A 288,358-nucleotide genomic window follows, 5' to 3' on the forward strand; every position below is an offset into this window, starting at 1 on the left:
CACTCATACTGCTTCCCAGTTTTCCCCTAGCAACTCATCCTGCTGCCGCTGTGGACTGCTCTCTCCAAATCACCATGAAAACAAAACCACAAACGCCTATTTTAGCCCCTTGATTCTAACTTTCCACAGCTCCCCAGTGTCCCTAGATGATGAAATTCAAACTCAAAGCCCTGGACAATGCTGCCCATCCCTTTGTAACCTCGTCTAGCTTTCCCTCCACAGAACCATCCTCCCCAGTCAATTACCTTTCTTCCCAGTGCCTAGTCCCACCTTTGGTCCCACCTAGAATGGATTCTAGTCTCCTCATCTGAATTTGGCTTTGTTAATGTCACCAACCAGGGCAGCAGACCACGACGCCTCCTCAAAATTCCGGAGGGATCTACTGATGGTTCCACTGAGGCAGCCTTCAGCCCTATCTCCGCAGAAATATCTTTACACTCCATCCCCTTCCCAACTAGATAATTCACTCCCATAGGGCTCGAAGCAGCCTCCCATCATTTTGTACCCACAGCGCCTAATTCAGAGTGTTTGTTGATAAGGATGAGTTGATGCAATAGGTGGTGGTAACCTGTTAAGAAGCTGTGAAGGTACAAAGGCGCAGAGCCGTACCGCCCTCTCCCCTGCCCCCGCGGGAGAGCAGGTGCCGTTTGAGGACAGGCGCGCCCCGCACAGCGCCCCCGGGCGGCGGCCTGGGTGGGTTCCGGGGCGCGGGGGCGCACGGGGCCCCTCGGCGGCGCCGGCCCGCTGGCCGGCTCGTGTGCGCCGCGGCGGGGCCGGCGGGCGTGCGGGCGCGGGCAGGCAGGCCCCGCCGTTCCGCGCTCGGAGGTAGGTGGTGCTGTTGCCGCGACTGTCTTCCTCATTGGCGCGGGGCGCAGAGGCGGAATGTTCAACTCCTGACTCGGCGGAAGCGTGGGAGCGCGCGGGCCGCCGTCCTCCTGACCCCCGCTCGCCGTCCCTGCCCTCGCCGCGCGCGGGGCCCCGGCGCCCCCGGCTGCTGCTCGCGCCCGGCCCGGAGCCAGGTAAGGGGCCAGGCCCGACGCCGCGGGGGGACGGGGGGACGGAGGGCCGCGCGCTCGCGAGGCGCCCGGCGTCTCGGGACCGAGGCCCCGCGGGGGCCGGAGCCCGGGAGCCCCGCCGGCCTGCGGAGGGGGCCCCGCTGGGCGCCCTCCCCGACCCGGGCCCTCCGGGCGGCGGAGGCCGGAGCGAGCGTCCGGGCTCCCGCGGAGCTCCGCGCCGGCCCTTGGCCGCGGCCCGGCCCGGCGCGGCTCGGCTTTTTGGGGCCGGTCCCGCGCAGCAGTTGGCGCCCGGAAGAGCGGGGCGCAGCCCGGACCGGCTCCGGCTTTCTGGGCCCCGGGCGGGCGGCGCGGGTGTGAGCGCCTCCCGGGCTGGGCCGCGCCGCTTCCCCTCCCCGGACGCGGGGCCCCCGCCGGCCGAGCCCGCGGCCCCGAGCACCGCTGGGGAGGCGAGCGCGAGTCTTCCAAATCAGGGCAGGGTGCCGGGCGCTTCCCAGCAGCGGGCTGCGCGTGCGAGTGGAAACCACGAACTTCTGCTTTCTGCCGCCCCGCGGCCGCGCCCTGCCCGGCTGGGGCGAGCGCCCCCCTGCCCCTTCCCCGGGAGCCTAGGGGTCCCCTTGGCCCTCCGGGTGGCGCTGCCCGGTGCGTGGGCTCTGAACCCTGGGCCAGGCCCCGAGGTGAGCGCTGGGGCCGCCGGCGCGCCTCGCTTTGCTCCTGACAGCTTGCGGAAAAACTTCGGTACAGAACTGGCGAGACGCTATGGAATTGGCAAAAAAAAAAAAAAGGGGGGAGGGGGCAGTCATTGTCAGATTGTTGAAAATGCCTGTTTCTGATGCGCCTCGAGATCTTTCATAAGCACCGTTGATGGGGGAACTTAATTACTACTTTTGTTAGTTTCTTTGATAGTGAAAGCAGTACCGTGTAGTGCCCTTTCCACTGATATTACAATAAGCGGTTCTCTCCTTCGTAATGGTGCGTTCGAATCGGCTTACAGAATTATTTCGAGGATATTTGAGGCAAGATAGTTGTTAAAGGATAGTCTAAAGCCGTTTTAGGAGAGGCTTCTTGCTTTCCTGACCTCAGTGGAAGTGAACAGCCAGGATCCAGTGGATCCAAACCTACAAACACGTAGAAAGACAAAAAGAGTTGATGTCTTCTTGGTAGGAGGCCCATCTCCACAGCGAAATTTCTTGTCGGTTTTTGATTTTCAAAACAGTATGTGATGGCTGCATTTTAATTATGCTTTTGGTCATTTGAAGAGCCTTTGTTTTAAATTCCTGCTACAATAGTGAGAGATTTGAGAGATTGTAAATGAGTATGGATTTAGTTTGTTTGCAAAGAGAGAATTAAGAAAGAGAAAAATGGTCTTTTAGAGCAATGTGTACTGTTTATTTTAATCTTTCACAGCTTAATTCCTACTATAACTTTTTTGAGATTATTTTTGGAAGTTTTTTTTTTAAGTGGAAAATATTATTGTTTAAATAAAAAATTCAGTGGTAATGATTCCAGAGTAAATGACCAAAATGCAATGGCAAGGACATTTTTTCTTGTCTAGGAAAGCAAGTAGATGATTGATGGCTTTTTGTTATTCTTTTAGGGAACACATAAGGACACATTAAAAAGAGAGAGAGAGAAATATCCAAATATTAAGCACAAGGACTTGGATCTAAAAATGGATGGTCAAAGATCTTGGGAACTAAGGGACCTTCTTGCCAAATAAGGAAACTTGGCAAGTTGCACTGTGTATTTTAAGCTAGCACAAGAGTGAGTGTTATTGGCAATATATTGGCTGAGAGCCTATCTGGAACGAGCAGCAAAACTGACTTTGACAGGGGTGCAAAATTATAAACAGGAGTTATGAGGGGCGTGGAGTGAATAATCTAGTCATCAAAGAAAACGTGGAGAAATTACAGTGATGTTTTGTGAAAGGAGATCAACATAGAGTGAAGCTGATGGTGTGGAGTGAAAGAGAAAAATAGACAGTTGATTTTAGAAATTGATAGATTCAGAGAAAAGAGAGGAGAGAATCAATGATCTTTTTTTTAAAACCAGAAAAAGAGGTGTTTGTGGTGAAATAGTGCTTCTTGGAATAACATAGCCTTATGTTTGTATCCAGAGATGTTGGAACTAAAAATCCATTTGGATCATTTGTTTTCCATTTTATTCTACCCAGGACGTATTGACAAGGGCGGGGGGGGGGGGGGGGTGGGGGGGGGTGTCTCGTCTGTCTAAATGTAATGGGAACAGCTAAGGCACCGTTTGGTCTTACTGCCAGAAGGATTTAGGTTGCTTCTTTTGTGGCTATTAACCTTGCCCCACTACACACAAATAAGCAGAGTTCCAGCTGTGACCAGAAAACTGTACCTGTTAAGGAAAGAGAGCTCTAAATGCTAGAGCTTAGATTGGCTTCCCTGATACATGGGTGCTTTTGTGTCAGACGCTCCTGCGGACAGCTGAAGCATCGATTATGCCCTAAGAGCAGTTAAATAATCCCAACAGAGAAGAGGATTCTGTGGGAACAAAGCAGCCACACATTTGACACAATAACCCCTGTGTCACAACTGAGGAAATTAAAGCCTCCAATGGAACTGTAGGTGGATGGTAAGCCATCTAGTAATTACTATAATAAGAAAAGGATCTGTTTAAAGAAAAAAAAGGCAAATTAGAAGAAGGAGGCAGGATGATATAGTGGGAAAAAGACATACGATGTGGTGGAAAAAATGATATGACTGTGAGGTCAGACCTGGGTTTGAATCCCAGTTGTGTCACTTGTAAGTTAGGTAGTTGCCTTGGGCAACGTTCACACCCTTGATCCTGTTTCCTCACATGTAAATTGGGGACAGTAATACCTGCTTCATAAGCATATGAGACAGCACTTGGAAGTGCTGGAACCAGTGCCTGAAACTTTGGCCATCGCAACTGAATGATAGAGAAGGGCGTTTTTTTCATATTCTCACGTTAGACTAGGGGAAAGCTACTTGTCTCACCAGTATGTGGCCAGTGCTTGCCCTGGTCCTCTGCCCTGTTCCCAAGTCATCCTTAGGGGAGAATCTGAAAAGGAATGCATTTAAATATCTATATGAGGAACGTGAAGAATTTGGAAGTTGTATGATAGGGGAAGGTTGTGACCTAGAAGACCAAAACTGAAATTACTCGGAACCATTCTTACCCCTGATTTTGAGCCCAGGTTATTTTCAGGGACCAAGATCCTTCTTTCTGGACTCGTCTCTGGACTTCTTTATAGGAAAACTAAAAAGAGAAGACAAGAATCGCTGTCTGAAGGTCCTGGAGTGAATCTTCGCTTATTAAACTTTTCTACCAAAGTACCCCGTTGTGGGGAAGAGTGTATTCCTTCAGGGATCTGTACACATAGCCATAAATACCCCCAATGCGAGCACTTTCTGTAAAATCCTGTATTTTTTTTTTTTTTGAAGCTTGGCACCTGGGCTCACAACTGTTGCCAATCTTTTTTTTTTTCCTTCTTCTCCCCAAAGCCCCCCAGCACATAGCTATATATTCTAGTTGTGAGTGCCTCCGGTTGTGCTATGTGGGATGCCGCCTCAGCGTGGCTTGATGAGTGGTGCCGTGTGCACAGCCAGGATCCGAACTGGCGAAACCCTGGGCCGCCCAGAGCGGAGCATGGGAACTTAACCACTCGGTCATGGGGCCAGCCCCCTAAAACCTTATATTTAATCTTAAAAATTCATGTGAATGTTGCACTCTTCTCTGTTTGACTTCATTGAACAAATCAATACAAACACACAGTAACAATGTTTATTCCCCCGAATCTTCAAGTCAAGTCGATGCTGTAGGAAGTGTGTTTATTCACACACCTTCTGCATAGTGCGGGGTACTCTGTCTACGGGAGTACCCACGTTTGTGGAGCATGGCCCTGGTTCTGATAGATGGTGTTTGCACCATTCAGCTTCGCAGCCCAGCCCACTGTATGGGGTACTGCGATTCCATTTTGCTGAGAAAAGGGTAGGGGTAGATAATCTTCCAAAGAGTTTTCATTTTCTGGAGTTATACTGTGGCTTTCAGGGTGAGCAGAGCTCTTTGCTTTGGAAGTAGAAGAGCAGGGAGGGGGGAGAGGTTAGTTGTAGGATAGAAATCTGGAATATGACTCTCACCTTCCCAGCCAGTTTAGGGGGAGAAATTTAGGAGGGTGGCCCAGTCATCTCCGTTATTCCTATCACTGACATTGATCACTGTGCTCCTCCGTAATGTCAGGAGCTCTTAGTGTCAGGTTCAAGACTGGATCCTCAAGAAGAGAAGAGAGACCATCCATTCTTTATAGTGGATTATTTAGTCATGCAGTACTCATAGCGTTAGAGGTGCTCTTCAAAAGCATTCATTCTGCTCTCCCTGCTATTGGGGGAGCCTCCTACTCCACGTGTCCGCCTCCCATTGAACACTCTCGGTGATGGGGAACTCACTGCTAAACAGGGTGGCGTAATAAGCAGGAATTCTTTCTGTGACTTTTGTCTGCAGATGGCTTTGCCTCTGGACCAGTGATGTGTAATAGAGGGTCTTCCTTTGGTCTTCTCTAGTTTGAACATCTCCCTTTCCTTTCATCTTACATTGAGGTGACCAGGTTTTAACCCTCTTATTTCCCCTTCTCAGGAACATTCATTCTGAGTAATTAGTCCAAAAGTGTAGCTGTTTCTTAGCAGCCAGGATGATCAGATACTTTCTGTTTGACAGCAATTCAAGGGTGGAAACAAGAGCTGAGAGCGGCAGGATCTAGGGGTGGGTGGGCCTGCTGCTTTCTCCCCCACCCGCACCCTCGCCCCACCCCCACACACCTGTGAATCCCTCTTCTGGCCAACCCATACAAGTGTGCCCTCTCAGTGCTCCTTTATTCAAATTCTGGCCCGCTTGCTGTCCTCCTGCCTCCAGTCGTGCAACACAGAAAGCCCCTGCAGTGACCCCTGTCATGGATTGTACCTACTTCTCTTTTCCTACTGTAAGCAGAGACACATTTCCACACAGCAGTTCTGCAGCATAAGTGCCTGTCTCCCCCCGATGTTCCTGTTCCTCCTGTGTTTTAGCCTCTGGTAACATTTCTGGCAAGGAAGTTTGTTGTGGAATTCTATTTCATTAATAGAAATATTAAAGTGCAAAGAAGAATGTTTCATTTAACTAGCTCGTTTTTATTTTAACCTTTGCTTTGACTAGAGAGTTATGTTACTTACATGGTAAAGCATAGAGAAAAAAGAAAAAGGAAACAATAGCTGTTCTATTTTTTAGAATCTTATTCCTGGCTTCTCTCAGCTATCCATGACTGAAGATCTTGTTCACTGAGCCCGACCTGTCCTATACAAGCTATGCTGCGTGCTAGGGGCAGCCTTGGAGGAAGGAAAGAATATCTATGGTAGACACAGGACTAGTTAGTTCTATTTGCCTACCTACTCTACTCTAGCTAGTCTTACAGATCTTATCTTTTTTGAGTGATTTAAAAACAAAAACATAGTAGAACAGCAGTGCTGTTCAGGAATAGAATCTTTGACCTTGGTGTGGGAACAAATACACCCAACCAGAGCTTTCCCCATTTTGTGAAGATAAGACTCATAGGAAAAAAAATAATTACAGACCCATAATCTAAGTGGTATTGTTTTAATACACATGATGATAAGGCACATTTTTGTTAGTTTATTCACTGATCTATGCTAAGGAGGCTGAAATAATACTAGCGTAAATAAATAGTAGGGCAGCAGGGTTGGCAAAAGAATTTTTGAGGGCTGTTTTCTAAAAGTTGTTTTTTGTCATATTCAGGTCATGATAAACAAATTAGTTTTTCTTCCCATATTGCATCAAAAATAAACTTGTAACTCTTGTGAAGAAGAGAAAAAGGAAAGTGTAAATCAAGGATAGACAAAGAGGGAAGATCTGAATTCAGAAATTATAGGCCCATGTAAACCTAAAAGATAGAAAAATCAGAAAAAGTCCAAAGACCTATTTCTAGTAAAGTTAATTCTTGTATAAAAAATTATGATTTGCAGTTATTTAATGAAGCTGGTTGCAGTATTTCCTGAGGCCATTTGATATGTAGTAGATATAATCTAGAAGAAGACAGTGGCTGCCATGGAGAGTAGGTACACTCCAGGACCCTACCAAAGGGAGGACCATAATTGGATAAATAGGTCCCAGAAACTCTAGTATCTAAAACGTGAAGGCAAAAAAAGTATTTTAATAACTTAAATATTCTCCTTATGAAAAAACATGTTTACAAGGAAATGATAATTATTATTAATAGGATAGATCTTTCAAAAATGGCCAAAACCAAAATCAGCAGAGTGAGAAAAAATTAAAACATATGCAAAGAAACACAGATAAAAAGGATTTAGAGGTCAGTAGTACATTTATCTATTAATAATTGCTCTGCAAAACTAATGAAGATGTAAAACAATTCTGAAAATGAGGAGAGGAAAGCTATCGAGGAAAGCATACCCAACCCTGAAGGCTGAGGAAGTAGATGGCTAAATGTAATACCAAGATTGTTAAATAATTAGACAACCATCATTTCCGTTCATTGAGTATTGGATACTAGGTGCTGGGCACTGTGCAGGGGACGTTCACAGCATCTCCCACTTCCCAACAACCACGCAGAATGGGTGCTATTGCCAGTGAGAAAACAGATCAGAGGCACGGTGCCTTGGCCAGGGTCTAACAGCTAGTAAGTTAGATTCGCTACTGGCTCTGTAACTGGAGTCCTTCCTCTGGCCCATGCTGCTGCTGTGTTGAAGTATCTGTTATTTGGAAGTAAAGACTTGTCAAAGAAGCTAAACTATACTGTGCAACTTCGGGCTGTCAACTTGTAGACTTTTGGTAACAGAATGGAAGAGATTTTAAATTTTTTATTTATTGGGTCTGGAAATGGCATAGTCTGAGAAAATGTGTTTGGTTCAAGGTTACCGAGCAGTAGAGGCAGAGTTCAAACTCCTATCCATCTAATTCTAAACTTTTTTTTTATGTTAGAACGTTAACAGGGTCTTTTTTGTTTTGTTGTTGTTTTTAATTCAGGACAAAAGTCCATTTTTTTGGACTAGAAGGCTGAAAACTTTAAGAAGTAAAGTAATACTCCCTTTATAGTTTTCTACCTCCATATGGTTTCATTTTTGATAATTAGCTGATGGTGCTAAATATATATATGTATATTTAAGGAAATTAAACTTTAAAAGGAATTGTTAACTATTAACTAAATTAAAAAAAATTAGCTTACTACTCAAGTACTCAAATGATTGGATTCAACCACCAATTTAGTGATTTTCAACATTTTCAGAGTTGTGGCTCCTTGTTCTGCTTTGATTTTTGTGATAGCACTGCTCTAGCCTGCCCTTCAGTGCTGTGTGGCAGATAGTTACCATTAATATTTAAGACAGCTTTGAAGAGTTTATGAAACAAAAGTTAGAATGTTACAAAATTAAGACTGGGAATTGTTGCATGGAGAAAAATTGCCTTTCTTGTGTAAAAGTAATTATTTTAACATGGTGGGATGAAAACATCGTTTGATTGGGTTTGCTATGTAAATATATTTATATAGAGGACTCATGTTAAGTTCTGGTGTATTCACTGGAGAACACGTCTGAAAAATTAGAACATAATTTGATCAGGTACCAGTCTCCTCCGGAATGCTCTAGTATGATTAATCAGCAACTGATATTTTCCATTCTTCTGATCGTAAGTTGATCCTCTTAGAATAATGATTTTTAAATTAAAGGAGAGAAAGCTGAAGGAGAAAAGGAAATCTGTATGGTCTGACACTCGTGTAGATGGCAGGGGGAATCTCAATCTGGTTTGTCAGCTAAGTCCATGATGCTTTGCCAAGCTTGCTGGAGTTAGAACCTGTACTTGTACACCCTAGAATTGTTAGTCTGTGTGGTAATCAGACGGGACTTAATTTTTTATGGTCTCAATAAAACATTCAAGTAATTACATAGTTCCATTCATACATAGCCAGTTTCCAAATGGCAGGATGTATCACAAAGTGAGTAACAGTGATTCTGGGAAGAATGTGACTAGTTGCCTCATCTCAAGGGACGAAGATCCTGGAGAATTCTGCTTCTCAGAGGTCAGCCTTCCTCTGGCGCCCTTAGGGCAGTTTCAGATGTGACTGATCTTGCCTCAGCTGTCCGTATTCCCTGGACTTGCTCTGCATCGGAGGGTTTAGATTTATTCATATATATATGTGTGTGTATATATATATATACACACATATTTTTTTTCCTCCTCCCCAAAGCCCCAGTACATAGTTGTATATCCTAGTTGTAAGTCATTCTAGTTCTTCTATGTGGGAAGCTGCCACAGCATGGCTTGATGAGCAGTGTGTGGGTCCACACCCAGGATCCGAACTGGTGAACCCTGAGCCAATGAAGTGGAGTGCACAAACTCAACCACTCGGCCCTGAGGCCAGCCCCCAGATTTATTCATACTATCTCATCCTGGTTCCCATTTCTACGTTTTTTTGGGAAAAGATTTCCCTCCTTTTCCTCCTATTCCTCTTCCTCTTCTTCTTCCTTTTCCTCCCCTTCCTTGTCTTCTTTTTCCTCTTCCTTTGGACTCAGAGACGCCCACTCCTGGAAGTCCCAGACTTGTTCTCCTCAGTCTCCGAAGAAGCCTAGGCAACAGTTTCCAAATCAGGATTTGCTTCAGAATCCTCTGGGGGCACTTGTAAAAACTACAAGTCTCGGATTTTACTTAATCTGATTGGACTCTTTCCAGCTGCAAAATGTATAATGGAAGAATAGCCAGATACTATTTATTCATTTATTTCTTCATTCATCCAACAAATATTTTTGAATGGAAAAGGTGCAATGTGCCTGGCTATGTACTAGGTGCTGAAGATCCGGATGTAAATAGAAATGAGTTTTGCCTTTTTGGAGTTTATAGTCTGATAGGAAGTAAGTGGGAAAGATGAGTGGGTAAAGAAAGGTGCTGTGGCACAGAAGAAAGAGAATTTAACTCTGCTCTTGAGGCTCAAAGGAGGTGGTCGGGGACAGGAGTGTGCTGAGCAGAGAGAGGCATTTGAAGCAGAGACAGTACCCCGTGCAAAGGTATGGAGATGTGAGAGAGGTCAGCAGGTACTGGGAGCTGTGAGTAGTTCCTTGCCTATGTGGGGGAGTCAGAAGATGAGAAGCTGTAAGTGGTAAAGGAATTTCCCAGAATTAAAGGAAATGAGTTATGACTGAGAGAGTTCACTGAGTGTCCTAGCAATGAATGAAAAGACTCATCCCTAAGCATAGTCTATTAATTTCAGGATTCCAGAGATGAATACAGGATCCTAAAAGCTTTCAGAGAGGAAAAAATAATGTGAAAAGGATTAGTAACCAGAGTAGCATCAGACTGCTTTACAGCCACATTAGAAACTAGGAGACTATTGGAGTAATTGTTTTGAAATTGTAAGGAAAATTATTTCCTACCTAGAATTGCATACCCAGGCAGGCTACCAATCAAGACATTTTAAGACACACAGATTTTCAGAAGAATTACATTCTAGGCACTCTGTTGAGGCGGCTAATGGGAGATGTGCACTGTCAGAACAAGGGAATGAATCAAGAAAGAGAGCCAGGAGATCCAAGGACAGGGGTTCCCTCAGAGGAAAGGTGAAGGAGAGTCTTAGGATGATGGTGAAGGGAAGTCCCAGTCCCAGTCAGGCCTGGAGGGCAGCCGCTGCAGCTGCACTGAGTCAGACGAAGGGTGCAGGAGGAGTGTCTCCAAGGAGAAGAAATAGACACCCCCCCCCCCATTATCTGATGTTTTTTACTTTGTTGAGAAGAGTTTTGCAGTTCTTGGAAGAGTTTGATGAGGTGAATAAGTGTTAGGTGTATAAAAAGCTAAGCAAACAAGAAAACAACAGCAGAGCAACTACTAACTGTAGGAGAAACAAAAAGTTATCCAAGAAAGGAAAAAGCCATTGAACACAGCACCCCTGGGAATAAAATTTATTTTGTCAGACTACTGTAAGCCCTGAATATTGACTTAACCAAATGTTACGATATAGTTGGAAGTTGGGAGGATTGAGCAAGTGTGACATGTTTGTGGGCAAGGAGGTAAAGGGTGGTATATGAGAATTAAATCTTTATCTTCCACAGGGAGAAGTTAACAGATAATATCTAAAATGGAGCCATCAAGAAATAGCAATATAAACACATTTTTTAGAAATATGGAAATAAATACCGGAAGAAATGCTAGAGGAGTTGAAATTAGTTCCCTCTGGAAAGAGAATTGGGTGTGAGGAGGGGGGCGGGAGCAGGGAAGTTCTATCTTTTATTATAAGCTTTGTAGTCCTATTTTATTTTTTGTGCCTTGATAAAAATAAAAAGGATTAATAAAAATATAGACCTAGCACCTGTATCCCTGAGGGAATCTTGCAAGTGGTGTTTTGCATTTTGTTGAGCAAACTTTTTAGCTTGCATATTCTATGTACCAACCTTTGGCACTTTTGTAAGTTTTAGCCAACCTGTCTTCTTTTCCATGATTAACTGAATATAAATTGAAGCAAAAGTTAGTAAGGTAGATTGTTGACTCAAATATGTGTGTAGCCTGTGCCTGGATACTAGAGTTTCCCCCCTGTATTTTTATGTAGACTCTAAACTTTAGAGGATAAACAAACAATCGTCTCTCTTGCCTTCTCCCCAAGTAGAGCAGAGTTTGACTTCGGGTAAGAAATCAGCATTCTTCAGTGACCTCCTGTTCCTGAAATGGGATTCCTTGTAGCTGCACATTAAGATCTCTGAGCTGACTGTGTACGTCACTCAGCAAAGCTTCAAGTTGTTGATGAGGAAATTTTGTCAATTTAGGTAGATACAAACTGCCTCTCCACCTTTTTATTTTGAAAATAATCCAGCCCCACAGAAAAATGGAAAGAGTAGTGAAACACCCATGTAACTTTCACCTACATTGGCCAGTTCCTAACATTTTGCCACATTTGCTTTCTCTCTCTCTATACCTACTCCTGTTTTTGGGAGGGGGGTGGGGAATTGAACCATTTTAAATTAAGTTGTGGATAATCATACCTTAATACATCTCCCAATATATCTCCCAAGAACAAGGACATCCTCCTACAAAACCAAAATACCATTATTTGCCATGGATAAAATAATATTATCTAATATATAGTTAATATTCAGATTTCCCTGAAATCCCAGCAATACCTTCTATAGATTTGTTTTTGATCCAGAATCCAGTCAATGATCGTGCATTACATTTAGTCATCCTATTTCTTTAAAGCCTCCTTATGCTAGAATTTTCCCTGTTTTTTTTTTTTTTTTTTCAGTTTTTTGTGACATTGACAATTATGAGGAGCCTGGGCCAGTTGTTTTGTAGAATGTCCTATGCATATGGATTTGCCTTTTTGTTCCCTCCTTATAAGATTCTGGCTTACAATTTTGGCAAGAAAACGTATACAAACCTTTTTATCCACCTGCTTTTTATGCAGTTCAAAATTTTAGTCCTTTGTCTTCTTGTTTGTTTTTGTTTTGTTTTTCCTGCTATTCCATGGTTTGGCATGGGGTTTGAAGAATGACCACTTACCTGGAGAATATTAAAACTCCTTAGACTGCAAAAAATATCACTATAATAATCTCTGGGAGGGGTAATCTGTTCCTCTGGAAACAAGCATAATATTTTTTCTAACATTCTTGGCAGAGTTCTTTGAATGACTTAATATATTGTAATCAAGGGCAAATTTTCTACTCTTTAATTAAGTTCTGCCACAGTATGCAGTCCAGGGAGCCACTTCTGGTCGGCCTGTTTCTGTCATCCTCGGGCTGAACGTTTGCTTTTGGAATCTAAACACTGAACGCGTGTTCAGTTTGCAGCATTTTGGCTCTCCTCGTGCCAGGATGCTCAGTTGCTTAGGTTATGTATATTTTGTGTGAAGTGAGCACAACATGGAGAGATGGCGTGCCTCAGATGCCAGAAGAGCTATGCAAGCTTGCTGTTGAAAGCACGCTTCCCGTTTGTCAGGGCTTTGTGATAGCAGACCTGGTGACACAGTAGCCTTTAGGCAGAGCTCCGCTGGATGTGCAGGAAGTGCTGCTACAGGTTTGTCCGGGGGAAACCCGAGCCATTTCTCTGTGGACAGCTGCCTTTCAAAGTCTGGACAAGTTGCTGCTCAATTTTGCACGGGCTGCCAGAGTAAGTGTTTTCATTTTGATTTGTTTATAGTCCTGCTTTTCTTGCTCCTAAGTCATCAAGGTTCTTTCTGGAAGTTTCACAGGACTTGTTACACATTCTCTAAAGTCAGATTCAGAGGATTCATTCTAATATGTTTATAATCAAACTTTCCTTTTTCTTTCTCTCTGCAGATTTTGTGGGAGTATAATACTTTGTCATTATGAGATGTCGTCTCTCGGTACCTCCTTTGTGCAAATTAAATTTGATGACTTGCAGTTTTTTGAAAACTGCGGTGGAGGAAGTTTTGGGAGTGTGTATCGAGCCAAATGGATATCACAGGACAAGGAGGTGGCTGTAAAGAAGCTACTCAAAATAGAGAAAGAGGTAAGGTCTTTTCCTGCTGTAAGAAATCACGATAGCACTTCTGTGAGCTTTTCAACCTAGAGTCGGAGGTCACAGGCTGCCAGAAACCTAGCAAGGCCTCTGGGGCCGTTTCCCAATTTCCATTCTGGGAACCCCATAAATAGAAATCATTGTCACGTGTGGTTTAGGGTTGAGTTTTACTAGGGGTCATCTGAACTGAGAGGATTTCTTTCCATGGTGTGAACGACCTAATGTTCTCTGAGCTCTCCTGGAAGGGAGGTGAGCTTTCAGACCTTCGCAGGCTCCAGACTTTTCTCTCCCCCAGGTCAGCCAAGAGGGGTCAGTAAAGAGTAAAGTGTGACATTTTCACCCCCTTTGCATTTTCTGCCTGTGAATTTGTGGTCATCAAGAGTTGTCTTTTAAAAAATAGAAAAACATTACTTTTCTACCGAAATATAAGCAATACCACCTTCTTGGATTTCACCTCTACTTGAAGCCAGAAGTGCAGGACTTTGTTGAATGAAGGATTCACAGACACTGGACAGAGAGCTGCCCTGCTTGGTTTTCAGAGTCTGGGATTGGTGCTGGTCCTTGCTGAGCTCAAAACGCACACACTGGCCCTTCATCTCCCTTAGGAAGGTGACACAGCGTGTCCCCACATTCACTTTGGCCCCTGGAGAGTGAAGCTGATTGTGGGGCTGACCTGCAGGGCTCAGTGGCGTTGGCCACTTTTAATAGCTGCCCGCTGGAGCTTGTTTTGGTCATTTGTATTTATGGCCTGTTTTGCCTAATTACTGTTCTTTTCAATATGTCTTTAAAGTGAACTTTTCCATAAATATCTTTTAATCTCCCTGAATGATTTGATTTTTTTCATTAACTGCTGCCAGTGAACTGTAGCAATTGGTTGGAGAAGGAAACCCGAGTGGCAGCACGTTGTGGCGTTGCCTCCCAGCAGTGCTTCTGATTGTGTGATCACCAGCTGTGTTTGCAGTTGTTGAAGCCAGGTTGAAGGACTAAGATAGCTCTGCCGAGCCGGCCCAGTGGTTAAGTTCCCACACTCCACTTCAGCAGCCCAGGGTTCATGGGTTCAGATCCCTGGTGCAGACTCACATACCACTTGTCAAGCCATGCTGTGGCAGGCATCCCACATATAAAGTAGAGGAAGATGGGCACGGATGTTAGCTCAGGGCTAATCTTCCTTGGAACGGAAAAAACAAGATAGCTTTTTTTTTTACTGCCTTGGGGTATCTGTAACTTGTGGAAAGCATTAAGAAGTGATAACTTTTAAAGCCAATGTGTGTGCAAAACAGAAGGTACTATGTAGAGAAAGTTTCCTCCTCCTCATTTCTTTGTCAACAAAATTTTTAATAGTAGCCAAATAATAAAACCATTTCTTACTCTGGACTGAACCCAGCTCCTTTCATGTAGCGAACTCCTAAGTCCTTTATAGGCAAGAATTATTGGACCCATTTTATAGATTGGGAAATAGAGCTTTGAGAAATGTATTAAGCTACCCGAGAGGGGCAAGTGAAATCCACATCAGACCCTCTGTTCTTTAGTTTTTAACTCTGAAACTTCTAATTGACCAGGTAAGAATAGGAAATAAACCAGTTCCATCAAATTTATATTCAAAATATGCTAATATTTCTGAGCTAAATTAGGTCATGCAACTTCAGTACAACCAATATATTCTTATATTATTGTTGGATGTGAGTAAGACTTTATGAGACATAAAACAGATTTTGATAGGAAAACAATAATTGCAACCCATTCACCCCACCCCCCACCCATACGTAATACATCTTTTACTGTCTAAGAGAGCAGGAAAGTGACACAGGACAGCGCAGGAGTGAAAGCAGGAATTGGAAACTGCCAAGTCCTCCTCTTGTAGATGTTTACCTGAGGGGTTATCATTCAGAAATTAAGTTGATTACAGTAAAATGCAGGAGCATAACTCATACACATGTAAGTCGGAAAAACAGAAGCTCAGTTTCTGCTTTGGGGCTTGATTTAGTCCGTGATTGTCAGTGATAAAGAGACGTGGTAAATTACTGCGAAGCAGCCCCGTACTTACTGAATCAACAGGAGTTTAAGATGTAAACAATTTTGGCTAGGAGTTGGCAATTGTTGGAAAGGAAATCTGTGTTTCTTCTGTACGTTTTTGTTAGACTTTATGAACTACATATTGGCTTGCTGGCTAGGTGTTTTCTAAGTGATAAGATAAAGGTAATAAGCTCTGGATTTTTTCCACTTTATAGATTCAGTCCTATGTCACTTGGTCATTTTTGTCAATGAGTGTTAGAAGCAATGGAACATTTAATAATATGTTTGTAGCTCACTCATGTAGCTCTTTAAGAATGACCTGATATCTGATTAAATATGTGCTTTTTGAACTTAGTGAAAGGTGGAGAAAATATACACCAAACTCTTTAACTTTGCTTATGTGAGAAGATAGAGGAAACCTTTATTTTCACTTTATTTGTAGACCTCTAGCTTAGTGAGTATGTATTACTTTCCTCTGCTTTCATGAGTATGTATTACTTTTTTGATTTAGGAAAATAGAAAAATGGCATTTAAAATCTCATTAGTTCTTTAAAACTTTATATTTTAAAAACTTCCACGGCTAGGGAAAAACTATAAGCGTAATACCATGGCCTCTGGCATATCCTTCCGCTAGAATCACCACTATTAACATTTTGCAAGTTTGCTTTCTCTATATTATTGATTTATATGTGTTCACACATATTGTATTATTTTTTACCAGCCATGAAAGTAAATTACTGATGCTGTGTACTTTATCCGTAAATACTTTAGCATCTTCCAAGAGTGCAACCGTAATGCAGCTATCAAATTCAGAAAATTTATCGTTGATACAATACTATTACCTGTTATATAGTCTATATTTGAATTTTGCCAGTTGTCTCAGTGATGGCTTTTTATGGCAATTTTTTCCTAGCCCAGGATCCAGTCGAGAATGACATATTGCATTTAGTTGATATATCTGTTTAGTCTGCTTTAATCTGTAATAGTTTCTCTGCCTTTGTCTTTTTTTTTTAATGAGTTCAATTTCTTTTTAGATTCTAGTGTGCCTTTGTCTTTTAAATTTTGACGTGAGTGCAGGACAGTTTTGTAGAATGTCACTCATTTTGGGTTATCTGATTTTTCCTCCCTCTTGCCTTGTTTGAAGTTCTGTAGTTTGGCAGGAATGCTGCATAGGTCATGTGTTCTTGGCGTATCTTAATGGGAGACCTATGATGTCAGTTTGTCCCATTATTGGTGATACTAATTTTGAACCCTTGATTAAGAGGGGCTCACCCAGTTTCTCCTCAGTAAAAACACCTATTTTCACTTTGTAATTAATAATTAAGTTCTTGGTAGATACTTGGAGGCGATGTAAGTATCTTCCCTCAACAAACATTGCCCAATGTTTTTAGCATCAATTGATGATTCTTGTTTGAATCAAACATCATTATGACAGTTACTGTATATGAAGCAAAAAGTTCTAGTATAAATGAGAGTTTTTCTTCCTCCACTTATTTATTCATCCATTCCTTTATTCATAAATTATTTAATTATATCTAATATACAATATATTCATAGTATGAGTTTATACCAAGGAACACTTAGACCACTAATTTGACATACGATTAAAACTGCCTTGTGACTCTAGTAATACTGTAAGCTGTTGCCGCTTCACTTTTACTGTGCATATGCCATGCCTTCTCCTCTGGAAAGCGGGGCTAATCATAGTGCCTGCGTCACAGGGTTGTTGTGAGAGGACTCGATGAGATAATGCGTGTAAAATATCTGGAAGGGTGCTTGACACATAGGGGGTCTTGGAGAACTGGAACTCTCAGTTGTATCTTCACAACCGTAGTCCAAACTCAGGATAGCAGATAGGTGTCATCTTTTGTGAAAATTTTACTTTGTTGGTTCCTGGAAGCTTTGCTGAGAAGGGCTCAGAGGCCACGTTTACAGGCTGCAGGAAAGAGCCCTGGCAAGCTCAGCGTGACTGTGGAATGGCAAACACATATGCGGTCTATTTGACATCCCTGTTGTCAGCTCTCTGAGGGCAAAGACTTCCATTGCCTTTGTCGCTGATGCTGCCACCATCCTTGTCATCATCACTGTACCAAGTACAGCTCCTACTGTGAGCTGATCACTTGTTTAAGAGCTTTACATGATTGCCCTCTTCTTCTTCACAGTCGCTTTACAAGATTATAATCTTTTTTTGACAGATCAGAAATTAAGGCTCAGAGAGGTTAAGCAACCTGGTTAGTATAAACAGCACCATTCATGTGGATCTTCCTTGCCTGCCTCACAGCATCCAGCACTGGGCCTGGCTCACAGTAGGCATTAAAGTAGTTCTTCCTTCTTACTTGGTATCGTGTCACAATAGACTTCCCTCTCATTCACATCCAGGAAACACAACCCGTCTTGACGTACCTACATTTTCTTCATTTACGTTCTCTGAGCTGTGACAAGGAGAGAACACATCTGTCTTTCCTGTGTGGCTAGTTGTGACTCACATCCAGCTACATAGGAATGGAACCTTTAGTTGTTACCTTTGCTTTAAGGTGCCTGTGTTTGATTTTTGTAAATGCCCTTGCTTTTGTACCTTTTGGACTGGCATGCCATTTTTACTTGCATGTGGAGGTTATTTTTGATTTGCCATGTGAGAAACATTATGGCAACTGTTCTTTCAGTTTTTCATTAAGTATTATTGATCTTGGTGATATTAAGCAATAAACATTTCAGTTAGTTAATATTTGTTTTCCAGCCATGCTCTAAATATTGTGCTGAAATCAAACCAGTGAATGTATTCCAATAAAAATGTTATATCCTGATTAACTGGTGTTATACAAAGCTAGGCTCTTGCTACCAGAAGAAAATTAGTAAAAAGCATGAACTGAATTTCTGAGAAGCGCAAAGCCTAACAGAGAAGAACTGAAAAACTGGAGGAGAGGAAGAGCCATCCATGAGTATTTCAGATAGTTTCAAAATACATATGGTAGGCTCTCAGTCTTCAGAATGGAATTATCTCATTTGGTATTAAAAAGAGGCCTAGAATTTTCTTCTCAGCTTTCTAGTGAAGACAGGAAGTCACTGACATGAAATTACCCGAGATAGAGACCTTCTTATCAGTTTTTTTTTCCCATACTGCCATTGATAGCATGTGAGATGCAAGTTGTTCAGTTTTGGAGGAGTTTAATTCTTAGAAAGGTCTTTAAAATGTAACTTCCAGCCATTGATTCTTAGTCTCTGTCTCTGGGGCCACACAGAACGAATCTTAACTTCTTCCATATGTCAGCTTCTTGGGCACAGGTCTGTATCTTACTGATCTTTGTATTTTCTGAGCTCTGCTTAGTACTTGTCCCACTATAGGCAATCAGTAAATGCATAGGGCATAAATCAACAAAATACTAGACATAGTGATCACATCTCAGGTTTCTCTTCTTTTGTAAGATTTATAGAAAGATTTTGCTATTCCTGAATCTACACAAAATAACACAACTTGCCATTTGTAGTCTACTTCTTAGCCTTTTCTTCTCCGTGTTTGGCTGATTTTTTGAGTTCTTAATAAATTAGTTTGTCTTTGAATGAAAGGTTCTGTTCTATAGCAGCTAGAAAGGATTTTACTGGTGATGGTTCTTATCTGTTTGTTTTTTTAACGTTTTCAAAGAGGAATCCAAGATGCTTTTTCTTGGCTCTGTTCATATCAGATGTTCACTGATTCATGACCTGAGAAAAATGAAGGTGTCCTAAATGAAATGAGACTGCTGGAATCTTAGTGACTTGAAGCTATGATTCCTGTCCCTGATACTGTTCTTCAGGAAAATAGCGTGCAGTAGAATTAGCGACAGGAGAGCAGCCACACTGCTAAGGATGAAAATGGTAAGTGTTGGTGCAGGCTCTGTCACCGGAGGGGATTATATGGCTGCTCTGCTTTTGAAGAGAGATATTAAGCAGTTAATGAACAAAATCAGTTTAACTCACTAAATTTTAAAAACATGCCAGACAGTGCTTCCTTTAGTGGGAAAATGAATTGCTTCTGTTATCGGAACTACAGTCATAGAGTCTACCTTAAGAAATATGTATTCAGGGGCTGGCCCCGTGACCAAGTGGTTAAGTTGGCGCACTCCACTTGGGCAGCCCAGGGTTTTGCCAGTTCGGGTCCTGGGTGCGGACGTGGCACCGCTCATCAGGCCATGCTGAGGCGGCGTCCCACATGGCACAGCCAGAGGGACCTAGAACTAGAATATATAACTATGTACTGGGGGGCTTTGGGGAGAAGGTAAAAAAAAAGATTAGCAATAAATGTTAGCTTAGGGCCAATCCTTAAAAAAACAAAAAAGAAATATGTCTTCATTTTTATTTAATCATTGGATGGGTATTTTAAAATATAATACATAGTTTAGTTAGCATCTAAACTAACTTCCCTTAAACCAATTAGCTGCTGACCAAATCTTTAAAGTTGTGAGGGAGAACTTTTTCCTTTAGAATCTCAGGATAGTTTGGTAACCACAAAATAAGGCCCATAAGTGTAACCTACATTATTCTCTGGGAAAAACTTTATACTCAAAGAACCTGGGAAGTTGTGGCTAAGGCCAGGGTACCTCTCAGAACAGTGGGGATATGTGGAGAATTCTGATTCTGGATAGATTACTTCAAGAGCTGATCACACCAAGAACAGATTTTAGTAAGAGATCAAGAAATTAATGTTAACTGAATTTGGGGGTGTGGAGTGCTAAAAATTTATACTCTGCCTTATTTTGAAAATGATTTAAGGTTGTTAGCAGGTGAATAAGTATATTTTTGAGGTTCCAGGGAAGACCCTCTGTACCCCAGAATCTCTCTCATCTGAATGTAGGGTAAAGAAATAAAAGGAAATTAACATTTCTTGAGTTCCTGTTATTTGCAGCCACTGTTCTAAGCAGTTTACAGATATTCTCTATTTAATCCTCTTGCTAATGTCTCAAATTTTAGCATTGTAATTTCATTCTTTAGGATAGTTTCCCCTGATAAAACTGCAAATACCACTGAGAAAGGTAACTGCACATGTGAGTAACACCTCAGAGAGAAGGACAGATGTGATTTTTTTTTTTCCTACACACACATTTCTAGGTGGAGAGATGGGTAATTGATGCTGTAGGAGACTATGACCTGGACAGATTACTCAGAATCCTCCTCCTCTGTGTTCTCTCATCTAACAAATATTGAGTACTTGAGTACTTATTACATGCTGGCACTATTCTCGATACAGGAGCCAATCGGTAAATAAAACAGGCAAAAACTCGTGTCTTTTCAGAGCTCACTTTCAAATGTGGGAAATAAAAAAAATTAATTAAATAATACATTAAAACCTTGTAAAGACTCTTACCCCTCTTAAATTTGGGCTGAACTTAGTGACTCACTTCTAAAGATTATAGAAAAGGAAAAATCAGTAACTTTCCAGTAGATGAACCTGGCAGACGCTGCCTTAACCAGGTGATCAGGGCTAACATCACGAGTGATGTCATGTTGATAGCCTGTATCTCCAATATGAGGTGCTGAGAAACGCGCTTCATCTCTGTGGTCCTCTTCCCCACAACCCATAGCCCCAGTCTAGTCATGAGGAAAACATCGGATAAACCCAAATTGTTGGACATTCTACAAAACCCCTGGCTAGCACTCCTCAAGGGTATTAAGGTCTTGAGAAACAAAAAAGGACTGAGCACTGTCACAGTCCAGAGGACACTGAGGAGGCATGCTGACCAAACACAGTGTGGTATACTCAGTCGAATTTCAGAACAGAAAACAGGGACATTGGTGGAAAAAATGTGAAATCCAGATAGAGTCTGGAGTTTAGTTACTAGTAATGTACCAATGATGCTTTCTTAATTTTGACAGATTTACCTTGGTGATGCCACATATTGAAATTAGGGAAAACAGGGTGAGAGGAACTGTCTCTGTTATCTTTTCAACTTTTCTGTAAATCAAAAATTATTCCAAAATAAAAATGTTATATAAAAAACATAAGGAAAAACATAGAGCAGAGTAAGGGAGATCAGGAGCGCCAGCGTGGGGCTCGAGTTGCAAATTTAAATGGGTTGGTCAGGGTGGGCCTCACTGAGAAGGTGACATTTGGGTAAAAACTTGAAGGCACTAAGGGAGGGTGCCGTGTGTTTATCTGAGGGTAAAACATTCCAGGCAGAGGGGACCGGCAGCTGCCAGGCGGGAGCGTGCCTGGTGTGCTGGAGGAATAGCAGGGAGGCCATTGTGGTGGGAAGGGGAGTAGTGAGAGGAGGAGAAACGGGAAATGGGGCCAGAGAGGTACCAGGGCCAAGTGGTACAGGGCTGTAGACAATTGTAAGACCTTCTGATTTAAATTGAGAGGAAATGGTGAACAACTGAATGCTTTGGAGTAGAGAAGTGAAATTATTTGACTTAGGTTTGAATATGACTGCTCTGGATCCTCTGTTGAGAAAAGACTCTTTTCTGCAGGGGCAGAAAGACCAGTTAGGACTGTAATCCTGGTGAGCAGTGTTTGTAGCCAGGGCCGGGAAGGTTGCAATGGAGACAGTGAGAAGTGGTTGAATTCGGGGTGTACTTTAAAGGGATATCTAACCAGATTTGCTCCCTCATTGGACTTGCTGTGCTCAAAGGTTTTGCACCGAGGAGATGGAAAGATGTATTTGCCATCATGTGAGATGGGGAATATCATGGGTGGAGCAGGTTTGTGAGAGCAGATCAAGAGTTTATTTTTGGTACGAGCAATTAACAGTTGGAATTAGCCATCTAAGAAAATATTATGTGCAGTGCAACAAAAATATAAGATAGTTAGAAACAACCCAAATGTCCGTTAAAAGATGAGTGGATAGTGGCCAGTGCGGTGGCGTAGTGGTTAAGTTCATGTGCTCTGCTTTGGTGGCCCAGAGTTTGTGGATTTGGATCCTAGGCGTGGACCTACACACTGCTCATCAAGCCATGCTGACAAGGCATCCCACATATAAAATAGAGGAAGATGGGCACAGACATTAGCTCAGTGACAGTCTTCCTCAAGCAAAAGAAGGAAGATTGGTGACAGATATTAGCTCAGGGCCAATCTTCCTCACTAAAAAAAAAAAAAAAAAAAGATGATTGGATAAAATATCATATACACATACAGTGGAATAGTGTTCATTCTTTAAAAAGGAATGAAATTCTGATACACGTCCCAACATGGATCAGTCTTGAAAACAGTATGCTAAGTGAAAGAAACCAAACACAAGAGGACAAATATTGTATGATTTTACTTATATGAGGTACATAGAATAGGCAAATTCAGATACAGAAGTCAGAATAGTAGTTCCTAGGGGTTGAGGGGAAGGGGAGTTATTCAGTTGGTGCAGAGTTTCTGTTTGGGATGGTGAACAAATTGTGAAAATGGATAGTGGAGATGGTTGCGCAACAATGTGAATGTACTTAATGCTTTGTGCACTTAAAATGGTTAAAAGGGTAAGTTTTTTATTACGTACCACAACTAAAATAGAAAGTTCTATTTTTTAAAAAATATGAAATACTAAGGGATAAATTTAACAAAAGAACTGTGAGATCTTTACACTGAAAACTGTAACACGTTCCTGAGAGAAACGAAAAAAGCCATTAATAAATGGAGCGATATACTATGCTCCTAGGTCAGAATATATGCTATTAAGATGTCAGTTCTGAAATTGATTTGTAGATTCAATACAGCCTCAATGATAACACCAGCCAATTTTTGGTAGAAATTGTTAAGCAGATTGTAAAACATATATGGAAATGCAAAGGACCTGGGATAGCCAAAACAATTTTGAAAAAGAACAACGTTAGAGGACTTATTACTACCTTATTCATTACTTACTATAAAGCTACAGTTGTCAAGACTGTGTGGTCTTCATGTCCAGATAGACCAGTGGAACAGAGCAGAGTCGAGAAATAGACCCACATGTATTTGGTTCATAGATTTTTGACAGAGGTACCCAGGCAGTTCAGTGAGGAAAGGATAATCTTTTCAACAAATGGTGCTGGAACAATTAGTGTCTACGTGCAAAAAACTGAGGACCCCTGCACTAGGGGAATGTGGTATGGCTGCTGAGCAGCGATCGTGGTGTGCGTTTTCTCCAGCCACACTCGGTTCAACACACGCTAGAGCAGACAGACAGATGGATTTATTCTGAGTCGTGGTTTTCCTGCGTGCAGTGAAGTAAAAGCAGAACGAAGGAGTTAAGGTGGGATGCAAGGGGAGGATTCTGTGATGTGCCGTGGAACGTGAGCCAGGTGAGGAGGGAAGGGAAGACCTCAGGGAAGGGAGTGGCACTAAAAAAGTATAGGGACTGGTGGTTGTGGGTCAAGGGCTTGTTGGAGTTCAGGTAGTGGGAGGAGGGAGCTGGAAATATGGGAAGTGGTGGGGGATGGATGGGGTTTAGGATTATGGAGGGGCACAGGGTCTGGCGTGTGACCAAAGGAATGCACAACTGAGGTGTGGGGAAGGATTAAATTGTTGCAGGGGAGTTCAGGGACTCGAGAGGACGAGTGTCAGAGGCTCATTTATGTGCATGTAAACACTCCCACACTGTGAGACAGGAATAGTATTTGCAGAAAATGACAGTGAGCTAGGAGCTAAAATCATCAAGAAATAAAGGGGAGCTATCTAGAATTGGTATCTATTGGTAACTATGAAGGATAATGGGGGATGCAATCTAATGACATAGGATTTCGCTTTTAGGGAGGCGGGAGGGACAGCTGTCTGGAAATGGCAGTGAGGAGCAAGGAGGACACCTTATTCACCTCCAGGCCCAGTGGAGCAAGTGCTGAGACAGAGTAGCTGTCAGGGAGAGGCCTGCGTCTGTCACAGAAGAGGAGGGAAAGTTTAGGGGAGTTTAGACTTGCAGTGGAAGGGCAGTTTAGGAGGCTGAGAAAAAGCTTAAAAGGAAATGCCATTTGACCCATCACCCTCACTTTTAAGAATTTGTTCTAAGGAAATAATTGGAAAAGTTCTCATGCTTATGCATTAAGAGTTGTGTATGGCCGTGAAAAATTGGAAACAGTGAGCATATGGTACTTTTATAGTCAGAAAAAAACAACAAAGCTAACCAAATGCATGGAATCTTACTTAGAGGATGGAGACGGAAAAACATCTTTATAATGTGTTTGTTTTGTACACATTGGCAATTCACCCCCATGTAGTTTTGGATCATGCAAAGTACCTTGGAAGTATACTCATGCGCTTTTGATATTTTCTGCTTCAACTCTCCTAGAATATTGTTGATGGCCCAGAATTTTAATCTCGTTATTTATCTTATTCTTTTCCCCAATTTCTTTGCTGTCACGAAGCTCTACATACATGTGGTATAAAGAAAACATGAATTCTCCTTAAGAGTGTCTCCAAGTCTTAGTTGAAAGCTGAAGAAACACTGCAGACATTTTCAGTTAAATGTAATTTGTGTTTATCTGGGCACTAGGCACCTTCTTGTAGTGTTCTTTAGGAATACAGATAAAATATTTGGTTAGTAACCAATAAGGCTTTAGAATTTTGCCTTTATTTCTAGCTTGCTGCAGAACTGGTAATTGTAAGGCGAGAAATCTGTATTTGCTCTGTAGGTGAAAACAGATCAAGCACACATAACCCAGTACTTGGGTGGTATTTGAAATACGTCTTTTCCTTTACTATGGTGAATTTTTTTTCCTTTTCGTTTCAGCAAACACATAAAGGTTCTGGAATGTTTACCCACAGCCATTTGTCAGGATGAGTTAGGAAGAAAATTTCCTTTTTAAGAACTGTATATAAACAGAGAAAAACACTTCACACCTGTTTATCTTAGCAGGGCCCACTGCCGGGGAGGGAGTAGGTTTTCCATTAACTCTTCCATTCAGAGAGGAGTTTAGAAAAGACACAGGGTATCCCGTGGTCTTGTCATCTTTGGATAAGAAGACTGAGAGCCAGATGGAGGGGCCCACCATTTGTGTCTACAAACAAAGACCTTTCCTGAATTTGTCATTTCTTTCTTTGAGCCCATCTGTACAGTTCTTTTAGTTCACCTTGCTGAATTGTCTATGTTCATAAGATAGTTGTTCAATATATTTTCAAAAACACACTTTAGGGTTTAGAATTTTTTTCTTAATGAAAACTACCTTTCAGTTTTGATCCCCATTTGAGTCAATAAAAGTCTCTCGTCCTAGTATATCAGGAAATCTAGTTGAGGGGTGGGGAGTGACATATTTGTCTCCCTCAAAGGAATGTTCGATGATCCTCTTCCTTTGAAAATGTTATTAATTCAATTCAGTAATAAGTAAGACATAAAATTAATATCTTTTTAACTTTAAAAAGAAACAAAGTCCTTTTTTGTATAACTTCTAAATCAAAACGAGTAGTGTCCTCTTTGACTGAATCAGTTCATAAGTCATATAAGAAAAGTAGACTTCTTTCATTTGCTCCCGCCCCTCATCACTGACTTCCTTTCCACTCAACTCCTTAAACCACTTTGGCTGCAGCCTCATTTCTTCATCTTACAAACACTCCCAAATTCCCTGATTTCAGTAGCCGCCTCAGTCAGCGTCTCCATCCTGTCTTTGGCCATCATCCTGAGTGAATTTGCTATCCACTTTAAGGCCCTCTGAGCTGACTGCAGACTTCGATTACTGCGACTTCTATGACTTTCAGCTCCACTTCCTTTCACTCACTAACAGGTAAAACCTTCAACATCTCATAGCTTAGAACTGCTCTACCTTCAAAATAGCCAGCCTGAGCGTCCCTTCTCTGCCCGCAATTTATCCTACCCACTCTTCCAACAGCTCTGCTTTTCTTCACCCTTATCGTGGCATCTAGCTTCTGTTCTCCAAACTCAGCTCTCCCTTTGGATTCACTTGCCTCCAAGCCTGCAGATTTCCTGCCATGCACTTATTTCAGTGCTCATCTCTTAACCCTGTTAAATCCCTTTCTGTCTCCTTGAGCTTCTACTCCTTGAAGACAAAGACAATGGCTTCGTGTGTCTGTGCACCACCTCACTCAGTGTTCCTTATTTCCTTAATGGGCAAATGGATGTTAACGTATCTATTCGCAGGTTTAGTTTTAGTAACTTTTGGCTGTCTCAAAAATTAAACCTACCATCAAAGGACAAATGTTTGTAACACTGAGGAACCCAACTAATGGAATTGCAGGGTCTGTAGTTTTAAATCAGAGCTGCAGTCTTCCAGTGTCTACATACTATAATCGAAAGGAGTAAAGTCTGCCAGCTTCGCCCAATGGGAAGAGGCGAGCGCTGCGGGGAAGTGGAGAGGGCAGCCTCCGCTGTGTGTAGCTGTGTGCTGGTCCACTAGGATTGTCATTGTTTAAAACATGATGCAGACTGGTGGCTCATGGGTGTATCTGTCCTGCAGATACGTTCTGTTTGCTCCACACAGTATTTTAATAAAAAAAAATTGTTGTCAACATTTAAAACCTAGATGGTTTTACATAAAAGTCCAGATTTCTAGCTAGCTTGAAAAAGAAGCAAACTGAATCCCTGTGTTTGAGTGATGACACTGGTGACTTCAGTGATGAAGGCGAGGCTTATTTGGAAGTAGCAGTTCTAAAAGATTTAGTAAAGATCAGTACTATAATTTTATAATTCTCTCATATAACGATGCAGTTTTTCTTAGTATTTAACAATGCAGTCAATAAAATAAATAAAAGAATTTATCTTTAAAAAAACTTTATGTGTTAAGTATATCTGAAACACTAAGGAATGTCAAGCTGAAACTCTTAAGATGCCAAAGGTGTTCCTTTTATAAAGTAGGGATATGTTCTTGTAAACTTCTTCCTTAATTTTTTCCCTAATAAAACATGCTGAAATTTATTCTTGAAATGGGCTTTTAGCATAAAAATTTGAAGAACTAATACAAAAACACAAAACATATAAAACATGAGCTGAAATGTATGTTTAAGCAAGAAGCAGCTTTCTAAGCTACAATATCATGTCCATATTTCCTGCATTATTTCTGATTCTATAGCAGTACATTCCTCACCTCCATTCATTTTCCCAAACTATAGACACGGATGATTATTTTTATGTGGCAAAGTGTTAATGCAATGATTCTTTTGTTCCAGTCCTACAGTGGCAAAAAAGGAATGAGACAAAACCCAAGAACAGTGATAATGAAAAGATCACTGTCTCTTTCCCACATTAAGCTCTTTTCTTCTGTCCTCACTTTTCTCTGTGAGGAAGGCTACTCTAAAAAGAAAATCTTCCTTTGAATATTCTGGAATGATCAGACTGTGCATATTCCTCTTGTTTTTACTTCTTTTGCTTCTATAATAACGAAAGAAAGAAGACACATAACATTTTATACATAGTAGAATATTATATCAGCAGACATTTCCATTCCATTTAAAGGCTTCTCCCATCCCCATCTCTTTTGGAGGTTTTTCCAAAAATATAAGGAGTGTTAAGTGCATTGGTATATTTAATTTTTGTTTTATTGAAGAGAGAGTTTTTGAAAAATGATGATGATTGTAACAAAAACCAGAATTTTACGTGAATTGGCTCTTTGATGATTTACCCATGAATGAAAATAGTACCAAGTGTCTTAGACACCTCATCATTTTGCTATTTATTTTCTTAATAAAATTTCACTTTTCAGGTTGTAACCTAAATATCCTTAATTGCACAAGAAGAATTGGCTAATAATACCCAAGGTTACGCAATACTTAGTAGAACAGATATTAGGATAGTCTAGAGGAGTGTTCACCTAGAAAATGCATCTGAATGAGGCAAACTGACATAAATCATTTTATTACAGAAATTTTTGTTACTCTCTTCTGGCACCTGACACCAGAAACACTGTCCTCTTTCCTGCTGAGGTATATTAGAAAAATACCTAAGTTACATAAAGGCCTTCTCTGTTCAGTTAGAGTGATATACCTGCTGTTTGTCAAGGGTAAGGAGGGTGTGAAGGGGGTAGCGGATGCTTGGGAGTGTGGTCAATGGAGAGATATGACAAGAACACAGTATCTAAATCTCTGGTCTGGCAGGAGACTTGCCCCAAGGGAGTTTCTGTTCTTCATACACTTATGGTAAGAAAACTGGACCTGAAAGCATATTATGTGAGGCCAGCTATTTTTGCTTCCATTGTTTTACAAATGGAGAAATCTAGCCATTTAGTAGACCTTAAGATTAATTATGTTTCATCTCTTTTCTCTTTATAATTCCATTTTCCTCCAATAAAGTCAGATTATTTCTTAGTTTATTGTATTGTTTACATTTAAGGAGATAAGAATCTTTCTTTAAATAAATGTGCCCAAAAGAATGAGGTCTGAAGTTAGTCAGTCACGTTAACGAGTCTAGTTTGGGGAGTAAGAACTAACCACAGAGTTTTATGGACCCATTAATTTTTTGAAATTATTTCTGGATTCTTGTCTCTGTGTTATAGGTTTGTGGTGGGGAAGAAATTTGGAAAAGCAGCAGGTAAAAAATGTAACATATAAATATTTCATGTACTGGTTTCTTGGATTGATTGTCTAATTTTGATCTCTGTGGACGTGAACACTCAGAAGCCACAAGCGTATGCATATACATACAAACACACCCACACATTTTCCCCCTTAGGTTTTCACGAGACTCTGTTGTGGATAAAGTGATTTTACACTGTACAGCATGGAATGGAGAGTGTATTTGACAAAGAACCTGACTGGACTCCTTGAAGGTGAGAGAGTCCTTAATGGCAAGGCTTGACTCAGGAGTTGGTAGTAATTCTATCAGTTCACCATCATTTTTTGCATCTATAGCGTCATGGTATATTGGACTTGATTTCAAACTATCTTCTTTCATTCAAGAAATTACACCTTTTCCCTGTTATTTACTTAAAATATTATCAAAATAATGGTTCTAGAAGTAGCCGTAATTAAGCTTTGAAAGTGTACGGTTTGTACAGTTAGTGTATCCCATCCATGGGTAATACCACGCTATGGGAGAGGCTTCATTGTGAAACAGTGGGTTATATCAGTCACGGTCCAATCAGGGGACAGAAACCACATCAATAATGTGAACAGTGAAGCCTCAAGATTACCAACTAGCAAAAGATCAGCTATTATTAACTAGTAAAAGCCTCCCAAGAATATAGGAACAACAAATGTAGGGGCAGCTACCACTCTAGAGCTTAGGGAGAACACCAAAGGAAGGAACAGACTTGGAAGAGGGCCCCCGCTGGCTGAAATTTAGACCCCCATTGGGGAGCGTGTGGCTGCAGCCTACTGGATGGTGAGGGGTTTGCTGTGGTGTCACAGACTGGAACAGGTTCCCAAGAAGCTGTCTGCTGGGTTTCCTGAGAAGTTCCTGTGGGTGCCATGGGCTGGTGCTGCCCTACAGGGAGCCACCTTCTGGGATGCTGGCAGGCTGAAGCTGGTCCACAAGAATCTTCCCACTGAGGTGCCAATAAAACGCTTGAGGGTGAGTAACATCGGGTCTCATACATGCTTCTGGCAACCACAGATTCTGGAAGAAAAATCACCAAGGCAACAGGAAGAGAAGTCTCCTCCTCTGCTATGCTTTTTTTTTTTATTTTATTTTTTTTATTTTTTTTATTTTTTATTTTTTATTTTTTAATTTTTTTTATTATTTTTTTTTTATTTTAAAGATTTTATTTTTTTCCTTTTTCTTCCCAAAGCCCCCCGGTACATAGTTGTATATTCTTAGTTGTGGGTCCTTCTAGTTGTGGCATGTGGGACACTGCCTCAGCGTGGTTTGATGAGCTGTGCCATGTCTGCGCCCAGGATTCGAACTAATGAAACGGAGCTCCAGCGGAGCGCAGGAACTTAACCACTCAGCCACGGGGCCAGCCCCTCCTCTGCTATGCTTTGAATGTCCCTCCAGTGTCCTTTGTTGACTTAGCCTGACATTGTGCCAGCTGGCAAAGGAAGGTGTTTATAGAGTCTAGCTCCAGTATCACAGGCAGGGCAAAAAACAGTAGACACGGTGCTGAGAGGCAATAAAATTGTTAACTAGTACAGTTCACCCCTTTGGCTACTCAGCTTCTATATACACCCTCTAAACACTTTGAACTTCCATATAATAAAGAAACAACTCTATATTTTTACTAATCAAGATCAGCTGTCCTTCATATAAGTGAAGAAGTTTTCATCTTTTCCCCAAAATAGAGAGACACACAGTCCCAACAGTCATTGGATCCATTGCTGGCTTTCTTAATTTCTCCTCAAATTCCGTCCCAGTCCCACTGAATATTCTGTTACCTGAAGACTAAATCATAAAGTTAACCTCAACTTGTGTATAAGATATGGGGAAATAGACATCTTTCCAAAGAAGACATGCAAATAGCCAACAGGTATATGAAAAGATGCTCAACATCACTAATCGTCAGGGAAATGCAAATCACAACCACAATGAGATATCATCTCATACCTGTTAGGATGGCTGTTATCATAAAGACTGGATAACAAGTCTTGGCAAAGTTGTGGAGAAAAGGGAACTCTTATACACTAATGTTGGAGATGTAGATTGGTGTGGCCACTATGCAAAACAGTATGGGGGCTCCTCAAAAAATTAAAAATAGAATTACTATATGACCCAGCAATCCCACCTCTGGGAGTATATCCAAAGGAAATAAAATCACTATCTCAAAGAGATATCTGCACTCCCATGCTCATTGCAGCATTATTCACAGTAGCTAAGGAGACAACCTGGGTGTCGATTGGCAGATGAATGGGTAAAGAAAATGTGTTGTGTAAGGTACAAACTTTTGGTTATCAGATGAATAAGTCCTGGAGACCTAATGTACAGCATGGTGACCATAGTTGATGATAATGTGAAATTTGGCTGAGAGAGTAGGTCTCGAGTGTGCTCATCACACACACAAAAGGGTAAGTAACTACGTGAGGTGATGTGATAAATGTTAATTAGCATGATTTTGGTAATCATTTCACAATATGTACGTATATCAAAACATGTTGTGTACCTTAAATATATACAATTCTTATTTGTCAATCATACCTAAATAAAGCTAGGAAAAAAATAAGAGGAGAGATACGAAATAAATAGTTGATGTACACAAATGAGTGTATATATATTATATAGATATAAATATATAGATATCAAGCAAAGGGAAAAATGCACAAAGCTACTACAGTTCTCATTTACAGTCCTCATTTCTATAATTAGTCATGACTTCTGGCTTCCTTCTTCCACTAATTATTCCATATTTCCTTTTTCCCTCAGCCAAAACCTCAGCTGGTCCGCACTCTTTACCTGGTAGGGTGACCTGAACTTTCATTCCTGAAGGTCTGAGTCCTCAGTAGTCTTCCTGTGATTAGTTGTCGTAGTGTTTCATTAACGTTTATTACTGGGCATGGAACTACTAGGATTCGTCCCACAGAATCCCCTGGGTTTCACACAGACTTCCTCGCCATCCTATTCTGCAACAACCCAGTTTTCCTTCGGTAATTGGGATCAACTGCTCCAGTCAGTAGAGGAACCTTTTTTTCTGCTTGTTGGTTCAGTAGCATAAAAAAACTAAAATAGCCAAGCGGCAGTCTCATATTCCAATTGAATTGAATCATTATTGTCTCCTCTGGTGGAAAAATTTCATCCTTGAGGACTAAGACCTCTAAACCAGCAGAGCTCAAACTTGCTGGGATGGGGAACCATAATTCTATGAGAAGATTATTAGATGTAATAGTGATGGGAGCCACTCCCACTTCTGTCTTTTGTTTCCCAGACCTGTGTATTCTGTTATAGGGGAGACAGTGGTCTCTGATTCAAAGCATATACTTCATCCTCTAAGTCAGAAATGCTTTTAGGATGTTGTCTCTCAACTGATGACATACCTAAGACTTCTGTAAGCCATTCTACGTATCCATTAGGGTAGCTGCTTCTGAGTGAAGGGATATGTGGTGAGACCAGTTAATTCCATGGGGCTGAGCCTGTTGTGCACTTCCTTTGCTGTGAAATCTTCCTTCATCAGAAGCAATGCAGTATGGAATACTATAATGGTGAATAAAGCATGCCATAAGACAACTGATGAAGATGCTGTCAGAAACATTACAGGCGTTACTGCTACTCAGCAGGAGCAGCAGACAGTTCAGCCGTGATAAGGGGAAGTCCATGTTGCCAAGCTCACATAGTTTCTGTCTCTGCCACCATAGCCACTTTGTTCGTGGCTCATTGAGCTAGCATTGAGGTGGCTGGGAAAGAGGCTGAATGACATCTACAGCACATATAATTTTGTTCATCTGATTATTGAGCACCTTCTCTGCAGCGGATGCCCTTTGGTGAACATTAACCTGGGACACAATCTGTGTCCTCTCTGAGAGGTCCGTATACATACCTCTTTCCCCAAATTCTTTGTCGTCAGTCTTCTAATCCTGTTCCTTTCAAGTCCATGAGCATCAGACAAACTGAAAGCAATTACCCATGAATTCGTGTAAATTCATACTTCTGGCCATCTCTCATTCCAGACAACGTCGATCACTAAATGTACTTACTGCCCAAGTCCTGCCCACTGGGAGGATTTTCCTTAAAAGTTGTTCTTTGGGGATCACCTCCGACTGGAACGGCAGGCATCTGCTTTTAGTTGGTACCAACGTATCACACAGAACTGTTTATGAATTGAGCTCATGTTTTTTCTCTCTCAGTCGTCTTGTTGTAGGGAACTTAGCATCGATTCAGAGCTGGTGTCTAGTAATCCCTGAAACTACTGGGACTGTGTCCTTTTCCCCAGTGCACTGTCTGTTTAGTAAGTGGCAGCAGGTCCCTTTGGTGAATGCTTGGAGGAGGATTTTCTATCCCTGTGGCAGTACTGCAGTTTTCCTCGAGGAAACCTGGCCTGCTGTTCAATCAGAGGATTCTGGGTCTGTAAACTGGCGTAGGCCTAGAAACTGGGTGTGATGCTGGGACGCTCCCTGGTGGTGACTTAATGGCCACCAGACCTAGAATTTTTTCTGTTTTGTAGATTGTGTAATATTCTAGTAGGCTACTTGCTGATTTCATTCCTAGGGACACCAAGATAAATTACCTACCACCAGAGATTCCTGTGGGCCAAAGCACTGCCTTTTATGGTAAATGCGCCAATCTCATCTTTGGCATTAGGTGCTGCTATTCGGCCTCTGTTGCTCTTGTATCCCTTCATCCTCAAGGAAATCAGAAAGCCTGTCTCACTGGTGGCATCGCCTGTGGTCAAACCCGGTCTACAAATGAGAATAACCACAGTTTTTCAGAGATGCAGTGTTCCGCTCACGAGTGTATTTTTCAATGTCCTAGTGAAGCGAGTGTCTCTGGTCCTTCTCAGGAGATGTAGTTGGGGTGGGTGGGTATGCAGTTTGCACTTGATAAATTCACTCCAACATTCCTTTCTCTATAAGCCTTTGGATTCCTTCCTCCATGTCATGCCAGGGAAGTTCTGGCGTCTCACCCTCATTAGATGTAGGCTACCTTTGGGTTCAAGTTTCAGTCAACCAACAAGTAAGCTATTAGAGATACTTCCGGCTTCATGGACTAACACCTTAAATCTGGAATCTCTAGTAAATGCACCCATACCTGTGAAATCAGCCTGATCTGTATATTCCCACCCTCCTCTATCTAACACCTTTGATATCTACACCCACGCACGTTCTCTGGGTTTTTCCAATACAAACAAAAATTTTGCAGTTTTTTGGCCTGTAAGCTGTTTCTTTCTGGGTGATACTGTGCACCCGACCCCCTGGAGCATGTTGAAATTTGGGGACAATGCATGCTTATGGTAGACCTTGAGGATGAGCATCCCCTTGCAAGGTATCTACTCCGGGTGAGGCTGTCCAGCAAGTTTCCAGCAAAAGAAGACGTCTCCTGAGACGCAGGAGTGCAGGCTACTTCCAGAGACAAGGGAGCCTCAGAGTGACTTTGAGGTTTGAAATCGTCAGTTTCATCTTGAATCCAACCAGATGTACCCCTTTCCAGGCTTCAGGTCCCGTTCTTTCCTAATCAGTACCCTAACTTTCACGGGAGGAACTTTGCAAAAGTTGTGAATTCAACTGATGTTGTAATTCAGCAACACACACAATAAATTTGGTTTTTGATTTTGGAAATATTAGCCCTGTGGCTACTGGAAATAAAAGGTCCTTTTAGAGCTGCTACGAAAGCTCTCTAGTTCTTAGACTGTGACTTGGGCTAGGGGTTAAAGGACTTGAACTTGTCGTTTTCTTTCTGTAAGCACCTCATTGCTCTCGAAAGAATCCGGCCCACCCTACAATCCTTATATTCATCATTACTGCCAGAATGGTCAAGGACAGCGGCCACTTTGACTTCGAGGCCTTATTTCAGATGTCACGTCACCACAATTAATCACAGATGATAACGTGATTAATTTTGATGCCACTTAATCACTTAATGCCATGGATCACTAACATCCCATTTGCCATTAACTGGGAACTTAGCACTGCACCCAGCCCAAGCTCATGACCAAACTAGCGATAAAATCCTATTTTTGAGGGTCTGTAACCTGGGACCACACCTGGTACTAATTCTGTATCAGTCAGGAAAATTAATGTAGAGACTTATGAACTAATAAAAGGTGGTTAACTACTAAATGGGATAAAAGAGACTTAGGAGTTCAGGAATAACAAATACAGAGAGCAGCTACCAACCCTGGAGCTGAGGGGAGAGTATTCAGGGAAGGAACAGTCTTGGAAGAGGGTCTGTCCCCCAGGCTGAGACTCAGACCCACTGGAGAGGCTGTAGCTGTGAACAGTGATAGACGAGTTTGTTGCGGTTCCGGGGGCTGGAGCTGGTTCACGAGAAGCTCCCTGCTGGGGTGCTGGTAAAGTTTTAGTGCCATAGGTTAGAGTTCTTCCATAGGCAGCCACTCTCTGGGCTACCTGTGGGCCGGAGCTGGTGGACATAAAGCCACCTACTTGGGTGCCAGTGGGCCAGAGCTGGCAGGCAGGAAGCTGCCCATGATGGTGTGGCAAGCCAGAGCTGGTTCACAAGAATCCAGCTGCTGGGGCACCAGAGACACTTGCTGCCGGATGAGCACCCCTGGATCTCCTCCTGCACACGACTGGCAGCCGTGTTGTAAGAGGAAGAAAAAGCACCAAGGAGCAAGAAAGAGAAGCCCCTTCCTCTGCTGTGCTTGGCAGTGACCCCCCAGTGCCTCTGTTAACAAAGCCTAAAATTCACCCGCTGACTAAGGAGAAACGTTCACAGGGTCCAGCTCAAGTATTACAAAGGAGGGAACAGTGTGGGTTGGGAACCGAGAGGCAATTCATTCATAACTGGCACATATTTATAAAGTATTATTCTGAGAAGAAATGGATAGACCATTTTTCCTTCCTCCGTTGAAAATCAACTCCTTAGTCATTAGTTTATATATTTTGTGGAAGATGTGTATGGTTAATTCGCCTTTAAATATATCCTTTGTAGAATCTCATGTATATTACCTCCTAAGAGAAAGCACTTTCTCAGTGCAATAAATTCTTGCTAATGTATTTCATTCTTAAGATCACTAATATTTCCATGAGTCCTGGAACTACAACTAAAACTGTGTATTGTTTTATGGCTTTTTAGCTTGGTGAGAGCTCTCCTCACAGCAAAACAAGGACCGTCGATTGCCTTTATAGCAACCTCACTTACATATGTTTTTCTGCTTAGAAGCCTCTACCTCATAGTTTGAAAATCGAAAATGAAGTTAAATTTCAGATATGTTCTTTGAAAATAGAACCTTACATTATTGAATATACTGGGTGTTTTGTCTAACACTAAAAATGTCAGTACCCTGGGAAACGGGAGAGAAGATGCATTTCATTCCAGGAGAAGTTTTCTCAGAAGGCTTTCTTTTCTTTATTTCCTTTTAATTTTCTAAATTGAGGGATGTATACTTTCCAATTTTGTTTTGCAGTAATCTGTACATTATAAATGAGCAGAAGATTATACCACTAGAATGATTAAAAACAAATGCTTTGAAGCAATGCAATTAAATTTCTTTATGGAACTTTAATATGTTTAATCCAAAGAATGAGACATTGTCTCTCTGTCTATATATATTAAAAGCACTTTGTGTGATGTTCTTGCCTGTGGCACTTTCATAGGTTTTATATAAATTAGAGGGGGTATAGAATTTGGGCTTTCACACTGTATAGTTGGGCAGGGAAAAGAATGACTGGCATGGGGCAAGAGGGAGATACTGCCCTAGTATTCCAGTGAGGGGATGGAGAGGAGGGTGGTGTCCAAAGTAACAAAACATGCTTCTTTACAGAAAGACCATTCATTTCCTATTTTTATTGTCAGTCCAGAAGGAAGGAGAGTGAGAACTGCCCGAATTACAGAAGCTCTCAGACATTCTGGCAGTAAGGTTTGCTTAGAAAGCAGGATAAATGTTCACATAGGCAGCATCCACACGTTTAACTCTGATGTTGGCCACTGCAACAAGTAGGAGGTTTCAGTTTTCTGGATTTTAGAAAATGAAATGGAGCCTGCAAGTATTGTTCACTTATGTGACAGCCGTGTGGTTTTGAAATGGTCATTTTATTTTCTCGCCAAACCACAATCCTGTCTGGGTTGGTTTTGTGGTTTTCTTCAAACATACAACAGGAAGTAGGGACTAGCATTATGACCACTCAGTAAACATCAGGATTTTGATCACAAAATGAATAAAACAAGGAGTAAGAAAGCAAACTTCCATCGGAGAGGACCACCCAATGGTCGTTTCTTTCCAATTACGTCAGTGATTTTACGAAAGAATGAAAAGATGGATGGATGGACATACACTAAGTATAAAATCTCCTGAGCTTAGGCTCCCATTCCTCCATTCCATGTCCTTCCTCAATGAAACGTTCTATTAATATTTGATTTAAATAACTATTTACTACTCTTTCACCCCTTCTCTTAAGACTTGCTCTGCTATTCATAATGGAGGGAAGAGAAGAAAAATACTTCTATAAATAATTTGTTTAGAAACATAAATTTTTCTTTTCTGAGGATTCTGTTAAAAAGGTGATTTTTAGAATCAGCAGCATCTTTCAAATTTAGGATCCCAGCTCAAAACAAGAATGTTTACATTTTGAAGAGTTGTTGATGGAGAAGAAAGAAGTGGGGAACGGTATAAGATATTAGAAAAAGTTAAAATATACTACATTTTCAGTAAACAAACCAGACTTTCTTTCTTGGGGAAGCTTCTAAAACAATTGCCTGATTCCTAAATGAGATGAACATGGGGATGGGGAGGAAGCTGCTAATCTCAGAAATGTGTGTGTTGGTTTGGAATATAATATTAGTAAAATTTATCCTAAATTAGGGCAAAAGGAGTAAGAGACATATCAACTAATAATTATACCTGCAATCCTTTATTGCAGTCTTCTGGCATGCCAGTGCTCTGGGTGCATAGGTAGCACCCCAGGGAGTTAGGTATTAGCACCAATATACAGGTGAGAAACGGAGACACGTGAACTTACATGCTCAGAGACACATAGTTAGTAAGAGCTGTATCTAAAATTTGAATCCACACCTTCCTGGCTCCCATCTACACATTCTTTCACCTGTTCCTCTGTTAACTGAAGCTTACCTAGTTGAAGACTTCCCACACTTACAGATTTCTTTTTAACTCTGACAAGATAAATATAGTGAATTAATTTTGAGGCAAAACATTTATGAAACTTATTGAAATAACGAGAAAGAAAGGTATTTTTTCTCTAATCCTAGGTTTGTCTCACACTCCTCCTTGATGCCTTCTCCAGCATTTCTCATGGTGGTTTTCTAGTTGCAACTCCCAAGAAGCAGCATTGGTTTGGGTTTATGCATCTGCGACAGATCCTGTGACGGATCGGCAGATGGAAAACATTATGGTTGGGTTGACTTTAATGAAAAGTTTCCATTCTGTTCTTTGCATTATTTCTCTGTAGCTATTTGGAGACTTTGCTTAAGATCATGATTTTCGGATGTTATTGACCTGATTCTCTCCTGAAAGTGCAAAATAAGAGATCCCTTCCTGCTCGAATAGAACTTCATTGAAATTCCATTAAATGAGAACCTATTTTATCTGTGATAATTTTCAAAAGAAAAAATTTCAACTGTTAATAATAAAATATGCTTCAAGGAACTAAAACATTCTTCAGCTCCATTTTAGAAATCTTAAATGTTGAAAGCAAACTCACGTGTAACAGTCTATCAATAGTGAGTGCCATTCCTGGAGTGTGTACTGTGGTAAGCTCAAATGTGCGTGATTTCATTTCCTTCTCACCACAGCTGTGGTTTAAATGAGCCATTATTGTATGCATCACTAAGAAAGAAAAAATCCTGCCAGTGAAAATTACAAGATGCCACCAGTTGTAGTACAGCCCCAAATTCAGTCATACCTGATGAAATGTGCACCTTAGAATCCATGAAAAACAACACCATTATCAGTTTTACATGTGAGAAAACTGAGACAAAAAATTAAACAACTTGCGTAGGATCATCTAGCTTTTAGGTAGCAGAGCTGGGATGAGAGCCCGCGTCTCTGACCATGGGTTTTATGTTCCTAACTATTATGTTTGTGCTTCCACAGACGCTTTCATTAAGGGATTTGGCAGTGTTTAGAAGTGAGACTTCACTGGATCATCTATCTATATTTGAACTATTAAAACTAAGTTGAAATTACCTTTTCAAAATTTACGCATAATCAGAAATCATAATTGAAACCCATTCAACTAAAGCAGAGTCAAGAACTTAGAGCCAAACACTAGTAGAAAAAGGACACGAAGAGACATTTCACAAAAAAATAGACCATTTACTGTTGATAAAGATAAAAACTAATGCAAATATTCACTCTTGGTGAGGGCTGTGGGAATGGATATTCTTTTAAATTGTTGATAGTAAGTTGAAATACTTCTAACGTGCATCTTTGAATTGTATATCAAAATGTGCATACTTTTTGAGCCAAGCATTTCACAATGAAGAATATATCCTAAGGTTATGGGCAAATAAGTGCATCTGATAAATGTAAAGAGATGTTTTTATAGTCACGAATATTTAGAAACAACCTAAATGTTTAACAATAGAGGACTGGGTAAATAAATTCTGGTATCCCATTCAATGAAAATTAAGCTGTTATGGAAAACCATGATCTAAATCCATATTTATTGATGAGGAAAAATGTTCATAATGTGTCATTTTTAAAAAAAATAAAGCAGCTTATAGACAATATATACTTACTGAAGAACTGTTTTGAGATGATATCCACTTAATTTCTGTCACTATCAGAAACAAAAAGGGCTATGAGACTACCTCAGTATTTTTATGCTGTCAAGGAGAAAGTGGCATTCACATTTTTACTCTGGAATGAGGCCCTTCACCTCTCTGGTTCCCTCCTCTGTACAATGAGAAGATTAAAAATAGAATGATTAGAATCTTTCCAGTTCTAAAATTTAAATGCAAGTTCACTAAAGAGCAGAATTAAATATGACACGAAAATGTGTTGGATCCCATCCAAAGCATGCTAGCCAACTGAGGCGCCAACTCAGGGCGCAACGGGGCTGGGGCAGGGCTGACGCCTCGCTAGGAAGGTGCTCCCGTGCGACGTGCGATGGGCTTTGCGTTTCTGTTCCCGGGGAAGGACAGATCGTCTGTAGATAAAATGAGATCAGCAGTGAGAGAGAGGGAAAGGCTGGCTGATGCTTGGTATTGCTACGGGAGTATCATCACGTCAGTGTAAAACACAAACTTCAACTGCACCAGGGTTCAGAGTTTGACGAGATTTTAGAACCCACCAAAATTCTGCTGAAACGTGGCAATGACTAAAACAAGTAAAGTGCTTTCTAAAACAGATCTTGACTTGTCTATCAGCACCTTTGAAAACAATGTGCACGCAGTTTCTCAGGGATTATAATTACTTCACATAGTAACGGCGTTTGTGCGGAGTTTTGTCTGCGTGGATAAAACCCGTAGCTATGTCTTCTACTTGGTGAAAATAGCAGTACCAGCGGCAGCCCAAAGATCTTAATCATCCTTGTGCATACACTCATTTTGTTTTTCTGCTTTGGCTTTTACCCACTAGAGGGGATAATGCATTGTCTCCAGGGAATTCAGAGACGATCCTGTGTGCCTTATAGAATATAAAGGAGATTAAGTAATACGCACACATATAAAGTTACATGTATAGTACTTGACATTAGGTGCTCCATTAAACAATGAAATGCTACAGTGTACCAGTTCTTCAGGACATGTTGCCATGGATACCCAGTGTGATGGAGATGCGGAAAGAGTTGCTTAGGAATTCAACGATTTCATGTTGAGGCGGAGTGGAAAATAAACTGTCCAGAGATAGGATCCATTAAACCAGTTGTGTATACAAATAGTTGTTTTCAAAATTGTCAATTAAAAGGAAAACATTTCAAAGTGAATGTCAATTAATGACAGTTATTTTATATTGTTTGTTGTTTTGTAGGTCAAAAGACTGAGCAGAATTCTTCATTTCAGCTAGGAAATTATGTGGCATATAGGTATTCTTAAGAGAAAATATTTTAATCAGAGATTAATAAAATTCAAAAACTCAAGTGTAGACATACAGAAAGATGGCAGTAGGATAGCAGGAGGCAAGTTCTCCGGGGCTCTGCTCAGATGCGCTCAGTATTGTGAGCCCTCAGGCAGCCTTTGGATTGATTACAAAACAAAGATTTGGGAAAGGAGCAAGTTTTAAGAACTGATAAGATGCAATAGAAGTAGTAGTAAGGATGGCAGCTAATTAGTCTGGTGTGATTTCGTGTCCTCCCCTGTGTCTAAGAGTAGTTTGCAACCAGGACTAACTCTGATTCTTTGATTTCCTGAAGACATTCCTGATCTCACCCCCAACGCTTTCCAGTGGAATTCTTATGTCTAATCGAATGGATTCCAAAACAAGGTCTCTGGAATGAAGGGACAGGGCTCCTAAGGAAATAGGTCTTCATCTAGCTGTATTCTCAATCGTATAAATGTTGTTGAAAATAGAAAAATGTTTTGGAATTGGTGCTCCCTTATCTCCAGCTCTGCTTCCCTTGATTCAAGTCATTATTATCTCTCTTTCCAGCGTCTGGCTATTTTCCCTTTCTGATCCATCTGCCATATGGACACCAAATTAAACAAACAAACAAAAAAAAGGAACAGATCAGATCATGTCATTTCTGCACCAGAAACTTTTGATGGTTCTCCATTACCAGTAGAGTAAATTCTAACTCCTTGATATGACGTTAGGCCCTTTAAAGAAATTCACCCCCAACAAAGGCTTTCAGTCTCTTCTGCTACCTTTCCCTCGTGTGCAGGCTGTATATCAGCTTCCTGAGAGGACTGAACGTTCTCCAAATGGGCAGTGCCACCATCCTGCCTGCAGCTGAAATGCATTTCTAGAGGCTCCCAGCCTGTCAGAAGCCTGTTGTCCTTAAAATACCCCTCCTTAAAAGCTCTCCCGCCCTCCTCCGCTCCCCGAGGTGGAGTTAAGTTTTCCCTGCGGGTTTGCCTAGAACTCTGTGCAGCTCTTGAGTTAGATTGCTTTTGTAGGACTTTCCCCTGCCCTCAGCAGGATGTGTAATGTGGTTAGAAGTACAGGCCCGGAAGTGGTCGTCCTGAGTTTGATTCTAACTCAGCTGTTCCACTTATTAGCTTTGTGACCCAGGGCAAGTTACTTAACCACCGGGTCTCACTTTCTTCGTTTGCAAGCTGGAGCTGACATTGGTAGCTCTCTCATAGGTTTCTTAAAGGAATTAAAAGAGTTAACGTGCAAGAAGCATTTAGCGCAGTGCTTAGCACATAGTAAGCATTAAACAAATGTTAGAAATGTACACTGTATGTATCTTTCTCTCTTTCCCACTTCCCGGCTCCCAGTGGTACTTTATGTATAGTAAGTATTCAAAAATATTTATTAATTACGAACTGGCTTATTTTTATGTAGTCCTTAAGTGTTTCTCTACTAAGCAGATGATGGAGACATAAAATTTAGGTATTAGTATTTTTAAATGCTTTACCTAAATATTTGTGTATTGAGGAGCGGCGGTATGGTGAAGAATACATGTTTCACCTGTAACTCCTAAATTTTAGAAGCCAGTGTAGTAGCAAAGCAGTATAAACTTTTCAGAGTGCTTTACCCGTAGAGCTGATGTCATTGTTTTTATCCAGGGTAATAAAAGCGGATGTGATCTGAAAACAGATTGGGTAACACATAAGAGATGACGCACAGTTTGGAAACTCCAAATTGCCGTTACCTTCCTGGAAGAAGCTCTCTCACGATAACTGAGAGAGAGGGCATAGTGACGGGGGTGGGGGGGTGCCAGGGTTGGATGCAGAGAGAGGGCGTCGTTCAGGGACGACAGCATCCATAGTACTTTAGAATTTTAAATACCCTCATAATATGAGGAGACAGTTGAGAGCATACCTTCGTAAAACTGTAGAAACTTAAAGTTGAAAAACACCCCACAAGTCCAGTTTTTCTAGTTTTGGCTGCATGTCAGAATGACCTGGTGGGCTTGTTAAAATACGCATAGTTGGGCCCTACTCCAAGGATTCTGAGTCAGTAGTTCCAGAATAGAGCCTAGGCACCTGTGTACGTGTGTATTTTTTTTTAAGCTTTTATCCCTGATGTAGCAGGTCAATGGACTGGCATTTAGGAACCACTGATCTACCACAAACAGGCATTCTCAATGTGGGATTATTTCCTACATCATCTAGTTATCTGGACACTTTAAATAGCTCTGGTAATAGGAACCTTATATTAAGACACCCTTTCATCTTTTGCATTGCTCTCTTTTAAAGGCCTCAGTTGGTTTTAGTTGGAATTCGCTACCCTTTAACTCTGCCCATTGGTTCTAGGACTGTCCGCTGGAGCCGAGTAAACTGGGTCTGACGTCTCCTCCATCTGGCAACCGGCAGATATTTGGAGGCACCTATGATGCCCTTTTTACACTTTCTTTTATTTAGGCTGTAGAGCCTTCTCCATCCTTATCATGCTGTGGTTTCAACTTAATTCAGAAGCCATTTATTAGGTACCTGCTATATGCTAGAACTGTGCTGGAAGTTGGAAGACCCATAGGGATCTTACAGTTGAACTGAGAGAGAGAAACTTGTAAATAAATATCTCCGATGCAGAGGCAGTGGTGTGAGGCATGGGTTCTGGGTCAGGCCTGTGTTGGACTCCCCAGCTCAGCCACCTGGTTAGCTTAGTCTTTAGGCAAGCTCTTTATGCCCCGGTTTCCTCATTTCTAAAGTGAGGACATGAATAGGACCTGCCTCAGAGTACCTTTGAGGGAATTAAATGTTTTTAGTACAATGCTTGGCATATAGGAAGTGCTCAATACATTTTGGTTGAACAATATGCTAAAGGTTATAATAGTGATTGGAGCAAAGAGGGTGGATTACTATTTGGAAGGCAAAGTTTATATGACACTGAAATTAAAATATTAAAATAAAGTTTCCGTGTACAAATTAGATGAATTTGCACACACTTTTACAAGTACATAAAGAGCACTTAATCCTTGTGGAATTAAATGATTTTACTCATATCTATTCAACACTTACACTAATAATTTAGGTAGCATCTTACTCAGTTAATAAGATAGTAAGAAAAGTAGTTGACATGTTAAAAGGCACAACAGGAACCAGAACCTGAAAATATTTCAACAGATTTAGAGCAATGAGCTAACAGATGGAAATGAAAAATCTTATACATAGATTCTGGAAAGCTAAGTCCAGGTAGAAGATGAGGAAGACATGGCTTAACAGAAGGACATTTGGCTTATTATGAGTTAAAATGTGATACTTTTGCCAGAAAAGCTGGTGTCATTTTCAAACTGTGATAAGAGAAAGTTAGGATCCTGAATGATGGCAACCCTGCCCTGTTCTTTGTTTAAGGTTCTAGATCTGCTCCTGCTTTGCTCTTATTAACAGGGATGTTGGGCAAGTCAGCTAACCTCCCTGGAACTTAGCTTCTTCACCTATAAAATGGGGATAATTCCTGCCTAGTTATATTTCTGTTCAATTGTAAAGATCACCTATAATCAATACAAGTGGTGTTATTGTCACTTTAGAGAATTTTGTCACATTTTTATTCATATGCTTCATAACCCTTTTTCCTTGATGTGACTGACAACATCACTGGTTTTTATTACCCATCCAGAATTTTAACTGAAATTTAAACTAACTAAAATCTTAGCGATTGTAGCATATGTACATTATTGTTTGTCTTGCTTTACATTCAGTAGAAATATGGGCATCAAAGTAGTTGGGAAATGGCAAATTATTTTTTACCTCTTTTAGTTTGTGTGTTCACTGGCAAACCCGTGTGCTAAACTGACCAAAGGATTTTAGAATAAGTAGTGCTGAACACCTTAACAGCGTCAGCGCTAAGATCAGCTGTGGCAGATGCGGCATGCACCACCTCATTAAATAAGCCTGTGTTCCACTCTTAGGGGAAAAGGATACTCCAGGAATACAGCAAAAGAGTGGAGCGGTCGTTTCTTTTACACTATTTGCTGCTGGTGGCTTGCACTCTTTTGGGAGGGAGGAAGAAGGCTCCCTTTTCCAATTCTCTCTGTCTGTCTCTCCTTCTCTTATTCACCTGTTATAACAACAAAAATGCATGGTATGGAGATCAAGATCCTGCAGATTACAGTTCTTTCTAATCGTGTTTTAAACCCAAACATGAAAATTAGAATCCTTTTACACACAATGTGACAGTTTTCCGTTAGCCTTAAATTGGCATTTTGGATTGTGTTCTCCATAGCTGCTGAAGAGCCTCGGTGGAGAAGGAAAGAGACAGAGGGTGAGAAAGAAAGGAAGATTCTAAATGACAGTCTTTTGAATAGCGTAAGTTCAATCCCTAAAACAAAAAGCAAGATCTTTTTTTCGCCTAAATAATGTGCTCGCCAGCTTCACCTCTCATTCTGAGACACATGAAAGAGAAAGTAAAAGAGGTGACCCAAATCACAGAGTGCCTTTGATAGGAGAAATTCAGCTGTTTTGAACACTTACAATCAAAGGAAGTGGTTTCCCTAATTACATGAACTATGTGAAATCTCTCAGAATAGCTCTTCCACCCCAGGATTCCTTGCACTTTAGAAGTTTGCATAAAAGCTCACATGGAGAATCAGATGCAAAGTGTTTGATTCAGATTTTATTAGGCAGAAGAGGGCCACATCCATCCTGCAGTTTGCCAGCTGCCTGGGTTAGGACCACTCTACCTGGTTTTGATGTGGATTATCTTTCAGACCTGCCACTTTAAGATCTTTGTTCTATCCTTTTCTTGCAAGAGGCACCACTTTTCAGGAGCAGTAGCTATGAAAATATTCAGAAGACTGGTGTTCCAAATTTCTCTCACCCTACAAAGGATCCATGGCTGTGTGTGTAAACTTTGCATGGGAAAACATATTTCCTGTGTTTGTTGCTGGGGAACGTTCAAAGTGTTAGATTTTATTAAGCTCTTCATTATATTTTTTATATTTTAAATGTAATAATGATTTACCATAAAATTTGTATGCAAAATTCCCCATTTACTATCAGAATCTAGACTAGGAATCTGCCAAAACACTTGGCCTAAAGAATAATAGTGATTATGTCTTTATTAAATCTTTTGTATTTTGATAGTCACCTTGTTATTGAGGCTTACAGTGTGGATTGTGCAGGTGTGTAAGGAAGAGAATTATAAATATCCTCAGTTCTCTGTTTGGGGAGGCAGGCATCAGTACGAAGGCATAAGGCAGACGCATCCATTTTAATTAAAATGTCAGCTCGAGAAGATTTTTTTTCTGAACAAGTAATTTTATGTGTAAGGGAGATTATCTAGTAATCATATATAACAATAAAAAAGAAGTCTGTATGGTTTTCTTTTGTCTCTTTCTTTCATTTCTTTCAGTGAATAAGTATGTTGCTATTACTTTATTTTATAGTCTGTTGAAAATTTGTAGGCCCTAAGGAAGAAATAGGAGTCCATGAACAGAAATAGAAGAAATTTTATTTTGTCCAGTGTTTAACGTACAGGCTTTAATTGTAAGCCACATGAAATTTCCTAATGCTAGGACTGTTGGCTCTTGGGCAGCAAGATTTTAGTAAAAGAAAATAAAAATGTTCTTCAACCAACCAACCCACAAAATTTAAACAATTACCTAGCAGTTTCTCTCTGCTTCAACAATCCTTATTTATTCCAGATAAATACCTTATTTGAAAAGATACCTAGCTGAATAAATATTTGTAATTTTAGAATATTTAAAATGTGGAAGTATTCATGGCCATGAACTGTGAGACTTCTTTTGTGTGTTGTGAACTCCTAATTATGTGTGGGTCAGGACTGGGCTATTTTGTGCATAGTCACATCAATATAAGAAGAGAAAGGGGATTTGAAATATGATGAAAGATTGATACTGTGGTAGGTGTTTTGCTTAATGGGTAGGTTTGCACATAATTGTGAAAAGGTCTATTATCTTAGAAATCTAATACAATGCTCCAACTGAAATATTAATAGCTATTTTAGTCCGACAATCCCAAACCCTCATTTTAAAAATCAGCGATTTGAAGTTGAGAACGGTTACGCTGGGTGGCTGTGATTTCAGTTGTAGGACCCAGGTCTTTGGTCTGCCAGTTCGGAGCTCTTGTCGGGAGCACACTGTCAAGTTCCTACTGCGTCTGTTATTTTTAAAATGACATTCAGCTGCCTACCTTATGCTTGTTACAAGAGAGAAGGTTGCATATGCTTGAATGATAGGCGTTTGATAACACTCTAACATTAGCAGGAAAAGGTCCTGCTTTTCTTCTTCATAGTATTTCTAGCAGCTAGGGAAAGAGTGCCACATAAATTACAATTCAGCTTCTTGTTCTAGATCAAGATTATATCTAAATCATCCCAGATGCTGAGAAATATATATCTTTTCTTAAAATTCTACATCCTTTCTGGAAAAACGGGTTCTATAATCCTTACCATTCAGAAGTCTGCTTAATGACTGGTTTAAATAACTTCTCTTAAGGTTTTAACCCAGTATCCCTTGCATTATCCTCAACTGATAATAAATAATACTGTTCAGCTAGTGCTTTTACCGTTGACAAAACACTGTTACTTATGCTGTTTCCTTTACAAATGATGAAACAGGTTCAGTATGATTCCCAAAATTATACTAGAGAAACCAGAGCTTAATCTTAGGTTTTCTGGCTCTGGATCCAGTTCTCTTTACCCTTGACAGAATCTCAGCTTTGGAAAAGACCTTAATTGACCATATTTCTGATCCCTGAATCTCCTCTGCAGCATTCCTGCCAAAAATGGGCATTTAGCTTCTGTTTGAATTCTGATTACTAATGATGGAGAACTCACTAACCTCCTGGGACAAATATGTTTCACCTCTGGAAAACTATGACCATCAGAAAATTCTTCTCTGAGTTATTCTGAGTCTATACCACATGCTAACAGTACATCTTTGGCCAAGCATAAAAGGAATAATGTAATACTGTAATGTGATTTTAAAAAACAACATTAAAATTATACTCCTCAGGAAACTCTTACCAAATGACATTTATTAAGTGCCTAATTGTCCCCTACTCTTATCTTATTTATAAGTAATGTAACTCCATTTATAGTAGCTTTTTAGTTTTCTGTGAACTTTTAAAAAGTTTTTTCTTGCTTTTTGGAATCTTTTCCTAGTATTAAAAAGTGACCAGTTCTTACTTAAGTAAAGGAACCCAATTTGGATATATATACTAATAATAGAAAAGTAGATTCCTAAATATTATACTTTGTACACTTCTTTTTTAAGTTTCTGCTTTTGTCTGCTTGTTCACTGTGACCCTGCAATGCTTACAACCAGATGTTTTCATGTTGTATTTATTTTCCAGATTTTGTTTTTTATATTAAAAAGAGATATATGTTCATTGTAAAAAAAATCAAAAATTACAGCAGTGTGTAAATTAAAAAAGCAAAAATTTTCTCCTCCCTGCAATCCTATACTCTAAAACTTACCAGTTTGTGAATAACTTTCCAGATTGATTTTTTCTCTGCATTTATAACTATACTAATACTTTTTCCCCTGTGAAAAATGGATCATATGAAAATGGGTAAGCTCAGGGAAATTTGTGGTGGAAGTATCTGTATCTTGCCCGTGGTGATTATCACTTGAATACACGTATGATAAAACTGTGTAGAACTAGGCACACACAACGGCATGTAAAGCTGGTGAAATCTAAATAAAGTCTGTGGGTTATATCAATGTCAATTTCCTGGTTATGATATTGTATTATAGTTATTAAGATGTTACCATTAGGGTGAACTGGCTGAAGAATATATGGGATCTGTCTGTATTATTTCTTTTTTTTTTGAGGACCATTATCCCTGAGCTAACATCTGCCGCCAATCTTCCTCTTTTTGCTGAGGGAGACTGGCCCTGAGCTAACATCCATGCCCATCTTCCTCTACTTTATATGGGGGACACCTGCCACAGCATGATTTGACAAGCAGTGCCATGTCCACACCCAGGATCCGAACCAGCAAACCCGGGGCTGCTTCAGCCCAGAGTTGCAGGCTGAAGAACATGCAAGCTTAACCGCTGCAACACTGGGCCAGCCCCTGTATTATTTCTTATAGTTGCATGTAAATCTATAATTATCTCAAAATAAGTTAAAAAATTGGATCCTGCTGTTTTTTATATATATACTGTCTTGTGACTTGAGTTTTTAGCTTAGTATATTAAAGTACCATGTGATTACAGGTAGAACTGCCTCATTCCTTTTAATACTTTTATATTTTGTGTTTAAGTAGTATTTATTTGTTCACTTTATTCTTACTTTATTATGCTAAATTATATTCTTGGCCAGGTACAATAAAAAATTCCTGGACAAGTGAAAAACATGAAAATAAATAACTCTGAGATGACCCAGAAATAAACTCTGAGATGACCCAGATGTTGTAATTAGCAGGCAAAGACTTTAAAGCAACTTTTATAAACATGTTCAAGAACTTAAGGGAAAACATGGCCATAATGAGAGAACAGAATGGGAAATTCAGCAGAGAGATGGACACTAAAAATTCTAGACCTGTGAAAGTGCCGTGAAATGTGAACTTTGCTAGATGGGGCTGAACAGCAGATTGGGGAAGGCAAAAGGAAGAGTCAGTATATGTGAAGACAGACTAATAGAATTTATCAAATCTGAGGAACACAAGGAAAAAAGGCTGTAAAAAATTGAACACTTAGTAATATGAGACAATATCAATCTGTCTAATACATATAATGGGAGTTCCACAAGGAAAGGAAAGGATAGAGAGAAAAAAATGTGAAGAAATGTTGATTTAAAATTCCCCAACTTTGGTGAAAAGTGTATAATTATAGCTCCCCAAAGCTCAGCAAACCCCAAGCAGAGTAAATTAAGAACAAAAATCAAAAACAAAAACACTGCCCCCAGTCACATCATAGCTAAACTGATGAACGTCAAAGGTGAAGAGAAAAATATCAAGGACAGCCATAGAAAAATGATGCATTCCATAAAGGGGAACAGCAGTAAAAATTTCTGATAACTTTTCATCAGAAACAATGGAGGCCAAAGGCATCTTTAAAGTGCTAAAGGGACAAAAAAGGAACTGTGAACTTAGAATGCTGTATCCAGTTAAAATATTCTTTAAAACTGAACGTGAAATAGAGACATTCTTAGATAAACAAAAATTGAGACAAGTAATTGCCAGCAGATCTATACTACAAGAAGTGATAAAATAATGGTTAACATGATGGTAAATATAAAAGTCCATCGTTTTATTCTGTTACTTTATTCAAAAGACAACTGTTTAAAGTAGAAGTTGTATTGTTATATTATGGATTTTATAATGTATGTACATTAAAATAGATAACACAGTGGCACACAGGACGGTGACATGAGCATACTTCTTGCATTTTATGTGTAGCACAAAATTAAATCTAAGTAGACTGTGATAAAGGTACATATTGGAGTCCTAGAGCAACACTTAAAAAAAAACGGTATAGCTAAAAAGCCAATGGAGAAATGAAAATGAAATACTGAAAAAACAGAAAATAAAAAACATTAATCAAAATAAAGACAAGGAAGGAGAAAAAGAGGACCAAAAAAACAAATGGAACAAATGTAAAAAAATAACAAGATAGTAAACTTAAACCGAACAACATGCATAATAATATTAAGCATAAAAGAATTAAGCACCCCAATTAAATGACAGAGATTGTCACACTGGACAAAAAAACAAGACCCAACTATATGCTGTCTACTAGAGATGTATTTTAAATATAAGACACAGATCTATTGAAAGTAAAAAGATGAAAAAAGATATTTTATGCAACTGGAAAGCTTAATAAGGGTGATGTCGTTATATTAATATCAGATGAAGTATAGACTTCAGGAACAAAGAGTATTACCAGAGAAGAAGATATTGATTTAATAAGGATTAAAAGTCGATTTCTTAAAAGAGATAACAATCATAAATGAGTATATAACTAATACTCGAGCTTCAAAATACATGAAACAAAACTAACAGAAGTAAAGACAGAAGTAGACAAATCCATCATTATATTTGTAAATTTTAACATCCCCCTCTGAGTAACTGAGAACACTATACTTAACTATAAAATATATATATTCTCTTCAGGAGCACATGGAACATTTTCCAAGATAAACCATATGCTTGACCATAACATAAGTTTCAATAGTTTTCAGTCCTATAAAGGACTTCTACCAAAAACCCAGAGCTAGCATCATAACTCAACAGTGAATAGTAAATGTTTTTCTCTCCAAGATCAGGAATAAGGCGAGCATGTCTGCTTTTACCATTTCTGTTCAGTGTTGTACTGGAGGTCCTAGTCAGAGCAGTAGGACAAGAAAAAGAAACAAGAGGCATTAAGATTGGAAAGGAAGAAGTAAAACTGCTTTTATTTGCAGATGAAATGATTATTTACATAGAAAATCTTAAGAAAGCTTCAAAACAATTAATAGAATTGATTAATTTAGCAATGTTTGAGGAAACAAGTTGATTATATTTCTATATACTAGCAGCAAACAATTGAAACAAAATTTAGAAAATAATTTTATTTACAAAGCATGAAACACAAAAATACTAAAATAAATTTAACAAAAGCTATGAAAAAACCTCTATGCTGAAAGCTACAAAACATTGCTGAGAAAAATTAAAGAAGATCTAAATAACGGAGAGATCTGTCATGTCCGTGGATTGTAAGACACTGTTGGTAAGATGTCACTTTCCCCTAGAAATTGATTTGTGGAAGAATATAGTTGGAGGATTCACACTGCTTGATTTCAAAACTCATTACAAAGGGGCTGCAATTGAGACAGTATGGTATCGGCATCAACACAGAAATATAGATTCATGCAACAGCATTTCAGATGTAGACCACACATATTACAATCAATTGAATTTTAACAAACGTGCTAATGGAATTAAGTGCAGAAAGGAAAATATTTTTAATAAATAGTTCTGGAACAGTAGAATATACATATAAAACAATTAAGCTTGAATCCTACTTTACACCATGCACAAAGATTACTTCAAGATCAATTATAAACCTAAATGTAAAAGTTAGAACTATAAAGCTTCTATAAAAAAAATGAAATATTTTACAACCTTATGGTAGCCAGATATTTCCTAGACAGACCACAAAAAGTGCTAATAATTAAAGTAAAAATTGATAACTAAAGCTTCATCAAATTTAAAACTTCTGCTTGTAAAAGGAAATAATTTAAAAAATAAAGACCCAGGCCACAGACTGGGAAAAAATGTTTATAATAAATACATCTGTTGAAGAACTTGTATCCAGAATATTTAAAGAACTCCTACAAATCAATATTAGAAAGATAAATAACAAAATTTAAAAATAGAAGATTTGAACAGTCATCTCACAAAAGAATATATATATGGATAATCAGTAAGTATGTGTGAAGGGCTCAACAGCATTAGTTGTTAGGGAAATGCAAATTAAAACCACAGAGAGATCCATTTCACACCCACTTAGAATGGCTAAAATTTTAAAAACCAGCACCACCAATTGTTGGTGAGAGTGTGAATCAGCAGTTCTCGTACATGATTTAGGGGAGTGGAAATGGTATGAACCACTTTGGGATGTTTTTTGGCTCTTTCTTCAAAAACTAAACACCTACCCTAGGATCTAGCAATTCAACATATAAGTATTTACCCAAATGGAATAAAAACGTATGTTCAAAAAGACTAGTATAAAAATATTTATAGCAGCTTTATCCATAATAGCCAAAAATTGAGAACAACCTAAATGTTCATTAACAGGGAAGTGGACAAACGAACAACATTATATTGATAAAATTCAATTCTAATTAGCAATAAAAAGAATGAACTACTGATAAATGCAACAACATAGATGAATCTCAAGAACACAATGTTGAGTAAAAAATCATACATACAGAATGATTCCATTTGTGTGAAGTTCAAGAAAAGGCAAAACTAATCTATGCTGATAGAAAAAGAGCAGGGCCTCTGAAGGGTGGTAATGACAAGAAAGGCACATGGATGGAAATACTCTGTGTCTTGATTGGGATGATACACAAGTGTGCACATTTATCAAAACTCTTTACATTATTCACTTGAGATCTGTTTATTTTATGACGTATAAATTTTACCTCAATTAAAAAACAAAGTTCAGTTTTTTAAAAAAGGCAAAGGAACAAACCAGCCAAGTCTATTGCCTTTTAAAGAGCTTCTCCCAAAGCACCAATCAGTAATTTCATATATATATATATATATATATATATATATGAATATATACGTATATATTCATGTATGTAAAATTGAATGTGGGGGCCAGCCCCGTGGCTGAGTGGTTAAGTTCACACTCTCTGCTTCGGCGGCCCAGGGTTTTGCCGGTTTGGATCCTGGGCACGGACTTAGCACCGCTCATCAGGCCGTGCTGAGGCAGCATCCCACATGTCACAACTAGAAGGACCCACAGCTAAAATATACAACTATATACTGGGGGGCTTTGGGGAGAAGAAGGGAAAGTAAAAAATAAAAATAATTAAAAATAAAATAAAATAAAATTGAATGTGAAATCAAATATAATTCTCATACATATAATTTGTCCATTTAAAGTGTACAATTAAATGGTTTTTAGTACATTCACAGTTATGCAACTATCACCACAATCACTTTTAGAATATTTTCATTACCTCAAAAAGAAATCAGTACCCATTTGCAATCATTTTCCATTTTCCCTCAACTCCTGCTCACTCCAGCCCTAAACAACCACTAATTTACTTTCTTTCTCTACAGATTTTGCCTTTTCATATAAATAGAATCATACAATATGATGTTTTGTGACTGGCTTCTTTCACTTAGCATGTTTTCAAAGTTCATCCATGTTATAGCGTGTATATGCTTGAATGGGTTCCTGGACCCGGTTGCAGTGTGGGGAGTGGGTTCCCTACACATACAACAAGCAATTCTTGGATGCCAGCAGGGTATCCTACTATGCAACTCACTTCAATTCAATTCTAACACTATCCACCTGGAGATAGCATCAGATTCCACAGGTTAAGAGTTCAGTCTACAAGACTGTCCCTCATCCCCCAGATGCCAGTTGCAAGCCAAAGCTGTTGCCTGTGCTGCTGACCCACCAGCTACACACTGGAGATTCCAACGACCTCCTCCAACTCAGAATGCCAATTGCAAGTCCAGGCTAACTGTATTTCTGATGGACTGGCTATAAATCAGAGGTTCCCATGACCCTCTCTTTGGGTTCAATTAATTTGCTAGAGCAGCTCACAGAACTTAGAGAAATACTTTTCCTTACTAGATCACTGGTTTATTATAAAAGGGTATAACTAGGAACAGCCAGATTAGAAGCGATGCATAGGGCAAGGGATGTGAGAAGGGACGTGCAGCTTCCATGCCCTTTCTTGGTACACCATTCTAGTACTCCATGTGTTCACCAACCCAGAAGCTCTCTGAACCCTATCCTTTTGGGTTTTTATGGAGGCTTCATTACATAGACATGACGTTAAATCATTGGCCTTTGGCAGTTGATTCAACCTCCAGTCCCCTCTCCCCTCCCAGCAGGTCAGGGGGTGGGGACAGAAAGTTCTAGCCCTCCAATCACATGGTTGGTTCTCCTGGCAACCAGCCCCCATCCTTAGATGCTTTTCTTTTCTTTTCTTTTTGAGGAAGATTAGCCCTGAGCTAACATCTGCCACCAATCCTCCTATTTTTGCTGAGGAAGACTGGCCCTGAGCTAACATCCATGCCCATCTTCTTCTACTTTATATGTGGGATGCCTACCACAGCATGGCTTGACAAGCGGTGCCATGTTTGCACCCGGGATCCGAACTGGCAAACCACAGGCCATTGAAGTGGAATGTGCAAACTTAACTGCTGCACCATCAGGGTGGCCCGCCTTAGATGCTCTTCAAAAGTTACCTCATTAACATAGCAAAATACACCTTTATCCCTCTATCACTTAGGAAATTCCAAGGATTTTAGGAGCTTTGTGCTAGCAATAGGACGAAGACCAAATATATATTTCTTATTATAAATCACAATTTCACATACTTTATTCCTTTTTATTGCCAAATAATATTCCATTATATGGATATACCGCATTTTATTTACCCATTCATCAGTTGATAGATATTTGGATTGTTTCTACTTTTTGGCTATTATAAATAATGCTGTTATGAACATTTATGTACAGTCATACAGGGTATATACCTAAGAGTAGAATTGCTGAGTCACATTATTGTTTGAGTAACTATCAGATTATTTTCCAAAGTGGCTGTACCACTTAACATTCCCATCAGAAGCATTCTCATTTCTCCACATCCTCACCAATACTTGTTATTCTCTGTTTGTTTGTTTATCCTGGTGGGTGTGAAATGGCATCTCATTGTGCTTTTGACTTGCATTTTCCTAATGATTGATGATGTTGAGCCTTTTTTCATGTGCTTATTGGCCATTTATATATCTTCTTTGTGGAACTGTTATTCAGATTCTTTGCCTATTTTTAACTGAGTTACTGTCTTTTTATTATTGAGTTATAAGAGTTTTTATATATTCTAGATGCAATACCTTTATCAGATATATGATTTACAAGTATGTTCTCCCATTCTGTTAGTTGTCTTTTCTATTTTCTTTATGGTGTTTCTTGAAGCACAAATGTTTTTAATTTTGAAAAGGTCTAATTTACCTATTTTTTCTTTTATTGCTTGTACTTTTGGTGTCATATCTAAGAAGGCTTTGCTTAACCCAGCGTCATGAAGATTTGTTCCTCTCTTTTCTTCTAACAGTTTTACAATTTGTTTGTCTATGATTACTTATATCTGTGATCCATTTTGAGTTAGTTTTTGTGTATGGTATGAGGAAGGGGTCCAACTTCCCCTTTTTTTTTAAATGTGAATAATAACTTCTTATACTTACTAGGCAGAGTTGTGTCATGTGGCCACATTTAGCTACAACAAAATATAATGCAACCAGCAGCAACTGCCACAGCATACACTGTTTTCACTTTTGACTCAAAATAGTATACCACCAAACTTCATGAAGAATTAGCCTAACATCTCTGAAATATGAATTTGATCAAGAAGCATTCTATAACTGGCTTCAAAAAGAGTAAAAAAAAAAGTTTTCTGTATTTTATTTGTTAATACGGTTTTCCTGAAAATAATGCTGAAAGCTGACAAGGATTGCTAGTTATTACAATTAAAGAATTTATTTCACTTTTTCTTATGCCTTCACTCAGCTGTTTGCCCACCATCATACACATACACATACATGTTGTAGTTCTTGTCTGCTAAAATTACATTATATTTAATGGATTTGTCCCTTAAGTGGACGTGTTGTGGACCTTTCTACTAAGAAACAACTCTCGGTATTCTCCCTGGCACTCAGGTCATGAAAACTTCTGAACACTTCTTAGTAAATTGTTATGTGTGAGAGGCAGAATGTTTAGTGGCTTTTAATACAGGTTCAGCTCCAGAGCGTTTCCTTCATTTTATTCTTCTAAAGCAACTTGGAATTTATTCACTATTTCCTGATATTGTTCAGATGAGTTGCATGAGTAACGTGGATCCTGGTTGAGCTTTCTCTCAGGCTGGTCAGCAAGCTCAGTGCACTGAGGGATGAAGAAGAGCATCACTTCCCTGTCCCCACCCCCCCCCCCCCACAGGTCATCTTTTCTAATCTCCTAAGGTGTTGGAAGCTGTGTGCAGATGGTTTAACGGGAAATCTGTAGGTATTGGTTACTTTGCAGATTTCTATGCAATGTTCCCTCTTGAATTCCATGGCTTCTTTGGCTTTGTAGCTCTGGGACACAAGATTGATATTTGATGATGAAGTGAAACCTCAGTGGCTTCTGAGGTTCCATTAATGCCTCTGCATCCACTGTGTCTCTTCTTATCTTTCCTGCTCTCCTAGATCGGGCTGCTTTTGCTAACTCAGTTGGTTAGAGCAAGGTATTTTTGAAGACTTGGTCAAGGGCTAACTACGTAAAGCTGACTTCTTGTAGAGAAAATAAAAGCTGTGGTCCTAGAGGAATTCTGAATCCCAAGTAATTGTTGAAGATGTAGAATTGATCACAATGTAGGATAGGTATAAATACTTATAATAATAATGCTAATATGCAATATTTGGAGCTTAATATGTTCCAGGCAGTTTTCTTGGTGCTTTACGTGCATGAACTCATTTAATGCATAACAATAGTAAGTTGTATTCTAATGCTCATTTTCATTTTACGAAGTGTTTTCACATTTACTTGATCGTTAAAGAAACCCTGTGTGTGAGGCCAGAGGAGACTAGGGAGCCATCACAACTAAATGTCATGTGACCCTGGAGGTGATCCTAGAACACAAAGAGGACGTTAATGGAGAAACGGGTGAAATCCAAACAGTCTGGAGCTTAGTTAATAGTACTGTACCATGGTAACACAAGATGGTACCTGGGCCACAGCTATACAGGGACTCTACTGTCGTTTTCTCTAAATCTAAACGTATAAAACACAGCTTTGCTCTGAATCTAAAAATTATTCCAAAATAAAGAGGTTATTTTGAAAAAGTTTATTTAAAAATTTTTTTTATCCCCCATTGCACAGATTTCTACTATTTGAAAGGCTAACTCGCTGTATAGCATACAGGGAAGTTGGTGAAAAACCAGGACCTGAACCACTAGTCCTTGTGCTCCCGGTTCAGTGTCTGTATTCAGCACCGCCTCAGAAAGAATGCCGTGTCCTCCGTGTCATCCTCCCAGCGGCCTTTGCAGAGCTGGAAGACAATATCCTCATTTTACAGATAATGGATCCTTGTGACCCATGTTCACTACTGGAAAAATAACTCAGAAATAGTTTTCCCATTGACTTCAAGTTAGTAGTCCTTCCATATGTGAAGGGAGAACACAGTACATATTTTTGGGCTCATTTGATTACACCAATACAACAGAAACCTCATTATGATGAATGATAGCCAGAGCCAAAGACAGTTGCATTGAAAAAGAATGATGGTATAAGGTGGTCTTCCTTGACCTCTGACACAGAAATCTGAGAAGGGGCAGGAAATGGAAACATAAGAATTGCCCCCGTCAAATTCAGATTCGTTCTGCAAATACAGTAATTGTGAAGCTAATGATGGTAAGCCAGATTCCTTACCCTGTAAGTGAAAAAGAGAAGTAACGTTCAGTTTCTTTCAGCTTGGCACTTTATTTTAAAAATAGTAGGGGACTTCAAGAGATTTATTTAGAAGTCTGAAGAACCAGGCTTAACAGCTTGCGGTCATTTTGGTATATTTTATTTTTGAATTTAGACATCTTCCGCCAGATGTGGAATTACCTGAGCATGCAGGGTGACATATGCCTTCACTCTTTTCTGATGCTGTATTCACTAGACATTCTCTAGTCTGTGGTCAGTGTCCTGCCCAGACCCCTGTTTTGACTTCTCTCCTTTATGAGTTTCATTGTGTTGTTGCTGTCAGTCTTTGGGTCTGTTTTTCCAGCAATTCATATTTCTAGCTGATGTTCTGTATATCTGAGTTCAGTTCTGGAGATCTTTTTCAAAAATTTTTCTTTGCTCACTCTAGGTACAATTTCTGGCAGCTAACCTTTTGTGAGGAAAACCATGTGCCTAGCATGTACTTTCCATGTGAATTTGGTCCTCACAGCTGTTTTAAATAGATACTGGTTTTCTTATTTTACAAATGAAGAGCCAGCTCAGTGACATTAAGACACTTGCAGGGCCACACAGCTCATAGATGCTAGAGCTGAAATTCAGCCCCAGGGTTTTCTGACTCTAAAGCAGCTAGGCTGTGGTTGAGCTTGCGACAGAACCACTCTGTAGGCCAGTGGGTCTAAATCCTGGCTGCACATTAGACTCACTTGGGGAGCTTTGAAGAAACACCCATGCCTGGGCTCCACCCCATACCAGTTAAATCAGATTTAAGTCAGAATGTTAGAGTTGAAGAGACTTAGATCATTCATTGTGTCCTTTTTACCTCCACATTTTAATTTTATTAGTAGGTAAGCTGAGGCCCTAAATCACACAGCCATGAAGTGTCAAAACCAAGACTAGAACATAGGTCTCTCAATACTAATTCTAGAGTTCTTTCCATACTGAGATCAAATAAATATGTTAGAGTATGTACGAAGTCCTAAGCATATGTCTAGTCACAGGTGAGTTGGTTTATCCATATGTCATATATAGAAATGTGTATGCGTGTCAAAATCTGTGTGATTTTGAAAAGTGATATTCATTTGTGAGAGAGGCAGTATTCTGTCAAGGTCAAAATCATAGGCTTTACAGCCTCACTGCCTGGTTTGAATCTTGGCTTCACTGCTGCTTAGCTAGCTAACCAAGGGCAAGTTGCTTAACCTCTCTGTTCTTTAGTTTCTTAGAGATAAACCGGGGATAACAGTAATACTTACTTCATGGATTAAATGAGCTAATGTGCGTAAAGTGAGGAGACAGTGGTGATACATAGGAAGCAGCCCCTAAGTATTAGCTGTAGGAATGTGTGAGTGAGGTGTAATTGGCTTACAACTTCTGAAACTCAAGTTATTGCATTCATTGATTGCAAAAGAATTATAATAATGATACTGTTTATGTGATCTGGTTCATCTGTATCAAATCCCTTTCTCCCAGACTTAAAGAAATTTGTACGCCTTTCTGTAGGCCCTTGACAAGGTCTATACTTTCATGCTTCATAGCCCACACACGGTCTTCTGTCCATCTCTTGGAAAACATACTGATGTTCTCGTTTATTTTGTTCTTTATTTCTGGGCTCACTCTTGGACCTCACTGTTTAGTGAGACCCTTTATCTCTGGGCTCACTATTACATCTCAGCTGTATTCAGCAATGACTTTCTGTGTGTTTTGTTAATAAATGTCTTGGGCTGCCAGAAGTGTTCCTGTGATGCAGGTTGGTATATGATGTTGGTCAGGTTTGTATTTGTTTATGTTCAGAATGGTTCTTATCTCTTGAGAGTCATATGCAGTTGATAAGCAGTATTACACAAAATAACTTGAGTTATTTTCTCTGGAATTTTTAGCGATGGTAATAGTCTGTTGCATGGGAAGAGTTCCACCTAGAGAACTCAAAATGTAAACTGAGGCCTGTGTCTGATCTCTTCAGGGTTCTAAGCATTATTGCATGAAATGAAAGGAATCTGTTACACAAAAAGGACTTCAATCAACAGGCATGGAAGAATGGATCCAGTTACAGTTAACTACCATTTATCAAATGCCTTTAAAGGAGCTCTTTTTCTTTCTTTCTGCTTAGAGATAGTAAGGTGTTAAATAGAGTCACAATCAGATTAAGGATACCAGTTGACTCTTTAAGCAAAGACAAAAATCAGAATTTGGGGTGAGGTGGTGTTTGGAAATGAGATAAAAATCTGGGCTGAAATGGATATAGCATAGCAAGCAAGATCAATTCAGGAACACAGCAGGTTACATAGGTCAACTCTAGTCATCTGAGTCTTGAAAAGTAGTTTCCTACTGTGGGAGATCTGAGGCTCCCAAGGATATCGTGAAGCCACCTCCTAGGGAAAGCTGGCAGTCACCCAACAGTCCCTGGTGGGGTAGCTTCTGCTTTATGTGTTCAGAAATTTAATCTCGAGTGCAGAGTTGAGTTGACTCAGGATGCTTTCGCGCTAACGTATTTGACTGAGACTGAAGAATAAAATCAACTTGCTAATTTTTAAGTTTTCTATTTGCAGGTGAGTTATATGGGAAACAAACTTACAAAGTTATATGACTGTGGATTCAGAATAAAAGGAGTTAGTAATGAGATCTGAATATATTCTGATCCTACATTCTGCTGATAATCCAATTTATCCACCCTTCAACAGGAGGACCTACCTCACTGGGGAAGTTACACCGTCCAACCTCCTCCTCCAATCTCTTCCTCCTGCCAGTGCTGATTATCTCTTTAACTTTTTCCTAGGCCATTATGGCTGACCATGTCTAACTACCATTAAATACACACATATGCATGCACTTGCACACACACACAAATTTATTAAATACGTTAATATTTGCAATCAAGTTATCTCCCCTCATCCTGGCCTGGAAAGAGCTTTCACTTTAGGGTGACTTGACCTATCTCTGCTCTCATCTATTTAGGTCAGTCATTTCCAAATTCCCAGCAGTGCAGCACTGTTTCCCTGGTGTTAACCTGTCATTGGGAGTGTTCAACCAGAAGAGGGATAACTATTCCTTAGAATATTACTAATGAGATTACTGCATTAGGAGGACAACTGGAACAGATGACCCTAAAGTTCCAACTGGTGGTAAAATAATAATGCTTCTACCTCTGTAGGCCTTGTTGATCCTGGAAGTTCTCTTTGAAACCTAATGTTTTCTCACTTTTTAGGAGTCTCTGCTACTGAAATTCAATATGAAAATCAGCTTGGCATATGTTGTCAGTTGCTGTGTGTTAGCAGTTCCATTGCCTACCTCTGTTTCCTTGTGTATATTCCACATTCCAACCAAACAAAAGTGCTACTGTTTCTCAGATATGCCGCCCCATGCTGCCTCTCCACGAAGGCTCTCCCGGCTAATAATCAAAATCTAATCCATTCTTCATTGGCCAGTTGAAGCTTTCCGTTATCCTCCAACTTCACCTAATCTCCACAGCACTTTGGATCCTCCACAGCACTTTGCACTTCTGATGGCCGTTGTGTTGCATCTTGTTATTATGCACTTTTATTTTCCTGCTGACATTGTATAAGTCCTTGATGGTAAGGGTTTATTTATTTTTATATGGCTTACAATGCCTGTCTCATCCTTGTTTTCATTCATATCAGGATATAGCACAAGTATAGGTGCTAAGGACAGTATCAGAATGTTAAGGGGAGGCATGGTTATATTTAATGTAAAAACTCAGAACCTATATAGGATATTAAAGGAAAGATCAGAATTTGGAGTTAGGGAAACTTTAACAGTAGAATAAAAATCTGGCCAAATATGATGGGATTAAGGACTAAATAGAAAGCAAGGAAATAGAATTCAGTGTAAAGTAGCATTTCATGTTTTGAGGTTTTGATGTTCATGAAAGTAGTTTGAGAAGGAAATGAGGGTCAAGAAAAGTTGTTTGTTTCTTGGAGAGGTGAAACTCACGCATTTTTTAGGCCTAGAGGATAGAACTGGAAAGAGATTAAAGATTCCAGAAAGGATATAATTGATGGAGCATAATATCCTGAGGGAAGAAGGGGAAGTAAGAAGAGCACAGGTGTCAGGGTGAGGTCTGGGGGAAGGAAGAGTACCGTTTCCTCTGAGACAGAGAGAAAGGCAGTCAGTGTCAGGTAGGAATGCCGAGGGCGGGCATACCTGTTTCTCCAACATGAGAGGGCTCATCATCTGAGAACAAAAAAGGCACCAGTAGCTAAAGGGCGTGAGAAGAGTTGAGGTTTATTGCAGCTGACTCATGAGAATTGTTTATTTCTTGATGTCATCATTGTCTGTCCTCCCCCACCAGATTGTAAACTGCATGAAGGCAAAGATTTTGCTCTCTTGTTCATCACTATCCTCAGCACCAAAAAATAGTGCCTGGCACATTGTTAGACACTCAGTAAATATTTATTGGGTGAATGGAGAGTGGAAAGGGGAGCTAATTGCAGATACTTAAAATAATTGCTCCTGTCTTTTAGCTTTTAATAAATTTACAGACCGTATATAGACTATGTTAATTGTCTCAGGACAGCTGTGTCATAAAAACTTGTCTAGAGGTGGTGACAAGCATAGAACGGTAATTATTGGATTTTTCCATACTTAGCAGTTGGTAGAATGGGGACTAGGGCTTTAGAGTTTTGGCAATATTTGACCAAGGAGTGTAAAGTGGTATGTAGTACCCTAAAGATCCTTTCATTAAACGGAATCTTGATCACGGATAGCTTGGTAGATATGGCATTAAGTATTAGTTGCCTACCCTATATATATTCTCCTTGTCTTCCTTAAGATTTATGTATTGTTAGATGTGCCACTGTAACCAGCTTAAAAATACTTTGCCCAGCCCTCCCTGAAAATAGGACTCACTAGTGAAATATAATCAGAACCCGTTGGATGAGATTGCTGAGAAAGCTTTAAAGGAGGCTGACCTAAGAGAACAGGCACCCTTATGCATTTTCCTCCTTCCTGCTCCCTGGGATGTGAATATAATGGCTTGGAAACTCAGGGGTTATATGTGACCATCAGGTAACCATCAGGATGCAAGCCAGTGCTAAGGATGCTGGTACAGAATATAATTGTGGAGCTGCCATATTAGGCTTCCTGCAGCCTTCATATTTTGAGGCAATATAAACTATTTTGTTTAAACTACTGTTATTTGGGGTCTCTGTTTCTTTCAGTAAAACCCGGTTGATTAGAAAGGAAAAGCTGGAAGGAGTTAAGAGACTAGAGACCTCAATGTGGTCAACTGAAAAGTAGGTTTATTGGGAATAAGGATAAGAGGTTGAGGTCAGAGAGGGGTTCCTAAGTTTGAGATGGGTGAGTAATGAAAGAGTCTAAGGGATGGTCATAGGTTGCTAAAGTAGAATGCTGGTGACACTCCCGGAGGAGAGAAAGTTGAGGAAATTGTGTACCCAGATAGGTGAGCAAGAGGTAACCCTTCAGTTAGACCATTGTTTGAGTTTTGACTTCATGGGCCACCAAGGATCTATCTATGGATCTATCTTAAGGACTCCAATTTGAGATACACTAGTACATTTTAACGTATGGCCTTGTTATCAAAATGATTTAAGGCAGCTAATAAAGATACAAACAAATTGTGAGATTAAAAAAATTAAAAATAGGAAAATAGGGCAAAGGGAAAATTTGGTAGAAAAACAAAATGAAAGCAAGAATGAAGTTAGTATGATAAAAACACACCCAGGAGATTCTCTATACTTTCTAGACATAGGCAACAAATTTGGGTCAAAGCTTGCTAGCAATCAGCTTGAAAAATGTAACATGATAGGTTGTTACCATAATCAGGAGCAACGGGATAAAAACAAACCAGTTGTTCAGGAAAATCACAAATAGTCCTTTTACTAAGACTATTTTACTTAAATTATAACTTTATATGACTGAATTAAAGAACATACGAAATCTTTCGTATGAGAGGAGTATAAAGACAATTCTGAGGAAAACCACAATAACCAAGTTTACATCTTACCCCAATATCGGGGTGAAAGATGAATATGTCAGTCAGGTAGCTCTACCTAATACCAGTTATTTGAATATGTTTTCAGAATGATTGATGTCTTTGCATAGACGTAGGTAAAATAACCAAAAGACTGAAAAGTAAGATGTGAAAAAAATTGATAAGAATTAGAATTTTTAGGCTTAGGAAAAACTATAATGTAATGTAAAAATTAGCCTTTAGATATTATCTTCCAGTATCTCCACCAAACACAAATAAAGACTTAGATCTCAGCATGAAGGCTAGTGAAAAGAAAGATTATCATGGTTGGTGGTGATGGTTGTAGGTATCGGAGGGTTCATGTAAGTGGAGGCTGTGTTTTCATCAAAACTTTAGGGAAGAACTGTCTTTGTCTTTAAGAGTGGAATTGCTTTAAGGTGGAGCTGTAGATGGGGGCTAGGAAGGAAAAGATTGGAAGACTTCAGATCCCTTCCATTCTTACGACAGTCATTCCGGATTATTTTTACTGTATATTTGTGAGGGTTTGGTACTTTTTTTAATCAGTAGTCTGGCAGATGTCACACACTTGCCTTTGCCGTTAGTTATTGTTTGTATATGCTGACAGAACCCAGAAATAGTAAAATCGTTAATTTAGCTGAAGAATCCAGGTATTCAAGATACTGTCTAATTGGAGTCTACAGGACTCCAGACTTTTCTGACTATTTTAAAATTAAATTTGCCTGAATTCTTCTAAATGATTTTGCAGATTTCCATAATAAATGTGGCAAACATTTCTCTTATGGGATGTAAATAATCAAACTCTGTTGCACTGTAGAGTAATATTATAAAGCACTTAGCTAATCAGATTGTGAGAGTCGCTCAAAATTCCTAACCATGTAATTTTTGCATAGAGAGAGGGTGCTTCATGCTGTGCAATTAACTGGTTTTATTAGCCATAAATTTGGTTGTTGCTAGCTAGCCTGATGGCCTAGTGCCTGTGGGGAATTAGATCTTGGTTCTTGACGTGATCCCGCACAATGGAGTGTCGGGAAGGCCTGGAGATCTGAAAGTGGGGGCAGCAGCTGAGGCCCTGCCTGAGGGAGGGAACTGAGGAGGAATTGTTTCTCACTGTTTTGTAACCAACTGCAGAGAGCTTTGGAATTTTCTAGGCCTTTGTAATTTTTGGAGGTTCTGTAAACTAATGTTCTGCTCTGTATTCAAATTAGGTTTGTAAAGTAAAGTGGGATGGTCAGTGATTAGAAGCAGGGCTTTGACATCAGACTACCTGTGTTGACAACCTGGCTGTGCTGTTCTCGGGTCTCTCGGTGCCCAGGTTTCTTCCCCTGTGACAGGGCGGTAATAGCAGGCCCTCATCTCCTGTGTGCTGTGAGGCTGTAAAGTTCAGTCTGCAGCAACTGCTTGGCCGAGCTCACAGTAGGCACTCAATAAGTTAGCTCTTATTATAGAGGAGTCTGCAAATTGGAATCTCTTTGAGCAAGGGCAGCTTTTAATAAAAAAATGTGTAGATGAAAGGACTGATTTTTTATTGGACTTTTTTTTTTTAAAGGGGGGGAATATATAAAAAAGGCAGATGGAGGAGGCCTAGATTCAGATTTTATCACTGACGTTCACTAGGCTCCTGGAGAGGGAGCGTGGACAAATCGTATCCAAGACCCAGTTCTCTTAACTCTTAAATACGGTAAAATAGCTAACTTATTTGTGAGGGTCACATAAGCTAAGTGCTTTGGAAATGTGAAAATGCTATATCTAGGTAAAAATGTGGATAAATATGGAAAGTCGAATATGGTAAATGTATGAAGCTAATTAAAACAAGCAAAATATAAAAGTAGAATGCACTGCTGGAAGAGATCTGAATTTGCCCATAAGCTTGACTTGGCTGGACGATGAATTGATTATAAAGGAAGGGAAAAGTTGTCAGAGGAAGGAATTAGCGTTGGTTGAGCACCAGGCCTTTGCTGGGCTCTGGGGTCGGATCACTGTCCCCATTTTACAGATGAGGAGACTGTGGCCCAGAGAGGTTAAATAACTTCCTCAAAGTCACCGAGCTTGTGAGTAACAGAGCAAGATTCATGCTCAATCCTGTTTGACTCCAGAGGATGTCCTAGAACACCTTGGTTAATTACCTCAGGTCAAATACAGAAATAGATAGAAGTTTAAAGCATGAAGGAATCTGGAAGATAATCTTGTCCAACCATGTCATTTTCTAGGAAGAAAACAAGGTCCGGAGTGACCAGGTGGCTTTAGGGCCATCCATTTTGGAACTAGAATTTAAATTCCCACTCACCTAGTCCAGTGTTTGATTAAATTATATTGCTTTTCAGTTTTTAGGAAGCCTAATCCTTCATTAGTTCATATTTCAAGGCTTATTCAAGGGCTTTCTTTGGGGAGGTTTCTGTATAATTTTAGCACCAAATGATCTCTTTGACCAAGTTACATACGTCGTTTGGTGGAAAGCTGGGTGCTTGTGCTTGCTTTTGTCACCCAGACTGAATACAGGTTGTTTACAACATGATTTGACTTTTTCATGTCATCCAGTGACATTCTGTTGTGAGCACGAAGAATGTAAAATCTCTTAGTTTTTAAAGAGGTATCTCTTAAATCCCTGTTCTTAAAGCTTCACTATTTGCTGCATTCAGTTTCAGCCACCCTGCCCTCCTGCCGGGTTAGTCTGCCCTCAGTTGGGTGTGTGCTTAACAGGGAGCAGCCTGATCCTTGGAGGGGAGCTCAGCCTGCTGTCCAAGTGGCTGCATGTGGTGAGTCTGCTGCAGCCCACCAGGAAAACCATTGAGCAACAGAGATTGCCCGGCACTCACATGTTTGTAATAAACACCTCCGCTCTCCATCTTGGTTGTTCATGAACAGTGAGCAGAATGGTGGTTTATTTTTCACTCTTAGTATTTCTAGCTTTTTTCCTTCCAAAGAAAATTCTTCATGACTTCAAATATCATTAGGAATATAGGCTATATTCTATTATGGAAGCTGAATTCAGTTCATTTATCTTTCTTTAGTTCCCTGAATTCCTAAAGGGCAGCATTTGAAAGAGAACCTACAGAACTGTGAGGTTTGCTGCTTGTCATGTGACTTTGTTATTGACTGGGCCTCATTAAGCCTAAAGTGGCTCAAAGAGTGTGACCTGTGTATAGCACTCCAGCAATGACATACAGGATTGAAAATCATCTAAGCCTACTTTTTAAGTTGTTCTTGTAGTGCTACAATTTTAGGAGGAATGGGGCTGGTTTTCCATCTTGCCACACATGTAAGAATCGAGTCTTTATTTTAGGAAAATGCCCCTAGCCATGATACTCTTGGGGTAAAAATGCAGTGAATTAAACAGGATTTTCTTGGTTTTGACCCCAGTTTTTGTGATCTGATGCATATAAATCTTTTGATTACTGAGATTGAGCGTTCTGCCTCAGTTATCTTTATAATCAGAGCCTGAAACAGAAGGAAAGGGAAGTTCTACCTGTGTCTTGCCTGAAAGAGCTAGATGATTTGACCTTACAGTTTTGTAAATACTGTTTTGGGAGTCTTTAAATCAAGAATTTCCCCTTGTCTCTTACCTGTCTGCTGCTAAGTACAATAGTTCTGGGCTCTGTGTGATAAAGATAAGAGGCCTGCTGTACTGAGAGACGAGTGGCTGTGTGTTTTTGAACCCATCCTGTTCATTAGAGACCTGGTTCAATTGCTGTGGACTTTTATAACGCGGCCCAAGCCTAAGAAGAGGAGTGTTGTGGTTCTTTCAGGCTGCTGAAACAGGATACCAAAGATGGGGTAGGGTATAAACAATGAACATTGGTTTCTCACAGGTCTGGAGGCTGGGAAGTCTGAGAGGTCAGGGCATTAGCAGATTCAGTTTCTGCTGAGAACCTGCTTCCTGGTTCATAGATGGCCATCTTCTGGCTGTATCCTCAGAGAAAGGGGCAAGAGAGCTCTCTGGGGTCTCTTCTGTAAGGGCACGAATCCCATTCATGAGGGATCCACCCTTTTAACTTAGTCATCTCCCGAAGGCCTCACCTCCAAATACCGTCACACTGGGGATTAGATTTCAACTTGGGGGGATTTGGGGAGATTTTGGGGAATACAAACATTCGGTCTACAGCAGGGAGCCTGCTTACAGGAAAGCCTCATCCTGAGAATCAGGACCCATCTGTCACTGCACAATAGAGAAGCGTCTGCCGCAGCATTCCGGTAGAACAGTGGATGTGGAAGGTGCTGCCTTGACAAAAGGCTGGCTTACCTGCAGAGGTGATTTTGGAAATATATGGTAAATGTATTGGGTAGAAAATTGGAAATGGAAGGTTTAAGACTAAGCAAGCCTCTGCATTCTGAATCTGAAGAAGTACAATGCCAAGGCAAGGGCATGCTTGGAGAACAGCCAAGCAGGAAAGGGCTCTCAAGACATTGCTCATTTGACTGCCTTGGATTGCAGAGCCTGCGGGAGGCAAAGTGTAGTCATCCAAGGCTTCACTCTGCAGTTTAAATCAACAACGAGCTGGTGAACATAAATTTCAGATGTGGCTTCTACTGTGGTTATATAATTGATTGACTGTCATTCTTAGGAAATAATCTCCTTAGTAACCCTTATGCGTGTGAAAGAACAGAGTGAATACTGAAGCAAGTCCACACCCTCTGGCCATTTTTCTCTTCTCACTGTGCTATTCAGCGTAAGCATTTACTAATGTGGACTCTGTATAGCAGTTAAACACACTAGCTATCACTATCATCAAGTACTGTTTGTTGGCTCATCCCTCAAGTATTATAGAGCGTTTCCTGTATGTAAAGTGTCTGACCTCTGTCCTCGTGTGGTGTTCTACTGGATGGTTTACAAGATGAGCACAGTCGGGAAGCCTTCCCTGAAGGGCAGCAGGCCACAGGCGCGCATGTAGGAGAGGAGGATTGTCTCCTAAAATGCTGAGCCAGATCCTGGGTAGGCTGCGATCGCTCTAGAGTGCGCTCAGTGTCCAGTCCCCACGTGTTTGGTCTCAGGGCCTCTCAGAACCTACGACCTTCTTCAGGAGTGACCCAGGCAAACGCTAGTTAGTTCCGGAGGCATGTCAGGAGAAACAGCTCAGAGGTTAACTAAACTAGTTTTTATGTGCCTAGGGTAATCGTGGGAAGGTGAAGAAAGTTTTACTTCTTCCTGATGCAATCCTAGGGAAAATCAGAATTTCTCTGCAAATAAATATTTTTTATTTTATATGTTCTATATATTACATGCATGTGTTGCTTTTTCTGATTAAAAATATATAGGCATGCACAACCAGAAGGGTCTACAAGTAGGATATACAACTGTTTATTAGCGGGCTTTGGGGAGAAGAAGAAGAAGAAAAAAAAGAAAAAAAGAAAAAAGAAGAAGATTGGCAACAGAAGATTGGCTCTGGTGCCAGTCTTTTAAAAAAAGAAGACACCAGAGTAACTGACATTTGCTTTTAAAATATATATATATATATATATAGCTGATGGTAAGGAATTTGGCAAATAGGTAAAAACTTAAAATTATTTATGATTCTTTCTACTATCTAGAGATAATCATAATTAATATTTTGGTTTATTTCTTCTCAGTCTCTCTTCTGTATATATAATTTTTATTTTTTTAAAATGTGGGATCGTACATCTTCTTGAACTTTGGGGGAATATCCTAACCCTGGATCATAGTGGAACCTGGAGACAGAGCTGTCTTTGGATAAAGCCTTTGACCTTGAATGCTCAGTGTAGTAAGGAGACTGCTTCCTCTGAATGATTGAACGAGCCGTTTTTCTTTCTTTTACCACATGTACCAGAGGGAAAGGATGAGCAGTTGACGCTCTGGACAGTAGGAGTGTACCATGGATTTTTTAATACCTACTGTCCTTGTTGTCAGTACCACATCACAGGCGGAAGGATGGACCCTGTGCATAATCCTGCTGCTATGTGGAGGGAATAGCTGTTGACAACCAGGGAGGAAGACCTGTTCCTAATGTAAGGTGTAAATAGGGCCTGCCAGCCTAATGATGTGGGTCTTCATAACTATTGCTTTCATTAGAATGCTGTCTGTAGACCATAGACAATAGATTAATAGAATGCTGTCAGTACCTTTACTTTCACAAAAGGAAGTGAACTAATTTTTATTTATAATTTATTTATTACATAAATACATATAGGCTACATCAATGGAATGTAAAATAAGCTTTAAAAACACAGAATCCTTAAGGGTTCTATGGCAGCACTCCACAAGTAAAGAAACAAATTTAAATTTGGGATTGGCTTGAAAAAACTGCCGGTTATAAAATAAATAAGTCATGGGGATATAATGTGCAGCATGGTGATTACAGTTAATAATACTGTAGTGTATAGTTGAAAGTTGCTAAGAGAGTAGATCTTAAAAGTTCTCATCACAAGAAAAGACAGTTTGTAACTATGTAGGTGACAGATGTTAACTAGGCTTATTGTGGTGATCATTTTGCAATATATACAAATATTGAATCATTATGTCATACACCTGAAACTAATATAATATGTCAGTTATATCTCAGTTTCTGTCAAAACAGAAAAAAAAAGTTTTGAATTGCAGGAAAGGGATTGCTCTGAAATGAAGATATAAATTATTTTAAAATGTTATTTTAAAGCTGTTGAAAGTACTTTAAAAGAAGGAGATTAAAACTTAAATTCCCTTAACTTAAATTTAGTTAAATTATGACATTTAACTTCTGCTCCCTGATTGAATCAGCTCTTTGGAACCTGTGTGGTGGTCGACTTCTGGAAACATGGCAAACTGAGCTAATGGCTCATCTCCTCATAGAAATGCATAGAAATGCCAGACAAAATAAAACTAACAAAATACCCACCTCCTCCCCAGCCCTATTAACAAACTAAAACCTCTGTCATTTTTCCTATAAAGAAAGAAGAAAAGAAATGGGAAGGGAGGAAAAGAGAGAGGGAGGGAGGAAGGAACCGGTCCCCGCTGGAAGCAGTCGGAGCTGTCACGTATCTTACTGAAACTCTGATAAGGACGTGACTGTTAGACGTTTTTATGGACAGACCTGTGTTTACTCCACTTCTCACATTGGGACTCCTTGTTTTATGGAGAGTCTCCGAGCCTGAGGTGAAACTGCTGTAGTCTGTCAGTCTTTCCCTAGATCCTCTAGTCCTACTCTGGAAAACTACTTATTTATCCCAAGGATATTTAGACCTTGGGTTGTGTAACTTTGGGATGATTATTGTATATGTGTGTATGTGTGTGTATATATATATGTCATCATTCATTTCTGCCAAAGTCTAGAAGAGCATTTAAAGAATTTTTTTCATTGTGGTCAAATAAAATGTAGAATCAATATGACTGAAGTGATCAATTTTCATCAAATTTTGTTGAAAATAAATGACTTTTTTTGTTTTCAATAGTGTTAAAAGATATATTTACTTTTTTTTTTTTGCGCAGTGGACCATTATTTTAGCCTTCCTCATTATTATGTTTCCTTTCTTAACAGGCAGGACTTTTTTAAACCACTAATCCATTATTTGAATGGGCAGTCTATGTGCTAGAGTATCCCAGAGTTTAAATCAGGACAACAACAATTTAAGGAGAAGTTATTTACTGCATGTTTATTACAACCGTTTCATTCATGAACTGTTGGCAAGCAGGTGCCGATAAAGGCAAATCTACAGAATACATCTGCTTGCCATCAGATGCTGACTGCTCAGCTCAGGTTTTAGTAATGTGACTAATCCCACAGTTATTTCTATGGGAGCTTGTTTGAATTGCTAACATCGTGATATCTCTTGGCCTTCATTTATTGCAAATACCACTTATTTATTTAGTCTGTTTCTGTTTATTATTAGCCCATTTCCACAAAACTAGAACAGCACCCTAAAATAGTATGTTGTTTTCATGATGTTAAATCAAATTCTTAGTTTATTAAATTAGAACCTAAAGTCTAATTCCATAGAAATGTCTTTCACTTGCAAATTATACTGCAAGAGTATAGTTTCCGTAACCGTAAAAAATTTTAAAAATGAGCACAACAATAAGACACAAAGATAATGGTTGTTATTTTGATATTAGTATATGCCTACCCATGAGCTGTTAGACATGCTTACCAACGCTTGGAAAGATAAATCGTCTCTCCAAGGTACCACTTGATAGTATCTTAAAGGTAAATATGAAAATTAGCTGGAACACTGAAAATCCATGTCATGCTGAATTATAAAATGGTCATCCAGGATTCAGAATGTTCTTGTATTTATTCTTTATTAATACAAACTTTCTTTTTGCTGAGGAAGGTTCTCTCTGTGCTAACATCTGATGCCAGTCTTCCTCTAATTTGTATGTGGGTCGCCACCACAGCCTGGCCACCGACAAGTGGTGTAGGTCTGCACCCAGAAACCGAACCTGGGCTGCCAAAGCAGAGCACACTGGACTTAACCATTAGGCCATGGGGCTGGCCCCCAGTACAAACATTTTAATGGTCACAGAATTTAGATACCCCAAGGAATATACCAAAACGTACCAAAGAATAAAAAATAACACTCCTTTCTTTTGCAAATACTGGTCCAAACATTAATGCTCTAATCACATTGAACTCCATGCTTTACTCACAAAGGGTTCATCTGCCACTTAAAAATAGGGGAGGCGTATGCTTTCCAAACTTCACATGAACTCTGTTTTTACAACAAAGTTCATTTATTTCTCAATGAGTAGAATTGCCATATGGTTGAATAATTGTATCACCCAATTAGTGCATTTTCTTCCTACTTGGAAATCTATGCTATTAGAAGAAGGTTGCTTGATGAACACAGAACTCCTGCATGCAGTAGGCACTCAGTGAATGTGAGGGAGTTGTTCTAATAGCCCCTTCAATACCTATATTACCAAAAGAAAAACATTGTCAAAACAATCTTGATAAATGCCTCATCCCATCAATGATAATTTTATTTTTCAAACCATAGATTGTTTCTTTTTTTTAAGATTGGCCCTTAGGTAACATCTGTTGCCAATCTTTTTTCTTCTTCTTCTCCCCAAAGCCCCCCAGCACATAGTTGTATATTCTAATTGTAGGTCTTTCTAGTTGTGCTATGTGGGATGCCACCTCAGCATGGCCTGATGAGTGGTGCCATGTCCATGCCCAGGATCCAAACCAGCGAAACCCTGGGCTGCCAAAGCGGAGAGCACGAACTTAACCACTTGGCCACTGGGCTGGCTCCCATCAATGATAATTTTCCTTTCTCTTGGTTCTGTATTGACCCAATGCGAACCCTCAAAATTCTGTTTTCTACCTAGCTAGTTATTTGAACTTCAAAGCAAATTTCACAGTGTTTTTAATGAAATCTCAAATCTTTCTGTGAAAAAAATTATAACAACATATTCATAGTGTGCAGATTCCCAAAGGGGAGTCCCCTTTCTGACCAAGGCATCTCCATTTATCCTCAATTGCTGACATTCTTCTTCATGATCCCCTTTCTAGGATGAGGACTTATAAATCTTTATTTACTTACTGCCAATAACATGCCTTTCATTTAAAAATATTAAACATTTTTTGTATTTAACTTACACGATTGTGTACCTAATTGTATTTATAATTCTTGGTTAGCTGTATTTTATCTCCACAAAAGTAATAAAATTTTAGTGCCTACATGTGATTTAGTTAATCTAGAGAACATCCTTCTATAGACATTAGCAGAGATACTCTGTAGTATCTCTGTTTTTTCACTTTAAAAATTGTCTAGTAAATATAATCTATTTTTTACCACTTGACTCTGTAGTACAGTTTTCTAGTATTTAATACATTTCAAAGTGTAAAGTATGGTTTCCCTATGAAATCACCACTGGAGGTCAAGAATCCACCTTTATATCCTTTCCAGTACCTTGCATACAATATGAGAGCAGTAATATATTTTGAATGAATGATTGGATAAATAATATAAATGGGTGTCACCTGAATCTATTCAAGTACTAGTTAGGAAACCCCAGCTTAATTTTGTCATGACTATTCATCCAACTGATAGAAGTTCAGTCTTGCTGCAGTCTCCTAGAAGAGACATTGTGCAGAAAAAGTCTATGTGACTATTAGGAAGAGGGCTTTTAGAGTAAATAAATATGTCGTCTCCCCTATTGCGTCATCTTCCTTCATTGTCTCATGCTGGCTCACCAGTAAGCACCTCTTGTGGCCGCTTCAACCCCATTTCCTTTTTAAATTTTCAGCAAGCTTCAGTAGAAATTCTTCAACTTTCAAGAATGCTGCCAAAGGCAGTTTTCTCAGCATCACCTACTTGTTGAGCACATATATATCTTTGTAAATGTATGCAAAAGAAAATTGAATGGAAATCTATTTGTAAAACTTTTATAAATGTGAACTTTTATGCAGTTTTGTATTTGATTTTTGTACAGGCAGAAATACTCAGTGTCCTCAGTCACAGAAACATCATCCAGTTTTATGGAGTAATTCTTGAACCTCCCAACTATGGTATCGTCACAGGTAGGAACTCATTATTTGACTTCTTTCTTTCCCCAATTACCTGGCTTTAGAGTCCTTAATATGCTAAAATGCTTAATATTAGGTTCAGTCATGAATTGTGTGCTACTGTCAGATGTCACTTTTGTTGCTATAAAGCATTAATAAAACTGATTATATCAATATAATTAAGAATAGTGTTTCTACTTCTACCCATGTTTAATTGTGCTAATTATATCTGCATAAATGCTATTTAAATGCACTTGCAGCTGCAATACCAATATTTAAGGTGCCATTTAACTAAAATTTCATTTAATTAGTTGAAATGAGCGATGTTTTTTGTAACTCTGTGACCTTTCACAAATTAAGATTTCTTGAGCTATTCGTGTTGTAATTCTTTGCCAGCCATCTTAATCCCATTAGAGCGTTCTTTCTTCAAGGTCTCTGACATGAGAACAGTATTTTTCAGGTTGGTCATCTGGGTTGGTAATGACCTTGATCTAAATTATCACGTAATTTGGAGCAGCAGTTTATAACTGATGAGAATACCCTTTCCAAAAAGGAGCACACAGAAAATTTTGCCATATAAAAAGAGAAAGACATATTTTTAATACTTTATACTCATATTTCTATAATCCAGTGAGTAGCATTGGGTCTATAAGTATAATGTTCAATTTTACAATAAATAACTTTGATCAGTTCTTTATCATGGTAGTTCTTTGATTAAAACAAGACAAACAAGAAAACCTGAAAAGATTAGTCCTGTGTTCTTCTACTGTAGTGCTAAGAACCTGGATTGTCTTTGTAGAAAATAACAACAAAACACCCTCAATAAAAAGGATTGGATTGGATACTTGCTAATAAATTATCTCATCTAATACTTACAATAACCCTGTGAGATAGGTAAAATAATTTCTATTTTACAAATAAGAAACTAAAACTCTAACTTAAGTAACTTTCCCAAGGTCACCCAGCTGGTGCTAGAACCAAGAGTGGTATAAATTCCTCAGATTGATTTTATACAGAAACTCCTCTGGTATGCAAGCCAGGTTCTGCAAGCTGTGCGCACACTGCTTCTTAAGCTCAGAAGGACATGGTTGCTGTTATTTATATCTTCCAATGCAGGCAGTTTAAAGTGCTTTTATTCTGATAGATAGCATTTTTACCTAAGTTCTTAAGTGGAGGGAGTTTTATTCCCAATTAGCTGTCTTTAGATCTATGCTTAAAATAAGGTTTGTGGCAGTTTTTATCTTGAGCTTATACATTTCCTATTAACTTAAATACCCAAGAATGGGTTATATTGTTAGGGTGTAAACCATGCTTAACGTTTTAAATCATATTTCTGGTTAAAGTTAAACTCTGCCTCTGACCCAGTTACTAGCTTGCTCCTTCTTTCCTAGTCCATTGTATTTACTTTTTACTAGTTATGTTTATCTTATAAATCTGAATCCAGTTTTCTGATCCTTGTTTGTGACTTGTTATTTTTATCAGGCAGATGAAAGTGTGATGCTCCAAAGAGACTGGAAACTCTGCTTCTTGTCTTGTACCCTTGATGTTTAATGCTTTTGCAGGGAAGATTTTAGGTTTAACTAACTCAGTGGTGAGGTGAGGATGAGGAGTAGAAAAAGGGACTTGAGTCATGGTGTGAATCCCTCTTTCCAAGAGTTTACTCTCAGTCCCATGGAGGATGTGAAACCCATTCATTCTTAGCCAGCATATTCAACCCAGTCTTCTCACCCGAAAGAGGGAAAAAGAATCCAAGTAGCTGGATGAGTAAGTTTGATTTTATTTAGTTTTTTTATAGGCTAGGCAGTTTTTTATGTCATGCCACCCCTCTAGCATTCCCTGCTCATACCTATACCTACCCAAAATCTTTGGTTGTAATTGATTGGTTCTTGTTAGATCTATATCTACTAAGTAAGCAACTGTTAACATTAAACATTTCTTTAAAACTTCACAAGTTTCAGAATTGTGAGGTAGCAGTAACTTGTGTATTTATAGCTCTTTTATTGACCTATGAGATTGATTATTAAAAACACCTCTTAGCCAAGTTTTGGTGTTTTAAGATGTATTAATTTGATAAGATTCTCTTTGTTCCTAGAGATACTAGTTTTAATTAAGTGTTTGTTTATAGGTATCTACCAAAGAAATATGTGAACTTTTCAGACAGCCTTCTGCAGCATTGGGATCAAGGCACGCTCTGTGCAGGGGTGGCAGTACATATGCCAACTCAGCCAATTGTGGGAGATCACATGGGTGGGGAATGAGAGCACTCATCCTGCCTCTTGAAATGAACACAAATAAGTCTTAGTATGGGGAGGTTAACAGAGCAAGAGAGCCAGGCAGGCACACTGACCTTGATCACCCAGCCTAGCTAGCCCCCTCTCTTTAGCACCCTGTCATCTTTCTCGGATGTTGGGGTTTTGGGGGGGGGGGGAGACTTGAGTGACTTGAATCCATTCCAAGTTGAGTTTCTTTGTTATAGAAAAGGTTATTGCAGCAGGCAGCTGTTGTCACTCATAGTGAGGACTTGAAAGAATGATTTATCAGAGTGATGAAATGGAATGAACAGTGGAATGGGAATTGGAAGATGTGAGATCATGTCTGGATTCTACCAAAGCTGCATAGATGGGTCCCTGATTATCCATGTCTTAGTTTTCTTATATGTGAACGAAAGGACTAGAAATAGATGATTTCTGGGTGAGAGAGTGTATGAGTATGTGTGCACTTGTGCATGTGTGTTTGCTGAAACTTTTCATCAGACTTATAAAACCTGCTTATAAGGGGACCTGGGGTAGAGGCCAAGAGGCAGCTGCCACTTTATTTCTCTTGGAAGGGAAGTGAACATCTTTCTCACAGATCCACGAGGAAATGGAGTGACTAGAACCTCAAACTCCAAAGTCAAAAGAAAAGATACAAGAATGGATCATATTTTCTTTGATCTTTGAAAACTTCCTACTTCTGTACTGCTCCCATTCTTCCCTGGGAGGAGAAGGAAGGGTCGTTAGACACTAAATCATGTAGCTCCCTTGTAACAAGCCAGATTGGAGAGGAAGCCTGCATCTGTCCCTGGGGCACACTGGGTCCCAGGCTTCCAGAGAAGGTGGTGTAGGAGCTCCGAGGCCTGGACATCACATCTTTGTGCCCTGGGGCTGCTATCACTTCAAGTTTATAACCCATTCTACATTACTTCTTATCATAGTCTAAGAGAAAATACTAGTTCTTCACGATTCTTTAACAGGCCCAAATTCTCATTAAGTTCAACCTTGGAAGACATATTTATGTTTAAGTGCCCAATCTCATTTCCTTTAACTTGATTGTGATGTATTTTAAGCACAGATACATCTAGTTTGCATGCTTTGATATTGTGTTGGTCTTTTCTTATTAGTCAGTTAGAAACAAGTGTCTTGTTGTAACAAATTCCAGACATTTGCCCAAATTCATTTGTCGTCTTAGTTATAATCCAAACTAAGTTTGGCCTTGGTGCTATTTTATTACAAACAGATTTCATGGGCGGCTGGCCCTGTGGCATAGTGATTAAGTTTGGCATGTTCTGCTTTGGTGGCCTGGGTTCACAGGTTCAGATCCCAGGCGGGACCTGCACCACTCATCAGCCACACTGTAGCAGCAACCCACAAATAAAAAGTAGAGGAAGATTGGCACAGATGTCAGCTCAGGGCTAATCTTCCTCAAGAAAAAAACAAGATTGGCAACAGATGTTAGCTCAGGGCTAATCTTCCTCAGCAAAAAAAAAGAGAGAGAGAGAGATTTCATGGTAATGGTATTTGTTTCAACAATACTGACTATATGTTTACGTTTTTCAAAGCCAGTTATTGTTGCTGTAAGACTCAAAGGGAAAAATTATCTTAGAAATCAAAAGGGAATGTTTAATTAATGTGGTTCTTTTTTTTTTAAGATTTTATTTTTCCTTTTTTCTCCCCAAAGCCCCCCAGTACATAGTTGTGCATTTTTAGTTGTGGGTCCTTCTAGTTGTGGCATGTGGGACGCCGCCTCAGCATGGCTTGATGAGCGGTACCATGTCCGTGCCCAGGATCTGAACTGGTGAAACCCTGGGCCACCAAAGTGGAGCTCGCGAACTCAACCACTCAGCCATGGGGCCGGCCCCCTAATGTGGTTCTCAATGACTCTTTTTTTAAAGAATTAAAACAAATACTTTATACTGAAGTCCAATAAACTACTTTCTAGGGACAAATTAAGTGATTCGAAAAGTATAGCCATGTGTGTATATGGTGAGTCCTTAATTTCTAATGAGAAGACCAAAAGGATGAAAGAATTAAATGCCTTTCTAAAATACTTTATCTACCCACATATTTAAAGATCACATTTTATATGAAATAATGTAATAATATTGTCTTTCTTGCACCCTCACATTCATGAAACAATTTCATTTAATAATGTATCTTCTACATCCATGTTTTTTTCATCATCAGAATCAGTTTCTAAGTTATCTTAACATGGTTTTCAGAGTACATCTCTTACGGAAAAACACAATGCTGTGTGTCTCCTCTACTCTCAACCCTCTGCTTCACTTCAGGCCCTTGAGATCACCAAGCATGTGGTACTTTTTCCCACATTGATTCGGCAACACCAGCCCGGTGTCCTACAGTTTAACGCATTTCTAACATGATCTGCCTGGAGATGGCATCACATGCCGCAGGTGAAAGTTCAGTCCCACAAGACTGCCCTCTCCCTGAGGACAGATGCCAATCACACGTCCATGTGGTCACCTGTGCTTTTGACCCGCTGGCTAAAAATGGGAGGTCCCAGGATGCCCTCTTTGGATTTGATTAAATGTTGGAGCAGCTCACAGAACCCAGGAAAACAGTTTACTTACTAGATTGCTGGTTTTATTACAAAGGATATTAAAGGATAAAACTGAACAGCCAGATGAAGAGATACACAGGGGGAGTCCGAGCACAGGAGCGTCTGTCCCCTTGGAGTTTGGGGTTAGCCATCCCCCCAGCATATGGATGCATTCTTGTCCACCAATCTGGAAGCTCTCTGAACCCCACCCTTTTTGGATTTTTATAGAGGCTTCATTATGTAGGCATGACTGATTAAATCTTTGGCCTTTGGTGATTTTTAACCTCCATCCCTCTTTCTTCCCCAAAGGGTGGGGAAAGGGGGTGCTGAAAGTTCCAACCCTCTAATCAAGTGTTGGTTCCCCTGGCAACCAGCTACATCGTTAGGGGCTTTCCAAAAGTCACTTTATTAACATAAACTCAGATGTGGTCGAAAGGGGTTTGTTATGAATAACGAGACACTCCTTTCACCTTTATGGCTCTGGAGCTATTTCAGGAACTGAGGACAAAGAACAAATATTCTAACAAAGATGCTCCCGTCACTCTTATTGCTTAGGAAATTCCAAGGATATTAGGAGCTCTGTACCAGAAACAAGATGAAGACAAATATATATTTCTTAATATAAATCACAATGTTACAAATCATCTTCACTGTAGTCTAAGATGTTCAAGATATAATAGTTTTTGGATCTCTGTATGATCTGTCTCTGGATATTTATCCCAGGCTACAAGTACTCAATGGCATAATGTTAGGATTTTTGGATATTTGAGTCCCATAAGGTATAATTGTAACCATAGCCATATTTCTTTTTAAAGTGATCTTTAGAAGATTTGTTTTCAATGACATCCCGCTCTTGCAATTGAGAGCTTATAGGTCCAGAAATACTTACTCTATGTGTGTTACATTTAGTTGCCTCTTTTTTTTGTTTGTTTCTTATTCATACAGGTGACCTCTGTTAGACTTTAAAAACTAGCTTTGATTAATGTAATCTCAGGCTCATGTATTTCTCTCCAAATATGTTTTGTTGTTTAAAATAAAGTAGTTGAGACAGCATCCTATAATAGGAGAGATTTTAGAAGTATCTCAATATAAAGTGACTCACTCTCTTCTGAGGGATAATTTTTTTGGTGATAGAGGTAAACTTCACTTCATGTTGGGCATCTGCACTAACTCTTAAAGGTCATGAGACAGTCTTCTACCAAATGCTGTTTTAGTAACCAAAAGCTATTCCAAATGGTATATCACCAGAGATGCTTTTATTTATAGAAGGCAGCTTAATTGTCTGGAGTATATGATAGTACAGGCCACTAATGCCTTTTTTCTTACATTGGACCAACTATTTCATAGTAAAACTTAAAGTTCTTCTCTTCTTTGCCATTTCTTTATTCATCTAAGGTTATCATTGCAATTTTATGCTATTTGACTGATAGCCATTATATAACTTTGATGTCAAAGTAAAAGTTACACAAAAAACAAAAAATATGAGTCTTATCCACCGAGATAATTAATGTTTTACTAGGAATATTAGTATTCCCAAGGAATAATTTCTCATGATAACATACATTTAATTGCATGAATCGAATTTGCTTTCAGAATATTGTTCCTACTTTATGTCTTTACAGAGAAGAAATTTTAAAAAGCTACTTTTTGAAATTATTAGACGTTGTCATTACAATGTTGATAATTATTATAAATCATTGAAGTTGGAATGGAGTAATTATCAGCCTCCCAAAATGAGGATCAGCCTTTCTCCAAATTGGCGTTTAATATAAAAAGTAATTTTCTAGGAAGGATTTCCAGCTATGGATGAATTAGGAGATCGGCAAATGCTCTCCCCCAAAGCATCTATAAATCTGGACAGAACTTTTGGCACTCTGGAAATTGACCAAACGCATACACAATCTGAGAAGATTTTGTGCTTGAAAAACTGCTGAATTTGGATTCACTTGCCTGATGCACATAAACAGCCAGTTAATTACAGCATCAGCCTTTGGGAAAAGAGATCAGCTTTATTCTGTGAGGTCTGCAGGGAGACAGGGGTGTGCCCTCAGATCTTTCTCCCCAATGCAGGATTTGGGATGAAACTTAAGAGGTTAGGGAGAACAGCCTGGCCCAGGGACAGGTTTTGATGGGTAGACTTCAAGCATTTATGGTTTTAAACATTTATGACATGGTTCTAAACATTTATGATGAGATTCTAAACTTTTATGATAGAGTTCTAAACATTTTTGATGAGGTGGGGAAGGAATTTTAACACTGGATCTTCCTGGATGAGAGACCCCTTGCTTCTGATAAGAGTCTGACTTCCAAGTTCTGGCCCTGTCCCCCATTCTTGGGTTCCATGGGAAGAAGGATCTTTGGTTCCACAGTCATTTCAGGTCAAGATTTCTTCTTTTGTGCATGCTCTGGCTACGTGGCTTTGCAGATTTTCTGAAAGGCACTTCTTAGTCACTCTGTTGATAAGAGGTGGGGTCAGTTGAACTGGTCCTGGAGGGCCCGTGGTTACAGTAACAGTGGGACTGAGCAGTGCTTTTGCCTGGGGTTGTTCTCATTCTTCTTACCCCACCCCTGCCCCAGCTCAATCAGCACAAAGGGCAGGCCATGAGGATTGGCAGCTTTGTTGCCATAGCCAAAGTGTGACCTGAACAAAGGGTTGTGACTGGGGTAAATGTATTCCTGGCTGAGGCCATACATGTGCAGAAAAGAATGGACAGGGCTCAAGCTATCCACATACCCTTGTCAGTCTTGAGGCTACATGAATATGAAAAGGAGACTAAAAAGGCCTGGTGGAAAGTAAAAGCTAGGGTGAATTTTGAATGTGCTCCCACTACTTATACACAGATCCATCAGCCCAGGGTTTTTAAGCACAACTTCTGTCTAATCATTGACTGATCATTAACCTCTGCAGATATAGGACAGCTCCTATAAAAGAACAGGCTTAGAAATAAAAGAAAGATTTAAAAAACCCAGAAAACTGAGCACAGACATCACTGGGGGGCACACTGTAAATTTCATCAATTTAGCCCAAGCAAGTTAGTAAAGAAGCAAACAGAAACCATCAAGAACAACTTTCAGGGCTGGCCCAGTGGTGCAGCGGTTAAGTTCGCACCTTCTGCTTCGGCAGCTCAGGGTTCACTGGTTTGGATCCCAGGTGCGGACATGGCACCACTTGGCAAGGCATCCTTGGCAGGCATCCCACATATAAGGTAGAGAAAGATGGGCACAGATGTTAGCTCAGGGCCAGTCTTCCTCAGCAAAAAAGAGGAGGATTGGCAGCAGATGTTAGTTCAGGGCTAATCTTCCCTTAAAAAAAGAAAAAGAAAAAAATGACAACTTTCAAGGAGAAAGTCAGAATTCAGACTTGCTACAGTACATTATCTAAACTGTCCAAATTTTTTTAAAAAATTACAAGAAATGTAAAGAAACAGAGATGTTTAACCTATATTCAGGAAGAAAAACCATCAATGGAAGTAGTTTCTAAGTGTCCCCACATATCAGATTTAACATAGAAAGATTTCAAAGCATCAATATGTTCAGAGACCTCAAGGAAACTGTGTTTAAAGAATTAAAGGAAAGTATGAAAACAATGAATCAAACAATACAGAATCTCATCAAGTAAATAGAAATATATGTATTTTTTTTTTTTTTTTGAGGAAGATTAGCCCTGAGCTAACATCCATGCCCATCTTCCTCTATTTTATATGTGGGACTCCTGCCACAGCATGGCTTTATAAGCACTGTGTAGGTCCATGCCTGGGATCCAAACCAGCAAACCCTGGGCCGCTGAAGCAGACCATGCAAACTTAACCACTATGCCACTGGGCCAACCCCAATATATATATATATATATTTTAAAAGAACACCATAGAAATTCTGAAGCTGAAAAGACAATAATTCAAATGAAAGATTTTCTAGAGTGACTTAACAGAGATTTGAGATAGCAGAAGAAAAAAATCAGTGAACTTAAAACAGGATCAACAGAAATTATCCAGTCTGAAAAAGAGAAAAAATTTGAAAAAAAGATGAAAAGAACCTCAGAGACATATGGGACAACACCAAGTATACCAATTAACGTATGATAGCAAGAAGAGGAGAAAAGAGGTGTAGAAACACATAAAAATAGAGAATAGAAACATATTTGAAGAAATAATGGCCAAAGATAACTTCCTGAATTTGATAAAATACATTAATCTATATACTTGAGAACTCAGCGAACTCCGAGTAGGATAAATGCAAAAGAAACCCACACCTAGGGGCCAGCCCAGTGGCATAATGGTTAAGTTCATGTGCTCTGCTTTGGTGGGCTGGGGTTCACAGGTCTCGATCCTGGGCACAGACCTAAACACCACGCATCAAGCCATGCTGTGGTGGTGTCCCACATACAAAATGGAGGAAGATTTGCACAGATGTTAGCTCAGGGCCAATCTTCCTCACACACACACACACACACAAAAGATGCACACCTAGATACATCATGGTCAAACTGTTGATCATGACAAAGTGAAAATCTTGAAAGCAGTAAGAGAAAGATAACTTCTCATGTACAAGAGAACAGCAATATGATTAATGGCTAATTTCAACAATGACCAGCTAACAACAGTAGAGGCCAAAAGGCAGTAGATAATTAAAGTGCTGAAGGAAAAAACTGTATTCAGCAAAATTATCTTTTAGAAATGTAAGCAAAGTAAAGATGTTCTTGGATAAAAGGATGAGAGAATCTGTTGCTAGCAGTCCTGCTTCCAAGAAATACTAAAGGAAGTCCTTCAGGCTAAAACAAAATGACAACAGATAGTAATTCAAATCCACGGGAAGAAATAAAGGATACTGGAAATGATAAATATATGAGTGAAAAAAAGATTTCATAAATGTACTTCTTCTCATTTCTTCTCTTAACATCTTTAAAAATGTAAGATTGTATAAAGCAATAATTATAGCACTGTTTTGCTGACTTAAAACATATGTCACATATAGATTACAGTAATAGCATAAAGGATGAGGGAAGGAATGGAGCTATGTTGGAGAAAAGTTTCTGTGTTTTACTATAAATTAATCTGAAGTAGATTGTGTAAAAAGATGCATTTTATAATCCCTTGAGCCACTACTAAGAAAGTCCACTCAAGAAATGTAGAAAGAAGTCAACAGAAGAATTAAAATGATAATAAAATCATTAACACAGAAGAGGGCAGCATAGGAGAAACAGAGGACTGAGAAGGACAGGAGACATGTAGAAAACAAGATGCCAAAAATAACTCTAACCACATCAATAATTAAATTAAGTGTCAGTGGTCTAGGGGACCAGCCCGTGCATAGCAGTTAAGTTTGTGCACTCTGCTTCAGCGGCCCAGGGTTTGCCGGTTCGGATCCCAGGTGCGCACCAGACACCACTGATCAAGCCATGCTGTGGCAGGCATCCCACGTATAAAGTGGAGGAAGATGGGCACGGATGTTAGCTCAGGGCCAGGCTTACACACACACACACACACACACACACACACACAAAGAAAGTGTCAATGATTTAAACACCCCAGTCAAAAGACAGAAATTGTCAGACTGGATAAAAAAAGCAAGATCCAACTGTATACTGTGTACAAGAGACACATCTTAGATTCAAAGACACAAATAGATTGAAAGTAAAAGGATGGAGAAAGACATACCATGCAAACAAACCATGAGAGAACTGAAGTAACTATGTTAATTTTAGACAAAATAGACAAGAATATTACTAGAGATAAATAGAGTCATTTCATAATTATAAAAGGATCGATACATCAGAAAGATCTAGCAATTGTAAATGTATACACACCTAACAACAGGTCCTCACAGTACGTGAAGCAAAGACTGACAGAATTTAAAGGAGAACTAGGCAATTCAACAATAACCGATTTAGTATCTCACTCCCGATAATTGATAGAACAGCTAGACGGAAAATCAGCAAGGATATAGAAACTTGATAAACACTCTCAACCAACTCTACCTAACTCACATCTGTAGAACACTCCACCTAGCAAAGAATACATATTCAAGTGCACATGGAACATTCTCCAGAATACATGAGTTAGGTCACAAAAAGCCTCAGTATGTCTAAAAGAATTGAAATAATGCAATGTATGTTCTCCAGCTACAGTAGAATTAAGTTAGAAATCAATGCCAGAAATAAATCTTGGAAAGCCCCAAATATTTGGAAATTAAACAGCACACATTTAAATACCGAATGAGCCACAGAGGGAATCACAGTGGATTTTAAAGTATTTTTAGACAGAGAGAAAATTAAAATGCAACATATCAAAATTATAGAAGACAGATAAAGTAATACTTAGAAGGAAATTTATGATTTTAAACATCCATAGCCAAAAAAAAAAAAAAGTCTGAAATTGGTAATCTAAGCTTCAACCTTAATACTCTACAACGAGAACAAAATAAACCCAAAGCAATCCAATGAAAGGTAATAATAAAGATTAGAGCAGAATGCAGTAAAATAGAAAACAGAAAAATAATTGAGAAAATCAATGAAACTAAAAATCTGATCTTTGAAAAGATCCGTAAAACGGATAAACCTTTAGGTAGATTGACCAAGAAAAAAGAGAGAAGATACAAATTAGCAAACTGAGGGATGAAGGAGAAGACAGCACTAACGGCCCCTACAGAAGTTTAGAAGAATTGAAGGGAATGTTGTGACTAACTTTATGCCAACAAATCAGACAACTTAGATGCAATGAGCAAATTCCTAAAAAGATACAAGTGATCCAAACTGACTTAAGAAACAGAAATTCTGAACAGCCCTATAACAAGTAAGAAATTTGAGTTAGCAATTTAAAATATTTCCATAATGAGAAGCCCAGACCTAGATGATGATGGTGAATTCTATCAAATGTTTGTAGAAAAATAGCACCAATCCTTCCCATACTCTTTCAGAAAATATAGGAGCGGGGCTGACCTCATGGCTGAGTGGTTAGGTTCATGCGCTCTGCTTCAGTGGCCTGGGGTTTCGCAGGTTCGAATCCTGAGCGTGGACGTGGCACCGCTCATCAAGCCACGCTGAGGTGGCATGCCACATGCCGCAACTAGAAGGACCCACAACTGAAAATGTATACAACTATGTACTGGGGGGCTTTGGGGAGAAAAAGGAAAAATAAAATCTTTAAAAAAAAAAAAAGAAAGAAAATATAGGAGGAAGGAACACTTATCAACTTACTCCATAAGGCTAGTATTATCTTAATACCAAAGCCAAACAAAAGTATAATAAGAAAACTATAGACCAATATCCCTCATGAGCATGGATGCAAAAATCCTTAATTGCATATTGGTAGACTAAATTCAGCCACCCCTAGAAAGGATAATATGCTTTGACCAAATGGAATTTATCCCAGAATTGCAAGGTTGGTTTAACATCTGGAATCAATTAATGTAAAATACCGTAATAGATAATTGGATAAAAGACAAAAACTTTTGGACATACTACAGCACTCATTTATAATGATAATTCTCAACAGACTGGAATCGAAGGGAATTTTCTCAACTTGATAAATAGCATCTCCAAAAATCCACAGCTATTATCATACTTAGTGGTGAAAAATGGAATGTTTTTCCCTTAAGATTGGGAATAAGGCAATGAGGTTCGCTCTTGCCAAATCTATTCAACATTGTACTGGAGGTTCTAGCCAGTGCAATACAAGAAAAAGAAAATAGGGGCCGGCTCCATGGCCAAGTGGTTAAGTTCACGTGCTCCGCTGCGGCGGCTCAGGGTTCGGATCCTGGGCGCAGACATGGCACCGCTCGTCAGGCCGTGTTGAGGCGGCGTCCCACATCCCACAACTAGAAGGACGTGCAACTAAGATATACAACTGTGTACGGTGGGGGGAGGGTTTTGGGAAGATAAAGCAGAAGAAAAAAAAAAAGATTGGCGACAGTTGTTAGCCCAGCTGCCAATCTTTAAGAAAAAAAAAAGAAAAAGAAAATAAAAGGCATCCAGATTGAAAAGGTAGAAGTAAAACTGTCTCATATAACATAATCCTGTATGTAGAAAATCCCAAGAAATCCACAAAAAACTACTAAAACTAATAAACATGTTTAGCAAGGTCACAAGGATCCAAGATCAATATACAGAAATCAACTGTATTTCTATATACTGGGCATGAAAAATCTAAAAATGAAATTAAGAAACAATTCTATTCACAGTAGTTATAAAAAAGAAAATGGGAATAAATTTAACAAAAGAAGTGTAATACTTTTTACAATGAAAAGTACAAAATTTTGCTGAGAGAAAATAAAGATGTAGATAAATGCAGAGACATTATGTGTTTGTAAGACTCAGTATTGTCAAGATAGACAGTTTGACTAAGAATATATACAAGGAACTAATAGGCATGTGAAAAGATGCCCAACTTCATTAGTCCCCAGGAAAATGCAAATTAAAAATACGAGATACCACTAGAATTATACCCACTACAACGGCTGTAATCAAAAACACAGACAATGCCAAGTGTTGGTGAGGATGTGGAGAAACTGAAACCCTCCCAGCCTGCTGGTGGGAACATAAAACGGTACAGCCTCTTTGGAAAGCAGTTTAACAGTTTTTTAAAAAGTTAAATGTAAACTTACCATATGACCCAGCAGTTCCACGCCTAGAAACCTACCCAAGAGAAATGAAGACATATTTCCACACAAAGACAGGTCCACAGATGTTTATAAGAACATTATCGTAGTAGCCAAAAACTGGGAACAAACCAAATGTCTATCAACTGATAAATGAGTAACCAAATGTGGCAGATCCATCCAATGGAATATTATCTGCAATGAAAAGGAATGAAGTACCTATACGTGCTACAGCATGAAAGAGCCTGGGAAACATTATGCAAAGAGAAAGAAGTCAGACACTCAGGCCTCATGTTGTGTGATTCTATTTCTGTGCAATATCCAGAAAAGGCACAATTGTAGATTGAGAAAGCTGGGTTAAGAGGGGTGATTAACTGTAAATAGGCACAAGGGAACTGTTTGGGATGATGGAAAGCTTCTGAAATTGGATTGCGGTGGTGGTCGCCCAACTCTATAAACTTACTAAAAATCATCAAATATAGCCACTTATAGTGGCTAACTTTTATGGTACTTAATTTATATCTCAAAGTCGTTTTTATTTTCTCATCTAATCTTTATCTGTCCATCTACTTATCTATTTATTTTTTGGTGAGGAAGATTGGCCCTGAGCTAACATCTGTTGCCAATTTTCCCCTTTTTTACTTGAGGAAGAGTGGCCCTGAGCTAACATCTGTGCAAATCTTCCTCCATTTTGTATGTGGGAGGCTGCCACAGCGTGGCTTGATGAGTGGTGTGTAAGTCCACACCTGGGATCTGAACCTGCAAACCCTGGGCTGCCAAAGCAGAGGGTGCAGACTGAACTGCTACACCACCAGCTGGCCCCTCAAAGTCATTTTTAAAGGCATTTTCTCATATCTTGGCCTTTTGTGCTTGAATTTTGAGGGCTTTTCAAAATCTTGGTGCAACAAGGATTGATTTGTTTACATTGTCACATAAACCTTCTGACTTGTGTGTTTAATCTTAGCTATTTACATGCCTGCCTCTGTTTCAAATACCTTCTTCCACCACCTCCTTGTGTTTTGCAGTTCCATCTGAATGGCTTTTGATTTCATCCTCAGCTAAAGTTCTACTCTTCATTCTGTTAGCAGTCTTGTCTTGGACAGATTTCTTTCCAAGATCATATTAACTTTTAGAAACCACAGTATGGAACAAATTTTATATGCTTTTAATATCTTTTGTTAAATTCTTTAACACATTTTCCAATGAAAATATAAAGTCTTATTTCCGAAATGCACCTTGGTTTTAATTATATGCTTATCTTTCCTTTAAAAATAGAATATGCTTCTCTGGGATCACTCTATGATTACATTAACAGTAATAGAAGTGAAGAGATGGACATGGATCACATTATGACCTGGGCCACTGATGTAGCCAAAGGTAATAAAGCTTTGTGTATTCTTAGAGAATTGGTGGGAAGCACGTTCCTGTCCTGACATGGTGACTTAAATCGGATTTGTTGTTCTGTGTCTTTAGATGTTCTTCTTTTTTCAGACCAAAAGTAGCAAGAATTCTGCAACTTATTGTACAGATAATATTTTAGGTCATTGCCTTTCCACTCCTGCTTGCCTTTTCTCTCTCTTTTCTTTCTTTCCATAAAACCAGGTCCCAAGAAAATCAATGGCTCCATTTTTGCCACATTTTGTGACATTGTAATTGACCAACTTGCTTGATGTATTAAATGGAAACGTCGTAATTCTGTTCTTGTTCTGCAAGTCTCTCCTGAGACTCAGCATTCAGAAAATGTGATTTATTGCAGGATTAGTTCTACTCATTTTGTATACATAATAATATACTAAAAATAGTAACTACTTGTAAAAAAAAATATTTTGTTTGTTTTTCCATGTAAAAGCAATTCGGATTTTATTTTATATTTAATGTAAACTTGGAAATCACCCTTGGAAATAAAATATTTTTAATACACAAAATCCCTAAACAAAGTGCCCAGTTCTTTTTCTCTCATAAATTCCTGCATAGCCTAATGCTTTCTAAAGCAATTTAAATTCCATTTATTTTTATCTTTTTTTTCCATTTTCCTAACTGAATGTTTCTGAGTTTTATTTATAACTGTCAAAGTTGCTTTGGAAACAACTTAATCTAAATAATGAACACTGATAGTTACATTTGTATTCTAGCAACCCCTAGAAAGCAAGTGTGTCCACATTTTACTGGGGTAATTAACTCCTTTACATTTTGCTGCTCCAGTCTCTAGAGCATCTCTTTACAAAGCAAATAAGAGGATATTTAGCACTCAATAAGGAGAGCAAGTCACAGTTTGCTTTCACTGGGAAGTCACACAATGACTTCCAAAAGTAATGGTCTTTCCTTTGCAGAATTATCTTTCCTGTTTTAAATTTCGTCAACACCTGCCAAATTCCTCAAGTAGGGAAAATGAAAATTAAAAAAAAAGTTTGATGCTAAATGATACTGCTGAATGATATTTCATTACCTTATAAGAATAATAAGCTCTGTGTTTAGGATGGTGTACTTAAGGCTTTGGCTATGTTAATTAACTTAATTGTGTATTCATGCGTCAGGCGCTTCAAATCAGCCTTAAAAGTTCACATTCTTCAAGACATTTTCATTTAATATCATAGTCACTTCTCTGCCTGTCAGTAGTACACAGGGACCACCTGTTTGTAGCAGGGTGATATGCTATTATCAGGAGCTGCCTGAAGCATTGTGGAAATACACTTACATTAATGTAAATACTTTTACAAGCAGTCTTTGACTTAAAGCACTTCACCTTACAGACATTTGCATTTGAGGTGCTCAGCCAATTACACCCATGTTATTACTTAATGGCACTTAGGATGGATAGACAGCAAACAAATCAACTGACATCAGTCACTGTGCTTCCTGCTGTGCACACTCCACTTAAGCTTCCCTGGCCCCCAGCCTGTAAAGCTTGGCCCTCCCTGCCTCTTCCCCTGCATAGTCCCTGTCTGAGGGGCAGGTCCCTTGGCTCCCCCGGGGTTTCTCAAGGCTGCTGGCACTCTGTATTAGAAGGACAAAGAAGAGAAGGAACAGAACTAAGTAGCAAACTGGAACCAGAGGTAAAGGATAGGGATGGAGAGAATGGGAGTGGACCACGCGACAGTGTCCAAAACTGCAAAGTGCTAAAATAACTTTTTTGTGGCTGGTGAATTGATCTGAAAGGCAAGTTCTAGTGTGTTTGGCCTCAGGTGAGAAGAGTGAGGCAGAGAAGAGACTTGTTTCTTTAAAGTATCAAGAAATACTTAATATTTAAAATGGCCTATAAAAGGAAGAAGAAATCGACGCTTTTGGAATAACTTCAACCTCTCTGGTAAAGCTATGTGGAGAACTTGGAGATTATATAGGAAGGCTTGATTTTGTTGATTTCACTTCAGATTCAGCTATGTACCTTTCAGTTTGACCATGATTGAAGCCACTAAAGCAACAAGATGTTGAGAAATTATAGCATGAATAATTCATTTCAAGTAAGAGTTGATTCATGCATTTTGAAATAGGCATTGCTTAACATCACTGCTGAGAGAATATCTCCACAAAGCCAAAAAAAGATTCTCTTCTTTTTGGGTGGAAAGAGGAGTGGAGGGCAGACCAGCAAGTATATCTGAAATTGCGGCAAGTCAGTCAACAGTGCGTAAAAGGAACAATTAAAGCAGATAAACCTGGATCCAGTCTCAAAACCATCATCATTGATTCCAAATCTCCTCCCAAATGTCACCTGTCAAATCTTTTTTAGGAAATCTGGAGTCTTAACTGATGAAGGTATTTTTCAGCCTTCTTAATTGTTTACATGAAAATAAGACAGAATATAAATGGCTCTATAAAAACAAATTAAATAGAATTTTATGATTGTGATTATTACTGTGTTTATGTACACTAAATGTTCTATAAATGTATACTATACATTAAACACAAGTAATTTACGGTACTTTTTCTCATAATATCCGCCATGAGGAAGAAAAGTGCCTATTTTAAAGCTTTTGTACGTGAGTGTTGTTTTTGGAGATCCCTACATGTCAGCAAGTGTGTAAACTATCTGGTTCCACCTCTAATAGTAATTAAACAAATTCTACCTAAAAATTATTCAGGAACTTGATAATTAAAACAAGAGAGACGTAACTATGAAATTCAATTATAAAAATTATTAAAAGTTACCCAAGTTGTAGCTATTGAATTTTCACAGTTTGTAGTATATAGAACTTAATATTGGAAGAAAGATTTCCTTTATTCCAATTACATCTTGTTTAAAATCATTTTAATTACTAATACTTTTATTAACCTGATTCTCTTTAGTAATATTTTTATATACAGGAGTTTAAATTTTTTTATTCTATGTTCTTTCATGATTCTTCAATATATATTAATCAAAATAGAAGAAAAGTAATAGTTTATTTTAAAAATTAAACTTTATCAAATCAAAATTTTCTGAAAGTTTAAAAAAAAAGAACCAAAGCTTAATTATTAAATTATGTTTAATGGATAGTTAATTAACAAAAGGACCCTGTTTGATTTGGGGGGCCTATTTCTTCCATTATTTAGAAAAGACAACTTGAGAAATACAGGGAGAGGAAATATGTCAGTAGGAAATGTCCTTCTTTATTCTAAGGGGGTAGACAATACATAAATACAGAAAAAGAGTCAGACACTACTAAGAGGGTGATTGTGAAATGTGTCCTTTAAAGTATCATTTTTAGTTCAAAATAATAAAACTCTACTTAGTTTATAGACACCCAATTTACTGAAGTAACTTGATTTACATTCTAAATGTGTTGGAGAGAATTTTGGCGTGCATTTAAATGTACATATCTCAAAGATTTGTCCGTGTAAAAAACAATAAAATATTTTGTAACTACTATATATTTTTCTATCTGAGGAGCCTAAAATCCTTTACCAACTATGACTAATGCATCCAACCAGTGCTCCCCTCCCTACCCCACCTCCACTCCCAGGTCTTACTGGAAGGAGTACTGAGGAAACAGACCGAGCTGCGATTGGGCAACTGCAGACATCCAAATGAAAACTGAAGTTTTCTTGGTCAGAACTTTGGCTGGTTTAGAAGGCAGTTGGTAGTGGAATACCTTAGTCATTGGAGCACTTCTTCCAGTTGTGACTGTGCTATTTTTGTGCAGACTCCAGAAAATTAAGGTGTCCTTATTAGGTATTGTAAGAAGCTAGCTTTACCCACAATCAAATTCCAACTTCTAAGAGATTAAAGCACATAAATTTCCCTTAGCATATAAATTTTCCTAATGTAGACATAGCCTGTCTCTATTTGATCAATCATGTAAGAACAGAACACACGACTTTACTTTCTTCTATTGAATCTTTTGCAAAAATATGAAAGGTAATACTGATGTTTGAAATAGAAAGGTAATACTGAGACATTGTTGAAAAATGATATTAATAGTCCTTTCTTCTCGTATGAAAAGGAATGCACTATTTACATATGGAAGCTCCTGTCAAGGTGATTCACAGAGATCTCAAGTCAAGAAATGGTAATGTAGTCATATGTTTTTATTTTACTATAAAATAAATGTGCCTGTGTCTAGAAATGAGCATCATGCTTTCCATGTCTTTTGTAACTTGCTGTTTTGACCCATTGCTGATAACTATGAAAATCTTTCCATTGTTAATAAATGTTAGAATTCTCCATATGATTTCAAGAGGCTGCACAGTATTCCACTGTGTGAATAGCACAGAATGTGGACATTTGAGTTGTTTACATTTTTTTCTATGGTAAGAAATGATGACCTTAATACTTTTCAGCACAGTTTTTCAACACATCCTTAATTATTTCTCTAGAATCATATTCTAAAAGAAGTGGTGTTGGATCAAAGCCTGTGGTCATGTAATTCTAGTCTCCTATTTTTGGATGTTTCTCTGGACCAGCAGTTTTGAGTTTTGTTCTTGTTACTTCTGAATTGTATGGTGTAAATTTTTTATATCAGTCCTATTACCTGGAATAGTACCCAAAATGATTAGCACGTTTAGGAGTTTGGACAGTAAAGGCTTTGTTTTCCTTCTTTCACTTCTTCTGTACTTCGTGAAGTTTATTTATGATCCTGTATTTTACCATTTGGAGAGCGAGCATTTTAAAATGACTTGCAGGATTAGATGTTACCTTCAAGTAGGAGTGGCAGCAGAATGCTTCTTCCATTATGTCACTGGAAAGTTAACAAGAAAGACAGTGGGACTATTTAGCTAGCCAGCACTAGCTAAAGTAAACATCGGAGTTTCCTATTTTTAAAAAAATCTTACTATCAATTCATTTTCATGCTTTAACTTAATTATTTACATGCTGTCTAAGTGATTCTTCTGAGTAAAGGAGGAGGACTATTTATTTCTAGAAAATCTTTAAATCACTGCAGTTAAAACGAGTATATACTAATAGTGCGATCCTTAGAATGAGTAGTCCCGGTAGGTGGAGTAGGAGGAGTAGGGAATAGGCCAGCTGCCCCTCGTCGTGCTCCAGGACTGTGAGGTTTGTGGACCTGGAGAGAGGGAAGTTGTTGATAGCTGCCACTCATCAGTAGTCCAGGGTGGACCACCAGCTTGGCCCTGCCAGTCAACTCTGGCTGATTGTTCTTTCCTTTTCTAGGTCATCACTTTTCCTTTGGCTCTTCCTAGGCATAAGCTTCCTGAGCTAAACACTACTGATATATAGTTGGCTAACAGGAAGTCACTAGGAAATAATCTAGAATCTAATAAGAAGTAACAGAGTTTTATAACTTTGTAAACTTTCAGTTCTTGCTCATAATTTCAGTCTAAACAAGTTATTTGACTTCTCTCCTTTTAATCTACTTTGTCAGTATATTCCTATATCTCATGAGAGGAGAATGATTAAATTATGGGTATATTCTTGCTGTCATTATGAAAACGAAATAACAGTGGAGACTGCCCCCATTTTTCAAAACTACAAATTGTATAGTTACTTGATGGGAAAACACATACATCAGTGAAACAATATAAACATAACTTTTAGCAATTTTTTTTCTGGGAGAGGGAATGACAAGAATCTTTTATTTTCTATATTATATATTTTTATAATGTTAGATCTTTTTAACAAGCATTTGTTAATCTTATGAGAAATAACTGAATATAGTATTAACAACATTTTTATTTGAAAATTTATAGCATATTATATACAGAATCACATTTAGCCTTAGGCTATTTCATGCAAAGATTATTCTTTCCACTTATCAAGGTCATTAATAACAGCTAATAAATATTGATCATCTGCCATGTTCAAGGCACTGTATGGCTTTCAAAAGAAATGCCAGAAACAGTCCTTCAGGATTCTGTCCTTGGCCTCCTCTCCCCTTATGCTCGTACTCACCCACTCCCATGAAAGCCCCGTCTTCAAACGCTCTCCACCAGGTCTCAACTTTAAAACTGTGTCTGTCCGCTTGTTGGACATGGCCAGATAGGTATTTTGTATGACCCTAAAATGTATTGTGTCCACCTCGATCTTTCATCTTCTCTCCACCTCCTAAAAAATTACTCCGGCATTCACTTTCTCAGTGAGTGGCAATACCGGAACTCTTGTTCTAACCATTACGTTATTGCCTCTGTATTTGACGTGTCCTTGAGTCTTCCTCCTTCTCACCCTCCATATTCCAATTATTCAAGCCCAGTTGATTCTGCCTCCTAAATACCTCTTTCTTGGTCCACTCCTCTCCTGTCCTTTACCGCAGCCTCAGTATAGGCATCCTCATCTCTCTCTCGGACTGTGGCTTGTGTGCACAGTGATCTCCTTGCCTCCAGTTCTGTTCTTCTCTGATATCCTCTCCCCTCTGCACATTTGACCATTTCATTCCTCCACTTAAAATTGTTCATTGGCTTTCTGTTTCTCACAAAGGCTCCTCTGGACCTGGCCCCTGCCTTCCAAAATCACATGCCTTTTCCTCTGCTCCTTTGCAAGGCTCACCTCTGCCTAGAAAACTGCTTTCCTCCCCCACCTCTCTTCTTTCTGGTTAATCCCAATTTGTCCTTCAGGGCTTAGCATAAGCACCCTTTCCTCCAGGAAACTTCCTCTGGCCTCCTTAGACTTAGATATCCCTGCTCTTTGATTCTGTGGCAATCTCTGTGTCTCTCGTCGTGGAATTTATTTCACTTTACTACAGATGTTTGTCCATTATCTCTCCCATGAGGCTGTAAGCTCCATGAGAGTCGAAACAGTGCCAGTCTTGCTCACCTTCCTCTTCCAGAGCATAGTACATGGCCTTGCACATAGTAGGTGCTCAGCAAATATTTAAGTAAGTGAATGGATGAATATTGTCCCTGCCTTCAAAAAAAATTACTCTTCAATTGGGAAGAAAAACCATATATACTATGAAGTACTAATGCTAATGACTTCCTGTATATCATGTTGGCAGTCTAGTGGCAGAACCCAAGTAAAAATTTGCTTCTCTTGACTATACTAATCTATGCCTTTCTTATTGGACAGTAGTACTACGTTTGATTTAAACAAATGTCTTGAAAGCCTTTTTAATCAACACCTCATGGAATTAGTTTTTTGTTTTAATGTTAGCTCCTTTGTGCAAAATCTTCAATGTAGTAAATACTTTGATTTTACCTTTCGTAATTCTATATGGAAGATTGAAATAGAAGTTTATGATTTCTTTCACTATAACTCGGACAAACTAGATAATTGTCATAATTTATCTTTTTTTCTTTTTAGTTGTTATAGCTGCTGATGGGGTATTGAAGGTAGGACTATTAAAATTTTTTTAAAAAATATTTGTTAATTTCAGATGTAGGTTTTTATGACTGATAATTCTTTTATTCGTCAATTAGTAGAAAGTTGGTAACTGGTCCTCTTTTCTCAGATCTGTGATTTCGGCGCCTCTCGGTTCCATAACCATACAACGCACATGTCCTTGGTTGGAACTTTCCCTTGGATGGCTCCAGAAGTTATCCAGAGTCTCCCTGTGTCTGAAACTTGTGACACATATTCCTATGGTGTGGTGAGTTCATTTCTCACTTTTTGTTGCTAAAGGAAATACACAAAGCAAGCAACCTACAGAATCGGGATACAACAATATAAGTTTTAAGACAGTGATGCTGTTTTTGGTGGAATGCCCAGAGCAGTGGCAAGAGAGACAACTCTTTCTACTTGCTAGAATGTTTACTTTAATCACTTTTGCACACCTGAGTTACTTTCTCCTGTGTTGAGAAGAAACCAATGCCACTTCCAAGAAGCAAATTAGATGGAACCTAAAATAGTGTTGGGCCTGATGCAGTCCTCTGCAGAGTGCTTGCCTCGGTGGGCCTGTGACTGCAGAATATCTCTGCAAGTCAGTGGAAACGTGAAGCATCTGGAACAGGACTTCATGGTAATGAGTTGTTCAAAAACCACCAATAAATCTGCCACGTGAGTTAATTAACCTCAAATTTTTGAGTGTCAACTATTAAATTGATTAGTGAGTTTCTGGAGAGTACAGAAGAAAATGTACTTAGCCTTTAGCACATGGCCTTGCCCATGTCTCCTGCCAGTCTTATAAAGTAGTAGTGGCGCTCTGGAACGTGAATCTAAAGTACCATATAGGAATAACAACAGAACAACACAGCTACGAGACTAGGATAATGTGGGGGGAGGGGATACTCAAGGAATAGAGACCTCGGGGATGAATCAGGTAAGGAGCAGAAGCTTCTGCAGCAGTTGTTTTGCGACGGATCGTTCCTGAGGAATAAGTTCTATCTGAATTAGGAGAGAGAAAGGAGTGGGGGGAGTGGGAGGAGGAGTGGGGTGGGAGGGGAAGATGGGCAGGGCAGTTCTTCAATGGTGGAAGGAATTCATTTCTTGCTCTTTCTTTTTTAAGATTTTATTTTTCCTTTTTCTCCCCAAAGCCCCCGGTACATAGTTGTATATTTTTAGTTGTGGGTCCCTTTAGTTGTGGCATGTGGGATGCCGCCTCAGCATGGCTTGATGAGCAGTGCCATGACCGCGCCCAGGATTCGAACCAAGGAACCCTGGGCCACCAAAGCAGAGCGCATGAACTTAACTGCTCAGCCACGGGGCCAGCTCCTGTTGCTCTTTTTTGAGGATAAGTTTTTTTATCCCTAAAAATGCTGTATATCCTTTAAAAAGTCCAAAATAGTATTTGGAACTCGCTGTCTTCATGTCTTATCTCCCAATCATACTGCCTCTCTATTTATATTATTACTCCTTAAAAGGACATTTTCATAATAATGGGAAGAGAAGCAGACTAATTTGGATCCAAATCAACATGCCTCTTCTTCCTAAACTTCTCATGTTTTCAACTGAAGGTGATAGCTGCTGGCACAAGAGGACACCAATGTTATAAACCCATTCCTTTTTCTTTAGAGTTCATCAGTCTCTAGGTATTTACTGCTGGCTTCATTACTTAAGTTTTGGTCTTGTTTCAATTGGCTAACTTTTTCTGAATCATAACACATCTTATGTCTACCAAATCAATTTAATATAATAGCGATGAATTTTGTTGACTATTGAAAAAAATCATTTTAAGAATGAAATATACACTTTTGGTGAGAGGCTCGAATTTTAAAGGTTGGAAGACAACCGTAGCATAAGGCTAAATATCTAATCTCCCTTAATTCTGTGTGTTTCTAAGAGTAAAGGTTATAAACTGTTATAGACAGTGATCAAATAATTCTCATTGAAAAAAGGGAAAAAAATCCGTAAGTTCCTGAAGGACTAGATTCTAAAGTTGGTCCTGTCTGTCAAAAGTTACTACATTCTAACCATCCCACAAATCATCTGCTGGGGATCCTGAAAATGGGGGGATTTGTTGTAATTTCAGACGTTTTGTGAGATTATTTTCTCTTATAAAGTTATGTTCCTTCATTTTTAAGCAAAAATCTATTTATTGTGTCAGGCACTGTTCTGGACACCAAATTAGGGTAGTTTAAATTTTACTTTGCCTGCTTGTTGGGACCAGGGTCTCTTTTTATCCTGTGGGACAGGAGCCAGCAAACTTTTTCTGTAAAGGACCAGATGGTAAATATTTTAGACTTTGAGGGCCACTTATAGTCTCTATTGCATGTTCTTTTGTTTTTTGGTTTTTTTTACAACCCTTTAAAAATGTTGAAACCACTCTGCATTCTGCATTCATTCGGCCGTAGTCTGCAGACCCCTCTGTGGACAAGAGAGATGAGAAGACGAGCACATGCAGAACAGCTCACAGCGATCCAGCCAGGGACCACGGTTCCTGCTCCTTTTGCTTGCATGTGTGCATAAATATATAAACATACTTGGATGGTTATAGTTTGTAAATTATTTTGGCCATTTATATGAATTAGAAGACTTTTGAGGCTCATTTTAGCACTCTACCAGTTCTCATACAGCGCTTTTACTTTTTTTTTTTTTTAAAGATTTTATTTTTCCTTTTTCTCCCCAAAGCCCCCTCCCCGGTATATAGTTGTATATTCTTCGTTGTGGGTCCGCGCCCAGGATTCGAACCAACGAAACACTGGGCCTCCTGCAGTGGAGCGCACAAACTTAACCACTCGGCCTTGGGGCCAGCCCCAGCACTTTTACTTTAAAATTTCTCCCTGTCTTGGAATTTCCCTATCTCAGAAATCTTTGACCTGAAAGATACAATTATGAGTTATGTGTGGAGTGAACTTTTGGTTTCAATATTATCATTTATGAAAACAAACTTCACACTGCCTTCTTCCAAAACCTTACAGTGACCAGGGACTTTTGAGCGACATGCACCCATCTGTGTTTCTGTAGCTGAAGTAGAATCTGCGTTCTAGTAACCAAGAACGAATCCTTTCCCACCTGTAGACTACAAAAGATGTTAGGAGGTGACCTCTGCTTGTGGAGCTTAGGACTTTTTCTGTATCTTTTTAAAATCCCTTTTATTCATTCCACATCGACCCTTCATGTTAAACAGTTTCCATCAACCTTTCTGAAGCTGCAGATGTTCGGTTTATTTTATTGAAAAGCTTTTCCTTCGAGTGACCGTGCGCTACTTTTCAGTAGATGGGCCCAAACATTTCTTTTAGCGCATTAGGTGTTCTCTCTGCTTGTTTACTGGCCCTACCTTTGTTTTGCTTTGAGGGATTTAACAAACGCTTAACAAATCATCCCATCAAGTAATTTCACTGACTGCAGCAAACTTCACAGCCAGTCGCTGAACGTTTCCAGTGCCGCTCTGTATTTATGCACCAGATGTTGCTCTTCAGAACCTGTTTGCCCCCGTCACACGCTTTTGAATATCAACTCTACATTGGTGTTAGAGGCTTTTTTTACCTGGTGAGAACAAAAATGACTTTTCAGTGAGTCTGTTTAGTTTAAAATAAGAGTTTATTTTAAAATCGAGTCTGCTATTGTATTATCTTAAAGAGAAAGGTTGACTCGGATGCTGGTTCTCCTAACCCCATGGCTGTTTCAGCAGAATTCCATGCAGAAAAGTGCCCATATGCTAATTTAATTATAAGTGAAAATTCAGGATTTTATTTAATTCTGACCCCTTCCTTTCTGTTTTAGAAAATCACCATTAGTGAAAGAAAAAGTACCAGACATGCTTTCCAGAGCCTTTTTGTTTAAACAATCATAAATTTTTAAAAATTAAGAAAGCATTACATGTTCAAAGTAGGAGCAGGGGGAGACAGTTGTTAAGGTAGGGCCATCTTAGTTTTAGGAGTTTGTAGTCCATACTTTAAAAATGACACCTATCTGGGAAAGAAAGGTGGTTATGTAGACTTTCTGATGTCCTTTCAAAAACAGGTGAATAGGCAGGACTCCTTTGTCAGTAGGAGCATCTCTTTGCATAACACATCTCACAGTTCAGGGCCAGGCCAGTGGCAGAGCAGTTGGGTTCGCGCACTCTGCGTCAGCAGCCTGGGGTTTGCCGGTTCGGATCCTGGGTGTGGACCTATGCACTGCATGTCAAGCCATGCTGTGGCAGTCGTCCCACATATAGAGTAGAGGAAGATGGGCATAGGTGTTAGCTCAGGGCCAATCTTCTTCAGCAAAAAGAGGAGGATTGGCAGATGTTAGCTCACGGCTAATCTTCCTCAAGAAAAAGGCTCCCATAGTTCACTAAAAGTCTATTCTGTTAATTGAGCCCCCACACATAGCAGTCACATACAGATGAATAAGACCATGAAAAAGAGTTACTCTTTTTTAAACCCACCCCCTCAAAAAGAACCAGTTTATTTTTTCCTTTTATTTTTCTGTTTTTTCAGACTTGCTCTGAGAATTTAGGCCCTAATATTATCAAAGTCCCTAGCCCTCCCCAGCTTGATAAACCTGTGTTGCTTCTTAACACATAGCAAGACTAACCAGCCTTATAAAACCTTGAAATAAATGTGCTGCAAATGCCAGAGGTGGATCCTGTGATCCTTGCTTCTAGGCTGGTGAACTTTGCTAGGCAGACAACTGTTTCTCTCTCCATTTTATAAGAAAGGAGATTTTTCTACCCTCTTATGATAACTTCTCTTGAAGGGCCAAACCAGAGGAGTGATTAGTATGTTATCCACAAAAAAGAAAACACTTAGGGAAAGCAAAAAGCATTGCAAGAATAAGCCTTCTGAGAACACAAGGCCTAGCCACTCTTTAAAAACAAAGCTATCCTAATGACAATGCAGAAAGGGTTACCTTCTTAGAAGTTCCTCAGCCAAAACCAGCTTTGGAAATAGAGTGGCTTAAGAGAGCGCATCACTGCCTCATGTGTCTGCGAGCCCTGTTCCAGAACGAGCCTGGCTCAGGTACTGGCTTTCCATTGTTTGTAAAAGAAAAGGCAGGAGAAGTACCCAGGCTTGTCCAAGTTTCTCTTCTGTAAACTGAAAATAGAAATTTTCCTTGTGAGCACAGTTTAAACGTGAGGACATCTCAATATAAAATGAGTTGGAAAGTACTTTTAAGGTGAGAGATCACAATAATGTTTGGCCTGCATCCCCACAACGGATATTTTCAGGCATAGCTTAATATATTTTTAGACCTCCAAATGACTTCCTCAACGAAGTTATTTTTTTGTGCCAAATGTCATTGTGTTTAGTGTAGAAAAAGCTGTTGTCCAATCTCATACCACCTACTTTTTGATACATTCCTGAATCTGGCAAATTAATAATAGGAAATCATGAGCTGTGCTGATGCTGGAATTAAACTGAAGACCTCATTCGGGCCTCGGAGCCCAGCGTTGGTGACGCCATCCCAGACCGTTTTACAGCCATCAGACGGCTCGGGGCCCTCGGCGCTAGCAGCTCTTCAGAGACACAGAGAGGGAGCAAAATGAAACTGTCTCATTTCTCCAGGGTTGGAACTCTTAGAGAAATAAAGCTCGGGTCTTATTAGATTTGGGACATTTTCCAACGGAATATTTTGGAGTAAAGAATGACATAAATCTTTTTCTGGTGTTATTCCCCAAGCTCTTGGTTTTGCATTTCACCTCACAAAACCCAGTCAGTCTTCGTGTGCACGTGTGTGCACTGTATTGTGCCTGCAGGCCAAGCCCTGAAAGGAAGGGACGCGAGGCTGCTGTCTGAACCGTCTGAGGGCTGGAGCACCTGATTTGTTTGAGGCTGAGTCACTGTGCCCATGCTCCTTAGGAACGCTGGATCATTCATCTGCTTGCTCTTCGTTTCCTAGCCCCTCCCCGGCCCCAACACCAGAGGAGTGGTCACTGCAGCAAATAGAGGGGCTTCATTCCGTGCCCAGCCCGCACGCCGCCCCTCCCCTTCCCTGGGCTGCGGAGTCGGGTGATCACATACCTGTTTTGGGGCCCACCCACCCTTTACGTCCGGTGTTCACTAGAGTCGGCCCCTTCTGGAGGCCCCTTCCCTCCCTAATCACTTCTGTGACTCCAACAGAATTATTCAGTAGCTCTTCTAAAGAAGTACCTTACACACTTGATTAAAAGCCCAAAGAGGCTTCAGTGAATTTTTTTGCTCCTGCTTGAGCAGCATCTGCCAATTTCCCTGATTTTCCTGCTAATTATCTTTGTATTCGCCAGAATTCATTTAACGTGTTATGGCTCAAATAAAACTGAGCACTGGCTGAGGAAATAGTGGCTACAGAACTAACGGTTTATAGGATCTGCCTGAAGAGTATATGTCCTCAATCTACATTCTTATTTAGAAATTGTTTGTGTTTTTGTTTTTAGAGCAAGAGAAATCTAAATCTGAGTTTAGATTGCCAAGTTTGCTTCTCACTTCTGCCATGGCTCCATACCCAAAATATGGCATGTCGCATTCTCTTTCTACTGCCCTCGTCCTTCTCTAGAGTTACATGGGGTTAAGAGCTTGACCTTCAGGGTGAGACAGCAAGTTCATCTTCTGGCTCTGCCACTCGATAACTGAGCATCCTTGGGCAAGTTGATTAATTATCTTAAGTCTTAGTTTCCTCATCTATAAAATGAGGATACTCTCTATCCGATGGGATTGATATTAATCATGATAGCATGCGTAAAGAGTGTAACACAGTACCTGAAACATAATAAGCACTCAATAAATGACAGTGGTTGTTATGATTATTATTGATGATATTAGAATTGGTTTTGCACTTCACAAAGTATGGGTAGACTCAAATTTTTGATGCCATTTGTATAAATAAAGTAACTGGGTGCACAAATCTTCATTACTAAGTATTTAAAGAAAAAACAAAATCATTGACTGTTTTCAGCATTCCCAGCATCACTTTGCTTTCTTTGGGCATTCGGTGCAGATTTATTAATCATGCTGACCTCAGGGTTTGCAGAGAGGTGAACACACACATATCCTCACACACACACCTTCAGCGCATATGTACATAAAGTGTTTACTACATTTTAGAATATAGTATAATAAATTATGCTATAGGTGGATGAAAATGAATCCTGTAGACTGACTCATTTTGAGAGAGATTTCTCCAAAACACAAACACTAAATGTTACAGTTTGGCAAGGACCTACCATTTTGGTGTAAGTGGTTTGGATTTGGGGCTCAATTTTTTTTTTTGATGAGACTATTATTAAACCTTTAAAAATATTGTTGAATTCCCTGCTACTATCTTGCAGAGAAATTTATCAGAGATCGAAGGTGGAAAGAGTTTGACTAACAAAATATAAAATTGAATTTGTGGGAATATGTGAGAATTTTAATAGCTTATGAGCTAAAGTTAAATCATTTAGGCCCTTTTGGTTTCATAAAATGTGAAGTCTGGCTCTGGATGTTCTAATTTCTAAACCAGGTTTTTTCTTTATTAAAAAAAAACAAAAAGTGTATACGATATATGGGAGAAGTCCTGCTCATGAATATATATGTTTTGCCCATGTTTCTACAGATGGAGTTGGTTGTGTCTGATAATTGGATACAGTTAAATATTAGGTAAAGTTTCAGTAATATACCAAAAAAATAAAGTACAAGAATAAAAATTCCATTTTCTTTTTGTTCCAGGTTCTCTGGGAGATGCTAACAAGGGAGGTCCCCTTTAAAGGTTTGGAAGGATTACAAGTAGCTTGGCTTGTAGTGGAAAAAAACGAGGTAAGACTACGATTCTCCATTCAGGTACATAGATCAGAAAACAGTATTGGGGTTTTGCAAAAGACTTTTTCATCTTCTTCAAATTGAAAGTAAGTTCACGCTTATGGAAAGATTAGCAGTAGGAGCTAACACAAAGGGTCAAAGTGATGTTATTCCTCATGAATGGACCCTTTACATCTAATTGTTGCAGCTTCACGTCGTGATGCTGTAGATCAAAAATTGTACAAGTACTGTACTAGTTTCTCAGTCTCAATTGTAAAACCTAGGGGTTTGTTCTTAGTGATGAAAGAAGCCATTGCGTCCAAGGTAGGGGAACAGTTGAACTCCATCTCCTGCGTTTAGGACATCTTTTTTACTGGCCGGGAGTTGATATATCTGTAAGAGACCTTCAGCTACTTCAACTTACCTCTCCCAGCAGGAGTCACTATAGTACAAGAAACTGTCGCTTAGATGAGAATTTCAAAAATAAAAGAAGAAAAAATAGTTTCAAAAAAGGGAAAAATTACAGTTTTGCCACCTACGTTGAACACTACATTGAAGATGAGCTCCTCACTGGAATTGGCGAGGCAGTGGCATAACTGTTCGCTTCTTCATGCAGAGCCTTTCCATTTCAAAAGAACTTCAGTGGCGTAAACACCGTTTGTGCTGTGTCCCCAGCCTCGCTTTTCTTCTTCCCACAAATTGAGGCTTTCAGTTAGTTGGACCTATGAGCCTACATCAGAGAACATGGTCCATTCATATCAAAGAGAGCAACTACATTTTGAAAGGTTTAAAATTGTGACTGAAACGCACAGCCATGGAAATTCTCAGCATAAGGATGAAGCATCCAATATCAAGGTATTATGAGAACTTAGATCAAGTAATGGAAGCACGCAGTTGTCTTTGCAATGCAAAACAACTTTATTTCACAAAACTTCTTCATTTCCAAATCTTATCTGTGCCCTCCACAAAAGGTAAGAGTGCAACCTGAGGATAAATAATTTGTAAAAAAGGGGAATATATAGAGATATTCCCTTTTTAATGCTTTAAAAGAATTACATTGATCTGCTCCCCATGTGAGTGCAAGAACAAACTAGATTAATCAAAAAGCTGCTATTGACTAAGGGAAACCAAGTCTCCATATTTTAGATCATATAATCCAGAGTTACCTTATTAATATTTCCTCCTGAGCCACTGAGAATAGATGAAATGTTCATGATAGCTGAACTTGATGGGAGAGAGCTGGCAATTTAAGAAAAATGAAAAGGAGTTACATTCAAGAATGTGTCTTACTCATTGTTTCACAGGAGCTGTTCTGTTTTAATTAAATGTGATAGTTATTCCTGGTGTGCTATTAAATCAGACCTCACACACAGGATAACTGATATTTTCGTGCTATGAGAACCCACTTGTTTCTGTTCTGTTTCTTTTGCCAGTGAGATGATTAGATGTTTGGTTCTGAGTTTACAAATGAGAGTGGAGAAAATTATTGACCTTCTGTTGACTTTGGAGCAGAGCACTCAATGTAATTTTTTCCCTCCACCTCTCTTCAAGATGAACTAGAAGAAAGGTTTTTTAAAAGCTAACTGAACCCTCCCAATATGTATAAGAGACTAATTAATGATTTAAAATAATATTTCATCTAAACGATGGAAGAATAGGTGTGAATCTAAAGCACTTTCAGAACGTTGGCATATCCATCAAGGATTTTTAAAGCAGAAGAGAAAAATGAATTTAGAAACTGCCTTTGGATAGTTGACTTGAGGTTTGGGGATCCCCCATAAATAACCTTCAGAACCTCCTCAACATGTATGTGAGTAGGCTATCTCCCCATTTCTCCCCAGGGATCCCCTAAAGTAAAGTGCACTGTTTTATCCATGGTGTGATCTGATGATCAGCTAATAACTGATGGAGACTACTCAAATACCTCCCATACTGTATCTGTTAAATATAATAGTAATTTGAAAGAAACCCATAGGGTAAAATAAATTTTCTCAACTTTTTAATGAATTTAAGGAAAATTGGATATTACAAGGATATTTGTGTATTCTCATTCTTCACAATATTTATCTGTCAATAATATGGAAATTAGGTTTAAACGTATTGTCCATTGTCATCATTCAAGAAGGTGTCATTTCACCTCGTAAATGGAGGTACTTATTACCAAAACAAATTCTTTTGACCAAACATTAAAATAAATTCCCAAGGATTTATTTCATTTCATAATAAAATTGATACTTTGACTTAAATATAGTTACAAGATCCCTTCAATTTCTAATTATTTTATGTTATTTATTTTTACTTTGAAATACTTGGGTTATTGAGTTGAAAAGAGAAAGCTGTATTTTTTTTTAATAGGCTTCATTTAAATAAAGAATGATGTGTTTAAACTTTCAGGGAGACCTTTTAAATGTGAGCTTGTCACCCTAGAATGTACCTATATCCAAATATTAGGCTTACCTTTTCTCTTTAACATTTTATTCTGAAATAATTGTAGACTCACAGGAAGTTGCAAAAATTACAAAGAATTCTGTGCGCCCTTCACCCAGCTTCCCCCACTGGTGAGATACGGGTATAGTGTAATAACAGAAAGTTGACATTGACACATTACTCTTAACTAGACTCTAGACCTTGTTCAGTTTCACCATTTAGGATTGCTTTTTGCATCTATAGGAAGATCAATACTTTAAAAAAATTAAATCTGAGGGTCTTTGCTTCTAAACCTATAATAATGAAATAAGGCCTTCAAAGAATGCTTTTCCTAATATTAAATCCTATTAAAACTAGATCCATAAAGCCTTGTTAAACTTGACAAAGGAAACAATGAACCGTATAGAAGTCGTGAAACTAAGAGGGTATTACTAATAAATTTTTTAAATCTTACAGATAAGTATATCTGCCTTTGGAATTTCCTCAGAACTCAATTAGTGGTCTTTCAGACCATTCTGGCTGCATAATTTCTATCTTTATAAATACTTAGATTCTCATATAAAATGTGTTTTGTTCTAAGTAGCAAAACTACTATTCTTGATTAACATAGAAATCCTCAAAAAACTTAATCCATTTTTCTTGATGATGATTTAGAAAAAGATAATAAACTTGACTTAAAAATAATTTTTGCATCTTATGTAGAAAATGATGCAAAAAAGAATATGGTCTTTAAAAAATGTCATCACTAATTCAGTGGTTGTGAAATATTTTAATTTTAAATTTGAAACTGTTTTATTTTAAAATATTTAAGTTTTAAGTAGTGTTGCAAACATGATGCTAACATCTGTTATTTCAGAATGTTTTAATGCATTAGGAATGCCCATAGTTGTGTAATTGGGACTTAAATATTTTGGATTCTCTTTTAAAGTACTTTTTAATGCACCAAAATAATCCCTTACAAAAAGTGTCTGAGTCTGGATTTAACTGATATATGACCATGTCAGATAATTTAAAATAATTATGCCTCCTTTTATAATGTCTCAGACGTGATATCTAAAAAAAATCAACATCCATATTCATCTAGTTCACATGTTAGTTCTTGGAAAAATGTTGAGACAAAGTTATATTGAAAATGTTACCCTTTATGAAAAATTATTTTTCATTACACATGGAGTACATTCAGTTGCATAATTGCAATTATTTTCTGTTTTTATTAGTTGCCACCCCCAACGATCTTATATTTTTTTTAGAAAGTAAACACCTAATTTTCCTTTTGATCATCAAAAGGTTTCCAGCTTACATTACAGGAAAATAATGGTACGGTTTACTACATCTTGTTCTGTTGTATGAAATCACGAGACTAGAAGTTAAAAAATGCTTAGCATAGCTTCCAACTTGGAGAGGGTTGTTTTGTTTTGTTTTTGTACTTTGTTTTAAGGTTTTATTTATTTTGGTTTACTTTGATTTTAAAGTTATTTGTAATTCCAAGTATAGATTGTCTGTTTTCTTGCCAAGGAGACTATTTTTCTAGTTTTACACGTAGCCTCCCCCACAGTCCAACTAAGTTCATCTTTAAGTTTTTTATTTGAAAAATTTCTTTGGCAAACAATACTGTAGAAGAAATCTCCCTCGTCCTTCTGAGTGCGGTGGTTGTCAGCTCTGTCTCACCCAGCGCTCTTTTCATAACAGCTGTGTTGACGCTCTCTCTTCCTCCCTGAAGTGAAATTTAGAGGGAGTACAACCTACCTACACACATTGTGTTTTAAGTCAACATAATGCTCCGACTGTAATAGAAAGAAGAAATAAATGAAATATGTATCGCAAGGTATAAACGCTCAGCATGACCACAGAGGAGATAACGGGACAGTTTTAGATGGATAAAAGGAAGTCACCAGCTACACATGCAGAGTAGAATGGGGTTGTAATAATGATTCCGGTACCATAGGCAACACTGTTGTAGGTGACATTTTCCAAAAATCTTGGTAAGGTTATGAATAATGTAAAAACCAATCTGCCCTTGATTTATTTTATTTGGTAGTTGCATTCTTAGAAAGTTCAGTGCATTTTAAAACTGTTCAAAAAATACTTTGTGTTTATTTATAAACCAGAGTTAAGTTCTAGGCTCAGAATATTATAAGCCTCATTGTTCCCTTGTTTTACTTACATGAATGCACATGGAGCATTTGAAGTTTGGTGGAATGCAAGAGAGTTCTTAATCAGGGCTTTCTGATACACTGAAGGATGTCTCACATTCTTGACCTGCTCCAGGTGCAACCCTCCAGTCTTTGAAACAAACACAAATGCCTCCGTAGATTTCTAAGCAGCCTCGAGGGGTACTGCGTGGTCTGCGAGAAACACTACTGTAGAGTGTTAGAACAGGACTGAGCCTCACGTTATAGTCTTTGTTGTACCAAGTCCTTACAGTTTATGAGTTTGACCAAAACTAAGCCATAGTGAGTCATACATTCAGAATGTCTTACTTGCCGATGAGAAAATGCACAGTTCTTTGAAATTATCTTTCTGATCGCCTGTACTGAAGATGTTCTCAGACTTGTACACCTACTGCCAACGCTGAACTCCTTTCCTAGTTGCCAGGCCTGTTTGCATATTTCAGAGTTGCCTATAAAAGCACAGTGGTAGATTTGTGGTTTTAGATTTAGTATTTAAGTTCCAACTTGCCCCTTTCCTACTGTAGTTTCTTTTAGAATTGCTTCTAGATTTTGTTCCATTTGCTGTGCTGAACCTGATTTCTCCACCACGGTGATTCCTCTTGGGAGGAAAAGTATATGTGTCTTTAGAGATCAGATATTACGAATCTAAGCAAAATTCTCACCTGTCATGTATTAATCAATGGAAGCTTTAAATTTAATGTCTCGTTTGTGCTCTTAACTCTTTTATGACTTTTCAATTCGTATTTACTTACGGTCATGAGTAAATCCTTGTTTTATTTCGTTTTGGTGTGTCTTCTTTCTCTATTGTAGAGATTAACCATTCCAAGCAGTTGCCCGAGAAGCTTTGCTGAACTGTTGCGCCAGTGTTGGGAAGCTGATGCCAAGGTTTGTGCACATATGTTCTTCTTGTTGTTAGAATTCTTAATTTCACTTGTTTGTTTGGCTTTGAGTTTTTAAAATTTGGGGTAATAAAATTCATCCCAAAGCAAAGCCAGCCTGCTCCTCCTGTGAGCCCCAGACTGGCTGTTGAGGCTTTCTCTTGACATCTGCTTATCTTGATCCTGAGAAACTCACCATGGGCTTTTGTACAGCACTCTGGCGTTCTTGATTCAATAAAAGGAATTCTGTTCCTTTGTTTTTAATCTTTAATAATAACTGTTGCACTTTCATGTTATAAAAATGGCTAGCACACAGTGCTTATTATATGCCAGGCACTGCTCCAAGCACTTTATGTACATTACCTCATTTATTCCTCAGACTTTCTCTGTGAAATAGGTACTGGTATTATCCTCATTTTACAGATGAAGAACCAGGCACACGGAGGTTAAATAATGAGCTCAAGGCCACACAGCTAGTAAGTGGTGGGGCTGGAGAATGAACCCAAGCAGTGTGATATGTGTCCCTGCTGCTAACCACTACACTATATTGCCTTTCTGACCAAAGGTCAGGCAAAAGCGGCACTTCTGGAGAATCTTGCTATGTTCTCCCTGTCCACTTTCAGTGATGTTTTTTAAACTATGACAATAGAGTTGGAGAAATTCCAAAATTTAGGCTTTCATGTGGTTATCACATTCGAGCATGAACGGCCCATTTCCTTTCCCTGCAAAGATCATTTTAAAAGATCCTCACGTACATACAGAAATATTTATAGATAAAATGATAGGCGAGTCTTGGATTTGCTTTAAAATAAAGTGAAAGGAAACAGATGATAGTATAAACAAGATTGGCCATGACAGTTTTTGAAGCTGAGTGGTATTAGTATGTGGAGGTTCATTGTATTGTTCTCTCTACTTCTGTGAATCTTTGGAAATTTCCAAAATAAAAAGGTAAAAGATAAAGACGATCCTCAGATTCAGCATTAGAATAAGAGAGAGACACTCAAGAAAGGAACTAAAATTTTACACTTAGATTTGTCCAGCTTTTCGTGGAAATTGATGGATTACAAACTGACCTTTTAAATAGAGATCTGAAAAGAAAGACTTAAGAATGGAATTTCATCCTTAATTTAAGCCCAGCTCCAACCTGACCCCCAAGAAGAAGGAATGATGATAACATATAGTCTGTTCTTCTACACGTTTCTCTAGTGGGAATAACTCAAAAACAATTGGTGAGTATGGGAATTGTGTTAATATAATACCGAATTCACACTGAACGATGCAGAATGTTTCCCAGCACGTCCTTCCGCACCACTAAGTGAGGGCAGCTGTGCACCCAGGACAGTAGTGTGCCCAGGACTGCAGCAGGAGACCCCTCCATCCGCGGGCTCCCTGTCGGCCCCGCTGACCCGTGCTTTGTCTCGGAAGAGTTTATTCTTGCTTCTCCGCAGCCTTGTGCGGTTCACCTTTGCCCTGATAACCAGCAGCCTCAATCTTTGCTTTCACTCCTGTTCATCTAACTACCTTCACCCTTTTTTAGAGAGTCCTATATTTACTTAGTATTGGTTTTTTATTAAAGAATTTTATATTGTTTTAAACTGCGTTAGTATTTTTATTTAGGTTTATTATTGTTTTTATTAGTATTCTATAACAGAGTTGCATAGGTTTTGAATGTTCTGCCCTGTCCCTGTTTATGCCCTATTATTTTAGTGTGTGATTTTGCAGAATATGGAGATTTTTAAGCATTAAGAGAAAAGCCTGCACTTTGTGACTAATCCAGTAGAAACTATAAGTGGCTATTTGTAAGCTTGCTCTAGAACATTTACTTTATACTGTTAAAATGATATCAGACTACCCTTTCCATACTCCTTCTACCAGTTATATGTCCATTTGGCATATATAGTAATTTGGCAATGTTTTTCCTCTCTGATACTTAAATAGAAATTTCACCTGAAATTATTTGCATTGAATTAGATTAATGCAACTAGATCTCTCTAATTGTAATTATATTTTAGTATGTAAAGCAGGTTTTGAATTTCTTAATTGGAAACTGTACATTAATTAAAATTCTAAGAATATATATTTATGGTGCATTAATTAAATGATAGTGTAAACGCCTAACACAACATTAGGCCCAGCCGTGAAGGCGGTGTGTCTGTAACATGTAGTAAGGGGACCCTTCTTTAGGACCATAGGAAACTTGGGTTCTAGCCTGGTGAAGTATAAAGAAAGTGTGATTTTTATTTCCTAGATTCATGGCATTTTATTCTGATACAAGTAACACATGCCCCTGTGTTTGATTTGACTATCCACCCAGCCGCAGCCCCCATTCCAGCTCTCACGGTTGATCTCTAGACACACCTTACACACCTTCGTTCCCGGAATGCGCTCTCTTCCTGCTTTCCTCTCTCCCTGCATTACTTCGTCATCAAGCCTCTGCTGGTTATTCTGTTTATCCCAGCCCACACTTAGTACTCCTTTCCCTAAACTACAATCCGGGCTACTTCCTTACCTCGTACTGTTGTATTTTTTTAAATTATCTTTTCTTCATAGATGGGTTGCAGGCTTTCTGAGGGAAGAGAGCTAGTTTTTATATGTTTCTCTAGAGCACCTTACATAAATTTACTAAGTAGATGCCCAATTCGCTGTTGACTCAAGTAGCCAGTCCTGTGCACATATATAGAGCAACAGGTGGTGAAAACATTGTATTTCTTTTTTTTTCAGCCCTTAGACTTTAGAGTATTAACACATAGATTAAAATATTCAGCTCACCTGTAGAAATATGTTCTTTTGCAAGGAGGAGGGGAAATGTATTCAAGAGAAAGCTGACATTAAGTAAATGTCGGGTCATTCCACTGGCACCCTCAGGTGCTCAAAATATTTTATTAAAGAAAAGGAAGTACAGATGGATATTGTTTCAAGTTCTAAAGTCACATTTTTAAATAAGGAAAAAAATAATAGTTAAAACCCTGAGTTTGATCAGAAGTAATATCTTACCCTCACGTGATAAAATATTTTGAAGGATTTAAGAACGTGGTCCCTGGTTCTGTGACTTGTTTCCTGTGTGATACTGGGCAATTTATACTTTTCTGAGACTGATTTTCCTTATCCATAAAATGAAGATAAGAAATAAAGAAATACTCTATGTAGAGGCTTAATAAATGGTCCTAGTTGTGACTTTTTACATAAGCGAAGCCTACATAACACCAAAGGGAGCCTAAGTCCCTCAGAGGAACTTACAGAAGATCCTAGACTAAATGTTGTATCCTGTGACCATAATACTCATAAAATATTATTACCACAAAATTCTGCCTTGTCATTGCTTTTTAATGTCCACTTTGATAATTTCCATCTGAGAGCATAATCTAACTATAAAATTAAGACTTTTCTAGGGATACTTGTCATCCAGTTGCAAAAGAATTTCATCTTTATTTCAAGAATGATTAAATGTTGGGAAAAAATGATTCTTTAAAAATTAATTAGCTCCTCCTGCTGCTTTTCCATGCAAAATGAAAATCCTATATTTGTTACATAATTAGTCCCTGTGAAAACAATTACATTTTTCCTTTTGCAGCCTGACAAATGGTGGGACAAATTAAAATGTGAACAAAGTCAAAAGAAGACAGCATCTTTTTCAAATATCCTACTTAAGGCATTTTCTTTGCTGATCAGAAGGCTTGCTGTACGTCAGTGACATTCAGCTACTCGTGCGCTCTTCTTAAAACACACACACATGGGCACACACACTCCCATGTCCTTAAAATAGCACGGTAATGACAGAACTCAGAATTAATATCCCAGTTTTATATTCCTGAGAAATGAAAAATTTGCCCTTCTTAATGTAGGAAACACTCAAGTCCAGAGAGCAAACTACCTCGACATTCTTCCTTCTTGGTTTTCTTGCTCCTAAATTAAAATGCATGTTTTAATAGCTGCAACTGTAATTTATTCAGGAATGGTATAATTATGAGGCGTGATGAGGAGAGCCTGTGCATCATCCTTTTGTTATCTTTCTCCATTTTTAACCTTTTGTCTCGGCCTTGGCTAGAGCCTAAAGAGACAGACGAGTGTAGTTACTGCTAGCTAAAGAAATACACCTTAACCACTGCCTTGTCCATTTCTAGTAAACAGAACCTTAGGCTTTCCCAGCAACGCAGCTAGTTATGACGTGGAATAAACATTGAGAACATGAGGTTATGATAGCTTTGTAATTGGGAATTTGTCTCTGAGCAACTGGTTCAGGAAATGGTATTAGTTCTGATAGATTGATAAGTAGATTTTCCCCCAACATTTTGTTGTAAAAATTTTCAAACATACAGAAGAGTTGACAGAATTTTACGGTGAAAACTGGCATACCTACCACCCAGCTCTACCATTAACTTTCACTAGACTTGTTTTATCACACAGATTTTTAAAGGACTTCACTTTTGCCTTTTAGGAGTTCTTAATCATACCCAAAAGAGAATTAGTACTTCCCTTACCTAGAGAAAAACTAATTATTCCAACCTTAGGCCACACGATAGAAAAATGACATCTGAGTCTATTCTTATGAATAGCTGGTTGAAAATACGGAATACAGTTCCCCAAACCTGAGCGGTCTGCCCATTGTAAAATAACTAAATCAGGACGTTGCATCATATTGTATTTTGTTATGGTGAGTTGAACTTATTACTATGTGGATTTTCTCTTAAAGTTCTACTTTCTTAAGTCCTAACAAGTGATTATTTATTTTCTCTTCTTCAGAAACGGCCATCTTTCAAGCAGATCATTTCGATTCTGGAGTCTATGTCAAATGACACTAAGCTTTCTGACCAGTGTAACTCCTTCTTGCACAACAAGGCAGAGTGGAGGTAGGTAGGCCTCATCCCCGTGTCCCATCCTCTGGCTTTTAAGGAGCGTGACTGGCTTCAGCAAAGAGGAGAAGCAGAGAACCTGACGGCAGTCCTGATTCACAGCTTAGAAATTGGGGCTTTTGTTTTTGTTTTTGTGTGTGAAAAATTTCTGGAGATCTAATAAGTACCTCCATTTCATATGCAAGAAAAAAGAGTGTTCCTTTAAGCTTGTTGTTTTATCATATGTCTAAGTATTTGGAAAGAATATTGAAATCCTATCTTCTGAGACAAAAGACAGTTACCAGACGTTTCTCTGCGTGCACTCTGTGTTAGGAAGCTTTGGCCTCTGTCCAGTGAGAAATAAAGATACTGTTTGCCTAGAAATTTGCAGAGCACTGTATCTGTTGATGGAGGTGGTAGAGAGACTATAAAAACACTTTTTAAAGAAAACTTTTGATGTTATAAAGCCTATTAAATTTTGTCAAGTGTAAAGCAAATTTAGTAATGAGAAAATTGCATTGTGTGAGTGGAAGAAGTAAGCCGGGGTGAGACATTTCAGCCAGGTCACATGATGCACGAATATAAATAGCATGTTTGGGAGCTCACATTATTCCTCCCTGACTCAGCAGAGAGCTAAGTAACTTCATCTCTCCTCCTGATAGCCAGGGCCGTTAACGTGACGCCTTACGCCACCTGCTGATGCCGGAGGAACACTGCATGCACTCTGAAAATGACGGAGTTGTTTACGCCTATAGACATTTCTTTGGGCTTTCTGGTTGACTGGTGTTTTACCATAACCTTATTTATTTTTATTCTTTTGAAAGCTCTATCTAGGGCCAGAGAGTTAAGTGAATTTTTATTTAGGGATACAAAAGTAATACTGTCTGCTCGGGTCTAGGTGTGAGGGACTTTGTTCTGGGCTGAAATGATAGAAAACCAAACATGTAAGTGATATTTGTTTCCTACAGTAAGAGATCAGCACCCATCTAATCAGATCACTCCCCTTTAAAATCCATTTAAGGGGTTCTTATTACTCAAAGACAAAGACCCATGAGACCCTCTGGACATCTTAAGATGCACCCTTTACATCTTAAGAACATCACTCTGCCCCATAATTTCTGGCTCTCAGTCCCTCAACAAATGCTTATTTCCTCCTCATTCAGAGTCCTTGCAAATGTAGTTTCTTCTGTTTAAATCTCATCCCATTTCAGCAGTGTACCACCCCTGACACCCACACCCGACTACTGGTTATTCAGCTAGCAGCTGAAGCATGTCTCTAAGTGTTTCCTGGCCCCAGTCTAGGTGAGGTCCCATTTTATGTGCTTGGAGAGCTTCTCTCTCGTAGCTGGTACTGCTATGGGAATTAATAAGTAATTCTGCAATTTGTTGTTTACTGTGTGTCTCACTGGCTAAAATGTAAGAGGGTCAGATAATCTCTTTTTTTCGTCACTGTACCTATGGCATCTAGAATGTGCCTTGACCACAGCAATTGCTCAATAAATATTTGGGGAAGGAAATACCATGGGGGTGATACTGTAAAAAGACAATATGATATTACACAAGAGAATATAAATATGTAAGTTAATTTGTTTGCATGACAAGTGTCCTTCTTACATTCATTCACTCAGATATTCATTGAACCTCTGCCTGGGCGAGGTGCCCTTCTAGGCATAGGGGTGTGGTGATGAGCAGAGCAGTCCCGCTTCACATGGATTGTCCAGTATTAACCTATTAAATATAAACATGCAAATAACTATTTCATTACTATTTTGATAAGTATTATGACAGAGAAGTACTGGACATCTGAGAGTATGTAACCATGAAATCTAATCTTGTCTGAGGATATAATAAAAGGATTCCCTGAGGAAATGCTGTTTGATCTGTTATCCGAAGAATTAGTAGGATTTTAACACTCCTAATAACACCCTCGAGATAGGGAGTCCTTAAAAGTATGTCAGCAAAATCAGGAAACGGGGAAAGTTGATAAATTTTCTATATAAAAATGTAAAACCTCCATATGGCCAAAAGCAATACCTATCATAAATAAATTTCCAAAACAAATGCCATACCGTTAGAACTTTTTCTTTTCCCTGTATGACAGATCAGCAGTTTGAAAAGTTTTTGCTCTCAGGACGCCATTACACTCTGAAAATTATTGAGGACTCCAAAGAGCTTCTGTTTAATGAGTTATATCTGTCAGTATTTGTCACATTCAAAATTAGAACTGAGAAAAAATTTAAATATGTATTTATTGTTCATTTAAAAATAATAAATCCTGCTTCTGCATTCAGCCTATGGCACTATCACATGTCATGAAGCCTCTAGAAAAGTCTGTACACTTGTGAGGGAATGAGAGAAGAGAAGGCAAATCATGTCTTAATGTTATTCTGAAAACCAGCTTAACCTCCTCAGTCGTTTGAAAGCTCTCGTGGGTGCCCAGACCACACTTTGAAAACCGTCGTGGTAGACAGAGTTACTGTCTTTAAAATACCATTTTAATTAAAATACCATACTAAAGGACATGAAAAGGCATTTCACAAAAGGAGAAATCAAATGGCCAGTAAACATATGAAACATACTCAGCCTCACTTAGCAATCAAATAAATATGAGGGAATGTAATTCTTTTATCAGATTGGCAAAAATTTGTATTATGAAAATATCCAGTGTTATAAACTCCCTCCCATGTTGCTAGTGGGAAAATACTAGCTTTCCAGAGGACAGTCTGGCAATAAACATCAGACACCTCTACCACAACCACCTCATTCCTAAGAAAATAAATGAGAAGGTTGTCTGGCAATAAACATCAGACACCTCTACCACAACCACCTCATTCCTAAGAAAATAAATGAGAAGGTTGTGCAAGAATGTGTGGACACGTATTTATCACAGCAGTGTTTAGAATTTTAAAGCTGGAAATGGCATAAAGTGTAATAAAAGATTTATTTTTGTTTTTATTTGTTTTTATGGTTTTAAAAAATTATATCCTCATTTACAGAATGATATAGAGCCATTTAGGATAATGCAGATCTGATGAATGATTTAAAAAGAGGCTACAGTCCAGTATGTTTAGAATGATTCCATTTTTTGTAAAATAAACATTTATTTGTGTGTACATCTATGTGTACATAGAGAAAAGTATCAAAAGGTCACTGTTATCATTGGGTAATGAGATTACGGGAGAGTGCTTTATATTTGTATATCTTTATTTTCTACAATAAATCTGGATTGCTGAATAATTAATTTATTAAATGCTTCAAGATGAAAAGATATAGGGAATAAAATTGGTACTACATTAATGTATTTTAGTAAAAGGCGCACGGTTGCCCTGGGGGCTCCCTCATTGTCTCTCTTTCAGGAACTAATGAATCCTGAGGGCTGGAGAGAGAATATAGATCTTTGCCTGAACCACTAAACCACAGTTGGAGAAGCCTCAGAACTGTTTTAACTGAACTTGGCAATTGGTTAAAAACATGGAGAATAATATTAATTAGAATAACAATAATACACAGCTGTCATGTATTACATTCTTACCAGATGCTTGTGCTTTATTTGGATTATCTTTTTTAATCCACATAGCAACCCTAATTTATATCACAGATGAAAAAACCGAGGCCTGGACAGGTTGGGGAACCTGCCCAAGATGATACTGTGCGAGACAGAGCCAGCAGTGGAACCCAGGTGGTCCGATTCCATAGGCCTGCTGTGACACGCATGCTGTGCCGTGCTGTTCCTGGACTTGTGGCCAGTGTGACAATGTCATGCCTTCCACTCGTTAGCATCCCATGCTCACTTGACTAGATTTCTTTTTAGCAAAGAGAAGTATTGCAGGGCATCATCATTTTAGGTTATGATTAAGGCAAAACAACTGTCTCACTCCATATACCAAGTGCCAAAAAGAATTAAATGTTCTGTCAGATCACCTGAGTATGTCAAAGGACAACACATTGAGACCACCCTTCCCTTCCCCCAACTTCTTTCTGGGGCCTGAGACCATGTGACTAGAGTCCAAAGCGCGTGTAGTAAATTCGAGTCACAGTGAAGTCTGATTCCAGTCCTACTCTGGTGTTTCTGGCAAATGCCTGTTTTCTGGTAGAACTCCCTCTACACACAGAGCGGATGGAACTCTAGTTTCAGAATATGAAGTGATTATTCTGAAAATTCTTTTTAAAACTAGGTTAATAAAAACCACATAAAGTATCTTCTTTCCTTTGACCTAATAAGAAAGAAATCTAGTGTCAGACGTTGCCTCTTCATCACATCTTCAGCTTGTTTCTCCTCCCATTGACTTATTAGCAATAATGGCAGTGAGCCTTAAGAACAGAAAATGTGGCATCCAGTTGGTCATGTTTTCAGCTTTCCTTACCCCATAGGAGTGTCCACAGACCCATGGGAACCTGCACTGAGCAAACTTTGTGGTGCTGTGATGGAGCATTCGGATCTGTGTCTCTTGGCAAAACCCTTAGGCGGTTGTCTTCTTCCTTGGTGATCAGAATACTCTCACTGTGGCACACTGTCTTAAAAAGAAAAAACAGAGAGCAAAAAAATTTAATCTTTGCCATTTGGATATTAGCACAAATCATTTAACACATAACACTAAATTTAATATACATCTTGTATATTTATCATGTAATAAATATAATACTGCTGTTTTGACAAATTGACCTTTTATTTCAAAATAAGTTTCTGTCTAATAAAAGAAGTTGATTACAGTTCACTGCCTGTTTTTGGCATATGGAGAATTGATACTAGCTGAAGTCAACCTTAGTTGGATTTGGTTTAGGAGAAAAACCATAATTTTCGTCAACTGAAACACTTAAACTATATTTTTAGAACAGGAAGGTTACATAAGGGCATCAGCAGATGCATTTAGCACAAAACAACGCAGCAGCAAAAACAAAGCGGACAGCCAGGGCAGCAGCTGTCTTTACGCAGCCCTCTGGGTTTGGGGACTCTCATGGCATAACCTCCACCACTGCTGTCAGATCCCTGGGTCTGGGGGAGCAGCGCTGGGAAGCCGGGCCTGAAGAGAGAGATTGAGCAAGCCTATTTACCCCGGCAGTGTTTGTTTTCCTGTGTCGGCCTTCAGCTTACTTAGCTGTTGACCTGTTGTCCAGAAGGGCTCAGACTCACAGTGGGCTCCCAGAACTGGAACTTGAGATGAATCGTTGGCCTAAATTACAAGTGCTATTGAACGTGTTGGCCGTTTACCCTGATCAGAAAGAACATCGGTGAGATTGGCCTCCCTGGCAGGAGAGCCGGGACTGGCTTGGCAGAAGCACTGCCGAGACAACAGCCCAGGCCGCTGCCATCTGGCCGCTGAGCGTGACCAGCCCTGCTGCCTCCTTGTCACCCTCTGACTCTCTCATTTACTGAAGAAGGCTCAGTCTTTCTTTTTTGTTACAAAAGTTTAACCTGAGGTTTTTCCATATTAATTTTTTTCTTCATCCTCCATTTGAAAAATAAAAACTAACTTATTTACAAATGGGCATAATATTTTTGCCAGAAATAGCAGGAATAAAATTTGGATTTTATGATACAGTCATAATTCTGAAAGATTGCTGATTGGGTGCCTTTCTTTAGGGACTTTAGAGTGACTTTGTTTATATTGTTTTATAATTTTCAAATGGTACCAGTGAAAGGGACAGTTGACAGCAGATGCTTTTCCATTTGATTGCTCCCCTCCTTGCTCTGAGGTAATTTTCAGATAACCAGAAAAGGAAAGTGTTGGGCCCAAATCCAGACCCACCTCAGTGGCTGTTCCCTGGGCTGGCTTTTGCCAATTAATACCCAGAACCTTTTTGTTTCCCTTCACTTAGTTCTCATCTCAAAGGACCTTAGAATAAGCTGTCCGCTTAACTGATTTTCCCTGGAAATAAAAAAGACAGATTTTGGTTGCATATATTCACTCACTGAGATCTGGGGGCTCCTACCTTCCATGGTCAAGGTCTCAACCAGGATTACAGTCTGTAATGCAGGTTTGTCCCGGTGGCATCTGGAAGCAGCTGTTGGCAGCACTCAACAGCGAATTGACGGTAGTCACCGATTTCCAGTCTCTTCCTTCTGCATCCTCCGCTCTGTGTACCTTTTCCAGCCCTTCCTTCACTTGCGCTCTCCTTCCCTCCCTCCTTCTTTCTCCCATTACTGTTGCTTTGCTCACAGGCTCTTTCGAAACTCAAGGGAAAGAGCTTCCAGCTCTCAGAGCGTAAACGTGGACTTGAACATTCTGATAGCCCTGAAGGAGAAAACAGTTTGCACTGAGCCATCTTCCCAGTCTCGGTTTCTGTAAAGGACAGGTTTCTGTAACTGGACATATTGTTCCAAGTGGTGGGGCTGGTCAGCCGTTAGAGCCTAAGGAGGGAACTTTCTTTTAAAATTATAAAGATTAAAAAGAACCTCAGAGTTCATCTGGTCCAGGATTTCCCATACTTGCCTGATTGTAAAAATTACCTGGCTTTTTTATTAAATAATGGAAATTCCTAGGCCCCACCCAGCCCTATTAAATCATGAGCTCTTAAGGAATCTGTGTTTTGTTGGTTTTTTTTTTTTTTAACAAGCTGCCCAGGTAAATTATTAGGATGAGGCAAGTTGGGAAGCCCTGATGTAATATAACCACCACCACTCACAACAGGGAAACTGAGTCAGGTGAATCAGTCGATTGTTCAAGTTCCTCAGCCCAGTGAATAGGCTAACCTGAGTATCATTTTCCCATCTCTCTATGAGATTAGTACCTGTTTCTTGGAGCTGTTATGAGAATAAGATGAAATAATATATAACAGTGCTTTGTAAAGAGCTAGATGAACATAAGCATTTATTAAATGGCTAAACCAGGACACCAGTTCCATAGCTTGGTCCCGGTCCCAGTGGTTCTTCAATGCTTTGTTGAAGTATTTTGAGCTTATTGTTCCAAACTAGAAACTACCTGTTGATTTTGAAAGATATGAAAGATTTCTTATTCTCTAATAGTTTACTGTTTGGTTCAAAAGCACAAGTTTTACCAAACTTACAGAAAAATGGATCAGATCTGTGGTTACTGAAGACGGGTTGGGGAGGGGTGGGATAGGAGAAAGGTGGTTAAAAGGTACAAACTTCCAGTTAAAAAAGTACTAAAGATGTAATGTATAGCATGATGACGATAGTTAACACTGCTGGATGGTACATAAGAAAATTGTTGAGAGTAAATCCTAAGAGTTTTCATCTCAAGGAAAAAAACTTTTTCCTTTTCTTTCTTTGCTTTCTCTTCTTATTGTAACTATTTGAGATGATGGATGATAACTAAACCTAATGTGGGTTCACAATATATATGTCAAACCATCATACTGTACACCATAAACTTATATAGTGATGTATATCAATTATATCTCAATAAAACTGGAGCATAAATAAGCACAAGTTTTAGCCTTTTACTTTGATGAGCATTCTGATGGACCCACTAAGCATTTAATACCTTTGGGCAAAGTTGAGACTTAAACCAGTTCTCCCTGTGCAGGTGCGAAATTGAAGCAACTCTGGAGAGGCTGAAGAAACTAGAGCGGGATCTCAGCTTTAAAGAGCAGGAGCTCAAAGAGCGAGAGAGACGCCTGAAGATGTGGGAGCAAAAGCTGACGGAGCAGTCCAACACCCCGGTGAGTGTTCCCCACAGGGCCAGCGATCCCCCCACGGAGAAGGCTGGGCTGAGCATGGCAGCATGGCGACTCTCCTCCCCCCTCGCTCCTCCCTCCCTGCCTGCCTTGCGCCTGGATGTTAAAGGACCCGCATGTGCACCAAGTAGTGCTCAGATCTCATTTCAATTAACAAAACACCAGACATTTAGAAGAAAAGCTTGTTCCATTTCTGGTTCTTTCCCTAAGAACTGTTATCCTGTCAGTGTGTTTGTATATAAGAATTACAAAAGTAAAATCCATTATATTTTCACATCATCTGTTAGAACCCCAGAACATGAGCCTAAATGCTGATTAACTCTTTAGAGTCCAGCAGTAATTAATAAATGTAACCCCAGGGCAGCTAGCAGTCTACGAAAGGCTTTGATGTCTCAGAACTTAACTGAGTTTTCCTTCTAAAAGAGAGCTAACTTAATGACATACAAGTAACAAGCCCCTTACTCAATTCAGTATTATGAAAGGACGTCTCCCAGGACAAGCTTCCAATATTTACTGCCCCTAGGAAATATCTTGGGTTTTTTCCCCAAGTCTTATATTTAAAGTAAGATAAAAATTATTCTTAAGGGTTTCGCTATTTATACGCTTACCTTGAGCTTATGCTGATATGATATATTGAGATCTAATTAAATTTCAGCATTCTTCCCTATTTTGAATGATTTATCATTTCGGGAATTAAGTATAAATTTATCCTTGCTTTTTCCAGGGTTTTTAACGGGCAATATTTGTCCACTTTAAAATCACAGGTAATAATAAGATTAAAAGTAAACTTGTAATATATTTTAAATTCATTTTTGACAGTTGCTATGGCAATTCTATAAAAAAGAAAATACTTAAATGCCCTTCATTTTGTCTTCAAAAAGCTTTCCAACTTTTAAAAGTCTTCATCTCCCCTGAGCAACCAATGCCCAATTGCAAAGTATTTTCCAGTATCTGAAGAATGAATTACTTTGCCTCTTTTCCAGTTTATGTGGAGAAGCAACCTGATATCCAAAAAAAGGGAAATATAGTGAAGTTAGATATTTATGATCGGATTTACCTTTTCCAAAAGTGACTTAGGTCATCCAGGGAATCTCAAAGAAGAACTGAATTGCTATATATAAGGCTATCATGGGACATTAAAAAGGTACCACATTTTCTAAGTTCAGTGAATTTAGCTTGACTCTCCAGAAAGACGTTGAGGGGAAGTTTCCTGTTCTGATTCCAACAGGCAGACTCAGAATGCATTACCTTACGGGTCTGCAAGGGAACACTGATTCTCCCAGAGCTGATGAGAGGCAAAAATATAACCAGCTTCTGAAGTCAGAGAGTTTTTTGTTTTTTTTTTTTTAAGCACACTGAAATCTTAAGCTCTAAAGCACTGCATGACTTGACTCTTTGTAAATGTAGCATTGTAGGAAAAACTTTAAACGACCTAGTGGAGTATGTATGCTTTAGAACCTTTCTTTGGTTTAGTGGCATTAGTTTTGCTCAGAAATTATGGGCTGCCTTGCACACATTATTGCTGTTACTAACACAGTTGTGTAATAAATAATGAAACCCTCTGAGTGCTCAGTAGGTTGTATGCTTGCGTTTTAACTCCAGAAAACTTTCTGTAAAGGAACTGCTCTGAGGGCTCCCATCTAACAATGGACAGCATGAAGCATGATCTCAGTGAGATTTTCTTGCTTTTTCTGCTTATGAGGCCTAAGTTTTCTTTCTTTACAGTACTAGCTTTTCATGTCTCCTCTGCTTAGAGCTCGTTTTTCTGAAGGAAAGAAAGTTTGTGCTCAGGTATTTTCTAAGTCGGTGTTTGCTTTTATCCTCACATCAGTTTCTAGTTGACTTTAAATGAGTTTTCTGAGAGAAAGATAAAATAAACCTTTTTAAAAGGAAGTGGCTGAAGGTTTAGGTTTTCTGTATGTAGCCTCATCTTAATTATAAAAGTCTAACATTTATGTAACTTCATAGAAAATGGTATTATTGGATTTGTTTCAAGGAAGGACACTATTTTCTTTCCTGAAATTAAAACGTTAGTTAAAGATATTTGGCAAGATGAATTCTCCATACATGTAAATGGACAGTGTTTATTTTTTAATTAATGTTGTAGCTTCATGTAAAATTGTATTTCTTTTAAAAATAAAAGCTTATTTGAGAGACATTTGTTGAGATCTGAACATAATGTGAGGAAGGACCCATGACATAATAAAATCAATAAGCAGCAGAGTTCCCCCACAGTACCTACCAATTGAAAACAAATTTGAGAAGCTGGGAAATTTGACTGCAAGGAAAATGATACCTGTTTCCAGTGGTAAAGGATCTAAAGTAATTTTTTTCTTCCATATGACTGGTACTTTTTAGCTGAATTATGTGAAGTTCTTACTGAACTAACAACTCCAGAAGTCTTTTACTAATAGATTAAAACTACGTAATTTTTTAAACTTGGCTCCAGTTTCAATTTAAAAATTAGGAAATTGGCCCTAAAAGGTACCTTTACACCCAGATTGTAAAGGTCATCCCAGTTATATTATTTGCACATCGTTCATCATAAATTTACCCATATTTAAACAACACCAAAAATATAAGCCTTAATTTGCTTATTTCTCAAAAGAAGAGCCACAAACACTTTGCAGATCCTAATGGTTTTACCCCGAAACGAATATGACCAACATTTATGGGACTAGGTTGGCTGTTCAAAATAATTACATAAGGCAGAAAATAAATGTCTGTATCCACTGTGAGAAGAATTTGTAGGAAAAAATTCTGCTAAAAGACGGAAAGTTTTATAGTAGAGAATAGAGAAAGGTAACGATCTAAATTAATAATTTTCTTTCCTCAATTTTCATATTTCACAATTTCATATGTCCTTGTTTATAACTTAAATGATGGAATCTAGAATTTGTTGATAAGTGAATTACTTCATAAATTGAATAACTAGTATTATATCTGGCTGTAATAAATCATAAACGGAAACAAGTGAATTCTAGACTCAGTTTATAGTCAGATACTAACCTAGCTAAAAGGTAGTTAATGACCCCAATTTCTCCAGAGCTATACTGACTGCTGAACTGTTTTTGCTCTTCCTCTAAGCTTTTCTTCTTTTGTACAAGCTTTCTTGATTTTTACTTGAGATTTAATCTCTACTTAATTTCTTTTTAAATATAATAGTTAACGAAATGTTTCTATGTGAAAGTGAAATTGGGAAAAATTAAGAGAAATCCTAAAAATATTTTGTTTTAAGCAAAATGAGGGCTTAAAACTTGTGACTTCCCTCCCATTTGAAATTTGGCTTGCTCTGCTGCTTTGCAAATTTTGGTTGTGATTTACTCTGTTATTTATCAATTATGGCATATACGCTGGAGCTATAACAACCATTAAGTAAATTCTCACATAATGCCCTGCCTTCATTTATTTCACTAATCATTTACCTTCTGTGCAGCACCCACTAATTTTGTGGTATCTGTTTCCTTTATTTAAATTGGTCCTAATTTCTCTTTTTACTTCTGTCCTCTCTTCCCTTGTGATAGCTTCTCTTGCCTCTTGCTGCAAGAATGTCTGAGGAGTCTTACTTTGAATCTAAGACAGAGGAGTCAAAAAGTGCAGAGATGTCATGTCAGATCACAGCAGCAAGTAACGGGGAGGGCCATGGCATGAACCAGAGTCTGCGGGCCATGATGCTGATGGGCTTTGGGGATATCTTCTCAATGAACAAAGCAGGAGCTGTGCTGCATTCGGGGATGCAGATAAGCATGCAAGCCAAGCAGAATTCTTCCAAAACCACATCTAAGAGAAAGGGGAAGAGGGTCAACATGGCCTTGGGGTTCAGTGATTTGTCAGAAGGTGACGATGATGACGGTGATGACGGTGATGACGGTGATGAGGAGGAAAATGACATGGATAATAATAGTGAATGAAAGCAGAAAGCAAAGTAATAAAATTGAAAATGTTTGGAAAAACAAACTTGTTATCTCAGTCTGTACGAAAACCAGTAAGGAAGTAGGAAACCAAGCACTGCATTTTTAGGCCGATCACATTCGTATGGCAGTCATTTCTTGATCGATTTTACTTTTGACTTGTTTTTGCTTACAGAAAAATGGGGGAAAAATTAAGCCAGAAAGGTGTATTTAATGAACCAGCAAATATGGTGCCTGATTATAGAAATTTGTGATTCTCTATACAATGTGGTATTTTTTTAACCAATGACATTCTGGCTTTTTTTTAAGTGAATACTTTATATTTGATTTGATTTCGTTTATTCAATTTCTTAAGAAAACTTACATTTTGAACAAGCACTCTTAACTCCTAAATCTTCTCTAACACTTGATTTTCTCGTAACATACTACATTTTTTTTCTTATGGCAGTACACTGTACTGTCAGAAATAATTGATAGTGACTACAAAATCCAACAGTAAAAAAATTGAGATGACAGAAGGTTATAACAAATACTTCTTCAGAAATACCTAAATGCCAAGAATTGTCAATACTTAAATAGCACAACTACTCAAAATAAAGCCTGAGAGAGGTTGTCAGTGGTGCGTTTGAAGGAGAAAGACTCTAATTTGAAACCAAAAGCAGACGTGGCAGGCTTTCCGACCAGTGCTAGCCGTGGAAGTTTCTCAGCAACACACTGTCATCCAAGGCTCAGCTTACACTTCATACAAAGAGAAAGAGATGGTCTTCAAGGGACCCTTCCAGGCAGTGGGAGTGGAACCCGGGCCTGCTTCCACTGAGAGGATACGCGTGTTCGTTTGTTTTCTAGAGGGGCGTGATAATCCTGGGTTCCAAACATATGTATAGAGATTTTAAAGAGAGAACTAAATATTATAAAAGGAATAGCAAAGATAAGTTATCTTTATTTAAGCAGAAGTGCAGGATGAAGGGTCCTTTCTGTATCAAATCTGGCCTTCCAGAGCTGTCCTTTTTCTAACCCTAACTCAGCCACGTTGGTGTTAAAGAGAAGTAAATGTAGGTGCTGATGGGGAAACCTACTAGCCAGAGAGAGATTCCCAGAATGTTACCACATATTCGTCAAAACTTGTTTAAACATAGAACACTGTTAAAAAAAAAAAAACTACAGGACATTTGTTGTTACATATATACAGAAAGGCAAAAGAATAAAGACTCTTTTTCAGCCTAAATTAGAAAGCAGGACCGTTCATTTGACTATTAAACTAAAGTACTTTTGGTGGTGGTTTTTATGGAGGATTAAGAAAGGATGTCATCATAGATATTATCCAATACTACTTCCAAGTATATTTAACATGGGAATGAGAATGGCACCTCCTTCACAGGACTGTCGTGAGGATTAAAGGAAACAATACGTGTAAAGGACTTGGCTCAGCACCAGGCGGGCCAGTGAACGTTAACTCTAGTCATTATGCCCTTGAAAAGACACTGAAAAAGAAGTGCTTCCAGTAACCTTCTGGAAGACTAAATTATCACTTTCAAGTGATATCTGTTGAGTAGTATGAGATGAAAGTTAAAGTGAATAGCCTTCAGGAACGCTAAAGAGAACATTCTTAGAGTGTAAGCTCTCTTCAGACATTTAATCTGTTGCTCTTTGAAGCCTGCAGAGGGGCTGGGTTTGCCTGGTCTGAGGTGTTTGCAGGCCCTGCTACCACCCACAGACTCAGTAAACACAGAAAGAACAGGTAAACCTTTCCCCAAGAGGACGAGTTCCCCACCCATCCACTCTGATGCACTTTCTAGTGCTGTGCAAACACGGATACAGATAGATACACGCCCACCATCACAGAGTGCTGGTGACAGACGGGCACAAACAGCGGCACATCCTGTCTGCGCCCAGACACACAGAAGTGCTCCTTGAGCTCAGTCTCTCAAGCACAAACAAGATCTTGCCCTGGGGCACAAGGGACGGTTTTCAACTCTGGGCTTCCCAGCACGCCCTGGGGCCCTGCGGCCTATGCGCCTGAAGGAGAGAGCCCGAGAGGGCAGTAGAAAAGCCTCTTGCCATCTTCCCAGGCAAAGGTCAAGTCATCCATCCCACATCTGTTCACTGAGCCCCTCCTCTGTGCCAGGGTGTGTTCTAGGGAACAGCTAGACACAAAGCCCTTGCGCTCGCGGGGCTTACGTGCCAGCAGTGGAGATGGACAGGGAACACACACCCATCCCTGGCATGTAAACGTTTGGTGAGAATGAAGCTGGGGAGGGATATGGCACGTGGGAGCGCTGCGGTTTTTAACGTGTCCTCAGGAAAGGCCTCCCTGATACAGGATCTCTGTGGGCTAATTTTGGGATCTGTGCGGTTTATGTAAGAATAGAAACCTTGCCTCTCATTGAAGAATAATCAACAATACATTTAGAACATATGAACTGAATGAAACTGATATTTTTTTCTAAATTTACATATCAGTCTGTTAGGATTATACATAAAGTTTGGTGCATTAATAAACGCAGCTAAGTAGGGTCAAAAGAGAAAGGTAATCAGACTGTATACCCAGACGTAGGATTGTTATTAATTAGGTAATATTGCTCTCACTCTCAACTGCTGCCTTTCCTTCCCTGTTTCCAGAGCTGGTCATAGCTCACAGTGCTTGATCATCAAACAACTGCAGAGATTCAGGACACAGCAGAATTGATGAGCTCAGGGATAACTTGATGTTGTTCTCCACCTAGAATTGGACTGCGGATAATTATCATATGGCATCAGCTGTTGTACTTTCTGTTCCAAATCAGTGTCTTTCTGGGGTTTTGAACATCCCTGAAATCTGAATCATATAAACAAAATTTTTAAATGGTCTCCCTCTATCTGTGAAGATTATTTAGAAGACTTTAGATTCTATTCGTTTTATTAATTTTAAAAAGAAACATTTATTAGCTATATGCAGAATTCCTAACGATGATGTTAATTGTGCAGTTTCTAATTCACTTTTCAGATCAGTTTTTGAAAAGGCCAGTTATTGGTGTTGGGTTGGTTTCCACTTCCTTGACTTACAAAAAACTTCGTTATAAAGAGTTGAAGAAACACTGAGAAATTTAAAGATTCAGAATGAGAATTGAAAGTGAATTGTGGTAATAATTCTCACAGCTATACAACTGAAAATATAACTCCTCTTTCATCCTTTTTCCTTTGTTCATGAAGTTGATCATGTGGAATTTGATGGCAGCCTACTAGTGGTTCTCAACTGAGTAGTGCTGTCACCCAATGGTGTCTCAGAGTGCTGGGCATATTTTTGGTTGTCATGGTGACTGGGGATGTATTTAATGGCCAGTGCCAAAAATGGTACATCCCACATGTCAGGGACAGTCCCACCCGATAAAGAATCCCACCCAAAGTACCCACAGCATTGTCTCTTCCCTCCTTGAGAAACTTGCTAAACCTGGCAGTTTTAGAGTTCTAATGTTTTTTCCCTAAACAAAATCACATAAGTCAAAAGATGTATTTTCAGAATTATAACTACTACACAATCTGAATTTTGTAGGTCTGTGACATTTATCTCAAATCCCCAGTTGTGGAAATGGTTTCTTTCTCACTCAAGAATGCTGATAGAAACTTCATGAAACAGCTAAATTTACCCGGGGGTAGCTCTCCTATTACACTGATTCCACAATAGATATAAAAGAAAAACGTCATTGAGGCAGCTGCAATTCTGCAAAGTGGCCAGGTTAATTTAAAAGGACTCTTTTCCTTACAGTCTTTTTTTTTTTTTTTTTTTTTGCAAAACCACATTTTAATCATTTACGTAAATAGCCAATGGGAAGAGGTTGAAGGCACATAGCATGCTTCTTTTGGATGCTCTGGAAATGTTGAGGGTCAGGTTTTTTCACATGCAGTAGATTTGTTACTTTAACACCAGCGGATGTATTCAAACTTGATCTCCATTAAAACCAAGGAATTAGGGGTGGGGGAAGATTCGAGAGAGATCCAGAATGACTTCTGTGAGCACTATGATGCAAATAACTTTATTTTTTGGGGTTTTCATTGGAGTGGTAAGAATTTCATGAAAGATAATTTTAAAACTTATTCTGAGTTAAATATTGATAGTTTTTTAAAATTTTTGATACACTAGACTTGCAGCCTTTTGAAACTAGCAGAGTCCCACCATACCATATATATAATGGAGCATAATTTTTCTATAATCAGGCACCTTTCGCTGCTTTTGAGTAAGACTGTTTTCCTGTTGCGATTTTAAGTGTTGCCAGAGAGAAGAACCTGTTCTCTTCTTTTGGTTGTAGCACAGCCTGATAGCTCTAGATGTAGCATTTCTGTGATGAAATGAGTGTCTACAGGAAATCTGGAGGACTAGCCATGATTCCTCGGATCCCAACTTAGTTCGCACTCTATTGCCTGTGACAAGCTTTCTGGCATGTGATTATTTACTTCAAAACTAGAGTTTCAAGCACCTACATTAATAATTTTATATCGTGTGCAGAACAGCATATCTTTTAATGTCAGATACATACACTGCACAAATTGCTTCTGCACTTTTAAAAAATTTTTGTACTAAATAATAGAAAATATTTATATTCTTTGAGTGTGAGCTTTGAATAGATGGCATTATCACTTTGTTTTTTTTTAACAAAAACTTTTTCTCAACAATTCTATTGCAATGTTATTCTGAGCAAGTCCTATGCCAAATATCTTGTATAATGTTTGTATGGAAGATTAAATTTTACTCTTGTGTGGTAAGACTACTAGTTATTGACTTCATCGTTGGAATTTGATATTCCAGCACAAAGTGCACAATGTATTCAGAAATCCAAGTTGGTGTCATACATTTCATTTTGATGTGAACTTTTCTTTGCTTTCCTTTGTTCTAAGACTCCATTTTGCAATAAACGTTTTGACAGTAAATCCCTTTGTTATGTGTTGCTGTGTATATCAGATCCTTGTTAGATTGGATTCCCAACATCCTTTGAAGGAATCATTGTCACACGCATGCACATGAGTGTGAGCTTTTCTCTCCTGAAGTCAGTTGGAGTGTAAATAATGAATTTCTGAAGTGATGGGGCAGCCACAAGGTAGATTTTTTTTTTAATCCCCAAAGACAGAAAGACTTAGAACTTACCCTACAGCAGATACACTGATATGTTAACAAGGGACAGAAAACATAAGGAAGTGGTAAGCTGCTCTGTGGCTGGAGATCATTAACTCTTATCCCCTGTCTTGCCAAATTCAAACCGTCTTGAAGCAGTGCCTGGCTCCAGCCTTCCTCTCACTGATCTTTGCAAGCATCCTGCAAGAATCCTGCGCGAACGGCTATCAAACTGAGTCCAGTGCTTCCCTTGGCGTCATCTTGATGAGCCATCCTCAGAGCATGAGAGAACTCTTCTCTCCTTTTGACATTAAAACCAAAGATGCTGGTTTTGATTAGTTATTTCACTTACGACCTTTATTCTATGCAAGAATTACTTATTTATCAATTTTGGTAGGCACAACATTTTGGAAGTGTCTAAAAATCAAAACGCTACACATCCCCCTACTCGCCATAAAAACCAGCCTTGATGCAGGGAGATATTTCTGTAGCTCAGTCTATTATTTCTTGAACTAGTCAAAAAAGTTCCCTATTTCACATTTGTTTTTGTGATGGGAAAAGGGAATGACATGTTTCTCAGCTGTAGCCAGCTGTCCTGTGAAGAAATAAAGCTTGTCATGTATTTTCTCTGATCAAGTTCAGTTTTAGATTCTATTCCTCAAGTCATTCTCCTCTCTGCATTATTAAAGCAGGTGAGTGCGTGTGACGATTCCTACATACCTCAGGCATTTCACAGGAGGGAAGGGACAATCCTCAGGGACTGGAGCACATGGGGTAGCAGAGTTTATATAGAATAGTGGTGATTTATGCCCTTGCAACTTGTCTATAATACTCAAACACAATCAAATTTATTGTAACAATGGGTTTTTAAAAAATTCTGCTTGGCCCCCTAGAGTAGGCCTCATTTCCCTTTATCCATGGACATGCACACGCTGCATATAGTACTCCAGTTAGGCAACCGTGCCATTCCCATCCCTCTGTCGTCTCCCCGCCCCTGTCCAATGCCGGTGTTTTGCCTTGTTGCTTCTCCTCACCCAGAATCACTTCTCTTCTCCTTGCCCTGCAGTACCCAGCTCTTCCCCCATCTTAATCTTTCATAGACTAAGAAGAGTTTCATAGAAACCCTTCCTTCTCCCTGCTATACCCATAGACATTGAACTCTATACCAGAGAATTTAGCATTTTAGTAAATGTACCCTTCAATTGTATTCATTCAATAAATTGTTGAACAAAAATTTATTGCAAGGTGTCGTGTACCAGGACTCTGCTGGTCACTGAGTAAACCAAGATAAAGGTGGCCTCGAACTCCTCCATTTATAATCCATATCTGTTTCACCCCCAATTAAATTAAAAGCTCCTTCAAGTCAGGGACATGCCTTTCCTAGCAGGGTTTTGAGCATGTGAGTTCAAAATACCCGCAGATTGGAAGGATTAATTCACCCACCCTCTGATTTTACACTCAACAGAAAAAGCAACCAAATTCAGCTTCAGTTTTTCAACTCATACACGAAAAAATATTGTTTGTAACAGAGGTTGATTGACATTTTGCCACGTTACCTCATGAGCAATCTAACCATTTTGTCAAGTTAAGTTATTTAAAGCTAATGGATTTAACCAACCAATGGCTTTGGTATAAGGGTTATACCAAATTCCGATTCAACTCACAGGACACACAGATTTTTTCCAAGTACGTAGGCATTTGTCATTTGGTCTGTGGCTGTGGGGCATATTCTGAAGTGAGGAGCCCTTTGGCTGTGACAGTGCTGCAGGCTGAAGTCCTCTTGCAAAGTCGTCTTTCATGCCATGTACCTGACAGGGAGGGAGCTTAGTTTAGTTTAGTTTTAGTTAGAGCAACTCAGCAACCTGGACAGTTCCTTAGGACAGTTCCCATTTCCCTTGTCTTTCATCCATGGGTCCTAATATTTGGTTTTAAAAACATAATGCAAGTGAGTCATTTAGTTAAACACTTAGACATACTCCTGTAAGAATAAGCATGTAAGTCATCCGGTTACCGAGTGGTTGCTGTGGAATTTTCATTAATAACCAAACGATCCTCATGTTGACTGAGAATTCTGAGGAAGGTTCCGGGATCTGACAAATGTCAGAAATTCCTTGACTGCCAAGCCCTGTTGTGGAATGGAAAACTACTCTTGGTGCCAAAGATCAAGAGAGGACAATCCCAAGATGTGCAGAGTCCCGCTCACAAAGAGCAGTGAATGGTTACTGAGAGGCTGATGCATGTCACTGGCTTCTGGGGGCCGAATCCTTGGAACACTGAGAAATTCCTCTTAAGGTCAGGAGAATTGTTTTCCATTCAACCTAACCTGCAGGGGGAACCAAGCCAGAGCAGCAGCCAAGAGCTAAAATGGTGAGACAAGGGGATAAACCAAAAAGACAATGATAATATTCCTTTTTTTTTTTTCATTTTATTCATATTTCCCATGCAGCTGCTGCCTTCTTTTGAGATTGGCTCGTGGACGGAAGATGACGTGGTAAGCTGCTTCTGTTAATGCCTGATTTGACCTGGGCAGGTATTTCCTAAATTTGTTTACAAGTTAAAAATGATGCTAGAGGGGTTTGGGCCTTAGGAAAGTCTAACTAGGAGAAGTTGACAAATTCCATGTTTTTCTATTTTTAATGCAGTAATGATTTAAAATAAGGCCTCAAGAACAAAGCAAGTAGCTCTTCAAATCTTAGAATAGGATTCCACCCCCTCTTTGCTCTGAAAGGTATTCTAGAATACGATAATGAATACCAGTGAGAAAATTAAAGAGGTGATCCAGGGTACAAAATGAATATACTTCAAAAAAAAATGATCTTAAGTTTTCCTTAAATACCAGAGATGGACTTGAACCACAGTAGAGAAAGATCTGGTACAGGCAGTGCTAGGCTGGGACTCCGCTAAACTGGGCTCCCTTCCCACCTTAGGCCTGTTCAAAAGTGACAGTGCATATTTGCCATCTCTACTCTGGCCTCCCAAGGAGGAATGGATATGACCTCCCAGACGGTCTCTGCCGCTGGAGCCTGAGAAGCCCCAGGTTTTTAAGAGGATGGAGACAGACTTTAAGTCCTACACCCTTCTCTCTGGGTAGAGACCCTGAGGAACAATCCTGCTCAGGCTGTTGCATCTCTATCTGTTTCCTTAGTGAGAAGCAGGTCTGAGAATTCTTGATTAGAGACCTGTCCAGGTCCATTTTATAAGCTCAAATATCATTTAAATGAAAAAGAATAAAAAGCTGTAATGCCAGCCTTAGCAGGTCCCCACCCCAGGGAACAGACCAGGTGCCACAAGGTCCAAACTCAGTACTAGAAACTCTTGGGAAGGTGTGTTTACCTACCTCACCCTGGTTTCTGGGCCAGGGCATCTCTGTCCCTGCTCTTTGTATTCTGGTGAAGTCAAACCGCCTGCAACATTAGCTGACCTCTTCGGCTTCTCCAGGGTAAGGAAACCTGGCACCGGTTGCCTCTGCTGCTTCTCATTCACTGAGCCCCAGTGATTCTAAATTTCCTGCCAGCCCTGCTTAACAGGGAAAAAGGACTTAGGATCTCCTTTATTCACAGGCCTGGATATAAATCCTTTTATCCCTGGCTCCAAAGTTGGCTCATCTCATTGAAGAAGAAATTTTTTAAAAGACACTCAGCTCTAACAGCTATTTTTAGTCTTTCCTCAGAGATTGAGTGGTTTTCAAGCTATTTAAATAAAATTCCAGGGTCAAGGGCTCCCCAGAGAATTGGTGGGACTGGATCTGGCCTCCCTTCCCCCGGGGAATGTGAGAGGCTAGCAGTAAACATGGGCCAAGGGAAATTCAAGGACTGAGGGTCACTGGGTGCGACCTCATTCTATAGAGGAGGCTCCATGCTGTAACTTATCTTTGGCCACATAGCTACTTCACAACCAAGCCTAGAACAGAGGACGCGGTGCGCCCATTTCTCTGTCCACCACTGTGTGCTCCCTGTTCCTCATACAGCTCCTGGGTAAGCCAGTGGCCCTCAAGAACCCAGGGAACCACCGGCTCATAACTGGAAAAATCATTATAAGAAACTTCTTGAAAGGATTTTTAAGTATCTCCCAAATAAGGAGGAAAACCGATGGTTCCTCAAGTGTCCCAGACCCCCAAAGGGAGGGATAGCTCCAATTTGAAAGCTTGAAGTTTTAAAACTATAAAGAGGAAATCTTCCACTTGTGGTTGAGCCAAGAATTAAAGATATTTTAATCTATTAAAATGTTTATTGTTAAGTCTGGCCACTGACCATGTATGAATCTTCAAAACCATATATGTCCTCTCTTTCACAGTATTTTTGGGTTCAGCAGCTCGTCAGAAAAGGCAAGTGGAATAACTTAGCTTCTTAATTCATGGAGTTAACTTTGCTTTGGATATGATTTAGCCTAATTTTATTCTGCCTTCTAATCCCTTCCTTCAGGTGACTCTTCAGCAGAGATGAGCGTATATGCAAGCTTGTTTAAGGAAAACAACATTACAGGAAAGCGACTGCTTCTCCTGGAGGAGGAAGACTTGAAAGACATGGGCATTGTCTCCAAGGGGCACATCATTCATTTAAAGGTACCTCCGAAAGGGAGAACATTCAGTCAACAAATCTGTATTGAGCACTTACTACGTAGCAGATATCACTGCTGTATCTGCTGCCCCCATGGGCACACCCCCTACTCCCTCCTCCTAACCCAACATCCAAAGTGTTAATACCTGGTACAGCAGGTGGCACCTGGATACACCTGAGAATCACCCCCATGCCCTCAGGAAGTCTCTTGTCTAGTGGAGAAGACAGATATTAATCAGACCATAATGGTAAAATGACAGTTGTAAGAAACGCCACAAAGGAGAGGTGAGGTTGGGGTGAGAAAAGGCTTCTGTGAAGAAGTTATGAAGGAACTGGGAGCTGAAGGACAAGTAGGTGTTGACCAGGTGAAGGGTCGGGGGATGAGGTATTCCAAGGGGGGACTGCCCCTGGAAAGGCCTTGGGGTGGGCCAAAGCTTAGTTTGCCAGAGACCTAGATATAAGGCCGTGCGTGTGGCACCTGGAGAACTGCCATCCAAGCCAGGAATAGCAGGAGGGGACCGGAGAGGCTAGATGTTCGTTAGGAATCTCGAAGGATGCCAGAACTGGTCCATGGCTTGAGTGCACCCTGAGCCCCTGCAGTCCCACAATCGTGGGAATGTGTTGAATTTGGAGTCTTCGTAATTGTGACCTGGGACAGACACCACCATGTGTGTATTCTAATCCCCCATATTCTCGGGAAATCCTAACATTTCCCCCAAAATTTCAGTCTTGAACAGCTTCAAAGCTAAACCTCTGTTTTTGTTGTTGTCGCTTTTTCTGCATTTTAGCAACCAGATCGGTTTTTTGTTTGTTTGTTTAAAGATTAAAGATTTTAAAGATTGGCACCTGAGCTAACAACTGTTGCCAATCTTTTTTTTTTCTTTCTGCTTTTTCTCCCCAAATCCCCCCAGTATATAGTTGTATATTTTAGTTGTGGGTCCTTCTAGTTGTGGCATATAGGACACCACTTCAGCATGGCTTGATGAGCAGTGCCATGTCCGCGCCCAGGATCCGAACCGGCGAAACCCTGGGCTGCCAAGCAGAGCGCGTGAACTTAACCACTCAGCCACTGGGCCGGCCCCTGTTTTGTTTTTTAGTTACTCAAACCAAGTAAGAATTGCTGGCATCTGTGTGATCATTGTTATTAATCAGAGGTCTGTTTCAAGAGAGATCTTAGGATAAAATCAAGTTTGCTCCCCAAACCTCCTCAACCCCAGTCTGGGTGGATGGAGGAGTGGGCACAGGTTAGAAAGAAGAGAAACAGAATAATGAAGGAAATGTAGGAAAAGCAGCTTCCTATCAAAATCCACAGCTTCACAAAGACTCTGCCAGTATGCCAGCTGCTTTTCCCTTCATTTCAGTTAGAGCCACTGGCACTTTCCTTTCTAGGGAAATTCCCCGAGATCCAGAGAACCAGTCCACTTCTGTGGGCCCTGGATCCATGTAAGGAGCATCCTTACAGCCCCTCAGCACTCCTTGGATGATGACTTAGCCTTAACCCACTAGACACCATCTCCAAGACAGACATTATCTTTGCCTCACCATCTTTTCCCTCTCAAAAGATGGATGGGAAACCTCATGCATAAACATTCATCTCAAAGGCAGACAAAGAATTTAATCTTGACCTCTGGGTGTGGGCAAGTCCATGAGAAGCTATGCTGCTTTACATGGGCGACAGTAGGAAACATTATTTTCCCTAGTATAGAGAAATTTCAGAGTCCCAAGAGAGAAATTTGCTAAATCTTGTCCTATTTGGCAGACGCCAAATAAGATACTCCCACCTCCCCTTCCTCTGCTGTCTTTGATAAAGGACCCACATTCCTTACAGAGCAGTCGAGAAAAGGGTGATCCCTCCCCAAAAGCCATAGCGACTTAAATATTCCCAGACTTTGGCTGGGACAAGGTGCCCCCTGTATGCTGGCTGGTATCAGTAAGGCAAGAGCGTCCAAACTGATTGATCATTGTCCAGCAAATTCAGTGAATGCGTACAAATTGCAAGACTGGGCCTGCGACAATACCAAAAAGAATCCTGCCCTTAAGGAATTTATGTCCCAGAGAAGACATAAAACATGCACACACAACTTCACATAATAGAGAGTCTTGGCAGTTCAGAGGAAAGGAGCTATTCATCACCTCTGCTTGAGGGGCTGGAGGAGGAGACGGGGAGGGAACCCTTCATGGAGCGGGTGGCTCTTGAGCTGGATGTTGGAGGAAGCACAGAATTTGGAATGTAGCCAGGAGCTGGAAAGGAAAGAACATTAATCTAGACAGAGAATAAGGAGTTAAGAGAGAAAGAGAAGAGAATGTAAAGGAACAGAAAAAAATGGTCCTGATACAAGGAACAGTAAGTAGCTCCGTATGATGGGAGCACAGGCGGGAGCGCACTTCGGGATGCACAAAGCAGAAGGGAGGTGGGGCCAGATCCTGATGGCTTACGCCTTCCGGTGAACCTTCAGCTGGAACCTGACCAGCTGTAGGGAGTTCTGGAAGTTCTGAGAATTAGCATGTTTAAAACTTTGCTGCTGGAAGTTCTCAAGTAGATTGGAAAGGAGAGGCTGGATTTTGAAAGAACAGTTCAGAGGTTATAATAAGGGAGTAATAAGGCCGAGCTGGTGTGAAATGTGAACCGAGAGAAGGGGAGGGTACCACGGGTGAGAGAGCTGTCTGCAGGTTCAAGAAGGAAAGCACAGTGAAGACACGCTACAACACAGACGAACCTTGAGAACATCCTGCTAAGTGAAAGAAACCAGACACGAAAGGTCACAGATCATATGATTCTATTTATATGAAATGTCCAGAATCGGTAAATCTAGAGAGACAGAAAACAGATTAGCGGTTGCCAGGAGCTGAGGGAGGAGGGAATGGGGAGTGACCATGAATTCACAGGGTCCCCTCTGAGGGTGATGAAAATATTTTGGAAGTAGATAGAGGCAGCGATTGCACGACACTGTGAGGGTGCTAAATGCCCCTGAATTGCATGCTTTAAAATGGTTAATTTTATGGGATGTGAATTTCGTCTCAATAAATAAATAAAAAGAAAGAAAGCACAGCTACGTGCACGTGCCTGACCACGAGCAGTCTTCTTCCAGCTGGGAAGCTTTCTCTCTTTGATGGATGAGGTACCTTCAGAAAAGATGCATGAGGCCAGGAGAGGTCAGAGAGCCCAGGCAGGAGACAGAGGAGGAAGAGAGGAGTGCCCACCCAGGAAGGAGGAAAAGGGGGAGAGAATGGTCTCACAGAAGCCAGAGGTTGAAAAAGCTGTATAAAAACTGGGTCTAATGCTGCAGAGAAGCCAAGAAACACATGCACCAAGAAAAAGCCTTTGCTGGAAGTAGCCAGTTGGGAGCGGCCAGTGCAGTGTCCTCTGCTCCTGACGCAGAGCATCTGCCCTGAGCTCCAAGAGAGGCTAGTAGCCAGGGTCTGGTGGGGCGGGGGGCGATGGGGGGTACCCAAGACTTCCCTGACGCTCCTGGATGAGTCTGCGTGTGCTCACAAAGACGGTTCCCAGAAGGGCAAGTCTCAAAAGTCAGGGCTGTGAACCCTCCACCTGACTGTCAGAGCCAGGGCTGAATCAGTGACACCTGGGGGGTTCGGCCGGCAGGTGACACTCTCTTAAACTCAACTGGGTCATGGGTATTTCTAACAAATAAGCTAATGTGAGAGGGAAAGATGAAGGGGAAAGGGTCATGGAAACTGGCTCTGGGAGGGTCCTGCATGCACTCTTGGGGCAGTGAGGATAAATAATGCTTCAAGCTGGGCGTTTCAGGGCGGAACCTCCAGACCAGAGGAGCCCTCCTGGAACTTGTCAGAAGTGTTTCACTCACACACACACACCCTGATGGTGAGAATGTGCCCTCCATTCTCTGCTCTTCGCTGAGGAAGGCACCATCATTGTTGTATACCTTCTCAAAGCGTCTCCCAGCCCTTAAATGATAGGTCATAAATCTGGAAACTGGAGCCGTCTTTCCAGCTACCCTTTTGCTCCTCAGTTGTCCCTTTAAGCCTGTCTTGGTTCCTTTTCCTGCGTGCCTGGAAGCCCTCATGTGGAGGGGCCGTGTAGAAGGAATAGGGCCGAACATCCATAAGTGTTCATTATATTGTCAAGTGTCAACAGCTTTTATTTCACTTTAAAAAAATGCATCTAATTTTTCTCGCATTGGCACTTTTTTACTCTCTACGTGATACGTTCAGTTCACAGAAAAGCTGGATTATACCTGATGAGTATTAAAAAAATCATAATTTAAATTGTCCTCCTTTCCTTTCAGCGTTTCTTTGTGCTTCCTTGGGGGGGAGTGTGGGACACATACCCACAGAAAAGCCGTTACAATGCAATAAACCCTTTAGTGAGATTTCAGCCTTAATGAAAGTCTCTGGTGATATATTCATGTTCTTTGATGTTTTTCCCACGGTTACTCAGGGTGACAACTGCATTCTGTACACTAGAACATTAACTTGTCACTACTCTGCTCTACCGGTGTTTGAAAAATGGTTTTATTTATTGTTTGCTCTGAGATTTAATGTCTTTAAAATATCTTCCTGTTCCATTAAATAATTAAAAACTACCTATAATACTTTGAACAATCAGGTTTATTCTCAATAGATGTTGGATGTTAACATCCCCAAGATATTTTATGAACTCACTAAAGAATGCCTTGATATGTGCACAATAATTTTAATCCTCTCTTGGCATTATGGGATCATTAATAAACGTGTGATTTTTTTTTTACAGTTAGCCATTGAGAAATTAACCTATGATTACCTAAACCTGTTTCACTTCCCACCACTAATTAAGGTAAGTAAGCGTTTTTCTTACTGAGAATACACTACTTTTATTGACGTATGCACCTGCCACATCCACACCTAAATTTGCCCATGTCGGGAACTGCTGTTTGAAGTAAAGAATAACCATATCTGTCCAACAAAAGGCTCTTTGAGTGAAGCTTAGGATGTGCATAAATTGAACACCCTTGTTCCCTGCAAGTTGAAATATTAACAATATATTCATGATAAGAACACATGTCACTGTGGTCGCTAGGGGATGTAAGTGCTAACGTTGCAGGTGAGGGCCTCTGGCCTCCACCTGGCCCTGGAGACCTTTGTCCGACACATAAGCCACTGAAGGAATTCACACACAAGAGCTCTGGATTAGCCCCTGCATTGGGGGATGGGAGATCAACTGTTTGATTAATATATTAGTATATTTAACATGTTATTTTGAAAATAGTCTAATGGTATATGGCATACTTTGTTATAAAATTAGTAGATGCTTGCAGTTAATACACAGGACTCTTATTCACTAACAACCGTGGTTTTCCATCTTTAAGCCCTTGAAGGTTCGTTTTGTTTCTCTGCTTGGTCCTCCTTCCACATCCACTCTAGGAACTGCATAATTCCTCTTTGGGAACAGCTTGTAAATATCTTGAGCGCTGTGAAATTCTCAAGGGGAAGTCTCACAGTGCATCTCCGGGGCTCAGTGCATTTCTGGGGTAAAACGGCACAATGCAGGATGCATTGTGAAAAATGTGAGACGGTGAGATTTAATTTGTGGTGCATAAGATAAACCATTGGGAAAAGTTCTGAAAGGCTTAAGATGTCATTTCTCTTGCTTTAAATAATTGCAATTTGTAGTTTAATCCAAAATAACCAGAAGTTAAACAATAGATTAGAATAGAAAAACTAGTGCTGAGAAATCATCTCCCCTAGATGAGAAGTAAGAGTACAAACTCTATCTAGAATAAATGGCGTTTGGTTTTCTGTTTTAGGACTCAGGAGGTGAACCTGAAGAAAATGAGGAAAAAATAGTGAACCTTGAACTTGTTTTTGGTTTTCACTTGAAACCAGGAACTGGCCCACAGGTAAATCACATTTTAAAGTCTTTGGAGAAATTTCAATCTAATTTGCTCTTTTTCTCTCCTGGAACTCCATGGTTTTATACACCCCCCTACCAGCTGGTAACTCGATTCTGAGTAAATTTATAGACTTTATAAAATAGAATTTAGTTGAAAGGCTGCCAGCTGCCTCCATAATCCAATCTAGGAATCTTACTCTTGAAGAGTCCTGGGCGAGGCCACCCAAACGCTCAAGGAAGCTCACCGTAAACCACGGACAGGGTTGGGGGTGGCGGGCGCTGGATACCCAAGTGATCGTTCGTGCTGCTGGCGTCACAGCTTCCTGGTTCCTGTTTCTTGAGGGGGATCAGGGTTATAATACGGGGTGTAAAACAGCACCAAGAATGGAACTGCAGGCAACGTGGAAACCCAAATTAACAGCTCTGAACAGGACGGCAGGGCATTGACCAGCACTCCTTCCATCAGGCTTTCACTTTATGTTATTTTTAGAGGACGGAGAAGTGATTTGACCTAGGTGGCATATGAATTGGAATCCTAATAAGTTGTGTTACTTTGGATTACCGTAAATAGCTAGTGATAATGATAACTTCTATTAATTGCCCACTTATTGTGTTCCAGACGTACAGGATTGAGGTGTAGATGCTATTTTCCCCCATTTTACAAGTGAGGAAGCTGAGGCTCGGAAAGGTTAAGTAACTTGCCCAAGGGTTACATGGCTGGCAGGTAGCAGAGTAAGGATTTGAGCGCAGGCCTCTCTGACCCCAGAACCAAGCTCCTAACTGCTGCACTATTTGGACCTTTCCTTTCAGGCAGCCAGGAGACCTGGTAAACACAGCTCCTCACAACCTGCAGCCAGTAGCTCTGAAGGGCTGGTGTAGACTCAGCTGGCCCACCGGCCCTTCACTAATTAAACCCTGCTTACCCCAGGGTGTTCCTGGAACCAGAGCTTTGGAATGACTAGAAATTGTTGCAAGGGGTTGAGTTTCACCTGGGGCTAGAAAGATGCTCTTTCTAGGCACCGGACAGAGGGTCCTGCCTGTGCCGCTGCAGGAATGTCGGTGCTTTTGCTGAAAGGAAATCTTTACCTCCCTTGTTTTGGCCGCATAACTTGGTTGAGTGAAAGCTGTTCTGACTCGAGGTTTCTAGTGTATGCATACTCTTCTTTTCCCTCTGCAAATGGTCACTGTCTAGTCGTTCCTGTTGTTAGAAGCAGCTACAGAAAGGGAGCGAGAGTATAAGTTCCTCTCTCTCCAACAACAACCAAGGGCCCTTCTAACCCTGAGATTCTGCGGCTGTGGGCACCCCCAAGTCTATCTGATGGTAAACAAATTGAATATTTTCACTTGCCTTGTTTAGTATCCTGGACTCTATGACACTTAATTTATGAGTACCCTGTGTTTAAACTTTTTCATGGCTTGTGGGTGGTAAAAGAGGGAAGAATTTCCTGGAAAGAGTAGTTTCCACCAAGAAAATAATTTTCAGTTAAAAAATACATGATTTAATGTGGAAAACTGAAAAATATATTTTTTAATAAAAATCAGAAACTATAAATGATATTTGATAACAAATACTGGTCGTTTTTCTTTTTACCATAATTGTGTAGACTTCTTGAATCATTGGCTATCCGCAAGGCCTAAAGTCACCATTTTTGATATTCTGCTCATCCTTAGTCACCCATGCAAAGTAATAATTTCATCCATTCATTCAGCAAACATTTACGAAGGACCTACTGTGTGCCCAGCTCTATGCCAGATACTCAGAATACAGAGTCAAAAAGCAGTCCCTGCTTGCAAGGGACCCATAGCTTATCAGGAGAAATAGATAAGATCAGTGAACAGTTATAATACGGAATGATGCATTTTTACAGCATCATGCACATCGTTCAGTGGAAGCATACTGGATGAGCATTGCAAGCAGATGCAGAAAGGGGTCAGAGGAGGATCTTGAAGTGTTCTTGGTAGAAGTGATACTTGAACTAAAATTTGAAAACCTTTAGCAATTATTAGGTAGGGAGAGGACATTGAAGGCAACAGGAACAGCATGTGCAAAAGCTCAGAAGCATGAAGCCAGGAAAACACAGGGAGCTCCTCCTTGGGCATGTTTCTATGAGACCTCACAACTCAACTCAAGCATTACTCTCTGTGGGATGACTTAGCATGGAGCAGGTGGAACAGTGTCGTGAGACTTAAGGCCAGGGAGGTGACTGGCGACTAGAAAAAGAACTGTCTTATGTGCTAAGCTAAGGAGTTTGAAGAGTTTTAAGGAGGGAGTGGATAGGACCCGATTTATGTTTTTCAAAGATCTCTCAAAGCACAGAGGAGGATGAATTAGAAAGGGGCTGAGCTAGAGTAAGAAAGACCTGTGAGCAGGTAGTACAGATAACCAGGTGAAAAGGGACTCGGAGCTGAGGCTGTGGCAGTGCCATGGGAGTGCCAGTAGGTCCAAAGACACTCTGAGATGGAACTGATCACCTGTGTCACAAGCTGGAGATGGGGTGAGTGAGAGGGAGGAGCCAGGATGGTGCTGAGTCTCTAGTGTAGGCAGTTGGATAGACGATGTTATAATGTAATAGATCAAGAGTGAAACATGCAATGGGGATGTAAGGCCAAGGAGCTAAAAGTATAAAGTGACTGGAATGGGTGAAGTTAATCAGAAAAAGCTTTTTTAGAAGGAATGAGTTTTGAAATGGGGCTTGAAGAGGTTCGTGGTCATTTGCAAATAATTTTCCAAATGTAAAATTTAAAGCTTATGCTTAGAGGGTACTTCTTTCTAAAGAGCTCAAGTTATTTCATAAATGTCATCTGATTTATCTCCTTGGCATTTCTGGGAGATGCATGAGGCACAGTATTATCATCCCTGATTAGGAAACAGATACCAAGAGAAAGTGTGTCATCAGTCTAGGGTGAGGCGAGGACAGAACTGAGACCAGAAATTACATCTTTATTATTGCCTTTGTATTAACATGTGCCAGTGCGCATACCTGACCCAAGATTTTTGAGCCATCTGTAAACGTTCATAAAATAATCCTAGAATAAATTACTATCCAGTTCTAAAGAAGTTATGCCAGCCTATACACCTTTGCCTTATGAAATGTTTTCTCACAAATGTCCTTCAAATTGCTGTTCCAGTTCCCCTCATGAACACCTTGTTACCTTGACCCTTAAAGGTACAACCCAAGAGAAAAAGACTTCCTCAAAATTCCAATGAACTGAGTTCTCATAAACCCATCTTCACGGAAAAGGTGACGCCTTTACCCTGTCTCCATGACCAGAATGACTTACGAAAACACACTGGAGCTTTGGAAGTTCCCTCCAGACCTGAGTTTGCATGGCGGGGAGATTTGCCTGACCACTTCACCTCTTCTATTACAAATAAAATGAAGCATGTGTTCTAATGGTAGCCGTTGGGAATAATGTGTGACAGTGACTTTATGATGAAAATAGTAGCTACATTTTCCCATTGCTACTGAGAAGGACCACCAGCTCACTGCCACTTACGATTGGTATGCCATTTCACTCACTGGCCTACTAAGAGGAAACAATGAAATTATGACCTTATATACAAATATATGTGGAGGAAAAAGCCTCTCATCACAAGACCTGTCAACCTTTTGGGCTTAAGAACTCAGATTAAATTCTTTTTTTTTAGCCTCATTTACAGCCAGATGGATTATGGCACAAAAGTGAGGTTGATTCACCCAACTGAGGAAAGCCATTCACGTTTGAGAGCCGGTGCCTGCTACCGTGGTCAAGAGCCGTTGCCTGACGCCTTGCCCAGGAACTTAGTCTTACTGCCACACGCCTCTGGATAACCAGGCCCCACCAGGCTCTAGTATGATATACACTTTGAGAATTCTTCCACTAATTAAGTGTCCTTTTTCCTTCCGTTTTTTGAGACACACTGGCAGGGAAAATGATTGGACCAAAGGCTTCACTGACATTTCAATTAATAATAAGTGAGAATGGGTTTTACCTGTTTATTTGACCTAGTTCTAAAGAGTAAAATTAAGTATTAATTTAAATAACATTGTATGTTGAGGCAGCTTTGAAATTATGACACTGGAATTGCAGAAAGTGGGTCTTTCTCAGCTCAAAATTTTCCCATGCTAGGGCTTGAAATGATTATGATAATTATTATTATTTCATACCTCTGCCAGACACTGTAGTAAGTACGTTGCAAGCATTTTTCTTATGTTATTGTTAGAATCCACCATCGTAGGGGGCATTCTCCCTGTGTCATCAACAAGAAGAAAGGGAGGAGGGGAGAGGTATAGTTCCGTACCCCGAGTCCCCACCTAGTAAGGCACAGATCGGGTCCAAGGCCCCAGTGATGGTGTGACACTGCCTCTTTTTGAAAGTATCATCATCCCCCAAGATAGGTATATTGGTAATAAAAAAGGCAAATTTTTTTGGTCAGTTAGTACTAAATTACCACTATTTTTGTTTTGTGTAGAAAGTGCCTAGTGTTTTGTAATCTAAGGCCTTTGACTTGGCACAAAAGAAAGGGGCTTCCAGCATCTCAGGCAGCTTCATGCACTCCCCAGGGTGGCAACCACCCTTTTTAATTGAAATATTCAGTCACATAGGGTTTATTATTATATCTCTTATAAACTCACCAGTTAGGAATATTGATTCTCAAATTGCCAAGGAATAAACTATCAAATCACCCAGCAGTTTTCTCATAAAAACCTTTGAGACTTTGTGACCTAAAAATTCAAAAGCAGAGTGATGAAGGAACTATTTGGGAGGCCATCCTTTCCTCGTGAGTGCTGGACAGCCACATACTTTGTCCCTCGCGTCCTTATTCCTGCCTCTCCCCAATGAGGCAAGGAACCCTGATTGCAGCTGGGCTCCTGTGGGACTAAGTTGATTTCCTGTGGCCAAGAAGAGACTGGGGTTAGAGAGAAGCCTCGGAAACTGCTCCCTGGCTCCCCCAGCGCCCTGGCTACAGTGGACCCTTAATAGAGACTGGCTTCTGGACTCTAGTACCTCCCTCCAGATCACCATCACTTCCGATTGCCTTTTGAGAGGGATTTTGAAGGGGCAAGCGAACCAGGAAGAGAAAATAAGAGGAATGTTTTGAAGAGGTGGGAGCAGAACTAACTGCTTCCATCAGAGCGGAAAGCTTTTCCTGTCCACCTTCTCTCTCCTCCTTCCACCCGTCATTGTTGGCACCTGGCCCCCTTCTGCCACTCCCCACCGCAAGAAATTCAGTCAAGAGGTCTGCTTCTCCAGTTGTTTCATCTATAGGTTAAAAACGCTGCTTTTTACAATTACTTCCCACTTATTATTGTGCTTTTAGGCCTTTATTAGACTGCTTATAAAATGTTGCATTTAATAAATTTAATTGAATCTCCAGGCCCTTTCTCAGAGCACTATAAATATCAAAAACTGTCAAATAGGGCTTTTTTTCCTTTTGTGTAATTTTATGAATGGATAGATAAACATGAATAAAATAACAGGGCACAAACAAAGGGATTTTGTAAGGAAGTAAAAAGCCAATACCTTTTGTAAATTTCAGAACAGCTAAAAGCAGCACTTTTCTTTACTTTGATAAAGTGTCTTTATGTCTTGTGTTTATTAAAAACAGTGTAGGGAAGTTTATTTCCCATGATCAACTATTTTTCGTGGGAACAATGCATGTACATACACATGTGTTTTTGTGTGCCTAAGTATATGAGCTTGCAGGGATAGTGTTCTATAAGAAATACAAGTTTTAGCTGACAGCAAAGGAGCAGATGCAGTGCAGAATTTGACTTCAAGACTTGCCGCTCATTTCTAATTGGAAGGTGACAATAGACTTTGCCTAGCAGGTTGGGCAACCTCCTATAGAATGAGAGCAAAACTGGGAGAGGTGTTCAGTACGTACTTGCTGATGGATTGATAGTCACGTGTAGAAATGGCTTGCTAGAAAATGGCTAACAACTGCTGAAAACCCCCCTAACTTGCCGTGTTTGCAGATTTCCATGGTATAAATACTCCCACCATGGCTGGTTTCAAGTTACCCATTGACATCACTGAACTTAAAGTTGGAAAGAGATGCGAGCAATCACCCCATGGGAGCTGGCTCCAGCACACTATTGGGTCACTCTTAATCTCCTTAATCAAGATTATTCCTTTTAAAACAATGGAGAGTGACGAAGTATACATGATAAAACATAGGTTTGAATAAGTTCTAAACACATTACTGCTAGTTTCTAGCTATTATGATACGTGTAGTCAGCTCAAAGAGAGCTCCAGTCTCCCAATGAATCCATTGTTGGCTTAGATCTCCTTGGGTCACCATTGGCTCGTATAGACACACTGACCATGTTGTATGAATCAAAAATTAGGATTTGAGTTTGTAAAAAGTAAGAATATACTTACGAAATAGAGAAACAAAATTTAAATTTGTGACTGTCTTTTAAAAATGTTGGAACAGTCATAGTTGTTGACTCCATGATGACAGACACAGTTGTTGATAATAATAGAAAAGATGGTTGCTTTTAGAAACAGATTTTTGCAAGCCTCTGGGGATCACTGTGAATTTTGCAGAGAGAAGACCTTGATAACCCACAGTGACTTGTGTTTTCTGAAGCAAAAATTAGGTCTTGAGAATAATTAATTATAAAAGGGACAGATTATTTGAAATGAAATTAAAATCACTATGTTAGAAAAGCAATGTTTGATGCCATATCAATCCTGGACATTAGGATTTGGACTGAAACAGCTTACCTGGTAAACAGTGCCTACTAACTAGGCAGTCTTTTTTCAAAAATCATATTTCTTGGAGACATGGGAGGTGGGAGGAGAACTTAGTAGGTACAAGAGCTGTTTTCATATTTTGAGGGTCCTGGGTAAAAGTTTATTTGCAGCCCATTTCTCAGTATTAGAAAAATTGTAAGCAGTAATTCGGCAAGCCAGACCACCTTCTCTATTGGTTAAGAAGCCCAGTCTGTGATAGAATAGGTTCGTGGTTATTTGGAAATCAATAGCAAGACTTACTATTCTTTTTTACCAGGATGAATACCTAGTACCTTCCAATTTCAAATGCAGTTTTAAAGAAATGAAGAAGCACTTTCCAGACATGTCAGCTAACACCTGAACCATCTCAGGTAGTCAAGGGTGTAATGCATCACATGAAAGTGTGTCTCACTTGATTTGTTGCACTTTATTTTAACATCATCCTAAAGTCCCTTTTTCATACATAACTCAAATAACAACCCCAAAAAAGGCAACATAACAACCTTATCTCCACTGGTGTCTCGTTGGCACCGATCTGCCCTGACCTTAGACACAAGCCATTGTTAAGGGTATAACGCATTTACATATTTTGCAATAAAACATCAGTTATTTGCATTACTGTGTCAAGTTTTATTTGATTCTTTCACCTAAAAATGACTCATTTTCCTTTCTTGTATTTTAAAAACCAACTACTCTAAGCTTGTTTGAGAATAATCAAAAATTGCCCATTTAGCTAGAAGTCATTTTCTTTTCAAAAGGCAAATGTTATTTAATCTTTCAGCTGTTCATTGTGCCATCATAAATACTTTCTTTTCAGCACAGTTGTGGGGACTGAAATGAGCCCACTAATTGCCTCCCATTTCGACTGACATGTGGTGGTTTAGTGGAAAGAGAACACAGCAGGAGAAGGAAATAGGAGGCTGAGAAAATGAGAGCTAATTATTTTCACTGCCTCATGTCAGGCTCTGTGTCAGCCTTGTTTTTACAAACTGGAAGGTTTAGCACTAAATAAAACAAACTGGCGTCATGTTTTTATATACTGGCAGTGTCACGGAAGCAGCTGCACATCTCAAAGACAATATAATGCCTGCGTTCGCATGGACACCATCTGACAGACACTGTGAGCCACGGCTAATGAGGACATCACAGTGGTGCCAAGTGAAAGGTGCTGAATTATGTATGATTCTTCATCAGTACAGCAATAGTCCTGTACATCATTATGAGACATTGTTTTGCTGAAGAGATTAAAACATTCTTAGTTCCAGACCCTGCAACCTATATGCGCTGAAAGAGGTTATTAATGGAATTTTTAGGGAGAGTTTCTTGTGGATTTCTTTTTGGTTGAAAAACAAATCTCACGGGACAAAGCCGCGATGGGTCACGACACTGTGTAGATAAAGAAGAGAAGCAAATTAACCATACTTGCATTATCTTCCTTTTAAAGGCAGCATAATAAAATAGAGTGTAGCGGGGTTAGACATAATGATAAATAACCCAGGTGCTGTCACGGGATGTTCCACTCTCCTGCCTTTAAAACAGCAGGTTCCAGCAGCTGAGCTAGATAATAGCAACGCACGCAAAGGAGCCTTCGGAGGCCTAAATCAACATCTTACTAGTTTGAATACCAGCATGACCAGCGTTTCTATCGTACTTTTATTTCATCTTGCGTTACTTCTTACATTTCACAACAGTCGCCTGGTATGAGACTGTGTCCCTCTTTTCCCCCTCTTCAATCTTAAAAAGTTTATTCCGACCTCTATTTCGTATTTTAAAATGTTTCCTCAGTACAGGCCATTTTGAGGTGGAGGGGCCTCTATGCTAGAATCCTGAGGTTCTCTGGTGATTTTCCCTTTTCTCTATTCATGGGGTAGGGTGGTGCTGGGCGTTTTGAAAACTAGTGTCTCTCTCAGTAGACTGGGCACGCCCAGGGCTTAAATTCCAGTCCCAGCGCAGCTAAGTGAACTGGCTGCAAATCTCAACATATGCCGAGCCTCAGTCTGCTCATCTGTAAGATGGGGCCAGTGCTATCCATAACAGGGTAAGGCTGTGAGCATTAAGTAACGTGGATTAATCTCAAAAACATTATGCTGAGTGAAAGGAGCTGAACATACACAAACACCTGCTGTAAAATTCCAATTCTGTGAAGTTCTAGAGCAGGCAGAATTAATCTATGGTCATGGACATTGGAACCATGGGTGCCTCTGGTTGTGCAGGGAGATCAACTGGGAAAGAGGAGGAAGGAACTTTCTAAAGTAGTGGAAATATCTTGCTTGTTTGGGTGGTTACGCTGGTATATACATTTGTCAAAATTCATTGAACTGTGCGCTTAAAAATCTGTGCATTTTATTATATCCAAATTATACCTCAAAAAAAAATACACCAAAAAAAGTTTTGTCTGCAGCCTTCAGGTAAAGGTGTTGTGTAGGAGCCTGAAAGCCTAATCTGGGGGTTTTTCCCTCTGAAATGTCCTGAATGAGCTTAGCCCTAGATTTTTAAAGATTTATCTGTAGTGTTCATATTTGCAATGAACTTTGGTAGGAAAAAAAGTAGACAGGCAGAGATTGTTGTCTCTGAATTGCCCAGAACTTAAAATGATATTTAAAGTTTAATTTCTGTGCTACCTTCAATCTGTTTTTCTATTTGGAAAATTTACCTCTGTCTTGATTATTTCTTTTTATTCCCTCTCTCTCTCCTTCCCTTCCTTCCCTCTTTCCTCTCTTCCATCCTTTTTGCAGAAGGGAGACAGGATATCTATGTTTGGTGTCACTTGTACCAGCTCAGAACTCCAAAGAATTTTAAACAGCTTGCAAAGAATGTAATAGTGATTTCTCACAAAGAGATACTTAATTTAGCATTAACTGAGTGTTGTTTAGGATTTTATCTTCACAGTGTTAACAGTTTCTGTTTTAGTTGGCCGGTAATCTTAATTCAGAAAATTTTTTCACATAATTGGCGATGCTGGAGCAGATCACAGGAATGCCTTCTCATCCTCCATTAACCACATACTTGCTCCTAAAATCATCCAGATATTTCTGTGGCTGCCCAGATAGATAGTACATATCCTGGGCACCCAACAGAATTGTTGTTTTCCTCACTTTCAAATGCAAAAATTCCCCTCTCCCCAGTACAATTCCATCCATTTCTTTTCTTTTTTTTTTTTTTTGAGGAAGATTAGCCCTGAGCTAACTGCTGCCAATCCTCCTCTTTTTGCTGAGGAAGACTGGCCCTGAGCTAACATCCATGCCCATCTTCCTCTACTGTATAAGTGGAATGCCTACCACAGCATGGCTTCTGCCAATCTGTGCCATGTCCACACCTGGGATCCGAACCGGTGAACCCGGGGCCACCAAAGCGGAATGTGCGAACTTAACTGCTGTGCCACCGGGCCGGCCCCTCCATCCGTTTCTTATAGATTTGCACTGAGAGGCAGAATTGCTAGTAGTAAGGTTTGGATAACTGTTTTTTTGCTTTTCAAAGCTCTAACAAAGAACTTCCCAGTGACCCACTCTGCTCCTGTGTCAGTGGCTTTTGTTTATTGATTAGTAATTGCACACCCTAGAAATGTGCATCAAGATACAAATTTGAACAGTGGGAATGTCCTCCTGGGTGAGAATCTAGTTATGAAATAAAAACCCATGGTAGTCAGGACCTGTCCTATGATTTGCTTGCACAACAAGGTGGGAGCGGGCTGTTTCTCGTTTGGAGAGTGGAAGTTGTGCCTAGCCACAAAGCCTAAGCCAGGGCCAGAGGAAAGTGTTTGTGATTCCAGATCCTGGCCAGATCAGTCAAGAAAAGGAGCATACAGAAAGTGTGAGCCATATGATTTAACAATGATCTTTTTCAACAAAGGAGGGAAAGATTGGCTATGTTGGACTTGTTAGAGACTCAGTATTTCAATCTCTGCCATGGAGACATATAAAGGAATTCACCAAGATAATTTGGACCATTTGCTGACTTTGGAAGATGGGACTTCTCTGTAGTGTAATTCTTTTGTTAACCCATAACAAGGAATAGTTCAGGATTCAGAAAAGACTGTGGGGACCCTGCTCTTCATAGCACGAATAGACCACCTTGATTCAGTTCTGAACTCCACCACATGCTGTGTGATCTTGATCAGATTACCTCATCTCTCTGTGCTTCAGTTTCCTCATCCAAGACAAGGCTTTCTGGCTGTCAGTCACATTTCATAGCCACTGTATCTCCAGACTTCTGATGGTACCTATTGGTAGGGCCACATCAGGATCTGTGGAAGCAGGAAAGGGCAGAATTGGTGTTAGGTAATCCATCTATGTAAGAAGATGCAAGTTTATTCCTTCTATTTATTTCATAAAACCAGTTGTTGTTATGTTGCCACTTGGCTGCACCTTCTTTTTATCAACCCTGGTCATTCCCTGGCACCAGAGTTATTCAGTGCCCTCTGGATCCCCAGACTCCTGCCACGTGAGATGCTCTGACGCAGACTGCCTGCTCTGGCCAGATCCTACTCTAGATACTCTTTGTACCTTCCTGCCTGTCAAAGCTCCCTCACCTTCTGACCCATTCCTTGGATCGCTGCTAGATCATGGGCCCTTAGTCTAATGGGAGCTGTGTTGGTGACCAGTATTGGTAACAATAATAATTTCTCCTTTTTGAGCTCCTAATTTGACTCTGGCACAGAGCTGGGTACTTTATTTACGTTATCTCATTTAATCCTCACACAACACAACAACCCATTCGTGAAGAAGGAACAATGAGGTTCAGGCAGGTTACATAACTTGGCTGAGGTTGAGGGGAAAGAGAAGACTGAGATTCAAGCTCGGGCAGTTGGACCTTAAACTTGTGATCTTCCCCTCGCCCCCTGCTGCTCCCCCAGTAATGGCTTAATGTGTGCTCCTTGTCTATATTGTTTTCATTTTACAGGACTCATCAGTGCCTTAAGCCAAATGAGGGAATGACAGGGCCCTTTCAGACTGCCAGGGGTGAAGTGGTTTTGGAAAAAGAACCCTTTGAGGCCGCCATGGGCTCTCAGAATACAGAGTTGTCTGCTTTTGAATTCTGCCCATCAGGATTGAGAATTGGTCACAGACATCCAAAGTGACTCTTGAATGTTTCCGATTCAAAAATCAATACCCACATTTCTGTCACTCATATCAAGCCAAGATCAATAGTTCACCCTGGGAAAAGTAAATGGTTTTTAAATCAGAGCCCACATTCCCACTACCTGGTCCTCATCATACCAAGAAACTGAAAAGGTACAATTGTGGATGTAAAATTCTATGTGAGGCTCATAAACATGTGCAGTTGTTACTTTTAGTGATATTATTGATGATTTAATTCAACTTCTTTGTTATGAAAATCTTTCCAATGATCAGTTGGTTAGGAACTCGTTACCCATCTGCAGTTGGGTCCTGAGGATTTCAATAACTTGTTTAAATCCTGGTAGTTGTGAACGATGCCCACTGACAACTTATGACTCCTTGTGTAGCAAAAACGCCAGGGTGTCACCTCAGGGTAATTTGAAGTTGAGCAGAATTTAAAGAATTCCATGACTTTATTTGTGGATTACTTTTGTTAACTAGGCAACAATGAAATCATAGATGCCCTGAAAATTCCTAGGAGGTATGTCAGGGCATTGACAGATTAAGTTAACAATTTAGGTGAACGCTGCATATTCTCTTTCTCACTCAGCTTTGTAACAACCAGTACCTACGTTTTAATGAATGGATAATGCCCCCTTTGTCTTATAACTTCTTTGATTATAGTTTTATTGCTTCTGTAGCTATCTTCTTTTATGGTTCAGGTAAAAGGATTTCTTTCAGATAAGAGAAAAAGAGAATTTAAAAAGTAAAAGGTCTGGGGGCCAGCCCAGTGGCACAGCAATTAAGTTCACACGTTCTGCTTTGGTGACCCAGGGTTCACCCGTTTGGATCCCAGGTGTGGACCTACGTACCGCTTGGCAAGCCATGCTGTGGCAGGCATCCCACATATAAGGCAGAGGAATATGGCCACGGATGTTAGCTCAGGGCCAGTCTTCCTCAGCAAAAAGAGGAGGATTGGTGGCAGATGTTAGCTCAGGGCTAATCTTCCTCAAAAAAAAACCCCAAAAAACTAAAAGGTCTGTAACCCTATCATGTATATACTTGTTTCTCCAAGTTGAACTTTGGGGAACAAAGAAGCAGTTGCTGCAGGAGACGACCTTTGGCCACTTGATTTTTGGTTATAGGAGCAAAATCTTCTCTGGCCCTTCTCCCTCCTGCCTGTTGTCAATAGCTGGTCCCATTATGGAGCTCTAAAAACCATCCAGTGAGTCCATCCTGCCACCCCTCCCAATCTCCCTTCCTGATTGGTATCTCCTCCAACTTTGGAGCCAGGCAGCCTTCTGCTGTACAATCCCACCTCCACCACTTATTGGCCAGAAACCCTAGGAAAATTCCTTAATCCATCTGAGCTTCATTTTTCTCACTCTCCTAATGAGAAAAATAAACATAACTTGCAAGTTTATTATGAATATCAAATAAAATAGCATAGTGGAAGTACCCAGCAACATGCCCAGAGCCCAGTAAGCACTCCACAGGCGTGAATTCTCTCCTGCAGCAGCCCCTTCTCAACATAGAGCTCCTCTGAGCATGCGCAGCGTAGCTGCTCCGAGCACGTGCCCCAGATCGCATCTGAGCATGCGCATAGGAGGGTCTGCTTCCAGGACGTGAGGTCATGGAGGAGAGCTCAGCGTTGTGAGATGGGAGAGCAAAGCAGAGGGAATCAGGCATATGCCCAATGCTCAAGGTCTTTTAACTGTCCTTCTGACTAACTTAATTCCAAAACTTGACAGGCCAAAGAAACAGAACTAAGTAAACTCGTGTTTTCTAAGGTTTTTTATTCCAGCTGCTGCCTTGAGGAGGCTCTTGCAGTTTCGGAGAAGAGCAATCATGACTCCAAACGGTCTTTATCCTGCCCAGTTATCTCAGGCCCATGTTGCCAGGGTAGCAGTGGCTGCCAAACAAAGAAATACTGAGAGATTTGTCAGTTCTGAGCCACTAATTTGACTTCCGTTAGCCAAGAGCTAGGTTTTCACCTTATTGAATAGACCTTTTCCTCACTCATTGGCCCTCTGTCTTGGGAATGCGGCTGGGCGAAGAGGGTCAATCCCCTCAGGCATGGGCCCTGCCTGGTTCTACAGTTCGTCGTGACGCCCTCCTAAGACATCAGGCTCCCCCAGCTTCCTGTTGAAGCCAACAGGTTTTCAACAGCCTCTTTGTTAGTGCTCTTCCATAATAATTTTGTCTGAGCTTGCTCAGGAAGCGTTCCAGGTCCCCTCCTATGACAGCATTTTCTAGTTTCTGCATGTAGGTGCTCAGTACATTATTTAATCTCTCAACATCCTTCATTCTTCAAATAACGTAAGAGAGAAGGTGAATTTATGGTCCAAGGGTCAAATTTGGTACAAAGACCTGCCTTTCTTTTTCCTTTTAATTGTAAACACAGTGTTTATCCCTCAACATTTTTATTATTAAATTTTTCATACAGCAAAGTTAGAAAATTTTAGAGTGAACCCTCGTATACTCACCTCCTGGGTTTGACCATTAATATTTGCTCTACTTGCCTTATCACATATCTGTCCATCTATGTAGCCCATTAGCCATCTATCAATCCCTGTTTTTTTATGCATTTCAAAGTCATTTGCAGACATCAGTACACTTCCTCCTAAATACTTCAGTGTGTTAGAGTTCAGTAAGAAATGCACACATCTTGGCATACATTCGCTGAGTCTTGACAAATGCATACACCTGTGTAACCCAAACCCCTACCTACCAATAGAGGATTAGCACTCCCAGAAAGTCCCCTCACGCCCCTTCCCAGTCAATCCCCATCGGCAGAAGCAACCACTCTTCTGAATTTTTTCCACCATCGATTAGTTTTGTCTGTTCTAGAATATCATATGAATGGAATCCTTAGATTGTTCTTTTTTGTGAGAGTTTATCCATGTTGCTGCATGCATCACTAATTTTTTCCTTTTTATTGCTGACTGACATTCCATTCTATGAATACACCACAGTTCTTCCATTCTGTTGATGAACTCTTGGCCTGTTTCCAGTTTTTTGGCTAATATGATAAATCTGCTACAAACATTTCTGTATAAGTCTTTTTTTCATTTCTCTTGGGTAAATACCTAGGAATAGGTGTATGTTTCGTTTTATAATCAACTGTCAAAAGTTTTCCCAAAGCGATTGTACTATTTACACTCCCACCAACAATCTAGTGGCTCCAAATTCTGGCCAACATTTGATGTTATCAGCCTTAGCCATCTGATGGGCATAGAGTGGTATCTCATTTTGGTTTTAATTGACATCCCCCTGATGACTAATGGTGTAGAGCACTTTTTCATTACATGGTGGTTTCACTGAAAATTTAATTAGTATGCCATTGTTTAAAAAATCAAGAAGTTTCACATAAGAATCCAGATATCCAGCTTTTCGTGAAACATTAAAGGACCTAGCAAGACTGGGCTCATATTCCCACATGGGTACAATCAACAGAAGCTGAATGGTGGCTGTCCCTTTAGGTCAGTTACCCTTTAGATCTCCAGAGTCCCCAGTACTCTCCCCATAACTCCCCAATACTTAAGCCAATTATCAATTGCCATACATCACATTTGCAGTGTCGTTTTCCTTCCTGTTAAGAGGAAAGTGAGCTATTTCTTGAACCCATGTCATTATCAATACTGGAAAAGTGAAAGGTAGGTCAAGAGGGCCTTATATTTCAAAAAAAGTGAGAAGACCGTATTTCTTTGTGTCATTGAAAAAATCTTTCTACAATGTTTAATGTGTAAATTAAACATGTCTATTTTGAAAGATTACAATTTACGGCTCTGTAATGAAACTGCCTGGCTTTTCTCCTTTTTAGTATCTGCCTGGCCCCTTTCGGAGTTTGAGTTTGCAAGGCCTATAATAGAACACTTAAACTGATCACTTATGTCTGAAGACTGCGCTAACTGGGAGTTATTTAGATACATAAAGAGATCTAATTTTGTGTCCTTTTATTGAAAAAAGGAAAAAAAAAAAAAACCCACTGCAATAATACTTCATTTAGAATACTTCATGTGTTATAAAACATTGAGACTAAAAAAATTTGTTTCGCTGTCTCAAATTCTACAATTTTGCTTTTAATTCCAGGATTGTAAGTGGAAAATGTATATGGAGATGGATGGGGATGAAATTGCAATAACCTACATCAAAGATGTGACATTCAACACTAACCTACCTGATGCGGAGATGTTAAAGATGACAAAGGTAGGGTTCTATTTATGGCTTAAAAGCTTTTTTGAATTCACGGATATCAAACAAAGACATTAAAATACCCCAGCAGTGTGCTTTTGTGCTTGTCGGTGTTCACATCAGCTCAGCCTCAAACTGGCTATTGGAAGGCACATTTTATTTAGCAGATTGAGATCATAATAGTTTTTTGTTAAAATTCCTCTCATGTTGGGGCTGGCCCCGTGGCCGAGTGGTTAAGTTCGCGCGCTCCGCTGCAGGCGGCCCAGTGTTTCGTTGGTTCGAATCCTGGGCGCGGACATGGCACTGCTCATCAAGCCACGCTGGGGCAGCATCCCACATGCTACAACTAGAAGGACCCACAACGAAGAATATACAACTATGTACCGGGGGGCTTTGGGGAGAAAAACGAAAAAATAAAATCTTTAAAAAAAAAAAAAAAAAAAAAAAATTCCTCTCATGTTGTGTGAACTAAAAAGTACTACAGAAAAAGTGTCGTTTAATTTTTTTTATTTTCTTCCATATTTCTTTTATGCTTAGTCTGTCATTTATTAAAGGAAAGAAAATGCTAAGGATGAGAATATTTACCTCGAATTTTGGGTCATTTTAAACTTTGAAAAATTTGTAAGGAGGAAGGCTTCCTTGGTTGTGTTCAGTTTCTTGAAGGACTGAGATGAGGTTATCCATGAGGCACATGTTGAAGTCTTGATGGCTTCCTTGAGGTCACGCCTCTGAATTCCTGGAGTGGCCAGAGGACATGTTGCTACTTCCGCGTCAATGGTAGAAGCATGCCCATTAAAACACTGAAGAAAGAGTTAGAGAAATGCTTAGCTTCTCCTCAAAAGGGAAAAAAAGTCAATTCTGTTCCAATCATACTGAAAAAATACATATGAGACTTCAGTTGTGGAAGGTCAACAACTCGAGTAAATTACCACGACTTCAATAGGACAGTCACCCTAAACTTCACATAAGCCATTAACTCTAGTACACTATTAATGGTGTATTTGGTTTCATTGAAGAAGATGGGGCTGGTAGCAAAGAAGAAGCAGGGGACATTCACAAGTGGGGAAGTAAAGAGTCTTCAAAGCCACAGTATTAGACTTGCAAATATGTTCCCTTCCCAGGCATAACATTGCTCAGCACCCAAGTCCTTTTCATTTACAGGTATATTCATCAGGTAGATAGAGTTGATATTCATTGTTGGAGTCCCCTGAGTAACTGGGAGTTATTTCAGTGGGGTTACTTATCTGTAAAGGTTATGATCTAGTTTCAACTTTCCTTTATTTTGTGGGGACATACTATGTTTTGATGTCTTGAAGACTGGACAGATACTTTGTCTTTCCTCCCTACCTGTGCTGTCATGGGTTGCAGGTGTTCATTGCTTCAGTGTCATTTAGAAGCAAGATCCGAGTCATTGCTTGCTGACAGAAGGAAGTTCCTCACAGCACAGATAACAGGGTGGAGCTGTGAAACCGAGTACAGGTGTTTCTGCTATGACGCCGCGTACGCGTTTCTGAGGAGCTGCGTCTGCTGCAAAATCGTGCAGCTCCATTAACGGGGCCTTTCGGAAAGCCGGATTGGGGCGACCACTCAGAATCTGCAGAACTTTACAGCACCAACAGAAACAATGACAGTCCTAATTAAAAAAACAAAAAGCCCAGTTAAATCTCTACTGCATTTGCTTTGTACCCATCTCACGGTCAGTCAGTCATTTGCAGCCTTAAACCTGGAAGGAAGGGTGAGGGGTGGGAAGAGAGTGGAGAATCACTTCTAATAAACACCACTTTCATCCGAGTTAAAGTAGGATCCAAGGCATAGTCTTTTTAATTAATCCTTTGTTTTAATATAGTGGGGAAATGTCCCCACAGTTTCATTTGCACGCACAGCTTTGCCGGATAGCCCTTTGTAGTGGAAAGCAAAATGGTGTTGAAGCCACTAAACCAACCACTGCTTGCACTCAAGGAAGGCACTTCTGGGTCTTCTTATATTGTTAAAACTTCCTCTTAATTATGAGAAAGGTTTCTGCTGATACTTAAAAATATTAGCATGAATTAATGACTTGATAGGATTGAGTGATATATGAGAAAAGAGAAGATTGTGGGAGAGCGGGGCTAGCTGTTTACAAATATATGAAAGGATGTATTATGAAAACGAAAACCCCAAACATTAGCATGTTGTGAGTCGTCACATGTGAACCAACATGCCTTTCACGATAATCTGACATCGTGCCCTGTTTGCCAATTGTGTATGGGGCACTGGCCTCCAAGAATCGTGTGGTGTAGCAGGGCAGGCTGTGTAATGGCTCTCCGCCATCCTGACTTTTGTTTTTCAGCCCCCATTTGTAATGGAGAGGTGGATTGTAGGAATAATGGAAGATCAGACTGTAGAATGCACTGTCACATACGAGGTAAGCTGGGACGGGGGCTGCTGGTGGCTTCACCATCAGTTACTCAGTAGCGATTTATTTGTTTAAAAATTGTTGGAAGAGAAACTATTTAACCAACATGAATATGGGAAGATCAATAATAATAATTGTTCTAACAAAGTGTTGGGAAGGAAAGAGACTAGGATACACTTACCTGGATAAAGATTGAGGTAGTGATTCATTCATTCATCAGTTAATGGTTGAGCACCTTCTGCATGCCACGTACGTAACGTGTTCGGTACTGGGGATACCAAACAGTGATGAAAGCAGAGCTTTCCTTCTTGGTGCTAAGGGTTTAGGGGTAAAGGTAGATCAGTGATTCTCCACCAGGACAGAGCCCACCTTCTACTACGTGGCGGGGGGACAGTGGTTTCTATCATCAAAAACATATTCCATGTATTTTATATATGGAAAAATAGAAAAACTTACACTTTAAAAAATATGCTATTCAAATTCATTCATTTAGCAAATACCTATTGACAGGTACTGTGCTGTGATTGGGATAGACTAAATCTGTGCTCTCTTGAGGCTGATATTCTAATGGGGGGAGATAGATAACTAATAGGTGACAAATAAGTAATGTCAGAGAATGAGAAGTGGTAACTAGAAAATAGGCTACTGGGACATTAGATTGGGTGGTCAGCCAAGGCCTGTCTCTGAGGAGGAGGCAGCAAGAAATGGCAGAGGAAAGTCAGATGCTAGTTCCTGAGGCACAGAGAACAATGACAAGGCTAGGGAGGTGGGCGGGGCCAGATCAGAGAGCCTCATGGCCACCGTGAGGAGTTTGGATTTACGGTAAGCACAATGGGAAGGAAGCCAATGGGGTGTTTCACACCGTCTTGTAAAAAGCGCTCTTTTTAGTAACTGGACAGTTGTAACAGCCAGTTTTCATCTCTGCCTGCCTTAGTTCTGGACACACACCACCCCAAATTCTTTTCTTCTTCTCCTTCTCTTTCCCCTTCCTCTTCCTCCATTTCCTGCCCCTCCTTCTTCTTGGACTCCATGATGATATGCTACTTGTGTCTGTAATGGTCACTTCAGGGTTTTTAAAACATATTTTCATAACCTTATTGAATCCTGAAAGGCTCTTTAATCTGATTTGTGACACCTGGTGATGAAGGGGTTTCGGGACAAGAAGGTGGGGTGTCTCAATCTGGTGCCTTCTCCTCTCTCTAATCCTTATTCTTAACTCTCTAGCCCATCTCGCTGTGGCATCTGTGCCCCTGCACCCTCCGTGGGGTAATTAGTCCCACCAAGCTACGCACACTCACCCTGATGGGCAGAGGTAGTCCTGGACGGAACAGCGGTCAGATTTTTATTTATTCAACAAAGTATCTGTTTTTAAGTACTATAAACAGAAGAAATTGGTTTTCATTTCTTATTAAACAAAGAGTTAAGCTGATATTTGCCAAGTATAATAACTTCTGAGAGAAGACAACCACATTTTTTACTACTGTAATTCACTAAGGAATAAAGTGATTAAAATTTTCCTTTTAGTCAAATTACCATATTTAAATCTCTGTGCAAACTGTACACATATTTCACCTAATGTGCATGATAGTGTTCTAAGGAGTCAAATTGAAGTGAAATGAGAACCTGGTTTTCTTTCCTTCCTATTTTATAAACGTGTATGTTTGGTCCTGGGTTTGTCTTTTTTTTTTTTACAGAGTGATGTTAGAGCTCCAAAAAGCACTAAACATGTCCATTCAATTCAGTGGAGTAGAACGAAACCTCAGGATGAAGTGAAAGCCGTCCAACTTGCCATTCAGACGTTGTTCCTCAACTCAGAGGGCAACCCTCGGAGCAGGTCTGACTCAAGTAAGTGAGATGTGTGCAGACTAGGTTCCAAGAATTCTCATACCAGGGGTGTGTGCCAGTCTGGGAGTAGACGTGGATTTCTAGTAGAATGCGTCCTTCTATTTTTAGAATATTGGTTTTATAAACAGATTATATGGAGAGGAGTATTTATGGACTTATAAATATGAGCATATTATAATAAATTTCAATATTTGGAGAACTGATTAAAGATGAAAATTAATCATTATGTTATATTGGTAAATAAAAATATATATGTATATTTATACACATATATATTTAATTTCCAAAATTGTAGATTAAAATATGAATCTTCTTCTGTGTCCAGCAAACATTCCTGTGAAGCCACTGCTACACTGGGGCAACTTCTTGGGTCCTGAACACCACGGATACATCAGAGCATAGGAGTGATAGGGGAGGGGAGAGGGAAGGAGAGGGGAAAGAAAGAGAAAATGTGAAATACATATGATGGCTGGCGGTGATAGTGATTACAGATGACATACAGAAACAACTTAGAAGTAACACAGAGGAAGGCCAGCTGACTGACTGTTAAATCGCCATTATGTAGAAGCTTCAGGGAAGAGGTCCTGACGTTCACCTTTGCAGGTCCGCTCTAACAGCACCCACAGTTGGGCTCTGCGGGACTGCGACAAGCTGGGAAACACATGGGTGATGGATGCGTAAATCCCCATGCAACTCACTTTTTACCATGAGAAATATACCTGCCAAATAAACCAAAACGCGTGTTTTCTGATCAGTGCATTTTCTTTCTCAATAAAAAAATACACCTGAGAAGCCATATCAGGAGGTTCTTTGGTGGCATGGAAACAAAGTACCCGGATGGCTAGTGTCACGGAGTTATGAGAGCCTAGCTTAGATGTCCTCCATTGTGAGGACTGGCTTGCCAAGCAGACCAGATGTTTTTAAATGTCCACCACCCCAGGGGCCCAGAATCCTGAGTGGTACTGAAAGCCCACCAGCAAATTCTTTGACAGCATGCTGGACCTGCCTTCCTGTGTCAACACAGTTGATTTGGTTATTTTCTTTCACAGTCATGAGAAGACATTCTGACCATCAGGATTGGGCTTGAGTTTTTACCATGTCTTCTCAGCCACAAACACATTTTCAAACATCTCTTAGAACGTGCTGTTTCTGCACAGGACTAACCGTATAATAGATGTTGATTCTCACTAGCTTCCCTCTCAGAAGGCACTCTCTTCAGTTCTTTTATTTGCTAATTCAACAGTCTTGTCTTGCGTGCATACTGGCATGCCTTTAAGAACTTCCTACTATAGTAATTTTTCCCCTCCTAAATAATTAATATTTATAGGGCACATTTTACTTCTGTGGGGCTTTCGTAGCCATGATCCCATTTGATCCCTGTAACACCCTCGTGATATCTGTGGGAGTCTTCTCTTTCCACTTCTGCTGTATTTTTCTCTTTTACTAAAAATTAGTTTTCTTTCTTTTTTTTCTGCTTTTGTTAATTCTATTTTATTTTGGTTTTTATTGAGGTAACGTTGATTTATAACATCATATACATTTCAGTTGTACATCATTATATTTCAACTTGTGTATAGACTACATCGTGTTCACCACTAAAAGTCTAGTTGCCATCTCTCACCATATACATGTGCCCGTTTGCCCCTTTTGCCTTCCTCGACCCCTTTCCCCTCTGGTAACCACCAATCTGTTCTCTGTATCTATCTGTTTGTTTGTTGTTGTTATTTTATCTTCCACGTATGAGTGAAATCATACAGTATTTGGCTTTTCCCCTCTTACTTATTTCACTTAGCATAATACCCTCAAGGTCCATCTGTGTTGTCACAAAAAAGTTTGTTTTCTGTTTCCCAACTCATATGACATAAAACAGCTGCCACCCACTTCCAAGTTTTATATAGTTCAAATTCCAGCACTCTGAGAATCATCAAATACATAGGCACATTATCAGTCCTAATTCCGGATTCCCTGGGGTAAGACTTTTCGGTGCTATTTTTTTCATGCGTTCTCCTCTAGACCAGTTAACTGTATCAAGAGGGGGAGGTGGTGGTGGGTGGCAGTGCCCATGAGGTGAGGTTGGTGGTGAGGACATACTGTGTGGCATACTGTAACCACACGTGTGGAGACAGGCTAAAGACGTCCCCAAAAGAGGGCAACAGGCGGACATCTAATAGTTGTCCTCTGCTTCTCTTAAATCTAAATATTTGGGGAGAAAACAAATTATTTTCTCTTTCTCTAAGAGTGTACACAGGTATAGTCAGCACCCTTCGATCTCCCACTTGAATGGCTCTGGATAAACCTTTCCTTCTGGAAGGTTGACTTTAACTGGAGAGGTTGCAGGCTAGGAGGAATTGACCTCCCTTTGGCTTACTCCAGTTTTAGCTACTTTGCCTCCATTCTTTCCTCCTTGTCTTTCTCTTTCCCTTTCCACGTGAAAGCTCAGAGGATACCGCCTGAATCAGGATATATTTTTCTGATGCAAGTAACAGCAAATCCAACTTCAGCTGGCTTCCTCCCAATGGACCAAAGTGTGGTCTCAGGACCAGCAGCCTCAGGACCACCTGGCAACCTGATAGAAATGCAAATTCAGTCCTGCTGAATCAGAAACTGGCAGTGGGACCCAGCAGTCTGCATTTTAATAAGCACTCCAGGTGATTCAGAGGCATTCTAAAGTTCTCAAACCATGGGTTTTAACTATAATAAAATTTATTATTTTCCAAAACGAGCAGTCCAGAGGCAGGCCAGGCTCCAGGTGCAGTAAGATGAGCCAGCTCAACCACTCTAAAGACAGGGAATGAAGGTTTCCTTCTCTCCTTTGCCCCCACTGTGTTTCCGTCATCACATAAAGACCAGGCAATGTGCAGGGGAAACGGGAGGTCAATCTCCTCCCTGTTCTCATGCTTAGGAGTGAGAAAGACCTGCCCAGAAACCCCCAGCAGACTAACCCTCAGGTTTCTTTGGCCAGACCTTAGCAACTTGCCCATTTCTAAACCTGCCATCCCTCCGTCTGGCTTGGACTAATGAAAGTCTGTCCCTGGTGCCAGAATGTGGTCATCTTCCCCCGACGCACATGGCTCCACGGAGGGGGTTGGACACCAAACAAAATCAGGGCTCTGTTGAAAGCTAAAATTTCAGAGAAGTCAGGGTGAAGGAAAGGTGGCATTGTGGTTGAATGAAGCCTGTGAGGAGTGTCTGGATGCAAGAGGTCACCTGTACCAGGAAGAGTCACTCGCCTCAGAGGTGTGGCTCACCTGTGCAGAGCAGTGATGAGGGCTGCTCGCTGGCAGAGAGAAAGGAGCACGCTCTGTCCCTCTCCAGAAGTGCCGTCTGACAAGCAGGGCCGGATAGCTCAGAGAGGACCACCAGGGAACCGGACTGTGGGCAACATGGGTCAGGCCTGGGGGAAGACAGGAAAGTTCCAAGGCCTGGGGAACTGCTTATTCACGGAATTATAGTTTACTAAATGGTTCTTGTTGTTGTTTACTTTTACCTTAACTTCTTCCTGTTTGACATGAAGCTTCATTTTTCATGCAGAAAATGCTTCTTATTCCTGAACCTCAGGAATCTCTCCTCTGGAAATATGAACTGTCTTTCTTCCAAACAGTCTCGGGCTGTCCCAGCCTTTGGAAGCCGATTTCTTTTATCTGCATTTAGGGATCTTGAGGATTTAAAAGTGCTGGTTGACAGAAAGACTTTTGTTTACTAAACATGCCCCTGCCATCCAAACACACCTAAACAGCAATTTCTAGAAGTAACAACACCGCTAAGTGGGAAGAAGATGGGATTTAGGTGCAGAGGGACCTGGGATTATTAGCCGAGTAACCTAGGCAAGTTACTTGACCTCCCAAGCTGCAGCCTCCTCATTTATAGAGTCAGGTTATTAGTATGTACCTGAGAGGGTTATTGGGAGGATTAAATGAGATGATGTAAGTAAACCCTATGGAACAATGCCAAGCACAGGGCATGTACTCAGTAAGTGCAAATGCCCTTATTTTTTTTAAAAAAAGTGTTTATAATAATAAAGGAAACGTCCTTATACCTAGACTAGAATTTCTATGAATGGGAAAGCTTACAGCATCCCAAACAGGCTTGAATTATCTGGGGATAGGCTTATTAATTAGACATGCAGCTTTGCTGTGGCTTAAAAGATGCTCACTTCCATTTCTTCTGCAGGTGCTGATTGCCAGTGGTTGGATACTCTCAGGATGCGACAGATTGCATCCAACACCTCTTTACAGCGCTCGCAGAGCAATCCTATCCTGGGGTCACAATTCTTCCCATACTTCAACGACCAGGATTCCTACGCTGCTGCTGTGAGGCGGACCCCGGTGCCCATTAAGTATCAACAGATTACACCTATAAACCAATCCAGAAGCTCCTCTCCTACTCAGTACGGACTGACCAAAAACTTCTCTTCCCTACATCTCAACTCCAGGGACAGTGGCTTTTCCAGTCTCACTACTGACAACTCTTCAGAGAGGGGTCGATACTCAGGTCGAAACCGGGACAAATACGGTCGTGGTAGTGTATCACTCAATTCTTCTCCTAGAGGAAGATACAGTGGAAAAAGTCAGCATTCCGCTCCTTCAAGAGAAAGATATTCTGGAAAATTCTACAGGGTTTCTCAGTCAGCACTCAATAGTTACCAGTCACCTGACTTCAAGAGAAGCCCGAATGACCGCCATCAACCCAGGACCATACCAGGAATGCCTTTGCACACTGACACTAACTCAAGAGCCAGTGAAGAGGAGAGCAAAGGCAGCGAAGGAGGATGGACCAAAGTGGAATACCGTAAGAAGCCCCACAGGCCCTCTCCTGCCAAGACCAACCGAGAAAGAGCCAGAGGGAACTACCGTGGAAGGAGGACCGTTTGAGAAATTGAACTAGATGACTTTTTCTAAGCAGGCTTTTGTGTTTTTTTTAATGCAATGAATTTTGACAGTATGATGCCTTCAGAAAGAATTAACAGGACAACTTTTCTATTTTTGGATTTTGGGAATACCTTTTAATTGAGACTTCAGCCAAACCAGGGCCAAAATTATGGATGTTGGTTGCCCAATGATGGCAACTGGACTTCAACATAAGTATCCATATTTCCCCCCCTGAATTAACATTTTTAGAGGAGGGGATATGCCATCTTTTTACCCTAACCGCTGACGTTCTGGTTAGCAGGGCCTGGACGAGGGTGAGGTGATGTGGAGCATGTGTTTTGGGTACAAAATGTAAGGGGGCACCAAAACCCTCAGTAATCAAGATAAATAATATTCTAATGCAATATTTAAATAAATGAAAATTAATGCAAAAGATTTTGTGATAAACAAAAAATCAAAATTCTAGATAAAGACAGGATCAATGTTACTGATTTTTCTTTTTGCCTAAGGCTCCACTATGGCTTGGCAAGGCACTGTTACTGATCCTGTCTTTATTTAAAATTTTAATATTTTGTTCATCATGAATTTTTGCATTGATTTTCTCTTTTAAAATATTGCATTAAGGGGCTGGCCTCATAGCTGAGTGGTTAAAGTTCTGCACGCCCCACTTCGGCGGCCCAGGTTCTCGGGTTTAGATCCTGGCGCAGACCTACTCCACTCATGCTGAGGAGGCATCCCACATACAAAAGTTGGAGGAGGATTGGCACAGATGTTAGTTCAGGGCCGATCTTCCTCAAGCAAAAAATGAGGAGGATTGGCAACAGGTGTTAGTTCAGGGAAAATCTTCCTCAAAAAAAATTGCATTAAAATATCATTTATCTTGATTAACTGCGGTGGTGTTTTTGTTTGTTTGTTTGTTTTTTGATGCTTCCTTAAATTGTGTGCTCATGGCCAGTGCCTCACCTGCCTTTTTCTAGTCTCAACGCTGCTGGTTAGTATTTATCTTAGTAAGATATTTGGGTTTTTATCATAGTCCAAGCTGAACTGATTTGACTTGTCGTTTTTAGGCAATAAAAAAGATTATTGAACTTAATGTGGATTATGATGCATATCTCATTTATTAACACTCATCAGAAACCAAAGATCTAAATTACCTAGGAGATTTGTGGTTATTTCTTTCCCAAAGCTCCCAGGGACTGCCTTTGAATATTATTTTCCACATTTTACCAAAGGAGGAGCAAAGAGGGGAAATCAACAGTGCATAAGGACTTCATGGGATGGCAGAAATCTAAAATCTAAAAGAAAACAGACACAGAGCAGGATATAAACATCACAAGCTAAAAGCCAGAGAAACTTAAAATTACCAGCATCCTTGTTAGAACCAGACAGTAAATACCATCTTTGCAGCAAGAAAGCTCTAAGCAGCTGGGGGTAAAGAGGTAAATGGTGCGGGTGGGAGGACAGGCGTTGTGGGATCCAGCTTGTGAAATCCTTCCTATTTTACAAATCAAAAAGTCTATGTCCAATAAACAAATGTTACTTTCAATAGAGTCTGAGATTCTGTTCAAGTTTCACTGACCCTGAATGTCCTGTGTCCTTTGCCCTGCATAGGATTCTCAGGGTTCTGGGGAAACCCAAGTGGCACCTGAATTCTGTGAGGTTGAGTTGTCTTTTAATAGAAACCGGTCATCGAGTATATGTGTGTGTCCCCAGAGTAGCTGCCCTGCTGTCATCAAATGCTCGGGGTCTGTTGGGGAAAACTGCATTTGGGGAGCATTAAAGTCAAGTTTATAGGGAATAACCTTCTTATATGAGAGAAGACGTAACCTAACATCGTGGATTCAACGAGCCTTATTGTCTGCCATCTGCATTTACAAGCAAAAGCAATGGGAAATGGTGAAATCAGGGCGGGAGGGGGAATCTTTTCCATCACAGATAACTGACTCCTCTAAGGTGTTAAGCCCCACTGTGACCCTTTTCCACAAAGCTCATCACTCACAGTCTGTTTCCAAGTGTTTTTTCCCCCTGTCCTTTGTTCATGTTTAAACTGAGAGAAAAGTGGACTAAGTCTGCTGTCTTGATACCATGCTGCTTGCAAATGAGCATTGACGTATTCTCTTTGGTTAGAATTTTTGGACAAGTAGCTGAACAGGGAGTCTTAACTGAGTCACTCTGAAAGGAACACTAAGGATGGCTTTAATTATTAAAAAAAAGTGTACATTCTGGGGAATTATTTAAGACACTCGTTTAAAAAGTGTTTTGCAAATGATTGTTCATTTCATGCTATCTTCCCCTTCTGGTTTTCTTGGGCCGTGGGTTAGAGAATCCAAGCTGGTAGTAAATTGACTTAATGACTTCAGCCCTATTTAGTAGAGTAGCTGATCACAAAGAGGTTATTCCAACAGTCTACAAAACTGACCACTTGGTAATATCTCATGGGAAAATACTTGTCAGCATCAATGCTACCAGTCAAAACCAAAATGAGAACATCTGGAGTCTGCTTCTTGGTTGTAAAGAAATAGTAAGAGTTGGATGTTCTTTTTTTTTTTTCCCCCTAATTATGCTTATTCACCAAAAGTTGCTTGCCAGATTGAAAGATGAATGTAAGTCAAGAACAGAGCAAGGATTAACAGGATGGTTTTTTCCATCAAGCTAAATCAGTTGCCAACAAGAGGAACTATTTAACCTGGAGGAGACTGGGGTTAATACCAAAAAAACAAAAAAGGATATTTTAGGAGAAAAAAATTATGCAGTCATGCATCACTTAGCAGGGATACATTCTGAGAAATGCATTGTTAGGCGATTTTGTCATTGTGCAAACATCATAAAGCATACCAAAGGGGAACAAAATTTGACACCCCAAAATGTGTCTCTTTAACATGAGAATTACTTTAGCATGATTATTTTTAAAAAACAACAGACTCAAAAAGTTTTTCTGGTTACCTCTCCCTTAACTGCCTAAAAGAATTCAAATTAAAAAAAAACTGTCTCAGGAAGCAAGCTATCACCTTAGCATGACATGAACTAGGTACTGGGACACTGGGGGAGCGCCTAGAAAAGCCTGTTTGTTGGGCTCCCTTCTGTGTTCTTCTGTTTCTTTTTTTTAAGATTGGCACCTGGCCTAATATCTATTGACAGTCTTTTTTTCCCTTTCTCCCCAAAGCCCCCCAGTACATAGTTGTATATTCTAGTTGTGAGTGCCTCTGGTTGTGCTATGTGGGACGCTGCCTCAGTGTGGCCTGATGAGCAGTGCCATCTCTGGGCCCAGGATCCGAACTGGCAAAACCCCGGGCCGCCAAAGCAGAGCGTGCAAACTTAACCACTCGGCCACAGGGCTAGCCCCCTGTTCTTCTGTTTCTGTGTGGCCAAACACTTGTTTTCCAAACATTTGCTCCTTTTCACCTACCTGTGAGAACTGCCTTCCCCTTCCCTCTGAAGTCCCTGACTATCCCTACCCCCCACATCTTCTTCTGTCTTTAGCTGAGGATGGCATTTAAGGTGAGGGCTTTGGCCATTTTGGCAAATTACTCAGTTTTCCTAGGTCTCTCCCATGTATACATATTATTAAACTTCTGTTTGTTTTTCTCCTGTTAATCTGTCTCATGTCAATTTAATTCTTAGACCAGCCAGAAGAACCTAGAAGGGTAGAGGAAAATTTCTTCCTCCCCTACAATACTTACACAAACCCAGATGGTATAGCCTGCTACACACCTAGGCATGTGGTACTGATCTTATGGGACCACCATCACATATGTGGTCCATTGTTGACCGAAACATCATTATGCAGTGCATGACTGTAGTAGGAACAAATTAAGAAAGAATACCTTGGGTTGGGCACCTCCAAATGTGGGGATTTGGTGGACCCTAAGTAGGCTTCTGATCCAGTCTGGAACTGCTAAATCTACATAGGATGCTACCATGGAGGCAGTCATTATTCCAGGCATAGCCCAGACAAAGCAAGATGTTCTGCTCCTTGCACGAAGTCCCTGGATTAGCAATTCTATAGAACTAACCTGAATAATCTAATAACCCCAAATATGTAAAGGAGAACTGAAGATAATTTATCAAGGACTACTTTAGAAATAAATATAAACTGCCAATTGTTTTCAACCAATTTATGAACATAGTTCATAAAAATAATAAAAATTAAACTGCAATGTTTAAAACTACTTAAAGTAGGGGGCTGGCCCCATGGCTAAGTGGTTAGGTTTGTGCGCTCCACTTCAGCAGCCCAGGGTTTTGCTGGTTTGAATCCTGGGCGTGGACATGGCACCACTCATCAAGCCATGCTGAGGTGGTGTCCCACATGCCCCAACTGGAAGGACCCACAACTAAAGATACACAACTATGTACTGGGGGGGCTTTGGGGAGAAAAAGGAAAAAATAAAATCTTTAAAAAAAAAATCTATTTATAGTAAAATTTGAACTGGGAAAATTAAGAAACAATGGCCACAAAAGAAAATTCGAAGTGGCGAAAGCAATGATGGGTAAAATTTGATATGAACAAAACAAAAATTTGATATATAAAATCTTCAGTGTAAAATTTAGATTGAAAAGAACTCATCCTATGGAAAGAAAATCAGTACAATAAATTTAATACAAAAATGGGAAACAATTTTATGATGTTGGATTTTTGATTAAGAAATTAAATCGACATAATGACGTTCACTCTGTAAATTCTCTCTTGACAAAAACACTTCTCAATAGTTATATGGTTTTGACCAAAATATTTTATCCATAAATATAGAGTCAAAATGTTTTAGGGTCTGGGGCCGGCCTGGTGGTGTGGTGGTTGGGTTCGTGTGCTCCACTTCGGCAGCCTGGGGTCCGTGGGTTTGGATCCTAGGTGTGGACCTATATACCGCTCATCAAGCCATGCTGCGGTGGCATCCCACATACAAAATAGAGGAAGATTGGCACAGATGTTAGCTCAGGGCCAATCTTCCTCACCAAAAAAAAAAAAAAAAAAAAAGTTTTAGGGTCAAAGCAGCAAGATCAGAATGTCTCGTAGTTCAAAATAGCAGGGTCAAAACATTCTGGATGCAGCTCAGAGCATTCTGACTTGACTGCAGTTCAGAAGTACCTAATATTTTATAAACCTTGTAAGTACCTTCTCTGTGATTTATCATCTCCCCTCGACAAGTCGGTACAGATATGGCATGCTCCTAAAACTGGCTTTCAGAAGCTGCTCAGTTACAAGATGCCATGATTTGGTTGTGCCAAACTGTTCAGGGTGCAGCATCATTGAAATTTTAAATTATGGACAGTGTATTTAGGAGGCTTATAAAATCTCTTGTCATCACTGGATTTAAGAAGCTCCTGTTAAGCCAGGATGCCCTGCAGAAGTCAGAGCTTAAGACTTAGGCCCAGCTCTGTCTGTTTGCTATTACTGGAACTGGTTTAGGAGACTCTCCAAGGTGGAGAAAGTGCCAGATCCACGGTTGAAATGGTCCAGGCTTTAGTGTGGCAGGCACCAGTGACTTCTTCCTCAACTGCCCTTTCCTTTTGACTAGCCAGCTGGCCAAATAATGCATGAGCAAATCAAGAAAGCCAAAAAGTGAAGATGACTTGTGACTCATAGTTCATTCAAAACTAAAATCAAGATTTACTCTCCATAACCATGTTCCATTTACTCTGCTCTCCCACAGAAATTCCTTGCCTAGGCCTGGAGAAAACTCAGCCCTCAGGTCCTGCTTCCCCAAGGCCTCCCTGCATAGTCCCTTCCACTTGCCCATTCTGTGCTCCCCTTGGGGGCCTTTCCTCACACCCTCCCTTGCACCACATGCAGCGTGCACGCAGTGCCGCTCCCCTGAAGGTGCTCTGGGAGGACGGCACAGCGCTATCCCAGGACTTGACGATGGGGACATGAGACTGACCTAGGACAATTAATCCCTGGGATGGCCACAAATGCAACACCTCCCAGGCCTGGAAAATGTGTTCCTAAACCAGATGGTGGCATGAAGAATCCAAAGACAGCGTGAGTCTTTCAGAGGCGGTGGGAGGGTTAGGAGGCGGGTGTGGGGACAGCCAGAGGCGGTCAGCCTTGGGAACACGGAACAAGGTGATCCACAAAGGGAAAGCTGAGCTGTGCTGTCCACGCCAGGCCTTCGTGCGGGGCACAATCGGCCCGGTCACTCGTGCAGGCCCATGAGAAGGGCAGTATTGTCCAGCAGAGTCCCTCCCAAACTGACTTGTGGAGATGGTCATTCAGTTAGGCTCCTGCCGACCTTTTCTGCATCACCATTTGCCTCTCCACACAGCAATCAAATACCACACTACTGCTACACTGAATTGCCGCCATGCTCTCTCTTGTCTTCAAAACTTGTCCTGCCTCCGTCCAGCCTCCCCTGCACTGTCCAGCTGAATCCTTCAGCTCTCTGCTGATACATCACCACCTCCAGGAAGCCCTCCCTGGTGCGCAGGTCTGGGTCAGGCCCTTCCTTATATGTTCACAAAGGACCATTTGGGTATTCAGTCATTTTTATCCCCCTTTGTTATAATTGCCCCCAAATTTGCTTGTCTGTCTTCCTCACTAGACTATCTGCTCTTTGAAGGCAGGGCTGTGCCTGTCTTGATCACTGGTGTATCTCTAACACGTAGTTGGTACTCAACCTATTTGCTGAATGAATGCATTGATTGATTAATTTATTAATCAGGCTAAGAAACCATCAAATCATCTAAATTCTTGTTCTGATCTCATGCTCATTAAGTGACCTTAACAGAAGTCTCCAATCCACTTTACTGTTTTATTTCTACTGTCAGAATAATTGTTGTTCTGATTTTATACAACAGTCTCTTGTGAGCTTTGCCACTGTGAATTGGCCCCCGAGCACAACTCTGAGACACAGATTAAGTTTTTGGTCTTATCACTGACAGCAGATTCTGGATGTGCCAAGGCCCCTCAAGGGAAAGGCCAGTCTGTTTTTCCCAAGAAGCAACCCGTTGCATCACAGTGAATTGTGCTCATTTTCCGTTTTGAGTTTCTACACCTAGTAAGGCACTACAAATGGAGGCTCTCAATAAACACTTGTGACAGGAATAAAAAAGAATAGAAATACTATGTATATTCAAGAAATTCACACAGAGACGTTGTCCTTTTAGATGTTTATAGAATCTCACTATATGGCTTTCCTTTCCAGAGGCCCAAAGTACTGTGTTTTTTATGAATATGTGGGAGGAGGAAAAATAATTTTCCCTCTACCCATCTAGGTTCTTGGCTGAACCCTGGCCGTAATAAAGGACAGAGTAACAGGAAAAAAACAGAAGTTTAATAACATGCATACCTCCTGTATACAGGGGATTTACCCAGGAAAACTGAGTAACTCCTGAAACGGCCTAAGCCATCACCTTAAATACTATCTCCTGCTAAAGACAGAAGAAGATGTTGGGGGTGAGGAGAGTCAGTTATGGGAGGTTTATCAGGAAAAGCACAGTGAACAAGGGTAAGGTTGTTATATGGATTTTAGTCGGTGTCCTCTCCATTGACAAGAGTTTGTAGAGATTTGGTCATCCTCCTCTTCCTGGCACAGAGAAGGAGACACTCTCACAAATGGAGAGTTTGCTTATAAATGTAAATATCTCTTACAAAAGGGTAGCTTTTACTCATTTTCAGAGCTTAACCTGTATCTGAAGTTTCTTAAAAATAATCAGCCTACAAAAACATAATCCACCAACTGGGAAAAAATATGTACAAATCATATATCTGACAAAGGCTTAATCTCCATCATATATAAAGAACTCACACAATTCAACAACAAAAAATCAAACAATCCAATCAAAAAAATGGGCAGGGGATATGAACAGACATTTCTCCAAAGAAGATATACAGATGGCCAACAGTCACATGAAAAGATGCTCATCATCACTGATCACCAGGGAAATGCAAACCAAAACTACACTAAGATATCACCTTATTCCCATTAGAATGGCTAAAATAACCAAAACAAAAAATAACAAATGTTGGAGAGGTTGTGGAGAAAAGAGAACCCTCATACACTGCTAGTAGGAATGCAAACTGGTGCAGCCACTATGGAAAACAGTACGGAGATTTCTGAAAAAATTAAAAATAGAGATACCATATGACCCAGCCATCTCACTACTGGGTATTTATCCAAAGAACTTGAAATCAACAATGTGAAGTGCCTTATGCACCCCAATGTTCATTGCAGCATTATTTACAATAGCCAAGACATGGAAGCAACCCAAGTGCCCATCAACTGATGATTAGATAAAGAAGATATGGTGTATATACACAATGGAATACTACTCAGCCATAAAAAAGGATAAAATCATCCCATTCACAACAACATGGATGGTCCTTGAGGGTATTACGTTAAGCGAAATAAGCCAGATAGAGAAAGACAAACTCTGTATGACTCCACTCATAGGTGGAAGATAAACAAACACTTGGACAAAGAGAACAGATTAGTGGTTACCAGGGGAAAGGTGGGTGGGAGGTGGGCACAAAGGGTGAAGTGGTGCACCTACAATATGACTGACAAATAATGATGTACAACTGAAATTTCACAAGGTTGTAAACTATCATAACCTCAATAAAAAAAAATAATCAGCCTAAAATAATCCTTATGCCAAAGGTTCATATTTCGGGGTGATGAATTTTCCCCTTTGAGTATCAACTGTTCCCAATCCTTGGCCTCTGCAGTCCTGCTGTGACTGCTCCACGAGCGCACAGAGCTTTACTGGAAGCCTGACCTGGTAGTCTTCCTTCCTAGTGCCCAAGGCACCAGGCACGCTCCCAATGCCAGATGATGCCATGCTGGCTGAGACTGGGGGAGGCTCAGTGTTGGCACAGGAACAATTCAAGATTTGTCAGCTGGTTCTGGCTGATTATCAAGATGTCCAAACTGGCTCCTCTGCTATGTGTAAGCAATTTAATTTTGTGCCTAATTTTAATCTGCAGTGTACTGTATGTCTGCATCTGCTGTGTTAAAGCGTTCATTAGCATTTAAAGGGGGAGCTGATGGTATTGATCAGTCTTATAAAACCAAAAACAATCATGCGGCAGTAACTGATGAGCATTCTCTTCCACCGCTGAAGTCACAGCCAAAGTTTACGTACTCAAAACACTGGCAGAAAAGAAAATGCGATATTAAAGCAGGGATATCAAATTGGCATCTGTTATAAGCATTTACCCACGCTGCCCCCAGCTTCCCAGACTATGAGCTCCTTGAAGATATGAACTTTATGTTCTTCCTGAATTTCTACCACATGTTTAGCACAGAATAGGTGTCCTCAAAACATTTTCTGATGAGTCAATAAATTAAGAAATGAAGGTGAAACAACCAGTGCATAGGTTATACAAACACTCTACAAGAATTATATTTTTCTTATAGACATTGTAACAGCTACGTATTGCCATGTAACAAATCACCCGAAATTTACTGGCTTAAAATAAGAATAAATATTTGTTACCTCACACAGTTTCTGTGGTTCAGGAGGACGGGAATGGCTTAGCAGGCTGGCTCTGGCTTGGGTTTCTGATGACGTGTCAGTCAAGGTGTTCACTGGAGCTGCATTCATCTGAAGGCTTGACTGGTGCCAGAGGGTCTGCTCCCCAGACAGTTCTTTCACATGGTGCTGGTTGTTGGCAGGAGGCCTCAGTTCCTCCTCATATGGATCTTTCCACATGCTTAAGTATCCTCACGACATGGGGGCTGGATTCCCCCAGAGAGAGTGATCCAAGAAGATAAGGTGAAAGCCACAATGTCTTTTATGATCCAGCCTCAGAAGTCACTCACAATCACTTCTATATTATCCTATAGTCTACACAGTCAGCCCTATTCAGAACAGGAGGGGATTACCCAAGGGGGTGAATACCAGGGGGTGAGAATCACTGGGGGGTCATCTTGTAGGCTGGCTACCACAGACACCATTAAAATCTCTGTACCCCCGAACTGTCATTTGGAGTCTTCTATCTTGAGCTTTGCATTTCCCGCTTGTTTGACATTTTCCCACAATCTGGATTTTGAACCTGAGTGTACTTCAGTTGAGTGTTAGAGCCAGAAGCGATCTTGAAGACCATGTCCAGAAGTTCATTGTCCTCATTTTACAGATGAAGAAGCCAAAGCCTGTGTGGGTGCAGTACCTGCCCAGTCACTCAGCCAGCTACCAGCAAAGGCGGAGCTGAAGGCCACCCAGCCCAGTCTCTTCCCTACGCCGTTCTCACGGAGCCCGCGCTTTGTGAAATGTTCAATCACATGTGAAATTGGTGTTCATGAGGTCCAGCAGCTCTAAATTAACGCTTATTTTATTTTGGTACAGTTGAGCCTTCTTGGGTCTCCATAGAGATTGGGAGAGTCTTTGTGGCTTAGTGGGTGTGACTAAATGCTTCTAAAAAGAAAACATTAAGGCAATTACATTTCCTCTTTCTTTCATCAGGCCTGTGTTGGTTTCCTCTGGATTTTGTGGTGCTTTAGAGAGAACATTTGTTTTACTGGAATAAGTACTTCTAATAAAGTTGCCTGTAAAGTACATTTTAATGCTCAGTGCAGTCAAGCAAACATTTGCTGAGCTCCTACCATGTGCGAGGCACTGGCCCTGTGTTCTCTCTGATTTCCATTGTTCATTCAGAAACAAGTCTCAGAGGCAGAGGGTACAATTTCCCTAGAGACTAAATTAGAATCTTGGAAAGAAAGAGATTGAAACATAAAATGGAAAAAGAAAATTCATTCATTTTGTGGGACAGGAATGATTCTTCCTCCACTCATTTGCCAGTTCTTTGGTTCTTTCTGTGTACTCCCCCTGCCCCCCCCCCCCACACACACACTGCTCCCCTTCCTCTGACTGTATGCATTTCATCCTTGCCTGGGGGACCCGTGGCTCTGAACCTGAAGTTCTCAGAACTTAGTTTACCCAATTATTCTTTGTCTTTGTCTAAAAGATGTCTAAAAATCACTAGTTCCTGCATTTAATGTAATACATTCAATAATGACCTTTCTTTAAATTTGAACCATTATAACAAATCACTGTCTTATTTCATCAAAAAGTCAAAATGAGTTTATTGAAAATGAGGAATCCAATGCTACAATGGAAAATTTTCTCGAATTCTTACCAACACAGATGACATTCTAAGGAGACTCAAGAGGAAAGCTACAACCCCTGCTTGTTCCACTGAGGCTTTGCTACAAGAAACAAGATTCCCTTTCTAGCTAGATCAAACACAATTACATTTATTGTAATGTCATATAAAATATGTCATGGGAGAAATCATGATGATTGGAGTTAACATTTATTGAGTGATCGCTATATGCCAAGCCTGGTTCTAAGCCCTTCCCTGTTTAATCTTCACAACCAGCACAATGAGGCAGATTCTATTATTATATCCATTTTACAGTTGAGGAAACTGAGGCATAGAGTTAGCTTTTTGACCAAGGTAATTTAAGAAGCGGCACTGTAACGGAGTAGGACCCCACAATGACTGGTGTTGGAGGGCTGCTCAGAATTCAAGGTGGCTCCAAGGGCCTTGGTGGGGTTGCTGGATCCTTGCCCCCATGCTCCACCATTAATGGGACAGCTACCCCCAGGTGCTTTCCATGCCACCGGCATCTGATTTGCTGCCCTCCCATATTTCAGCACCAACAGGCTCCCATCCCTGATGCTCCCTCATGAACTTTCAGCTGCAGCTCCCACCTTTAGCTGGTAGACTCCTTCTGTAGCCCTTGTTTCAAAGTCCCAAAAGAGAGAGAACTGACTTGGCCCAGCTCACACTTGGAGACAGACCAGCGAAGACTCAGACCCTGGGTTGGGTAGGTGTCTTCTCTGGCCTTGTGGCCTATGAAGAGAAGAGTGTGAGGGTGGCGTATGACAGGAAGCATGGCCATCCAGGCTGCAAGAGCTTGCAGCTGCAATAATTTTTCTTAGAACACGGTATAGGAAAATCTTTCCAGCACGTGGTTATTCTCTAATGTCTAATCTACACTGTTTGCTAGAAGTGCATATTCAAACAAATTTGGTGACTTTATATGTATTTTTATGTGACATTTATAAGAACTGTACCAAGAAAATTATGCAGATCAAAATTTCCGTTTTTAAAAATGATTGGCTTGTGGGTAGAACCCTCCACTACTCCTGTGTTTCCCTGTACTCTCACGTTACTATCACACTCCTAACACTTCTACTAGCACACTCATAACACTTCTGCTATCACACTTACAACATTCTGACACTAGATGTGTGGGGGTTTTTCCCCACACTGAGCGATTTGGCGACATCAGCTGGTAGTCTTATAATTTAGCTCAATTCTGACACTATCTACCTTGAGTAGTGTCAGATCCCACGGGTTAATGGCTCAGTCCCACCCCCTACACTTCAGATGCCAATTGAAAGTCCAGGTTGTCACCTGTGCTTCTGATCAATTGACTATAAATCAGAGGTTCCCGTGACTCCCTCCTTGGGTTCGACTAATTTGCTAGAGCGGCTCACAGAACTCAGGAAAGAGTTTAGCTATTGTTTACCGGTTTATTACAAAAGAATATGATAAAGGGTACAGATGAACATCCAGGTGGAAGAGATGCATAAGGCAAGGTATGTGGGAAGGGGCGTGGAGCTTCCATGCCCTCTCCGGGCTCACCATTCTCCCAGCACCTCCATGTGTTCACCAACCTGGAAGTTCTCCAAACCCCATACAATTGGGATTTTTATCAAAGCTTCATCACATAGGCATGATCAGTCATTAACTCTATTTCCAGCCCCTTTCCCCTCTTGGAGAATCTGGGTGAGGCTGAAATTTCCAAGCTTCTAATCACAGCTTGGTCTTTCTTGTAACTGGCCCCCACAGAGGAGCCCACCAAGAGTCTCCTGGTTAGAACAAAAGACATTCCCATCACCTAGGAAATTCCAAGGGATTTAGGATCTTGGTGTCAGGAACCAGAGTCAAAGATCAATATTAGAACAAAAGATGCTCCCAGTGCTCTTATCACTTAGGAAAATACAAGAGTTTTAGGAGCTCTGTGCCAGGAACTGGGGCAGAGGCCAATATATATATATTTTCTATTATTTCACAGACTGGATAATGTTATATACCAAAGTGTAATCAACTTACACTAATATTTAAGAGAGCACCTACTCTGAGTAACACCAAGAACAAACTTCATAAGAGTAGGAATGTAACCATGGGCCCTCTGAGACCGGTTCAGCTGACCCCATCTTATCAAGAGAGTCACAAAGAGTGGCTTTTCTGGAACTGAGAAATGACCCCTTGTCCAGTTCAGGCTGGTTGAGACCACCAACCCATACTGGGCCTGCGCAAATGCCTGACAAGTGACCCTTTTGACATCAAGGGACTGAAAATTCCACTCTCAGATCATAGTACCACCACCATTTTTTGAACTTGCGTTCTGTGAAGAGCCAGGAAACTCGACTACACTTGCAAAGATCATTGATTACCTCACCTCCAATCATCTATCTCTACACTTCAGACCACCCTGCCCTTCATCCCACTATTTTACTCTCTGTTTCTACGAGTTTGGCCTTTTTAGATTCTACAGATAAGTGATATCATACAGTGTTTGTGCCCCAAGCCCTGGATCGGGGAGACAGATTTGAGAGCATTGCCTCCTGTCTCCTTGCAGACCAATCTTGAAATAAAGCTTATTTCTTTTCTCAAAAGCTGATGCCATAATAATTGGCTCTTCATGCACATTTGGCAGGAGAACCCCAATTTTGTGCACTAACAGGATCAGAGTTTGTAGAATCTGAGAACTAGGAAAGACTTAAGGATCACTTAGTCTTCCTCAAACTGGAGTCAGATGTACTCTAGAGGTCACGCATTCTTTAAGAAATTTTTTTAAGTTTTGTGTTTGTATTCCTATAATAATCTAAAAAAAATATAGGACTGTATTTTGGATCATCTGTATGGCCACCTCAGACACATGTACCGCCATGTTATTTCAGTGTTTGAGCATGTGTTTTTGTCGATGATAAATAGCATCAGCGTTAATTTTGGTTGGCTACTGATAAAAGAGGAAAACTTAGTAATACACATGAAGTGCATTTGTGACAAAACTCATTACATGCTGTGGTTTGGTTTCCCAGTAGTTTGAACAGAGAAGACGGTAACAGAATTGGGTAGGCAAAGACGCTATATTCATCATGGGAAGAGCAACTTTACTTTAAAAAACATCATTCTTCATATCTGATTAGTGTTCTCAAGTTCGATTTTGTTTCTATTTAGTTTGTAACTTTGTTTGGGTTGTAAAGTAGAGTGATACCTATAGGGTAAGGAGTTTATGCTTCTTTGGAGGGTAGTGTTTATTTTTCAGGTCGCATTATAACCAAAATAATTTAGTAATACTGGCAGAATTTAATAATTCCTTTCCTTTAAAAGGATGCCATACATCACTCAAGTTTGAGGGACACTGATTTAGGTCAACCCGACTAAATTTCAGACGGTAGGCACAAGGCCCTGAAATACAAAAAAACCTGTGAGCTACTTAAAACAGGATCTGTGACTTACCATCCTGAGTGCCCCAAACACAGATCCTCAGTTAACTGTTAGGAATTCAAGTGCCCAAGACCGCAGCAAGATGGTGACAGAGCCAGAACTAGCTTATACCTGTCTTCTTTCCTAGACCCCATCTTCGGAGTTTGTCAGTCCTGGCTCACCTAGATCACCTTACTGTGCCTTTCCAACCCCTTTTTTTTACTTGAAATATATTTGACATATAACACTGTAAATTTAAAGTGTACGACATGTTGATTTGATACATTTATATATTAAAATATGATTGTCATTGTAATGATAATTAGCACCGTTGTCATATCACATAATTATCATTTCTTTTTAGTGGTTGGAGTAATTAAGATCTAGTCTCTTAGCAAATTTGAGGATTATAACACAATATTGTTGTCTATATTCACTATACTGCGAATTAGATCTGTAGGACTTATTTTCTACTTGTTGCAAGTCTGTACCCCTAGACAACGTCTCTCCTACGCAGCGCCCCTCCCCCTCCGCCAGCCCCTGGTAACCACTGTTTTACTCTGTTTTTATGAGTTTGTTTTTTTAGATTCTACATATAAGTGAGATCATACAGTGTTTGTCTTTCTCTGTCTGACTTATCTCACTTAGCATTACGTCCTCAAGGTCCGTCCATGTTGTTGCAAATGGCAGGATTTCCTTCTTTCTGATAGCTGAATAACATCCCTCTGTATATATCTATACACCACATTTTTACCCATTTATCAGTTGGTAGGCACTTAGGCCGTTTCCATATCTTGGCCGTTGTGAATAACGTTGCAATAAACATGGAAGTGCCTACATCTCTTGATATCCTGTTTTCATTTCCTTTGGGTGTATACCCAGAAGTGGAATTGCTGGATCATATGGTAGTTCTATTTTTAACTTTTTGAGGAACCTCATATTGTTTTCCAACTTCTTTTTCCTGCCTTTTTTCTCTCTCCCATTCTCAGTAGTAGCAGTAATTACAACTACAATTTAACTATGGTTTACCACGTGCCCAGTGCTTTATAAACATTACCTTGTTTAATGTTTGACTCCTCAAATCTTGAATTGTCTTCAGCTTTGTTTTGTTTGCCATTTTGTTTTCCCCATGTCTTTCGTCTTGTGGAACAAGTTTCTTGGTAGCAAGGCAGCTTTTCGAGAAGAATGGCTGCTGAGTGTTCCTGACGGGTGGCACTTGCAACCTGAACCAGGCTATTGTGTCTATTACTGGAATCGTGAATTAATGAGACTTGTCCAGTCATTATCTTGAGAGCTTTTTGTTGTCCTTAAAGAGAGACAGTTCATTTTGCTTGAGATATGACTGTGGTGATTTGGTTCTCAATAAAAGAGTTTCCACGCGAGCGGAAACCTTTGTATTGTAGAGTGTTCGGCTGTGAGCTGCTTTCCTAAGCCAGCTTCTCTGAAAGAAAACACCCGCCCTCTTTTCCTGTCAATCCATCAATTTTACGTGGACAGGTTTCTCAAACACAGACAGGAAAAGTATCAAACGTAACAATGCTCTTCCTCTATGCAGCGCTCACAGCCAAACCACACGCGCTGAGTCTCATGGCCGGCAACACCACAGCGTCGAACACCCTCATCTCTGCTCTATAGAGGGGAAAAGATATTCCTAGTGGTGTCAAAAAAATCGAGACTGCTGTCCAAATTTGAAAGCAGAAGAACTTAAGTTTAGTCTTTAATTCAGACCGCTGTAGTCCCGTTCACAACACTGTCATCGCAAGACTGATTCCAATCACAGCTACAGGAAAAAAGACCGGACATTGCAGGGCAGGAAAAAGCTTCCTCGACACTCTTAGGGTCCCTGGTTGGGTCTGAAAATTAAACTGGCAAAGACAGATTAACAGGAGAAAAGCAAACACTTTATAATAACAGAAAAATGTCCCTCTTTAATTTTATGGGTATCTTAAAAGAGGATTTCTCAGAAGCTAGCTAGTCCCCACCCCCACGGCCAATCGCTCTGTTATATGGGATGAGTAGCTCAAATTTTGTTAACAAGTTATTTTACTAAACAGGTGTCTAGGCATATCTAAAAGATATATTTGTTCTGCAGCTCCCTAGCATTGATGTTATATCAAGATTGAAAAGAGTGACTTAATATTGATTCTAGCTGAAAAACAAATGATTAAGAACACAAAAACATACAAAATAAAGCACTGGTTATCAGCACACACACTCTGTCTTTTTCAAATCATTGTTCCTGTGTTTGCTGATTGCAGCATTTGAAAACCAACAGATTACATTAAGAGGAAAGGGAAGGGAAATAAACCCCACCTCTTTCTGCCCTGCCTGGGTTTGACCTGTAACATTGGGCAAATTTGTGCATTTGCCAAAGTCCAGCTGGCTTGAGGGTCAGGAGAAACCCACCTTGGCTCGGCTAGTTGTTGGACCCACCACAGAAAGTCCTGGCTCATTTACCAAAGTAAATGAACTGAAAAGACTAAAACCAAGCAAAATAAAGATCTCCGACATTTTAAGGTCATTCTGGGGATATTTTTTCTTCTCTTTACTGACAGGTAGCCGAATGTGCCACGCCTCTTTGCAATAAGGATTATTTTGAGCTGATTATTTCTAAGTAACTGCAGATGCAGGAGAAGCTCTGAAAACAGAGAAGTTACCCTTTGGTAAGGGAAATCTACGTCTATACAGGAAATTTATGTAGAAAGGAGGCCTGTACCAGGAAGAGAGAACTTTTCACCTGAGGGACCTACCTTGTGGAGGGGTAACCTCTGTTCACCAAACGTTCCTCTTCTCACCTTTGCCCTGAACTGCATCCCCCTTTGAAGACCACACCCCTGTCCCTGTCTTAGCTCAGGATGGTATTTAAGTCTCAATCATCTGGCTGCCTTTTGAGTCTCATATCTTTGTGGCGCTCCGGTAGGAATGTCCATAATTAAAATTGTTTTATTTTTCTCCTGTTAGCTCTGTCTTTTGTTACAGGGTGGGGGTGGGGAGGGTGTATTAAGCCAAGAACTCAGAAGGACAGAGGGAAGATTGCGCTGCCTCCCCTCTGTCACCTTGGAAAGCAGAGTGCTTATGTTACCAAACCAAAGTGGGTTTGCTTCTTGGCAAGTTGCAATCGGTCTCCACCAGAAGTAGTCATCATACAAAGTATAGTTTATTTGCAGCAAATAAAGGAGACCACCGGGAACCACTTCCAAAGCTGTGGCTCCCTGAGCAAGGGAAAACAGATGCCTTCTATTTCAGATGGGGAATGAATATTCAAAAGGGAAGTTTCATCATCACACGTAGAGGTGGGTACTTGCTTGTGCAGGTGCAGTTTGAAAACATGCTTCCACATACATTGCATGTTATGGTAATAAGGCCTAACCTCCTCCTGGGGTGGAACAAAGGTAACTTTTGGACAAATCTTGGCCCATCTGCATAGGTGTCACTCTTGCAATGGGGTTTGGACCAGTTCAGGGCAGTTGGTGATTGCACCTCTTAACACAACTGAAAAAACAACTTTGAGAAACAGCTAAGTACCATCAAAACCTGCTTTGAGTTACTCGGGGTAGTTAGTCGGTAACACTTAGCCCTGATTTCACTATCGTAACTCCAAAACAGAGTGAAGTAAGCATTTTTAAAAGATAAACGGATATATATGTAAAGCAATCAGAGCACACCTGGCTCCTGCTTGATAAATTATAGCTATTCTCATTGCTGTTAGTAGTATTTTACTATATCTGAAAACTCAAATTAAAATGGCCAGGCCTGAGCTGGAAACAGCAAAGCTCTACCCAGCTATCACCCAGGTAAGCACTTAGGTACTTGTTTTAGTCTTTTTGTTAATCTTCTCTGTTTAAACTATTCACCCCAGCCCTTTTCTTCATTTTTATATTGCTTTAAAGACACTGTGTTAGTACGGGATCAATTTTTTAATTGCTTAAAATTTTATAACCTAATCCATTCCACCCCCATTGCCACCATCCCTTGGCTATTTTAAAGGATTGTATGGGGCTGGCCCTAGGGCTGAGTGGTTAAGTTCACACGCTCTGCATCCGCGGCCCAGGGTTTCGCCGGTTCGGATCCTGGGTGCGGACATGGCACCGCTCATCAGGCCATGCTGAGGTGGCATCCCATGTACCACAACTAGAAGGACCCGCAACTAAAATAGACAACTATATACTGGGGGGCTTTGTGGAGAAAAAGCAGAATAAATAAATAAATACAGGACTGTAGGTCAGCGGCTTGGTTGTACAAATTTGCATGTTCCTAAACACTAAATCCTATGGTGGCTTGGCAAATTGAATAAAACTCTATAAATTCTTAATAGATCCCCAAGATTCCAATCTGATATTATTACATGAAAAAATCAAGGTTAAAAAATAAACCCACTTTTGTGTGTGTGCCTATAAAAGCAAAGTCTAGAAAGATATACAATAAAATATTACCTTATCTCTGTGTGGTGGGATAGCAGGTGGTTTGTATTTTCTCCTTGTTTTACTTATTTGTTTAATATCTCAAAAATGAGGGTAAATTACTTGTATCATTTTTTAGTAAAAATGTACTTATATAAATATTATAATCTAATATCTTTAGATAAACCTTATGAGAGAGCTTTCAATCTCCTCGGCCCAGTGGGTTCTTTTTGCACCTCACTAGGCTCTGAAGGAATCTCACCAGTAATCCATGATGTGCATGCTTAATTCCAGCCGGGCATTGTCAAGGGGCAACCAACAAACTTTAGCGCAAATCAATACCACTGCTCCCGGAAAAGATCCGTGAGTTCTTGTTCCATCAGATGTGAGCTGACAATTTCATTTTTGGGACTGAGACAGCCCTAAATTTTAATCCATCCCTTAGGAGCTGTATCATGTTGGACACATGTTCCCAATCTATAAAATGGGTACAAGGATTCTGACTTCACAGGAGAGCTGTAAGTGACAGGGATGAGTGTACAACTCCGAACGAAATGCCTGGCAAGAGCCAGCATTCAACACAGGTAGCCATTCTCATCATTCTTCTGGTAGGTTTCTACCACCTCCCAAGCGTGGATATCCCCAAAAGTCAGCCCCTCCTACAAAACCTTCCCAGTGAAAGGGAACCAGCCTGTGCTCCTTTGGGGTTGAAATGATGAACATGCATGTATCTCTTGAGACAATACTATTTCACATATCTATGTATCCACATATCTGTATCTATATAGATATCTATATATCTACATAGATATCTAAAATCTGTATTTAGTTAAGCTGTGTACAGTGATTTAGCAGCTAATTAAATGACTACCAAATCATAAATGTTAAGGCTAATCCCTGAAGGATATAGCTTTTGTTCTGCCCACTCTTCTAATTTATTAACCACCTGGATTCTTTTTTTAATAGTTTTAAAGATTGGCACCTGAGCTAACAACTGTTGCCAATCTTTTTTTTTTTTTCTGCTTTTTCTCCCCAAATCTCCCCAGTACATAGTTGTATATTTTAGTTGTGTGTCCTTCTAGTTGTGGCATGTGGGATGCCACTTCAGCATGACCTGACCAGCGGTGCCATGTCCTCTCCCAGGATTTGAACCAGTGAAACCCTGGACTGGCAAAGCAGAGCGCGCAAACTTAACCACTCAGCCACGGGGCCGGCTCCCCACCTGGATTCTTTTTTTTTTTTTTTTTTTTTTTTTTAAAAATCCAATTTGACAATCTCTGCCTTTTAAAGATTTTTATTTTTTCCTTTTTCTCCCCAAAGCCCCCCGGTACATAGTTGTGTATTCTTCGTTGTGGGTTCTTCTAGTTGTGGCATGTGGGACGCTGCCTCAGCGTGGTCTGATGAGCAGTGCCATGTCCGCGCCCAGGATTCGAACTAACGAAACACTGGGCCGCCTGCAGCGGAGCGCGCGAACTTAACCACTCGGCCACGGGGCCAGCCCCCCCACCTGGATTCTTAAAGAGCTTCTCCCTCTCTAAATAACTAAGTTGATAAAATGCTTCTTGGGCAGCATTCATTTTCAGATTCCTTAAGATCTCCGAATCTTTTTCCCCCCCACAGTTATCGTCTAAGTCTGTATCTCTAAAACTCTCAAGACTAAAACGAGAGGTCTCTCAAATCAGACTGCCTCAGCTCAGATTCCACGTTACCATTTTCAAACTGTGTAACAAGCTACTTAACCCCACTGTGTTTCAGTTTCCTCAACAGTGTGATAAGATAATAATAGCACTATCCTATCTCATAAGGCAAAGTGCTTAGAATGGTGAGAGCCCAGCATATAGTGAGTAGCTATTGCTATATGTGATCAACAGTATACAAATGAAATATATTCCACCACCATTTGAACTCCATCAGTCCACCAGAACGGCAAGCTGCCTGGATGCGTGATTCTGTTTCAAATGACAACCGTTGTCAGAAAATCATTAAATGCGCATACAATTGTCATAGCGAAGAGAACAGGACGTACACAGTCACTAAATAATTTCTGCATGACTGATGTTACTGGAAGTTGAGTGGCAGAACATTATTCTCTCTCATGGAGAAACTTGGTTTGGAGATTTCCAATACACTACAGTAATAACTAGTTGGCTTTGCCTCCAGTCAAGTTCCTTCATCTCAGATGTGTTTGGATGCCGAGTCCCTTATTACTTGCTTAATCCCCTGTTTCCTCTCCTTTATCCCCGTTTCCCTTGGTAGATGTCTCTGTTAGTGCCACCTAAATAGCTAAGATAAATACAGCCAGTGGTCAACATAGGTTAGCCTAAGGGAAGCCATCTTAGGGAGGGGAACCATGTTAGGACTAGAAATGACCCTGATCCACGAAACACTCCCTTTTCCTTGTCAGCAATGCTTTAACTTGCACGTAGCTTAGGTAAGTACACATGTGCTTGTGAGAAATATGCATACTCTCTCTTTTCGTAGACTTGGCTTATACATAGCCCTCCCTATTCCAATAAGGCAATAACTTTGTTCTCTAAGTTTTTCCAGGGATGTAATGAACTTTGGGGAAAAAAAGCCCTCTGCTGTTATCTGTCACCGGCAACGAGAGAAATGGAGTCTCAAGGACTACAACACCAGATGGTTAACATTCTAAGACTGCCCCCACCCTTCAGCCCATTTGCCCTGTATACCTGCTTCAAAATTTTGTAGTTTTAAGATGGTTCTTCAGGACACTAGTCCGCCATCTTCCCCCTTGCTGGCAAGCTGTAATAAAAAGACCCTTTCTCTCCTCCCACCTTGCCTCTTGACTGTTGGCTTCTCTTACAGTGAGTAGAAGACTCCCTTTCGTGGTTACATCTCCACACACGTCAAAGTACTTGAAGAAGACCAGCAGAAGCACACCCCACAAGGGGACATGTCCAAACTATTCCCTGACCATTATCAAGAAGCTTGCTGAGCTCACTGAGGGGCATAAAGTTTCTCAGACATTCTTTGTTTCTCCATCCTGGGCGGAGTCACTCAAAACAAGGGTCTCTGTGTGAGCCAGCACCCACGTGACTCTGTTACCAGGTTTAAGTGTTAGTGTTGAGGATCAAACCTTTGTCTTTTGAGCCTATGTTTTCCACAAATCTGACTCTCAAGGATACCGAGGATGGGCTTCAAAGATGCTCATTTGAATTTTTACTTCCATAACGAAATGCCCTCTGACATAATTACCATTATTACTCTGAGCCAGAAAAGACAAGTGGGTTTATTTGGTAACTGAGAGGGAAAAACCTGAGCCAGAAAACCTCCTGACATTTCATATAATTGCAAGAAAAAAACCAAACTCCCCTGAAGAAGATGGAGATCAACAGAAATACTTTGTGAGGGGCTGTGTGCACTGTGGAAGCACTCTTGTCTAATTGTTTATCCTAATAAACTTCCAGAGTTCGAGAATCCCATCGTTCGTTGTGACAGCTTCGAGATTATGTAGGAGCTTCACGTGTCTAAAGTTAATAACAGTCCATGAAGATGATATTTACCCATGTATAAACATTTGGTGTGGAAAAACAGAAAGGACCCAATGTTAGACCCAGCTGGGAAGTACAAGAATGGTTCAGCTAAAGACAGCAGGGGCAGCCCAATGTCCGTCTGCCCCTTCTGTGGTGGATTGCCAGGGTAGGTGAGATCTCCACGTGACGTTCTGGCCTTCCCTGAGGATCCAGGCTCACAGAGTTTGATTTTCCTGTCTCAAAATTCTAATACTACTTATAGTCTGACATTTACATTCTATCACTTGATTTTAACACGGAATATGTAATAAAGGGTTAAAATGGTCTAATAGTTTCTGTAGATTGGTCTTTTCTCACACACAGTAACTCTCTCTTCATCAGGGTCATTGATAATATCCTTTGAATATCCAATAACTCCACAAAAATAATAGGTACAGAGCAGCTGACACTATCAACTTGACTGAAGTGATGATGATTCGAGATAAAAATATCAGAGTTCAAATGTCACACCAGCTCAACCTACCACAAGTCAAAAGGCAAACACAACATGTGCTTCACAACACAAAGTACATTTAAGTATTTAGAGATTTATTGCATTATTCTGGCATAGTAGAAAGATTTATTAGCCAGGTGACCTGGTTTACAAAACTGGCTTTGCAAAAAATCTGTGTGACCTTGGGTGAATCACTTCACTTCTCTATGTTATAGTCATGAGTTCAGTGAGTCAGACATTTAACAAGTCTTTCATTATCATTTGATTTGTGCAGAACATGGTGTTAGAAAAAGGCACAAAGGTGAATCAGGTTTCCTCAAGTCTATCTTCCAACACTTATATTGTTTTCTATTTCTGCAATTTTTTTTATTTTGAAAAGCTTTCCTTTTGTTGTTCTCTGAATATTCCCTCTTTATAGCACTCTGTTCTTGTTTAATATCTTCTCATGTCTCTGAGGATATGTAGTTTTTTTGCATTTGTGTGAGGAATATTGGCCTTGAGCTAACATCTGTGCCAGTCTTCCTCTATTTTGTATGTGGGACACCACCGCAGCATGGCTCCATGAGCAGTATGTAGGTCCGTGCCTGGGATCCGAACCTGCGAACCCTGGGCTGCTGAAGTAGAGAGCACAAGCTTAACCACTATGTTACTGGGCCGGCCCCTAGTCTTTTATTTTTTGATGTCTGTTTTCCCCTGCAGAATCTCTGCTTTCTCCGGGTTGCTTTTTCTCTACTTTTTGTTGTTTGTTTCCTGTCTCTCTCTCTCTCATATTGCATGCTCTTCTCTGATGTCATCTTCAAGAGTCGGGAAGAAAAGCTGGTAGGAAGCTCTCAACACTCGAGTGTAGCTTGTCAACTGATGCCATCATGGAACAGGGGCTTTCAAAATATTTTGATCAAGTAAACAGTAAGAAATGCATTTTACGTAATAACCTTGTGTATGTCTTAAATAAAAGTTTCACAATACTTCAGCAACACTTTCCTTTGTTGTGTGAGACATTTTCATATTTTCTTCTTTATTTTATGGACACAACCTACTAAATCGATTTCATGACACTGTAATATGTTGTCACCATAAATTGAAAAGCACTGGTAGAGGTGATCTGGCTGGCTGTTTCCTTGGGGAAGCCCCGTCAGATCTTCTCTCCTGGACTTGTCAGACAAGACCCAGAAGGTACTTTTCCGTTTTCCTACATGGAGAGTTCAGGCCTCGTGGCCAGAGGTCTGGGAGCCAAATAGGGGTAGAAGCTGGGGGCCTTGATCTTCGACATGTGAACTGTCATTAATCACCTGCTCTCAGGTGTGGAGTCCCTCACTGCAGAGGCCCTTTACGTCGCCCTCTGCAGATGCTAAACCTCCAGTCTCGGGGGAGGGGCAGCCATTTAGCGCTCCAGTGGGGGAGGGGCCTGGGGCTCTAACAGTTCCCCACACTGGAATTTCAACCATCCCTCCCGTTTGCAGCTCACCTGTACCTCTGTTCACAAGGGTATGCAATGTTGCCAGTTCCTGAGTCTTTGGGGAATTCTGCCCTGTGAAATGGGTTTGTTTCTTGGCATTCCTCGCTGCTGGCTAGGGAATCCATTTCCTAAATTGGTTACCATTCCACTCTCTCTTTTCCAGCTTCCAAAATGTTATTGCTTTTGTCTACTCTCCGAACCTTTTTAATCTTGTGGTTTTCTGTTTTAAAAACAAACAAACAACACAGGAGACCCCTGTTACTGTGGGTTTAGTGGGGCTTGGGAAGGGAGCATAGCTAATTGCTGGTATTAAAACCAACATTTTAAACTAGACTTTATACACAATTTCGTATTTCCTTTAAAATTTTTAAAATTTGATAATATGACATAATAATTTCCCTGTGATTAAAAACTGAATAAATGTCACTTTAATTCCTGCTTATATGCCACTCTCTTTTCTTAACAATTTCTCCCATCATGGACATTGGGCTTGTTTCTAATTTGTCCCAGTTATAAATAATACTGCAAGAACCATGTCTTCATTTTAGATTATTTCCTTAGAATAAATTCCCAGAAGGGGGAATATTACGTGAAAAAAGAGAGAACGCAGGTGGATGAAGGAACAAGCAAATCCTCAGGAAAGAGGTCTAAACCAGCGATTCCCAAATTTGATTCCCAAATTTTCGTTGCCTCGGAATAGCCTGGAGGGCTTGTGGAAACAGCCTGCTGACCCATCCCCGGAGTGAATGATTCAGCAGATCTGGGGTGGGGCCAGTGATAATTTGCATTTTTAACGAGTTTCAAGGCCTTTGCTAAAGCTACTGTCGTCTGTTGGTGGGGAACCACACTTGGAGAACGCTGATCTAAGCCATAGACAGCGGAAAACCAGTCTCGAACAGAAGATAAAGAAGGGAGTTAAAACTAGATGAAATTGCAGAGGCACTCGTTCGGTGAAACCTAGGTGAGAAACTACATCTTTATTTCTGACTGAAGGAGGAGGTGGAGTCTTCAGCCAGGAGCGAAGGTAAGAGTCACGTGAGTGGTGTGGTGAAAGGAGTCAAAGGTTTGGGTGAGCCTTGGTGAGGTCTCACGAAGGAGCTGACCTGGGACCCTAGAAACCATTGACTAGCAGAATTGAGAGTCCAGCTTAAATTAGACATCATAAATTTAGAATGATTCTAGTTTTCATTGTTATATGATCTTTCCCCACAGTGCTCAGCTGCCGGAGAAGCCCTAAAGGGTGGGTAGGGCAGCTGCCCAAGGGGACTAAGGAGCTGAGCGGCCAGTGGTGAGAGAGAGATTGAAGCAATGGACCCCGGGGTCTAGGCTAGAGATAAAACTGTAAGCATGCTGACTGAGCTGCCACAGGGCAAGAAAAGACACGGCAGGTTTTGATAAAATACAAAGCAGGCCTGTGGAAGTAAGCAAGTAAGACAGCTGGAGACGGGCTAGAGTATTCTTGAGCCGGGCTGTTAGAGCTGACCATTCTGCAAACAGAGCTGTCCTGAGGCGTGAGAAGAATTTGGAGGCCCTTAGAATCAGACTGAGGGAGTCTGAAGGTAAGCCGTTAGGTGGGTCATTTGCAGGGACGCTAAAATTCCTGTGGACAATGACAAGTCCAGGGTCACCTGGAGGTTGGTAAATGAGAGCAGCTCAAGGGGATCCTTGAATTGAAGGCAGAGGTGGTGGGAACGTCAAAAGGTTTTCCATCAAATTTGGTGACGAATGAACTGCGATGAGCCACGGAGAGCTGGGAGAATCCGTGCTCTGTCTTCTCGTTGGTGGGAGGTGCGGTGTGGGACGCTGATGGGTATGTCTCAAGACTCTGGACTTGGCCAGGTGGTTGTAATGAGGGACCGGGCCTGACAGCATTTACAGGTGCTAAAAGCTGCGCTAAGAGTCATTCCCTAGGGCCTGGAGGGTACCAAGAGTTCCCGCAGAAAAGCCTGAGGTCTACGGGGTTATTTTGGTACACAGGACACTCAGATGTGTCTCAGCCAGGATGAAGGCTCGCAGGGAGAACTTGATGCACTATTGTGACCATTCGTTCGTTCGTTCTTATCAAGCTAGAGGAGGGTGCTGCTGCCCTCGATGCCCCAGGACCACAATCGCTGTCAGTGCTCCAGGCAACTACCACCAACGGGTCAGAGTTTGTACTCAGAAATGAAACTCCCTTGCCATTCTTATGCCAGGCTTCGGGAACACTAAGTCCCCATTCTCAAGGCTCTTAATGACGGGGCTGAGGACAGTCTAAGAGACAAGACATTCTTGATGGGGGCTCACAGAGGGACCATCTAAGTCTGGAAAGTTTGATAGAAAATGCCCTGTCAAAGGACATTTCCTTTGTGAGGCAAAAGCTCTTTGAGGCAGGTATTTCCTAGGAAGGAAGTCCTCAAAAATGCAGATAAACCACTTAAGACAAAGAGTACCCATTGTTTCTCACTGGCTGCCGTTTCTGGCCCACTTTCTGAGAAGAGGAGTTAGCTTGGCCTTGTGAAAGGAGTAGTGGGGCAGAGGGAGACATTGTCGCTGGGCTCTAATTTATGGGCCTCACCACAAAGATGGGAGCAAATTCTAGGGCGCCCCAGCTTGTAGAGAGAGAGGGTATAAACAAATCTGCTCCTCTTGGGTATCATTTACCCTCACTCTGCCTTTGGAATTATCAGCCTTTCTTTTAAAGAGAAAGACACACCCTAAACTCTAAAGACTTGGCCCAAAGAAGGGGTAAGGGAGGAACGGGAAAGGAGAGAAAGCAGGCAGGAATGTTGGATGTGGCCACCCAGTGTGCAGCTAAAGGAGAGCGCCTAGAACAAAATCCCCAAGAACATCCACATCTTAGGGTGGGCAGAAGAAGTGAAACGTGCAGAGGAAACTGAAAGGTTTGCCTGTAAAGGTGGGCCTATGTGGGTTCCTGGGGAAATAGGACCCATTCCATAGCCAGTCTAGGGAAAGAAAAAAAGGACAAATGATACAGTGGACAGTGGATGGTGGTGTTTTAAGAAGAAATAAAAACCAGGCTGAGTCATTGGAGAGGACAAAGAAATAAAGACCCATAAGTAACCGGGCTGGGCTGAAATTCTTGAATTTTTATGCAGTAGCAGATGGAAAGCCACTGAGGAGTTTGCAAATAGGGAAATTCTAGAGGGGTGTGTGTTTAAAACGCTTGCTGGCTGGGAAGAAACTGGGAGAGTGGGTTGGTGGTGGTGAGACCAGAGGCAGGGAGATGATTCCGCCTCTCTGCACCGCGCCTTCAGTCTTTGTCCACCATTTTCTCTCTTCCTCTCCCTATCCATAGGGGCCTAGGAAGGCCGAGCCCAGAGACATTTTCCCTCCCAGGCTCTGTGGGTCGATTCTTCCTTCTTATGGATGCCAGAAATGAAAGTGATAAGCCTAGCCTCTTTCTCACTCAAAGAAAAGAATACTGTTAGAACAGGAATGTTTTAAGTACTGTAACCAAGAAATTCTGGCTGTCCTGGCGTCCCCAGGAATTCTTCATCTTAATTCATTCAACGTTTACTATATGTCAGTGTGGGGGAGGAAAAACAATTTTCCCCCTCCTCTTCTAGGTTCTTGGTTGAGTGCCGCCTGCTCCCCTCCCCTGATAATAAAAAGACAGATTAACAGGATGAAAACAAATTCAACATACATACATTCCTACACACGGGAGTCCCACAAACATGGCACTGAAAGAAGTGACCAAAGCAGGAAACTTTTACAGCTTTTAGACAAAGAAACAAGAAATTTGTGAAGAATTGACAAGACAAAGGGGTTTGGGCTTGGGGTAGTAAAATGCTAAAGTAACAAGGTTTGTTTATACAGCATTCTTGGCCCTAAATTCCTGTCTCTAGTGATAAGGATGCCTTCTAACCTCTTGGTCCAGGGAGGGTACCTCTCACAGCGGAGATTTATCTCCTGCTTTCAGGGGGACAAAGGAGGGTCAGAGGGTACTTCTTGCACTGAATGTTTCTCAAGTATCTTTAGTTCAAAATAATTAATATGCTGAAGTGGCATATTTTGGGGTGACATTCTGAACCCCTACACCAGCCACAGTACTAAGATGAGAACCCTGAACAAGACAGGCCAGGTCTTTGCTCTCCTAGAGTTTACATTCTAGGTAGGGTGCGTGTGCATTGGGAGTAGTGGGTGAGACACATTGTAAACAAATAACATGAAATTTTAGATGAAATTTTCATGGAAAATTCCATGAATTTCAGATTCTGAGAAGAGCTGTGAAGAAAACAAATAGGCTCCTGAGACAGAACGTCACACTGTTTAGGAGAGGCTTCTCTGAAAGTAACATAGGGCCTAGGGGAGGTGACGTTTAAATTCAGAGAGATTTGAAGGCTGAGAAGGAACCAGAGTACAAAGATCTCTTCACACAGACAGAATAGCACAGGCAACAGCCTCGAGGTGGTTACGAGTCTGAGGTTCCTGTGGCGAGATCACATTGAGCCAGGGCGCCTTTGGTGTAGGATGAGATGGAGGCGGTAGGCAGGGGCTGGAGCATGCAGGACCTGGAGCAGTGGAAAGCTAATGAAGGACTTTTTAAAGAGGAGAATAATCCAAGTTACTTTTTCAAAAAACTGCTCTGGCTCCTATGTAGACATAATTTAGGAAGTCACTGGATCACCCAGAGAGCTGATGGTAATTTAGATAGAATGATGCGGTGGAGATGGAGAGAAGTGGATGGGTTGGTGATACACTTGTGGAAGCAGAGTCAACAGTATTTGGTGTGAGAAATAAGGGACAGAGGAATCAAGAATAACACTTGGGTTTTGGGCTTGGGTAGATGATGATGCCGTTTACTGAGGTGGGAAGATTTGGAGATGAATGGATTTTGGGGAGAGAATCAGGAGATCCATTACTGATATATTATATTAAAAATAACATCAAGTAGCTGGTTTAATACATGAGTTTGCAGTTCAGAGGAAAAGTCTTGGCTGGAGATATGATATTGGGAGTTAAAGGATATAACGGCACCACTGCCCATGGGTTCTGATTATCCGTTTCTCAAAAACAGTCTGATAAAGTCACACCTTTGCTAATTTCAGAACATGTCATCCCTCGTGCCATCTTTCAATTAATCCGCACATTCCACAGACAATCGCTGTTTTGATTTCTATTGCCATAGTTTCGTTTTGCCTGTTCTAATATTGTACTTTCATCGTCATCCAGTTCACAATATTTTTTTCCCTTGTGATTTCTTCTTCGACTCATGGATTATTTAGACGTGTGCTGTTTAATTTCCAAATATTTGAGGCTTTTCTAGATGTCCTAATGTTGATTTCTAATTTAATTTTCTTGTGGTCAGGGAACATGCTACGTACAATTGCAATCTTTTTTGAAATTTATTGTGACTATTTCATGACCTATAATAAAGTGTATCTTGATGAATGCTCCATTTGTACTTCAAAAGAATGTGTATTTTGCCACTCTACAGTTGCTGGATGAAATGTTTTATAAATATCAGTCAAATAATTGGGTAAACTTGCTTAATGATGTTTTTCAAGGTTTTCATATCCTGGTTTTTGTTTTGTCTTTTTTTTTTTTTTTTGGTCTAATTCTATCAGTTTTTGAGATGGGGTGTTAAAATCTCCAACTATCATTGTGAATTTCTCTATTTCTCCCTTTAGGTTTGTCAGATGTTTCTGAATGTTTTTTGACGTTCTGCTATTAGGTTCATATATATTTAGAATTGCTATGTCTTCCTGGTGAAATAATCTCTTTATTATTATAGAGCATTCCTCTTTATCTCTGATAATACATTCTGTTTTGAAGTCTAATTTGTTTCATATTAAAATAGCCACTCCTAAAGTGGGTCTCTTGTAGACAGCACATAGTTAGGTCTTCGTTTTTTGATTCTGTCTGACAATCCCAGCCTTTTAATTGGTGTGTTAGGTTTATTTACATTTGATGTAATTATTGGTATGTTGAATTCAATTCTACTATTTTGCTGTTTGTTTTCTATCTGTTTCAACTATTTCTTGTTCTTCTGTTTCTCCTTTCCATCCTACTTCTTCAATTAAATATTTTTAGTGTTCAATCTTAGTGCCTCTGTTAGCTTTTTAGCTCTGACACCTCAAGCCAATAAGACTGCAGATTTCTGCTTGAGCTCTAGCTGCCCCGTGCTGCGTGGGCATACGAACATCTGTGTAAATAAACATGGATCTCATCCAGTGAGTGTAGCTCCCTTCTTTCAAGGCTTAAAGTCTCCTCCAGTTTCTGGCTGCTTTTGGCCTCTTTCCTGTGTCTTCGAATGCTTACTCGTCACATTTTGTCCAGAGTTTATAATTATCTATGGGAGAATTATTCTAGTACTGGCTACTCTGCCATTATCAAGAATTATCAATAGTTCTCTTTTAATTCTTTAAAAATCTTTCTTCTTATATCAAGGAGAGACCTTGATATGAAAATGTTAAATAACATTAACGTCAGACACTTTTTGTTTTATCCAAGAGGGAACAGGTCTCAGACTTTGGAAGACAACATCATGTAAATAGAATTTAATAATCATGTTTTAGATTTTATCCATCATCTATCATTTTATTGATGGTTAATTATATTGCTTTTCCAATGGTAGCTATGATTTCAAGTTTTATACAAGTAAAAAATGTGAGTAAATGTAAAGAAAACGAATAAGAACTATAGTACAAGGGTTATACAGTTACGGTAAAACCTGAGACAACAGGGCTGGGATAACTGAAGTTAGGAATATACTGTTCAGTTACATACTTGCTCTGGCCAGGAGACAGTGGTGAATGACTGTCTAGAGATAGGAAGAGAAGTCAGGACCGGAAACAGAGATTAGAGAATTCAAAGGCTTGAGACCTTCAGTCCAGTGCCATTGTTAGACTCAGGTGTTATAACTTTAATGTAAAAGCTTGTTGAGAATACAGCCATTCTAAGAGGTTCTATCTTTGGTTCCCTGAGATGTTTTTATCCTTACAGGTTGTTAAATTTTGTGAGAATCAGTTCAATTCCACTTCTGATTTATGTTTTTTATTTGATTTTTGCTTTCTACTTCCAACCATTGTGAAAGTAGCTTTAAAATACCTCTGTAAGTTCATTTGTTTGAATGTCTGTGATGAAACTTCAATTTCAGAAATATCCGTTGTTACCTTTCTCTTTTTCTACATTGATCTTGATCCTGAGGAGAGGTGTAAAATTTTCTTTTAAGTCATCTGACTCTAGTCCTGGATCAGGTCAATATCACCTGAAAAGTAACACTTCTGTTATCCAAAGAATATAAAGAAAATAAACCCCTAGGGAGACAGTATTGACTAGAGATTAGAAGAAGGGGCTGTCAGGATGATAATCCAGTTTAATCAGCTATCCTTTTTCTGAACTCTCTGCTACCAGTCCTTTCTACCCTGGCTTTTTAAGGGTTGGTATGACAACTTCGTGCTAATATTTATTTATATAATGAAGGCACAATTTTATTTTCTTAAGTAACTAGGTTTTAGTCAGTCAACTGTGGAGTAACTGGTTCTTTGATCTATTTTGAAGGATAGGACTGAAGAAAAAATTCCCAATAATTCTGTTAAGGGCCTGGTATCATGGTCATGTGTCCTACTTTCTTTTCTGGCTGGTAGTATGCTAAAATTGAATTACACTAAAATGTAGACTTTAGAATCCTTAAATAACAAATACTTTTGATGAGAAGTAAGTGGTCATTTGTATTGTATTCTCTTATATGTAATGTATTATTTTTTTAATTGCTTTTAAGATTTTTCTCTTCATCTTTGGTTTTCAGAAACCTTACTAAGGATATCACAGATGTGGTTTTCTTTGTATTTATCCTACTTGGGATTTGCTGAGCTTCTTGAATCTATAAATTCAGGAAATTTTAACCTGTTCGTTCAAATATTTTTTCTGCTCCATTCTCTTTCTGCTTTCCTTCTAGGACTCCAATTACTTGCACTAGAATTTTTTATATTTTCCCATAGGTCACTAAGTCCCTACTCTATTCGTTTCCTTTTTTCTCCTCAGACTTGTTTCCTTTGTTCTTCAGATTGGATAATTTCTAATCACCTATCTTCATGTTTGTTTATTCTTTTATATCATCTCCAATCTTCTGTTAAGCCCATCCATTAGATGTTTCATTTAGGTTATTTCATTTTTCAGCTCTAGAATTTCCATTTGGTTCTTTTTTTATACTTTTGATTTTTCTGCTGGTGTGTCTTGTTTTTTAATTACAACGTATTTTCCCTTATGTCCTCGAGCATCATTCTAATAGCTGTTTTACAATCTTTGTTTGCTAACTTCAACATCTGGGGAATCTTGAGGTCAGTCTGCATTGGTTGCCTATGAGTCATGTTTTCTTTTTTTTCCCCTATGTCTAATGATTTTGGATTTTATTCAAGACATTATAATCATTTTAGAGACTCTGGATTCTGTTTTATTTCTTCCAAAAGGTCTTGATTGTTTGTTTTAGTAAGAAGTTAACTAGGCCTGCTTCAAACTCCAAACTCATACTCCGCTGCAGTTGGCAGCAGCTGAAATCTCTGTTTAGTACTTTTAGCCACGGATGAACTTCTTGGACCTGTCCCTCCACGTATGTAGCTTAGGAATCAGGCAAAGATTTGGGCAGAACTTATGTGCAGAATTTGAGGCTGCCCCTCTATGACTCTCTTCTTTCTGAGATTTCCCCTTGGTTTCCAGTTCCTGTGGCTACTTCCAACTCTGTTCTTCAAGGCAGTACAACTGTAGGTTTCTATTGGAGTTTTAGCCAACTTGTGTGGTGCCAACTAAGGACCGCTCTGAGGTGAAAAGTCATAAAAATAGGAAACTCACACAGAGCTATTCCCTTCTCCCAACTCTGCAGTTCCTCCTTGCTTTTGGCCACTCTCTAGTGTCTTCAGGCAACCAATTTTTATATTTTGTCCAAGAGTGTTGGTCCTATAGGACCTTCTACACCATTATTGGAGCAGAACCTCACAATCGCTTTTCTTTCTTATGATATTTGATTTAAGTTGTCTTTATGTCTTTGCAAAAAAAAACATTAATTGGCTTGCTTTAGGAACAATATCTTTACTTTAGACCTTTACTTTATAGATAACTGTTCAATATTATTTATGCTTAACACAGCTTTACTTTTTTAGTTAAACTTTTGACTTTTGAGATAATTGTAGATTCACATGCAGTTATAAAAAATAATAGAGACCCCATGTACCCTTTACCCAATTTCCCCCAATGGTAACTTCTTGCAAAATTATAGTACAATATGACAACCAGGATACAGTGATACAGTCAAGATACAGAACATTTCCGTCTTCACAAGGATTCCTCATGTTGCCTTTTTATAGCCACACCAACTTCCCTTCTACCCTCATCTCCTCTTAACCCCTGGCATCCACTAATCTGTTCTCCATTCCTATAATTTTGTCATTTCAAGAATGTTATATAAATGGAATCACACAGCATGTAACCTTTTGGGACTGGCTTTTTTCACACAGCATAATTCTCATAATTTATCCAGGTTGTTGCATGTATCAGTAGTTTGTTCCTTTTTATTGCTGAGTAGTATTCCAAAGTACAGATATACCATAATTTGTTTAACCATTCAGCCATTGAAGGACATCTGGATTTTTTCCAGTTTTTCACTATTATGAATAAAGTTCCTATGAAAATTCATGTACAGGTTTTTGTATGAACCTACGTCTTCAGTTCTCTAGAATAAATGCCCAGGAGTGCTAGTGCTGGGCCATATGATATTTGCACGTTTTGTTTCTTAAGAAACTGTCAAATTGTTTCCCAGAGTGGCTGTGTCATTTTATATTCCCACTAGCAATATATGAGTGATCCAGTTTCTTTCCATCCTCACCATCATTGAATTGTATTACTATTTTTATTTTAACCACTTTGATAGATTAGAGGAATAATGTCATTGTGGTTTTGATTGGAATTTCCCTAATAGCTAAGGATATCAAACACCTTCTCATGTGCTTATTTACTATCTGTTTGAATGTGCATATATATGTGTGTATATATATCTGTGAAATGTCTGCATTGTTTACTTTTTTACTGTTTTGAAAGTTCTTTATATATTTTAGACACCAGTCCTTTCTCAGATATGTGGTTTGCAAATATTTTCTCCCAAACTGTCTTAATTAAACTTAATGAATTAAGCTTGTCTTAATTCTTTAAATGTTTGCTGGAATCTCCAGTGAAACCACATGGGCTTGGATATGTCTTTTGTGGGGAGTTTAAAATTACACATTCAATTTCATTAATAGTTACAGGGCAATTCAAATGATCTATCTCATATTGAGTGAGTTGTAGTTTATTCAGTGTTAAAAGGAATGAAATTCTGGTTCATGCTACAACATGGATGAACCTTGAAAGCATTATGTTAAGTTAAATAAGCCAGACAGAAAAGGACAAATATTGTATGATTCTACTTATGTGAAGTACCTAGAAAAGGCAAATTCACACGGACAAAAAACAGAATAGAAGTTACCAGGGCCTGTGTAAGAGATGGGAGTGGGTAATTATTTTTAATGGGTACAGAGTTTCTGTTGGGATGATGAAAAAGTTCTGGAAATGGACAGTGGTCATAGTTGAACAACACTGTGAATGTAGTTAATGCCACTGTATTGTACAGTTAAAAATGGTTAAAATGATACTGTTCATGTATATTTTAATGCAATAAAACAACCACCACACACACACACAAACCTAGCCCACCAGAAATCTTTATTCCATGAGGACTCATGAGGTGAGGTTAAAGGTGGTGGGAGTGAGAGGGGGAACCACGTTCCCACCCCATCCTCTCCCAGATTTCCAGAGAGGAGAAGAAATTACTGTTAGAAACGTGATTGAATTATTAATAGCCCATAAAATCATCATAATTCACAGCTCCTCTTTGCTATCACAGTGTTTAAAGATTGCAATTTTAAAAAATCAAAAATTTAAAAAATAATTTTCACTATGATGGCACATAATCTCTATACCCACAAACATGTACCCACTTCATGGGCCATTAGGTAGAAATGAGAAGAAAAGGTCCAGAATTGTCACTCTGGCCCAGGTGTACAGAGATCCAGCCTAGGAAGAACTGGTGTCTCTGTCCCTTCGTGAGTGTCACCCAGTGTGAAAGGAAATGACTGTACTAGGATACTCAGGCTAAGTTAGGTATCTCCTGGAACACTTACAGATGTTTGGCCCAAAGAGATGTTTTAGAGTGGGATGATTCCACTCAAATGGTCACCAAGCAGGCCTGGTGAAACTTGTCTCTCCTGGGTTGTAACTCAGAAAGGGGTACTCTCATTCAGATTTAATGAAAGAATTGTAAAAATGGGGGGAAGACTTTTTGTGTCTCAACAAGACCAGCATCTGCAACTACCAGTGTCACCAAGCCTCCACATTAGTGACTGAGATGACGATGAGGTGGCGTGAGTAATAGCAGGTGCTTTGCTGAACAGGACCACCAGGCAGTGTGGCAGAAAAGAGGTACTGAGAGGTGCTACAGGGACGATTTCATGGCCACCTGGAGACCACAGGAGCGTCTTGGGCTAGAATTGGACAGGCCTACTGAGTTTGGGTTGTATCCTGAAGGCAATAGGGTTTTGAGCAAAGGATTGATATAATAAAATTTGCATTTTAGAAAAATCACTCTGGCAGCAGGATGAAGTGTGTACAGGAATGGGGCAAGGAAGCTGGATGCTGGGGAAACAGGAAGCTGTTCCATCTATCTGGAATAAAATGATGAGGGCCTAAATTACTATTGTTTGGGTGGGATTAGAGGGAGGGGTGAGCATAAAACTGGATAGAAGAGAGATTTAGGAGGTCAGAGAGAGCAAGAACACAACCAGTGGGAGAGGAGTATAATATGGCAGGATTAAGAAAGAGATTTAGAGTGCTTCGGTTAAAAGAAAGAAAATCTCATTGGTGTCCTCAAAAACAAGCCAATGAACTACATTCATAATGCTACATAAATTTGGAGATATATTTTGAAAACTGAAAAACTAAAACTAAAACCCATGACTCCAATAATCAAATAGAAGTTAGAATTAAAAGTACAACATTGGTCTCCAGTTGGAATTATATAATTACTAGGGTGCTAACAATGAGAGAGACCTCACATTAGTGTACTTGCTCTGTCTGTGGATATCCACCATGTGCCCAGCGCCACACTAACATATAGTAACATAAGGCCGGAAAACAGGGGATCTGGTTTTCTTGGGGGCAAGGCTCATAGCAAGCTGAGCTCATCCCCACAATTACTTCAATTCTTAGAAATTTTGTTTGTTAAATTTCCTCGCTTATTTAATAGGTACTTATATAGTAATATACTTAAATAGTTTAATTAAAAATTTTTTTAATTCTCTCATTTATTTCATAGATACTTACACACAATAATATCCTTAAATACTTTCATATACTTTAATATGTATGTAAATATTATAGTCAATATTTGAATGCTGTATCAACAATGTTGATGGTGGTTAAAGGTACCATTTATTCCATAGGTTGTAAAAAGGCGAGGCGGGATTGTAGCAGAACTAGAGATGGGATGGATATTGCCAGGAGGTTGTGAACTCTAAGGCTGAGAAGCACCTTTAATATTGCCTCATGATAGCATCTCTAGGTACAGTAACTGGATATGGTTTTAAGAGCCTTTTTTTTCTTTCAGGAACAGGAATATGAATTTACAGTTAGAAAAGTTGTATTTGAATCAGCTTAGCTTAGGACATCTTTGGAACTGTAGAATAGGAAAAGTTCTGTGCTTATTAAGCTCAATAATAATAGCTTGAACTTGTGAAATGAAAACACCAGTAGATTGTGATTTAAGTTAAGTATGGTAATGTGATACCTAAAGCAAACACTAGTAAAGATGGACAAAGAGGGGGCCAGCCCCGTGGTGTAGTAGTTAAGTTCAGCATGCTCCGCTTTGATGGTCCAGGTTCACAGGTTCAGATCCCAGGTGTGGACCTACACCACTCGTCAACCGTGCTGTGGTGCCGAGCCACATACAAAGTGGAGGAAGATTAGCACAGATGTTAGCTTAGGGCTAATCTTCCTCACGCCAAAAAAAAAAAAAAAAAGATACACAAAGAGATACACTAAAAAGTATTATAAATAAATCAAAATGGAATCAAAAAAATGTTCAATTAACCTACAGGAAGGCAGAAAAAAATAAAAGACAGAAATAAAAAGCCAAGAGAAAAAAACAAAACAAAAAATTAAATGGCAGATTAAGCCCTAATCAATAATAGTGGAAATGTATTGAGCACTTGCCGTATGCCAGACATGTACTCATTGAACCCTCACGCCAACCCTACGAGGCAGGCTTGGATTTTTATCTCCATTTTATAGATAAGATAATAAAACTGAGCAAAGAGAGATTAATCTGCCCAAGGTCATAAAACATGTGGTGGGTGTGGCAGAGGTACTATGTGAACTCAGGCAGAGCCCACTCTCTGCCATTACACTGTCCTGACAGCATCTGAATACCCAACCCCAGCTGCTTAAGCAGCAGGTTTGATACCAGGTGAAAAGGCTTCTCTGCTCCCAGCCACCGCAGAGTGGACGCCTGACATGGGGGCCGCCTGACACGGAGGCCACTGATCCATAATATCTTAGAGGCCCTGTATACACATACGTACGATGAACTTAAGCCAATCACTTTCTTTCTCTTGGTTTAGTTACTCTCTCATTAGTACCAAGAGATAATGCTGGTCAAGGATAAGATTGAAGGCAAAACGACGGTCTGAGTCCACAGCAGACCAAAGCTTGCTGTGAGCCAATGTTATGAGAAAGCAGAAGAGACCAAATGGGAGTAAGAAAGTTGAGTGGCTTAGGAAAGTATTAAGAATTATCCAAAACTTGGAAAAATTAGAAACTGTAAAAACTGGCCAGTTAGGCTACTATTACAATATACCATAGACTGAGTGGCTTAAACAACAAACATTTATTTCACACAGTTGTGGAGGCTGCGAAGTCCACGACGAAGGTGCCAGCAGATCTGGTATCTGCTGAGGGTCTGCTCCCTGGTTCGCAGGTGCCTGTCTTTACCTTGTACCCTCACATAACGGACAGCAGAGAGGAAGCAAGCCTCTTCTTATAAGGCTCCACCCTCATGACCTAATTACCTGCAAAAGCCCCACCTCCAGATACCATCACATTGGGGATTAGACATCAACGTATGAATCTGGGGGGGACACAGACATCCAGCCCATAGCACTGGCTCCGTAAGTCATGAATGCCAGCCGGAAATTGATACAGTCTAGCTATTCTAGTTACTGTCTTTCATGGTAAGAGTCTGAAAGATCTAGTCTAGCTTCTCACCAGAGTTTGATGGCAATCCCATCTCTAGGATGGTCCAGCTGCTTCTGTTTGGACTCCTTTTTCAGATTAGAGACTGGAAGCCAACGGTGTTGCATTAGTTTTCTGTGGCTGCCATAAAAAATCGCCACAAACTGGGTGGCATTTCTACTACGAAATTCATTTTCTCGCATTCCTGGAGATCAGAAGTCTGAAATCAAGGTATCGGCAGGACTGTTCTCCTTCCAGAAGCTCAAGGAGACATTCTCTTCCTTGCTTCTTCCAGCCTTTCTGATAGCTGTCTTCATTCCTTGGCTTGTGGCTGCTCACTCCAATCTCTGCCTCCATCTTCACATGACCTTTTCCTCCGTGTCTGACTTCTCCTCCTGTGTGTCTTATAAGGACGCTTATCATTGGGTTTAGGGCCTGCTTGGGTAATCCAGGATGGTCTCATCTCAAGATCCTTAACTTAATTAAATCTGCAAAGACCTTTTTTCCAAATAAGGTAAATTTACAGAGTTTGGGTATTAGGACAAGGACATGTATTTTGATGGGGCCACCAGTCAACCCACTGCAGGTGTCCTTGGTGTGGTACCAAGTGCTTTTCTGAAAGCCTAAGGAAAGGGAAAGTAGAGGAATAAGCTTTCTTCTGGTTTCTGTCAGTGCTCCTTTTGTTTAATGAATTCTGCGGGTTAGGATACAGGAAATTCCAAAGTGACTGGTAGAGAAACTATCAGCCCACAGCCGTCTCTATGCTTTATATTTGAAGACTGGAGAAAGTTGCTTTTAAAAATAATTAGATTAGGATGAGCCATTAGTATTCACAGGCTTACTTTTGGGGACTCCCAGAAAGACAAGACAAAGAGAAAAAGCTGAAATTCTGCCATTTGAGCAATGGAATTGATGGATTCTATGGTAATTCTGTGTGTACTTTTTTTCTTTTGAGGAAGATTAGCCCTGAGCTAACATCTACCACTAATCCTCCTCTTTTTGCTGAGGAAGACTGGCCCTGAGCTAACATCCGTGCCCATCTTCCTCTACTTTGTATGTGGGATGCCTGCCACAGCATGGCTTGACAAGTGATGCTAGGTCTGCACCCAGGATCTGAACTGGCAAACCCTGGGCCACCAAAATGGAGAGTGTGAACTTAATCGCTGCACCACGGAGCTGGCCCCTATGTGTGACTTTTTGAGGACCGCTGGTGGGCTGGTTCTCAATTCTATCAGTCAGTGTGCAGAGCCGACTCTTCCCTGGAGCCCCCACCAACATCTTGAATTTTGTCTGCTCGAGAAATTAACCAATCTACAGACAATCTCTAAGTTTCCTTCTCGCTAACAGGGAAACTTTCTGTCTCCGCAACAATTCTCTTTCCAAAGAGCTGTTTAAAGGAACAGATCTAAAGAAGAAATGAGTGACCTGGAAAATTCACAACTAGGACAGTTCAGAATAACTTGCCTATGCAATGAACAGAGATTTTTCATACCTCTTCTGGTACACCCTAGTTATTTCTAGAAGGGAAGATGATCAAACTAAAGACAAACAAAAAGCTCTCGAGTGAAAACAAACAAAAATCTTGCCAGATGCCTTTGAGCCAGACGCTGCTCAGCAAGACTTCTCTGCTGCCTGCCTGAGAGCATTGGAGCATTGGAGCATCGGAGCATCGGAGCATCAGAGCATCAGAGCATCTGGGAGAGCTGCTGCTCAGGTGAGCCCCCAGGATGACTGGGAAGCACTTCAGAGCTGGCTGCCCCCAACAACAGGCCTCGCTTCCCTTGACCCCTCTTTCCCCTTTGCACCCTCACCCGCTGCCCTCCCACCCACTGCTCCCCCTACTCTCTCTTCCTCTCCAAGTCACCCTAACTGCTCAGCCTCTCTTCCTTTGCGTTGTTTTTGTTATTTCGAGGACAGGAAGCCACTCTTGAATTTTCTTCCTGTGATTCTCAAAATCATTTGTGCTCATTCTAGATAATTTGGAAAGAACAGAAAAGTGAAAAGAAACAAAAAGAAAAGTCACCCATAGCTCCCCCATCCCAGAAGAAATCTTTCTAACATTTTGCCATATATCTTTCTAGTCATTTTTCCTACTTTCATTGTGTTTTTTAAAGTTATCATGACATGGCTGTCATCAAAAAGACAAGAGATGAGCCAACCCTGCAGGCCTAGTGGTTAAAGTTTGGTGCGCTCCACTTCAGCAGCCTGGGTTTGGTTCCTCAGCCTGGAACCACACCACTTGCCTGTCAGTAGCCATGCTGTGGCAGCGGCTCACATAGAAGAACCAGATGGACTTACAACGAGAAAATACAACTATGTGCTGGGTCTTTGGGAAGGAAAGAAAAAAAAAGAGGAAGACTAGCAACAGATGTTAGTGTAGGGCAAATCTTTCCCAGCAAAAAAAAAAAAAAAAGACAAGTGATAACAAGTGTTGGTGAGGATGTGGAGAAAAGGGAACCCTTGTGCACTGTTGGTGGGAATATAAATTGGTGCACCAGTTATGGAAAACAGTATGAAGCTTCCTTAAAAAAATTGAAAATAGAATTACCATATGATCCAGCAATCCCACTTCTGGGTATATATCCAAAGGAAACAAAATCACTATCTCGAAGAGATATCTGCATCCTCATACAAAAAATTTTGCCAGGTGCAAATTAAAAAAAAAAGTTATGGAAGGGAGAACAGGTTAGAGGGGAGATGTGGATGGTAAAATGTAGGCAGAGTTAGGTTATAGTTATAATTCAGTTTCCATAATGTTCAGTAATTAAAACTTGACTTTATCTCATCCTGTGTTTAATAATGCTTCAACACTAGAGGTTAAATATTTCACAATGAACAAAGCTTAGCCAGGAAAAAACATATATTTCCTCTCTCTAAAAATGGCCACGTTTGCATTCATGTTTCCATATTCCTTTCTCTAACCAGGTATCAGATGTCAGCAAACTGACCTACTTAAAACAGTGTGGACATAGGATCAAAAGCAAACATACCAGTACAGTCTGGAGCGGTAGGATTTGTGGACTAAACTAAACCACAGTGGGAATGGGCTGGGCCGTCCCACGGAGTGGCTTCTGGCAGTGGAAGGGTAACTTTAGGCCTTTTAGGTTTCTTGCCTTTGTGCATCCTGAAAGCAGGCACTGGGGAGGTAAATCTATAATTAGGGGGTGACTGAAAATAGATATTTGTGACCTGACAGACTGCACCTGTCTGTATCCACAAACACTGAAAACTCTTTCCAGTCCTTTGTCTCGGGCTGTGGATGGTGTATCGAAGGTCTCGACTCTGCAGAGCCGCTGTGGTTCAGGTTCCGCCGCCAGAGAGGAGGAAAGGTGTGTGGCACTCAGAGCAGCACCTCCCTTGGGACATTAGCTTTATTTTGAAATTGCATCTAAAAATGATACATCTTAATAGCTGTAGCCTTCTTTGTCCTAAAAGCAATCATCTTGGATTCAATTTGACTTCGGCTCACCTTCTTACACAAGTGCTGAGTGTTCAGAACCTCAGGGTCAAGTTTCCAACTTAACAATAGGAAGTGGAATTCTTTGTGCAAAGTGAATAAAAGCTACAGGACAACACTCAACAGTCCTTAAAGTTCATAATAGCCCAGAAAAGTCAAAGCTCTTTAACAGGAGACTGGTATTTGGGAGTGTGTTACAGATTTAAAATTCCATCTACTGGGGCCGGCCCCGTGGCTAAATGGTTAAGTTCGCGCACTCTGCATCAGAGGTCCAGGGTTTCGCCAGTTCGGATCCTGGGCGTGGACATGGCTCTGCTCATCAGGCCATGCTGAGGTGGCATCCCACATAACACAACCAGAGGCACTCACAACTCGAATATACAACTATGTGCTGGGGGGCTTTGGTGAGAAGAAGAAAAAATAAAATAAAATTCCACCTACAGTCATTCTAGGTGGTAGTCAGTATTGACTGTATTTACAGCCCTCACAGCAGACAGTGTCTGCAAATGTCAAGTGTGTGCTTAGGAAATGTCATTCTCTTACCTGCTGCTGTGGGGTGGGCCCTCATCATGCTCTGCACACCGAATTTCCACTCTTAGCCATTTTGAGTCTTTCATTCAAAATGAACATAGGTACCAGTATATGACTAACTTAGTGACTTAAAACCTTTATGAGGCACCTAAAATTGCAAGAGGAACTTGCATTCCCATTTATGGGACCCTGAAAAGGGACTGCATATTTAACACTACAAATATATCTCTTGATTGACAGGATAAATGTTTCAAAATTAAATTTTTTTTATTATAAAATGTTTCAGATACCAAAAAAAGCCCCCAAAGAAAGTAAAAGTATAAAAGACACTCATGTACTCACCCCTCACATTTAACACACTGAACACTTTGCCATAGTGTTTGCTGCATACCATTTCTTTTTAAAGAAAGCATTCATGATAGAGTCGAAGGCTTCACTCTCCCCTTTCCTCCTTCTTTCCTTCCTCAGAGTGTTACTCTATCCCATTATGCTCGTCCATTATATTTTCACAACTTAGGTATGTTTTGTTTTTAAAATGTGCATAAAGGATATACCTTACGGAACATTTGCAGTTAGCTTTTTCATTCAACATTAAGATCTCTCTACATCAACAAATGCCGTTCATTTGTTCCACTGTATGAATATACCACTGTTCATGTACCCATTTCCCTTCGGAGGGGCATTTAGGTTGTTTGCAATACTTTACTGTGATACACAATGCTAATAGGAATGAACCATCCATCCCTCAGGTCTGATAGCGCTTCCTTCAAAATCATATATCTTAAATCTGACCACTTCTCCTCATCTCACGACTACCCCTGTCCAAGCCATCATTTTCTCCTCCAGAGGTTTCCAAGTGTCTCCACCTTCCACCTTGCTCCCCTTCACTTTACAGTTCACACAGCCCATGGGGTCACATTGGGTCTTTCCTTCATCAAATTCCTTCCCATCATACCTGGGATAAAATCTAAAGCTCTTCCTGTGGCCAGGAAGGTCCCACGTGATCTGGCCCCTCTCCCTCTCTTTCCCTAGCACTCCACAGTCCAGCGGATTGGGCTGCTTCTGCTCTCTGCCTTAGAGCCTCTGAACCAGCTGTTCGTTCTGTCTTGCAGCCAGCACTCTCTTCATCTTCCTTTGGCTTCCTCCCTTACTTTATTCAGGTTCCTGACCAGATGACACCTCCTGGGAGAAGCCTTTCCTGTTTCTCTTATCTAAATTAGTCCCTCATTCATTTCCTATCCTTTTATCTTCCTTTTATTTTTCTTCTCAGAAGTTATCACACCTGAAATGATCTTATTTGTTTACTTCTGTTCCTCCACTAGAATGTAAACTCCCTGGGCTTTGTGTCTCCAGTACTCAGGATAGTGCCTGGTGTAACAGGCATTGGCAATCCTTCACTGAACGAATAAATGAGAGCGCATCAGTACAAGATCCATCACGCACATTCTCCAGGACAGGATCTTGAAAACTTTGTTGATGGTGAAGCACAATATGAAATACACATTTTATACAGCACACGTGAAAGTGACACAAAAGTTTCAGGAAACAATACTCACATTTACTACACTTATTTTTAAAATTCTGTTCCAAAAAGAAAGATAGAAGAAAAAAATATGCTAGTTGCAACCACTAAATTGATTTCACAATTCACCAATGGGTTCTAACCTGCAGTGTGAAAAACTTTGTTTTAGAGTATATATCTGGAAGTGGTTTTGCTGGGTTTTACTAACTATTCTTGAATTGCCCTCTGGAGTAAAAATTTACACTACTGACGTCACTGCAGGGATTTCCTCATATCCTTACCAGCACCTGATATTATCACGCTTTTTAATTTTTGCCAGTCTAAGTGAAACTGTACTCTTTGTTTTAATTTGCATTTTCCTGATGATTAAAAAGACTGACAGACCAGAGATCTTAACCTTAAAAAATATGTAAACTAAATTATTTTCTAATGCCCCAGGAGAACTAAGAATTTTCCTAACAGAAGCTCTCATAAGCAAAGTGACTTAATCTTCCCCTACTTTATGTTTCACAATTCCAAATTGTCATATATTTAATTTTAGTGGCACAAGATTGTATTCCCCAGGACACAGCACTAAGGACAATTTCAGTTCATTCACCATTCATATCGTTGTTTATTTACTCAACAAATATTTATGGAGGGTCCCCGCTCCTGCCAGGAATTTCGCCAGACAGACCAACAGGCTCTTCTCCCGGCGCCTACCTTCCAGACCGTGAGTTCTTTGTCCCTTGCACTATGGCAGTGACCGTGGGCAGGCGTGTTTTAGAAAGGCTCAAAGGCTCAGACCAAGCCCCTTCCAATTCCTGCAATCCATTGTTCTCGTGCATCATTACTTGCTCACAAGTTTTTGTATTCAGCACATCTGAAGAGGAACGCAGTGTGTCCACGCATGCTGTCTTACTGCTAAGGAATCATTCCGGAGAGAAAAGTTTTGAAGGAGGAAAATTCGAATGTTGTCGTTTCAAGCGCTTGTCTTAAATGTAAGATTATAATTAAGGTCTTTTAAAACAACGCCGTTTATTTGACTTTTTCTTCTAAAAGCAACTTTCCCCCCTGCTCTTCATAAGAAATAAAAAAGCCTCACTTTATTTCGTCGTAATGTCAGGTTTGATTAAGAGGGCGACGAAAAATATCTCACGTTCGTTGTGGTTTAGGTAATTATAAATTCCGACGGGAGAAAGGATCGCCAAAACGTTTTAACACAGATAATCTCTAAAGACTTCATTATCCCATAGATAAGTCTTAACCAAGCAGTGCCGTTTTCTCTAATTTAAAAACCACAAGTCTTATGTAAAATAACAGCTCAGCTTCATGAGCTTTCTGGAAAGAAAGATCAGGATTTAACTCACGTTATTGCTTCAGATAATGGTCTGGTTACCAGATAAGAGGTGCTACACCCAGGGACAGTGACAGGGCTAATCAAGGGGAGAGTTCGTGCTCGATTCTTTGATTTTTAAATTAACTTTTAATACTGTAAACCGCACGCCACAGTGAGAGTGCTGGGTGCCAAGCCGGGCGGGACTCGCGCCGCTCTCCATCCCCCATCTCCACTTTTCCTCTCCCAGCCCCGGAATTCATGCAAATCAGCCTGCTAACCCCGGAGCAATACGAACCACTTTCGCGCCATTCGCTCAGGACCGTGCAGCCACGTAAAGAGAGGGTCTCTGGAGCCCTAAAACCGCCAGTCTTGCAAGGCGGATTTTAGGAGACTCCAAGGCGATCGCTCAGTTCAGAATATCTGGGGGGCCGGTTTCTGCCCCGGGGCCACGCGGGCCTCGCGCCCGGGCGGGCTGTTAGCACAGCTTGCAGGACCTGCGCCCCGACGCGGGAAAGCCGGCCGGGCCCCGCCCCTCGGGCCCGGGTCTGCGCGCCCCGCCCGCCGGCCGCGCGGCGCCGGCTCCTCCTGCTCGGTGGGACGCGGCGCGCGCGGCTGCTCCGCTCTCCGCGCTCCGAGCGCCGACCTGGGCGCTCGCCGCCAGCATGGACGCTCGCCGCCGGCCGGTGAGGGCTGGGCGGCCGAACCCGAGGGGCGGGCGCGGGGGTGCCGGGCGCGGGCCGACTCCCTGCAGCTCCGCCGGCGGAGTGCTGCTTATCAACTGGTGGCCGTCCTGGGCGGCGCCCGTTTAGGCGAGCCCCAGATTTTGTGCACTTGGTGTAATGCGGGGCCGGGGGCCGTGCCCGCTAGGCGTGCGCACCCGGCGCGCGGGCGGTTCGGAGATTTGAGCCGTTTGCAGGATGGCTGGCAGCGCAGGGGAGCTCGAGGCCACGTGTGCCCGAGGGGCACGTGCGCCGGGGCCGGACAGCGGCGAGGGCTGGCCGGTCCCCCATTGTGTCCACTGGCCCGAGCCCGGCGGGTGGGGCGCGGAGGGGAGCATCGCCCTCCCTGCTCTTTGGAGTTTGTTCTGCAGCCGCCCAGCCCTTTCCTGCGCGCAGCTCCGGGCGGATGGGTGGCTCGCCGCGGCTCCTCCCGCGCGCTCTGGGGGGCCCTTGGGTGCGCTCCCCACCCGCTTTGGCCCCAACCACGCCGGCCGCCGCTTCTAACCGCTGAGGGTCGGTGGGTTTGAAGTTTAAAGGTCTCGCAAACCAGTCTCTTTAGAACTTGGGTTGTGCACATCGCGGGAGGCGTCTTTAGTCCCAGTTGGTGATTAAGCGCCACTGAAGGACCTGGGGGTCCAAAATGTTCGCCGACAATTTGCTCCTTTGCCACTCCCTGCCCCACCCCCAGCCTTACTCGCAGCTGCAGGACGTTGCCCTGAAGGGAACGTTACTTTTTGCTTTAACGGAAACCGGAACGTAGAGTCTGCCCCAGGAGAGGTTAGAAGGTGGGGGCTGGGTGAAAAGGAAGAAAGTGACACGCTTAAAACAAACATCAGGGGTAAGGGACACACGTGGGGAGGCTGGGGTTCTGGGGTGCGCGAGGGCGTGGTTTCAGAGACACATCTCGTCCCGGGTGGAACTGGGCGTTGGCCTTCAGGATGAGGAAAGCCGTGTGTGGCTGTGCTTGAAATCTGCCTTGGCTGGGTTCAAAGTTGGGCCATCGTGTGACTTGAGTAATGCATTTCACGTCTCTGAGCCTCAGTTTCCCCATTTGTTAAGTGGGAATAGTTATAGCACCTTTGTGGCGAGGAATTAAACATGGTAATGTGAAAGCACAGCTAGCGCCTGGCACAAAAAAACACACCTACTAAATGACGGAATTAGTTATTACCTGCCTTCCAGAAAAGTTCGTCTCAACCGTGACCGTTTTCCTTGCTTCTTTCTATGTATCCGGCAGGCATAGGTTTGCCCGATGACTAACTCTTGGCATGTGCTGACTTGTATTTCTCTGACAGCTTCCAGGAGAATGCCTGGCTTGAGGCTATCTTGGGTCCCTGCTTGGAGGTAGATTCGTGAGTAGATGGCAATAATTCCTGCAGTAATGCAAGGCAGTGCTGTTTTAGGAGATTGCAGTCTTGGGTTCTCCTTCTGGCCCTGGGATCTTATGCAGTCTGTTTCACCTTCCTGGGTCCTTGAATTTATCTGAAAAAATGGAGAGTTTCTGAGATCCCTTTTAGTAGATAGTATCTCCACCTATTGTATCACACTTTCCTGCCTTTCTAAAAGGAGAAAAGACAAAGATGATTGAATGGAGTCTACTTAGGAGCATAGGATGGTTGGGTACCATCATCCTGAAAATAATTTTATTTGCAAGAGACGAAAGTGCATAATGTTAGGTGTAGAAAGAAGGTCAAGAGTGTTCTGTTCACCTGGCACCTCACATCCTGGAATTATTTTGTGGGACTCAAAGCAGAGCTTGCCCTTTCAAAGTTTTCAGTGTAAGGAGCCGCTTCTGCTATTCCATGGCCATATTTAAGGAGGTAAAAATACGGGAACTAATACAACATTTAAGAAACTTCATTAAATATTAAGAAATGGCAGAAACTGCTGTCTTTTTTACATGAGGTAGATGCCAATTGCGTTTTCTGATGAGCAGTGCCAGGTTGTTCAGTGTTGATGAATGAAGAAACCATTTTCATATTTACAAGTAATTTGTGCCTTATGAAAGGACTTTTAAAAACTGAAGACTTGTCCAGCGAAGGAGCCTGCAGAGAGAGCTGAATGTCAGGCCAGGCTGAGAGCACAGAGGGAGAATCGGGCATTCTCCCTGGCTTTGGAGTGCTGTTTGACCTTTAACTTGGCTCCTTGTACAAAATTTGTTCACTGGGTTGATATATTCGATTTGTAAGGACTTGTGCCGAAATCACTGGACCCCTCCTGCTTGGAAAGCCTGCCATCTTGAAGTGGCAGTGCTGCCCGGTTCTTGTAGTTTGGGGCAATTAGCATCACAGTACAGAGCCCAAAAGCTTACATAAAAAGACCTCATTAGCTTGATTTTGGCTGAGGGAGGGAAATCACTCTACCATTTTGTACTTTTGAAATGTCCTTTTATAAGTACAGTCTAATTTTTTTTAAAAGGGGCAGATTTTAGGAGCTTAGCATTAAACTCCTTGGGAGCTCAGTATCATGCATGCTAAGAGCTTGGGAGCTCTTAAAGTGGGTAGACGGGTAGCTCTACAGATGTTTGAATAAATGGATAAATACCATTACAGTTTTCCTTCAGAAGGATCCCTTTTTAGGATTTTACCTAGTTTTGAAAAAATAATTTGTAACAATTACAAATCCTGCTTTTTTTACATAGGGTACAAGAAATGGACATATCTACTCTGTGCTGTTTGAACCTACTAAACTCAGAAATGATGTCTTTAGTTGGATACTGGAGTAAGCAGCCCACTTAACAGTGTTGCCATTTCCATTTGCAGCAAAAGGATCGCAGAGCAAAGAAGAACTTCAAGAAATTCAGATATGTGAAGTTGATTTCCATGGAAACCTCGTCATCCTCTGATGACAGTTGTGACAGTTTTGCTTCTGATAATTTTGCAAACACGGTAAGTGCTGCCTGAGAATAAACAGAATTGAGTCTGCAGTGCTCAAAATGCCCCAAATGCTTTGTGCGTGATTAAAACTGCTTGCTTTTTGCCTACATTTCTATACAGCCGTTATGAAAATACAGTATGCACTGTAATTTCATTTCACTTTTTGCTGTGGTTCTAGGTAGTAATTGTTGGAGGTAGATTAGCTACTTATTCTATCCTTTTGAAATGTCGCCTAACCTAACATGCTTGATGATTTGCCATAACAACTCAGAAATCATTTGTAAACCTCTGAACCATTTTTCTTTGTAACAAAAGCTTTTCTCTTGTAGTGCACTTGTAAATGTGATTTGCTCTCTGCACGGTTTGTGGAAAATTGGTTCTTGAAAAAGGAAAAAAAAATGCACAACCACATTTATTTATTTATTTTACAGAAACCTAAATTCAGGTCAGATATCAGTGAAGAACTGGCAAATGTTTTTTATGAGGACTCTGATAATGAATCTTTCTGCGGCTTTTCAGAAAGTGAGGTGCAAGATGTGTTAGACCATTGTGGATTTTTACAGAAACCAAGGCCAGATGTCACTAACGAGCTGGCCAGTATTTTTCATGCCGACTCTGACGATGAATCATTTTGCGGTTTCTCAGAGAGTGAGATACAAGATGGAATGGTGAGTTTGTGAATTTCACCAATATCGAGAGTAAGGTACATTTAGAGGCATGACACACTTGCTTTAAAAAAAATTTTTTTCTTGTAATTTTTGTTTTAGTCGTGCCAGAAGATTTTGTTGATCTTTTTAACATTCTAAGAGTATTTCCTTCATGTTTCAAAGTAGTTTTTGCTAATGTAGTCCTACTTGTAAAGCCCGAACATTTTGTAGGCTCTGAAAATCTTGGAAACTGGTGAGATAAAATTGGCCAACCTCCAGATTTCCCTTGCCACAGAAATCCAGCCTAATCAAAGGAAGCACGTGTGGCCTTAGGATGAGCTGCGTTTGGATTTAAGTCAAAGTGCGCAGCCTGGTGCCTGGCGTAGAGCAGGCCTTTGGTAAATGTTGGTTCCCATGGTGGATCCATGCCTGCATCTGGAAAACTTGTGGGAACTCAGGTATAGCAGCTTGAGTGTGAATAATAACAATCAGGGCCCTTCCTGCTTCCACCTTTGCTCCTCGGTCGGCTTTTCTTGTGCATGCTGGCTTACCTTTAACCTCTGTCGTCCTGCACAGGCTGCTGCTGCTGCTGCTGCACCTTGGTCCCACCTTCCCTGAGCATACTGTTTAGTTCTGCAGCTATTTTCTTGTTAGCAGGCCTTTCTCATTAAAGGAAGCAGTGTGTTGCTTTACAGTGAGAGGCATGCTCCTCAGCTCACTGTGGTCTGACACTGGTCCACTGCCTGGGACCACACTTGAGTGACACAGACATAAGTGAGAGCGCCTGACCAAGGAGTGTTTTGTCACTCTCTTACTTCATGATAGTGTAGTATTTCCTCTAATAACTGATGTTGGTCTAAAGCAGTGTGTGTTGGAGTTATGGCGGGCTCGTGTGCAAATCTGGATGGGACCCCAACATTGAATAGAGAAGCCTGAATCATTTCTGGGCAGTGTTTCAGTTCTTTGTAGATGTTATTTGTTGCCATTAATAACATTAAAAGTCATAAGAATTCATAAAAGTTTTTGTCCCTTTACATTCTCTCAATTCGTGCGCACTGAAAGTACATGGAAAGTACTAAAAGCTGTGGGGATTTAAGAAAGTTTTGAATGTTAAAAAACGAGTCTTCCATTTCTGGGACTTTATGAGTAATATGTTTTCTTCTCTCTCTCGTTTTTTGTGTGTTTGTTTTTCCCCAACCATTACCACAGTCAATTTTAGAATATTTTCATTACCCCACCAAGAAACCCTGCACCCATTAATGGTCACTTTGCATTCCTTTCCCAACACCCTCAGTCCCTGACGACCACCAGTCTATTTTCTATCATTGTAGTTTTGCCTATTCTGGACATTTTGTATAAATGGCACCATATAATGTGTGGTCTTCTGTGACTGGCTTCTTTAGCTTAGCTTACTGTTTTTAAGGTTCTTCCATGTTGTGGTGGGAGCCAGTACTCCGTCCCTTTTTATTGCTGCATAGTATTCCATCGAGATGGATAGTGGTGATTGTTGACAACAGTGTGACTATGTTTAATGCCACTGAACTGTCCACTTAAAAATAGTTAAAATGGTACATTTTATGTTACGTATATTTTACCACAGTGTTTTTTAAAAAGTAGATTAGGGCATTGACATCTTTAGTAAAGTTTAATATTGCCATAAGCATCAAAACCATGTTTATGGGAGAACACATATTTGTACGTATAGGAATTCTTTTAAAATGCATAAAGATAGAAAGATCTACTGTTAAAGAAATTAAAAAGGGAGCTGGATTTTCTGCATTTAAAAAGTTAGCTCCGAACCACTGGGCTAGGGGCTGTGAAGATAACTGTGTGTCCCAGATAGGCTACATTAGTTCGGCTGCACTCAGATTGTTGTATTTGTAATTCCTGATTTTGTTACCCAGAGCTGTCAATTAAAATTGACAAAGAAAGTGTTCAATTAAAATTTATTTGCTGGAAGTGTCTTTTGTCCAGAAGGGATTTTGTAGTCGTGCGGGGGTAGCCTGTCCAACCATCAACAAGTCATTAATGACTCGATTGTTCTGATTGACTAGAGACTGCAGGCGGTGCAGTCAGACCGTGCGGGCTGCAGGACCCGCAGCCAGTGTAGACGGGCCGGGCCTCTCCGGGTGGCGATGAAATTTCCAACGCGAAACACCAGGGGGGCACCCAACAAAAGAGCAGCGCCCCCCGAACCCTCGGAGAATTCTGTGACCGATTCCAGTTCGGATTCAGAAGATGAAAATGGCATGAATTTTTTGGAGAAAAGGGCTTTAAATATAAAGCAAAACAAAGCCATGGTAGGTATCTGACTTTGAGTGTGTTAGAACTAACTCTTCCCGGCTCTTCTCTAAGCCACTTGTTGCTTGTATCTGTGTCCTAAGAATTATTTTCACCGTAGCTGTGAAGTCTTCATAACATGTGCTTTAAAATGGATTTCTTTCCCTAAACTAACTTGTCTCTTTTTTAATCTGTTAAAGTCTTGGTAAGTGTATAGGGGAAATGAGAAACTCTTTGAGATGTGCTACTGTCATTTCCAGAGGTGGTTCATTTTCAGCAGCGGTTCTGTACCCATCATTTCTGTCCTCCCTTTTCAGCTTGCAAAACTGATGTCAGAATTAGACAGCTTCCCCGGCGCGCTCCCTGGACGGCGTTCCCTCCCGGGCCCCCGTGCAGTAAGTGTAAGTGCTTGTTCGTGTGGGAGGATTTTGCGCGGGTCTAAGGTAGATTTGTTAGGATATTTTAGAATCCAGTTTCCTTATTTTGTGTGGTCTTATAGACGGACTAAGAGGAAATAGAGGACACCTCTGACAGATCTCTGGGAGTTCTTCCTTGCCTCCTGGGGCAGGTGTGGCCTCGTGTGAACTCCTGTAGTACTCAAACCCGTTTTGATTGGTTATTTTTCTCCTTCCCAAGTAGACTAAGCCTCTCAAGGGCAGGGAGTCAAGATTGTAAAGAAATTTTTTCTGTATTCCCAGCATTAGCACATTCCTCCCACATGGTAGATGGATGCCATGGAATCGATGTTTTTAAAATCTGAGAATGAGAAAAAAGAAGGAAAAAACAATTTTCTTAACCAAGTCATGGCCTAATATATGTGATTATGTTCTGAGGAACTAAGCTGGTGCCACTCAGGGGAATGTGGTGTGTCTGCTGTGGTACAAAAGATAAGACTTCCTTTCCCCACCTCTCCCTGAGAAGAAAGGGAAAAAGCACACAAGGAATGGAAGAAGGAAAACCATACATACATTTCTCTCTTGTGCAATATAGAAACAGTGAGTATGTTTCAGGGCCCAAGAGATGTCGTGGAAAAGCTTTCTTTGGAAAACGAGATCCATTCTTGCGCCTTTATTAAGTAGAAAAGCGAGTAGATCATCTCTCATTTGAGAGAAACCAGGCTAGATGTTACAAAAGCAGAATTACAATGGCTGTATTGTTTTTGGGCTCATTTTTGATGCATTATAGAAAGGACAAAGAAAATGAGAAAATGGAGCTGTCCTTTTACTTAAATGAAAACATACTTAAGGAGGAGGTGCCACTTCTCTTTGTTCTGGAATAAATGAGTTCCGTCCTGTGTGTTTTGTTTAGCAATCAAAGACACCCCGAAGGCGTACGTTCCCAGGTGTTGCTTGCAGAAGAAACCCTGAGCGGAGAGCGCGTCCTCTTACCAGGTCGAGGTCCCGGATCCTTGGGTCCCTTAGTGCTCTACCCACAGAGGAGGACGAGGAGGAGGAGGAGGAGGATGATAAGTACATGCTGGTGAGGAAGAGGAAGGCCGTGGATGGCTACATGAACGTGAGTGCTCCGCATTTGTGCCTGCTCTTCTGTTTTTCCTCTTCTGTAGGCCCAGCATCATGCACACAGCACAGGTACACACATAGCCTCCACACCAGATGATCCGTATTAAATGTTGTTGTCAAACCATTCAGAATGTGAATGTCACATAAACTTATTTGATGATCTTTTTGGAGTAGGTGAGAGAGTGTTTTCTTCAGCTTTTATTAACTGTAGGAATCATCTCCATAATGTCATCCTATTGTCCTTAGTAGACTTATGACTTGCCCCCTCTCCATAAGCTCTAAGAAGGGTTTCCAGGTCGAATTCTCTGTGCAGGAATTACAGTCAACTATCTGAGATTCAGAGCTGGGGAGAGCCAGTAAGGACACTGTTCCATGCTTCTTCTTGTGCAGGGAGATGACGTGCCCCGAGGTCGCCGCCCCGGGTCCATGACCCTCCCACACGTAATTCGACCCGTGGAGGAAATCACAGAGGAAGACTTGGAGAACATCTGCAACAACTCTCGAGAGAAGATATACAACCGTTCATTGGTGAGAGCCTCTGAATTAGGTCCAAAAATGCAAACATCCGTGAGAGAGGAAGGATAGCTTCCGTTCGAGTTTTGCTGATGTTCTAAAGATCCTAACGTGTGGGATGTGTGCCTGTGTGTTTTGTTCATATAAGAGAAGAGTCTTGAAGCATCCTTGGATTTAGCCCTCTTGGTAAATCTTCAGTAGCGTTAAATCTTTTCTCTTAATGTAGAAATTGATTCATTCAACCTGTATTTACTATGTATCGATTACGTGTGTCTACATAGATAGGTGCTAGCGATATGGTGGTGTGCTCAAGCCAAAAAAGGATGTGGGCAGGGGTTTTTTTGCATGATGAGGTCTTGTCTTAAAGAAAAGTAGTTTTCATAATACAGTCATCTCTTGGTACTCGGTATGCATGGTGCGTTGGCGCTAGGACACTCCCCCCGTACCAAAATCCACGGATGCTCAAGTCCCATATATAAAATGGCATAGTGTTTGCATATAACCTGCGAACATCTTCCCATACACTTTAAGTCATCTCTAGGTTATTTATAATACTTAATACAATGTAAATGCTCTGTAAATAGTTGTGATACTGTGTTGTTTAGGGAATAATGACAAGAAAAAGAAGTCTGTACATATTCAGTTACAGACACATTGTAAGCCTTTCGATCCTCGTTCCGTTGAACCTGTGGATGGAGAAGCTACAGATATGAGGGCTGACTGCATTAATATTTGAATGAAACCGCCATCCTTGTAGATACTTTGCATGCCCTGGCAAATAGTTGTGTATGTAGATGTGAAATAGGATTCAGAGACAAAATGTCAGACCTTCCACACAAAGAAGGACATTCTTTACACCATTTTTCTCTACAAAAAGCGGTGATTTTTTTCTTCTTATTTACCTGTTATTCGTAGGGATCTACTTGTCATCAATGCCGCCAGAAAACTATTGATACCAAAACAAACTGCAGAAACCCAGAGTGCTGGGGCGTTCGAGGTCAATTCTGCGGTCCCTGCCTTCGAAACCGTTATGGTGAAGAGGTCAAGGAAGCTCTGCTGGATCCAGTAGGTGCCTTAAGGGATGGTCCTATGGGCTTGAAGGTCAGCTGCCAGCTAACAGGGCCAGAAAGAAGGCATCAGGGAAAGGACTGAGCCCTCAGTGTTGTGGGAGCATTCCTTTCAGGGGACGCAGGTGAATTCGTTGTGTTGGTGCTGGGAGGGTGTGAGCCACTTCCAGAGGGCTTGGGACCGGCCGTTCAGGGGAAGCTGATTCTCCATTTACCCCTGGTAGTTGCTGTGTAACTCCTGCTGGATTTCCTAGGGAACATTTGGCATGACTAATGGATATTAACCATGTTAAGGTTTTTTTTTTTTTTAATCCATGAAAAGATAAAAGAGTTAAATGCAATTGATAATACCCACTTTAGAGGTTAAATAGGAGTAGATAAGTAAGGGGGGAAAGTAAGATTTGATTTAATCGTACCTTTTCACAATTCTCCTTCAGAACTGGCATTGCCCACCTTGTCGTGGAATCTGCAACTGCAGTTTCTGTCGGCAGCGAGACGGGCGGTGTGCAACCGGGGTCCTTGTGTATTTAGCCAAATACCATGGCTTTGGGAATGTGCATGCTTACTTGAAAAGGTAATGGCTGGTTTATTTTCTCTTTTTCACACCCAAATCTTACATTCATTTATGTGTCTTAATAAAAAGACGATGTGTGGTCTTTATCTTGGGGCTGGGGTGCAGGTATTGACTGGAAAGGGGCACATTGGGAGTCTTTTGGAGTGTTGGAAACATTTTATATCTTTATCTGGATGGCAGTGACCTGAGTGCATGTGTGTGGATAAAAGTTCAAGTTTTACACTTTGAAATGTGTGCACTCGACCATACGTATAAATCAATAATAACATTTTTCTTGGGTTGAAAACTATATCGTGACGTGTTTCCTTGTCTTTTTCAGTCTGAAACAGGAGTTTGAAATGCAAGCATGATATCTGGAAGATCCACTACCTGCCTTCCACTGCGCATATCTTCCTTGTTAATGTTTTCAATTTTGTCATGCGATTGAAACCCAAGTTAACAATTTTGATGATCAGTCTTTTTTATAGGAAACTCAAATCAAGTTAATCTCACTAGATGTCCTAGTGTTTCTGAGTATCACAGAGGTATATTGCTAGCTCTACTTTGCCCTCTTGCAATTTCTCCTTTGCTTTCCCCCACCCCTCACCCCATACCACCCGCCTCTCTCTATTTCCAGTGGTCTCTCCCACCATTTAGTTTCTGGATTCTTCTTACATGACAATTTTATGAACACATGTTTGATTTAATTGGTGTTGAAATAGCCCTGGAATCCACCCATAAAACCAAGCACTTAGGTAGAAACACAGTTATTGGTGTTAACTAACTACATCTATTGAATTCCAGACAACAGCCCTAACTAGTTTACACAAAAACGAGTGTGGTTTAATGTTCATACTAGTTGACATGTTTTTTTTTTTAAAGAATCAAGGCACAAAAGTCTTAAAACCATGTGGAAAAATTAGGTAACTGTTGGAAAGTGGAGTCTCTTACTTTAGATGCCTCTCCTGAGAATATTCCATGTTTTATGCTTATAATATTTGTCACAGTTGAGACTTAGGTGCTGCTATTTACTTCCACCATGAGATTACGCGTGGCATGTGGCACACACAGTCAGGACCACGAGGGTTGTGGGCAGTGCTGGACTTGAAATCATTGTATAGAAAAGACATCTTGGGGAATTAGGATGATGAGGCTTCACCTTCCTAGGGGAAGAGAAGAGGCTGATTTGAGTTCATGGCGTAAGACCTCAGTATCATGGTAGTTTGCCAAGTTTATTTCAGTTGACCATGTAAAGTTTTTCAAATTCTTGATCATTTTGCATGGAAAATTGATAGTAATTCCAGCCTACAATTTGCAGTGTTTGCTTTCTTGAAGAAATTAGAAGCTAGGCGCAGGGTTCGTGTTCAGGTTTTAAGCACTTTTAGAACAATGAGAAGTGCCTTTTTGGAGATGGGTGACCTTCGGCAGTTTGTTAACTTGACGTCTCTGCCAGCTGAGTTTCTGGGCAGATTTCCTGTGTTGTCTCCCCTCCTCTCTTTTTTGCATTAATCAATCGTGTGGTAGAGGTGGACTCTGAGTGCCTGTGTGTCTCTTTTGCTTTGCATGTGCACCCTGTTGGCTGTGCCTGTTCTGGGTTTGATGCATAATTGGACCTTGAATCAATAAATGTAAATAGAGCTTTTGATCTGTAATGCTTTTATACAAAGTTTTTTATTTTAATAATAAAACGTTTCTTCTAGCTTGTGTGCCTTTTTTTTTTTGTCTTTACTACTCAATCTTACTGCCCTGAATCCTAATTTGTTTTCTCATATTTAAACAGAAGACCATTTCTCCCTTTTCTGGAGTCTCCGTTTTGGCTCAAGTTTCTGGAGGTCAAGGGTGAGCTCTTGTGAACAAGGCCTGGCTTGGTGATAGGACTAATAGCTGTGGTCAGAAAATCAGCTAAGGGGCCGGCCCTGGGGCCGAGTGGTTAAGTTTGCACGCTCCGATTCGGGGACCCAGGGTTTTGCCGCTTTGGATCCTGGGCGCAGACATGGCACCGCTCATCAAGCGATGCTGAGGCGGCGTCCCACATGCCACTAGAAGGACCCACAACTAAAACAAATACACATCTATACACTGGGGGGATTTGCAGAGAAAAAGCAGAAAAAAAAAAAGATTGGCAACACTCGTTAGCTCAGGTGCCAATCTTTAAAAAACAAAGAAAATCAGCTAAGATGGCTCCATCGCCAGACAGACAGTGATATGGGCCCAGGAACTTTTACAGTGTTGTTTTCTTCTCCTTTAACATTTGCCAACCCAAGAAATAACAGCAATTTCACAATACCTGGCTTGCTTTTATCAGCCGTTTGAATACTTATTAAAGGCACAATGTGCCTTGAGGCCTGTTCTGGGATTTGAGAGAATCAAAATACAAAAAGGGCAAAGTTTAAAAGCTCTCAACCCAATTCTTTAGACCAAAGTCGGCAAACTACAGCCTGTGGGTCAGATCCTACTACGGCCTATATTCATATGGCTCGTGAACTAAGTATATTTTTTTACATTTTTACAGGGTTGTAAAAAAACGCATGTGACAGTATGGCCCACAAAGCCTAAAATGTCTACAATCTGGCACTTCACAGAAAGTTTGTTTGCTCTAGACTTATATGAGAAACTACGTTTAGCCCATACAAATTCACGTGGGGAGAAAATGAAGCTAAATGAAGTCGTACAACTAGTATTCTGTATAGATCTGAAAGAAACAGGTATTTCTTTCATAAACTCTTAGAATCTTAAGAACCCAAATGTCATTCAACCCTTTTAGGTGTGTAATTGGGAAGCTTAAGCTTTTAGAGTTAATCAAAATTGGTGGTTTGGAACATTTCTGGTGTTACCATGTTTTAATATTATGAAGTGGAACTAATGTGGTTTTCATGAAAAACATTGACCAGTAACAGTTGATTCTGAGGTCTTACCCTTAAAGGATTTACAATCTAGTGGAGGAACTGAGACAAAAACCTAGAAATAACGTCCTGAGTAGGAATGAAGAGAGGACAAGTAGCTGGCACTTCTCGTTCCTGGACATTTTCTGGCATTGATGGGCCCGTGAATGTTGTATGGCTGCCATCTTATGAGAAGGAAACATCAGTTGCTAAGCCTCAGCCTTCACTTTGTGGGAGCCCTGTCCTTTCTCCCACACACCCCACTGCCAAGTCCACACACCATCCTTAACGTTGAGAGAACTTGGGTTTTGACGATTAGACGTGAAAAGTATCGTGGCAGTCATGGTACAGGAATTATTTTTGTCTCTCCAGCCTGGGTTCCTTGAGGTGGAGATGGTATCCACCTTTAACTCCACCTACTAAGGGGCTGATAAATGAAATAGAAACTAGACTTGGCTTCAGTAGTTTCATAATGAGGAGAGGCAAAGGCGCTCGTTAGAGAGTGCTGCAGGAGGGGTCTACTTGTGTTTTATTTTGCTTTCAGAAGAAAAAGTGAGAGGGAGCTCCTGATAGCTCAAGGTCAGGTAGAAAATTGAGTTATTTGCATACCAGGGGGATGGAGTATGAGATCGGTGCTTTGGAGCCGGCCGGAGAGTATTAAATTCTGAGAAGAAGGTGATAGCAAGTCCTGAGGGGAATGAAAGATGAGCAAATGTTATTTTATGTTAATGCTAACCATACATTTGTGGGGTAGTATCTCTAGGATGAGGAAGTAAATCCAGCCAAGTTGAGAAAAATGCCCGATGACACATAGCTAAGGGGGCAGAGCTAGACTGGAATATTCTAGGGAGAACCCTTTTTTTTTTTTAAACTAAAGCTGAGCTTGCCTGTCTTAGGACTCAGAAAGGTACAAGAGGGAGCTGTTAATCAGGTCCTGTCAGTGAGAACAAGGGCATCTTGCGTGTGGGACAAGTCTGCTTGACATGGTTTATATGGAAACCCTGTTGAGTAGGGAGACAGGCGGGGCTGGGTGGGGTGAGGGCTTGTGTGGTCAGGAGAGATGGAGGGTAGTAGGAAGCCCAGTAGGAAGCCCGGGTTTGGGACCATTCAGCACAGATGCTGGAAACCCTGAGGCTTTTAGCTTCAAGGCATTGACGTCCTGTGGGTAGGAGAAGACTCTCCAACTACAAGATTGGGGAAGGAGCTGAGGAGGAGGGCAAGAACTTCAGAGGCGGTGTCGCTAGGAGACAATGGAGGATGGACTAAAGCTTGGAGCCGCGGTAAGGGAGCTGGGGATCTTTGCTTGGGAATGTGTAAGGAATTGGTCTTGTGGTTGGAGAGAAATTGGCATGGCATTTATGTTATAATACCCAGGTGATGAAAGACTTGCTGGAGGAAAAGAGCGAGAAGCAAAGAAAACACCACTCAAGGCTAAAAGTCACTAACATTTTGGTTTTTTCAATCTCCCTTGCATTTTGTTTGATATGGTAGCATTTATCCCTGAAATACAACTTCTTTAGCATTAAGAATGTCAAAATATCTTAAATGGCTTTACAGTATTTGTTTATATGGATGGCCCTTATTAAACAATTTCCAGTCTTGGGGTATCTGGATTGTTAACAACCTTTTGCTATTATGAGCAATGCTGTAATTAGATTGTTATGCCTAAATCTTGGGTTAAAATAGATTTCTAGAAACTGCAGCAATTCTTAATTACAGGCATGGAGGAAGGTAGGAGATTGGGAATTTTGGAGAGCGTGGGGCTGCTCTGTAGACCTAAGCTGCCCAGAGTTCTGGTGAACTTAGGTGCAGCCCAACAATGGGGGAGAGGAGGTGAGCTGCTTGACTAGACACCAAAATGAGAGGCATGGCTCACTACAGGTGAACTCAGCCTGTAGGATTGCAAATGTGCATAGCTGGTCAAATAAGTTAAAAATACATTGTTTTATGTAATCCTGTGCCTTGGATTTAAGGAATTTTGTTGGAAGTGTTGTCAGATGAAAGTACCCGCTGATAATGCATGATTGCAACAACCCAACATTAAAAATATTTGCCAAAAGTGGGAAACTAGAGTTAGTAAGCACCTCCTAGGTGCCAGGCACAGTGCTCAGTGCAGTATGTATCTTGGCTATTCATAGCAGGTATTTTAGAATTTAACAGATTCAACGAGGTTAAGTAACTTATGAAGACGCAAGAGCCATGCATGCTTTCCTGGCCTGGGAAGAGATGTTCGAACCAGTCTTCTGAGGACTTCTGATAGACCTGGCTACATACCCCGATCATAATACATAATACCTCCCCCCATAGGTATATGTTTTAGTTTTTCCCCTCATAAGACCATGACGTCCTTCAGAGCAAAATCGTTCCTGATCCAAATACCCTTATCATGTAGTAGGTACTCAACAAATATTTATTAAATATTTATCAAAGGATGAGTGTCATGGGCAGGAAAGTCCCTGAGATTTGGGTAGAAAGAACTAAAATTATGGTAGAGAAGAAATATTGGGTAGAAAGCATGAAATTCTGTGAGGTTTAACGTTCCTTTGTGATATAATGCTTAGCCTGCTATGAAGTTGCCATGGTCAATTCATTAAAAGTTATGTGTTTCTAATAATGTATTTTTCTACAGAAAAATACAATTTACTTCTTCATACTAACTTTAAAGGAATACCTCTATCCTATTGAGTAAAGACGTATTGTTGAGCTACAAATGAGCTACAAATTTAGGTACCAAAGGATAATTTTAGATATGGTAGCTGTAAGTGTTATCCATTTGTCGGGGGGAAACATTTGGTGGCAAAAATTGAGTGTATAGAAGAACTTTTTTTTTTAAGAGAGAAGAGACCCCCCCCCGCATCATATGCCCATCACTAACTTCAGCAATGATCAACTCATGGTCCATCCTGTTAAATCCATACTCCTTTACTGCCCCCCCCAACCTACTGAATTATCTTGAAGCAAAGCCCAGAGATTATATGACATTCATACACACTTCAGTATTTCTAAAAGATAATGACTCTTTAAAACCATAACCAAACTATAATTATTACACCTACATAAAATTAACGAGTTCTTAATATCAAATACCCAGTCAGTAATTCAAATTTTCACTATTCCGCCCACACCCCCTGTTTATACGGTTGGTCTATTTGAATTTAGGAGTCTTAACTTATTTATGTATGTATGTATGTAAGCATGTGTGTCCCTTTTAATTAATGTTTCCCCTCCCTTTTTTCCCCTTGCAGTTTATTTGTTGAGAAAAACATTTTTTCCCGTAGAGTTTCCCACGTTTTACTAATTGCAACCCCATGATTCATTTAACGTCTTCGTCTGTCTTCTCTATCAGATCTAGAAGCTTGATCTGATTCAGAGGCAGGGACAGCACCTTATAGACAGTGTTGTGGACGGACATCAGAAGACTCACCATCCCGTTGTCTCCCTTTTTTATTGTTAGTGGCCATGATGAACATTCCTGTAAATTCTCTTTGTCTTTCTTCATTAATCAATGGGAAACTTCCCCTCATCAACTATTTAATTATCCTAGGTAGAGTTGGTACAGAAAAGCCTATTAAGGACTTTTTTTTTTTTTTTTACCAGTTTCATAGTCTAAAATTAGTTCTCTAGTATCCTCCAGTGCTGCCTACCAAGAATTTTTTTTAAGTGTCATACGAACTCTTGGATTTTTCAAATATTTGATGTGTTTCAGTCCACTGAAGTTATTATTCTTATTGATGCCCAATTTTGGCCCAATGGGAGCCTCTTCATGTAGGCTCCTGCATCCTTCTGATATGGCCCCAGTGGTCTTTGATATTTTCCTTTGTATTCTGGTAAGGAAACGTGCCAGGTTCACCTTATGCATTTTCTGCCCTAAGCCTAGAATCAACTATTTCTCCAAAATGTTTTGTTTTCAAAATACATTTCTTTCATATCTATTATCTATCTGTATATTATATGTATACATATATATAAAACTTATATTAATATGCTTATATATAAGCAATTATATGTTAGTATTTACATATAAATATATTGGTAATATCATCATATATATATATACATACATGGTTCAGAATATTATTGCTAAAATATTAATATTACTGAAAACAGTTTAAGATTTTTTTGTTTTAGTTTTTAGTGTAAGTCCTTTGGTACAAATTACTGTTTTTAAAATCATTTCAAACTCTTCCTCTTTTTTGGTTAAGCCACCAACTTGATACATTATTAGATTCATTTGTTTTATTTTGCTTTTGATTTTAAGGACTGCTTTTTTAAAAATTAGGATTTAAAATTTTGTTTTATAATGATGTAAAACAGTTACATATTTCCAAATTCAAGCTTACAAAATAAGACATTTTCAGAGAAGTCTAGATTATTTCCCTATGCTTCCACCCTGATCCTTCTTTCCCTCAATTGGTAAACATTTTAAAAAATTTTATGTCTTATACTTTGATTTTCAAAGATAAAAGCAAATAGGTATATATATTTCTACCCTCCTCTTGCCTTCTCATATAAATGGCAGCATACTAGTCACTACATACTTTTCTCTAGCTTGCCTTTTTTACTTTATATATGGGAGAGAGAAACACAATTAATTTTATCATATAAAAAGTATTATCTGAAGAATTCTGAAATATACTCACATATATAAACCTGAAGTTTTAAAGTTTCAGAGAAAAACATAGAGAGTGCTTTTTTCTCCTACCCAAGTACCCAAGGACAGACTGTTCTGTGAGCTTATGCTACGGATGTCAAATTCTCTTTTCTCACATGCTTAGCAGGCAAGCTGTATCGGCAGGAACCAGTATTTCAGTTTTCTCTTATTTTTATTTGATTTCGCGTTCTTCAATAGACTGATCCTCAAGCTTGTCTTCTAAATTGAATAGCCGTAAATGTTTCACATTTCTTAAAGACCGTCCAGTATGGCTTTTAAAAAACTAATGATTCCCCACTGGAGCTTGCCTGAATTTCCAAGACATGACCATTTTGAGTATCCTAGTGCTTAAGGAGGAAAAATATGTAAATAAAATTCCTTTATGCAAATGCTTCCTGCAAGTCTCATTGCCAGCCAAGTTCTTGTAAATCATGATAAACAGATGCTACTGAACTAAATGACTAAGTAAAATTATGGAGATAGATTCTATTTATCTTATTTTTCAGTGTTGGGGAGGGAGAGAAGGTTATTAACTAGATTTTGTCTGTCTGCATGATTAGGGCAGACACCAAGAACTCTATTAATTGATTTCGATGAGGCAAGAATCGGGCCGCTTAAGAACTGGAGAGCTGCCCCTGGTAAGGGAGAGGTCCTATTGCAACTTACTTGGCTTCACCCCAAGAACTGGGTTTTGGAAACAATCCCATATCGAGCCTGCTGGGGTTTTGCCTACTGTTCAGCTTTTTTCACTTTTTCTCTTAACTTAAAAAAAAAATGAAGTAAAATTCACATAACATAAAATTTGCCATTTTAACTATTTTAAAACATACAATTTGGTGGCTTCCACTACATTCACAATGTTGTGTGGCCACTATGTAACTCCAGAACATTTTCATCGCCCTCAAAAGAAACTAGGTGCTCATTAAGCAGTCACTTCTCTTTTTCTCTCTCCTTCACAGCCCACGGCAACCCATCTGCTTTCTGTCTCTATGGATCTGCTTGTCCTGGACATTTGGCAACATACAATTTGTGGCTTTTCATGTCTGGCTTCTTTGACTTAGCATAATGTTTTCAAGGTTTATCCTTGTAGTGGGTATCAGCACTTCATTCCTTTTTATGACCAAATAACATTCCATTGTGTGGATATACCACAATTTATCCATTCATCAGTTGATAGATATTTTGGTTGTTTTCACTTTGGGCTATTGTAAATAGCCCTGCTATGAACATTCATTTATAAGTTTTTCTTGGAACACCTGATTTCAGTTCTTTTGGGTATATACCTAGGAGTGGAATTGCTTGGTTATATAGCAACTACTTTTAATTGTTTGGGTAACTACCAGGCTGTCTTTTCACTTGCTCGATCGTGTTCTTTGATGCACAAAAGTTTTCATTTCAATAGATTATCTACTTTTTCTTTTGTTGCTTGTGTGTTTGGTGTTATAGCTATAATCAAAATCTAACGTCATGAAGATTTCTGCCTATGTTTTTCTTCTAAGAGTTTTATAGTTTTAACTTTTACATTTAGGTCTGTGATCCATTTTGAGTCAATTTTTTGCACATGGTGTGAGGTAAGGGCTCAACTTCACTCTTTCGCATATGGATCCAATTATCCCACCAGCATTTATTGAAAAGACTCTTTTTTCCCACTGAATGATCTTGGCATCCTTGTTAAAAATCAGTTAACCATAGGTGTATGGGTTTACTTCTGGACTCTCAATTCTATTCCATTGATCTTTGTGTCTTATGCCATAAAGTCTTATGCCTTATGCCAGTACCACACTGTTTTGATTACTGCAATTTTTTAGTAAGTTGTGAAATTGGGAAGTGTAGTCCTTCCAACTTTATTCTTTTACAAGATTGTTTGTTTGCTTTTTTTTTTTTTAAATATTTTAGTTTTTATTTTTCTCCCCGAAGCCCCCTGGTACATAGTTGTATATTTTTAGTTTTTCAGCTCTGGGTCCTTCTAGTTGTGGCGTGTGGGATGCTGCCTTAGCATGGCCTGATGAGCAGTGCCATGTCCGTGCCCAGGATCCAAACTGGTGAAACCCTGGGCTGCCAAAGCGGAGCATGCAAACTTAACCACTCAGCCATGGGGCCGGCCCCTGAAATTATTTTCTTAATTTTACTTTCAGATTGTTTATTGCCATTATATAGAGGTACAACTCATTTTTGTACATTGAGTTACCATTATTTTTAAGGGAACTGTTTTCCTACCAGTGCATTCTTGAGAACTTTTGCTAATTCTTTGGGTTTAATAGTCACCCTCTGACCTTCAGTCTTTCTAAATGCTGGAGGATATTAACACCCTCCTTAGTTTTACCCACCTTGATATGAGCATTTCAGCACTGCCTTATTAACAACAAGTTCCAGCTCTTAAGTTAATCACAGATAATGTTTCATTTGAACATGCTGACTAAGGGCCAGCCTGGTGGTGTAATGGTTAAGTTCACGTACTCCAGTTCAGTGTCCCGGGGTTTGCCAGCTTGGATCCTGGGTATGGACCTACACATCACTCACCAAGCCATGCTGTTGTGGCATCCCACATACAAAATAGAGGAAGATTGGCACAGATGTTAGCTCAGGGCCAATCTTCTTCACCAAAAAAAGGAAAGAGAATGCTGAGTGAAATGTTGGGGAGGAAAAAAGAGATATGGGAAATAAACATATTCATTATATTTTTAATTTTATTCTTACTTACTTTGCTTTTTGTTCAATATGTTTTGATGGTTATAAAAATATCTTTTGATTACTTAGTATAAAAAATTGGAATTTCATAATTAAAATTACCCATAATCTTGCCACTCACACGTAACTGCAGTTAAGAATTGGGTTATGTTAGGGCTGGCCCCGTGGCCGAGTGGTTGGGTTTGCTGGGTTCTCGAGCTCCGCTTTGGTGGCCCAGGGTTTTGCCAGTTCGAATCCTGGGCATGGACATGGCACCGCTCATCAGGTCATGCTGAGGCAGCGTCCCACGTGCCACAACTAGAAGGACCCACAACTAAGTCCTGGGGGGCTTTGGGGAGAAAAAGAAAAAACAAAATCTTTAAAAAAAAAAATTCAGTTATGCATAAGTGCTGACCATGAGTATTGTTAACATTACTAAGAGCATATTCTCCATATAATTTTTATTCTTCCATTTTTTTACATCTAAATTATGTAATAATGACTCACACTTAGGAAATATCAACTTAAATACAGCTTAAAAATAAGAAGTAATAGTAATTTCTTTACATTTATTTGGAACAGCCACTTTTGGCTTGTCTTTTTCATGGGTCGTTCTTTTTCTTTTCTTTTCTTTTTTCTTAAAGATTGGCACCTAAGCTAACAATTGTTGCCAGTCTTTTTTTTTCTGCTTTATCTCCCCAAATCCCCCCTGGTATGTAGTTGTATATCTTAGTTACAGGTCTTTCTAGTTGTGGCATGTGGGATGCCGCCTCAATGTGGCCTGACGAGTGGTGCCATGTCTGCGCCCAGGATCTGAACAAGCGAAACCCTGGGCAGTGGAGCATGCAAACTTAACCACTCGGCCATGGGGCTGGCCCCTCTTTTTTAAAATTAAAATAACACATGCATTTGGCATTAAAACAATCAAATAGTTCTGAAAGATTCATCATGAAAAGCAACAATGCCTTTCCCCACTTCTCCACAACCCTGGTCCTACTCTCCAGGAGGCAAACACCTTTACTCCAGGGGGCAAAGTTGTAACTTTGGAGGGATAACCTCTGTATTGAGAATAATATTTCTTTGTTTTTTTTTTAACATTGGCACCTGAGCTAACATCTGTTGCCAATCTTCTTTTTGTTGTTGTTGTTGTTTTCTTCTTCTCCCCAAAGCCCCCCAGTCCATAGTTGTATATTCTAGTTGTGGGTCCTGGCTCTGCTATGTGGGATGCCGCCTCAGCATGGCTTGATGAGCAGTGCTAGGTCCGCGCCCAGGATCTGAACCAGCAAAACCCTGGGCCGCTGAAGCAGAGCGTGCAAACTTAACCAGTCGGCCACGAGGCTGGTCCCCCTGATATTTCTTGATTTATCAATGTTAGACACTATCCACTGACCTCCTGACTCTTTTTCCCCACTTCCTCATCCTTCCTTAAGTCCTGACCAAGATAAGTACATTGGTCCCAGATATTAAGAGCAACTAGAACTTCCTAAGCACTTAGCTCTGTGCCAGGCACTCTGCTTTAAAGCTGCCATTCTAATCCTTACAACAACCAAATGAGTCAGTTTACATTATGCTAATTTAAGGATGAGGAAACAGGAGTTGAAAGAGGTGAAGAAACTTGTCCAAGTGTGGCAGATTGCATTTTCTAAAAAAGTGGCCACAACAATATTTCTGGTCCCACCTGCTTTTCCAGAACACTGCCACTTCCCCTTGTCTTGGAGTCTGTTTCCTCTCTCCTTGAACCTGGGCAAGCCTTTGTGACTGCCTTGATGAACAGAGTGCTGTGGAAATATCGCTGCTCCCTGACTTACAAGGCTGGGTTTAAAAAGGTAGAACAGCTTCTCACTCTCTCTCGCTGTGGATTCTCACCCTCGGAACCCACCACCGTGTTGTGAGGAAGCCCAGGTTCCATGATGAAGTCACATGTAGGTTTTCTGGCTAATAGTGCCAACTTAGGTCCCAGGAAACTGCTGGCATCAATCACCAGACATGTGAGAAAACACGCCTTCAGATGATTCTAGACTCCAGCTGTTGAGTCGTTGTCATCCTTCTAGTTAGTCTTTAGTTGAGGCCCCAGAACATTGTAGAATGGAGGCAAATTGCTCCCACTATGCCCTGTCCAAATTCTTGACCCACAGAATCCATGAGTGTGACAGAGAGTGGTTTTATGACACTAAGTTTTTAGATAATTTGATATACAGCCATAGACACATCAAGGCACATCCATCTGGTAAATGATAGACCTTGGGTTTGAACCTAGCTCCGTCCACCTCCAGAATCTCTGCTCTTAGCCGCTAGTCTCCACAATCTGTGAAGACTACTCTATTAGTTTGCTAGGGCTGCCATAACAAAGTATTACAGACTGGGTGTTTAAACAACAGAAATGTATTTTCTCGCAATTCTGGAGGCTGGAAGTCCGAGATTAAGGTGCCAGCAGGGTTGGTTTCTCCTGAAGCCTCTCTCCTTGGCTTGCAGATGGCCATCTTCTCACTCTATCTTCACAGGGTCTTCCCTCTCTGAGTATCTGTGTCCTAAACCCTTCTTAAAAGGACCCCAGTGATATTGGAGTAGAGCCCACATATATGACCTCATTATACCTTAATTACCTCTTGAAAGGCCCTGTCTCCGAAGACACTCATATTCTGAGGTACTGGGGTTATGACTTCGACATAACATATGAATTTTGGGAGGGCACAATTCAGCCCAGAACAACTACCCACAGGGCATTCTGAGCATCTCTGGGGCTGGAGCTCTGGCTCCCATTTCACACTTAGCTACCTCCTGCCATCATCTACCTACCTCCCAGGGCAGTGGTTTTAGATCCTGGCCGCACATCAGAATCGTGAGTTCAAAGAACAAAAGTGATCTCCGGGCCCTACCCCAGACCAGTTAAATCAGAACCTGTGGGGCAGAGCCTGGGCATCAGAGTCTTTTAAAATTTCCTCTGTGATTCTAACGTGCAGCCAGGGTTGAGGGTGACTGCTCTGGGGTGGAAGGGAAGTCTGGTGAGAGCAATGAGCCAGGAGAAACGAGGGTCACCTGGGGCAGCAAATTGTTGCTTTCGTTAGAGGAAGAGAAATAAAAATCACAGAGAATCCCGACACATTTCACAGTAGCTTCGATATGAAGAGGATGGGGTATTAAGCGGAATAAAAAACAGAAGACGTAGGGAAATATCCATCCCACTAGTTAAGATGTGATATTCCATTACATAACATTAGAAACCAGAAAAGGAAAAGCAGGAAAGCACAAGGTATGTAGTGGAAGTGAAGAGACACAGATGAATAACTAGGGTCTGGTGCGGGTCTCCTCTCTCATAGCCTGGTTTTCACGTTTTACTTTGGCAATTTGTAACTGAGCAGAATTTATTGGCTCTATTTTATAGAATGCAAAAGTCAACTGCCAGCATTATTGTTCAGCCAGGGAGCTCTGCCACCCACATGTCAGAAATCACAAGTTTGATCTTCACTCCCAATCGAAAGTCAGAGCAGCCCCGGGCGTCCCTCCCTAACCTTGCCTCGGCAGCAAACACTCTGCAGACCTGAATTCTGGACAGAATTGTTTTTCCTTCTGACTCCCAGCCTTCCCCTTTGGCTGTTTCTAGGGCTGTCTGTTGCTTGCAAACTGACACGGGAGATGTTGCTTATTCCTGCAGTCATTTATATTGGTATTACTACAGTAAATTCTTTATGAAATAAAAATCAATAGTCACCGACATCCTGAGTAGTGAGGAAAATAATTGTTTATGGCACTCAGCTTAAGCTGTTCTGGTAATCACGTTGAAAAATACAATATTTATTCATTAGATCAAATTTAATGAGGCCTCCTGGCAGTAATTATAAAAATTACTGTAGCAGTAAATTACTAATGAGTTGTGATGTGCTTCCTACCTGTGAAGAAGGACTGGGGGTTGAAAAGCCTGCTACCCAGATGAGGATGCGAGGGAGGGAGCCTCCCGCCCCGCGCTGCTCTCTCGCCCAGGCAGGGAAGGAGCAGTGTACCCAGACCACAAAAGCAAACAAGAAAAAAAGACCAAGGACATGCAACCAGGGTGGGGGGGGGGGGGGGCGATTCTTGCAGCCGTTGGAACAGGATCAAGATTAGAACATTCTTTTCCCCAAAGGTGAACGTCATCTCAGAGACTTCGAGTTGCCGGCGTGCTGGGGTCACAGAGGAGCACTAATCTGATGCCTGAGAAGGACAGAGCTTCTTATTAAGGCCGGGAAATGATTCCAGACACACCACCCTTCAAGTGTGGGGCCTCGACTCTGACCACTGAGGTGCAGGTTCGGCTAGGCACTTTCAAAACCAGATGCTGAGCGTGGCGCCTGCTCTAATGCAGGAGCGTTGATGGTTTTTACAAGCTCCTGGGGGTTTCTTCCTCCTCTAAAGGCTCCAAACTAGCTAGAATTTTTGCTCTTCTATTTATAGCATGGAGCTAAGTTGTTTTTTGTTTTGTTTTTTTAAAGGATGCAAGTAATTAATTTTGATTGAGAGCCTATCTGTAAAAAAACCAGACAATATGTTGATCAGAGGGCAGGCACAGTTTAAAAAAAATACACCAGCAGAGTTAAATGGGAACACGAAACCGTGACAAGGTATGGTCTGACACAGCTTTGTGCTGCCATTTTCTGGATTAATATGGATGGTGGATACTAGCCTTACCCCAGAACACTGCTACTCTGTCAGTTCTCAAAGGTAGCCTTTGTTCCCTAGACACACAGCCGCGGCCTGCCGATGAGGGACCAGCCACGCCAGGTGAGGGCCCCTACCCACAAGCAGCTGGAATCTGTAACCAGCAGAAACGCCCCTGAAGCCTCAGCATAGCGTCCCCCTCCAAAGCACAGTGTCTGAATAGCAGGCAGGCTGTCGTCTGGAGTGACAGCTATCTATTCAGGTAGTGGCTGCTATTGTCTTCTCACTTGTAACACCAAGAGGATTTTTGTTTAACTTTAAGAATTCTGACAGCATCTCAGAATGTCGTACTCCCAGTGGGTTCAGCCCCTCCTCTCGTGGGGAGGGAGCAGTGACATGAGAGTGTACGTTTTTTTCTTTAAATTGCAGATGCCTTAAAATGAGATTGTCAGGTTTGTTGGCTTGTCAGACTAAAGTATCAAGATTGTCACAGTGTATTATATCACTATAATATGATCATTGTACACGAAACTAATGAGTAATATTGTACTTAGTGGTGGGACTGAGTCACATTAACATTAAAAATGGTGAGCAGCCTTGCGTTTTACCAGAGAATCTAGGAAAGATGGCTACCCCGTGGGATTCGAGGCCGGAATTTCCTCATCCAGGGAAGGTCAGGGAGCCCTCTTTGAAAAGGGAGGTGTAGCAGAGGCCAGCCCAGGGCTTTGCTGGGGAGACCAGAGCAGAAGGGAGCCACGGGCTCCGCAGGGAGGCTGACGGAAGCTCCCGGCAGGTACTCAGAAAATGGTTTTTGAAGGAAGGAGTCAATGTCAGTTGTGAGTTTTCTTCCCAGTTAGAATCACATGCAGCTAAACTAGAAGCAATTTGAAGAGGAGTATTGTTTCAGTGTCTGCCTTGCTTACATCCTCCTTGGCCATTCATTCATTCATCAGATGTTAATAAGCCCTACTCCATGCCAGGCATGAGGCCCACCATGGCATGGATAACAGGCACAGGCCTGCCTTTCACAGAACAGGTACAAGGACAAACTAACACCCGGTATCCGTGGGAGTCCGTGCTGGGGAGGCCTAACTTATTTTGAGGAAGTGATATTGAAGCTGAGAACTCAAAGGATGAGGAAGAGTGAGGATGGAAAAGCTGTTGGGGGATCATTGTCCAGAAAACAACATTCCTGGGAGGGAGAGTGCTGGGAGCCTGTAGGAACTGACGGAAGGTCAGAGGGACTGGAGAGAAGCCGTGGCCCCAGGGTCACGGTATGAAGAACGTAGGGTCAGACCTGAGTTTGAATTTGGGCCTTGACCTCTCTGAGTTGTGAGAGACCAAATAACATTATTTGTGAAGCCCTCAGCACAGGCCCTGGCATGGAGTAGAAATTCAGTGCACGGAAACAATCAGTATCGTTTCTGAGGGGCAGGCTGTGAGCTTATTGTATGTGGCAGTGTGAAGACACTCAGCTACTCATTCCGTGGGACGGGGACTTTGGGGGAGGTTGGGTAGACAAAGGTGATGGCACATGAAAGCGTGGACTGCCATTATACTTGAGTTAGGAGGCAGAAGAGAACTGAAGAGCAAGTGCTTATACTGATTCAGGATAACAGCATCCCAAAGTAAACATTCATCACTGTCGTTGTTAAGCAACACCTCCACAGAAGGTATATTAGCTTGCACATCATAGTTTTTTTGAGTGGTGCCCACTGGATTTGTTCAATAGACAAACTGCACAACCATACCCAGAAGCCCTGAATCCAATACATCGTTCTTTGAGTGCCTACAAAGTGGTAAATTTGAAGTCTGCATTTTTTTCCAAGGCAGACGGCTCTTGTGCCTACTATTACAGAAAGTCTGTTTCCTAAAACTGATAGGATTTACAGGGTTTATCTTCTCCAAAAGATACAGGTACATTCCTCTCCCTGTTATTGCAAACAGCATTCACATTTGAAGAAGGAACTTTTCCCACAAGAACTGCAACAGAGGTTAAAAATTTGTACCCAGAGCCCTCCCAGAAGTGAAAGACGTCAATGTTTAGAGTATATAGAGCTGGCTCTTCGACACCCCTGAACCCCACTTCTCCAAACTCAGGAGCAGCGTGGTGCGACGAAGTGTGCGTGAGCTCCCTCACAGTTCCTACCCCAGCAGCACATCACGGGCTGGGCGAGATTCACTCCGCATGGGTGAGTTGTGAACATATTTATAAAGGAGTAACCTGGGCTTAGTATTCCAGGAAAGCGATTTGGTTAAACACATATTTTATTCCATTTGTCGTCTTCATCGATAACTTCCCCTAGTTATTTTTGATATTAGTCATTGTCGTTGAGGGTATCATGTACATCATTAGTATTCCTGCTGGGTAAGATATAGCTTGTTCCAACCTGTACTTCCAGAAGATTATAAAGCTCTTGTTTTCTGAGAATTTTTGTCTAGAGGAAAAGCATTCACCGATGGGTTGACGGAGCTTTGTAACCAAAATGGCTGAACAGATGAGATGTGGGAATTCTAAACTGGCTTATCGCTTCAAAATGCATAAAGCTGGGAGTTCTGGGGAGGGGAGAATGGGGAAGAAGCGGGAGGAGAGCAGAAACAGGCTGGAGACTCACCAGTCCTGCCAGGTGCAGCTTTGTTTGGCCCGGACTGTCTCTGGTATGCGAGGGCACACGCACATTCTCACGCAGCTCCACTCTCCCTTGCCTGCAAGCCTGCTGCCCCTGAACTCTTTTTAGAGTGCCAGGTCTGAGTGTGGCTTAAAGAGCATCTGCACAGCCTGCCACATGCACATGGTCAGCTCTTTGTGGAAGCTGCTTATTGGGGGTACCTTAGAACTCAGCCTCTTTGTCCCACAAACAGCATACTTCTGTTGGTTTTTTCCCCCTAAATTGAACCACTCCTGTCCCTAATTGTGTCACTCCTGCTGTCACCTCCTAGCCATCAGAGCCTGTGGCATGGTTCTGATTGTGTTGCAATGTGTCCTTGAAGCATTCTTTTTGTTGTGTTCAATGGCTCTCCTTCAGCTCACAACACAGTGGTTGCAATGATTTCCTAGGGTCACCCATTCTCCACTGAGGACCAGCCCAGAAAAGCTCAGTCGTAATGAACGGGGCTTCAGACGGACAGACACACACACACGGGCTTGAGAGCCCTCCTGGCTTCGGCCACTCTAACAAGATTTTGTCATTTGTGGCTTTTGCACATTGGAAAAACTTTCATCTCTGAGTTTCTATGGGCTATAAATACTTGGTAGGTTAAAAAGGAATCATTCAGAACATGAAATAAACATAACCTGGCACGTACACAGCAACACACCTCAACGGAGCCCTTCAACTTGTAGGCTAGAGCTGCGGGAATCTGAGACAGGGTTTCCTTCATCTCTTCTCTCATTCACTTCCCTCCCGGGCTGGACACTGCTCTGGTTTATGACCTCTTTTGGTTGGATATTTTCCTAATGAGGCAGGAGGATTAGGTCTCCATGTTACTTACACCTTTTAACCATGAAGTGAAAACTGTTGATTTAGTTGGGATTGGGGAAAATTTTTACAAAGTATGGAAAATGTGAGTTGGATAACATATTTCTACCACAAATCGACAAAGGAGTCTGGCAGAAGGATACTGTATCTTGATTCTGAAAAATCACTACGATCCTGGTTTTTATGACTTTATTCATTTCCTAAGTAACCACTTTACTATTTTTTTTCAGATTATAAAAGAAGTAAGGGATTGTTGTAAAAAATGTAATAATAGAGAAAGATAGATTAAGAGAAATTAAAAAGTCAACCATATTTTCCAAAGACATTATCATTAATATCTTGGTCCTATGCTTTTCCTTTTTTTTTTTTTAAATTGAGGTATAAAATACACACAGAAAAGTGCAAAAATCATAAGTATACATCTCAACATTTAAAAAAAACTTTAACAATAGTGTACATCCACATTCCTACCACCTTGATCAAAATATTTCTTGTTCCATGGCAAACTCTGTCGTGTCCCCTCCTAGCCACTGTCCTCCCAGAGGTCTCTCCCCCAGCATATATAAGATACGTATCGCATCTTTATACTTTGTTCTCTCTATATTATACCTTTTGCACTTTGTTTTATGTATATCAAACATTTTATAAAAAATGGATTGAACTCTTCATAAAATATTGCAAACTGATGGCACTTTAAGAAAAATGTAAATTTTTATCTGACATTTACATGACAAAATATTTGTATATCACTTTATATAATATCAATAAAATATCATTTTTATTATGTACAAATACATAATTTATATAATTATCACTTTATATAGTATCTTTCTATGTCAATAAATATAAAAGTAAGCCATCATTAGTAATGGTTACATCCCATTATTAGATGTACCATCATTTGTAAATTACTTTCCTACAGAAGGACATTTAGCATTGTTCCCTTGTGATTATTTAAAAATTACCATTAGGGCAACATCCATAAGCAAACTTATACAAAAGTCTTTGTAATCATAATTTACTGTCATTAAGTATGAGTATTCTTAAATACTTCTACATTTTTATATTCTCCATCTCTTTTGTTCCACAGTTGTTCTTTCTGTAGCCTGTAGTCATCTTTTAGCACGTTGCTGAAGGACAGTGTGTGCGTGTGTGTGTGTGTGTGTGTGTGTGTGTGTTCTGTTACTGTAACTCAGTCATCCCATTCCAGCCCAGTCTTGGAGCTGGAGATAGAAGTTATGTTTGGGTCTACGCCTCATGTCATGAGTGTTTTCTTCCCCCTTATGTTTTTATTGAGGTGAAATTCACGTAACATAAAATTAGCCTATTTAAAATGTACAATTCAGTGGCATTTAGTTTGTCATTTACCAGGTTTTATAACCACCAGCTCTATCTAGTTCCAGAACATTTCTATCACCCCAAAAGGAAACCCCATACCCATTGGCAGTCACTCCCCATTCCCTCTCTCCCAACCAGGTCATGAGATTTTAGAAGTCACTTAAAAATTCTCATCAGATTTCATTTCATTTCTTCACAGATCATTCTAGTCTTTCAATTCACAGGGGCAAAAAAATAAACGTAAGCGCTCCGATGCCATCAGTTGTTGTAAACCCAGCCCTTCCCCTGCCTGGAAAGCAGCTCCACGAACACACACGGTGGGTGCCTTTCTTTCTGCTCTAATCCGTGAGTCTCATTGCCCTTGTTTCTCTGCCCCAACCCCTGGCTTTTGGTTAACACTCCATTGTTTTTATTAGGAGTCAGATTCCCTCACACAAAACTCCAGTGCTGTGGGTTGGCATGTTTGCTGAACTTGCAAATCAGGGGTTTGTTTCCCTGGTCAGTTATTTAATTTATTTTTTAAAGACATCTTTTATTTTCAGTCAAAAAGACAAGTAAAAATCATTCTCAGAATGATGTGTTTAAAGTAAAAAGGTTTTTTATTAGGATGTTTGTTTACATCGACTCTACAGAATTCTTTTTAGTCGAGAAGCCACAGGAATTGTTATTTCTTTGTCACGGAATCCCTAGATCTTTGTGGGAGGCCTGGAAGAACCAGTTTCTCTTCCATTTAAACAAATTCAACTCAATTCGCTTGCATTGGCAGAGCAATCCGAAAATCTTAATTTTCTCAGCCAAGGAGAGCAAAATCTGCCTGGGAGTTCTTAAAATACGGATATTTTTTATCCTTTTTTTTTTTTTTTAAAGACTGGCACCTGAGCTAACAACTATTGCCAATCTTTTTTTTTTCTGCTTTTCCTCCCCAAATCCCCCCAGTATATAGTTCTATATTTTTTTAGTTGTGGGTCCTTCTAGTTGTGGCATATGGGATGCCACCTCAACATGGCCTGATGAGCAGTGTCATGTCCACGCCCAGGATCCAAACTGGTGAAACCCTGGGCTGCCAGAGCAGAGTGCACAAACGTAACCACTCGGCCACGGGGCCGGCCCCCTTATATATTTTTTTTTGTCCAGAAAAAAATATATATACCCTCTCCTCCAAAGCAATGAAGGCACATGAAGCTTCTCTCCTAAAATCTAAAACAGGAAATTATCTGTAAATTTTTTTTTATTGACGTGAAAGAAATAGCCAAGCAAATAAATACTTGTTTTAAAAAATTCAAACAAACATCTGAAAAGTAAAAAATAAATTTTGGTCTCTCGTGGTCCCATTACCTCAGGGTTAATCGTTGTTAATAGTTGGCATTTGTATCACACTTCAGAAATAAAATAAAATAGAGATTGCACTATTCATATCATAACACTAAACACTGTTTTCACTCCATGCTATATTAGACACTGCTCTGTGGCAGAACGCAAAGATCTCCCTCATTCTTGAAGGGCAGCAGAAGATTCCATAGTATGAATCTCTGTAATTTTTTTAACCCATTTTCTATCAATGCACATCTAAGTTTCCTACAGATTTTTCTATTTAAAATCCTATATATTGAATCTAAATGTCTCACATGTCCAGTTATAATTCTAGCCACAGATCTTGGCAAGCCTCGGGGACACTCACAATTGGTGGTTGGTGGTTGTTATTATCCATTTCTATTCCCAGAAAAGAAGGAATGGGGCAATCCACAGCCAGTGATTGGTCTGCCTATCTGGTGCACAAATGTAAATAGTAAACTTCTTCTTCCCTTTTTCCATCCCAGCCTCCAGAAGCTCCTTCCTCCCGCATGCCTTCAGATGAGGCAAGAAAAAACGGTTCCAAGAGAAAGTTTTGGGCTTGAACTACCCTGATGTATACAAACTCATTTGGAGAAATGAAAGCATTATATTGTTCTGGCTCCATATTCCTAGGTTTCTCCTACAAGTTCTCTGGATTGTTCTGAATTTGGGAAATGATGAGTGTTGTCTATGAGAGGATGTCCAGCAGCTGGAGGTTTATAGTTGATGATGAAGGAGGACAAAATTTGCCACCCCAAAATGTTTCTCTTTAACATGAAGATTATTTTAAGCTGATTATTTTTAAGAAACAAAAGACTTGGAAAATTTTTCTTGTTACCTCCCTCTTAACTGCTTAAAAGGATTTAGATAAATGGCCTGTAACTAGAGCTGTCACTAGAGATGTCTACAAAGAACACGGGCTAAGTGTGGTGGAGGAGACTACATCAGAGTCTCTCCATGTCCCATCATCTCTGTGTGGCCTGGCAAACATTTGTTTACCCAACATCTGCTTTTCCATCTCCATATGAATTAACATCCTTCCCTTTGGAGTTCCAAACCGTTACTCTGGACATCCTCTTTTGTCTTTAGCTGAAGATGGTATTTAAGGTGGTGGCTTTGGCCATTTTGGCAAGTTACTCAGTTTTCCTGGGTCTCTCCCATACATACATGTTATTAAGCTTTGTTTGATTTTCTCCTGTTTATCGGTCTCATGTCAATTTAATTCTTAGACCAGTCAGAAGGACCTAGAAGGTAGAGGAAAATTTCTTACTCTCCTACAATGATGCAACTTAGCAGCAATTTCACACCAAACCCAGCATTTCTAATTCTAACAAGATGCTCTTGAGCCAAACCTTTGGCATTTTGACTCTTCGTGTTTGTGCTCCCCCTCCTTCGTCATCAAAAATAACAGGGGACATCAATAAGCTGAAAACTGCACAAAGAACACAGCTTTCAGACTTGCATGTTAAAAGGGCAGAGTTCTGTGTGTTGTGTTTCTACTGTCAGCCAACGAAAAACAGACAAGATTTAGGAAAAAAGGAAGGCTATTTACTAGAACAAAATACATGATAGTTCACATTACATATTTTCTTGATGGACACAAAGTGACATCTATACTGATTGACTGTCGGCATGTGCCTCTCCACTGAGCCAGGCTCTCTGTGATGGATCAGCCAGGCTCAGGCAAGTGTCAGGAAGATTATCAAAAGAAAGAGCTGTCTGTACTTGTTCCTTTCCTGAAGAGATTGACAACTCACCCTAACAAAAGGAAACATTAGTGTGCTATTTGCGTCTCTGAACAAGACTGTGATAAGATGACGTGATAAATGGTGGGGTGGGGTGGGAGGGAGGTTGCCATAAAAACACATAAGGTAGCTACATCGTGAAGGGCAAAGAAAACCTCAGCTCCCAGAATTGATGAGGCTTCTTTATTTTAGGAAGGCGAGCTGATCTGAACCACAAAGGTGCCTGCAGATATCTTAGATGACAGCACAAGTTCTCTAACCAGCATTGTCAACAGCTTCGAGAGAAATCGCAGATATCGCATGCCTTCCCTCGCTTTTGTATTTTTTCCCTAGTTGCTTGGCTATGACCACTGATGGCTTATACAAGAAGATACAGTGTACCATGGAGCAAATAGGAATCAGGCAAAATCTACCCCCTCCACAACATCCATGGGGTCTGGGTCTGGCAGAGCCCCAGGAACAGGGGTTTGTAGATTGGATTCACAGAGGGCATTTATTATGATTCTGAAACAAACCAGATGAACTTGAGTGTATCCAAAAGGGAAATTGTCCCCGAGAGAGGCTTTACTCACAACTGTAGCCATTGTTACCCCTCATTAATTGTGAGGATGGCACCATTTTCAAGTGTTTTCAGATCATCTTGGCAGGCTTGCATCTGGATAGGTCTGGGGAATTTATGCTCAACGAACAGGTTGCATTTGGAGATGAAAAAACTTTGACAGACGGCTCAAGTCCACACAGCACCTGCAGGAAGCAGCTATTTTTCTCCTTGCTGACCCTGTGTTCTCACAGCATTCCTAGGCACGCCAAGTGCTCCTGGAGGTCTCCTGTCCATGGCCAACAGGACCACATATGCAGGTAGGAGGGCTCCTCTGGCCTAGGCACAGGGGGTTCTGGATCTCAAGGGCTTGCTGCAGGAGCTCAGCCTTGGGTCAGGCTGTCTCCTCTGGGTGTCCTCAACAGTGCTTGCTGCACTTGGCTGATCTAGAGGAGCTGAGGGCTCCAGAGAGTTTGGTTTAGCACGGATCTCGAGAACAAGGTCCTCACTGAGCCTGGGTCTCTGCTCTGTATGCCCCAGTCAAGTCCAAGGATCGCTGCCACCACTTCCCACTTGCACAAGCTAACTCTGGCTTTTGGAGCTCATGATGGATGCTACCCAGAGAATCAAGACAGGTTCTTATATGTGCAGCTGAAAGGCCGGATACTGGCAGAGGTGGAGAAGAAAGTCTTCTGAGCTCTGTGCACTGTCAGCTATGTAAGCACCGACTAGGTGGGAAATAACATTCTGTTCACAATCTGGTGTTGGTAGAAAACATGGTCAGTATCAAATACCGGTAATGACAATGGGGGAGAAGGGCTTTCTGATTTCTTACACAGTGTTTCCTTCTGCTCTGTGGGTGCTGGTCTCTACTAGTACATCCTATTTGATGACCTACTTCACTATGTTTTTTAAATGCCATACTTTCTCCCTACACTTAAAGCAGTTTGAGTCTTGGTGTGATTAACATTTAATCCTGGTGTGGTTGACAGTTCATTCAAAGCTGTTGTATTAAGAATGGCTGGATGGGAGGCTGTGATGACCCTTCCACTCATGGTGATGGGAAGGTTACCATGAACAACAAGGCAAGCTCCTTTAGTGTGTCTTTGCTGGTCAATGGGGATGATGTGATCAGGTTAGGCCAGCCACTAATTTGGGGCCTTCAAAGACATTGAGAAGCCCTGAGCCTGCCCACAGAGGAGGCCAAATACAGGTCTGGGTCTTTCTACATTTTGGTGACCTCTGGGAGGGAAACTGCCTCCTTCTCCCTGGGGCCAATCTTTATCTTCTGAAGGCTTCTTGGACTTGTTTGAGCCCCCAGAGAACCCACATCACAATTATATCTTTTTGTCTTCTCTTGATCTTCTTCCTCTTTGTGACCATGAACAACCATTCTTTTTTTGTGTGTGTAAGGAAGCTTGGCCCTGACCTAACATCTGTTGCCAATCATCCTCTTTTTGCTTGAGGAAGATTGTCCTTGAGCTACATCTGTACCAATATTCCTCTATTTTGTATCTGGGACGCCGCCACAGCATGGCTTGATGAGCAGTGTGTAGGTCCACGCCTGGGATCTGAACCCATGAACCCTGGCTGCCAAAGTGGAGAGTGTGAACTTAACTGCTACACCACTGGGCTGGCCCCACAACCACATTCTTTAAACAAAATCCAACTCTACCTTTTCTACCCTAGGCAGCCTTTGATTCCATTACAGGTTATGGGTCCCTCTAACCCCTGGGAGTGTTGAAGCAAACCAGGAAATGCTCAGGAGGGCCTAGATTGAAAGTGATTTAGAAACAAGTAGTTAAGGGAAATGGTGAATAAGCAAAAAGTCCAAGAAGGAAGCTCCTATAAGGATGGGGAGAAGAAGGGAAGCAAGCAAGCAGGTTAGAAAGAGGAATCAGGGATATCGGTAGGAAGAGAGAGAGATTGTACGTGTGTTAGAGACACAGAGAGAGAGAGAGCAATCAGAAGGCCAAGGAAAGAAATCAAATTAGTTGAGCGAAAAACAATAAAAAAAAGGCAACAACTAAAACCAAACAACAACATCAAAACTCAGAGAAGAGCATCCTGCCCCAAATTCTCTAAGGTCAGCAGCACCCACCAGGTGATCTGACAGTGACACCACGTGGTTGAGGAGACCACACAGAGGAGTTAGCTCAAATTATTTTCCCCTAAAAAGCCAAGCTTTGCTTTATAAAACAACCCTTAAATGGAAACAGAATTGTAAAACAGCTAGAGATCATGTAATCCAATGTCTTCATTTTATAACTGAGGACACTGGGTCCTCAAATGATCAAAACCAACCCACCAAACAAACAAAAAATACAATCCAGGAGTGCGGACACAGCATCTCATTTCAGCCAACTCCATGACTTGAGCTTTTGTGGTTACTAATCTTTAAAAAGTAAAATGTATCTTCTGGTCAATAATGAGCAGCTAATATAAAAACAAATTGCAATGATCTGGGCATTATATTTAATCAATTCAGATGTACACGAGAGATTACTGTAGAACGTTAATTATGAGGAAAATCATCACAAACACCTGCACAGTACTTTTTGACTTAAAACAGATATTATTGAAGAGAAAGTATAATTTGACGAGTATTGTCTTATTTTTCTGGAAAGTTACAGAGCGCCATCTGCTATTGTAGCAGTGATATCAGATATAGACATGTGATTTTGGCAGTTTTTAAAGAATATTATGCAATAGAATCATCAAGTGTAAGAGAAAACAGAAGAATTCTAGATATTTTTGGTGTTTTATGCAGTAAATTACAGTGCAGGAGTCTATTTGTCCTAGTTGTCTCTGAATATAGTTTCATCTAAATTATACACCAAATGAAGCGTTTGGATTAAAAAAAAGCCATGTTCAATATTAGAATGTAAATCAGCAAATATTGGGCATGTTGAATATTACCCTGGACCTTTATAAAGCAATTTGACTCTTGGAAAGAAACAAAAAATATTCATACGGGGAGGAAAATGAAGAAATGAAAATATTTGGGGGTAATTACAACTGATACGGTATATTGAGAACTGGTTCTCTATCTTAAACAAAATTTCTTACATGGCTAAGTCTTATAAATTATTGAAAATACAGGAAAAATCTTTATGATTTCAAAGAGTGGTTTATGTAGTTTGATTTGTTTTATTGGCTATTTTTTTTTAAGCTGTAGAGCCATTTCCTGCTTTGCTTTGGTCAAATTAAAGGGAAAAGAAAAATCAAACAAGAAAATAGCTATGCTAAGTGAAATCGATGACCATACTGAAGAACACACACGCTTTGCCACTTTTGTGAACAATTTTCCATCTCTGCGTTTCTACAGACCTTTCTCTCTGAGCATCTCTGTATCTACTAACTGCCGGAGATGTCCCCTCATCAATCATGGGCACCCAGGCTGCAGAACAGGCTGCCCAATCTCACATCAGGAAGTCACTTTCTCTCTGAGGGTACAAGGCCCACAGGGTCAGGCCCTCCGGAGGTGGTCTTTCTTCCCTGCATCTAGGTCAGCCCCGGGAATCCCTGAGAGAAGCCACCACAAATCAGGGTGGGGAGGGCAAGAACACATTGCGTGTCTGGCTTGCCTAGCAAAAGCCCAGTTCTTTTCATCACTGCTTGCAGTGGGTGCCCTTATCAGATGCGCAAGCCAATGATTCTGTTGTAGCAGTCACGTTGATAATGACCCAACACTTCTAATGCGTCCTTGCATGCCTAAATGAATCCATATCTTTAAAACAACATGCACAGAACACAGTTACGGATTCTTCATTGACAAACGTTCTGGGCTGCTGCTGGTTCTCTGAACCATCTTTTAGCTGAATTGTTATTAAATATAAGCACTGCCTTTTTTTTTTTTTAAAGGGAGGCACATGTTCCCTCTCTAATTTTTGAAGCACTGTCTCATGGCAAAACATTATTATTCCATTTGTCCCAAATTAAACAATTTAATATTTTAGAAAAATACTTTCCCTTATTTAAATGAAAACAAGTAATGTAGTTTGCAAAGTAAAAGGCAGGGTTTCATCTTTTAGACAAAAAAAAAATTAAAAGAGAGAGCAAGAAAGACATGTATTGTCTATTTAACAATCAAAACACTCCAATAAAATAAAATAAAATCGTGGTATCATAATAATGAGTTCTCTTTCAAATGGTTTGCTCTGAACTAAATTGTGTTCTTTATGTAATAGAATGACAAATGGTTTAATTCAGTAGCAAATATTCATGAGCTGTAAATGTGCTGCATCACCAGAACGGGTGCAAAATCATCAGCAAATACTGTAGCATGAACAGAGATGGAAGCTGACGGAAGTGGACGTCTGCACTGGTTTTCAATGTTATTGTGGCTTTGAGTCTATGAGAGAGAGAGCGAGAGAAAGAGAGAGAGAGAACACTCCCGTTCCTAACCAAACTGAAGTGCTGCTGTGGTGAGAATAACAGGGTGAGAAAGGAAGCTGGATACAGATTCTTAGAGCTCTTTCTTGGATCAGAGTGCTAAAAGCCGATCAGGGAGGAGAACACAATGTGACAGACATTCCTAGACATTTCAGGATAGAGCCGGTGTTTGTTTATTAGAAAAGACTGTATGTGAATTGAGTCTTTTTTCCTTTAAGGTTAGAATGGCTAATTATCCTGAATCTAAATTTAAAGATGAAGTGGATTCTGACCACTCAGGGAGCTGAATGAGAGAGCATCCTCCACATCTAGCTGGCCACACCATTTGCCCTTTACATGGCAGGACTTCGTGGGAAGACAGGCTTGTGAAAATGATGGAAATTGCAAGTAGAAACTCCAGCTCTATTTGCAGGCTCTGAGACCTCCCTGGAACAAATTGATTAATTTAGAATAACAGATTTCTTCTTTTAGCCCTCAGCCAAATGCTCTCAATGCCACACAGATTTCTCTCTCTCTCTCTCTCTCTCTCTCTCTCTCTCTCCTGACAGTGTTTTGCCTCACAGCAATGGAGGGACAACAGAAGGAGAGGGGAGTATGTCAGTGGTCAAGGACAATTGCAGATTCCCTCTGCCTCCAAGAGGGCCAAACCCCATTTCCCAGCTGCCATGTTCAGACTTTTCTAGAACTCACGAGTTCAGAAAAGGTTGAACATCACCCAGTGTGTGAGGCAGTCCAGTAGAGGAATTCTATTCTCATTCCTGTAAGCAGTCTTTTGGAGTTGCCTAAGGAATCTCTAAGAACTCCACAAAATTGAAATCAACTCTCCCAAGTGGCATCAAGAGTTTTTGGTTATTAACTCTACCATCTCCTGTTAGCTAAGCTCATTTGTTTTCCCTCCTGAGAGAAGAGCTCTTGCGTCTAATCATATCTAATCTTTCTGCAAAGATGTTTTCCTAAAAAACTGTGTAAATCAAGGTTTTGTAAATCTAATCATATGTTTTATGCATCAGGAGAACTTGGAATGTAAAGGAATCCCATGGTGCATCCTTCTGTAAAATGAAGATTTGCTCCCTTATTATTCATTTTTGTAAATCTGAATAATTATGCATTGGGTTGAAGGAGGTATGCCTTTTTTTAGGTTTTTGCATTTGGTGTCTTTCCACTTCTTATTTTCAATGAGCCCCAAAATGAGCACACGTTTCACCTGTAGAGGAAGGAAACACAGCAAACACACTCTCTGATTCTAAGGTCATAAAGAGCCTCCAAATTGTGTGCCAATGAATTGTAAAGAGTCATCATCTGATTGAAAAAACCAGCAGAAAACGTTGCCCCTATCCTGCACCGTAAAGCCAGACATCCATTTCAGGCTGTCTCAGTTCTATCCCTTCCTTCTTTCCCTTCGGCTACCCCTTTGGAAAATAAAAAGGTGTACAGAGTTCTCAATTTTAAATAGGATGGTGTCTATCAAAGCTTTATCTAGCAGGAATTCCCCAAATTGAGGGACATGAAATTACTTAGCCGCTAAGCATCCAGGAGAGTCCGGTCTCTGAAGATGAAGCTGGAAGCGAGGGAAGCTTTACTCTTCATTCTTCTACTCGGCAGAAACCACAGGGACCTACAGCAAGGAAAGGCGCAGCAATCAGAGCGGAGCGAAACCGGCTTCCCAGCGCCTGTGTGTAGACCTCACCCCAAAGGAGAACTCTCTTGAGGTGTTTTCCACCCTCCATCCCCTGGATCCCAATTCAGGGAGCAGTTTCTTTCTTTCTCTCTCTCTTTCCTTTCTTTCTTTCTTCCTTCCTTCCTTTCTCTCTCTCTTTCTTCTTTCTTTCTCTCTCTTTCTTTCTCTCTTTCTTTCTTTCTTTCTCTCTCTCTCTCTTTCTTTCTTTCTTTCTTTCTCTTTCTTCTTTTTTCTTTCTTTCTCTCCTTCTCTTTCTCTCTCTTTCTTTCTTCCCTCCTTCCTTCCTTTCTTCCTTCATTCTTTTCTTTGTTTCTTCCTTCCTTCTTTCCCTCCCTCCTTTCTTTCTCCCTTCCTTCTTTTTCCCTTCCTTTCCCTCTCTCTCTCTCTTTTTTTCTTCTTCCTTCCATCTAGATGGGCAATGCAAAGCCTCTGATATTTGAGAAATGTAATTTTATTGGTGAGAAATGTCCTACAAGGACCTTCCATGTTTTAGTTTAGGAAATTCCCCAAACCTAAATTCCCAGGACAGAGGAGTGCAATTTGATCTGGGCTGAGCAAACTGGAGTATCTTTCACTAAAGGGGAAACAGCCAAGGGGAAGTAAGAATCGCAAATGCTGAACACGTATGTTAGGTCAAGTCCTTGGAAAAAGCCACCATAAAGTGGCTGACTGAAAGCTCACTCGATTCAGGGCTTCACGGCACTCTTGCAGGAATAATTCCCTACAGGGTTACAAATTACTTTGGAGACCAGCAGGGGGAGCTCTAACTCCGGAAACCCGTCAGTGGTCACGGAAAACCATTTCCCGGGTCTAGACCTTCCCAAGTAGTTCAGCGCTCTGTGGTCCTAGAAGTCAGTAGCGGGACCCACAGCTGATGTCGCTGAACCAGAAACAGAAGTCTCCCTTCGCACGGTCACTGGACGAGGAAAGCAGTTAATACCTTTGTAGAAACAGAGCTGACTCCTTGGCAGGATTAAAGAGGCATTTTACAGAGGATGACCAAAGTCTTCAAAGACAACCAAGAAAAAGCCCCTTCTTCCTCCTCTGTTCCCTTCCTTTGCCCCAAGGCACCACTCTGCTTCTCTCTCAGGGACTATGAAGAGCCACCTCATGTTGGACAAGCTGCCTGTGGTTAGGATGCACCAGGTTTCTCGATGCCATCAGTCATCTCTGGGCCACTGCCTGTCCCCGCTGCTCTCGCTTGGGTTCCTAGGAAGGAAAAATAGAAAACCCTTATGCTGTAACTATGTCAGGGCTGAGAGACTCAACCTCCCGTGTCTTCTCTGCTTGGTGCAGAAGGTTCTGCAGAGGGGAAGGAAGCCCCACAAAATACAGACACGTAATATAAAGACCGTTCCAGCCCACGAAACATCTGAAAAGCAGTGTGGCTGAAAGCGGCATTTTCCAGGCTGTGTTGTGTGGAGCATTGCTGTCCCTAGAGAGTTCCCAGATATTTCGGGGACAAAAAAATTCTGTGTTCATATAGTTTAGGAAAGACCGTGCACACTATCCATGCATGTCCCCTCCCCTACCTTTGTGGCAAGAAAGCTTGTTACAAGTCCTACAAATCCTACAGTTCAAGTGAATAAATGAAAAAACCCAATTAATTTTCTTTAATCTGGCCATGAAACACTTTTTCCTCTCCAGAGAGTATCTATACCCAAGGCGCTTGTGTTCTATGGAGAACACTTTGAGAAATGCTGAGTATGGATAAAAGAGCAAAGTTCTAGGAGGGAAGAAACTTGTGCATCTCTGCAGATAGGCTCTGAATCTAACGGTTGCTATGATTTTTGACAAGTCACCTCTTCTCTCTGGGCCTCAGTTTCCTCTTCTGTAACGCGATGATTCCTCCAGTTCTGCCTATCTGTGTGGCTCCTGGCTGGAAAGGACATACCAGATGTTCCAATACACTCAGAGATCCTAAAACTCGTGCTTCCGAAGATGGAAATTGATCACACATTTATGTTGAGAGCAAATTGTAGGTTTCTGTCTAGGAACAGACAAAATGGACAGAATCATACGACAAGAGGAGGCAATATTCCTCTCACGTTGTATTTGGTTTGTGTGCCACACTAGTCCTGTGGTTGCTTCTCGTCTTTGCCCACTTCACTTAGTCTATGGAATAGCTGCATGCATCGTTCTCTTTGCTTTTCATGTGCAAGACTGCAAGGATTTTGTTTTGTTTTAATTCATGTAATGAATGAATTTTAATTGTTGAGAACGTTTGTCCAGAATTTTAGCACGATTCCACAGATTCCAAGGACTTGCAGGCTCGTCTGAACAACAGCGTGAACCAGAGTGCCTGCCGGTGGCAGTTAGGAACTGATGTTAATGAAATGTGCAAGTTGGAAAATGTACACCTGAAGGTTTATTCCTAAGTAGCTATAAGGGACCATGGTTGGAATGATCTGTGCTGAAAAGATCTTTCTGCTCTTTCCCCACATCCCTGCATCTCCTTCACGTGGGAGTGGGGTACTACCTTGAATGCATTTCCTTGGGGCTGTTGATCAGGTGTATCAGAAGGAAGACAAGGAAACAGAGAATGAAGTAGGATGTTACTACTGAACATCCATCTTGCTCATGCCCATCTCCCTGTCCTTGTTCAACAAAGTTGGAAAAAATCCAGCAAATACTGATTGTGCACCTACTAGCGACCAGGTGCTGCTTCCCATCAAGGGGAGGGTCTTCTCTTCCAAGCTGTGGCTCAAGTTCTGGCTCCTCTCTGGAGCCTTCCCTGATATTGGCCAAATGCTAAACTCTTATTATTGGTGCCACACAATTTAGCACCCAGTATATTATGTCCTGGCTTGTTGCTGTGGTTTCCTGTGAATCCCTAACTGGGACACAAGCTTCATGAGAGCAGGGGCTACGTCCTAACACTCTTTTCCTTGGCGTGGTGGCTCTATAAACACAATTCACCAATTCACAGCAAATCACAGCAGAACCTAGGGAATCCTTCAGACAACAGATCTCGCGCCTCAAAGTCATAAAATGTGTTTTTGAGCCCATGGTGTATGTTGTGTGGTATCGCTCACAACGATCTGATGTGTTTCCTTTCTTTGTTTCAGTTGGTTTCTGTTAGTTTCAGAATTAGAGTCTGATTTTGGGCTTACTTCTCGCTATTTGTTACTGATAATGTCGTGCACTAAGATTTGTTGAACTCTGCAGAATTAAGTGCCTTTCTGGGTGGTCTGAATTCATCTCCAAAGGCAACTTCCATTGATGTGGTCCTTTCTCTGGCTTTCTGTTTTCCTAGTTTGTGGCTAATTATGAGGGTTTCAGTCAGTTCGATGTAGCCACAGATGGCACCAGCACCCCAGGGGGCCCAGAAGAGGATTTGTGGGGCTGGGCTCCTTCAGAGACACTCATAGGGAAACTTGTGACATGGTTGAGGACATTTGTCTCTGCCCCTCTCACACCCCTCTTCCTGGGGTCCTCGCCCCACCTTCTGGAGTCTACCTATGCTGGAGTCTAACTCAGATGTTCCCTGCCGTGAGGTTATTGCCTAAGTGAGGTGGGGGCTCGTGAGTGTTTACAGTGGGATCCATCCTAAGAGTCTACTTGCATGAAAAATGGATCTCAAATATCCAAAGTCCTTCACAAAGCCTAACTTGGCTGGTCTTTCCCAATTCTTTCAAGTTGTAACCTTTGTACAACATTTTTCCAGTCTAAAAAATGCTTTCATGCACAGTATCAGTTGAGCATAAAACAACGAGGCGAAGTGGGGGGAGTGATAGAGAGGCAGGGGGCATACGATTGTCACAGAGTGTGGAAGAGGTGGCAGGGCTGGAACCCGTTCTTCTGACTCCCCCTGCCCTGTGTTCTGCTTGCATTGTGGGGATTGGTAGACATGTCCCTCATCCTCATAGCCTGTAATGCAGTGTAGTGGACAAGTATTCAGTCTAAAAACATGGGACTGAAACTAGGCTACCCCTCACAAGCTAGTGGACAGTAGTGATGATGGTAATAACATCGCCCATGTATTCAGTACTTGCCGTGTATGAGGAATTGTACGCTTATTACCTCAGTGTCTTAGTCCCTTTGGGATGTTATAACAAAATAGACTGGGTGGCTTATATGCAACAGAAATTTACTTTTCACAGTAAATTCGGACTTGGGAAGTCCAAGATCAAGGCACTGGCAGATTCCACGTCTGGTGACAGCCACTTCCTAGTTCCCAGAGGGCCATCTTCTCAGCTGTGCCCTCACATGGCCCAAAGGGAGAGGGAGCTCTCTGGGATCCCTTTTATAAGGGTACCAATCCCGTTTATTAGGGCTCCACCCTCATGACTCAATCACCTCCCAAATGCCCCACCTCCAAATACCATCATATTGGGAGTTAAGCTTCAACATGTGAATTTGATGGTGGGGGCACGAACGTTCAGTCCATAGCACATATTTAATACTCCCCACAGCCCCAGATGCAGATATTACTATTCTGTTCTACAATAGAGCTTAGAGCAAGGTTTCACAATCACCAAATGATGCTGTTCAGACTGGAAGTTATGTTTTGTTTGTTTTTAGCTGGTGATCGTTTATAGTTTCTGCATTGGTTGTTGAGAGATTGAAATAAGATAACTTAAACAAGTGTCCAGCATGGTGCCAGACTAACCCATGGAAAGCTCACGATAAACACCAGGACACTAGGTCTTTCTCTCCTTTCCCTTGAGTCTAGAGACAAAATCACGCCCCTCCTTCTCCCCGTTCGATATTCCCTATGATATAGTGCTTCACATAAGTTGGTCCTCAAGAACCGTTCAGGGAGTTCAGTGGAAATCAAAGCCGAGAGTCAGGAAATCAATCTGCGTTCCTAAGCAGGTGGAGGAAATAAATGAAGACCCAAGCCGCCATACTGCAAAGGTGCCTGGCATCTGGGATGGAGCATAATGAGACCAGAGATGTGGCTGCAGTCCCCAACCACTGTTTCTTCATTCTTCACTCACTTCTCTGGCTGCCCCTGCTTGTTCTCCTTTGTAGGCTTCTCTTTCTGTGTTCACCCTCATGTGACTGTCTAAGGGTTCTGCCCCCATTGGTAACTCACTAATCCCTCTCACAGCACTGACTCCCTTCCCGCAGGTGCATTTACACCCCCAACACCTACTCAGCTCGGGGCCCCACCCTCAGACGTAGCACATCTTGTGTTGAATTCATTATTCCCTTCTCCCCCTTACCTGCTTTTCTATTTCAGCTCATTTGAGTCATTTCAAGTAATGATGGTTTTATTGTAAGGATGTCTATGGGAGAGAACCTGTTAAGGGGGAGAAAACAGAAAAACAAAACCAGGTCTCGGGAGAATAGAAACAATAGTGGATCAGGAAAAATGGGACCCCAGAGCAGCTCTTGGAATGTTAACAGTAGGAACTGGCGGGCTTTCTGTCTGGCTGCCATTGCTAAACTTACTCAGCTGTCCTCCAGGGGCTGCCCCACTTCATACTTGCTACCGAGTGGCAGGTCCATCTTGCAGGCTGCGCTTCTTCACTTCATAGCTTCTGCTAACTTTCCGCTTCCTCACCTTGCCCACAGTGTCTGCTTCTGTATAACTTCGGTTTACCTTGACCCTCACAGCCCAGCTGTAGCTCCCACTAAATGCCGCTGAATCCCACTGAATCATTCTCTCAGTATTTTTGCAGTTCAAATTTGAGAGAATCTGATTGCCAAGCACATCTTTTCTTGCCAGAACACCTTATTGGTTGTTGACTGGCATATGGGTTGGAAACCATTCGGTAGGACCCCTGGGCTACCTTTCTTCAAGAGTGTTTCTACAACACAAATCTCCTATGCTCAGTCAAAAAGCCAGTCGTAAAGGATCACATATTGTATGATTCCACTTATGTGAAATGTCTAGAAGAGGCAAATCTATAAGGACAGAAAGTAGATTAATGGTTGCCTAGGACTGGGAGGGTGAGGGCAGTGAACTGGAGGTTGACAGCTAAGGGGTATGTTGTTTCTTTTTGGGGTGATGAAAATGTTCTAAAACTGATTGTGGTGATGGTTGTAAAATTCTGTGACTAGACTAAAAGCCATCGAAGGGTACACTTTAAATGAGTGAATTGTATGGTAAGTGAGTTATATCTGAATAAAACAGTTTTTTAAAAAAGACTTCGACAGAGCAGTTTTCTGGAGGAGGGGCTGAGGACATGGCAGACACCAAATCCTCCTTAATTGTTTATTTTAAGAAATGTCACCATTTTTTACCCATTTGCCAAACTCCAACTCTGGAATTCATCCTGACATCCCCCCCTCTTTCAGGTCAATGGTTCCCTCCTTCCCTGCTTCCGACTATCAGTTCAGCAGTTGGGCCTCAGTCTGGCTCAGGTGCCCCTCCTCTGTACTCCAAAAGCACCTCGCACATGAGCATCTCATTTATTGTTTCATGTTATAATTGGTGCCCTGCTAGCGAGTCTCCGGGGCCCTTTCACCTCCCTTCCTGGCATGCTGCCTGACACGCTGGGTACATAAGAGGGGTTCTTGAATGGATGGGATGTATGGAGGGGGTGGAATGAGGGGATGGATGAAAGGAAAGGACCAGTTATCATCTCTGCCTGTGACTACTGCCTGTTCTTAGGAATCCTACCAATTTCCTAAAATATCATGCCAATGGGAGAATGAATGAGGCCTGGGTGTATCAGTACAGCTCCACCATTGTTATCTACTGGAGAATCCAACACAAAGGGTGTTGGTGCAGTTTAGTCCATCGCGTTGGAGGAGTTATCTGGGCAACTGGCAGGCTTCCAAGGACTCAGTTTCTGCTCTCTGTGATTTGGGTTGAGTGTCCAATGTGCCCTGTGGCATGATATGCTCCGTAGGGTAAGGGCAGACCCAGTGCTAGCAACACAATATGGACCCGACGTTTCCAGTCATTTCTCTTCTGTGCCAAGCTCCTTGGCTGAAAGATTTGGGGCAGGGTGGAAAGGCAGGAGGGCGGGAGAAGGAGGAGAAAGGGGGAGCGGGATGGCCTTCTTCAGAGAACAACGATTGATTTGAAACATGAAACATCTTATTGATAAAAGCAAAGCCTAGATGGAAGGAAGCGGTTTGATATAGCACGCTATTTGAAAAAAATCCTGTGCATCTGTTTAGCACAATATACAACATAATGACAGCAATCTTCCCTGTTTGTATCCATTCATCTGATTATACAAAGTAACAATTCTTTTAGTTACACATTTATTTACCCAGAGATTTTTTTAATGGATAATAAGTTAGTAAATCAGATAGCATGTGTTCTGGATAATACTTTAGTAAACTGTCTACCACATAAGACAGTTGCAATTCACATTTTCTATAATATCCAATGTTCCATTAATACACATAGCACAATGTGAAGCTCTGAGCAGCTATGCAAGGAGGACAAAGCAGATTTTAATGATTATTTAATACTGTTTTATCTAGACACATATTATGTTGAAAAGCTACAGATTTCAGTCCTGCAAGGCGCTGCAGATGTAATGACAACTGTGGACTTATTTGAAGTAGAATCCAGTGGCCTTTTCCTGATGCAGTTGCGAATGCTGTTTGTGCTGAAGTTTCCTGTCTTTGACCCAAGGATACACTATGAGCTTTTTCTAATTGGTGAAAATTCAACCTTGAACCTCAAAACGTATATATTGTTTCATGGCAAAATAATGAACACTAAGGAAGAGAGGATAGTAGTTAACTTAGAACGTTGAAATATGATAATAAAAATAATTCTTTCTCTCTTTCTGAGTGAACACAGAGGTCAACAAAATTTCTGGCCCTTTCCTGAATGCTGAGTGGGCCAGAAGTCTTACTCTTTAAGGCTTGAGTTGAAGATGGAAAAAGAGCATTGCTGAGAAGAAAGGCTCCACACTCCTTACCTCCCCACCACTGGCTCAGGCTGCCAGGAAAGGGCAGTGGCCACTGTTTCAAGACCTGCAACACACAAGGACAACCTCCAACTTATCCAGCAATGCCCACTTGCAAACATTCACTTCCTCTGTGCCTCCTCACAAAGCTCCTGGGGCCTGTCAAGGTCATTAAGATGAGATCGAGTTCTCTCCTGCAGAGTCCTAACTGTGAAGGAGGAATTGAAAGACATCAATGCTCATTACTGCCTTCTCTGTGATAATATGGCAATATCACCACCAACAAATACAAAATAATTATCGAGCCCTTACTACCTTCTAGTGACTGTGCTAAGGTCTTTACAAGCATTCACTTATTTAATTTAATTCTTACAATTGCCTTTAAAGGTGGAAGCTATTGTTATCATTTGAATTTTATACATGAAGAATAGAAAAGTTAAATAATCTCCACAAGGTCCCTCAACAAATAAGTAAATAACTGTAGTGGAGTCAGGAGTGGATCTTCGGTTGGTGGACTCCAGAGGTCATGCCACTAACCACTAGGCTGTACTGTGATATGTGGCGTTCAATGTGCTGTCATGAAACTTACAGAATCAGTAAACGCAGAGTTGGGTAGAAGCTTGGAGATTTTTCGAAATCCTCTGCTTTATTTTATGGATGAGAAGACAAAATCCCAAAAAGATGAAGTGATTTGGTCCAGGTCATTGTGCAAGTTTCTGGCAGTGATAAAATTAGGATCCATGATTCCCCAGAAAATGTACTTATAGCTCCACATTTTAAAAATTTCTTACATCTTGGGTTATTATCTATAAAACCCAAGTTCAGGGAGTGTTTTCATGTTCCAACACATATGCAGAATGATTAGCTTAGTGCCCGGTACACAGCGGGTGCTCAAAAAATATTAGTATCTCCCTAAGAAAAAAAAGTTAAGATCTGCTGTGGTCTAAGGCCACATTATATATTTTATTTTATTTTATTTTATTTGTGTGTGTGTGTGTGTGTGTGTGAGGAAGATTTGCCTTAAGCTAGCATCCGTTGTCAATCTTCCTCTTTTTTTGCTGAGGAAGATTAGCCATGAGCTAACATCTGTGCCCATCTTTCTCTATTTTGTATGTAGGATGCCTCCACAGCATGGCTGATGAGCAGAGTAGTGCCTGGGATCCACACCCGTGAACCTGGGCCACCAAAACAGAGCATGCGGAACTTTAACCACCTAGCCACAGGGCCGGCCCCTATCTATCGTATTTTAAAGAAAATTTCTTTGGTGAGAGTCCCATTGCACGCCAGGTTTGTAGGGTATCATTGGTAATGGATACTAGAACCCTTATGACTCAACAATTCATGGAACAGGGAGCATTTGCACACACCCTCTGGGCTGCTTCAAGGAGTCGTTTCCCAAAAGGGGAAGAATCTAGACATTAAATCTCATCAGGTACAGACAACAGCAAGACCTCTCTGTTCCTCCTATGGTGCAGCATGCGACATTAGTATTGAGTATAGACCCATGGCTCCCAAAGGTCTGAGTTCACACTTGGCTTGTTCTTGCACAATCCTACCTGACAAGCTCCTTAGAGAGGGACTCCACAACTTTGAAAAGTCAATTCCTTGGGATAGAATGAAAAGGCATTGGATATCTGAGCTACTTTCCTGAAATAATTTGGGAAAATTAGATTTGTTTTGAGTATGAAAAAATTTGGAGGTGTGTGAGAAAAGAACCTGGCATTAATGAGTATCTACTATTTACTGAGCATTTTCCACACATTTTCTCATCTAATAGCTACTACGGCCTTATGAGGTAGGTATTATCTCCCTTTTCTACACAAGCAAACGAGATTCAAATTTGCACAGTTAACCAGGGGCAGGGCTGGTCTCTGAACCCAATACCAGCTGGCCCCAAAGCCTGTGCAGTTTCTCTGTACCAGTGTGCCTCGAACCTGGTTACACCTAGTAACCTCTGGGAGTTAAAACTACACCATTGCCCCTGTTCCACATCCCGAGATTCTGGAGAAACTGGTCTGGGCTGGGCCAGAAACTCACCCAGTGAGTCTACCAAGCATCCGGGGTCAAGAACCACTGGGTTACACCATACCACCCACAAAGTCACAACACCACTATTAGTCACATACATTTACCTGAACTGCATAGGTCACGAATGACAAATGTCATGCCATCTACAGTGAGGGACAGCCAAGAAAAAGTGGATGCCCCTGACTACCCTTATTTATCAATCCTTCGTATGAACTTCTCATGCATTAGGCTTTCCACAGGTAGATTTCAGACTCTACTGGCCTCTTTTTTTGTTTTCCTTCATTCCAATTCGACAAGCATCTTAAGATGTTTCAAATGAGTTCATTGAGCTATATTCTGGTAGCGGTTGTATTGTACCAAACCCATTCAAGGAACTGAAGACAGGAACTGATCAAATGAAGCTGTATCTTTGACCACAGGGTCAAAAATTGTGTTAAGCTTAAAACTTAGACATTTCGAATGGTTAATTTCTTTTGTTCATTTTTATGATCTCAAAACTCTTATTTGATTGAATTTTTGTTTGTTTCAATTACTAGAATCTAGTTGTTCTGGTGCTGCAGAGGTCCATTCTGTGGGTGAGAAATAGTAAAACCTAAAAGATATTAAATGCGGACTTATACTTAAATCAAAACTAACTTCTTCATGGAACTTTTTGTTTTTTTGATGCTGTGGGTGCTTTTTTTGATACATTAATAGCATTATTTTCCCCCAAGGCTATGGGGGCTATTTATAAGGCACAAAAATTCTCCAAAAAACCCAAAACCCAAAAAACACCCCACTTAAAATGTAAGAGTTAAATTATATAAGAAATATGGTTGTGGTTAAAAATATTAATGCTTACTGGAGGAAATGCTCCAAAATGCTAACAATGGCCATCCCTGTTGATTAGAGCAATGTATGTATATGTAAAAAATATCCAAACTAAACCCAAAAACTGGTTTGAGGTTTTTAAAACTGTGGTCCTATTTATTATTTTCTTCCAAGACTATGACTCAATCATTTTCAGGAGTCTTCTTTTTTTTAAAAAATAGTATATTTTATTTAACCCTAAATATCAAAATTATTGTCATTTCAACATGCAATTGAGATAAAACCATTCATTAGATATTTTACATTTTTAAAAAATTTTTACTAAATCTCCAAAATCTCGTGTGTATTTTACCCTTGCAGCACGTAACAATTGCTAGATTTTTCAATGGTTAAAGTAGAATGTAGTCTTATCAAAACAATAAAGCTGTGTTTAATGGAAAAAGTATTTTGTATGGCTACAGTTTTATTTACATCGAAATGAATTAAAATGAAATACAATGACTAGTTCAGTTCCTGTCACACTAGCCACATTTCAGGCACTCGCTATCCACGTGTGGCAAGGAGCTACCATATTGGAATGCATAGCTCTAGAACATAATCACACACAAGGGTGTCGTAGCCAAATTACTCAAGTCGTTCTTTATAAGATCCATTCATCAACAAGGTGGTCAAGGCAGGAGATGGGGTATATTTTGGACTAAACAATTTCTTTAAGAACACAGGCTTGTGATCGCATATTTCAACTGCTTTAAGAAAGAAGGGTAATGTTGAGTAACTGAAGTACTTAAAATTTAGGGAGAAAAATTCAATTTCATGCCAACTAATCAACAAACTATTTCAATTCATTTTTGCGTATCAAGATCTTGTAGCTATTTAAAGAAATAGTATAAAACTTAATTCAATTCTTTTAAACTTTTTATTGAGATTATGATAGTTTACAACCTTGTGAAATTTCAGTTGTACATTATTGTTTGTCATTCGTGTTGTAGGTGCACCACTTCACCCTTTGTGCCCACCCCCCCACCCCACCTTCCCCTGGTAACCACTAATCTGTTTTCTTTGTCTATATGTTTAACTTCCACCTATGAGTGGAGTCATACAGAGATTGTCTTTCTCTATCTGGCTTGTTTCACTTAACTAATACCCTCAAGGTCCATCCATGTTGTTGTGAATGGGACGATTTTATCCTTTTTTATGGCTGAGTAGTATTCCATTGTATATATACACCAAATCTGCTTTATCCAATCATCAGTTGATATGGGCACTTAGGTTACTTCCATGTCTTGGCTATTGTAAATAATGCTGCAATGAACATAGGGGTGCATGGGACATTTGGAATTGCTGATTTCAAGTTCTTTGGGTAGATACCCAGTAGTGGGATGGCTGGGTCATATGGTATTTGTATTTTTAATGTTTTGAGAAATCTCCATACTGTTTTCCCTAGTGGCTGCACCAGTTTGCATTCCCACCAGCAGTGTTTGAGGGTTCCCTTTTCTCCACAACTTCTCCAACATTTGTCACGTTTTGTTTTGGTTACTTTTGCCATTCTAACAGGTGTAAGGTGATATCTTAGTGTAGTTTTGATTTGCATTTCCCTGATGATCAGTGATGCTGAGCATCTTTTCATGTGCTTATTGGCCATCTGTATATCTTCTTTGGAGAAATGTCTGTTCATATCCCCCGCCCATTTTTTGATTGGGTTGTTTGATTTTTTTGTTGTTGAGTTGTGTGAGTTCTTTATATAGCATGGAGATTAACCCTTTGTTAATCTCCCCAGGAGAATCAGTCCCAGGAACTGAACTAGTTGTTGTATTTCATTTTAACTCATTTTGATGTAAATAAGGGTATATGACTTGCAAATATTTTTTCCTAATTGGTGGGTTGTTTTTTGTTTCAATCCTGGTTTCTCTTGCCTTGAAGAAGCTCTTTAGCCTGATGAAGTCCCATTTGTTTATTCTTTCTATTGTTTCCCTTGTCTGAGAAGGCATGGTGTCCGAAAAGATCCTTTTGATACTGATGTCAAAGAGTGTACTGCCTATGTTTTTTTCTAGAAGCCTTATGGTTTCAGGTCTTACCTTTAGGTCTTTGATCCATTTTGAGTTTATTTTGGTGAATGGTGAAAAAGAATGGTCAATTTTCATTCTTTTACATGTGGCTGTCCAGTTTTCCCAGCACCATTTGTTGAAGAGACTTTCTTTTCTCCATTGTATGTCCTCAGCTCCTTTGTCAAAGATTAGCTGTCTATAGATATGTGGTTTTTCTCTGGGCTTTCAATTGTGTTCCATTGATCTGTGCACCTGTTTTTGTACCAGTACCATGCTGTTTTGATTACTGTAGCTTTGTAGTATGTTTTGAAGTCAGGGATTGTGATGCCTGCAGCTTTGTTCTTTTTTCTCAGGATTTCTTTAGCAATTCGGGGTCTTTTGTTGCCCCATATGAATTTGAGGATTCTTTGTTCTATTTCTGTAAAGAATGTCATTGGGATTCTGATTGGGATTGCATTGACTCTGTAGATTGCTTTAGGTAGTATGGACATCTTAACTATGTTTATTCTTCCAATCCATGTGCATGGCATGTCTTTCCATCTCTTTATGTCGTCATCCATTTCTTTCAGGAAAGTCTTGTAGTTTTCGTTGTATAGGTCTTTCACTTCCTCAGTTAAATTCACCCCGAGGTATTTTATTCTTTTTGTTGTGATTGTGAATGGGATTGTGTTCTCGAGTTCTTTATCTGTTAGTTTGTTATTGGAGTATAGTTTATATCTGTGGTCCTATTTATTATTTTCTTCCAAGACTGTGATTTGGTCACTTTCAGGAGTTTTCTTTTTTTTAAAAAAGAAAATTTGCATCCCAGTACAATGACTTGCTCTAATAAAAGCATTTTAGGGGCCGGCCCAATGGTGTAGTGGTTAAGTTCCCACATTCCACTTCAGCGACCCAGGGTTTGCAGGTTTGCAGGATCCCGGGCACAGGCCATGCTGTGGCAGCGTCCCATATACAAAGTGGAGGAAGATTGGTGTGGATGTTAGCTCAGGGCCAATCTTCCTCACATAAACATAAAAAGCCTTTTATTTTAAACATATGGGAGTAGAGATTAAAAATGCTAGCGTTTTTGCTGAAAATCCTTTAAAATGAACAAATATACTTCCAAAGCCTTCTTAGACATGAATTTCTTTGAACCACTCTGTTTCAATATCTATTTACATTTTTTTTATCTGATTCTGATTCCAGGTTTCATTGAATAAGTGCAAGGAGAAGCGTCATGTGTGGTGTAACAAGGACGAAGATAAGTGAAAATACAGAAGCTTAATTCCTGCCAAAAGCTTTCAGCATCTCACAGTGTCAGGATTAAGAAAACAGACACTGCAGCCAGAATGCCTGTGGTTGATCCTGCTCGTGTGACCTGGGCAAGTCACTTCACCTCATTTGCCTCAATTTCTCCATCTGCAAAATGGGCCTAATATTTGGCAACTTGCCAATGGCGTTGCTGTGAAGATTAAATAAGTTAATATATGTAAAGTGCTTAGAACACCACCTGGCACTTGGTAAGTGCTCAATAGGTGATAGATACTATTATTAATTTTTGTTATTATTTTAGATGGAATAGACACTTAGATCAATGGCAGAGTTAGTAAAATTGTGTAAAGTCTAATGTGGATAGCCTACGTTTTTTCTCTTTTTGTTGAGTCTTTCTAAGCCAGGAGGGGGCTCCTGGGAGGTAGGGCGTGGGGAGTAGGAGTAGCAGAGTGACTATTTCCTTGCTTCAGTGCCACACAGAAACTGGGTTGTTCTGTGTTTAATTCCTGGATGCTGCCCTGGGACATTCAACAGAGCCCGAAGACAAGTTTAGAATTATGTCCTGGGGAGCAGCAGTTGGCTCTCCCGGCCAGGGCCATAGCCCAGGCTTTTAGCAAGAAACCATACGCTGAGGCGAGACTTGGAAAATACAAAGATTTTTTATGCAGGGGAACAGAGGGGCTGCAGCACGGTTGGGGCGTCAGGGGCGGGGGGCAGGGGCGTGCCGAGGGGGAAGTTACTGGCTCTTCTGCCTAGGATTTCTCGTCCTGCCCCAGCTTGCAGGGCCCCTCAGAGCCCCTGGCTCTGAAAGAACGCAATTCTTATATCTGTCAGCTTTTACGGAACTACTGACTTAGCTTACAACACTCTTTCCAGCAAAATTAAATATTAGAATAAAAATTGCTTTCAGAAACACTCCTCCTGCCTCCTCTTATAACTTGGACTGCATGCAGTTAACTACAAGGCATTCTTTCTTTGACTATAAGTTCCCGTGTCTTGTCTTCATCTTAGAACAGCCCTGTGCAAGCCCCGAATGGCTCATATTTCACTTTTATGTCTCTCGATTCACTTAGTATATTATTCTTAAATCATCTATTCAAATTCTTGACTAAGTTTCCTTTAGTTTTGCCTCTACACCTTGGCATCCACTTTGCCCTAAAGCTAATACTCATTTTCTCCTTCAAGAAACGGAATAGGCCCAAATGATCTTGTTTCTGCATATATTCCCCCACTCTAGATTGTTCTTTTAGTGACTTCTAGTTCTGGGCTTGCCGCCTACCAGAAGATAGAGAAACTTAAACGTCATTGACCACGTTGGTGTAGAAGACTGGTAAATCCAATTAGTTACAATTAAGTCATCAAACAGGAACCAAGAAAAAGAGCTTAAAAAGTTGGATGAAGCCCTCTTTTGTTAGAATATAGATTTTTGGGGTCTGGATGGATCTCAGAAATCAATTAGGTCTGTCCAGACATTTTCTAATGAAGAAACCAAAGACCCTGAGGGTTACTTTTCTTGGCCAACTGCCCCATGACTAGTTGGTGGTAAAGTTAGAACTGAAGTCTGACTGACACTTCCTGGGGTAGCACTTTCATTCATTCGTTCATTCATTCAATCTTCCTTCCTTTCTTTCCCTAGTGTTGATTCGTGTCAACTATGTACTTGTTTCATAATAAACAAGGGACTGGCAGGGATTTATTTTTGGAATAAAAAACCTGGGCAACATATGGTCTGATAAGTTGGAAAGTGCTGACAGACACACAGAAACAGAAGGTTTGAAATAGGAACTACCCTGGAAAATCTGATTTGTGTGGTCATTGTCACTGCAGCATAACGCTCTCATTGTAACACATACCACGCCACTTTTACCTAACACCATAGAATCCTGATCCAGAACAAGGCAAAACCAAAGGACAAAAGGAGGTACGCATACACTTTCAAACCCATGCATTGAGATGGAGCTGCCTCAGATGCAATTCAGCAGACAATTAGTACACTGACATTTTGGCAACATTTCCAGGCATTTCCATAAATCCTTTTTAGATTCTTCTGGCCTCTAGCTCAGCAAGACCGTCACATTTTTCCGGGCCTCAGACAAACAATAGCGTCCAAATGATATTTAAGAACAACCCCCCAGCAGGATCACGGAGGCTCAACCCGGCTTGGAGAAAGGAAGGTCACCATGTGCCCCGGGCTCTTTGTGCATGGCCTCGCTGTCATTTTACAGCTGCTTTGCCTCTTTATTTTACTTTGGGAGACAAGGCTCGACTAGAACATACAAAGGGGATTTAGGATTAAGCATCATCTTCTCTCTCTCTAACCTGTAACGTCTTTCATCCTAACAAAGGTGGGAGGAGTCAAAGGGAAAGAAGGGGCTAATGGGAGGACGTCCAGGAGGAAGCCAGGCAGAGGATGGGGGAAGGGGAGACAGCGATCTTTTTTAAACTTGCTGTCCCCCTGGCCCTCAGTTTTTCTTCACCATACAGAAGCACCATCTGTTCACAGACTCAATGTGCTTGCATTTGTTTTCCTTTCAGTAACAGCTTATGTAGGAAGCAGATTATGAGGTGAAATATGCCACCGACTGGATCCGTGACTGTACTTTGTTCATCCCCTTGAAACTTTACAGAAACAGCAGAGCGCGCTCCACGCAGGTTCTGATCCATTCCCAAGTACGCCTTGAGGAGCCTTTTATGCTAAAGTCTCTCAGTGTTTATGCATTTCATTTCTACTCTATTTTAAAGTACCCTTCAACGATGTTTTCAAAATTTTTTTATGGTGTGCTAGCCTAAAAAGAGCATAAACAATTCAAGAATAGGGAATTTTCTGTCCATTTCTTGCTGTATTCCCTTTTTTCTGGTCAACCAGAGTTAACACCATAATATGATGCATGTGGGCAAAATTTGCAGGCGTTCTGTTAAATATGTAGACTTACTTGATCATGCTTTCAGAACTAACAGGTGGGAGTGAGTCACAGGAGATGTGGTTGTAAATGTCAAAATATCATCTTTTGCTATCTGAAAAAAAAAATTCGTGTCTTTGACCTTTTTACACATACTTGAAGAAATGATCCAGATACCATGATTTTCACCCTAGGTCATGACACGTCCCAGTTATGTGGCTCTGATACACAAAAAGGCCACATGTCATGCCATGGAGCTGATATACTCAAGATTACATTTCCAGGGGTGGCCCTGTGGCCCAATGGTTAAGTTCCCACACTGCCCTGCAGTAGCGGGGTTTTCACTGGTTCAGATCCTGGGCGCAGACCTAGCATCCCTTATCAGGCCATGCTGAGGTGGCGTCCCGCATAGCAGAGCCAGAAGTATTGACAACTAGAGTATACATCTATGTGCTGGGGGGCTTTGGGGAGAAAAAGAAGAAAAAAAGAAGATTGGTGACAGATGTTAGCTCAGGTGTCAATATTTAAAAAAAAAAAAGATGACAGCTCCATTCTGCTATCATTGGACATTTTAGTTATTTTTAAATGATCAATTATAAATAATGTTGTGTCAACATCTTTGAGCATGAAACTTGCATTTTTAGAATTATTTTCTTAGACATTGTGAGAAGTAGAATTACGAAATCAAATTAGCGATATTTTGAATTTAATCTTCAAACTCTACCATTTAAGAAATTTTACTGTTATGAGTAGGGACATTGCTTTATATGCTTGCTTTTTATAAGCATCTTTATATCGCTTGCTTTTACTCAACTCCTCCACCTCATCTGTACACTTTCGGGGGGTCATAATGGTAGACAGAAGGGGAAAACAGAGCAAAACAGGAATTCCTCTGACTCCTGCCTTTGCAAATGGCACATGAACATTGGTGTGGGGTGACTCTTTGGGGAATGCGTCCTCTGTAGAGGACAGCTGGAGCTACCATCTTGCGGGAAGGCCCTCTTCATTGTCTGCAGCCTGCAATCCTCCCTTCCACTGGTCCACCTGTGCAGAATCTGGATGTTGTCCAGTGGTGTGCCGGCACCTGTTTGACAGCCACCTCTTCAGAAAAAAGAAGCCCTGTTATGCAGCATTTGCCAGTTACCATGGTGTAACTATTCCCACCATAGCTGATTTTTTTTTTTTTAAGATTTTATTTTTTTCTTTTTCTCCCCAAAGCCCCCCGGTACATAGTTCTATATTCTTCGTTGTGGCATGTGGGACGCCGCCTCAGCGTGGTTTGATGAGCAGTGCCACGTCCGCGTCCAGGATTTCAACCAACAAAACACTGGGCCGCCTGCAGCGGAGCGCGCGAACTTAACCACTCGGCCACGGGGCCGGCCCCACCATAGCTGATTTTTTAAGCTACCAGTGTGATTTCACTGACGTGGAGTCAGGAAGACATGTGCAAAGTGGACTCTTGTGAGCTGGTGTGAACTGGCTCCAGTACAATTTCATCTCCCTCAAGACCATGAGCCTTCTCCTTTCATCCAGCTGGTGAACCCCCTCCTGGACATCTCAGAGTCTCTATCCAATCTGGACTCCATCATCAACCGATCCCTCCCTCTGTCTTTTCTCCATCCTGAGCCATTTATTGCATGTTTACCATCTGCCAGACACAGCACGGCTACCAGGTCAACTGAGACAGGGTCCCCTTCTCAAGGAGTTTACTGTCTCCTGGGGACACAGATAAGCTCTCAGGCTAACCAGGGATATCAGTTCAGAGTGTAAATGCCGTGATACAGGAAGGCCCAGGGTGTTATGAAAGCCCAGAATCCTCTCTTGGAGTCATTCACAAACCCCCAGACTTCTTTCACTTTTCCAGAAGTTTGGAGAAACAGGACCTACTCTTCACTACATCCATCCTGGACTGGAGAGCGTTGCCAGTGAGAGCATGAAGTCCCGCTGTTGATCTTCACAGGCAAAGCACCTCCTCCTCCTCTTTTGATGATGCCTCCCGGAAGGTATTCCAGACTTCTCTATTCTCCTTACGCCCCCAGTCTCTTCTATCTCAGCAAAATACTTCACCTGCTCTTTTCCAATGAGTTGGAGGCCAACCAGAAGGATTCCCACATGTACCCTCCCCTCAGGGGTGTTCCTTCTCTCCAATCATCCCTCAGTTTTGCTCACAGTCTCAGGCAAAGAGCTGTCTGTTCACCTCACGGAGGCTAACCCACCTATGTCCTCAACCTCACAGTCTCGCCCTACCTCTCAGGAACCCCTTTTTTCTCAATTTTCTCCTTTTCCACTTGGCTTTTTCAGTCTTTTCTTCTCACCTGGCATCTTCCCCTTGACTCCAAGTACTTACGAGTCACTCCTCTGCTTGCCTCCCCGCTCCTCATCATCGTGATTACTGGTTTGGACCACTGGAGAGCCTGAACACCTTACTGAAGTCTCTAAATCTCCATTTCCTCTTCTGTAAAGTGCCGACGCCTCACAGTACTGTGGTGAGTGAAATAATGAAATAGTAATTAAATGAGATAATCAGGTAATGTATTTACTGATCCTTTACTCTGGAGGTTCTAGAATGTTCTTGTAGTAACCAAAGGTAGATGACTCATTCCCTACAAAACTCCTTTTTTCACAGGGGGAGCTAGGAAAGAGGGAGCCAACGACAAAGCCCCACTCCTCCACTCCCTCCTCCTGCATTTGTCCATCGTTGTGATAATGTGTGTGACGTAAGGCAGGAGAGGGCACTTGGAAAACTGTAGAGCCTTATGGACTTGTAGGGTATCCCTGGTAATCTGTTACAGGGTAGATTCTAGTCTCCCCTGACCTGCACGCAAAGCTGCTCTGCTCCCCCTCGAGTCACCGCACCTCACTTCCTCAAACTGTTTCCCAGAAATAATTCTCTACTTCAGCCAAGCTGATGCCCTGCTGTGCCACCAAGAGGCCTTTTCTCGTACTTTTTGGGGAATGCTTTCACCTTCTGGATTGTCTTCTCGTCTAGACTCTTAGGCCTAGATAAAGTTCCAGTTCCAACAGAAAACATCTCACAATCCCATTAGCTCACAGTGCCATCACACCCTCTGCTAAACTCCAACAGAGCTGTCCCTTTTATTTCTGCAAGTGGACTTTATTCAATACTGCCTTAGAGCAGGGTTTCCCAAAGTGTGTTCCTAGTGCTACCGTGTCAAAACAAGATCTTTCTCTGAGCTGCTACTATGGTGATGAGCATCTTGAATCTCCAAGAGGGGGATGTAACATGCAGCGTTTCCCCAAACGTATTTGACCATAGAACCATTTTTTGTAAATATGGAGAATTTAAAAAGTCTATTGTTCTATTGTATACTCTGTATATTAAGTAATAATCTAGATTATTACTTAAGTGGATGACGTATGTTTGGTTATTTGAGGTCACAAATTCCTTGAGGTTAAGATCATAGTCTTTGTTTTTACCATAATAACCACATGGTATTTATTCAAAAATCTAAGAAGCCACGGACCTTGAACCAAAAGACATTGATTTCGAACTCTAGTTCTTCCTCCTTTAAATAGAGGGATTATGAACAGATTATTGAGTCTTTATAGGCTTCACCTTTCTTATGAGGCTAATAATACCCACCTCGTTGAATCGTTGTGAGGACTAAATAAGATACTATGTGTAAGGTACTGAGCATAGGACCTAGAATATATAAGAAGTTCAATTAATTGTGGTTTTCTTCTCCTTTCTAGCCCCAGATAGTTCATTTTGATAAATTACCCTGGTCTAGGCGTTCATTATTATTATTTTTTGTAAATAGATTTCTAAGAAAACCCCCTAAATCATCCAAACGTCTTTTCAAATTGAATGTTGTAAATCTGGTTACCATACATCAACAATCTTTACCATCAGAAGAAAAGAAACGAGCCACAATAAAATCAGCTCAGGGTTTGTTTGTACCTCTGATCTCCACATCGTTAGATTGCAAGCAACTGTCAAATTGATACATCGTTGGTATTGCCTTTAATGTTTTATGTATTCATATTTCTCAATTTTTCTATTTCTTTTTGTGTACCCATTATCTTTGATTTTGACAGTTTAAACCAGAAAGGCACAAAGACAATAGGAGGCTTTGGCTCAGAGATTCATAGAGCCACATCCAGGCAGACTAGAGAGAGACCAAAAGCTGAGCTGGTTCTCTCTCAGGTAGACGCTCCCAGGCACTGATTGAGGCCATGGAGGTAGTGTTCCAGGCATGCAAACGCCAGAACAGTCACAGTAATGCAAATATATGGCAGGTTCACTAGGCATTTTTGTGCCAGAGAATGACAGGTTGGCCAGCCAGTATATAGTTGTCTCCAGGTGATCTGCCCTTAGGGCCTAATTTCTTTTAACAGTGGCAATTGGGGTGTAATTACCTCCTTCTTTTGAAAGCCTGCAAGAAAAACAAGGAAACTTCTTCTGGTCTGAGGGTGACTGACAAGTACTTTGTGGATGAGAAAGAGGGGCCCTTGGCAGCCTCATCCTTGGGAAGTAATTCGGGCACAAGGCAGGTACTTTAAGACTTGAAGAAGTGATCAATAAAATTGGCTGATCGTGGGCAGCTCCTGCTCCTGCTCCATGGGTCAGTGTGCTAAGGTAATGTGTTATGCCCATTGGGCAGATCAGTTAACTGAGGCTCCGAATTGTTAAAACATTTGCTTGAGATTACAGAGTCAGGGAGGAGTGGTGGTGGGGCCTGTCTCCAAGTGCTGCTCTTTCCAATGCACCCAGATAAAGGGCATTTTCTCGCTAGGCCTTCAGTCAGGCAATCTTTGAACACACTAAGTCTGGTGTTCATATAGGAAAGTAAACCCTTAGAGGGGCATGCGTATTTGTTTGCTGGGCTGCCATAACAAAATGGACACAGACTGGGGGGCTTAAACAACAGAAATTTAATTTCTCACAGTTCTGGAGGCTGGAAGTTCAAGATCAAGGTGTCAATAGGTTTGGTTTCTCCTGAGACCTGTCCCCATGGCTTGTTTATGACCACCTTCTTGCTGTGGCCTTTCCTTTGTACATTTACATCCCTGGTGTCTGTTCCTCTTCCTTTTTGTAAGCTTAGAAGAGGTTTTTGGTGAGGAACAGTGGCCCTGAGCTAACATCTGTTGCCAATCTTCCTCTTTTTTTTCCTCCCCAAAGCCCCAGTACATAGTCGTACAGCCCAGCTGTACATCATCCTAGTTCTTCTATGTGGGATGCTGCCACAGCATGGCTGGATGAGCGGTGTGTAGGTCTGTGCCCAGGATCTGAACTGGTGAACTCCGGGCCGCCAAAGCAGAGTGTACAAACTTAACCCCTCAGCCACGGGGACAGCCCCTGTTCCTCTTCTTGTAAGGACACCAGTTATATTGGATGAGGGCCTCACCCTCATTACCTTCTTTAACCTTAGTTACCTCTTTAAAGGTCCTAATCTTCAAATAGAGTCACATTCTAAGGTCCTGGGAGTTAGGATTTCAACATGTGAATTTGGGGAGGACATAATTTAGGGCGTAACAGTGTGGGAGAAGGAGAACCAGAACCTTAAAAAAAAGAGAAAAGAAAAGTATGACTCTTATGACATTCGCTGCAGAAATCTAAGCCTTAGCATTTGAGGCAATGCTTAAAGACAACTGGACCTTCTCTGGGGCGAAGAGAAGCCACCAGCCAGCTAATCCTTCTCCACTCCTCCTCAGAGATGGGGGGGTGAGGGGGGGGGAATCTAGAAACCCATCTCAAGGGATTGGCATCTTCTATACTTACAGTGCGGAGGCAAGAAGCATTCTCCTTGACCCATGTGAATTTGAGTGCATGTGGTGTCACTTGGGTGTTCTCTTCTCTGTCACTCACTTTCCCCTTTCCAGGCCTAACATCAAAATATCCCCTTACCAGCCTCCCTCCCCACTGCATCTTGTAGCTAATTTGCTGTTGTTGTTATACCCAGCATCACAAAACGGGAGGATGGTGTGTCAATTGACTCTGTGGTGCCCACACAGATCCCACTTCAGGACCCAGAAACTGATGCTGCTGACTCTCATCTGAGTCCTTCCCAGGAAACTGCCCCTGGCAAAGGTCATACCCTCTGCCTAAGGCTGCCTGCATCCAACGACTGGTCAAGGAGAAGAAGAAGGACATAGGCCCACCAGCCTAAGCCAGCTCCAGAGCCCCCTGTGTAATTGGCTGCGGCTGCTACTGCATCGCAGTTCAACTTCTCCCCCGCCCAGGCTGCTCCCCTCACTCCTTCACAGGTGGTTGCTTCTGAGAGCATTCCGCCAAAAACCTCTTGCTTGCAAATCTAAATCTTAAGATGTGTTTCACAGGGCGTCTGACCTGCAACAGGGCATAACTTGGGTGGCGCCATATGCTACTTTGTAAGAAGTCCGTTTTCACTAATTATGCCATTAATAGATGGTGCTAGAACTCAACAGGGACCGATAAGCAGTTCTGAACCACTAGAGAAATAAGACAAAAGAGTAGACAAGTCTGGGAAATATCACCTTTATGACTAATAAAGCTGATATTGGGAATAGGACCTATGTCTGTGGGAATTCAATGGAAGAGCCTCTGTGCCAGCTGGCAGTGCTGGACCACAAGCCCATCGCAGGGAACACACACAGGTAAGAGCAGAGCAGAAGGTGTGCTTCCTGCAGGCAGTTTCTTCCTGAGGATGACTGGAGGCACTGTTTTTGTCCCAAATGCACCAATTAGTACATCATTCCACCCTCCCAGAGGAGGAACGAATTGGAGAGGAGAACCCAGGAATGTTATATGACATCGTTTCCTACACGTGGAAGAAAACATGAACGGGAAAAAACTACTCTCCCCGACAGATGGTAATCTCTCTTTTGAGACAGTGTCTCTTTCTTGGAAATTCAGTCCTTCAACAAATTAATTTCACAAATATGACTAGTGCCTATTATATGACAGGCACTGTTTTAGGGGATTCCGATGTGAACAAAACAGGCAAAAATCTCTGTCCTCGCGGAGGTTACAAGCTAGTGGGGGACACGAAGAATAAACAAGGGAAATAAGGAAAATGTATAGTGGGAAGGACAATTCTGAGTGATGAAGAAAACCACAGAATAAGGGAGGCGAATGAGGGATTGTGAGGAATGATGCTGAAAAGGGACGTGGAGAAAGCCTCCCTTCTATCTGGGGACAGTGGGGATAGGGGGGTTAAGATTTGCCACTGCGACTGTGCTGCCCATCCCCTCGACACCTCTGACGCTCTCTTCTCTCACAGCCCCACCCCCATCCCCAGCCCCATGGGATTCTTATTGCTTTTGGAACATAAGCGCTCAATGCAACCCTCTGGCCCATCATCCTCGGCGTCAGCTACAGCCAGTGGCCTTGACCACAGCCTTGAAGATATGGCCATTTTAGGTGTTCACCCCTGGCGGAAGCTCAACATCCTTTGTCATCTGCAGTTTTGCTCTTTGTCCTGCTCCGGGGCCGATCTAGCTGTGACTCACACCAGACCAGAGGGAAGGTTCACCGTCTGAATCCAGTTAGGCACCGATTCGCGCAGCTAGGTTTGTAGTCAGCTTGGCTGCTATAATATGAACCCTGGAACAAGAGATTCTGTTGACACTTGGAAATTAGAAATGGTTTGGAGGTGTCCTGGCATGGTGGATGTTTATTCTTTTGTGTTCCTGGTACTCCTTCTGCCTTCTGGGAATAGCATCCCCTTTCTTTGGGGGAGCTGTCTCTCTACCCAACATGGGTCAAATGGGGACTTGTCTGGCTTGGCCGCGGTGACATGTCCTTAATGGATGACTTAAGAAACCAATCAGAAACCCCCCTAGGGTTTCAGTAACTAAGCCCGGGGCGACAGAGATTTTTTTCTCTTGAGGAAAAGCTGGGAGATGTAAGCCCATAGCTGTCACAGCCATGTCGCCATTTTGTGGAGAAAACCAGGCCGTGGTAGGAGAGAAAGAAGCCAATCTACAGAGAGAGGCAGAGATGAGTCTGGTTAGGCAGAGTCCCTGACTCCGGGCATCTCCAGCCACACTCCTGCCCTTCAGGCACTGAGCTGGGACCTTCCCATTCTCTCCTTAGCTGGGTCAGGTTGGGTCTCAGGCCTTTGGAGTTAGTAGAGTCATGACTACTATACTTGGGAAAGCCCGAAGGGTTCAGGTTAGCTTCCCCTCATTTTCTGCCTGCCCATCTTTGGAGGATTACTTCTTCCAGGAAGCTTTTTCTGACTGCCCCAAGTAGAAGTGACTCCTCCTCTTTCCTTTGTGCCCACACAGCTCTCCATTTCTTCATTCTCCTCTCTTCTCTCGTGGTACTGGTAATCCTTAGTGTACTTACTGGTTTACCCATCTGTCCTCACCTAGATGGTGGAGGTTGGGTGTTCCTCCTATTTCTGTTCCCAGAGTTGGCACATAGGTGATTAGTACATGTTTGCTGATTGAATGAATAAATGGATAGACAGATGGATAAGTTCCACTACCATTCAGCCGGTGCCTCTCTTTGTCAATCTTTTAATCAAGATTTCAAAGTCCAGAGATTCTCTGAGGACCGAATTAGCTCTGGGACTTCGGAGAGGTTTTGAGAAGGTCTGGGAAAAATGGCAGTCCCTTGGCACTACTCTGGAGTCACCACAGTGGGACTAGGAGCTGGTTCAAGGCTGCACAGGATACTTAATGGCCGTGAGCTTCCCTGGTTTGCACAGGGCACGAGAGGGTAATATGTCCTCTGAGGTTTAGAAGGCCAGATTGGGCTGCGAGCTCCCACTTGAGCACAATGCGGTGGCAAAGCACCTTGATCCACAGAGAATCCCAACCTTGCCGGGGCAAGTTAGAGCTAGCAGAGAAGATTTGGCTCTCCCTGATTGGCTGTTGAGTTTTCTCTTTGTTCTACGAACTTCCAGGAAGGGGCTGAGGCTCCCATGCCCTGGGGTCACTCACTCCCTCTCCATGAGCATTTTTTCTTAGCCAAGTCATTCTTACTGGGATGTTTGTTTCCCCAAACTGCTTCCTTAATCTCAATAGCTTCTCTCTCTCTCTCTCTCTCTCTCTCTCTCGCTCACACACACACACATCTCTTTTATGGCATTTGCTTCTTTCTGCCTCATATTTTAGCCAGTCTTTTGCATAGAGACCATGTGCTTTTTAAGAGCAAAGGCCATATTTTGTTCATCTTTGCATCCCCCAGGGCACCCAGCACAGCACCCGGGAGAAGCAGAGTTAAATGTTCTTTGAGTAAATTCTCTGTTCCCACCTTTGAGTTTCTTTAATTTTTTTCAATTCAGGTCATTTACATGGGTTTCTCCAAAGGGAGTCACCTGGCAAGTCATTGACGTCTTCATTTCCAGATAAATTATATGTAATAGCATTAATGAAAATTGCCAAGAGAAAAGGAATCTATGCATGGTGCCACAGTATCGTGTCCAGTGTATGTGTGCGCACTCCCTGTGGAGGGGCGGCTGTCCAGAAACATCAATTGGTGGGACGATTCTTCCATGTGTGGACTGTCCGGCATAGTGACTCCTCCTTCCAAAAGCCAGCAGCTCTTAGTCCTTGTCGCAAATCAAAAACACCAGTATAGTTAAGTTTTAAAAATATTAACTGTAAATAAATCTTCCAGGTTAAAAAAACTACCTTCATGAGGTGCTTATTTTTTTTAGTATTTAAAATGTTTGCCCCCCATTATTGCAAAAGTAATATATGGTCATTACAGAAAAGTCTGAAAAGACAAAGAGAAATAAAAATATCCTTTCTTCCATTCTCTCCAAATTAACCATTTTAACACTTTGATGCATATAATTCCATTTTTCAATACATCTATAATACATATGTTTAAATAAAAATGGTATTGTGCTGTATGTTCTGATTTGTAAAGTGCATTTTCTCTTAAGAATTTATTGTGAACAGCTCTCTATTGTCGACAAAGGTATTTCTCCAACATTATTTTTAATGACTGGCAGATTATTTTACTGTCTGAATGTACTATAATTTATTTTCTCAATCTCCTATTGCTGGAACTCTTGGTTGCTCCCAATGTTTATAATCACGAACAGTGCTGCAATGAAGCTCCTTGTTACGTCTTTGCACAATCCATCATTGTTTTCTCATGATAACCTCCTACAGGGAAATGTGCATTTTAAAGTCTTTTGACACATACGACAAATGCCCTTCCCCATAGCCTGCAATTTGGGATATTGTCTAGCTTTCCTTGGAGCCATTATTCAATCAAGGGGTGCCATTGGTAGACTTCAGTGGATGAGATCTTCTATTTCTTTATTCTGATTCTTCCTCAGAGTGTTTTGTGGTTTAAGGGAATAGTTGAAAACACAAAGACAGCAGAAATTTTTTAAAAGTCGGGAAAAGTGGAAAAACTCATAGAGAGCCTCACAGGCTCGTGCAGACAATGTAGGTGACCATCACTTCTCCTTAAACGCTATTTTGAATATGTTCACTATGTCTCTTTAAAATGCTATTTTGAAATGCTACTTATTACTACTTAAGATGTAGATAACTCATTTCAGGCTAAAAACTGTATGGTTAGTGGGCTTCAAACATAATGCTCTGTATACTGCTTTTGAAATATGGGACACCATCGCTATTCACATAGGTCCCTTGCTGGTAAGGCTGAGGCAGCCAATACAATCAGAAGCTGATCGCGCATGTACCTCCCATGGAAGCTTCTAGAGCACAACTGTGTAAAGCAAGCCTTGGACTCAAAGTTCTTATGCTCAGTTGACTCACAGCCCTACTTATCTCTACATGAGGTGAAAATACAAATGCCAAAATTTGACTTTCCCCAATTTTCTATTTTTGCTAATTGCATTTACCTTGCTCTTTTCCTTTATATCCTACACACGTTTGACATTTAAAAAAGGTGTTTTAGCCTCTGAATTTAAGCAAATTGGTCCACAGAACTCCCCAGTGAGTTGTGAACTCTGAGTTAATATTCATAATGTTCTAAATGTTAACACCACCATTGAAGCAGCTTGGTTTTGCCTTGGCTCCAGCTAATTTTAAACTGTATTTATAGAGTTATTTGCTTTTTTCTTTCAAGATTCAGAATATCCAGTTCAGTCTGGTCGGCTGTTTCACTACTCTTCTTTACATAGGTTGGTTAAATTATAACGTTAATTTTAAAAGCAGAGAATCCTTGGTCGTTTTTTGTTTGGAGAGAGAACGATTTTCTGCAAGAAGTGGGAATCTGTGGGCCTTAACGTTCTACAACGCCTTCTTTAGTAAAGAAGAGAAAACAAATCTCTGGAACTGTTAGTGAGAAGGCATAGAGGACTGTCAATCAAAATGGACAGAATTGATCACAAAGTGTGGAGCATGCTATTGATTTTAAAGTGATGCTGAAAAACAAGATCATGATGCCTTATTAATAGGACAAAGGCAGTTATCTCCAAGTATGTGTGGGGTTAAAATACTGTCCTTTACACATTTATATATTTTTGCTCTTGATCTCTTCTTTGGAGTTCCCCCAGCACACTCAGAAATACCCACTACCATTCATATTGTCACCCTTGGCCATGAGGAATAACAGACATTTCTACCAAAATGATATTGTCATTAGAACCATTGCTGTTTCCTTATTTGTCAGAAAAATATATGAGCAATGTCTTGTATTGACTGTGTATGCCAAAGGTTCCAGATTCATCACTCTGGTCTTTCTATCACAATCATCTAACCCCCATTCTGTTCAACCAGTCTTGTTATTTCCATGTATCTCTTCTGGTTGTTTGTTGCCTGATCCAGTTGTCTGGCTCTGGACCTCTGCTCTGCTTGTCCCTCATTTTGTGGCCAATTTCCTGCTCTGTTGTTTTGCTGTATCTTACATCATGCTGAGTGTGAACATAGCTCCTTCTCCAGTGGAAGGTGAGATCAGACTGTAACTGCTGAAGGTTTGGGAGTATGGGAAGTGAATTAAATCCCAGAGGCCACTGCTGCAGACCGATTGCTCTCAACATCCATCACCCCATCCATCAAGGGGTACCCACCTGGACATCTTTCTTTCTAGACTCTCAACAAGCATGTTGCAGGACCTACTTATGTTCCTTGAGTGGGAGGCAGCTCTCCCTCCCCCCACATAATGAGTCTATGTGTCTGTGTTCACTGGAGTCCAGACTCAACCTCTTACAGGTCCAGGAAAAGGAAACGATTCTTCCTGTAACTAGATTTCTCTCTTCTGTCCTTGCGTAAGAATTGTTCCCTTCCCAAGGTTGTGGTTACTTAAGTATGTTTATTTCTTTTAGGGGCAGCCCCATTCCTGTGACCTTGCCCTTGGACATATAAAAGACTTGAGAATTTAATTGTCTGATGCCATATATTCCCCAAAGTTTGGCTTAGTGGCTCAGGTTTGGTGCTTTTGCAGAGGGGGCAAGGTTGAGCTTTGGCAATTCCAGTCTTCCAGCGTGAGGGCACTTCCTATGGCTTATCTGGAGTCTATGTTGCCTGAATCCATATTTAGTAAGGAAACATTTTTCTTAAAGGAAACTTAATCTGCAGAAGCATAGGTCCCATTAAAAGCCACAACCAACTGGTCATTATTGAAAAATACACTTAGCTTCCCAGTCAGAATCATGTGCATTCTGGTCTTTTCCAAGAACTGCAAGAGTACTTGCTTTACATACACACATTTCTGAGTGACGGATCTGGAAGTGTGTGGAGATAGTGCTGGAAAAGAGGCTATATTGTCCATCACTCTATAGCAATGTTTCCCCAAATGCAAACCAAAAAAGTTTCTGCGAATCAAGTAACTGTGAAAAATACTAGGTGAAAAGATATTTTTCAATCAAGTATGTCTCAAGACCATTTGCTGTGTCCATGATGCATTCTCCAGTATGAGTATAATGTTTTTCTCAAACTTTTTGATCATATTTTTTTTCCCCAAAACGGGTTACTTTTCTGAAGTTCTAGTCAAGATTGGATGGATACAGACAAGATCCTTAGCCTTCCTTAGGTAAGGACACACAGTTTGCATGCCATTACTAGGATATGCTTGGAATTAAATTTCCATCTGCCCCAGGGAATAGAGAGAAATCCCAGAAACTCTGTGATCTGGCAGCTTTAACAGCCTGAAATAATCTGTTCCACTCCAGGTGACTTTTGTCGGGTGAGCCCATACGGCATGGCAAGCATCAGGGATCTCTGGTTACCTATCTTGTTCTCTCTTTCTCTCCTTTTTACCTCATCTTGAAAAGTTCAGGCACATACACTTGAGAACTTTTTTCCCCCTCTTACCTATTACTTCAGAACCTTTCTTGATGGTTTCACTGCATTAAAAAAAAATTTCCAGAATGTTTTTGAGAGACAACTCTGCCACTACTTATCAAACTTGAGAAGATTTGAATTTTTTTGGTGGGTCAACAATCATGTAATTTCTGATTTCTGGTAACAATCACACAGTAATTTATTAGTAGTCAATGATTCATTCCTGCAAAATATAAAAATTGTTGTACTATAAATGTTAATATATAATACCTGCTTTAGGATTTCCCCAACCATCCTTCATCTTTAAATGATGAATCTTGTGTTGTGACCATAAACTCTTTCTGGCTAAAAAGCAAAAATTTCATTAGATAAGTCAAGTTTATTCCATTTCAAGAAGGCATGTAGTACTCAAAGTGCTATTGCTCATCATAGCTGTTTTCCTTTAACGTCTTGGAGATCTGTAGAATGAGTGGTCCTTAAGAAATACGAATGAATGAGTAATGTGAGAGAATCTGTCTATGCAAATAAAAGTGTTGGGGTGTAGCATCCCAGTTTACTCTAATGAATGTGGTCCTGTTCGTCACAAGTATTTTCTATAAAGATGCGGGAAAACAAGATACCCGCTGAGTGGGATGTATTTGTCTAGGTAGACGAAATTGGACAAAAATGAAAGTCAGCTGGATAACTCGTCAGTCAGGTTAACGGTCTTCTCTCTCGCAATGTTGAAGAGTTCCATCTGCAGTCTCGTCTGCTGTGCAATTAAGGAGGAAGAGCTGTTTTGGGGAAGAAAGAGAGAGACAAGTTGTAGGAAAGTCAGTGAATAGAGTAAATTAGCTGTCCACACAAACACTTTGATCTGCTTGTATATGGTCAACTTGAAGGAGGACTAATTCTTTTGTCTTGAGTTTATAAAGTCCATCCATGAGGAAATAGAACAAAACTTTATTTTGCGTACTTGTCATTTCCTTGGTGATATTATTTCTAAAACTTTCCAGTGACAGAGACCTAGTGAGAACAAGAGAGTTTAGCTTCCACTGTCAGAAGGCAACAGCAAGTGGCAGGAGACCAAGGAGGGTGAGGGCTTCCCCGTTGCTGAAAATAGGGACTGTAACACGTTTAAGATTGCTCTGTTTTAGTAGTAGTTATTTATTTATTTTTCTTTTGGTGCTCTCAGAACACTTCCTCAAAAACTTCAACATAGCACATAAGAAATTGCATTAAAATCTTTAATTTGTAGTCCTTAGATAGATTTGTGAACAACAACTAGGTCGCATCAAAAAACTTAATGTAGAAGTTTATAGGCTGGGGCCAGCCCGGTGCGCAGCCATTAGGTTCACATGTTCTGCTTCTCGGCGGCCCGGGGTTTGCCCGTTCGGATCCCGGGTGCGGACATGGCACCACTTGGCACGCCATGCTGTGGTAGGCATCCCACATAGAAAGTAGAGGAAGATGGGCACGATGTTAGCTCAGGGCCAGGCTTCCTCAGCAAAAAGAGGAGGAGTGGCAGTAGTTAGCCCAGGGCTAATCTTCCTCAAAAAAAAAAAAAAAAAAGAAATTTATAGGCCTAGAAAATCTCCAGTTTTCTCCTCCATAGGACTGGGAAGTCTCACAATATTATGGAGATGCACCACGGGAGAAGTGTGGCTGAACTCAGTAAATGGTAAGGAGGCAACAGTGAAAACAACATGATCCATGTATTGCTTAGGATGCTTTTGGCTCAAGTAACAGAGCAACCTGACTAACAGTGATTTAAATCAAGAGAGATTTGCTTTTTTCACATAGCAAAAAGTCTGGAAATGGATGGATGCTGGATGTTGGTTCAGCAGCCCGATATATATCTAGGATGATCAGCCTTTCCTTCACTGTGGCAAGATGGCTTCTGCGGCACCAGCCACCACATCCACATTCAAGGTAGTGCCGGGCAAGGTAGAGCAATTGTTGCCCCAGGTACTCATTCATTCAACAAATATTTACTGAGCATCTGTTATGTACCAACACTAAACTAGGCACTGGGAAGAGAAAGATGCTGAAGGCAAGGAGCAGAAAGAGGAATGTCAGATGTTTCTGTTCTTTTTGTCAGGAAAGCAAATGCCTTCCTAGGAACCTTCCAGAGGCTTCTCTTATGTTTTATGGGCAAGAAATGGATACAAGCCCCCTCCTAGATCAATCACTGTAAAGAGTTGTCAAAAGATTGCAGCCTTACACCATCATAATTCTTTTTCCGAGGCTAGGAAAGGGGCTATTCTTCCCTGAGAACATGTGACAGTCCTAATTCCTAGATTTTATATGCAATTGCTGCCTCAAGTACTCATTTATTAATTCATTTATTCAACAAATATCTATTGAGCACCTGTTATGTACCAGACACAAGTTAGGTACTGGGAATTGAGAGATACATAAGACAAGGAGTTCCTAAGTTTTTAGAAAATGAAAACAACGCAAACCAATACTTGTAATGCAATGTGCTAAGATGAATTAAGGTGGTATTGGGAGTGGAGAAAAGTCCAGAAAGAGTTAGGAATTTTTCAAGCAGAGAACAGAGGAAGGAACTGAGATAAATGAAGACTTCCGAGAAGGGGGATATTAGAGGGGATAAATGGGGTTCCAAAGAGCGTGGAAGGTTTGAAGGTGGAAGAGAGGCCGTGAGGGACTCAGCAGGCCCCGAGCTAGTCGTGTGATCATCAGGTGCTCGGAGTCTATTTCCCCACAGAATCCAGCCTTTTGCCCAGGTGTGTATGTTGACAGTTCATACCACTGGTTCCAGGAGTGTGAAGCAAAGAGCAGCGGGTGAGGAGGAAGCCTGATTCTGCTGTGGAGGCCTCTCTCCGGACACAAAAGTCTTCTATTAACGTTGTAATCTCTTTAAACTTTTCCTTCTCCTGCCAAGCTAAGAGACAGGAAAGTTAAAGTTCTCCATTTGCCGCAGAAAGATCAAACCTTTAAAAAAGTCAGAGGGAGGGGGCGCCATTCCCCTCGTTGTTCCTGATACGTTTCTAACCTGTCACCCTCACTCCAGCAACTTTATTGGCATGACAAAGCATCCAAGGAGCACAGTCTGTCCCCACAAAGAGCTCTCCAGTGCAAGCTCCACTGCTCAGAAGAAAGGGAGGGCCCGAGGTGCCCATTATATTCACGAGGGGGCTTCAGAGTAGGAAGGGGCCCAGCATCTGTCTCCATTTCAGGGAAGCCCAAACAGTGCGAGACAAGGAAGACTTCCGAGTTCCCCCAACTGTTAATGCACAAAAGACCTGGCTGGTCTTCTTTATGAGCCTAATCCTTCTGTCAATAGCAGTCAGGGGTCTGAGCCACGCCGCTTCAGAAGCACTGGGTTGTACTGGCCCCTCTCGGGATTAGCCGCAGAGCAAGTACACAGCAAGCCCTTTAGAAAGCATGGGGTTATGACATCTGACCTTAGAGAAACCGAGTGACATAATCGAACTCTACACGACTCTATTTTGGGTCTGACTAATGAAAATCCTCTATTGAGAGAGAAGAAGGATCCCCAGTTTTAGGATGTATCTGAAGGCGTAGGAAGAGATTACCTCTGACAGTTTCATTTTGACCTAAAGATGTTGTAGCTTAAAAATATTCTTGATCCTTTTAAAGGTTAATTAAATGTGGTTTTGGGAGAGTGTCTTGAACTCGAGCAAATAATGAATGCTGTAACCTGGTAGGATGATGCCAAAGCTCAGATTCCCCACATGATTTCTCTGGACTGAAAGAAGAGATGCCAAGTTCACCAGTAATGGTTCTCAGCATCAGAGGTCGTAGATGCCTGGCAACCTAATAGGCAAGAGGTTTCCTTGGAAATCAGAGAATCGAGAGGGACCAACTTTTCCCTCCACCACATGTCTGCACAAGGCCACGTTCTCCTCCAGTGCACTGGTCACGATCTTGGAAACTCGGCTCATAAGGGAGGCAGAAAGAGGATTGAGCAGATAGGGAGACTGCAAATATTTCTTCCTTGAGAGAGTGAACAATATTTAAAGGGATTTTTAAATGGTAGGATCAGACCAAGTTTTGAATGCGTAAAACAAGAAGTTATTCTTCCCGCCAACCAGAAAGTGAGAGGTCAAAAAGAAGATTCGCTAGAGACAAAAGGACAAAATGATGCTCTTTGCACAGATATCCCGTGAGTTGTATTTGCAAATGGATACGAAAAGACGAACAAAATCCTATACAGTTCCAAATTCTACAGAGCAGTTTTCGAAATTCTAAATAGGCAGACTGAGAATAACAATGAATGAACATTTCTAAAAACCCAGTTTTGTAAATCATAGACAATGAAGAACATTCTTTATTATAAAAAAAGCTTTTTTGTGTAAGTTAAGCTATTTTATACTCTAAATATTTCTTTCCATTTTATTGTTTAATTATACATATTTAACATATTATTGAGTATTTTTTTTTAAAGATTTTATTTTTTCCTTTTTCTCCCCAAAGCCCCCCAGTACATAGTTGTATATTCTTCGTTGTGGGTCCTTCTAGTTGTGGCATGTGGGACGCTGCCTCAGCGTGGTTTGATGAGCAGTGCCATGTCCGCGCCCAGGATTCGAACCAACGAAACACTGGGCCGCCTGCAGCGGAGTGCATGAACTTAACCACTCAGCCACGGGGCCAGCCCCTATTACTGAGTATTTTTTAAGTAATTCTTTTACGTTAGAATAGTTTTAGATTTGCAAAATAGTTGCAAAGCTGGTACAGAGGTTTCCTGTATACCCCTCACCAATTTCCCCTATTATTAATATCTTACATTACTATTGTATATTTGTCATGACTAATGAACCGATATTGGTATTTTATTATTAACGGGAGTCTATATTCTCCTCAGATTTCCTTAGTTTTATTTAAGGTCCTTTTTCTCTTCCAGGATCCCACCCAGGACACCACCTTACATTCAGTCGTCATGTCTCCTTACGCTCCTCTAGACTGAGATAGTTTCTCAGACTTTCCTTGTTTTTGATGGCCTTGAAAGTTTTGAGGAATACTGGTGAGGTATTCTGTAGAACGCCCCTCATCTTGGGTTTGTTTGATGTCTTTCTCATGACTAGACTGGGGTTATGGGGTTTTTTTGGGAAGACACAGAGGAAGAGCGCCAGTCTCATTATGTCACATCAAGGGCGTATGGTACCAACACGACCTACCTCTGTTGATGTTGACCTTGATTGTCTGGCTGAGGAAGCATTTGTGAGACTTCTCCACGGTAATGTTGCCTTTCCCTCTTCTTTGCATACTGCTCTCTTTGGGAAGGAATGTTCTTTTGATAATCATTCTCGTAGGTTTTGTCTCACTCTTGTCATTTTATTTCTCCTCTTCCTTCTCTTCAGTGGGAACCTGGCATTCAGTACACAAATAAGAGAAATCTTCCTAGTATGCTCTTCTACTTAGAAGTTAGAAAAAAGTGAATAAAACTTTTTTGTAACTTTCTAGTTTCTATTTAGAAAAATTCTTTTTAGGGAAATATTTAAAAAAATTTCTCTGCACATGTAATAGGACACATGGAATTTACTATATGGCTGGTAATTGGATCACCATGAGGGTTAATGGAAGTGACAGTGGACCAGGTGATGAGGTCATTACCTCTTCCTGCAAGAGCGTGGACCTTGAGGACAGTGCTGGGGTGATATTTTATTGTGCTTTCCCACCATTTGACCATCTGTATAAACCAATATTTGGTCCCCACTTTTCCAAGAACCAACTGTAAGACTTTGGGCCAAATCATTTCACCTTTTAACCCCTCAGTTCCACATTGTCATAATGGGATGCTATTACCTGTCTTACCCACCTGAGTGCATCTTTGATAGATCTCATGAAATTTGTGTGTGATCCTGCACTGAAAAGGATAATACAGGGGTATAATCCCTTAGCCACAATTTTGAAATTAAAAACATTTTCTAAAAACTGGATGTTATTTCATAACTCCCTTGGCAGCAAAACATGGCATGACCTAATATGAGGCTATTGATAATTTTTATTTATCTCACTTCGTGTAAACATTTATACATTTAGCTATACAAATGTGAATGTGTTTGGTTACGGAGTGCTGCGCAGACTCCAATGGGGATATTATGAAATATGTGACATATGTTACTCAATTACAATCCTAAATTCCTAACATTTCTGAATTCTGAAACACATCTGGTGCAAAAGGGTTCAGATAAGAGATGGTGAATCTCTAAGTCAAGGTATCGTTATTATTTCCTTGCCATTAAGCAAGACTTCTCTCAAACCTTTCTAAAACCACAGCCACTTACTTTTTTCTTACACTGTAGAATCCTAGCAAAATCCCTATTCATGTTTCCATTTATGGTATAGTCTCAAAATTCTTCAGTGCCAAAGCTAAGAGGTGTATAGGAATGTTGTTCTAGATTATCAGATGGGTCCAAATCCTGTACCCAGAGGATCACTCAGCAATAGAGAGGTGTCCAGATAAGACAAAAAGTCATCTGACCCCTGCTCCTACGTTCTACCTCCTAGACTGCACCGCCTCCATTCCTTGTTGGTAATCTCTTCTCTGTGACTAAATCCATTTGATGGTGCACTTTAAATCAGCTTTAACTGAATACTTGCTGTGTTTTAAAGATAGTACTCTTCTTTATCTATGTAATTTTTCTTTTCACTCTACCACGTTTTTTAAGCAGAAGAACTTGTGTGTGTGCCTGTGAAAATAGTATGTAAATTTGTAGCTGGTTCATTCTTTGGAGGCAAAAGTTTTTTCCAGTTATTTGGTTAACTTTACC

The 288,358-nt window shown here is 40.7% G+C and overlaps 2 protein-coding genes and 1 long non-coding RNA gene across 13 annotated transcripts in view; 2 read left to right on the forward strand and 1 right to left on the reverse strand.

The window, feature by feature from the left end:
• Positions 1-717: 717 nt before the first annotated feature.
• MAP3K20 (mitogen-activated protein kinase kinase kinase 20) lies at positions 718-168,264 on the forward strand. Of its 4 annotated transcripts, none has more exons than XM_023622009.2 (20): positions 726-1,019; positions 13,322-13,514; positions 74,394-74,481; positions 89,149-89,250; positions 93,291-93,356; positions 96,542-96,570; positions 96,690-96,827; positions 104,227-104,313; positions 109,704-109,778; positions 114,512-114,618; positions 122,088-122,223; positions 133,679-133,723; positions 135,526-135,556; positions 135,654-135,793; positions 140,518-140,580; positions 141,551-141,643; positions 157,509-157,625; positions 159,940-160,014; positions 161,700-161,850; positions 166,021-168,264. In XM_023622009.2, exons 2-20 carry the CDS (start codon positions 13,356-13,358, stop codon positions 166,719-166,721), a joined length of 2,403 nt encoding a protein of 800 aa, XP_023477777.1. In that variant the 5' UTR covers positions 726-1,019; positions 13,322-13,355; the 3' UTR covers positions 166,722-168,264. The 4 variants fall into 4 exon arrangements, with proteins under 4 accessions (XP_070098123.1, XP_023477777.1, XP_001499246.5 ...); XM_005601584.4 differs by lacking the exon at positions 726-1,019 and adding an exon at positions 12,693-13,151; XM_070242022.1 differs by lacking the exons at positions 133,679-133,723; positions 135,526-135,556; positions 135,654-135,793; ... (4 more) ...; positions 161,700-161,850; positions 166,021-168,264 and adding an exon at positions 125,763-131,051 and having other exon boundaries at positions 718-757; positions 803-1,019.
• Positions 168,265-212,602: 44,338 nt separating this feature from the next.
• On the forward strand, positions 212,603-223,959 carry CDCA7 (cell division cycle associated 7). Of its 8 annotated transcripts, none has more exons than XM_023622010.2 (10): positions 212,613-212,768; positions 215,567-215,692; positions 216,112-216,348; positions 218,382-218,627; positions 218,925-219,008; positions 219,916-220,122; positions 220,518-220,655; positions 221,556-221,705; positions 222,145-222,281; positions 222,601-223,959. In XM_023622010.2, the coding sequence occupies exons 1-10, from the start codon at positions 212,748-212,750 to the stop codon at positions 222,629-222,631; spliced, it is 1,377 nt and encodes a 458-aa protein (XP_023477778.2). In that variant the 5' UTR covers positions 212,613-212,747; the 3' UTR covers positions 222,632-223,959. The 8 variants fall into 8 exon arrangements, with proteins under 8 accessions (XP_023477783.2, XP_023477778.2, XP_023477779.2 ...); XM_023622011.2 differs by having other exon boundaries at positions 212,627-212,768; positions 218,925-219,002; XM_023622013.2 differs by lacking the exon at positions 212,613-212,768 and adding an exon at positions 212,991-213,317.
• A 57,805-nt stretch (positions 223,960-281,764) lies between these two features.
• Positions 281,765-288,358, reverse strand: part of LOC138918717 (uncharacterized) — a 9,391-nt gene continuing 2,797 nt past the window's right edge. The window contains exons 2-3 of the long non-coding RNA XR_011428418.1: positions 286,763-286,952; positions 281,765-282,391 (exon numbers count right to left, since the gene is read on the reverse strand). This is a non-coding gene — a long non-coding RNA (uncharacterized lncRNA). The remainder of the gene's footprint in view (positions 282,392-286,762; positions 286,953-288,358) is intronic.

Source organism: Equus caballus, chromosome 18, assembly GCF_041296265.1.
Source record: "Equus caballus isolate H_3958 breed thoroughbred chromosome 18, TB-T2T, whole genome shotgun sequence".
Lineage (NCBI taxonomy): Eukaryota > Metazoa > Chordata > Mammalia > Perissodactyla > Equidae > Equus > Equus caballus.

Coding starts and splice junctions, on each gene's coding strand:
- CDCA7 (XM_023622010.2), top strand. CDS start 212,748: ATGGACGCTCGCCGCCGGCCG. Junction 220,656..221,555: donor AGATATACAACCGTTCATTG/GTGAGAGCCTCT, acceptor TGTTATTCGTAG/GGATCTACTTGTCATCAATG. Junction 222,282..222,600: donor GTGCATGCTTACTTGAAAAG/GTAATGGCTGGT, acceptor TGTCTTTTTCAG/TCTGAAACAGGAGTTTGAAA.
- MAP3K20 (XM_005601584.4), top strand. CDS start 13,036: ATGTGCAGGAAGTGCTGCTACAGGTTTGTCCGGGGGAAACCCGAGCCA. Junction 13,515..74,393: donor TACTCAAAATAGAGAAAGAG/GTAAGGTCTTTT, acceptor ATTTTTGTACAG/GCAGAAATACTCAGTGTCCT. Junction 122,224..133,678: donor CGGAGCAGTCCAACACCCCG/GTGAGTGTTCCC, acceptor TTTCCCATGCAG/CTGCTGCCTTCTTTTGAGAT.